Source organism: Papilio machaon, chromosome Z (genome assembly GCF_912999745.1).
Source record: "Papilio machaon chromosome Z, ilPapMach1.1, whole genome shotgun sequence".
NCBI lineage: Eukaryota > Metazoa > Arthropoda > Insecta > Lepidoptera > Papilionidae > Papilio > Papilio machaon.
This window is the reverse complement of record NC_060016.1, coordinates 1,087,366-1,323,648: the sequence shown is the minus strand read 5'-3', so window position 1 is coordinate 1,323,648 and position 236,283 is coordinate 1,087,366. Positions and strand designations below refer to the sequence as shown.

General features: G+C 33.0%; 5 protein-coding genes across 6 annotated transcripts; 2 read left to right on the top strand and 3 right to left on the bottom strand.

Moving 5' to 3' along the window:
- Positions 1 to 12,060: 12,060 nt before the first annotated feature.
- Positions 12,061 to 31,003, top strand: LOC106707356 (PDF receptor; the record flags this gene model as incomplete). The annotated part of the gene is made up of 13 exons (XM_045686088.1): positions 12,061 to 12,166; positions 19,819 to 19,929; positions 20,171 to 20,325; positions 21,835 to 21,938; positions 22,472 to 22,637; positions 23,666 to 23,895; positions 24,313 to 24,382; positions 26,236 to 26,321; positions 28,639 to 28,822; positions 29,914 to 30,014; positions 30,338 to 30,460; positions 30,581 to 30,701; positions 30,983 to 31,003. Coding segments are annotated over 12 exons (1,551 nt in total), but the record flags the coding sequence as incomplete, so codon positions are not given.
- A 5,241-nt stretch (positions 31,004 to 36,244) lies between these two features.
- Positions 36,245 to 41,780, bottom strand: LOC106715911 (solute carrier family 35 member B1 homolog). Its single transcript, XM_014509280.2, has 7 exons — positions 41,400 to 41,780; positions 40,892 to 41,014; positions 40,248 to 40,481; positions 39,105 to 39,166; positions 38,562 to 38,709; positions 37,093 to 37,228; positions 36,245 to 36,762 (listed from the first exon to the last, which is right to left on the bottom strand). Exons 1-7 carry the CDS (start codon positions 41,589 to 41,591, stop codon positions 36,695 to 36,697), a joined length of 963 nt encoding a protein of 320 aa, XP_014364766.2. The 5' UTR covers positions 41,592 to 41,780; the 3' UTR covers positions 36,245 to 36,694.
- Positions 41,781 to 42,966: 1,186 nt separating this feature from the next.
- On the top strand, positions 42,967 to 216,103 carry LOC106715924 (coiled-coil domain-containing protein AGAP005037). 2 transcript variants are annotated; one of them, XM_045686054.1, is made up of 24 exons: positions 42,967 to 43,111; positions 46,068 to 47,899; positions 139,436 to 139,471; positions 148,502 to 148,647; positions 149,113 to 149,214; positions 152,595 to 152,766; positions 153,051 to 153,249; positions 160,069 to 160,222; positions 160,554 to 160,619; positions 204,254 to 204,386; positions 204,660 to 204,761; positions 205,425 to 205,551; positions 205,729 to 205,824; positions 206,110 to 206,285; positions 206,787 to 206,843; positions 208,360 to 208,449; positions 209,105 to 209,167; positions 209,554 to 209,714; positions 209,868 to 209,987; positions 210,085 to 210,194; positions 210,265 to 210,406; positions 210,492 to 210,592; positions 210,801 to 210,948; positions 215,058 to 216,103. In XM_045686054.1, the coding sequence occupies exons 2-24, from the start codon at positions 46,105 to 46,107 to the stop codon at positions 215,811 to 215,813; spliced, it is 5,052 nt and encodes a 1,683-aa protein (XP_045542010.1). In that variant the 5' UTR covers positions 42,967 to 43,111; positions 46,068 to 46,104; the 3' UTR covers positions 215,814 to 216,103. The 2 variants fall into 2 exon arrangements, with proteins under 2 accessions (XP_045542010.1, XP_045542011.1); XM_045686055.1 differs by lacking the exon at positions 206,787 to 206,843 and having other exon boundaries at positions 205,416 to 205,551.
- LOC106715926 lies at positions 161,596 to 189,697 on the bottom strand. Its single transcript, XM_014509309.2, has 9 exons — positions 189,601 to 189,697; positions 180,401 to 180,537; positions 178,378 to 178,631; positions 174,107 to 174,227; positions 170,281 to 170,374; positions 169,581 to 169,674; positions 168,851 to 169,489; positions 168,408 to 168,583; positions 161,596 to 162,009 (listed from the first exon to the last, which is right to left on the bottom strand). Exons 2-9 carry the CDS (start codon positions 180,532 to 180,534, stop codon positions 161,836 to 161,838), a joined length of 1,686 nt encoding a protein of 561 aa, XP_014364795.2. The 5' UTR covers positions 180,535 to 180,537; positions 189,601 to 189,697; the 3' UTR covers positions 161,596 to 161,835.
- Positions 197,219 to 202,428, bottom strand: LOC106715925. Its single transcript, XM_014509307.2, has 5 exons — positions 202,324 to 202,428; positions 201,906 to 202,011; positions 199,587 to 199,792; positions 199,393 to 199,453; positions 197,219 to 199,318 (listed from the first exon to the last, which is right to left on the bottom strand). Exons 1-5 carry the CDS (start codon positions 202,426 to 202,428, stop codon positions 197,271 to 197,273), a joined length of 2,526 nt encoding a protein of 841 aa, XP_014364793.2. The 3' UTR covers positions 197,219 to 197,270.
- Positions 216,104 to 236,283: the final 20,180 nt, after the last annotated feature.

Here is a 236,283-nt window from a genome sequence, read left to right as displayed (position 1 = left end):
AATTTTCGTTATATATTGTCACGTCGTTGCCATGGTGATATAGCAAAAAGTGTCGTGACAACTTTTCGTAAGAATTTTTTCCGTCTAGCCCCCTTTCACAACGCGCGATAAGGAACTTCGTTCCAAAAATTGTCTCATCTTGTTATCATATGGGTGAAGGTGGGACCTTTCAGTGTCTCCTCTACTAAGTCCATAGTAACTTAAGACGGTGGCTGTATTTTCAACATGTCTCACGATCTGTGTTTTGGTACATTAGAAGCGGTTAATTAAATTACTTCCAAAGGTGATTCAAACTAATTTGTAATTTGTTTCATTCGATCAATAGTTGATGGATTTGTTGAATAAGCAAATTGGTACATTGACATGGCTCATTGCCAAAGTCACGCCACTCCCAGCAACATAAAACCTGCGCTCATTAACACTCCCGAAAAATTTTATGACTAGCAAACAAGTATGGTCTATGTAAATTAGAATTAGTGTTGGTAACTTGATCCTAGAGTATTCGTTTGCATAAAACTACTGTTTATGTTACTACTTCGGTGATATATAGGTATATTGCTGGCTAGGCTCATTAATTAATTCTAAATCAAGATCAAATTAGTCTTGTTAACTATATGTATGTAAGTATTAGTAATTGACGTGTATGACTGTGTTGAAATAAAAATATTTAAGAGCTATAGTGGTATGCCAAATAGTAAGCTTTAATTTTTATTAGTAAGATTTTATTGTTGTGATTTTTGAGATGTTCGGCTTAGTAATTATAATTTATAAATTAACTTAGATTAATTGTGTCTTAGATTAATAAATTGTTTGTCAAAAGTTTTCAAAAAAAAATATGTGACTGAAATTGTTAATTGTCATTGCTTAAAAGTTGATTGTCAAAAGTTTAAAAAAAAACGAAACGTCAGTAGAGATTAGCGTCCATGTGGTCGGAGAAGGAGGTTTTTAAAAATAAAAGATATTGTATAGTGTTTAAGTTGGTTCAATGTTTAATGACGAGGAAGTTGATTAGTAATAAAGAACTGATAAGAATATAGAATTGGAATTTCATTTTATATCAGAAGTGCTATTAAGATCTGCGCGCCATGTCGGATAACAACCGTGAGTATTATTCGATGTTATTATAATAATGATTTCAAGCTAAGTATTCGTTAAGAATAGTAAAAACTGAAGTGGTTCTCAAAGCGAGTTATTGGCAAAATACTTTTAGTTAGAGGAACTCTTTGATATTGATGCATATGTGTCGTATTAATGTTTAATATCGATGACGCAAAAGTGCACATTGGAGGTTGTAATAAATTGTGTACAGGACACGTTGTGATTATAGACTCTTACTCCAAGATGAAGTATTCAGAGCACAAAAGTAAAGTCTGTTGGAAAGTCTGTCAATTAATTGAGTACAACCGTTTTTTTTTTGTTCTCATTTTATCTCTTAGTTTCCAGTACAGTGTAATTATGCATTTAAACCAGGCCTATATATAAAAAAAGAACTTATTAAAATATATATATTTTAAAAAAAAAAACAAAACATTGTTTTAAGTGTTTTGATCCCAATTATAATTTAGTGAAATAAATAACTAATAATTCAACACACATAGTAATTTATTTTACTGTTAATTCTCGCCTGTTTAGATCTGTTTCTTAAGTGTAGGTGCTGTTATATGAATATTATTAGTAGAATTAATCTCACAACAGTCATGTAGGTGTGCTGTTGTAGGAACAGTTAACGGCCATGTAGGTGTGCTGTTATATGAATATTATTAGTAGAATTAATCTCACAACAGTCATGTAGGTGTGCTGTTGTAGGAACAGTTAATAGCCATGTAGGTGTGCTGTTATATGAATATTATTAGTAGAATTAATCTCACAACAGTCATGTAGGTGTGCTGTTGTAGGAACAGTTAACGGCCATGTAGGTGTGCTGTTATATGAATATTATTAGTAGAATTAATCTCACAACAGTCATGTAGGTGTGCTGTTGTAGGAACAGTTAATGGCCATGTAGGTGTGCTGTTATATGAATATTATTAGTAGAATTAATCTCACAACAGTCATGTAGGTGTGCTGTTGTAGGAACAGTTAACGGCCATGTAGGTGTGCTGTTATATGAATATTATTAGTAGAATTAATCTCACAACAGTCATGTAGGTGTGCTGTTGTAGGAACAGTTAACGGCCATGTAGGTGTGCTGTTATATGAATATTATTAGTAGAATTAATCTCACAACAGTCATGTAGGTGTGCTGTTGTAGGAACAGTTAACGGCCATGTGGGTGTGCTGTTATATGAATATTATTAATAGAATTAATCTCACAACAGTCATGTAGGTGTGCTGTTGTAGGAACAGTTAACGGCCATGTAGGTGTGCTGTTATATGAATATTATTAATAGAATTAATCTCACAACAGTCATGTAGGTGTGCTGTTATATGAATATCATTAGTAGAATAAATCTCACAACAGCCATGCATTTGTGCTGTTGTATGAGCAGTTAATGGCCATATAGGTGAGGTGTTATGTGAATAATGAATAGGTGACACGCGTCACAATTAGCCAGATCACAAATTTGTGCCTCAGGATATAACGTTACAAGTCAAATTCGCCATACATAATTTGAGTTACAATTACAAAAAAAAAAAAAAAAAAAAAACGTTAAAATTAAGACAAGAACGTTAAGTGCAAGCATTTTCAGGAAATGGCGATGGAAGCTATACACCGAAGCGAACTCGTCGGGGACATCAGAGGTTGACTTCCGATGATTCCGAGGAGGAAGCAAACAGCAAACGAAAGAGAATGTCTGGAGGTATGACGGCGGACGACCTTGTGAAGATCATAACATTACTACAGGAAAATTCAAGTAAAAACACTCAAAATAATAATAATAACGTGGTACCAGAGTTCGATCCTAACAATAAGTCTCAGGATGTGGAGCGATGGTTGCGGAAGGTGAATGAATGTTCAGTTATTTATAATTGGAATGATAAACAAACGGCACATTATGCGTTACAAAAATTACACGGGCTAGCGAAGACCTGGTACGAATCCTTGCCATCACTCGATTACACTTGGGAGGAGTGGCAAATAAAGTTTAAGAGAGCTTTTCCGAGCGATATAAATTACGCTATGCTATTGGAAGATATGTTAAACCGAAAATCTCGCACTGAGGAAACCTTGAGAGACTATTTTTACGAAAAGTTGTCATTATTAAGTAGGTGCGAGATTGTCGGTCGTAAGGCGGTAGATTGTATCATATACGGAATTACGGATGGTTCTATTAGGAACGGTGCTCAAGCATTAAAATGTGAGGAACCAGAGGATCTGCTTAATTATTTATCTTCACAACAGCCTATACATTTAAAAGATTATCGGGGAACGCTAAATAATTCTTTCAAACGAAGGGAGTTGCGGCAAAACAATCAGAGTAGACCTTCAGTCTCTAGTAGGGGTAGTGGTAGTGATCTAGTGTGTTTTAACTGTAGTGAACGAGGTCATAGCTACAACGTTTGTAGTAAACCATTGATTAAATGTGTGAAATGCGGTAGAGTAGGTCACAATTCAGAAGCTTGTAATAGAAGGCCACTGCAGTCATTTGAAACTAGCTCTCAAAACAGTTCCAAGTCATTAGACAAAAGGGTTTTACGGGTTGTTGCTAGTGAACTATCAGACTTAAACTCAAAAGAACCTATCGGTCATTGCGGTAAGGGCGACTCTTGTTATGCGAATCAATGTTCTTCTAACGTCAATAACACGAATATCTCGGACGACACTAACAATAAATTCTACAAAAATGTTAGTGTCAATGGAGTAACAATGAACGCTTACATAGACTTTGGGAGTGAATGTAGTCTGATTAGGTATTCAGATGCAATAACTCTCGGTCTCGTGCAACATGACACTTGTTTACCAACGATTAGGGGATTTGGAAATTCTACAGTCTTCCCGAAATTTCAATCGTTTATTCAAGTTCGAGTTGATGACGTCGAAACTAAATTAAAAGTTTTAGCCGTCGACGATGTCTATTTAATCACACCTCTGTTGATAGGGCAGAACTTTACTGAAATGGCAACCGTGACCGCGATGAAAGACAAAGATCGTCTTGTCTTCTATCATACTCCCGTTAGTGTTTCCGACGAAACTGTTAATGCTCTCGATTTGTACGTTGCTAAAGATGTGGTCATCAAAAAAGGGGGCTTGGTAGAAGTTTATACTAACATACCTTATACGGGTGATGTCTACATAGACGGAAGTATTAGAATGAGTCCAAACCAAGAGCACCACTTGCACCAAGGCTGTTTTCATGTCCAAGACAATAGAACTACAATATTTATCACAGCATTGACAAATAGTGCGCTAAATTTTAAGGCGAACAAGTTGGTCGCCAGGTGTAGCCCTATAGCTGAATCTAAAGTCGTTAATCGGGTTCGTTTAGATACAACAAACGAGGATAAGACTATCGAACTTCCACCCTTAAACGACACTGACCTAAAGATAGGAGAAAAGGTAGATCAACATGCTCGTGACAGATTGTATAATCTTTTACAAAAGTATAGAAACTGTTTCGCAACCACTCTCGGCGAGTTGGGTTGTGCAAAAAACACAACTATGAACATAGAGTTACATGACAAATCCCCAGTTGTTTACAGACCGTATCGTTTGTCACACTACGAACGCGAGAAAGCTAGAGAAATAATTGACGATTTAATTGAAAACAACATAGTTCAAGAGTCAGATTCAAATTATGCAAGTCCCATCTTGTTGGTTAAAAAGAAAAATGGTGAACTTCGGCTTTGTGTTGATTACCGAGCTCTCAACAATAAAACCTTAAAAGACAAATATCCCTTACCACTAATAGACGACCAGCTTTCGAATTTGAGTGGTAACAAATTTTTCACCACACTGGACATGGCATCTGGCTATTACCAGATACCGATGGGAGAGGAGAGTCGTCATTTAACTGCATTTGTCACCCCAGACGGACATTACGAATTCAAGCGTATGCCGTTTGGGCTGGCAAACGCGCCTTCAGTGTTTCAAAAGATGATGAATCGCCTCTTAGGTCCTCGTAGATTTACATCGGCAAACGCTTATATGGATGACCTTCTCATTCCTTCTGCCTCAGTTGATCAAGGCCTTGAAAGACTTGAAGATGTGTTGCGAGTGATTCAAGAGGCTGGACTTACGTTAAACCCATCAAAATGCAGTTTCTTTGACACTCAGATTGAATATCTCGGTTACGACATTTCATCGGAGGGCATTAAGCCAAGTGAAAGAAAGATAATGGCTGTCAAAGAATTTCCCGTGCCATGTAACGTTCATGAAGTGCGGCAGTTTCTCGGTTTGGCAAGTTACTTTCGTAGATTTGTGAAAGGTTTCGGGGAAATTGCCAGACCCTTGACGGCGCTGCTGAAAAAGGATTCACAGTGGCGGTGGAATTCCGATGAGGCGGAGTCTTTTGCTTGCTTAAAGAATCATTTAATTAAGCGACCTTTATTGGCATTGTACAACCCAGAGTTGGAGACAGAGGTGCATACAGATGCTAGTTCGCTAGGACTGGGTGGAATACTGATGCAATGGCAAAGTTCTCCTAGAGTGCTTAAGCCTGTTGCATATTTTAGCAGACAAACCACACCAGAGGAACGATATTTCCACTCTTACGAGTTGGAAACTCTTGCTGTGGTATGTTCACTAAAGAAGTTTCGACCGTACCTTTTAGGGCTGAATTTTCGCGTCTTCACTGACTGCAATGCTCTAAGAACAACCCTCACAAAAAGAGACTTAATACCCCGCATAGCACGGTGGTGGTTGCAAATTAGTGAATATAACTTCACCATCGAATACCGTCCAGGTTGTGGAATGAGACATGTGGACGCATTAAGCCGAAATCCTCCAATTAAGGACAATTCTCTAGAGATTTTAAATACGCTAAACATTAATACAGAAAACTGGTTACTGACACTACAGATGGCTGACCCCGAACTCGAACGAATCTTTAAAATTCTAAAGCCTGATCTTAATGAAGAGGTTTTAGAAATAAAAAAGAATTACGTCGTTAAGAATCATTCCTTACATAGGAGGGTTGGAGAAAACCATCGTTTAGTGATCCCCAAAGACGCAAGATGGCAGATATGTAAAGCAAACCACGACGATATTGGCCACTTTGGATTTGCCAAAACATTGGAGGTCATTCAGAGTAGGTACTGGTTTCCCAAGATGAGACGCTATGTAAAAAAATATGTCGCTGCATGCATTGACTGCGCATATAATAAAGATTCTGCAGCACGAATTAATAGTGGACTTCTACACCCCATTCCTAAAGTAGAAGTGCCATTTGACACGTTGCATTTAGATCACGTTGGACCTTTTGTAAGAAGTAAGTCGCAAAATAACTATGTTTTGACGATTGTCGATGGTTTTACGAAATACCTGTTTGCAAGACCCGTCAAGGACACTAAAACCAAGAACGTCATCAAAGTTCTCGAAGGTTTATTTACTGATTTCGGGGTACCGCGTAGGTTGATCTCGGATCGTGGAACTGCGTTTACCTCTTCTCAATTCAAGAGTTTTTGCAACAGCAAGGGTATTAAGCATGTACTCAACGCAGTTGCTTGTCCCAGGGCAAATGGTCAGGCCGAAAGATTTAACCAAACAATTCTCAAAGCCTTATCCACGCAAAATTTTGGCAAAGACGAACGCATTTGGGACGAGCAGTTGGGTAAAGTGCAATGGGGTATTAACAATACTGTTAATGCTTCAACAAAAAAAAGTGCTTCGGAACTATTATTTGGAATCAAATTCAACGGTCCCAAAGATAATATGTTGACAACTGAAAACCTTGAAGGAGATTGCAATCCATCCGCAAACAATGAGATAATCAGTGGATCTTCGCCCGTCGTTGGAGATCTCGCAACAAATAGGCATTCAGATATTCTTCAGATCCCTATAATCGGTCAATCGTCATTAACTACTTCTGATGAAGCTCTGAGCAATGAATCGGTGGATCAGTTACCGTCAACTTTGTTAACTACACCGACAGATATAGTAAAAATTAGACAAGAAGCTTCGACAAATATTAAACGGAGCCAAGAAAACCAAAAAAGAATTTATGATTCCAAAAGATATCCAGCAACTACATTTTCGGTAGGTGACTTAGTAAAAATTACCAAAACGAATTTTAAAAATGATGGTAAAAGCAAAAAACTTTTGCCCAAGTTCTGTGGTCCTTATAAGGTGACAAAAAGCTTGGGAAATGACCGGTATGAGATCTCGAATATACCTGGTTTTAAGTCAAAAAAGTACGTAACCGTTATAGCTGCGGATAGAATGCGTCCTTGGATTAATATTCGATCATTAGAAATTGACAGATCCTCTCGTTCTCCTTCAATTACTTCAGATTCTGACTCTAGTTCCGATAAGGAGTAGTTAGATATATACATTTCCTTTCTTATTTTTTTTTCTTCTTTTGAAATTGTTAATTGAATCGTGGAAGAATACCCTTGTATTTGCCGATGTTTAACAAGAGTTAATTCAGTTAAATAATCTGTCAATTATAATGTAAATTGTCAATTATAATTTTATTATAAAATTTTGTATGTCTTATTTTACTATGAGCCGAATGTTGTGATTTTGCGTGCTTCGGAGTTAGCACGCAGTAGGATGGCCGAATGTTGTGATTTTTGAGATGTTCGGCTTAGTAATTATAATTTATAAATTAACTTAGATTAATTGTGTCTTAGATTAATAAATTGTTTGTCAAAAGTTTTCAAAAAAAAATATGTGACTGAAATTGTTAATTGTCATTGCTTAAAAGTTGATTGTCAAAAGTTTAAAAAAAAACGAAACGTCAGTAGAGATTAGCGTCCATGTGGTCGGAGAAGGAGGTTTTTAAAAATAAAAGATATTGTATAGTGTTTAAGTTGGTTCAATGTTTAATGACGAGGAAGTTGATTAGTAATAAAGAACTGATAAGAATATAGAATTGGAATTTCATTTTATATTATAGTATCTCTGATTTGCTATTTTTGCGTCATTCTTTCTAACTTAATCAAAAGCGATTTAGCTCTTCTTCTTTCGTATACAGATCATATTAACAATGTTGATGTTGATTTATATTATACACTAGCTGTTGCCCGCGACTTCGTCAGCGCAAAAAAAAGTAGCCTATAATATATCCGAGTGCATCAGCTACCTTCCCGTCCAAGTACCGTTAAAATCGGTCCAGCCGTTCAGGATATTACCCGGAACAAACACGACCTTGCGAACAGACAAACAGACGGACGATTTTTTTTAAACTGTTCTATCGTTATTAGCTACGCAAATACAACGTGTTATACAATACATACAATATATATATATATATGTAATATATAAAATTCTCGTGTCGTTTGTGGTTAAACTCCTCCGAAACGGCTGTCCCGATTCTCATGAAATTTTGTGTGCATATTGGGTAGATCTGAGAATCGGACAACATCTATTTTTCATACCCCTATTAAGATTTTTTTAACTGCGCGCGGTCGGAGTCGCGGGCGACAGCTAGTATACACATATATATATATATATATATATATATATATATATATATATATATATATATATATATATATATATATATATATATATATATATATATATATATAGCAAGATGGATCTATGCATATATATATATATATATATATATATATGCATAGATCCATCTTGCTATATAGAAATGAATGTATTGAAAGCTATAGAACTTGGAAACAAATCACAATAGCGCAAATCCGGAGTTGCGGTAAGGGTATCTAAAAGAAAAATAACTGACTAACGTTAAAGGAATTTTATGAGGCCAATTTAAATAAATACCAATCTAAATTATTATGTACAGTGTAGATTTCAATGTGGAAACGAAATAATTTTAGCAGTGTTTTATGAAGTGCGAAGTGAACTATATCGGTACGTCGACGCCAAATTACAATATTACATTCTTTGCTCATTGTTTAGTTTTTTTGAACTCTTTCCCAATGTAACTACAACTGTTCCTCGAATGAAATAAAATGTTTTTAACTACATGCTCAGCTAATTAAACATTTTTAAGGGCACCGAGTAATACTTTTTTGATAAGTACTTTTTTGGCAAAACTTATATCTAACACAGTACCTATCCTTTTTCTTTAAGTTAGAACCAGAACAATGATGAAGAGAAAAATCTATGGGAAGGAAAAGATTGTCTCTGAAACCTGACTTTTAATATTTACACAAAACATTAAAATAACCTTTAACATCATTAAACAACATACAAGTATTAAATATTATTAGTCGTAGTATATAGATCACATAATAGTAGTATCAAAAATGTGTAGTTGCGTAGGAAGCACACTTCCGAGATTATTATTTTTGTATATTGAATATTTTAGCGCAGTCAATACTTTATTCCGGCAAGTTTATACATAAATCCACTGATTACTTATAAGCTTTTACCAATTATACATATCGTATATTGTTTTAATGTAAAGTCAGTGTTAATATCAACGTTGATTTACAATCTGTGTTCACGCTTGAACTTCGCGCCACGGCGGAGCGCGATAGTTGCATGTCGTGATCGTGAACACAGCAGCGGATGCGCGAGCTGCGAGCGGCTCGCGAAAAAACTTAACATCGTTCGGCTACCCTCTAAAGCGCTTGGCGCACGTAATTTTTTTGTTTGCTCAACTTATTGTAATCTTTTAATATACTTTTTTTAAAAACAAAGTTTGGAGTCTCACTTAATCTCCAACAGTTGTGACAGGACATGTGTTTCATTTAACATCTGGAATTGATAATAATCAAATAAGACAGGTCAAAACAAATGGAAGTCGTTAACCGTCAGTGAACCAACACAAGGGTTGGCATTTATTTTTTATTTTTAGACGTCGATTCCAATCATACAATCTTTATATGTAAAATTCTGAAATACACTTCAAACGAAGTTACTATCTAGTATCTCAAAGGTAGCAACTCTATGCTATTTTCACAATAATGCCCTCTTTTATTTCTTTCCAAACAAATGATTCGGCGCGCTCTTCTTGCTTTTCTCACATTTTCTTACATTATTACAATTTCTTATTGTTATAGGATACCTATACACATTTTTAAGAAGTTAGATTTTTTTTTAAAGATACCTCTCATAAAAAAAAATCAATTAAAGTTATAAATTAATTAAATGGAAATTAAAAAGTTAAGTAAGTTATGCATTGGAAATACAAAATTTAGTAGTTTTTTGTAAATTTTGTTTTTCTTTTTTTGTTTGTTATCCCATATCTTACCCTACCATAGAGTTAAAGGAAAATATTCTACACCCTTATAATAAAAGTTTATCTTTCCCTTTGTGTAAAATACCAACAATTAATAATCAAAACAAACCTTTGTTACCATGGCAACAGCCGAATAATTGGCTCTTAACTCGCTCACAGACTTTTTATTTTGTTATAAACTTGTAATCCTGTTTTAATTAATTAATTTACTGAAGATTCTTAAGAGTTTTAAAAGAAGAAAAACGTAACATTTTAATATCTATTTATTTCTCTGAACGGAAAATTTGGCCAATAAGAAGTAAGTCATAGAAATTTTCTTCTTTTGTTTCACATACGCACTTCACTTTCATCCAATAGTAAACGTTCGAGATCACCAAACAGACTATCGTAATCCTCTTTTCGTCTACAAGATAATCTCTATAAAGAAATATAAATAGAAATCAATAACACACAGTGTTTACACGTTCAGTGCAACCGAGTAAGCTTACGATTTCAGTGATCGGAAAAAATAGTAGAGGCATGGAACGTGTTAAATCCCTTCTATACCTATATTGATACGAAAGCTTAAAGCTTTAATTTCTGATAGGTGAAGGTAAGTGGTGATTTTAGGAAACAAAGTGTGGTTTAAACGAATCACTAATTCAGCACTAATAAAAGTTTAGTGTAATATTGTTTGATTTTGAATTTAAATGTACGGTCAATTTTTGGAACATATTGGAACCGAAAATATTCGAATTCAAACCACCGCCTATAGTTATGACTAAGGCGACAACGGCACGGAAATAATGATTAGATTCAGAGAATTTAAAATTATTTATTTATTTATATCATAAAAGCAGGATGAGCCAAACGATACGCGAATAAACTCAGGAAGCTGATAAATATAATTACCTAGCTGTACCCGCGACTTCGTCGGCGTGAAAAACTGTTTCGGCTAGCGTTTTTAATGATTTAGGCAAATTATTTTAATAAAAATTATTAAGTATTATATTATATCAAAACATTCACATTAACCTTACATATTCACATACAAACATTCATCCCCTATAAACTATTGTCATTTTGAGCCCTTAATGGTAAATCCTTTCAAAATATGTTTCAAGCTTCTAGCTGTTGAAATTACTATAGTTCCATACATACGAGTATTTCCACCCCCACTAACAACTCCTTAAAAACACTTTTTTGCCTTAAAAGCCTATGTAATTTCTTAGGATATAGACTATAATTTCATTTAAATCGGTTTAGTAGTTTTGGCGTGAAAGCGAGACAGACAGACAAAGTTACTTACCGCATTGATAATATCAGTAAGGAGAGTATTAGTAAGGTCAAGCTAACAAAGAAAGGAGTCAAAGTGTTACCAAATATTATTGACCGCAATCCTGATTTACAGGTTTCCATTTTTTATGATCCCTGCAGTCGTAATAGATTAGATGGGTTTCCTTATTTCTAGTTTTAAAATGTTAATATGCCACAATATATATATATATATATGTGACTATCAAACATTATAAATTACCTACTGAGAAAGATATAAGGGCTGATAGGAAAATACGTAATATAAACTAGCTCACAGTGGCTCCCAGTCAATGTAAAAATGTTACAATTTCCTTTTCGAATTTTCACCGTCTAGTCACGTCTTGTATTTGTTTGTTTTTCTATGTTACACTATATTTGACTGAACGTATTGTGGTACTAAACACCGCCACTTTTGTCAGTCCTGATAATTTTATGGGACGTACGGTACTTACGAATGAAATGTCAATTCTCTTGTTACAGTTTCACATTTGCTTCATACTAATCCGGCAAGACGGGCGCAAAACTGTCGGCGTCTAAGGAACAAGATGAATTGCTACGGCTCAAACGGGCCTGCATTCAGAAGTTTGCGGACTTTGCGTACAAAGCGGGTGAGGAACTGAAATTATATTAATTTGTACATACCAGCTTCCTACGTTTACAGCCAAGGGACACTTAATGTAATTTGATAGCCCTAGGGCTATAGAAATATAGATGAACAACTAGTGGTGTGAAGACTTGTCAAAACTTGAAGCCCTATTAAACTACAAAGAAGCCACGTCCACCCTTAGTCCTTTTTTTCCAACCAAGGATTTGTTTAGCACCATCAAGTAGAAATAATTGACGACAAGTGTGAAGTGGCTATAGTAATAACATAATAATTAGTGTTGCGTTTTAATTAATCTATTGGCTTAGCTCCAGTAGTAAACATAAAGTAAAAATATATATTTTAGTCGCTAATTATCTGTGTTACAAACAATTACAAATATTTTGTTATTTAGTAATAGCAATACCAAAACATCAATTAAATTCAAAAAGGTTCCAATTTCTGAGTAAGTTAAACGATACTTAATGGTAATTTAACAATATTATTGTTACTAAACTTGTTACTATTCGTATTATAATTTCACAATCATCATCAATGTAACAAGGCGAAAATATTTACCTGAAAAACTTCATGTTACCATTAAAATTTATTTTAGGTTATTTTCATTATATATTTACATGCATATATAAATTGCTTAAGGGACAAATTTTTATGTATGTCCGCTATACGTTCCTGAAATCCCAAATCATACCAAAAAAAATTGTGTACTACGGATTTTTTTCAATGAACATTTGAACAGTGTCTATGTTTTGGCATCATTTTGATTGATTAGTATATGGTCGTTATTTTGGCATGGCAACCAATGGATAACCAATAAAAAGATCAGTAAAAATATATCTCGTAATGTATACGCACAAAATATTTACAATAGATTACCGATGACGCAATATATTAAAAATAGAACGGACAAAATCTCAAAAATGTTTATTACTTTATAAACATGAATAGATTTCGTTACATTGTTTTAAAACAGAGAGATACAATATCGAGATCGAACTATGAATTATAACAGGAAATGATAGATGTAATAAAAATGTTTTCTTACATACATTTATACACAATTTCTCGATATGAAAGTAACCAAATTTAAATGAATAGAAAAAAAAAATGATGACAGCTCGTATAAGTCCAAGTTAATAACTTCATTGTTTACTTGAATTATTTTGAATTTAAGATGAATCAAGTCCTTTACTACATAACTGCAAGTCGTATGTTCGATTCCAAATCTAAATAAAATAAGGGATGAATGTATTTTGTAAAGGTGTGTGGGCTGTTGAGATAGTTGGATATTAACGCAGCATTTCATATTCTATATTCGAGATATATATTTCAAAATAGTATAACGTTGTCTCTAAAAGACTGCAACGGGCAAAAGATAAGTATCTCATTATATACTACTTAGGTCTTTAAATAGATCAAAAACATTCATACTAGGGCTTAAATTGAAGTGGCGTCTGACTTTAATGTTAAGTTACGAATATAGCCCTTTAATGTAAAACTCAACTGAACTATTATTTCTCATCTACTCTTATATAAGTAATAAAAATCAATGTTTATTTTTCTGTAATTTATACTTTTCTATGGTTAAAATATTTAACACTTTTAACCATTATAATTAAACTAATATGAATTTGCATTTCTATGATTTTTATGTGAAATTACAGGTTGCATAACTTTGTATTCGTAAAAGCACTCGGAACAATCTTCAGCGAAACGTTCATAACCACGTGAGAAATTATTCGACGCATTATTTTAAATACGCTTGAAAAAAAGTTTTTCTCTGGTAGAGTTGAATTAAAAAAAAAAAACTGTTAAAACAGATGCAGATTAGAGTGTGTTTCCACTGTAGCCACAATTTTGCTATACCTGTTATTTTGAAGAAAAAAAAAAGAACAGATAGACAACAGTGTTCTTGTGACGGTTGAAATTCACTGTCACCGTAATTTATCAACCAGAAATAGTTACTAAATATGTGCTATTAACGGTACCGATATCCCTCTAAAATAGATTAAGTTTTTCGTTTTTTTTTTCCGCGATATTTAGTTCTGTTTTTGAACTAAAAGTGTTAATTAAAATACCACTTATAAGCAAAAATAATTCGAGACCGATTATCGAATTCAGCCGTAAGTTGGTGTCCAAGGTATTATGCAAAACATTGTAGGAATGACATGACAAAAGCGTGTTTCCTCATGAAATTGTAAGTATAGGAATCACGGAAAATGAAATGTAAAGTTTATTATGATAATATAATAATTTATTTTCCGATTGGACAGCATCCTTTTGAAGATCAAAAGAGCTTCAAGTCTTTATTGAATAAATCAGTTTTAAGTTTAAATAACAGAAACATATCTGTAAATACAATAAGGCAATTTTTTTGTACACTTAAAATAATTATAAAAATGTACTTATATATACATGGTATTAAGAGCAATGCGTAGAGGCAGATGTATAAATGTTGGTGAAACGAGAGGTATGACAAAAACTCGCTAAATGTAAATTCATGATCTCTACCTACCGCTCTGGTTCACGGGAATGAATTATATTCTTATCTAGATGGCTCGTACCAATAAGGGCCAATTTGCAATTGATAACTTTTCAGGAGAGGCTCTCAAATCCTCAACCATATAGGAAAATAGGCCGCATAGTCTCTTTTACTTCAGCAAAAAAAAGACATTTACAACTAAGAGGTATTTTTTAATATAAAAAGTAAAAATTATCAATTTGTTACTTAGACCCTTATACATATGACATATCGCTCTGTAGAAGGCTTACTCAAAAAAAGAAATATCATTCAAAGATATTACCACAAAAAATGATCTCTATGGAAAGCTTCAGCTCTTCATATTTTAAGTCCCAAAAATTAAGATATATTTAGTTACATTAAATTTTTTCATACTTAATTTATCGAACATAACATCACCGTATGGAATATAGCACTAAAGATATATGCAATACATAATAAGACATGGATTTAAATAATACACATAATATTATACTCTCGTAGTTCGGTAACATATTCTATTTGGCAAGGCACCTCTTTCCCTGCTTGTATACATTCATAAATCCACGCATATACTTATAGCTCACGTAGTTAATTTTTTATTACCATCAAACATAATTTATATCTCAATGAAATATTTTATGAGATAAAAATAAACATGCGTTCTCATAAATTATGTTACTATATATATAAATATAGTAGATTTATATGTAGGTACATGAGTTAAATTTGTAACACTGAAAACTTTGCCGCGGACGTGTTTCGTTCAAACATCGACGTTGTAAAAATCAACATGCTTAAAACAGAACCGCTTCAGTAGTTACTTACCTACCTATAATAATTTATGAGAAGACGTTTAGTGATTATTGTTCTTGACCAATAGCCAGCGCAGCGCGATTATGGTTTGATTTTTAATAAAATAACTTGTTATAGTAACATAGTTATATTTGTAAATGAGTGGCACCGATGAGCTTTTTTTTTATTTTGTTGACGTTTCCTACTCTATAAAAGATGGCGCTGTTGAGAATCCTCTTTAAATGGCATCGCGGTTGTAAGTATCGTGTCTCGGAATACAAAGCTTTCGTGGTTCATATAAAAATTTCCCAATCCGGTAATAATAACGAAGTAACAGCCCGAGCCGAGGCTCCTGAGGGAGCCCTCGAGCCTAGTTACTGTTAAACGAGGTTTAGGCTTAGCGCCATCTGCGCCCGGCCACCTCAAGCCCGGTGAAACTGTAAATGCCTCTTCAAGGCAAACAGTGACTACTCAGTCACAAAAAAAAAAAAGTTTCATTTCTCGCTAGTTGATAAAATTATGTTTTTGATTACATTTTCTTACTTTCTAATGTGATTTCTTCGTCGTAATCAACGATTATCATTTATCGTTGTAAAAATTGTAGTTGCCGATAGTTTTAAATTCTGATTTCATGAATTGGGTGTTGTTCGTTTTATGTTGAACCATAATCTATATCTATATATATAAAAGAAAGTCGTGTTAGTTACACTATTTATAACTCAAGGTCGGTCGAACTGATTTAGTTGAAAATTGACGGGGAGGTAGCTTAGAACCAGGAAACGGACATAGGATAATTTTTACCCCGATTTCTATTTTTTATTCCGCGCGGACGGAGTCGCGGGTAAAAGCTAGTTTCAAATAAAATACGGTTTTAGAGCGGACGTTATGAGCAGTTTTGCTTTAAACATTTGCACAATCGCGCACAATCTTTAAGTGTTAAACTAGACAACCGAAACAACCACTTTTTGAGCATTAGGCTTTGTTCTTCTAATAGTAAATATTATTAATATTAGTAAAGAATTAGCATTCATATTAAGTTTTTCAACTTATGATGGTATCACGTCTGCATGTATTAAAAAAGTTTAAGTCAAACAATTAAACCGGTGAGGGAGGCGCTGCTATCCTAGTTGGTTCTCTCAGAAATTATATAAAATCTACTTACTACGTAGAAAATGTCATAAAAGAAAAAATGACATGACAGCTACTAGCTACGGTACAAAGTGGACATGATGACAATTTTTGATTTTGACAGAGGGGCGCTACTGAGCCGTCATAATTAAGTTTGACCATCGGTCCAGATACCCGGTCGGCCTTGTTGGTTATATTCGTTTCCATGTTTCCAGTTAGTTGATCTTTTGTAATCCGTCATTTGGTATTGGTTGAATTTATTCTTAATATATTATGGATTTATTACATTGCAGTTCGATTGACTTGAGCTATGGGTGAGGAAGAAGCAGCGACTCTTGAGGGTCAGTTCTACGAATTCTCGCGTTTGTTCGACAACAAAAGAGATGGTACCACCATCACGCTATACAGGTTCGACTACTGGTTGAGACAGACTAAACTTCTAGATGATCGAAAAATAACAATGACTGATACTGGAATTTTATTTAATAAGTTTAAGTAAGTTTACTGAACAATGATTGTTCAATGACCAAAGCAAGGGATAAAAAAGGTCCCTATCCTATTATCCCTTCCACTTGTCAAGGAAAGGCAAAGATGTCTAGATTTGGACCTCCGTCGCTCGCTCATGATTCGAAGCTGGAATGAAGATTAAAGACAAATGCAATATAGACTTATTTCGCACTTTTCCGTGAGGACTACCACTGGATGTAGTATTCCACCCACGAGCCGCATTTTCAACAGATATTGCTGCAGGCTTTACTACTGTTAGTTTTCACTGTCGTATTTGATGCCAAATATACAACTAAATTAGTAAGTGTAAAAATGTAATACTTTTTTAAATACACATATTTTCTAATGTTAATCTTTTGCAGTAAAACAGAATTGAACTGGGATGAATGGATGGAGTTCCTTGAAGATCTGTGTGAACTTAAAAAAATGGACTTGGAAAAAACCAAAGAAACTTTAACTAATTGCGGACTTCCAGGACAAACACCGGTTAATGTGCCTCAATATAGAGATTTCTTCTTAACATATAAACCAAAGGAAAAAATGGCATTTTAAGATGAAAGTATAGGACATTTTAATTAAGAATTATAAGTAAAACTATATATTCATTTTATTTCTCTTATTTAACAACCAATTGCACTACGATTTTCTGTTTTTCGATTTAATTCAGAACTTGTATCTCATGTTTGCTGAGATGATGCATTTCTGTCTGGCACTGGTAGAATGGCGACAAGAATTTTTATAACTTCTATTTTGGTTATTCTTTTATTCAAAAAGTATAATACAAAATATTCCATACAAAAAAAATTTATTTTGCAATACTCCCAAAAATTATATAAGTTACATACCTATTTGTTATATCTGCGCTTGTAACTGATCGTTTTAATAGACATATGTTTATTCGGTAACTAGGCGACACGTTTGACTGTGACTAAAACTCAATACAAAACTTCACTATCAGGCAATGTCTTCAATATTTTTACACAACGTTTAACCATTACACAACTTTATACAAGATTTACCAAAGAAATCAAACCGAGTTCGTATTCTTTTTGCAAACTTATGAAGCCTATCCACGTCTCATTTGGTATTGGTTCAATTTATTTTTATCACACCTTTAATGTATTATTTTCGCATCGTATGTACTTAAAATTTAATTTGCTAGTTTTATCAGATTCCGAAACTTAAATTATGGGTGAAGAGGAAGCGGCGACTCTTGAGGGTCAGTTCTACGAATTCTCGAAGCTGTTCGATAATAAAAGGAACGGCACCACCATTACTCTATACAGATTCGACAACTGGTTGAGACAAACGAAGATACTAGATGATCGAAATGTCACTATGACTGATACTGGAATATCATTTAATAAGTTCGAGTAAGTATTGAACAACATTTGTTGGAAGGAGAGAAACAAACTAAACTACATTTCTCTTTCTACACTCGTCTCCTTGATATTCAATACATTCTCAAGGAAAAGGTGTATTTGGTAGGAGACTTAGAATTGCCTTGGCACTTCAAGCATGGGGCGAAAACAGAATATTCGACTATTGTCTGGCTTCTGTGAGATCGAGATTTTTCACCGGTTGAGTCCACAATATTTATTTAATTAACGACGTTGTTTGCAGCAAAACAGAATTGAACTGGGACGAATTTTTGGAATTCCTCGAAGATCTGTGTGAACTGAAAAAAATAGACTTTGAAAAAACCAAGGAAACTTTAACTAATTGTGGACTTCCAGGACAAACACCGGTTGATGTTCCTCAATTTAGAGATTACTTCTTAACATATAAACCAAAAGAAAAAGCGGCGTTCTAAATTTATATTAATTTTACAAGGGTTTATTAAAGTATTTCCTGCCTTAGGACTTGTTTTAGATTTAAAGATATTCTTATATTATAGATATATTTACATATGTTGTAGTTTAATATTTTAAAATAAAAATAAATGGACTGCAAATTCATTTCTTTTATTCACCAAGCAATTTCAAGTTCTACATTAGTTGTTCATTTATATCATGTTTGCTAAGATGATGTTTTTCAAACCCCATATAGAATGATGACGAAAATTTCAATAAAATGTATCTATATTTTTATTAATCTATATATATAAAAGAAAGTCCTGTTAGTTACACTATTTATAACTCAAGAACGGCTGAATCGATTTGACTGAAAATTAGTGGGCAGGTAGCTTAGAACCAGGAAACGGACATAGGATAATTTTTACCCCGTTTTCTATTTTTTATTCCGCGCGGATGGAGTCGCGGGTACAAGCTAGTTATTGTATAAATTTATGTTTACTCCAACTACCTGGCTTTAGATAATTTGTAGCATTTATTGTTTGAAAAATATACAATATTAAAGGTTGCGTTACAGTAATAAATAGTTATTCATAACGTTACCTGAGTGCTTTTCACGCTAAGTCGTTATAACAAATAATAAAATGTTTGTTTCTATTATTTTAATGCGAAAAGCAGCTTATTAATAATCGCTTAATAGCATTGCGCAGGCGGAGCAGCAATTACCTGGTATAAGATTAAAAAAGGTATTGTTACTGTTTCATACAAAGGCAACAAATATCTGCGTTTTTTGCCGTCAAAATCTTATAAAATCCATTTGCTACTAAACGAATAGCAACACTCGAACGCCTTTTCTGACAATATTGGCGGACATGTCGGTGAAAATGAGGACTATGTCTGCTGAAAAGTTAAATAATTGTATGATAACTACAGAGACGACGTACTGCAATGCAACGTACGACACATTCTTGTGCTGGCCGCCGACGCCTGCGGGTGAAGTCGTCTCACAAAACTGCCCACCGGCGAGACTTAGCGATACATCACGTAAGTATATTATAATAGTACGTAAATATTCCCTTAATGATAAAATACCCATATCATAATTTGATTCTTAAAACCTGTTTGTCGAATAGGCACTTAAATGTTGTTAGTGCGGGAAGAGTTCTTGATCCTTGGCCGCTCGTAGCCCGCCTGGAGAATCACAGTGAAAATCCACTATTATAATCTTGTTCATCTCTAAATAATAAAAGGTATAAAATGTTTTAAGCTTGAGTATTTGTTTCAGGTTTTGCATTTCGTCGGTGCGGAGACTCCGGCCTCTGGCTAGGTCGACGGCCAAACGAAAGCAGCGTCATCGGATGGACAAACTATACGCCTTGTTTCCCGCCAGAAGTTCAGACGCTCTTAGTTAAAGTTTACGACGACGAAAAGGATGCACAGGTCAGCATTTAGCTTCTTTTATACATATATTTTTATTAATTGAACCCAAATTAACACAATCAGCATATAGCAAGATGTTTTTTTTTATATCATCGTTAATTTTAAAGTTTAAATACAATTACAGGCGTTTATTTAGTTATATGTTAATATAATTATTTAAATATATAAATTTACATAAGGACACAAGCTGTCTTGGATCTCGTTTTTAGAAATATATGAATGTAATTTGTTTACATAAATAGCTTTAAAATAAATTTATATTGAACATCTTGCATCTTCGGTTCAACGTATCATATATTTATCGAGTTATATTTAACTCTCTAATGGCCGTGTGTAAATTGCTTTGAGACTTTTGGAAACTAGTAATTGCGCAGTGGAAATGGAGATACAGATTTGTTGAAGTTGTCGCTTCAAAGGAAACTGCAATATATGTCGGAAATTATCATATTCATTATGAATGGAATAGTGTTTGAATGGGTTATTAATATCAAATATTAAATGCATTTAAAAGATGGGGTAAGTTATAATTTGTATATACTGGCATAAAACTGATGATTTCTTTTGTATATCGACAATTTTTGCAACAGTAAAATGTACCGACTAGTTTCGAACCCATCGGGGGTCCATCTTCAGGGCGAGTGTTTAATCCGAAGACTTCGCGGAGTTAAGCCGTTTCTTAATTAATTAATTATGATGTCTCACGAAAGTTTAAACAATTTAGTAAAATGTACAACTATGATTAGCATTATCTTTTAATAGTGGTAGATACCGCAATAACAATATTTGTTGGGTGCACAAATGATGAACCACGACCACACAGAAGACAGGCGTGAAGGGGAAGCTATTCCACGTTTCGTCTAATGTCACACACATCGTATCGGTGGCCTATTGTAGTCCACAGTCCCCTTCCACCCTTTTCTTATGTAAAGAAATGATGGGAAGGAGAAATATCCTCTTTATGTGTATCCATCCACAGGCAGTGGTCGCTTCGCTATTTCGGCGAATTCAGTTGGCCGCTTAGTCGTTTGCCACATTATGATATAAAACGCTCGTTGTCTAAAACATTACAAATTACTTACTAAATTTAACTAAAGAAACAAATTTTTGTGTCTTGAGCCATAATTGACATCGTTAACCTCAAAAAATTTGATCTTGAAATATTTGAGGGTAATTTTAAGGGCTAATGAAATTCCTGTTGATCGCAAAGAAAAGACAAAATATTTTTTAGGGTTAAATAAATTACATTTTTTAATTTATCAACGTAATAATCTTTGCTAACCCTTCTTGTTTGTATATTTTACCGATTAATTAGCAAAAAACATTCAAACTTTAAGGCAGCTTGGTTCGTCCGAGACGATGCGAACAATAAAGTTTTGTATCGTATAATGGGTTGCGGGTGTGAGGCATTTCCCTCAATATTTAACAGATTCACTTAAAAATACATGTTCCATCAGTTAATCACGAGTTGCTATAAAGTTAGAAACTTATAATGTCTTATATTTGTTCCAGTTAAAATTCGAGATTGCTCAGCGGACAAGGTATATGGAGATAGTGGGATTTAGCATTTCAATGTTGGCTTTGATCATATCGTTGATCATATTCTCCTACTACAGGTAAATGTGTTATGCAAAATAACTAAAGGGCATTTGTTTAGTATTCCAAGAAAATTCCAAGCAAAATGCGAATAAAAGATAACAAGCTACGCGAACCTGCTTTTATCAACTATATACTTATTGGAAATAACGTAATATGTTTCTAATGATTTATTAAAATCGATTCAATAGCTTTACCGTGGGTTTCTGAGAAAAAAATTCCGTTTAAAACTTATTGTTATCTCTGTTTTGTCAAAGATACGAGTAGTGACAGGGATGACGATTTTTTTTACAGATATTTTGGTCTCAGAAACACAAAGTAAATGTTAATTTTTCAATAATAATGGTGTTTTTGCTTTTACCTTTATCAGTGGTAAGAGTTATGCGAAACATGTCGAACAAAAAGTACGCTAGCGAAATTTTTCTTTCAACAATGATTGTTAATGTCAACACGTTTCATGCCACGATTTATGATTCGAAAAACACCTCAGCAGGTCTCTGTCAGGTATTCGATCGAATGAAATCTAAACCGTTAATATATTTTTTTGTTATAGGTCATTACGTAACAATAGAACTAGAATCCACAAAAGTCTGTTCTGCGCGATGTTGGTGCAAGTTGTAATAAGACTGACGGTGTATATCGATCAAGCACTCATCAGGAGTCGACAGGGCGACCACTTAATCAACGGGAACTTCACTATTAAAGGGATAGATAATATGGTAAAAAAACACTTCATAGGAACGTTGTTAGAAATATCTATTTGTCTATATGGCAATCAAATCATCAGCTCACGATACGTCCCCACCGAGGGGCCCGGAGCCTACCCCAAGTTAGGGTTGACTAGGCCATAGTCAACCACGCTGGCATAGAGTGGGTTGGTTGACTTCACACATATCATTGATTTTCTTCTCAGATATGTGCAGGCTGCATGACGATGTTTCTTTCACCGTAAGAACGTCGGATAAATGTACATATGTAAATCGAAAATCGAAAAACACATTGATACATGGCGGGATTCGAACACAGGACATGCAGATTGCAAGTCAAGTGCTCAACCCCTGAGCCACCGACGCTCTTATATTCATAAATATGGCATTACCATATCTATGTTATGAGAAAAAAAAATACCATACTTTTTTTTTTTAAATTAAATATGATCAATTATTTTATCGTTTATAATTCAATGACCTCACAAATTAAAGTTTAGTACACAGATTTAAAGAACACTTCTATTTTTCAAAGAAATTTTAAAATCCTTCAAATTGTAAGCTGGCCACAAAGCAATTTTTTATTCAACGATTACTTGGCTACATTTTTCTGACTGCGTCTAAGCGACAATATCATTGTACTTCTATTATATTAATAGTACTTGTAATAAAAAGTACTATTAAGCTTTGAAATATGCGATTTAAAGCACCTCGTTATTTGTCAAATTGCGATTTAAAAAACTGCCTGCGCGAAATTATTTACAAATTGCTTATGCGAAATTTTATTTTCTAGGTATTTCAGTAAATGCTTTAAATGTGTTCCATAAAGAGTGTTTTATATTAAAAAATAGTTGTTACCGACTAAATATATCTTACTGATATTATAAATGCGAAAGTTTGGATGTGTGAATGTCTTTTTAAAATGGAAACAAAAAACTGCTGATCAGATAATATGAAATTCGTAACTTATCCGTTCTACGTAGACTAAGCCGCGTTTAAAATCTAGTGTTGCAAAAAATAGACAATGATTTTCTTTTCAGCCGTATCTTTGCGAATCTTCCTATGTGCTACTGGAATATGCTATAACGGTGATGTTCATGTGGATGTTTATCGAAGGGTTGTATTTACACAACGTGGTGACAGCTAACGCTCTCAGAGAGAGAATATCTTACGTTTTGTACTACGCCACGGGATGGGGAATACCTTTTGTTGTCACCGTGATCTGGGCCACCATGACCGCTTTGCACTATCAACGGGAGGGATTAAAGACGTAAGTGTTTAATAAATTTAAAAAAAGGTGGCTATCGAATCGATAAGAATTGAAAAATCTAGTTCGCTTATTTCAAAATTTTATCAATCTAAGAGTGTAAGGGTTACTATTTTATTTAAATGTTACTAACAAAGCTTTGAAGAATATATCCATAGACTGCTATAGTAGGTTAAAAACATTGAGTAAATATACACCAACAGTCACATTTAAAAGAGATACAAAGCGGACTGGTGTATTTTATTTATTCGCATAATATACTGTAAAGCAACGTATCCGGTCATACTCATCAAAATGTCGTAAAAATCTAAACAAAGTCGTCGTCAATCGGCAGGCAATAGTTCAGACCGCAGGCCGGCAGTGCGGCGTATTTAGACTGGCGTGATTCAACTCTCAAAGCGATATGTTTATATTTCGCAGGTGTTGGTATGGATACAATTTCAGCCCACTCTATTGGATCGTCCAAGGACCCCGACTGGCCGTCATAATGGTAAGCTAATGTTTATAACTATAGCTATTGCCTGTCCAAATTATATCAAATATCATATTTATCGTCCCTCTCATTTTCTTTCATAAACAGAAATATTATATAATTTTAATTGTTCAATAATCACACAAAATAATCAAAGTAGCTCGTGCAGGATATTGGAGTGTATTGGCTGCAATCTTCTCCAAAAGACAAATACTATATCGTGAATAAAGTAACTGAAAACAACTAGTATGTATTATAAATAATGGTCTTAAAGCGTAAACCCCTTAAGGTGGGTCCATGTTAGAGGAGCCGAGAACGAGCTGAGCAAAGCCGAACCGGTCTGCTAGCGGTGTTAAGTGTGGACGACTCTTCTCGAACATAGTTTTCCGCAGTGTGAGCGCCATGCAAATAGGAGCACAGTCGAGAACGAGTAAAAGGCCCGAAGCGCGCTCGTTCCAGGATCGTAAGTCGATCCATACCACACAAATTTTGGCTCGACACGTGCTATGCTCGTGCTCGGCTCGTCTAGTGTAGACACACATTTATCTGTTGTTTTCGCTAACAGCGATCCAGACTTGTGTACACAACAGTACACAGCACGACTAAGCTGCAGTTATTACCCAGGCACTCATCAATGAAAAGAGTTCTCTTATGAGATCCCATAAGAGATGTAACTCTTTTCGTCGGATAACTCGTCTTTATGGAAGGATGAACCCTTTGATTGATTTTTATCCATATGAATTCTGTTTTAATAAATAACATACATTATTAATCCAAATTAAACTCACGTAAAGTTGGAGTGTTGGTTGTTATTCAAAGATACTAGTCAAATTTCGATGTGCGTTTATACACGTGTTTAAGAGCTCTTGATAAACGATGGAAGTTTTCCAATACGTACGTTAAATCTCGTTGTAGTAATTTATTCGTAATATTAACATAAATAATTGTATTTATATCAAGTAATAAATAACGCAAGTACATAATACTCAATGAGTCAGTGGTTTCGGATAAATTATTGAAGCGTTTTTCGTTTATATTTAGCGATTATACATTGATAAAGAGCTCTCCTTCTATGAGCCATTTTATAGGGTCGCCAGAAGCAAAGGGGGCTCTTATTAAGCTCTCCCCACTCCTAAAGAATCGAAAAAATATATAATAGACATATAAACTACTTTAAAATACTAAGATCCTTACAATTCCTATAGATCCACATAAGTAAGTCGATATGGATTCAACTATTTTTTTTTCAATCTCTCGCTAATCAGGATTACCTTTGAAATAAATTAGTTTTCTCAACATTTTAATGTCTGTTTGGTTTGGTCATCGGATTATGCTAAATTAATAAGTAGCACGTGTAGACGAGACAATGTTATCAAAGCGATATTGGATCTTGGTTCATTAAAGTATGGTAATTTTAGATAGTGGGCGGGTTAAGGTAGTGTTATCAAGGTATATATTTAATTAGGTGTCCCACTACTTTATATAGGTTAGTTGAGTAAATTGCACTTTTGATTCGTTTAAAATACAAAGGAGTTTTAGAAGGTTTCTTAATTCAGGACTGATTTTTTTTAACTAGATCTTACTAATATTATAAATGCGAATGTTTAAATAGATGGATGGATGGATTTTTGTTTGAAGATATCTCCGAAACATCTCAACAGATCTCGGTGAAATTTTGCACAGTTGTAGAACATATTCTAGAAGAACACATAGGCTACTTATTTGTTTTTTTTTTAATATCGCGCGGACAGGGTCGCGGGCGACAACTAGTTATTAATAAACTAAATTATTTTACATTAGACCCGATTCATAATTATATGATTTATGTTCAAACTATTTTCATACTCAGCTTTGTCGTAATTAAATTTCAGATCAACCTAATTTTCCTATTGAACATCATGCGAGTTCTGATCGTTAAACTCCGCCAATCACAGAGTTCAGAAATGGAGAAAGTCAGGTACCCACCATTTTCGTTCCTACCATTTAAGGTGTCAGTAGAATTAAGTGGAATTTACTCAAATGTCTAATTAATTCTAAATTTTTATTGTTCTGTACAGAAAAACTACTAATAGTCTAAGATCCCGCTGCAGGATTGGTGCGCTCATCGACTTTTTGTTTAAAACCAAATTTTTATGTTTATTTATAGTTAAGAGAATATATATTTACTAGGGTGCCTATCAAAATTTGGCCGCCATTATTTTTTTTAAAATTATTTTTAATTGATTTTTGGTAAAAAAATTTCGTTTATTTATTTTTTTAATAAAATAACGTCTACATAACGGTAATTAATATCAAGATTCTAAAAAATCACGGTTGCCGTTTCGCACCTGGCCGCACCTCTTTGCAGCCAGGTGTAAACAGGTATGATTTCGATAAATTTATACGTCTATAACCTATTTTTATTAATTATATGTCAAATTAAAGCTAATTTTTTTCTATTAATTATCATATAAAGTTGCTTAATTAAATCTGGCCGCAAATAAGGGTTGCTGGCTGTTAAAGATAATAAATGCGACTACACGGCTGCATTTTTCAACAAAGGGAAACTTCGGCCCTTGAATTTATTAATTAAAAATCCAGAAATTCAACAGGTTTTTGCGACTTTAACGAATCCTACTGACATCTTCAATGAAAACAAAATTGATGCAATCCAAGAGTTTACGTGCCTTATGTATGGAATACCAAAGTGTCAAAGTGTAAATACCGCAAGATTTTTATTATTTAACAAAATGTACGCTTCAAAACAAAATAATTAAAAATTTATGAAGAGAATTAAAGGTTTGGACTCGACGCACATTCCACCGTGCTGGAAATCTTTGAAACAAAAATTGTTGCGGACAATCTTTGTTAATTCGATGTGGTTAAATGCCACTGAACCAGACTGCATCAAATTCAGCCCAGAAAATAATGGCTGGTTGGTACTAGATGGTTTTTTAAAACCAACATGGTTCCTGGGAGACTCAACTCCAACGCAAGTTAATAGTGTGCTATGTGAATCCACGAACAAAGCTTCCGATAACGACGATTCTGATATTTGTAGCGATGAAAGTGATAGCTCCGATGACAGTACACCTGAAAGCTCCGATGATTCAGATTTTTAAATAAGAGTTACGGAAATATAAGAATTATAAGATAAATTTATAAATTTTTTAATTTGCTTAAATGTTTAATTAATATGTAACAGACAATTAAATACTTGAATAAAATCTAATAAAATTTTTGAATAATACTTTCGCAATAAAATTTTCTTTTACTTAAGTCACCTTGGTTTTATTTTTTTATTTTTTAAATTAATATTAAATATCGACGTTCTAATTAGCAAATTATCTAACTCCTTTTTAGAGAATCTTCTATTTGTACGAAAAAAAACAATTACTTCAAAATTTATTATCATTTAAAAAAACCATTTAAAATTATTTATATCTAATAGAGATATAATATTTAAGTTTGAATCATTCAAATAATTTGTAATTGGATTATTGCTTCATCAAAATGTTAAAAAAATCACCCTCTAAAAAATTCAGAGTTAGACAAATTCCTAACTAGACCGTCGATATATCAAATCAATATTAATTTTTTGTTGCAATTTTTAAATTTGTCATTTTGAAAAAAATTACATATTTTTTGGAGTATTTATTATAAGTCGTCTCTATTACTCCCCGGTGGTTGAGAACACTAACGTTCGACGCATGCGCAATGGCTTAAAAGCGTCGCACAGCCGGCAATCGCTGTCCTCGTCTGACAAATGATGTTACGCGCTAACTCTCTTTCACTCTACCTTAAATATTTATTATCTTTAACAGCCAGCAACCCTTATTTGCGGCCAGATTTAATTAAGCAACTTTATATGATAATTAATAGAAAAAAATTAGCTTTAATTTGACATATAATTAATAAAAATAGGTTATAGACGTATAAATTTATCGAAATCATACCTGTTTACACCTGGCTGCAAAGAGGTGCGGCCAGGTGCGCAACGGCAACCGTGATTTTTTAGAATCTTGATATTAATTACCGTTATGTAGACGTTATTTTATTAAAAAAATAAATAAACGAAATTTTTTACCAAAAATCAATTAAAAATAATTTTTAAAAAAATAATGGCGGCCAAATTTTGATAGGCACCCTAGTAAATATATATTCTCTTAACTATAAATAGACATAAAAATTTGGTTTTAAACAAAAAGTCGATGAGCGCACCAATCCTGCAGCGGGATCTTAGACTAGATAAGCTGAGTTTCGATTATTATTACGGTTTGTTTTTGTATACCCAGGAAAGCAGTTCGAGCGGCACTTGTTCTTTTACCACTTTTGGGCATTACAAACATCTTGAATATGACAGAAGCGCCACCTGACAGCAGCGTTTGGAACTTTGGATTATGGAGTTACAGTACACACTTCCTTCGATCGTTCCAAGGCTTCTTTATTGCCCTTATCTACTGCTTTTTGAACGGAGAGGTCAGTAAAAAATGCGGCTCTGCAAAATGTTACTTTATGTTTACTTTTTTGGTTCCTACTCTATCCGCTTTTCCTAATAGTTACGAGATTCTTTATAAACCAAAATAATGTTTATAACGTTGAAACGAATAATTCCTCTCATCTTAATAGACAATGACATTTCGAGAATTATTATGTAAGACAAAAAAAAGGACGCCAAACAAAAGACGTCTTCTAGTTCTAGGACTATTGAATTCATATCAAAAAGGTCAGGTTATATGCTGAAATCAATAACCCAAGTGCCGACCGAAATGTTTTAGACTACTCAAGCCACGGTAAACATACGCTTCGATTACATGACGTCATACTTGCCAGCCAGATTCAATTCTATTAGGTATATTATAGAAAAAAAGATTAATAACTCGAATGTTATATAACACATTGAGTCAAGTTCGGTATTATTCATGTAATGGGCATTGTATTGTTTATTTATTTATAATGCTGCCATAACATACATTTCAAGCTTGTAATACAAATAAATAAGCACTTCTTTAATCCGGAGATGTTGAGAGATATTACTGATTCCCTTTCATATATCCCATTCAAAATTATTTAATTTGACATGTCGTGAAGGTGACCTTGGTTTGTATTTTGTCTGCCGTCCGCCGTTGTTATTATATTTGGGACAGAGCAGTGAGCTCTTGACTCGAGTGCCCTAACGGCGGCAACCACTCACCTGCACACAAATCAGTATTCCCTCAGTTATCTAGTCAAAATCACTTGCACTAAGACTTAAAACTTCACCATAATAAATTACGCTTAAGTTACGTTAGTTCAGGAGACTTAAGTTTGAAAAAAGATTTTCGGATAATAAAGAACATTTATTTATATTTATTTCTTTTGTTCGAAAAGACTACTAGAAGATAAAAAAAAAAACTAGATAAATTACCAAGCAAACAAATTGAAAAAATACCTTGTGCCAATATAAAATACAGATCCAATTCGTGGCGACGTTTCTAAGGTAGTCGAAATAATTTTACATATAATTAAGAATCAATGGTATTTTCTTAATTCAAAGGTTCTCTTCTTTCTTTTGTTTTCTTCATTGAAAGGTTCGCACGGTGGTGAAGAAACATTACGATGATTACATGAGCATGCGAGGAGGTCGCCGGCCGGCCCGAGTCTCTAGCTCTGCGGAGAGATCTCGTAAGGAGTAAGTGAGAACAACTTTAGCAATAAATTGACGTATTAGCAATAATTTTAACCTTATTTCATTGTGTACAAAAAGACAAAAAAATTAATATAAAACAGTTAAAAAATAACAAATCGTCAACTCTTACGCATAAAAGTCGTAACGTGTTTTTTGAGTAAAATTACTTTAAACTTTCTATTTAGCATTTCGCCTCGTATCAGTAGGACAAATACTTACAGTAATTAAATATAAAAAAAGATTGATACAAGTACACTTAGATAATATGCTTCAGGTACAATGTATTACAATTATATACTACAATAATCGCAATTATTAAATTACAGGAGCAAAATTGAGGGTGAAACTTCCTCGTGGGTACAAATGAGAAAGTTGAGGTGGAAACGTAGCTCGTCCAAAGAAAACAAAGAAATATCAGTCACCGAAATGGGTCCAGAAATTAATCAAGAGTAAGTATATGCAAAAAGTATTAAATTTCAACTCGTGGTTAACGCGTTTTACGGTTACAAAACCGAGTAGTACAAAATAGCAAAACTGTATACATTTATTGGAATAACTACGTATTTCAGGAAAGAAAAGAAGAAAAATGAAATTGCCTTGGCTGCTCCGGAACAGTTGGAAACTGACGGAACTGTGGTAAACAATAAAATTACAACAGTAGCTGAAATAAACACTTCTACATAAATAAATGTGAGTTAAATAAATAATGATTTATAATTATACTAGCTGCCGCTCGCGACTACGTTCGCACGGAATTAAAAAAAGACTAAGTAGCCTACGTGTTCTTCCCGACAATGTTCTAAATTTCAACGAGATCCATACAGCCGTTCTAGAAATAACAAACATCCGCCTAAACATTCTCATTTATAATATTAGTGAGATTTTTAGTTTTTTACATATTCAATATTATGTACAATGTATACATATATTTGTTAAAAAAAATTAATTAATTTCTTAATTTAATTTTTCAGGATTCAACTGCCGAGATGTTACACATAATTTTCCATTAAATTTAAATATACATAGTTATAATAATATGTCTATGCGACTACTTTATTGCTTTAATGTTGTAGACAAAAGTTGCTGTCAAATTGTAATGTTTTATATTTAGCTTAGCTTCGTTATCCCTAACTTGGTTTAGCTACGAGCCACGAAAGAAGTGACATAAATAACCTAATGGAAAAAGTTTATAAAACTAATCGTAAGTTTCCGAGACCAAATTCCCACTTTACAACATTTTATCATTGTTTTGTCAAATATAATTATAGGTATGACTATATATGATTTATACAGATATTTTGGTCTCAGAAACCAACGGTAAATGCCAGAATCAAAGCATAGTTTAATGATAACTAAGAGTTTTACTCAGGGTGTATTTATTATACCACACTTAGATACTATTTAAGTATTACATGAACCTGAGTGCGGTACTAAAAGAACAATAATACTCGACAAGACTCTGTTTTTATTTTAATAATTAATTATTATTTTTCGCATTAAGGGAAAAATACGCTTTTGATGTATTGATATTAATGTTTTAAAAATATTAGGTAAGGTAGGATTTTAAATGTGTATTGTACAAATACATTTTCTATATGTCCTTCTTTGGATAGGAGAGGGGCACAGCTCACGACAATTCAAGTGACGCAAAGCCATGACGAAAATCTAACAGTAGGACTTCACTGCAGTGACGGATTTCATTAATCTTGATAAAACAGAGACTAGATAATGTATATTATACTAAGCTATCGCTTAAATAATTAAGGATTCTCATATGCATTTCCAATAAAACAGTAACTGCAGATGCTTATACCTATTTCAGACGAGAGTAAAATATTGCAGGCAGAAATTTTTAAACCACCAAGACAGTCTAATAACTTTTACACATATTAATTTATTAACTTATTATCTATATAATACATTATATAAAAAAAATTACAAAATATTATTATATATTTACAATCTTTCGTTTCTACTGCAGTAATACAGAAAGTTTTAGTTTTAATATGATATACTGATACTTAGGCGATACTCATTGTATACTAGACATAAGTGTAGCGTTATAAATAAGTAGAGTACTAAGTACCTTAAATATTTAATTTCTTGGAAATTATTCGACTATAACACACATTGTTCGCTTCGTGGAAAGGGTGTCTGATTATTTAATTTCTTAGGAATTATTCGACTATAACACACATTGTTCGCTTCGTGGAAAGGGTGTCTAATTATTTAATTTCTTGGAAATTATTCGACTATAACACACATTGTTCGCTTAGTGGAAAGGGTGTCTAATTATTTAATTTCTTGGAAATTATTCGACTATAACACACATTGTTCGCTTAGTGGAAAGGGTGTCTAATTATTTAATTTCTTGGAAATTATTCGACTATAACACACATTGTTCGCTTAGTGGAAAGGGTGTCTAATTATTTAATTTCTTGGAAATTATTCGACTATAACACACATTATTCGCTTAGTGGGAAGGGTGTCTAATTGTATACTCTGTCACTTTTATAAGTTTTATAATTTTTTTGTCACCCGGTTGAGTTTTGAGTCTTCGTAATTCTAAATAAGATATTTGTATCCAAATTATCAATCTTTGTAATTCAATCTTTGTAATTCAATGTTTGTATATTTTGATTGTAATTACTGTTTTAAAATAAAACAACGTATAAGTATTGACGAGTGTCACAGACTATATATATATTTTTTAAAACCAAAGAACAAAAAACATGTCTACCAACAATGTACGACAGGTGGCAGCACTAGTAACATATTGTGTAGATATTAGACCTTTAACATGTTTCATATCATAATAGGCTTTCGTCTTTCAAATTGCTTTTTTTTTTGTAATTTGATTACTCCTCTCGTACGTCTATCACACAATCCATTTTCATCATATTGTTCGATTTGTTTTCGGGCATGTTTTTTTTGTTACGGATATACATTTTCTAAATATGTATAATTAATAATTAAATGTATATTATGGTAATATAATTTTATTGTCAAATAAACAAAATAAATATCATTGTGTTTTTATTGAATACAAATAATTTGGAAAGATTCTCTACAGATTAATGTTTTTCTATTAAGGAAGTTAAGCAGCCATTTTGTTTGTTCACTTTTTTTTTTGTATAAAAATATATTTTACTCTTAGGTATTAAAACAATTAAACTTCCGGTGAGTTCCTCGAAGATCTCGGAACCCTCTTCGATTGCACTCTAGGCTGGCCCTAGCTCTAGGGCCCAAATAACCCTGTCTTCCCCCCCCCCCACAAGAGAAGGTATCTTTCGAAGATTTATTTAAAAAAAAGTATTAAAACAATACGGAATTAAACATTAGAATGAGTATCATATAATGGAATAAAAAAAATTTTTTTCTGGAAATTCATTTACTTTTTACATTTAAAAAAAATGTTTCACAAAATGTAAAAAAATGGAATTTTGTTTATGAAAAAAGTTTGAACATAAATAGATCTAAATATAAGAGGATAAATGGTCAAATATAGACAAATTATTTGTACTAGGTAGACCATTATAATTCCAAGACATCTTATTTATTGAAAAGGCTAAATTAATTTACAAGATGGCGAGACATTTCATATTTTCAAAAATATCTATCACATTTTCATAGTAGTAAATACATTAAGCATAATGTAATATAAAAAAAACGCTATAATGAAATGGTATTCAACAAAAATAAAAAAAAAATCACTAAAATAAACACCGTTTGGATTTAGTAATCAATATGTGCACTTATAGAAATCAAAAATACCTAAATTTGACAGTTTCATAATTTTTGTATAATATTTAAAGATATCAAAATTTAAAAATGGTATCTATGTTAAATATTTTTCATAAAATATATAAAATTATCATTTAATTAAGAAACGCCTTAATTCACGTATTATTTGTCCAGTGATGGCACCGACTAGTTTGAACCGATCGGCACTCACTAAGTGCGAAATGCCGTCACGATTGAGAAGTTCCAAAAATAAACACTCGCCCTTAAGATAGACCACCGACGAATCCGAAACTAGTCGGTGCCGTCACCGGACAATAATACGTTAGTTAAGCCGTTCTTAATTAATTAATTAATCTCACGAAAGTTTTAAACAACTTAAAAAAATAGTCGTATAAAATTGGAGTGAAATATAATAAAATTTAAAAAAATATATTTTTTTTTAATAACTTTGGATTCTGTTAACCTTCAAATTAAAAAGTTGACAATACTAAAAACAATAATAACCAAAAAAAAAATGGAAGACCACTAAATTTCATACATATTTTGGTGTAATTGTCATCACTTTTTGTACGCCAAATACTTTTAAATATATTTGAAAAAGTCTTAAAAAATAACTTTAACTGTTTAGTTTTCATACAAATGAAATAGTTAAATTAAGAAATAACGTTAAATCGATAGAAATGTGCTTATATTTTTTTTAATAAACCTAATAACCAATAGTAATCTTCTGAAGAAATTCAAATTAAAACAGAAATTACTATGATTTCTTAGAAACTAACATTAAAAATCAAAATAATCAGTCTGTACTCTAGTTTGGAATGGTAACAAAACGATTAACTTATTTTAAACGTAGGTTTCCACTACTGAAATAAGTTTCTGTAAAAATAAAACTATTTTCGTACAGATATATTCGGGAGTGAAAACGAACGATAATAACATTTGGCTCTAACTTATTATTTTTACTAAAAACTTTTTTAATATGCAAAGTAAGAACATTTAAAAATAAATAAAGTATAGAATTCAAATATAACATGCTAAAAAAATATAGGTTACATCAAATAGTGTTTAAGAAACTTAACTAAGATTTGAATTTAAAATAAAAAACTAAAAAGATTGGATTATACAAAAAAAAAAAACATATCGCTTATACAAGAACAACGTGATATTTTTTAAACCAACTTTACAGGAGAGCGGTATTTAATGTGATTTCTGAAAATAAGCAAAAAAAAAACACATTTCAATATGAAATTAAATTTTTCAATGCTTAAGTTTAACCTTTAATAAGGCTCCATTTGCACTGGAATTAAAACATATTTTTATATACGTATTCTTAATTTTTACATGTACAATGTATACCTAATATGTGTTTCTTAAAAAAATTTAAAATTCCTGTTAAGGTAAGCTAATTATTCCTGTTAAGGATCTCTCTGTCGTTTTATAATTTGTTTCCATTATACCTATTTTTAATAAGGAACTGCACAGTTTGAACTTTGATCTCTTTACTGATAACCGGCAATGAATATTGTTTATTTTTTGTTTGTTTTTTATTTTTTTTTTTTATAAAAAAACCTAATAATTGACAATTATATTTTTATTTAAAAATCATCTTTTGTATAATGGAAACAGTGTCCATATCATACTAACGCCAGACGGGTATAGAGCATATAATGACCACTTTCTTTGAATAATGATTTTTCCCAAAACGAATTGTTTAATAAAAAATATTTAGCTTCATACCAAAGATACAAATATTGGTAATCAAATAAAGGTTTTATGAATTAAAAAAAGACAAAGATCAATATAAAATTCCAATTACCTAGGTGGTTGAAATCGTACTATGATTTTTTTTAATATCATAAGGTGGCAAACGAGCAAACTGCCATCTGGATTCGCCACAATAGCGAGGCGACCGTTGCCCATAGACATCCGCAAATGCAGATGCGTTGCCTACCTTTAATCAACGTAGAAGGGGACGTACAGAAAGAGGATATTTCTCCTTCCTATGCGTCCCCTCTTCCGCCAAATCCACTTCTCCTTCCCATCCTTTCCTATTAAGAAAAGGATGGGAAGGGAAAGAGGAGTAAAATTAGGCCTCCGGCACCACACTCATCAGACTGTAGTTGGAATTGCTTCCACTTGACGCCTGTCTTCTGTGAGGTCGTGGTATTTCACTGAGCGAGGACAATTCGTGCACCAAACAAATATTGTTGTTGCTACATCTACCTCTGTCTGATTAAGGTTTAAATTGCTGTCCTGTAAAGTTGTAATTTAAAAAATATATCATTGTTCTTGTAAAGTCGATATATTTTCACTCAGTTGTAAAATTTACTATCGAACATTTCATATTCGATACTACAATACGAGCACAAAGAATTTCGTACAATGACCACATAGCGAAATGACAGTGATAAATAACATTTTTGTGTAAGGTGTAATTTAAATAAAAACTTAAAATTATATTAAATAAAAACAAGTAAACAATCAGGTTTGGTTTACTTTATGCCAGTACATATTGTACTGGACAGTAGCGGTAGTATGACATGGATAATTTTGTCTCACTGGCGCCAGTCTACATTATGCCAGTTAGAAGCTATAATTCTGAGCTTCACTGTCTTACTGTACTGACGTAATATAAATAGTTTTAGCTTTTTTTTCAAGGTCAAACCAAACAAATTCATAAAAACTAGAACAAATGTTAACTTCATTGAAAAAAGGTTTACAATCCCCTAACACTGTGGTCGTAGTCTCTGTGCTAGCGAGACAAATGATATTTATACGAGAGCGATAGAGATAGGTAATAAAAGGTTAATAAACAAAGTTCTTCGTGCTCTCGAACTTTCACTTCCTAATAATCTTAAGGTTTTTCTATAAATGAACATTAATAACATTTACTACGAATAAATATAGTAATTATTTTATAAATAACTTAGAAGAACTTTTCATTTAACTGTTGTCCTCTTTGATGGTTGACTTTTACCCTTGCTGTATATGATGTCTAGGAAGAGTCCTGAAAAATATAATATGTATTGCTGTAAAACAATATTTAAAAATGCTTGATCAAGATAACATGTTGTAGCTATAGCTAGCTGTCGCCCGTGACTGTACGCGGGGAATTAAAGTTAAACCTAATAAGTAGTCAGTGTTCTTCCAGACTATGATCTACATCTATGCCAAATTTCATCGAGATCCTTTAAGCCATTCCGGAGATACCTTCAAACAAACATCCATCCATCCATCTAAACATTAGCATTTATAATATTAGTAAGTAAGACTTATTTTTTCATTAATTCTAAATACTTTATTACAATCAAACAGACAGTAATAAATCAATACTTACCAGAGAAAACAAGTATAGCACCAATCCATTGTCGGCCGAACAAGACATTGCCAAAGATAATCACCGAGGCCAAGACGGTGAAGAATTTCCTGGTTGTAGTCACCACTGAGCATGGCAAAGGACCAAACTCTGCTACCTGAAATTATTATTGTAAAATGTTAAACTATAATAATGGACATATGAGCCGTTTATTTTGAAAGTGACCTAACTCCGTTTTTCATTTTCTTGCCGGTTACCATTGTTACATGTACAACTTCATGTTATTTATCAGTGAAGCACTTCAGATTGCTTAAATTCTGAGAAAATACGATACATTTTTTACACATAAGTTTTCCGAATTAATTGAATAACTGAGCCGTGTAGTTTGAAAGTGGCCCAACTCCATTTATAGTTACATCAAGTTATTGTTTCATGCATCTTAAAACATATTAAAAAATTAAGAAGTGAAAAACACATCATAGCTTACAGTGACATGTGCACCGAGCAAAATAGAAACATTAAAGTAGCTTAAATGTGGTTGAAAATTGTCCAAGCTTTGGTTAATAATGTAGAAATTATAGATCATAATTTTTTAATATCAGGACATTCGTTTTTACCAATTGATATAGATTTTGCCGTGGTAGAAATGGAATTAAAAAAAATAATTTACTGTACGTTCCCCAAGATTATTAAAAAGTGTCGGAAGGGTAATAATTTTATTCTAAATGAAATGAGACAGGAAGATTTTGTATCGACAAAATTATTAGAAGACGCAATTTTTAAAAGAGTAAAAAATTCTGATGGCGAATCAGTAAACTGGTTAAGAATATGTTGGATGCGTTTTGTCAGAAATAAACCATATAAAATTTTTTATAAGACATCCATTAATGAAAATGAAAATTCTAAAGTTCTGAATTTATTACCACGTCGGGGTAGTCTAGTAAATTGTTTTGTAATAAATTTATGTTTGTAATTTATTATGTTCAGTAATTAAAAAATGTTTTGAATCGCATAAATTATGTTTCCGAAGTGTTTTCAACATATGCAAAACAAATTCCGTATTCTTTTTTTTTAATTTGAAACATCTTAAATCTGGCTGTTAATTTTGAAAGTGGCCCAACTCCATTCTTGATAAGAAAACGCACGTTATTTACTTAATAATTGCAACTATTTTAACAGGAACTTTAAATTTAACATCCTTAGATACGCTTAAGCAGTATGACTCCTTAGTATCTTATACGTATATTTTTAAATTCGTTGAAACGCAAAACTTTCAATATCTCGATTTGAAGATAAATGGAGTTAGGCCACTTTCAAAATAAGCGGCTCATATGTAAAGTTTTTTGTTCGGGTTAAACAACATCATCATAAGCCCAGTATACATCAGCACTGAGATGGTCTGAGCCTACCCTAAGTAAGGGGTGACTATGCTATATGCTTTTACCTATTTATGTTACAATTAAATAGTAATTTTTTTTTTCTGTGCTTACCATGAAAAATATAAAAAGTTGTCCCAAAGCGCCCATCAGTGCAAAACTGATCAAGTATACCAAAATCTCAGGATACTGTGTCACAAATGCTACAAATTTGAATATTTCTCCACTCAAAAGTACACCGACCGAGGAGATAATTGTTGACCTAAAAGAAATAATAATTATATGAATGTTTGAATGTTTGTTATCTCTAGAACGGATGCCTTGGATCTCACTGAAATTTGGCATAGATTAGAACATAGGCTGGAAGATAAGTTTAACTTAACTTTTTTTTATTCCGCGCGAACGGAGTCGCGAGCAACAGCTAGTTTAATCTCTAAACACTAGGCTATAAATTAAATATTTCTAATGTGACATAGTATGCAGCTATCATTTCATAAACTAGAACACAGGTAGAAATGTAACAATAAAAAGTAAATAAATCCAAATAAAATATAAGATCCAATTATAAGATAAGTGTGTATGAATAATAAATATAACATTTTAAGCAATAGATAAAGGAAGTGTTTGTTAAACTATTGTTTTATTATTTGAACTTACCACCAATTTGTATTCAGCATCATTGAATATGCAGTTGGAGATGATTCACTCTTTATACGTTCCTGGAAATATATAATACATACATTTCATTTCATTAACAGTGGTAGACGCCAGCAACAACATCAGTTGCACGAATTGACCGGCTCGCCCGGTGAAATACCACAACCACACAGAAGACAGGCGTCAAGTGGAAGCAATTCTGCGTTTCGTCTCATGAGTGTGGTGCCGGAGGCCTAATTTTAGTCCTCTTTCCCTTCCCACCCTTTTCTTATAAGGATGGGAAGGGGAGGTGGATTTGATGAAGGAGGAGATGCATAGGAAGGTTAAATATTGTCTTATTGTGCGTCTCCTCTTTCGTCGATTGAGGGTAGGCAACACATCTGCGATTGCGGGCTATGGGCAGCGATTGCTTCGCCATTTCGTCGAATTCATGTGGCCGCTTGCTCGTTTGCCACCTTGTAATATAAAAAAAATTCAATAAAACATTTCTTCATTTTACTATATTTTTTAATGTAAGATAAGGGGGAAAACTAGCAGCGGTAACACCAAGGTGTTCATCTTGATGATTTTTATCTTTTAACATCATTCAACAAAAAATATTCAAAATGTCAACATAAAATACGCAAGCCATTTTAATATGCATTTGTTAATAATATCTAGCGATAAAAATCTTTACATAGATGAAGTATAAATGCAAAGCAGATTTAGACCTAATTATAGGGAACATAAAGTTATTTGATAATGCAAGATGTTTAAACTAACATCCAAAGTTTACGAATAACAAACTTCTTCAAAACAATAATGTTCTCAAATATTTTATAGCACAGCTCAGCCATAATTAAGGAAGGTATTATCAAAAACAATCTTCATATTCATATCAATAGTTTGTAAAGAATGAGGTAAACTAACCTTCATATCTTAACTTATATAAATTGCATATATTTTGGGAAATCTAAAAAAAAAACGTAGAATTACACTACTTATTAACAAGTTTCACAAAAATATTGTATTCTGTCAGTTATAATGGTACACTTCGCAAATCACATTTTGTACACAAGCAATTTGTAATTTCAATTTGCACAGCTCCATTCATTTAGTCTCTATGCTAAATAACATAATGTGTATAAATAATAAAGAACATACCTGCACAGCACCGGTCAGTCCATCCATGGTTAAGGAAACAAGAAGTAGAAGTTCTCCAATTCCCATGCCTTGAGAGTCATCAGTACTTTTTTTAGCTTGATCCTTATACATGAAGAGTGCAACACCAATAACAATCAAAAGAACGAAAAGGTATTTCTTCAGTGGATATGATTTGCGTCCTATTAAAACACCAAGAATCATAACTGGTATCGGTTTTGCAGCTTTGCCTACCACCTGTAAAAACAAATAAATTGATTTTCTACAAATCTTGCATCCACTTTGTTTTATAAGCAGGGATGATGACTTTGGGTATTGTTGCAGCAACTTAGGTCCCAGGGTTGCATGGGCAGAGTGCATGGTGTGTCAAAGCAACCTTATTCTTATCTATTTTATTTTACTTTTTTTTCTGTCTTTGTCATTCTTTTATTCCTCTTGTTAATATAGAAACCATCAATATAAAATCTTTAATTTACGGAACTTTTATTTTTTAAAGTTATCAAACCAGAATCATTGCTTCTTATTACTTCATTATCCATTAAAAACAGACAGTAAATTTTACTATAGGGTAATTGTCTAACATATGTCAGTATTAGTAATATAAATTGAACATGTCACTTCATTTAATAAATAAATAATGAGATTACCTGGGTTGGATAATTTACCCACTGCAGAGCCATAACTGAACAAAGCATCGCTAAGAGGTAAGTTAATGCTGATGAAAAGTAATAAGCGGTTCTTGTTGTATCTTTCTCATGTGTCCATGATACCTGAAATAAGAAAAAAATATTAGTACCAAAGCTAACACATCATTTAATTAACTTAACATAATTTATCTATATAGATGTCAGATTTAAATACTACATTGCCTATTGTTAAGTGATCCAATGTTCATAAACAACTGCAAGACTGCAAGAGGAACTGCAGGTGTGTTGCCGGACTTATAAAGTAATATAAAGTTTGGACAACATGTAAGCGGACTTAATTTAACTGGATAATTATTTTGGTTAATCATTCAGCAATAAAGGAATGTAAATAGCTATTACCGATTTAATGAAAAAATACATTTTTGAAGGGTAAAAGTCTTTTATACTTAGAATTTACAATGATTACGATAATAATGGTATGAAGAATTATTAGGAGTACATAACTTACCATCAATATTTGAGCGAATAAATAATTTACGAAACTCTGAATCAAAACCAGGGACAAAGCGCAAGTAAATTTATCGTTCTCTCCATATTTACCCCTGGTAATTTTTTCTTGTAACATAGCAAAAATAAAATAACATATAAATATTGCTCCAGAATAAAAGATGAATCTAATTTCACTTCGTGTTTTCATCATTTTGTAAACCTACGTAACTTTCTGTAGCAAAACTCTAAATGTGACACGTTAGTGTACTACAATACTACTAGTTCAATGGACACGTAAGACCTAAGCATAAGGCATGTTATTTTATTTTTAAATTTTAAAAAGTACAAAAGCAAATGCAATAGCAACACGTATACGAAGAATAAAATGTCCGTCAAAGAGAACATATAATACACGTGTTGTGTACAATGTGGAGACGCGACAAAACGTCATATGTCAACGTCATGGACAGTCTTGCCAACTTCTGGCTTCTGTCAAATAAAAAAAACTAGACCACAGATAACTTTTCCGTTGCTAAACATAATTTTAAATAATATTTTTCTCATCGAAAATATAATTTTGTGAGAATAATGACAAAAGTGTAATTTGTATAAGAGTATTTATTAATTATGATAAATATTTAACGAACCTTTTATTAAATGTTTATTTATAAGTTAATGTTTTTATAACAATGACAACTTTTGAATGTTTATATATAAATTTTCATAAATTTTACCGCTTATAAAATACAGACAAAATTATTGGCATCAGATATATAGGAGAACAAACTTACTTTTTTTATATACATTGAACTATCTATATTTGACGGCTTTCTATTATTTACTCCATCGCTTTCGTACATCTTTGGAAGCTTGTTCTTTTAATTTTGTAATTGATCGCGCTATTTTTAAAATATTGATCTTGAGTTTATGTGTAATTTTGAAAAAACAAACAAGTTACTAATTATATTTTGTATAAATAAAAATACTTACGGTACTTAAAGTATACTAATTTAACTGACTGCTTAATGAAATAAATGAGATTCTGTAATACTTTTTTTTATTTTTTTTTGGCGTCCTAAATACATAATTTCTATGTCAATATAAAATGTTAAGTTAAACCGAGAAATTGTATAGTAAATTGCTTGTATCCATAACTGCTTTTCAAAATAGTTTCGATTTCAGACACAATAATGTGGTGTGAAATGGAACGCAAAACAAGTATTGAAACTTGTTTTGTAATAAAAACCAACTGTGTTACGTTCGCACAGGTTACATTTTAGTATAAGAATATAATGCCTTCAAACCTAACAAACAATGTTAGACCTATAATGCAGATATGCACTTAAAAGGTTATTTTATATTGTTTTGTATAACTTTAGTCTGACACTTAAGTTCCGTTGTAAGATATTATTTTGGAAGCAAAAATTCCTAAAGACGAACTTTAAAGTTATAAATTCTGTGTTTATGTTTTAACAAAAGTGTTACTTATTTTTTTACTTTGAAGTTTAAACTTTTTACATACTATATGAGTTTGTTTTAATTTGTCCATGAAACTTTTTGTAGGTTTAGAAATGACGTCATTTTGGTACACCATCAATTTATTATTTATTATGTGATATATTTTATTAGGAGCAATTTTATGACTATAGAAAGGTTAGTCTTCAACTAATAGGAAAATGCGGTAAATTCAAGTGAAGAAACTCTTTAAAGTTATGTTATGACTCATAGTCGGTAAGTGTTGATTTTGTGGAATGTTTTTTTTATTTTACTTTAATGAATGATTTATTTATTTACTTTAACCAATCGAATTTGCTTTTAAAATAATTCTTTCTTTTTAATGCGATGAATAAGGTTTGTTTACATGCAGGAAATGTTATCACTTAAACCGGAAACGCCCTAATATCGTCAGACCGCTTTTTATTTAAAATTGGAATATATGTGAAGAGAAGCTATAAGAGTTGGTATTAAAAAGTTTTTAGTATTTTAAGAACTTTGTTCCATATTAGAGATGAAACAAGGTTAGAAGTTACTACTAAATTGAAACCGTTACGCATGCGCGGTTTTGCATACAACTAAGTATAAATTTTATTACTCGTATGTAGGCAACTATTACCAATATTGCATAGCCCAATTTTATATAAAAACTTGTCTCTCTCCGTGAAAAAATGAAACCCCAACCTGACTATATCTATAACGGTTATACCTAAAGTCATAACTGACTCGTCTACACAAAAGATAAATAATTATTTATATATTGAATGTTTACAGAGTAAACCGTAACCGTAATGTATATATTGAAGGAATAATAGAGGTAACGTCTGTTTAACTCTGCAGTTTCTTCTATAAGTAGCCACAAACAAATATTTAGGAATGTTTATTATAGCAAAAATTCGACGTATTGTTTTATATTTCAAGGATAATATATTTATAATAAAATATAGTAAGTGACATTTAAGTTTTTGTACTCTTGTATCCAACGTGCCAACTAAAGTGCAGAGTGCTATAAATAAGGAAAAGTTGTATTTACATTAGCTTATTGTATAGTTCAAATACGATTTTTTAAGATTTGCTAACGCAAATCCTATGGCAAACTCTTACTTAATGCATATGAGTTGAGTTAGCAGATGATTAATTGCTATAACTAAAAGACGATTTTATTTTTTGTAATGTAACAAACGAGCGTTCATATGAATTGACCGAAATATCGAAGCGACCGCTGCTCTTAGACATCCGCAATTTCAGATGCATTGCCTACCTCTAATTGACTAAATTGCTTTAAAACACGAAATTAACAAATGTACGTTGCTAAAAAAATCCCAGTTGAGGTCATGGTCTCAAATCAGCTAATACGCATTTTCTTATCATGTCCAGTATTGATTGGTATTTGTTTACATTCTTCTAAAAAAAAAAATATGAAGTTGAGTTCGAGCCATTTGGCGGTAGTCCTATCGGTATGTAGAAAACAATTCTAGGTCAGTTCATGCGACCAACAAATAAGCCAACGTCTAAATTCGGCAGTGTATGTATAAGCAAGTAATACAGAGCCAAGTCGATACTCTCCCGAAATCCGTACTTGTAAAAAAGTTAAGTAACTGCGCATCTGGAACTTGGCCAAAGTAAAGCTTGACGACATTTCTTTGTTAAATGACCAAGATATTTTTAGGGAGATGAAATTTTGAAATAAAATATTAAGGTTGCAATAACGCAGCTTACGCAGCTTATAGCAGCCTCTGTTGCATTAAAAAATTATTTAATAATTGAAATAAAATATTATTCAAAACATAAAATTTGTAATGTACTAAATTATGTAAGTACTAAATTTTATCGATGACTTTTGTCAGCGGATACTTCATGTGTAATCTATATTCGCCACACCTATGGTTATTTTCAGGCTATCTTATCGGAATTAACAAGAGTAAATTCGGATAAGATATTCGGAGTTGGAGTTTTTAAAAAAATCGTTTAAAATGTTCCGTAGGTTCGACAACTGATGGGTTATTTTTTAATATTATTCACAGATAATTTTCACTGCCTAAAATATTATAAAAAATACATATATGTTTTATTCCCTCAATCGATAAAAGATACATATTATAAAATGATTTTTGTATAAATGTAATTTTAACTGTAAATGAAGTGTGAATTATAATTTTAATTTAGTTAATTTTATATGAATAGTATTTGATTAATTTATTGACTTGTTTGTTTTTCCATTTAATGACTTGATCACGATCTGTGTTGTGATGAAAATGCATTTTGAAATAAACATTTCATATACCTAATTAAATATTGACATCAGTTTTGTGAATGCATTAAATTATTAATACATTCATTTTTCTGTACTTTAAAGTGTACTGAATATTATGAAGGACGATTACACTATTGCTTTATTAGTATTGTTTAATATGTTATCTTTCTTTGATGACATCGTTTCGGGTAATCTTTCTTAGTAATTAAAGTAAAAAGGTAAACTTTGAATGTCAACATAGCATTTTGTGGTTGACGGTAATAAAAACAGAATTGCAAAAAAAAACTATTTTTAATTTGTAATTTACAAAAGTTGATATTAATCTATATATATAAAAGAAAGTCGTATTAGTTACATTATTTATAACTCAAGAACGGCTGAATCGATTTGACTGAAAATTGGTGGGCAGGTAGCTTAGAACCAGGAAACGGACATAGGAATTTTTACCCCGTTTTCTATTTTTTATTCCGCGCGGACAGAGTCGCGGGTAAAAACTAGTCTATCTATATATATAAAAGAAGTCGTGTTAGTTACACTATTTATAACTCAAGAACGGCTGAATCGATTTGACTGAAAATTGGTGGGCAGGTAGCTTAAAACCAGGAAACGGACATAGGATAATTTTATTTATGTAGTAGTATTTAATTTATGAAAATTTAGATGTAAACACTTCTCGGTCGGCAACGCAGTCCGCGATAACCTCGTATCTGAACCTTGACGGACAGTAACTTGACCTTCTCCTTCTGAACTAGATTGATGGTAGCGATGCGATGTACCTTGTATGCGACTGTAATCCTAGTATGTATAGCGTTCAGGTTTCATACTTGCTATGGGAATGCGCACATTGATTTGAAGGTTATCTTCAGCTTGTTACTGGATATGGACTTTATTTACTTAAGATCTATGAAATGTAATTTCAATAACATGCTTTTGTTTCAGATAGTCGTGAATACTGACTTCGTCTTTAACTGATAAAATGAATGACAATAGCAAGAAAAGGTCAAATAGTTTTCGTAAATTATTTCCAAATTTATTTTTCACCCATCGTTCTAAAGACAAAAATACGAACAAAGAATATGGAACTGGTCATAAAAACGTAGCAGAATTACAGGCAAATAAGAATCAATATCAAAACCCACGAACATTGGTGGATAAAAATACATTTATTCAAGACTCGGATGTCACGCAAGAACGGATATACGAAAACTTGTCAGCGAGTCATAGATCGGGAAACGATCGCATTGTGGACCTTTCAAGCAATCATTCTTCTAGCAGTACGTTAGTTTCAGATAATGTAAAAAAACAAATAGATTTCTCAGACCAACCTAAAAATGAAAACTACTATACCACTTATATGGCCAGACCTCAAGTACCACCAAAACCACAAGGTGAAATAATACAATCAACATCACCCAGGCCACAAAAGCTAAATGATTTTAACACTATTCAATATCCGGACGTATATTACCATTCCTTAGAAAAATTAATAGATAAGATAACACCACTTGATGAAATTGAAATTTATAAAGCATCACAAGCTCAAGCAAATCCAGCATCAGTTGGCGCTGAGATTAAAAGAGTGAGCACAAAATTCCTCATTTCGCCAAAAAAAGAAGCTGAAGTGCGAACGATACAACCCACAAGAGCGCGAAGTCTTTCTTTGGACAAAAACAACTCTCATAATATCCCCAATCAAAATGATGACCTTGCACGAAATCACGACTATGTTAAGAAACCTTATAATTATTCTGCACCCACTTCACCCGTTGCTGCGACCCAAAAAAGACCCAACATACCGAAAACAGTTTCTCCTTATGGACATGTAAGAAAAACAATGCTAGAAACAGAAGAAAAACGGAATTCAATAAGTAGGGCAAGTCTTGGTAATAAATCTACACCCTCACCTAGGCCCCAACATCTGGATATAACCATACCTACTTCGCCTAGGAATAACAACGGAGATAACGACAAAGAAAAGACGCGTCAGAAAATTGAGGCTTTTTATTGGCAGAAGCTCAAAGAATTAAAAGAAAAAGAAGACGAACAGCTATTAAAACAATCTTTGGATAATATCCGCATATCACCACAAAAATTTAACACGGTATACTCTAGTTCCAATTGTAGTACACCGAGTTCTTTTGTAACTGAACCAAAAAGTTACAGTTTACCGCGAGGGCGGGACTTGAATTACAACATGGCCCAACCAATTTACGCACTTCCACCTTTTGTGAGAGGCGCTCCAGAGCGGCGGACTGATTCATTCATACGAAATCACACATCCGACGCGGATACGGACATCGTGTATAGACAAATGCGTAAATCTAGTTCAAGAACTACGTCACCCGTAGTTAATAGACAAATGCCGATTTTTCAACGAGGTTCTTTGACGCCAGACGGAAGACACAATATTTATCAACCGAAACGAGTTAGTTTTGAAGAGCAGTACGCTAAGACTTCTCTATCAAACAACAGTGAAATTCCAAAAAGTGTTGCGCTAGATGTGAAGTTATCGAATGACAGTTACAAAATATTGAGTGCAAGAAATGCTTTGTTCCCGGGTAAAATAAATAGTTCGGTTACTCAGGACTATGGAACTCCTCCCAAACCCCCAGTTCGAACAACAAGTGTAGATAGTGTCGGGAAGACATATAAAATAATCAATAAAAACACTGCGTACTTAGTACGTGGAAATCATTCAGTGTACTCGGAATCTGAAAGTGGTTCGGAGGCTGGGGAAATTCAAAAGATTTTGCAGAGACCTTCACATAATGGTAAGTTTAAAATTTTTTTTTAATTAATGGAGCGATTAGTTTTAATACAAAAGAGATTTTTCTTATTTGCTCAATATACATTCGAAAGCATATTCTGCGAGAGGAACAAAGCTTTGACTGTAATGATATGTGTTGCCATGGTATCTTGACATGGAAAGCGATTGTAACAAGTTATCCTCAGATATCTAAATAAGAATAAAAGTTGTCCGAAATAACTACGGCTAAAGGTTTACACTGTGAAATGTTTGTAACTAAATAAAAGCTCGAACATCGATAGGGATTCACTTTCGCTCTCTGATTAAAAAAATCCTTTCATAACACCACAGAGAGTTAATATATGAGAAAATCTATCAATATCTTTTTGCATTCAAACATTGAACTTAAACTCAGTTTGTTGAAGTACTTTCGTGTCCTTTATTGTTTCTAATTTTATACGTATATTTCATTTCTTTAAAGTAAATATTTCAACTGAACATGAAATAGTCATGATTACCACTAGAGCGTTTCCAGCTAAAAATAACATACGTTAACCAGCAATATCGCGATCCGGCCCCGCGATTCGGGTCAAGTGAATAAATGTCTGGTTTAACATTCTACACTAGTCCGTAGTTTTAGTTGGAAGACGTTGATTGAATTACTCTGCATGGATAAATTTATGAACACAACGAATGAACAAATGAATAAATGTCTATATGTATAACTTGAAAGTCCGTCATTTACAACACCGTTTATATTATGAACCACTGACCGTGGGTTTTTTGAGAACAGATTCTTCGTTTAAAACATATTTTCATCTCTGTTTTGTCAAAGAAAATGACAGGGATGACCATATGTTTTACGCTGAGGTTTTGGTCTCAAAAACCCACGATTAATGTTTTGAGAAGCGACTCGTTTTTAAAAGTAAAATGCATAGTTTAGTATTTTAAATAATATTCTTTCCTAGATATAAATGCGGACAACATTTAGGTCGCGGATGTTGCGTTTTGTTCATATGAATCCATATTGCGATGAATAGCTTTTGTTTTGTCAGAATTATTCCATGCCGCTGTTATTCTGCGATATACAGATTTATTTATACTTCGTACAGTCGATCCAGTTTTTATTTCAACGAATAATAGCAGATATATTCACTGCGGATACCATTCAAGTTTAGTCGGACTCCGTTCAACTAGGGCGTAGTTTACAAAAACTCAAATTGAAACCTCTTTTTTATTGTCTCAATACCATTAAAAACAGTCAATGTATGAAAAAAATCCAAGAAAATATTGCCAAACAAAACAATGAATGCTAAACGATTAACGATAGGCGATTCCAAACATGATGGAACGACAAAAACACGAGGTAGAGTATGCACAATGTTTTACGCAGTTTATAGTTCCCAATCCCTGACACGGGGTAACAAAACACTGTGAACAGGCTGTCCACTTTCCACCGTCCAACATTGCTCATGTATATTTCATGTATGCAAATTTTAGTTACCCTTCTGGTAGCGCGCAAAATTTCCTCTGTTAGCCTTTGAAACTTCTGCTTTGTGACTTAGTTTCAAATATATCAGTGCATGATAACGTGATTTCACTCCGGTTTTGAACGATTTTTTTGTATTAATCTGATTTATTTGTATACTAGCTATCGCCCGCGACTCCGTCCGCGCGGATTTAAAAGAAAAACTTGATTCAATTAGTAGCCTTCCGGACTTTGTTCTACATCTGTACCAAATTCCATCAACCTCCGATGGCCCTTCCGGAGATACCTTCAAACAAACATCTAAAATATAATATTAGTAAGATATATATTAATATAATTGTATATATGTAGTTAAAATGTAAATACCAAATTCTTAACCTTTTTGTAGTTTAAATTATTTTGAAAAATCCTATGCATGTTTTTTTTAGTAGAATGTTCATTCAAGTATAACTCATATCAAACAAGCAATGCAATAAGTTTAACTGAGTATGTGTAGGTAGTAGCTAAAGCATACCATAGTTCCGTGGCTCGCAATATATCGTAACTGTATTCAGACTGTAGCATTTCAACAAAGCCGGATTGAACTTGCTTTTAGCCCCTATTGCTTCAATTCAAGGAAAGCTGTTCAATTGTTTCAATGGAAATCGATGTTTAGCACACAAATGGAATCGACTCGAGAAAGGTCGTCAATTAATTTTGTCTTCTCTTTATTCGAAAAGGATTGGAAAATGAACGAATGGAAATATTCTTAAGAAAAATTTAAATTTAAAAGGGAAACGGTGTTCCCCTTTTAAAGTACTCGTTTGAAGTACTTTACATTCAAATTCATTTATAGTGCCAATCTATTATTCAGGACAAGACTCAGCTTTTATGTCAAAGGGACTGATACTTTGTCAGTTGGTAAGAAATCTCATAATTATTATCTTTATTCAATATCGAGTTTGTGGGATATGGAACGCACCTTTAGACGTCAGCACATTTAATTTAGTTGTAGTTTTATTATTAAAATATAACAGAGTTTATCCGACCTATAGCTTTTTTTTTGGCAACACAGAAAAAAGTCTTTTTGGTTATACAAATTGGTTTGGCCTATACAAATTTAATGACAGTTAAATTTTAATGTTTAATAACACGTTGAAATATTAGCGGTAAATGCAATTGAAAGTTCATAAAATGTCGCGTCGTCTGAAGCCAAAGTGGTAGAGAACAATTAATTATTATTTCTCGGTAAAGTCGCACAATGCAGTATTGCGCATCTATTGTTAGGCGTGGAAGTTCTTACAACTATTAAGCTCTGCGGGGAAAATATATTTACGTGAAAAATGTACTAGGAAAATATAATAATGCATGTTTGTCTTTTATACGTTCCTAAACCAATCAGCTTGTGATGACACGTTTATAGGATGTTCTAAATTACCAAAAATAATTACCAAAAGGGTTTCTAGTAAAAAAAATTGCATATAAAAACTAGCCGACGCCCGCGACTACGTCCGCGCGCAGTTAAAAAAAAAAACAAAATGAAAAATAGATGTTGGCTGATTCTCAGACCTACTGAATATGCTCACAAAATTTCATGAGAATCGGTCAAGCCGTTTCGGAGGAGTACGGGAACGAAAACTGTGACACGAGAATTTTATATATTAGATAATATTTTTCATTCAAGGATGTTTATAAAAAAAAATATCTATAATATTATGGCAGTTATGAAAGAAATAAAGAGGTCTCGTCATTCTTGCGTAAAAGTCGTAAATGCTTGTGTTTTTTGTTTAAAAGTATCTTGGTATTAAACTTTTTTACTCCTTAATTTTGAATCTAACTGATGAACGAGTCTCGGGGGTAACATTTAGGAAGCGCGCTGGCGTTACCAGGGGGGTTCACAGAAAATTCACCAGGCTTTTTAAATTAAGTATTTAAAGCTTATTTGTAATGGTATCCATTTACTACAAATAGTGGTAGTTTGTTTGAGGTCGAATCCATTTAATTTTTTTTCTTATCAATTTAAAATTGACACTCAGATTATATAATTAAAAACTAAATTATATTAGGTCCTTACATATGAAATTGGCGTTTTTCGTACTGGCCACTTTAATCACGAATTTCTCCTCTTTGGTAAGGAATTCCAAATTCAAATTTGTACAGCTATAGACTCATGTATTTGTGGTTCGATGACCGTCATTCATTTGTTTTTTTTTCTTCTGTTTTTTTCTGTTTGCGTCACTCATTTTACAAAATGGAAAACTTAAAATATCGCATTATTTACGAGTACGAGTTCCGCCGTGGCACTAGTGCTGCGGAAACGACTCGAAGGGTGAATGATGTGTATGGCGGTCGTGTTGCAAAAGAAAACACAGTTCGTTTTTGGTTCCAACGTTTTCGTTCTGGAAATTTCGATCTGCAGAACAAGCCCCGTGGACGGCCTGAGACTCAAGTTGATAATGAAGAGTTGAAGGCTATTGTGGAAGCCGATCCATCGCAAACCACGTCCGAGTTAGCTGCAGGCTGCGATGTTAGTGATAAAACTGTTTTAATTCACTTGAAGCAAATTGGGAAGATTAAAAAGCTTGAAAGGTGGGTACCTCACGAATTGACTGAAGCAAACCGGCAAACGCGCGTCGACTGTTGCGTTACATTACTAAATCGGCACAATAATGAAGGTATTTTAAACCGAATCATTACCTGTGATGAAAAATGGGTTCTTTACGATAATCGGAAGCGCTTAGCGCAATGGTTGGATCCTGGCCAGCCAGCCAAATCCTGCCCCAAGCGAAAATTAACCCCAAAAAAGTTACTTATAAGCGTTTGGTGGACTAGTGCCGGTATTGTTCATTACAGTTTTCTCAAATCTGGCCAGACTATTACGGCTGATGTCTATTGTCAGCAATTGCAAACCATGATGGAAAAGCTAGCGGCTAAACAACCTAGGCTGGTCAATCGCTCCACGCCACTGCTGCTTCACGACAACGCTAGACCACACACTGCGCAACAGACGGCTACTAAATTAGAAGAGCTTCAATTGGAAAGTCTAAGACATCCTCCGTACTCCCCGGACCTTGCTCCAACAGATTACCATTTTTTTCGAAATTTGGATAACTTCTTGCAAGGGAAAAAATTCAACTCCGATGGGGCAGTCCAAATCGCCTTCAAAGATTTTATTGATTCCCGTCCGACTGGTTTTTTTAGTAAAGGGATCAATGAACTACCTATGAGATGGCAAAAGTGCATAGAAAATAATGGTTCATACTTTGATTAATTAAATATATTATATTAAAAAATATTCGACTTTTTGTTCCTCCCATACAAAACGCCAATTTCATATGTAAGGACCTAATATTAAACTAAATTTGTATTTTTTTAGTTTATTATTGTACGACATTTGTAAAGTAACAAAAGAACGAATAAATTCACTTTCCGTCGACAAAGTTTAAACGTTATCCTCCGAGTCAGCTTTGCAGTTTATTGTTTCAAAGTTGTTTTAAAGCGCATCGACAAAGACTACAATTAATTTAATTTAGTACAGTTGAATCTGGATATTGTTATAATAACTAACTATTATGTAGCTTTTCCTTTATTTACATAACATTAGAAGATAAATATATGTCATTATGTAATTATATAGCTACTAGCTGTCGCCCGCGACTCCGTCCGCGCGCAGTTAAAAAAAAAACAAACTAAATGGGGGGGGGGGGTTATGAAAAATAGATGTTGGCCGATTCTCAGACCTACTGAATATGCTCACAAAATTTCATGAGAATCGGTCAAGCCGTTTCGGAGGAGTACGGGAACGAAAACTGTGACACGAGAATTTTATATATTAGATTAATAAACTTGCATACAAAATGGGAGGTAACAGTGGTAGACGCCAGCAACAACATCTGTTGTTGCATCTCAACCGGTGCAATACTAGGACTACATAGAGGGCAGGCGTCAAGTGGAAGTAATTAACCTTCTAATTATTGTTTGATTTCTGAATGGATTAAATGAGTTTAATATTATTATTAATTCCGCGTTTCATCTGGTGAGTGTGCGTTCCGGAGGCCTAATTATAGTCCTATTTTTCTTCCCAAGCTTTTCTTAAAAGAAGAAATGAGGGGATTTGATCGAGGAGGGGGCGACATAGGAGGCAGGTGGCCGCTTGACCGTTTCCACCTAATAATATAAAAAAGACACAGGAATTAATCTATTATTTATAGAAATTTACTGCGATTTCGTACGCGCGTAATTAAAAAAATCTAGCTATAAATATAGACAACTAGCTGTCGCTCGCAACTCCATCCGCGAAGAATTAATAAATAAACTTTATTTTGTATCCTTCAAGACTATGCTCTACATCAGTGATTGTCAAACTTATTTCTTTCACCGCCCCCCTTTGAAAATCAACTATATTTCAAAGCCCCCTAATTTTTATTCAGCCCTAAAACTTAAAAACCATAATTTCATTACTTTAATTAATTTCAATGCCCCCCATTTTTGGGCCCCTTATCACCCCTCCTAGGTTTCGTTATCGCCCACTTTGGGAAACACTGCTCTACATCTATGCCAAATTTCTTCAAGATTCATTGAGCCGTTCCGGAGATACCTTCAAACAAACCATCCATCCATCCATCTATCCAAACATTCGCGTTTATAATATTAGTAATATAGGCACCCTGGGTTAGTGTAGCTTCCTAAAAGTGAAAAAAATAATTTAAAATCTGTTCAGTAGTTTATAATATTTGTATAGACGAATTTTATTCAAACACATCTATATTTACACTGTTTTTTAATTTTAAAGTTTACATATCATATTAAAGATAAATAGATTTATTAATTCTGGCGATAAAGTACCTTTTGTTATGATTTTCATTGATTGAATTCAAAGCATATTTAGATAATTATCAAAAGCTATCCTTTGCGGTGGAAACGTCTCTTTTGAATTTGTACTCAGTGGAATAATTTAGGGATATCTCAAACAAAGCAAGTATTCAAGACCCAATAAATTATATCAATCAACTTTATTGAAATTAAACTTCATGATAAAGCAAATTGAAAATGTTATATTAACGGCAGCTGTTAAAATTCAATATAGTTTAGACTATGAAACATTCGTGATTGAAATGCAAATCGACTATAATATAAAGTAATTCAACGTGGCGTCCACGTCTTCAAGTGAACATGATTTATATTAACATTTATGCAAATTACATTTCAGCTAACTGAATTTGAATATCTTTATAATATGAACATATGCGATCCTTGTCTACCAATTTCAACAATCTATGTCAAGTTAAATCAAAATATTTTACATAGACTTCTCTTGTTTAATTCGTGACTCTGTTTTATACGGATAATTATGTAATTGCTGTCTTTTAATATGATTTAAGAAACCAAGAGCGTCGGTGGCTCGGTGGTTAAGCACTTGACTTGCAATCTGCAAGGTCCTGGGTTCGAATCCCGCCATGTAACAATGTGTTTTTCGATTTTCGATTTACATATGTATATTTATCCGACGTTCTTACGGTGAAAGAAAACATCGTGATGCAACCTGCATATATCTGAGAAGAAATTCAATGATATGTGTGAAGTCGACCAACCCGCACTGGGCAAACGTGGTTGACTATGGCCTAGTCACCCCTAACTTAGGGTAGGTTCCGAGCCCCTATGAAGAAACCAAAATCAAGTCATTTTTTCCTAAAAATATAAAAAATATAAAATCATGTTTAATTAGTGTGTTCATTTGGATTGTTCCGATTGCAGTGGGAAAAAGTTACATAGAAATATTTCTAATACCTGTTTAAATAGTAATTCATAACGAGTAAATATTAGAGAAAAGTGCGTGAAAAAAGATATTGTTATCCCGGTTTTTCATTAAAAATTAAAGAGAAATTACATTATATACTTGTACTAATGTTTTAACTGTGAAAACTCAGAATATGTAGAAATATTTCGACATATTCCTCATACTAAATTCCATATTTCCATGGAAATGTGGAATTTATACTCAAATTACGAGACGAACTATGTATGTTATTTTCCTTTGGTATAAATTTAGTACGCATATATTTCAGATACTAGCGGATCAACATTTGTGAGGGACTTGTTAGAGGCGTACTTCAAATTGATGAAATGCAATTAGTTCAAGTCACGTAGTATTTGACGTGACTTCATAAAATATGTACGTCGTTGAGCTTTGTGTTTAACATTATGGATCACATGATATTATCTCTGACTGATGACAACTAGTTTAGTCACATGTCATCACAAGATTATTAACGCATAAAATTAATTTATACCAAGTCCTTTGGTTATCAATGTATTGTATTGTGTTTGAAAACAAAAGCATCCGTGGGTCATAAAGTTTAATTTGAAAGATTATGATACCATGACTTATAAGTTACTCGACCCCTTGAATTGGGCGTTGTCTTGAGAGTATAAAGCATTTAGAGTTAGTTACTCAAAATATTTAGAGTGAAATAAAATGTAATCTAATATATAAAATTCTCGTGTCACAGTTTTGGTCACCGTACTCCTCCGAAACGGCTTGACCGATTCTCATGAAATTTTGTGAGCATATTCAGTAGGTCTGAGAATCGGCCAACATCTATTTTTCATTTTTTTTTTACCTGCGCGCGGACGGAGTCGCGGGCGACAGCTAGTCTTATATATAAAATTCTCGTGTCACGGAGTTCGAACTTGAACTCCTCTGAAACGGCTCGACCGATTCTCATGAAATTTTGTGAGCATATTCAGTAGGTCTGAGAATCGGCCAACATCTATTTTTTTTTTTTTTTAACTGCGCGCGGACGGAGTCGCGGGCGACAGCTAGTCTTATATATAAAATTCTCGTGTCACGGAGTTCGAACTTGAACTCCTCTGAAACGGCTCGACCGATTCTCATGAAATTTTGTGAGCATATTCAGTAGGTCTGAGAATCGGCCAACATCTATTTTTCATACCCCTATTAAGTTTTTTTTAATGCGCGCGGACGGAGTCGCGAGCGACAGCTAATGATATATATTTTCCTTAAAACGACTTTATGTATGTTCGCGTGAATAATTTATGGATAAAGAAGCAATTTATTACCCTAATAAAAAACATTTCTCACCGGAGAATGGCAGAATGAAATCCGGAGAGAACAATTCCCTCAATTTGTGTGACATTTTAAATTAAATACCAAAACTCATGTGTCGCGTGTTAAATAATACGTAACACTCTGCAACACGCCAGGAAGTGAGGGCCATTTTACTTTTGAGCACGGAAAATAGAATATCTTTTTAAGTGTAAAGTTATCAAATATATCTTTCGATTAAAGAACTTAAGAAAGATAAAAAGTATGACAATGCAGCACTCGGATACCCAAGTTCAATAAAATTTCCTTTTTATTTGTACAAGGACTGTGATGGTCAGAGCATTCTATTTATACGATCGCTTCACTTGCCGGAGCTCCACAATCGACTTATGGCTTCCGACGACATGTCGATTTGGCGACCATCTAAGGCTTCTAGAACGACCGGACAGCCTTTCTATAATCTCGAACTGTCTCGACATATGCAAGAGCTTTTTAATATTTAACTTAATACCATTCGTTTACTTACCTTTATTTTCATTTACTTATATTTATTTATTTTATTTATTTATTCAAGCACAACCACAACATATATAACACACTTACAACTTATCAATAAAACAGTAATATACCTTATACATATGCAAATATTGGTGTACATAACGTTTACGATAGTATTTGTTCAGGTAGTAGTTTATTATCGTCGTATTTATTATCAGGTAGTTTTATATCGTGGTGGCTTTCTTATTTTGGTCAGTTGATTAAATAGTTATGTTTCATAAAATGGCTATTTAAATATTAAAGTTTGACCATCTATAGAGATCAATTGAAAAAATGAATTGCGAAAGTACGGCCAGTGTATGGCGAACGTCAATTTTGTATTAAACTTGCAGATCACCAATGCCGACCGTTTAAAGCAGTTGCCTGCACAATGCCATTTGTGTATAACCGCTCTTAGATTAATTTCCCTATAGTTAATTCACCGAAATGCATAACGCCTTCATGCGGATGAAATCAGAAACTAGTCCATTGCTCTAACATAACCGCGGCTATTAACCACGAAACCGACGTTCAATTTTGAAGCACGCACACAATTAGTCGCATGGGAAATGCGGTCGTCATACTAATTTATTCACATTGACTGACAACACAAATGCGATGTGCTCTTGGTTTACAATTCATTGTTAATGATATAATCAAACGACAACATTTATCCTGACTTGACATATCTTCGTAGGTCCTCGTAGTGGGGCAGATATCGTCCACAGTGGGTCACCATCTCGCTTTATTCTGGGCTCAGCCCAAGCTTCGCCGCCACTGATTGCTGCCATGTTTATTTCGGCCGACCACGTTTTCTTGTTCCTAGTAACCTAGTCCAGAGCTATCCGAGCTAATTTCAATTAATAGCTATTCGTTTAAATTTGAAATTGAGTTAGGAGTACGTCTCAGACAAAGAAGTCGAAGACATGACGAAGTGGAATACTCAGCAGGAAAGCAGATGTCAGCACCAAATGGGAGATTTGATTAAGTGGCATTAGTGTCTGATGTTTCGACTCTTGAAATGGTAGGAAGAAGGGCACAGGAAAGATTTATCCGTATTTTTACTTAAATAATTATTCTTTGTGGCATGTTGTACCATCTCCAAAAATGTAATGTATTTTATTTTTTATAAAATGCCTTAAAAAGTACATAAAAATATCAGCGAGGTAAAATTTATTTTACAATAAAAATTCGAGCAGACATTTCCACAAAAGCAACATACGCCCGACGCAGAGCTATCGTTCGACAGCCTTTTCTATTGACGTCAAAATGATATTCCAACATTTTATAGTCTGCATTCTACTTTTATTTGCATAGCATTGTAATACTGAAATATATTCATATTTCAATTCGCAGAAATAATATAGAAACCTAGTTGTCGCACGCGACTCCGTCCGCACGGAATAAAAAAAAACGTAACCTATGTCTTCTCTTAGACTATGTTCTATATCTGTGCTAAATTTCATAAATTTTGGATTAAAATAATGTTGGAAAACTGCTAATATCAGTTGTGTATAGAACATAAATTTTAATAAGTAAAGTTTGAAACAGTAAGTTCCTAGTTAAATTAAACTTTAGTAACAAGTCTCGGAAACTGAGCATGTTTGAACTTCACAAAGTCTCAGAAACGCATGCAAACAGTTAGCAAGTAAACAATGCGCCAACTTGATTCGTTTTAAACTCTACTACTTATCCAGAATATATTTAATTAGACATCATCATCAGCTCACTATACGTCCCCACTGAGGGGCTCGGAGCCTACCCCAAGTTCGGGGTGACTAGGCCATAGTCAACCACGCTGGCCCAGTGCGGGTTGGTTGACTTCACACATATCTTTGAATTTCTTCTCAGATATGTGCAGGTTGCATCACGATGTTTTCCTTCACCGTAAAAACGTCAGATAAATGTACATATGTAAATCGAGAGTCGAAAAACACATTGGTACATGGCGGGATTCGAACCCAGGACCTGCAGATTGCAAGTCAAGTGCTTAACCCCTGAGCCACCGACGCTCTATTATTTAATTAGACATAACAGCTCGATATCCTTATTAATCCTTACTAATATCATAATTTTATAAATGAAAAACTAATATGTCTGTCTCGCTATCAAGCCAACACTACTAAACCGATTTAAATTAACATAAAGATAGTACATAAAGGGTTGAAAGTGGGGATGCAAATTTGTATGAAGGTATCGTCATTTTTACAGTTGAAACTAAATTCTTAGGCTGTTAATTTGATATAAATAAATATGACATTCAAAGTACATTAAAATTTTGCCTTCAAGGGTGCAAAATAACAATGCGGAATAGGGGATGAAAGTTTGTATGGGAATATCTAAGGTTTATGTGAATATTTAGTAAGCTTAAAATGTTTTGTTGTAATGTTTTATAATTGTATGTGAAATAATTAGTCTAAATTAAAAGTTAAATAAAATAAAATAAAAACACAAAGTGTTTCTCGAAGACAGTATTTCACGCGGACGAAGTCGCAGGAACAGCTAGTTTGCCTATATTTTGAACCCCTATGACACTCAGGGGAATTATAGGAATCAAATGACACATCACTAATCAAAATCGGTTCAGTCCTTTCAGTTCAGTCATAAGGTACATCCCTCATAAATACGGGTAATTCTTGGTTAATCAACCAAATAGGCACTTGTAGTTGCTACAAATTCCGGTTCAAATTCCCTTCCATCCAATGATTTCCTCAAAGAATAATTCAAGGTATTTTATCATGAGAACGAGAGGTAGAATAGGAAAATGTATATAATATTTTTAGCAACTAAAACCAAACTTTGTTTTAAAAAAAAGAATCACATGGTGGGTTTACAAACTGAAAACTTAACTTATTTTAATAACGTATAAAAGATTGAGGGGAAAATCAATCAGCAGTTAATCGACACAATTCTATTGGCACAATGCACTTTGACACGATCTGTCACTTCGGAAGCCAACGAGCAAATGATCGCTCTCTCAAGTTGGCTCCCTTTAAATCAGGTGTCAAAGGTGACGTCACACATTTTTTATTTACTGATTTATTTGATCCTTATAATATCATTAATATCGTAATATTATTTTTCCGTTTACCCTTCCTCTGTCCTTTTTAGCCGACTTCAAAAAGAAGGAGGTTATCAATTCGACTGTATTTTTTTATGTGTGTTATAAAGTAAGCCATCGCATCTTTAACTGGTTTATTCGTAGTTGTCAAGTTAACAATTGGCTCGTTTACCTTTCTTAAATATAACACGATATTAATTCCAAGAAAGAAAAGATTTGTCGAACTTTACTACAACATTTATTTAAATTTCCTTAAAGATGGCGAAGCATGGAACCATCGAGTTGAATAAGTTTCGAAACTAATTATGACAGACTTCTATAGACACTCGCCGCGACGATGGCTTCAGTTTTAATAATACTTTCTTATTGGACACCAAGAGGAAGTTTTGATTTACACCGGAAACTTACTTTAATACGTTTTTTTTTTCATTGAGAATCGTTTTAAAAAAAATATATTCTTTTTATTTATAAAAATTCGATTTATATCCCTGATTTATATACTTTACGAACAGATTTTGCACTAATTTCAAACATTACAGAAAATATCCAGGCAGCCTACAAAAATAGTTTGTACAAAACTGTCTTTTTGCATTTTTTAGATGTCATAACTCATTAATACGCCTAATTGACTACAATTAAAAATAAAAACCTTATTTTTGATAATTTTAAGTCACTCCTTTAATCAATTGTTTTCATTAAACATGTAACGAATTCACAAGTAGTGACGTTGCTTAGTTGCTTTTTCATTTAACCCAATTGCGGTTTAAACTACAGAATGCGCATGATTATAAATAACCCAATATAGTATTAATATAACATAAACCGACTGCGTGATGCTCTAAACTCCAATGGATGAAATAGCACCATCTATTGACTGCATTTTAAAACAAACATTTTTTTTAAATAACCTTAATAAACTGTAATGTTTAACACTTTGTAAAAAAGTTGTGGCGAGGGAGATTCTAACTTGTTTTTTCAGTTCACTCATTTATGTTTATGAGTACATAATTTAATTATTAATTTTAATTTCTCCGAGAACGAGCACAGACCGAATGTAAACTCACTCATCCCAATTCGTTCAGTCCTTTAGGCTTTAGGCCGACACAATATAATTTACTAGCTTTTACCCGCGACTCCGTCCGCGCGGAATAAAAAATAGAAAACGGGGTAAAAATTATCCTATGTCCGTTTCCTGGTTCTAAGCTACCTGCCCACCAATTTTCAGTCAAATCGATTCAGCCGTTCTTGAGTTATAAATAGTGTAACTAACACGACTTTCTTTTATATATAACTAGCTTTTACCCGCGACTCCGTCCGCGCAGAATAAAAAAAAAAAAACGGGGTAAAAATTATCCTATGTCCTTTTCCTGGTCCTAAGCTACCTGCCCACCAATTTTCAGTCAAATCGATTCAGCCGTTCTTGAGTTATAAATGGTGTAACTAACACAACTTTCTTTTATATATATTAGACTAGCTTTTACCTGCGACTCCGTCCGCGCGGAATAAAAAAAAAAGAAAAGAAAACGGGGTAAAAATTATCCTATGTCCTATTCCTGGTTCTAAGCTACCTGCCCACCAATTTTCAGTCAAATCGATTCAGCCGTTCTTGAGTTATAAATGGTGTAACTAACACAACTTTCTTTTATATATATAGATATAGATTTATGCGGTCAATGATGAAATGACGCCATCTATTGTCTCCGTTTTAAAACGATAATTTTAAATTTTTTATTCAAACTAAATAAATTGAAGAGTTACAATATAACACTTTCTTATCATAAAGAAAGAAGTTATGGTTAGTGAGATATGAACTCCGCCTTTTCACTTTAAAAAAAATAATTAGAAAAAAGAAATTATAAAGTAAGAAAATATTCATTCTCATGTTATTTACTCATTTAGTAATGTTTATGCGCATAAGTATGTTTGTATGAATGTTTATTAGAAAGTATCTCCAGAACCGCTAAATAGATGTCCTGGAAACTTTTTTTTAAATTCAGTTGGCACAGTTCACGTTACTGCAGAAACTTTGTCAATAAAATTCAGTTGCAGGTATAAAGGAAAATCCAATTTATGTTTCTTTCACGGCATCGACCACAGGCTGGCAGACATTTCATCCGATATTCTCTGTGTACCTATGTCCCTAGTTTGCTTCGTTTCTCAGCCGCAGCATTAATTGATTTCGTTTCAAAGCTATTACGTGAACTTTATCATTATACGGAACTTTATTAAACCGCTCATGTATAGCTTCTACGAGATTGCCTGTCAATCTCTGTGAGATTAACTTTTATAGCGTTATGAATTCTGCAATATTAGAAGTAGCTCAATAAAGAATAAAGTATAAAGTTGTATATTATCTCATTCAATCATAACGTTCAATTTAATCATTTCACGTTCAACCGCTGGTCAAAAAGGTGTACAAGATTCCGTTTCACTTATGAAATACAATCATTTTGATAATAATCAACAAAGAGATTTTACACGTACGTCTTATAATAAATTAAAACCAATGATGGATGTACACAAAATTTTCAAAAACATTCATAAACAATTATCTGCTTATTTTTAAAACCGAATTTACATTCAGAAAGGTTAATCAGTATGAGTTTCAGCAGTTTAAACTCACGATTTTGATTTTACAACAACTTATGTGTTTGTTATCAATGCTTTGTTTGCAGAATATATGTGAATTCAGCACGTGCATTGCTCGTAATTAGTGTTAATGCATACGGATTCCCGGCAGCGGTGTACATAGCTCGAGTGTACTTCAATGCTTTCATAATTATACGGGTTTCACGTATGTTGCATTATAAAACGATTTTAAGTTTCCTAAAGCATTTTAATTTAAAAAAAAGTATAAAATAAATTGAACTATGTCGGGGTATTCATTAAAAAATATATTTAAAGTCAAATTCAAAACATGGTATTTACATTATTTTATTACTTTCTAGTACTTACTACTACTCTTTCAGAAAGTAAAAAAAAAATCAAATGTAATTAATTCAACTACATACTACAGTCAATTCAGTGTATATCTTAGTAATATAAATGCGAATGTTTTCAAGGATGGATGTTTGTTCCAAGGTATCTCCAAAACGGCTGCAAGGAACTCGCTGAAATTTTGCATGGATGTAGAACATAGTCTGTAGGACCACATAGGCTACAACTAAAGTTGTTTTTTTAAATCACCGATGGAGTCGCGAGCGACAGCTAGTAATTAGTAAACTTTGAAGGCCTCTTGCGACGCTACGCAACTTTAAATAAAGGTCAATATTATCTCCCGGGCCTTATCTCACTCACGTGGGGTCGGGGTCTCGTCACATTTTCCGTGTCACTACAACATACATCAATTTCTCACACTTATCTTGTTGTTCGCCGAATATGAGTTCAAGTGTACTCTTTAATGGTACAAGACCAATCGTTGTCTGGGATCGTTTCGGAAGGCAGTAGTATTTGTAGCACCAAACGAAAAGTCGATGGGTGTCGATGAACCTTGGTTTTCCTGCTGCTCGTTTGCCCCTTTCTCTTATAAAAAAATACTAATCCATATTAGTTGTGCCTGTTGCCAATAATTTACACGTTCAAATACATTTTAAAACTTGATTTTCTTGACATTATATTGACATTAGCTATTATTGGCTCAGGGGTTAAGCAGTTGACTTGCAATCTGCAGGTCCTGGGTTCGAATCCCGCCATGTACCAATGTGTTTTTCGATTTTCGATTTACATATGTACATTTATCCGACGTTCTTACGGTGAAGGAAAACATCGTGATGCAACCTGCACATATCTGAGAAGAAATTCAATGATATGTGTGAAGTCAACCAACCCGCACTTGGCCAGCGTGGTTGACTATGGCCTAGTCACCCCTAAATTAGGGTAGGCTCCGAGCCCCTCAGTGGGGACGTATAGTGAGCTGATGATGATGATGATGATATTGACATTAAAGGTAAGTTTTATGAATTCGTAATATTTTCAACTAAAGAATCTGTGGTACTCCGATATAAACGTTGTTCCCGGACAAACTAAAACATTTTTAAAACTTTATTTTACAAATTTTGAGTTTTGACAAGGTAGAAAATTTCGCGACGACATCTAAAGCACAGATTTTTGCTAATTAAAATAAAATTAAATCATGCATTAAATGTACGCTATCCATCTCATATATCATACTAATATTATAAATGCCAATGTTTTGATGGATGGATGGATGTTTGTTTGAAGGTATCTCCAAAACGGCGCAACGAATCTCTATAAAATTTGGCATAGGCATAGATGTATGTCTTATACTGGAAGAACAAATAGGCTACTTTTTAATTTTTCTTTTTAATCCCGCGCGGACGGAGTCGCGGGCGACACCTAGTATAACATTTCATTATTATACAATTTAATATTTCATAATTCGACCGGCCTACACTTAAATATGCTTAATTTTGGTTTTGCGGTTGCTGTTCGCGAAATCCAGTTTCGAATGCTTTGAAAATTTAGTGGTTAGCATTTGGCTAGTAGAAATACTTTTTACAAATAATACATAAAAATCACTTTTTAATGTGCTTGTAAGAATCTCTTTTTCTTACAAGCACATTAAAAATGTACAATAATGGGGAATATTGTACAATATGTATTCAATACTACAAAATAGATAATCAGGTGTAGCTTAAATTCAATATTTATTTGTAAGAATGAGGCAGAGTTTCGTTGGAAGAAACAATTTTTTTGTAAGTGTAATGGCATCAACAGTTGCTACTCCTGTATAAAGAAACTAGCGGTCGTCAGCGCAGAATTAAAAAAAATATTGAAATTAAACATAGAATTGAAAGATGAAAATCGGTCCAGTCCTTGCACAGATTACCCGGAACAAATTTAATTATTTTAATCAAAATGCGTAAAATTTTAATTATATAGTAAGAAAAAATAATAATGTTCATGTTCCGGCTACTCGTTAATAGATGGCGTTCGGGCGAGAGGCTTATTATTTACATTACGCTCTTAAGAGTCATATCCCTTCACGTATACTTCGTTTTCTGATCTTACATTACTCCAGTGTGGTAGATCAAAGTTACAGTCGTTGTTGGATCGATGTGTTGGAAAAGGAAATAGATAGTTTAATTGTTGTTCTCGTTTTGTAGTCTGTAGAACGGGTGTTCGGTATCTTCAATTTCAATTCAATGAAATTTAATTCCGTTGATCTTAGTCTATGTAATTGGGATTGGGTCCTGTGATGTCGATTGGGAGGTTCAGTCGCGATTTGATTTGACTGTAGCGCTAGTCTGGCATGGACTGTTTTGGCTCACTGGCACCAGTCCACCTTACCAGTGAAGTGGTTTCTTTATGCCAGTTGTATGCCAGCGCTGATTTGGGTTTTTCTAAGGAGTAATTAATTAACTTGTATCATTAATAATAATAAGTTATACTACTAGTAATACATCCATCCATGGAGATGTAATAAAAATTATTATTAAATTTACTAAAAAACTTTTAAGGAGGATTTTTGTATTCATTGGCCGATTATAAAATAAGCCCGTCAACGATCCGAAAAAAAAATATACCAAGCTATCGATGAGTAAAAAAAGATATGTCAAATATTTGTCATATTAATACTTAATATATTTTTACTATTATTTGATTACAATATGATAAATCAAGTATTTACTAATTGTGAGTATTAATATATATGTGATTTTTATAGGTGTGTAATGACAGTGTTGTAAAGGTAAAAATATGTCCGTTATTGTTGTTGGAAATTCCTTCTTTCGACTTCGGTCTCTTTCTTTCCCTCACTCACTTTCCCTTGACTTCACTTTTTTTTGTCAGAGATTCATTTACATTTTTTTTAGATTTTAATTTAACTGACATAAAATAATTGTCAAAAAGTAATGTAAAAAATATATAAAGAGTTCGTATCTTGGTTCGAATAGTTAGGGTCGATCCTTAACGACATCTACAATTCCTCAGGTGTTGCTGATGTTAATTACCTCGGTGTTCCCCTCGTTTGCTCCCTCATCTTAGAATTCACTTCTAATGGTACGATGCCACCAAAATAGTGTGTGCTGCACATTTTATGCAAAATTTCAGCAGCAAAATTCTCTGGTGTCGCGTTAATCCGTTTACGTAGGCGAGGTCGTACGTGATATTTGTGAGAGTACGTTGTGGTTCTTTAGTTTGTTGGTTCAGTCTTTGTAATATATGAACGTCCGTAGAGCTAATGCGTGCAACTGCAATGCAGCCACGGGCGACGCGGACGTATCTCCTTATCGGTACGTTTGTGTCGTGTTGCTCGTTTATTAACAGTTAATCCTTCTTATTTTTGTTTTAATTCAAAATGAAATATATATATTTACATATATAAAGACAATCTTCAATTAAAAACGTATGCTGATAACAAAAAGAAACAACATTAAACGTTTTTACTTGAACTAAAAATGAAATAATAATATTAATAGTATTTAAACAATGTCGACTTGAAGAAAAGAGTTCTTCTTTTCTTTACATCGCCACGACACCCACCTTTGGAGGGAACCAATTACAAATATTATGATATACTAATTGATAATCGGACAACAATCACCGGGGTTAGTTTTGTGATATGATAGAATTCGATTCCACTTTGTTGTGTCCTGTATCGACCTCATAAATTACTGATACTGATCCGTCAGTACTATATCAATCTTATAATTATCTGCCACATTTCTCAGCAGTTTTATAAAATTATTGGAACATTGGTTCCTAGAGGTTCAAATATAAGCATATCTTGTAAAATGATCTACTAAAAGATGTAGATATTTTTTGTTGATCGAGATCCTCCGAAACATCCAATAGTATCAATGGATATTTCAAATGGTCGGGTTGCTGGACCTAAATGTGACATCAAACCGTACTTCGGTTTTCTTCTGGATTTGTTTTTAATACAGATCTCAAATTCATTACAAACTTGTTTAATGTTTGCTATAATGTTCTTTGCTGTTTAAAATGGTGTTATTTTATTTATTGACTTCCGATATAAATGTTACAATAAATGTTGTTGACATCTTTTATTAGAATCTTGCTAAGTTCTTCCGATAGTATTTTTTTTCTTTAGTTTTCTTGTAGTAAATTTCCTTTTTCAATATATGTTTTCCATTTTTTAAATATAAATTTGTATATTGATCATTCTTAATATCTTGTAATATAATAATATTTACTACTTTTAAGAAATCCTCGGAATTTTCATCAAGTTCTAGAACCGAATTCCTGCTTAAACAATCTGCTTCTTCATTCAAATTTTCTGGATTATATTTAAATTTGAAATTATACTGCGACAAATAAATCAGATCACCTAGTTCCTCATCCGTTCTAGTTTTGATGTTCATATTTTATAACGGCTTGTGATCTGTGAACACTGTGAATTCTTTTCCCATAAACCAGTGCTGCCAATACTTCATCGCTTCCTTTATCGCTAAACATTCCAAATATACTGCCTTTTTCTTCTTTTAAGCTTCTGTTATTTTTTTTTTTGAAATAAGCAATTGGTTTATCAACCCCATTTTCACCTGTCTGCTTCAATACTGCTCCAATTTCTTTGGCCCTAGCATCCGTGTAAATGATTATAGGTAGTTCCGAGTCAAAAATATTCAGGATTGGTTTTGAATATAGTTGTCTTTTCATTTTATCAAATGAATCTTGACAATTTTCAGACCATATAAATTTCACATCTTTCCGTAGTAAATTGTGCAACGGATCTAGAATAATTGCACTGTGTGGTATAAATTTATGGTGAAAGTTAACTTTTCTTGTTTCTGGTATAGGAAAGTCTTTCACTGCTGTTAAATAGTCTTTCAGTGGTCTCACTGTATTGTTCTCAATAATGTGGCCTATATACTTCGCTTGATTATTTTCAAAAGATTATTTGGAAAATTTCAGTCTAAAACTTTCCGCTAATATTGCTTCGAGTAGTCTTGATGCATGCAATATGTGTTTTTCAAAAGTTTTTGAGAAAACTAAAATATCTATGAAATTAACTGCAAAATGAGACAGTCCGTGCATTCTAATAATTTTGCTTAATATTCTTTGAAAAATGTCTGGAGCCATTTTTAATACAAATGGAAGACAGGTCCATTGATAATGGCCTTCTTGTGTAACAAATGCAGTTTTATATCTATGTTGAATTTTTAAAGAAATTGACCAAGACGCTGAATTTACATCAAAGGTAGAAAAATATTTATAGTTTACTGTTTTTACCACTAAATCCTTTATCAAGGGAAAAGGTTGTGATTGAGGGACTACAATTTGCTTTAATTCCCGAAAATCTATGATTAGCCTAGTTTTTTTTTTATAAAGAGAGAGAATCTTCAATTAAAAACGTATATCCTTTGCTGACAACAAAAAGATACAACATAAAACGTTTTTACTTTAACTAAAAATCCAATAATACAATTAACAGTATTTAAACAATGTCTAAAATTTACAAATTTAAATCTGTCATTCTGACAAGAAAAAAAAAATTAATATCGACTTTAAGAAATGATGTCCTCTTTTCTTTATATATATTTTCCCTAGTAATCTATTTCAAATGACTTCATAATACCAAATGTGCAATAAAATGTAGACTCACGGCATTTCTAATGTGCTTTTTCACCAAAATAGTGTGTTACACATTCGTTGTTTGAATTCGTGATTAAAGTCGTCGATATATTTGGTGAGGTTTTTGGATAAAATGCCAGGTAAAAAATAACGTGTTACTACAAAGTTTATATAACAAAGGTAATGTCACGTATTTACATGATGCTACTGTACGAAACTTAAATTCCTACTCACATGCATACCTAAAATACACACGCTAGCATACCAAGTATAAAGCATCTTTGTAGTAAACCCGAGGGAATTATTAGATTAGGGTACAAAGGAGTTTTCTTTGAGATTTCGAACCACTTTAATAACAAACATCAAGGATAAACAAAATTACTCGAATGACGTTTTGCTTTCTAGTTAATTCTAGCTATTGCTCGTGAATAATTTATTTCCATTAACCTACTTATTTTCCTTTACCCCTCAAACTGAATTAGTAAGGAAACCTGTCTAAGCGAATTCCGACCCAAATCATGATTGTTCCGCGATATTTAGAATAATCTGGAACATCTATTAGCTATATATTTACTTTCTCTGCCTTTATTATTTGCATGCAGTCAATAAAATCAGCAAAGTCGTTTTTCCTTTTTGTTTAAAACAGCTTCTCTAATTGATAGTAAAAACTGTTTGCAAAAGGTATAAGGTTCTGGTTCGAGGTAGTTTTATATTATTTTTGTTACAATCTCTACGGTATTTACAATTAATACTAAAAACTATGAAACGCATCTGCAAATCCGGTTTCTACGGGCAGCCGTCACTTCGCTATTTTAGATGGCGGTTTGTTCCTTTGCCACCTAATACTATAAAGAATATGAGGATTGCAAAATAACCCCATGACCTGTCTCAATTTCATCCCTCACGCTTTTATTCAATTTTTCACGTCACGGTCAATATCACCGTCGTTTTGGATTAATGAGGTACCGGAGTCCGAGTTAACATTGGATAAGCCCTCGAAGTCGCATAATATTTGTTCTATTTTAGTTCTGTATACCTTCAATCCAACTAATAATCTTTTCAGTCTATTCTGGACCTAAAGCGCTTCTTCCCCAACCAGATTAATATTATCAGCGAATACCAGAGTACCTCTACCTGTATCTCCAATGTTAACTTCAGTAAAATTCCAGCGATAGTGTTTTAGGGATTTGTATCACTAAGCAATAGGTTTGGAATCTGCAAAGTGTAATGATCTAGTTAACATTTCGTACCTTTTCTTTCGGACGAAGATGCGTCTGAAAACTCCCGTTTCCATTGTAAGAGTTTCAGAAACACGCTGTTTATTCTTGTACACTAAACATTAGTTAGTGTAGGAATAAAAATCTTACGTGAAAAGCTTATTTTATTCGGTTCCGTGGCATAGTAAAACATAGAAGCCAAAGAGAGGTCACGAAAAGCGGCTTTGTAAAAGATTTATGGATTGAGCTTTTGCCTGCAGATCTGATCGCGCGGAATTTAAAAAAAACTTATACGTAAACTATGTGTTCTTTCAGACTATGTTTTATATCTTGCTAAATTCAACAACATCCACCCATTCATCCTTCCATACAACATTTATAATATTAGTAAGGTATTAAGAAGTTAGATATTCTAAATAAAATAGTGAAAAGTTCGGCAATCTTCGAAACAGATTAAAATTTCTTTTGTCTACCACTCAGAAAGGAGATCTAATAACTCCATTCATAAAGTTATAATGTCATTGGTTTTAATTGGAGGTAAATTAACATAAATTTATTGCTCAGTGATTTCGAATAATTACATGCCAAACTACGTTCAATGTTCTGTTTCAATGTTAAATCATGTAAATATTTTGTAGCGGAAATGGGACCAGTGTGCGTATAATCAATTTCGTTGTACGCGCGAATAATTTTGACTGAAACGTGCGTCACGTTTTTTATTATTTTAAATACCTTGTCAACAGCACTCGCCAGTAGTCCCGGGATAATTAACACCGATTTCTGAACTTCTCTCATCGATAAAATTACGATTACGTTAAAACATTTTGTAAAAATGGAAATACCTTTTCCTTCTGTTATTATTAGGGTCGTAGTTTCTTTTAACAGCCCTTTGTGTGTCTTAACTTGGTCCAGCAATTTTTTTCCATTTCAGTCTATCTTTGCTTTGGTCTTCCTTGAATTTGACGCCCTTCGGGATTACTCCCCATAACGTACTTAGATACTCTGGCTTCATTCATAGGCTCCATGTGGCCAGCCCATCTTAGCCTTTTAATTTTATGTGTTTGGCCACGTCAAGTTCTTGGTCATAGAGCTCTTTGTTATAACGGCTTTGCCTATTGAAGTCTTCGTACTCGGCAACTAAAATACGCCTCAAAATTTTGCATTCGAATGCCAGCAGCACGTTATTGTGATCATCTTTTTTAAGTTATAAGCGGCTACCCGAATTCAGCAAAATACCTAAGCGACCGCCGCCCGTAGACGCCTGCAATTGCCGATCCGATGTCTTTAATCGAAGGAGAAGGAGACGCAGAGAAAGTAAATATTTAGTATGCGTTCCATTCATTATCGTTGCTAGTAGTTACAATGAACATAAAAGCTACATTTTACTGGAGTCTTCATTTCTCATATCGATAATGTAATCTAATATGGTAACGGTTTTACGTAAGATGCCCTTAAAATTTTTACAATCACAGCTCTATTCAACATGAATCATTTCCGATCTTCAAACTGCCAATGCTTATTCGACGTAAAATCGTCAGCTTTTTAGTGATTTTAAAAAAAAAACGTTGATCTGATTCCGCTTTGAAATTGATTCGAATATCGTGCTGAAAACTTCAACCTAGGATAGAATTCAGTTTATTTTATTTTTTCTTTAAATATCACTATTGCTTCTATCTCGTATAATCATGTTTGAGAACTACAGGTTATTAGTAAGTAATGGTGGGTTTGTGTATATTTGTGACGATCCCAAAGATTGCCTACTTAAATTTTTAACAATTAAATCAAATTCGTATCTAGAGACAATCTTCATCCACTATTTTAAAGTTGCTATAGTATAGTTAAAATACAATTATTCAACTGCAATATGTCTATCTTACAATATCATGTTGTGTTTGTTAACAACATCTTATTGTCCTAATATGCATCAAGACATATGTGTTCATGCATTTCTAGATGTATTAAGATATCACAGAAGTACATTCTATGTAGACGGCATCACTCGTATTTTCGAGATCAACACTAGAATTACATTCCAAGGAAATACAACGTATTCAGATTAAACAAGAAGATTCACGAGATTGAAATGTCTCTACACTATCACAAGGGAGACTGCTCTATAGTCTATATAATTAAAAGTGGCCCAATATCGTAGCTCCCAGTCGCAGATCCATTAACTTGAAATGAACTAATCGAAAATTTTGCATTGTAATTGAATTATATAAATAAACCAGTTAACTTGAGGAACGCATAGAGATTGTTGCCCTAATTATACAAAAACAAGGATAATTTTTTTTATGAAACTGCTCGAATTGTGATATATTTTGTCTTAATTGTATTTTTGACTTTGGTATTTCAAAATGCAACTCACGCCGCCCGGTTTTTTAAAAAACATTACAACGCACAAAGCCTTTACCTTACAAATATTATAAATGCGAATGTTTAGATGGATGGACTAATTAAGTTTTTTTTCTTTAATTCCGCGCAGACGGAGTCGCGGGCGTCAGCTAGTGTATCATAGATTATTTTTATTAGAGTTTGTTATATATAAAAAGTGGATACATACTCATCTTCGACTAAAAATGAAAACGTTAAATAAAGTACAATTTTAAATTCATTTGATGCTGTTATATTTATATTTGTCAGCAGACATTTTATGAGATCTGACTGTAAAGTACTGTAAAGCGAACAATAAAATTCATTAAAGGTTGTATACAGTTTCATAATTATATCTCCAGCGACGCTTTTAAAACTTAATTAATTTAATGAAATTTCATTTTGTACATGACTGTCTTATTCAACAAAACATTTAATAAAAAAAAATCACTCAGTAAAAACTGTTTGTTGAATATTCAAAAAATAATAAATACATTTTGTATAAATGTTATTGTAAAATGTAGTGATACGTAGACAAAAATAAACAGTTTTTAAAATAGGTTAGGTTTCCAGTTGTTATGGAGGAAACTTGTAGAACGAAGTATGAAAAATAAGCGAAGAAATTTCCACCGAGAGAACGTTAAGAGCGCAACACCGCGCTGCGAAGAATTTGTCTCTTAAGCAAATGGTTGCACAGGCGCTTCTCTAAAAGCATCCTCAAAGTGTTCGTTCTCTCGACAACACCTCCTCGCAGCGTTAAGTGCAAGTGAAGATTTTTGTCACTCTTAAAAATGTAAGTATTTACTCCCCTTAAGTAGCCAGAAATAAATTTCAGCAGATTTCTAATTAGTATGATACAGTACAGCCTCTCGTACTATTACCTTCATACATCTCTATGTATTATTCTACTTTTATATGTTATATTTAATTGTTGTTGTAATAACTATAAAATGAAACATCCTTTTCGTCCTTGATCCAATATTCGACTGTATATTTTTCACATATATCAAAAAGTAAACTAAAGCAAAAATAAATGAGAAAAAAAATATTATTCGGTTTTTGGTTTGAATATGTTCCTTGTGTAAAATTTCCTTGCTAATCTTTTACAACCGTCTTGACTGTGTAACACGATGTCTACTTTTCCTTTCACTTGTTCCGTATACGTTCTTTTCGGTTTTCTTATTTTTATTTTGTTTTTTGATTAAAAGATCGTAATATGACAAGAATTTTCTTTTATTTGTATTTGTGTTTTGAATTCTGCGTGATTACCATGCCTTAATATTTAAATGATCATACTTATTCTATGGATTTCTTTATTATTGTTAAATGTAACTTTGTTCTTTGACGGTTCTTTTTGATGTTATCTTCGTTTTGGTTTTTATTTTCTTAATCTTAATATCAAAGCAATTAAATAATGATTCCGATTCAATGTTCAAAGAATCTTTATAGTGTTGTAGATAAACTTTTGTATTCATAATCTTCTTTTAAGAGAGTGATTTTTTCAAATTAACTTTTTCAAAAGCTTTTTTCAATTTGACAAAATGTAAGAACGAAGACAATAGCAGAATAATATCATTTACGATGACTGTTTTTGTAAACTTCGCCGTCGCCTTTATTGAATTTGATTGGTGCTTACAAATTGTATTAAGAAAGGTTTTCCGGAAAATTATAATCACATTTTGTTTCCAAGGTACATAACACGACTAAACACTTATTCTTGTTTACTGGACTTAATTAGTTTTGTCGTTCACAAGTCTCTCAATTATACATTCATTTTTTGATACAATTTTTGCTGTATGGAAAATAAGACGCACAATTTGATGTATTGAACACTAGTGGATTCGTAATTTTTTTTATGGCGACGAACATGTTACGCGTGTGTTTTTAACTGCTTTAAACTGATTTTTGCTGGTTATGTGCACCACGTGGACCGCCACCTGAAGTGCTTTTTAGCCGACTTCAAAAAGGAGGTTATCAATTCGACTGAATTTTTTTTTTTATGTGTGTTACCGCGAATCTCCGCCCCTGGTGGTCCGATTTTGATAAAAATTATTTTAATCGAAAGGAAGTGCTTGCAGATGGGTCCCATTTTTTGTTTTTTTTTTTAAATAATATGAGTAATACTATGCCACTCTCCCGTTCCCTCTAGCGTAATGACCCTCTGGTCATTGGCGTACTGTATGTCTATGGTACATGAAGGTTTAAAAACGTTTCTATTTTATCTTTAACTTCTTTTCTGTTATTTAAATATATCGGCATATAATTTATTCGAGGCAACTCCACACAGAATAACTCTCACGAGTGTGTTTCAATGTATTTCTTCGAATATAAATATTTTCATTTTCTTTGTTAGAATTGATATGAATTCCAAATTGTGTCTACTTTTATTTATTCGCTTGATAAAATAAGCGTATTGAAGTATTGGTAAACCATTTATTGTTCGAATAAACATTTTTCCGAAAAATATATTTACCTTCGTTCCGTTATAAAAAAGATTTATTTACCCAATTACTTATTAAGTATCACAAATACTAACAGTGCCCCTCGATTTTGCTTTTATTTGGATTTTCTATTTCTAAGAAACTATTATAATATGGTAAATCGTTTCTCTGCTACATGTTACCTTCTTTCTTTTTGCTCGGTTTGTTTAAATCGTAACCTGACATTAAATAGCTTATAAAGTTCATACTTTGACTAGCTATTGAATTTTAAACGGTTGCGGTTCTTTTCTGCCTACCTGAGTTTGTCTGCGTCTTCCTTGGGAAAAAAAAATACTCTGTTTCCAGACCGCACTCTAATGTTGCGACTATTTTCTTGAGATTCCCGAGTTTGATCACATTGAAAGCCAACGTACATACATCGGTCATCAGAATAATATTATAAAATTACATTTAATTGTTTAATGAATCTATTTTAGTCAACCTATGTTAAAAGGTATTAAGTGGTGACGTCAATAGGCGTCGCTTCGTCGGATCAGCGGCGCCGTGGCGTCGCGCCTGACGAACACCGCACCGCGTCTTGTCGCCTCAAGCCAACGCCTTGCATTTCATTGTCGACTGAAGTTCACTTCATTCAATACTTTAGCGTATTGCTTGCTCACAAAATGCTCGCAATATTTTTGAAGCGTTGAAATCACAGAATATATTTTATTAACCGTTGCTGCGACTTCAAAAAAAATTTGCCTATCTAAAACAAATATTGTCTAACAACCGAGGTTAGTGCAGCTTACAACAGTATTTTTTTTCAAATTGGTTCAGTAGTTTTGGAGTCTATTTAATTATTTATCTATAATACAGGTTTAACCTTGGAAATACAACTATGTCCCACAAAATTATTTAAAATAATTTGACTGTAGGTTCAAAAATTATTTTTAAATTTAAATTGATATAAAATAAAAGTAAATAAGTTAAGTTAATTTAAATTAAAATAAATTTAAGTAAAGTATAAATTAAATGAGTAATGAGAAAAGAAATATTATGGTAATGAATCTTTTCTCTTTATAACATTACTAGCTGTCGCCCGCGACTCCGTCCGCGCGCAGTTAAAAAAAAATGAAAAATGGATGTTGGCCGATTCTCAGACCTACTGAATATGCTCACAAAATTTCATGAGAATCGGTCAAGCCGTTTCAGAAGTGTACGGTGACGAAAACTGTGACACGAGAATTTTATATATTAGATTTTATTTTGGCCAAATGTTACTTACTGCTGCATCGTACCCAGTTCAAGAGCCGTTCCAAATTATAATTTATTATAAAGTCTCACGAAATTTCAAACAATTTAATTCATTTATTGAACTGGAAATTTTCTTCAAAATAGCGTATGGCCCAATTCTCATTTCATCCAATTATTTCCCCTATTTAACCGATTTCTATTTTCCACGTAAACTTTGATACAAGATTTTAGTTTCATTTCTTTACCAGTATTACCTTTTTTCTGGGGGGAAATCTTCAACCCCCTCGGTGGTCATCCTCAAGTGCAACTGGTAAGAGTTCCGGGATCTCCAAAGAAACTCACCGGGCTTCTGCACGACCTAGGGAAAAGCGCTCCCTCTCGTACCCTGACTTATTTACGGCAACTCAGGACCACACCTTGTTACCGTCTTCTCGAGATAACAAGTATTACCTAACTTGTTCATAAAATATATTTGAGAACGTTTTATAAATAAGCTACATCGTACGTCAAATAAAATTCATGAAGGCAACGAACGACCTATCTATTTCATATTTTGAGTAAATGAAAATGGATATAAAATTTACTTAGCGGAAAACAAGCTATTTAAGGGTTGGTTTATATTTTTTCAGTTTTTACATGAGTGTAATTTTTATTAACAATTGAGCGTCGTCTTTATATCACAGGTTATATTTAAATTTTTGTCTCGGAACTGATCACTGTTGAGCTGAATTAAGAACCTTATTACGATCAGGACTGAAAAAATATATTTATGAAATAAATACAACAAAATAAGATAAAACAAAACTTCAAAATCGAATAGATGTCAAAAGATTACAATGTTTTATATTAAGTCCAAAGAGTCGCGGCGCACACTGGCCATGCATCCCGGGGGTTTAAGGTAACTTCAACAATTGTTTCATGCTAGGGTTTAAAGGTGGAACTGGCCTCGCAGGCGTCTTGTGTCAACGCATATGCTGCGACCAGTTCAGTCGTTGTTGGACACGATCTCGCATGCGGCCTATGTCGACGCCAATTCTGAGGCCACGTCGACGAATTATTTTGGGCATGGATAACGCAGACGTTATATGTCAACCCCAATGGCGATGCTCGTACCATTGATGCATTGCTGGTCTTAAGAGTGTCGAAGGACCATTGTTTGTTCTGATCTAATTTTTATCTACTTTTATTTATAATACATTTTATAACAAAACAAGAACTAGACAAAACAAAACGTCAAAAACGAATACATGTCACAAGATTATAATGTCTTATAAAAAGTCCAAAAAGGCAATACATACAATAACGGCGAAGTTAGAAGGCTCGCTTATCACAGCTGCCCTCAAGCTAATCCCAAGTTCTACCAGGTTTTATATTGTTTTAGTTATTCACAACGACAACACAAATGTGTTTTGGTTGAGTCTTTCTTTGTAGTTTTGTTTTGTTACTTGTATTTAACTAAGCACAATGTAATATCAACTAATAATAATATTATAATCTATATATACTATATATATATATATATATATATATAAGTATTCACACAATGCAAAGCTTCATTTAGCGCGAGAACTTTTAGGGCACAAACCTTCTGTGGCATTCCCATCATATCCCACCAAAGTTTCATCAAAAATTGGCCACGGTTTGGAAATGTGCAGTAGAATAATAAAATCTTTGATTATTTTTATTTTACACAAAACAAGTAGAACGTAGATTGAAACGGGACACCCTTGTAATTTTTTTTCCCTGTGAATGAATACAAAGTGGTGAAAAAGCAATCGACTTTTTTAGATTTGTGTGTTTTATCCACGATACTCTATTCGCAATAAAAAAGTTTCAATTGAGCCACATTCACGGTTCGCCTCAAACAAAGTGTATTTCATTTATTTATTTGTAAAAGTCTGGGCCGTGTTCAAACAAAGTTGTAATAGTTTTGCCACCCCTTCTGTTCAAAGCACGTGGCTCGTACCACCCCAGTATTGATCTTGATCTTGTATGTAGTAAACTACGTTTATTATTAGCTAACGTGGTAACGTAAATACCTTAGTTATTTATAGTTCATAATATTTATTGTTGATGCAAACAAGTATAGAGGAAAATGAACTTCACGTACATTTGGAACGCAAGTCCCAGAAGGTTCTTTGTAGGTTTTGTGTTTTGTCGAGCTTTTGAGACAAGAATTATTGCATAATTTATTAACCTTGACATACAGTGAGTTTCCACTGTCTTACCCAAAGTCATATTCTCCTCGAGCAAAACAGTTAACAATAGTCGTATAGTGGAAACTGATTGTGGTAGGAATGGACTGATTAAATATTCCTAAAATTTTACAATAAATTGAATATAAAAAGGCACACGAAGAAAATGTGAATAACAAGATGTGAAAACAAACAGTCAAAACTGAAAGATGTCAAGAAAAAAAAAGTATTTTATAAAAATGTCCAAAAAGGCTGAAGCATAAAGGCTGTATGCAACCCCGAGGCCGCAACAGAAACTCACAACTGTAAATGTAGGTCCGTTGACTTATCGATTTAGAAGAGCGAGGGGACATTCGATTCCTCTGCCCCATTGTTATCTGTTAAACAGTTTTACCGATTTTAAAGTGTGAGTATTGAATTTTGTGAAATTTTTATTACCTTTTTCTTATTTTATTCGTATTTTTACCCTTACATATCATGTAAGGGTTAAAGTTAGTCAGGGTTCTTGTTTTTTTTAATGTATTATTTATTTAGATGAACATCTGCATAGTTATGTTAATATGCCAATTGCTTAACATATCAATGTCCGTTAATTTTATTTAATGCATATAATAAATAGGTTATAATTGCAACATGTATGCATTAAATTCCGATTGTCCAAACTCCCTACAACAAAGTCCACAATCCAATATCCGTCTAAACTATATTATTGTAAGATGAACAAATAAATAATATACGTAGTAAAACATAAGTTTAATGCTTGGGGTCATGAGTACAATGTTCCAGGGACGCCGAGTAAAGTTGAATGAAATGTCTGTCGTCTGTCGACGCCGGAGGGCGTGCGGGAGACGAGGGAGCACAGGTAGCGGGTGGGAGCAATGGGAGCAGGAAGTACAGAGTAGGAGGAAGAGCTAGGGAGGGAGGTGAATTCGCGCCGGATTGTGGCCGGTCTGCGCAACTATCGGTGTAACCTCGGCCCAACTCAAGGACCTTCGACACTGAAAGTATGCCGTTACCATTGAAACTAGAAAGCACTCGGCCACGTGTTTTTTTGCGTCAATGTTATATTCCATTTTGCGATGTTGCCGTTTTTCACATAATAAAGTTTGTTGTGTGATGTTTATGTTGTTTATAACCCAGTAACACAATAAAAGGCAAGCTTTACGCTAGTAGATGTTATAAGTTACACGACGCGAAAGTGGTAAAGGGTTTTTGAGGTAGTTTAATTCACGAATTCAATATATCAAAACATGATTTTGAGGGAGTGTTTTCGAAGTTATGAACAAATTGTATTTCGAAATCTATCGATTCTTGTTCATCTATCTCATCTATAGCATCATCACAAATGAGACTTCTATAAAAATTCTTTGCATGTCGCGAAATTAGATGTAATATGAATTAAGAATTGGCCAGTTTCTATTGTATGATGAAACTGCTTTCAGCTTTTGCGACAAAGGAAGTAAATTTTAAAATAAATGCTGATCTGCAGCAAACAGGTCTTATTAAAACGACTTTCACAGACTCCCTGGAGAAGTAAAGAGAAAAATTTCGGTGACCCTCTATATTTATATTTCTTGTTTTGCAAGCCAATAAATATATTCTTCACTCACACCGTGTTTTCTATTATTGGTATTTTGTCTAGATGCGAAGTTTTTACAACTGTTACTGTAAGCGGTGTGTTTTTCGTGTAATATTTTATTGCCTGCACACAATGATAGAGAGTACAGCTTTAGATATTTCATTATTGCCGTCTCATGGTAGAAAAAGTATCAATAATTTGTGTGCTATTCTTTTCCAAGGTGGCATAAGAATGCAAACATACTTTTAACATCAAAACACTCTTTATGTTACAATTCTGAAAGTGAAGGAAAACGCACAAGATAACAGTTATATATTCATTTTTAAAGAATGATATAAATAAAATAGTGAGTGTTTTTTTCTTCTGATCAAACTGACAAATTCTTTTCCCTTTAACCAGAATATAGTCAGATCTCATTTTACTTCGCGCATCTTCTCATTTTCTATAATGTTCTTAGTTAAAAATAAATAAGGATTAGAAGTTATTTAGATACAAGTCGCTGCAGCGTAGGTGAAAACCACCCACAAGATGAATCAACTATCTCTTTGTTTCATTTTGTGGGTTCAACAGTCGGGGAAGAATCGATATTTGTAGCATTTCGTTTGCGAGTTTTTAGTACAGTTATTACTTTTTAGAGTTACACATTTATTATCAGAATTTACGAAGCTTGGTTGTAAAATGTAAATTCTGAATTGCAATGTAGAAAAATTTTAATGACTATGTTCTTTGGTTTTACTTCAACGTTTGAGCTGTGACCATGTTCCGTACATACTCGTAGTTCAAAAGAAATTAACAAAATATATGCGAACTACTTTCAGTGCTGCCAGCGAGTTCGCTTTGATGCTGCAAAATAAATAATGAGTACTTGCTTTATGTTGTTTCTGTTATGTTCAAAGACTTCTGAGGTGACTGACTTTACGTAAAATTTTATTAATGGGCGCGCATATGCAGTAGCTATTTGCATGATTTTTGGGCACATTAGCAATTAATCTGGATTTTTCTTCTTTTAGTCGACGTTTCGACTGTACGAGCAAATTTTTTTTTGATAGAACATAGAAATATTTGAGGTGTCGCTGCACAGTCCTCAGCTTAAACTAATGTTAGTATTATATTACTTAAAACCGTCTCGTGTAACTTATTTTATCCCTAATTGACATTGTCTGGAAACAATTATTGTATTGGGTTGACCTATAAGTTCGTGCCGATTTTTAAGGATAATTGAAAAGCAATTATTTTAAAATTTGTTATGCATTTTTCAATTACATTGATAAAAAATTGTCTAAATCAGTTTTTATCTCAACCAAAGAGCTAAAATTATTACCAGTATGAGAATTTTTGTAATGATTAAAAATGGTGGAAAGTCCGAAAGTAAATCCAGTTCAGCAAATTTAATTTGACATTCTTGATATGGTAGATGTGGCTAATGGGATCACTTTCAAACCAAAAAGACACTTAAGGAGTGATTAGAAAACTATTTATTCCAACTTAAACATTTTTAGTTTAATTTAAATGATACATCATTATGAAATATACCGTATCTGCGCATCGTTTCCTCACTCCTGAGGGTCGCGACCTCTCCTCTTGACCATCTCGCGAAGGGTGGTTCTCCATTCTGTGCGGTTCTCGGCACTGTGGATGGCATTATGTATGCTGCAGTCGGAATATACCTTATATATATATATATTAAACATTCTGTAAAAAGTTTCTCTGAAAAATTCTATTTGAATTCCGTTAAATATATTTGACTATGAAATATTTGACTTTGTACCAACAGTCAGATAACAAGGCCAAAACTTAACAAGAAAAAAATGCAGAATAATAGAAATCTCCTCCTCTAACAAAAATAACTGATTAACACGAAACATTAAATCCTTTCCCCTTACAACAATTCACACCCACGTTTCCACTGCACGAATCTATTTATTAATACCACCTTACACTAACACTTTCTGCAACAACAACAACATCAACAACCTCCTCTATTCTATCCTTACTTCTTCAACCGTTCCTTTATAAACCACCTCATCCGCCTCTGTACTCTCATCATTTTCAACAAAGTCAATTGTCACCTCTTCTTCAACTTTTTCCTTTTGTAAATAATGGTTTGATGGGCTTGTCTGTCCATCTTTGAAAATTTTTGTCACCTCTTCTTCAACTGTTTCCTTTTGAAAATAATGGTTTGGTGGGCTTGTCCATCTTTGAAAAGTTGGCAACCATCACTCTCGCTCACAAAACAGGAAAGAACTCCAAAAATATGAATATCTGGATTGCTGGGCCATTAACCTCTTGAAATGGTAGATATGGCTAATGGGATCACTTTCAAACCAAAAAGACACTTAAGGACTGATTAGAAAACTATTTATTCCAACTTAAACATTTTGAGTTTAATTTATATGATACAAGATCATATAAAGGTAAAACAGTTATTTCAGATAACTAGACATGTTCCTTCTTAAAGTATTTTAACAGAATTAATATATTATGACATACTTCAATCTGACCAAAATAAAACTAATATTCCTAATTTAAAATAATTAAAATATACTTCATAAAAAAATAAAGAAGTAGGTCAGAGTTATCAAAAAAGTAAGTATATTCTGAGATTACCAATCAAATCATAACTTGCTAGTAGAACAAGGCATATTTTCCTTGTAGTCTTCATGTGTGATTCGGAATTCTTGATCTACGTCGTCTTTTAGAGGATGGTTGTTTGTTCAATTTAATACCGTCATTTTTAGGAGGATATTTACATGTTTTTTCTAATTATCTTAAAGGCAGTCCACGAGATCGTCGAGAATTAACCATTTCTGACAGTATCTAGTCCATGTAAAATGCTATTAGTTTGTTTTTCATGTTTTTTTTCCAAAACAAATCATCTCTACAAATCTTATCGCACTGGGTTTTTACTACGATCGCTCTTGAACTATGTCCTTGAAAAAGCGACCGATAGAATATCGATACGATAGAAAATATCTTATGCCGCATATTGAAGAGATTTTCGCTAAAATAGAGGAGGCGGCAATACAGTACAGAACATAACTACAGTAGAGAATCCACTGCCTCCCTATACTCCTCAATTAAAGAGTCATGCAATCTTAAGTACATGTAAACAGTCCTTCTAAAGTACAGGTGTCAGTAACACAACTACCAATTGTTTCTGCATTAATCATCCTATTATCAGCGCAAGCTATAGGTGTATTTAAAGATTTCAAATTGTATAAACGTGAACTATCTTTGAATATATGTGATGTAGCACCAGAATCTAAAACAGCGTCTTTACTCACAATATTTGGTTTATGATTATTACTATTTTCTTTTAAAACATCTATCCGCAGTATGGCCAGGTCTCTTACAGAAAAAGCAGAAAAAAATTTAAGTTTTAGTCTTATTGCAATTACAAGTGCAGGTGGTATATTGCCGTGCGAAATTATTCTTAGGACAGAACTTGGCAATGTGCTCCTTAGACTTACATATTGAGCAATCTGTCTCATTTGCTTTAAACACAGTAGTATCTGTATTTACTTTTTCTAACCTCTCTTCGTTGTAAAGCCTAGAGAAGGTTCTCCACAGTTCTACTGTCAGATGGAGTTGCGTCCCACTCTAATCTAAAAGCTTTGTATTCAGCTGATAATATTGAAATAATTTTCGTTGTTATTTCTATATTCGATAATTTGTGATTGAATTCAGTTTATTTACTAGAAGCTCAATACGCCCGATAGCTGTCAGCATATTCTCCGAATTAAAGGTAAAAGTGAAAAACTCATTAAGAAGTTCAGTGATTTTCAGTTCTCTGTTTGCTAGCAAAATTTCATCCAGTTTCTTCAACATAGAAAATAACGTATCTATTGTAATCACGTAATTCTCTAGATTTGTATCTATTGCGCTTAAAATTAATGACTTACTCCATATCTCCATTTTATTTATGGATAATAATTCCTCAGTTGTGGTCGCAACCCGCCTATTATTTTTCAAAACATTTTCAAAACCAGCAGCAGTTATTTTCAAAGTTATCTTTTGTTTCGTGCAATGGCAGTTAGAATCTTTTGCTAACAATGTTTGATGGGTTTGTCCATCTTTAAACATTTCTGCGCAGCTGTCACTTTTGCTCAAAAACTCCAAAAAAAAATATCTGGGCCCATAACCTCTTGAATGGTATATGTGGCTAACGGGATCACTTTCAAACCAAAAAGACACTTAAGGACTGATTAGAAAATATATATTTTAACTTAAACATTTTGAATTTTTTTTTGATGACACGTAATCATTACGAAAATATTAAAAAAACGTGTCAGATAACTAGACATGTTACTTCTTCAAGCGATTTTTACGGATTTGTTATATGACACAATTCAATATCTTCATCAACCTGCCCTTATTCCTATGGAGGGTCGCCACAGTATCTACTACTCCTCCATACATCTATCAGCCGTCATATCTGAATTTACTCCCTTCTTACGCATATCCTCTTTCACACAATCCATCCATACTTTCTTTAGTCTTCCTCTACCTTTATAGCCATCCACATTCAATCTCATTACTTTTTTGTTTATATGAACATCATCCCTCCGCATAACATGTCCAAACTACGCTAACCTTCTGCTCTTCAATTTCTCGATAACTGGCGCTACTTTCAAACTTCCTCTGATATACTCTAACTTTATATTTTCCTGTCACACCACACATCCATCTCAGCTACATGCAATCTTCTTTCATTCGAAACCTTGGTGGCCCCCCATTCAGATCCGTACAATACGATAGGTCTAACGATTGACTTGTAGATCTGTCCCTTAAGCTTGAGTGGCATTCTTGGATTCAAGTCACATCGGTGACCTGTCGCCATTTCATCCAACCTGCATTTATTCGGCTTTTCACATCCCGGTCAACACCACCGTCGCACCGTGTGTTTTTTGACAAAAAAAACAACGATCCTCTTTTTATATTTTTTTTTGTAGAATAGATCATCACAAAAGTAAGAGTAGGACTCCCGATGTTCAAATGTGCTTTGATCAAAAGATATGATTTTTTTTGTAAATACTCGAAAAATTTAAAATTATTAATATCTTCGATTCTATATGTGTTTCTCTAAATCTACTAGTGTCCCGCTATGCGGCTTTAACATACACAAATAACACAAAAATATGAATCGTAACGTATGAAAGATACGCGAGATAAAAAATGAAAACGTTATTTTAGTATTTTTTTTTATAGCTATATCTTGTCCTGGCTGGATTCAAAACCTTGATAAATAACTAGCCTCCTATAGAACCAGTAACACGAAAAAAAATCAAATCCTAATAGTGCAGGATATTTGAGTTACAAGCTTCTCGAGTTTTGTACTTATTTCTATGGTTTTAGGGTTGCCACGCAGATATTTTTAATTTTTATTATTTTCATGTTTGAAAATATTTTTCAATTATTGTGACGAATTTAAAATACAATTATAAAAATAAATCCTTCTTACTATTATTAAAAAAGCGAAAGTTTATATGGATGTATGTTTGTTACTCTTTTACGCAAAAACTACAGAAAATATTTTAATGAAATTTGGCATACAGTTAGTTTTTAGTCTGGATCAATACATGGGCTACTTTTCATTATCATAATTATTACCGTTTTTCTTTATTACGCAATCAAAAGCCATAATAACTACAAATTGCATTGTTTTACCTTACGACATCTTAGCGAACAAAGCGGGTAACACGCGAGGCGCAGCTAGTGTACAATAAAATTAGCATATAAAAACTGTAAAATTATGAAATTTATAGTAAAAGAGTAATATATATCTATGAAAAAAACTTATTACTCGTCTGTGGGCAAAGCAAACAGGAAGGGTATAAGCAGTATCCATATGTCTATAAATTCCACTATAGTGTTCAAATTACTGAATATTGATTTGTTCTATTGTTTTGGTTTCTTTGTTGTACTTTCTTGCACTCATGTTAAAAATAAACGAATTAAATTGAGTGACATATTTTCAGTAGATTTTACCTATTTAATCAAATTTTTATAAAGAATCAAATCCGAAGGTCGGATGTAAGAATTGAATCCTCACAATCTTGAAAGAGAACATCATTTATATCTTCTGGTTCTTTTGACTCTGCTGTTGGTATCTGATATGGTTGAATCAGTTCTAAAACCCTCACCGGTAGTGGCTTACGGCTTGATTTTTGTAGCCTCTTCTTCACTCTTATATCAGACATGTAAGAGTCAGAAAACACAAGTGCCCTGTTAAAAAGGTCTGTCATGTTTTTTTCACGATCTGACTTTTTAGCATGGTGTTCTCGGTCAATCTCCAAAATTTATTTCTAGATTCACCAGCCTTTTCGGATAGCATGTTCTTTGCCGTGAACCAACATTTTATGTAGCGTTACTGTCATCGGATACCAAGGATATTCTCTTACGTATCTGATGGCTACCAACTTGCAGAAGTCATCAAATTTATCAGCATTTATAGGCAATCCGCAAGACAATACTACCAATATGATATGTAGGTAATCCGACAGCCATTTCTCGAGACCCAATATTTCTGCGAAAATGGGTCTGTTTTTTTCACATAGTGCGGTCCTGGCCGTGTTCCCATCATTTGTGGTTCCGAAATTGGGCCTGACTACACCAACTAGAAGCCCCATTTTTTTCTGATTTCCTCTTGAATTTGTGTGATGTGCGTTAAAATCACCCAGTATTAAAGATTTACTATTTACAAGGGAGAATATGTCATCCCAATTATTTTGAGTAGTATGAACTGACGAAGGACATTAGACAGATATAACATTTTCAATATGCCGACAATTTAGAATTTTAACATGTAATAGTTTTTACTTTTGCTGTATTTACTATGCTTGCTTCTTTTTTCCTCCATTTATTTATCGGGTTTTTATATGCCAAGTGCAATAAAAATTCTAGCACTCGGATCCAAGCATGTAGCGGACTTAATCCAAACTTCATAATAGATTTGTCGGTTGTTTTAGAAAACACTAGGTTTATATCATTAATTAATTAAATAATTAAATCTTAAATAATTTTGATCTAAAGAGCAGGTAGCAACCCTGACCTAATTTTTAGAATCTTCATAACTCTCAGATCCTGCGGGTTACACGTCTTAGGGCATATCAACATTAGCCTAAGCTACAATATGGTTTAGTTTTTGAATCCAGTCACCCAAAGAATGCCAAGAAAAAAAAATAACTTCAAAATTGAGGTCAAAATTAAATTTCTCCGTACCTAAGCCGGCTAAATTCCTGCAAGTTTTTTTATAATAGCTATTTTTATGGATTTTCTGATTACTGTACTTTTGTATTGATCTATTCTACAAAATAAAAATATAAAAACAGGATGGTTGTTTTTTTGGTCATAAAAAACACTGTACGTCGTATTGGATGGGTGAACCGAGTGACACAACTCAATCTGAACAGATAAAAAGTGACATTCCAAATTTAAAGTAATTCAAACATAATACATAAACCAAACAGATTAGAGTAGACATCAAAAGAGTATGTATAATCTGAGATTACCAATCAACATAAATAACCTTCAAAATGACCTCCTGTTTTATTACCTGACGAACGGAGCTGCTTTGTTGTAACAATTTTTACATATAACTTACAGTCACGATAAACTTCGAAAACAAGATTGAATATTCTATCTGCTGATGGCAATTCACATAAAGCGCTATAAATTGTAGACTGAATAATGTCAGCGTGGTATTCGTCCGATGTTTTCAAATTGTTTCATCCGATCAAATTTATGCAAATAATTTCTTCATTGTCGATCATTAAAACAAAAAGAGATATGTATATTTTTGTATTATTAATTATTCATGGCGTTTAAATAATCAACATGGTGTTAAAGTACTGCGGTAATTTCATCAATTAATGCACTGCAATGAGTCGGTCAAACTAACTTTTTAATTAAGTTTTTAACGGTAAGCTAATTGGGCCGTGGAACGTGCACTGAATGTATACGTCATCTTGTCAAGTGTACATTCTGTACGATATCTCATTCCACGTTTAGTTTCTATGGAGGTAAAAATACTTCAAAAGAGAGTGGAAGAGGAGGCATATATATGTGAAGTTTTTAATTTTTTTCGAAAAAACCAAAATAATAATTTCACCTTTTCTATTCATCGTCAAACAAGGGAATGTATATTGAATCATTAAATAAAATAAACGTACGAGAATTCATTTAACATTTTATACTTCTAGAGCTACTGATGCGGAAAAATTTTCTGCTATTTCGTATGAAAACCAAATTGATTGCTTGCTAATTTAATCGCTATCGAAAGCTAGTATTAATATTTCCCAGTATTAATATATCGAAGAGCAAAACTCTGCTGATTGAAAGCTATGTATTGTCCACATATATGTATGTTTATACGTGCCATTTTAGCATGCTAGAGCTTAATAGGTTTAATCGATATCTTTTGTTTTTATTACTTCTCGTCGTTACAAAACGTATGCAGTTATAACAAACAGAAAAAAAAAATCAATATTCACCATTAATATTATAGCTCTTAGTTTTCATGAAACTTTATCCAAAGTATTATGCGTCTTAAGTCAAAATGCTTAATAAATTGGGCTTAGAATGTTTTGAGCGCTGTTTTGAATGTTTGGAATTTCCGTTAACCGGGTCGAAGTTCATCGACGTTAAACGTGCCGTTTGAACCTACAGCGGTGTTAGGATTGAATTTAATTTCCACCGAACGGAATTGCGGTTAGTCTGGAGAGACGTTAACTCGACAATTATTGTGTACAGACTCGACAGTCAGGCTTAAGTTTGAATTTGAAAGGGGTAATTAAATCAAACCAACCTAGTAATTCATCACAGGTTAAGCTTGTTTGAAGGATTATTCTAGCCAATGTAACACTTAAGTAAAGAATGTTACAACATAAATGTAGTCGTAAAATGATTTTTTAAAATCCAATTTTTGATTATTTGATTCTAACTCAAAATTACCATAAATTATAATTAGGGAAGAGAACATTTGCTTTTGGATTTTTGATATCTTTTATTTATAATTTTATAGCGTAAAAGCCTAGTCGGTCTTATCACTTTTCTGCATTTGACGTAATACATACTATATCGGCTACAGCCAGTATTTAATTTTGATATATGTAAATCGTACCCTTTTGGTACCGTACCTGGTTTTACCCTGTATATGTTTATACACAGAGCTCGCTCCCGGTATATACCAGGAGAAGGGAAAATAAAAAAGTAGAAAAATAAAAATCGTGATCTAGATATAGCGTAATGAGAAACTGTTGCGTATTCTAGTTTTTAGATTTAAAATAAATGTAGACTGCAGTAATTCCGGGCATTCATTGTGCAAGGTCAGTGCGCTTGTTGAAAAAGCCCTAGCTTATTTAGATTGTACCATGTACGAACACTATTCTACGTTATTAGTGCTTTAAATTCTTGTTTATATTGTAATTCAAGTGTTCACAGCTTGTTTTATATAAGGTTGCAGAAAAAGCAATCGATTTTCTCAATCTTCTCTTGATGACAATTTTTTATCATTGGGCACACTTTATTGGGGCTGCCATGTTTTGAAAAAGTTACAAATGACAAAGTTGTTTGGTTCGTCTTCACCATGGGCTCTCATTAAACAAAATGAAATGAACCAGTGAGTGTAAACCAAAGTTTGCCAATAACAAATTTTGTATGTATATTTTCCTTTAATCAATAAGTTGTTTGTAATGTTATTATATAATGTAATAATTTATTGAATATATTTATAATTTTTGTACTATATTTATTTGAAAATCGAAATTCGAAAATGCTTTATTTCGAAAATAAGACATGTTAAAGTAGTATATTTAATTACTACAATTTGATTTTCGAGAGAAATTAACTACTACAAATGTTTCTGACGATTTACTTTTAAATATGATGGTATGGATATCTTCTTTTTCTGGGCTATCCACTTTAAGCAAATTTCCGTACAAAATTTAAGGTGCAATTTGCTCAGTTCGTAACAAATGTTACGTAATATGACCAACAACCAAATAAGTTATGCATCAGCACAAGTCAAGCACCAGATTTTCCATTTATATTTAATCTATTGAACTCATGGCGAAATTTATTCCATTTGTTCCTTTTATTTTTCTTTTTAATGTTATCGCCGGGAAACTAACGCATGGTCCTTTTGCAATATCTCTATTATTGTAAGTTTTAGAATGCCCCATTGTGTAATAATAATGCGTCGTTTGCAAAGGGATGATATTTTAAAAGTCTCATAATATTACAGACTTAATTGAACACTAAAAATAAACTTTAATAAATCGCTAGAATTTATCACGGCAATTGCAAGGTTTGGTTTAAGTGAGCTTAACTCGTGACGCTGACCGCGTTTGAAAGGGATTTCTCGTCTGGAATTTTATATTGCTTCCTAAGCTAAATGGATTTTTATGGGAGGTAGTTGACATTTTAACATTGAAAAATATTAAAGGAAACTGTAAAATGTACATATTTTAAAATACAAATTTATAGTACATTAAATACAAATAATTAGATTAATAGAGATTTTGAGTGATTTAAAAGTTTAATTTTTTTTTTTATAATATGCGAGGTTTATTATGTGTGCTTAATGCAGCTGATATATTGGGAATAGACGTTTTTACTTAATTCAAAGGTCCTTGATAATACATTTTTCCGACGCAAGAATGGTACTATATTCGGAAAATTGAGGAATGTCTCAAAATTTCTCGCAAGAAATAAATTCGAATTATCGTACGATAGAGTATTAATTCTGTTTATTAAAACGCTGGCAGTCTGGAAGGCGTTTAATGCGTCAACTCTTAATTCCAACAATATCATAATGTTCGTAGAAACAGGATTCTTATCACGATTATGCTTTCTGAGCTGGGAGCTCAAACAACTTAATCGTTACTTAAAAAATATGTAATTTGCGAAAGTTCCAATAATATCAGTCCATTTTGCAAAGGTGTACCTGCAAAAATTAATTTCAGCCTTTTCAGCCAAGTCCTTACTAAATTACTATACTGTGAAATTAAGAGTAAGAATAGACCAAAGTCAATATAACAGAATTCTTAAATCGCAAATAATAGCAATACTTTAAACGGCAGCGGAGAGAAAGGCCATTAAAGAAGAATAAGTATCTCTCAGTACATTAAGCAAGTTGACAGAAGCGCGCTCGAGTTGCGAACTTCTTCGGATGCCAAAGCTCGCAGGCACGTTCAGACGATAAATACACTTGCGATGTACTTAACAGAGACTTTGTAATTTATTACAGAACTCCAAAGTGTACTATACAATGCAATTAACACTAGAATGATAATGAAGTACAAACAAACTTACGTATTCCATTAAAATCGCTCAAAAGGTATATACAGGTTATATATCTATGTATACTACAAACACGCATCAGAATATACAACATCTTCAAACGACACGTATTGTATATAGGTATAGCCTACCACAGGACACGAAGTGTATGTAGCCAACCATACGAATATTAACCCTTTGATGTGCGGCAATTTATCGACAACGAGGCGAAGTTTATTTGTATTTTAGATCTCGTTATCGTGATAGTATGGCCCTAACATTATGGTAAACAGTTTTAAACGTAAACCATTATTGATAAAAGTTAAATTACGAAAGAATGAACAGAAAAACATAAAATGCAATAATGTCATGTTTAAAAATATAAGTCATGTCGAAATTTGTTTATTTTTTTGTAATAGTTAACTTCAAGTACTTCTTAACTCTTATAAGGTATTAAAATAAATAAACTGAAGCAAAATAAACGAATCAATAAAACGTTTCAAATAGTTTTAAATTAGAGAATTAGGTTAAACGAGATAGAGGACAGGGTTAATTGAAGTGGCACTTCCAATCGACGGTGGTAAAATGTTTAACATCCTAAACGAATTATTCTCGGAGGTGCAACGTTTAGACGTTGCCTTGCCGAGTGCCGAGTAATGGCTTTTATAACGAATTTTAAACCGCGAAATGTAATAAAAATATTATATAAGTAAGTAATAAGTAAAATCTTAAGTAGTGAGTTATTTTATAGGGAATTTTCGCTTCTTCGTAAGTGTCCATTTTTTATTATTTTTTGTTTTAACAATATCAAACAGCTTTATTATAAATAAATAAGATACGAGTACACCGGCACTTAGCAGATTCTTAAAATATGAAAAACCGCTCGTGGTCATCAGGTGGCTCTTAAAGTAAATTTCAGAACTAACTTTTTAAGGGCAACGCATTACCTTCTTAAGTATTGTGGGTTTTTATTTATAATAATTTTATTTAACGCTTCTTTTATAGCCAATAATAATTTTGCATACGCCATGATCTCGAGAACTTGAACAATTTTATCGCCACTGTCATTTACTCTTAAGATTAATTTTTGAAACACATAGGGTTTTATACTTTAATAAAAAATGTTCTTTTTTTTTAGTAAGAGGAGTTAATGTACGTAATTTTGAACGCGATATATTATTTAGGCTCGACAATAAGATTATTACATATACAGTTATTGAAAGTAAATTGTTAAAGCGGTTTGTCGAAAATAAATATACTTTATAATAAAAGGTTTTCCTCAAGGAAAGTAGCCTTTTCATAAGGAGAAGCAAACCATAGACATTGAATTGTGGAGTATTTTTTTAAGAATTAAAATATATTATTTTAATTTTCAACACAATTAATATCGCTACATGAAAGTGGTCCAATTTTAGTCTTCTTTACCTTCCCATCTTTTTTTTTATAAGGCAAGAATGGGATGTAAAGGGGATGGAATTAACAGAAGAGGGCCGCGTAGGAAGGGAAAATATTCTCTTTCTGTGCATCCCCTCTTCCGTCGATTAAAGACAGGGAACATCGCATCGCTATTTCGGCGAATCCAAGTGGCCGCTTACTTGTTTGCCACCGAATAATTTAAAAAAAATGTAGTCTTTGGAAGTCAGTCATTAGTCAAGTTATGATGTTTCTGAAGTTAAAATGTACTATGCATTATAGACCTGACGTGTCTGAAGTCATAATGTACTGTGCATTATAGACATGACGTGTTTGAAATATAATTATCACGTTCCGCTTAGCTCCTCCATTAGACAATTAATAGTGAACAATATTGGTATTGTGTGCCTTGCACGTTGTGTTGCCTCTGTTTGATTTGATAATGCACCATTAACTTAATTAGCGTCAACAAATGGGCTCTCTCTCGTTATTAAAACATGATTAATTATTGCAATTAGTTCTTATTAAAGTATGAATTTTGTGTGCCCATTACCTGTCCTGACGTTGTTTGTTTTTAGAAAAAAAAATGCAAAGTACAGCATGTGAATGTGTTTTTATTATTTCACGGTTTTAAGAATGCTTGCTCTGGATTCTATGCATGTTGATTGTTTACTTATTTGTTTTCATCGTAGCTCTGACCTTGTGAGACTTACGTAGGCTCGGCGCACCAGGTTTCCGTCCTCCATATCAATCTATCTTGTGTCATTTTATTCGTCAATCCCTTCTTAAGCGCAACCGTTGACACAATTCATCCATCTCTTCCTAGACCTACATCTACTGGTGTATTCATCTACACTCACATTTATTGTTCTCCTTGCCACGTGTGGTTCTTCACTCCTCATTACATGTCCATAACCTTTTACTTAAAATGTTTTCTACTACTGGTGCTACTTTCAGATTTACCGTCGTATTACCCGTCCATCTTTTTGCAGACCAATATTCGGATCAATACATCATGACAGGCCTTACGACGGATTTGTATGTCTTTCCCTTTATTTTCAAGGAAATTTGTTATTGTAAAATGTTAGATTTCGGTGAAATAAAAATATTATTTTAATTTGTAGACTTTATATTTTGAATTACTATATACGAGTATGAATTAACAAAAGAAAATTTTGTCAGAATTTTTGATTACAAAAAAAGAAAATAGGTACCAGAAACAAACCAAGGAGTATTATCAACATTTGTGCATCGTATATTAACCCCGTAACCTGTCGCCATTTTATCCATCTCACTTTTATTTTATTTTTCACGTCACGGTCAACATCGCTGTCATTTTGGATCAATGAGCCGAGGTACCGGAAGTCGGAAGTAAACTGCAAAGTTAACGTCATCTAAGGCAATAGAAATAAAACAGGTTAAACCTGCGATATCGCAGAATAATCGTTCCATTATGGTTCCGCTTGTCTTTAATCCGGTCCTCTTCATTTTATCCCGCCATTTTTCCAGTCTATTCAGATGTTCTTGCTAAGATGCCATTCCAATGGTTCTCTCCATTCCTTCAATTTTAAAATATACTTTCCATCGTTGTTTTATTTCTTTGTCCTTCCATAAAAGTTTGTCATTATGATCTTGCACACATGTAACATACGAGTATATCCATTGCTCAAACATTCTTCTCTCTTGTTTTTGCTAATCTGTAAAGAACTTTTTGTTCTTGTGGTGAGTTCAGTTCCGTGTACAGTTTATTCTGCACTGTAGCCCTTGCCTGCGTAATAACTCTTCTATCAGTTTTTTTTGATTCTACATAAATTCTTCTTCTACAGTCTCGCATATCTTCATTCATATAAGTCGTTCCACCACCAGAAATATCTTTTTTTTATAACTTACTAGCGACCCGCCCCGGCTTCGCACGGGTGCAATGCAAAATATACCTACTACAGAATAAATGCACAATTTATTTAAGGTACTTAAATGGATAAGGATTAATGCTGTATTGTTTAAAATCACTTCGTAAAAGAATAAAAATGGTTATGCTGGGTTATCCCTAAGAGATAGACATATACCATCGCCGACTTTTTTGTTGAACTTTTTAAGGTGAACAATACTGTAGTACATTATTTTGGTCTATCTCGTAGGGTTCAGCCAGCGTTTGCAATATAAGCGCAAAAAAACGTGCTTATTTACGACATCACATTAGAAAACTTTAAATTTATCAGTGTTTCTCTACTATATTATGCATTTATTATACATACAAACCTTTCTTAAGAATCACTCTATCTATTAAAAAAAACCGCGTCAAAATCCGTTGCGTAGTTTTAAAGATCTAAGCATACATACGGACATACAGCGAAAGCAACTTTGTTTTATACTATGTATTGAAGGGGGCTTACGAGCAGCGGGAGCACAAAGTCTACTAAAATTATAAAACGCAAAAGTATAGATGAATGTTTCTTAATAATACATTTTTTATTCAACAGGGACGAAGTCGCGGGCGAAAGCTATTATTCTTAACACGAAGACTTAAAAGTGTAACACAAAGTGCAGAAAGTAGGTTACGGTAATTAATATTGCCATTATTTAGCGCTGGCAAGCTGTAACAAGACCACCGTGGATATATAATGACGATCTCATTCTGTGAAAAATGATTTTATAAAATAGAGAGAAAATTCCACCTTATCTTTTCTTATAAAACCTATTAATTTTTGATGTAAAGTATTATTAAATATCTACAGACTGTCTGGCAGCAGAGCTTCATAAATTTAAACTACAAATTTAAATTTTTTCCATAATTAAAGTCAAGTTAAAAACTAGATACTAAGATGACTATAGTGCATGGAAGCCACGAGGTAGTTTTCTTTGCAATTTAAATTGTTAGTAATGTTTTCTAACATTTCATGTTACTTTTGAAGCGGCTTTTTGATGTATTAACGTATTACAGCTTTCATTTTAGCGTAATAGCTCGTTAGTGTCCCATTGAAGTGAAGGAATAAACGCATTAGAAAATATCGTGTCGCTTTGAAATATTTAATACTAAATAATAAATTTAATACTGTTTAAACTTTCGTGAGACATCATAATTAATTAATTAAGGAACGGCTTAACTCACGTGTGATCGTCCGGTGACGGCACCGACTCGAGTGTGCGTGACGCGACGCGACCGCGAAGTCCTCGGAATAAACAGTCACCTTGAAGATGGACCCCCGATGGGTCCGAAACTAGTCGGTGCCGTCACCGGACGATCGCACGTGAGTTAAGCCGTTTCTTAATTAATTAAATTTAATACTAATAAATGTGTTGTGTGTGTGTGTGTAATTAATGTAAATATGTTTTTTTAATGTATGTATATTTGCTTTTGTTCCTCAAGTAGAATTGGCGACAGGCAGGCGGTTTAATTTAATATCCGCGTCTATTTTTAATCATTAGTCACAATACTATTTTTTTACCACAGTCAAACAAGACTTTATACTTTAAAATTGTACAAGCAATAAATTAAAAACAACAAAACAGTATCGGAGTTTGTTGCCAGCTAAATTATTATTCCACAAAAGCGTTCATTTCTTGACAAAAGATTTTGTTCCATTCTTGTTCGGGGAAACTTGCCTTTGATTGGGAACAAATTTTTAATATCAATTTTTACTATGAATAATTTCTACTTCTCGAATGTCTACTAAGTCTGGTTTTCATTTATAAATTTGAATAAAAACTATCCTTTTTCAAGTGAATAATAAATCAAAGCTTTAACAAATGTTTTATATGGTCTTATAATATACATTTTCAAAGGAAATTAGCTCAAATTTGAAACTAACCGCGCCCTTTAGATGCGGCTTTAATATATAATATAGGAGTAAGGTTTTACAAACACTAGTTTCCAGCTTTTATGATACATAGAATTATTTAAGATCAGTCTATTATATTATTTTATGTTACTTTATAATACGCAACAGATTTATAGTACGACTTTTGAAGCCTTTTAATTAAGATCTAAAGTTTTTCGGTAAAATTGTTTGAAATAATTTCAATATTGAGCTTAATTTATTCAAGGTTCTTTATATTTGTATAAAAATCTAATTGATCCTTTTATTTTGTTACAGGTAAACACATTTATAATTTTATCGAAGCTACCTAATCTCTACACAGTGAAATGTTTGTTTGTATAAGGTTGGTTTGGTTTAAATTTATTTGTTTACTACTTTGTGGAATTTTTTTAATAGCTAAATCGATAGTTACAATTAACGAAATTTACTACTTTAGTACAGATTACTTTGTTCCTACTAAAAAGTTAACGCCTGTCAGATTATGATTCCCGCTAAGAGTGTGTTTCAAAGCTACTTTTTTAAATATCCTCTGTCTAGCAATACAGATGAATTCTAAAAACAAAGATTATAAATCAGTTACAAAGCTAAGGTTTAAAGAATTTTCGAGATATCTTTCTAAATATATAATGCGAAAGTTTGGATGCATATTTGTTAAAAAGGTTTATCCAGAACGGCTTAACGGATCTCGATGAAATTTGGTATAGATGTAGAACATAGTCTGGAAAAACGCATAGGCTAATAAGATTTGTTTATTAATTCCGCGCGGATCCGCTTTATTATATAAAATATGTGCCCTTCTATATCATTGATGTTAAAATATGAAATATTCCTAACACTACTGATCAATAAACATTTGAAATTTAAGGGAAAGCAAAATTGATATAGTTACGATTATGTTTCGTTTTTTTTTTTAATAATAAGCAATGGACCGAATATCTGAAAATTTAAATTACGCTACAGTAGAGAGATGGAACACATATTACTGTATTTCAATGAATAGCGATTTCTAGCTTACAATTTCATCGGTACACTAGCTGGGAAATCAGTATTAATGAGATTTCCTTTCGCCTTTAATGAAATTAGATGTTGTCCGTCTTCTTTTTTTCGCCTTTTAATTAATGTTTTAAAATGTGATTAAATTCCGTCGCCAATAATTTACTTATTCACAATGTAAGAATATCTAGATTTGTTTTAAATAAGTTAAAATAGACGTGAAATTAAAAGAATTCCGGGCCTTAAAGAAAAAATCTAATATTCAAAGTATTTTCACGTCAATGCATAGCTATTGCTGTTAAAATTGATCGAGGCTTCATACCAGATTGAAATGGGTCCGATATTGGAGAGGTTAAGTGATGCCGGATATTGATGGCTCGGGCATAGCTATCGGCTATTTCAGCTTTGAATGCCCGAAGCGGTCAATTTTCACCGACCGCAGCTCACTTTGCATTGTTTTCCAACGCCTATCGGAAAAGTTTTGCAATTCCAATTTTTCGGTAGTTTGCCAATATTTTATCGAAGGTGTACCGTTTTCACTACTAGTAATTCTGGATACAGAATCAGATATGCGATGAATCATCATAATTATTAGTCGTCTACTTTTGGATAAGTTTTTGTCAAGTGTCAACAAAACAAATCGGCTATTGTAAGAATGAACCTTTATTCATGCTTCATCTCCGAAACGTACGCTTGTATTGATTATAACGAGGTCTAACAGCTTCAAATTGGTATATCTCGTGTTGAATAGTTTGATATAATATGCAGCTGTCGATATTAATTAATAAACTATTATGAGCTAAATTGCTAGCGTCGCGTTGAATGTCGTTAATTAACAAGGTGCTGTTTGTTGATAATTAACTGACCGTTCGCTCAATAGAATTAGATACAAATTGGAAACCATGCTTTACATGATGATTGATTGATTCAATTATGATCTAAATTGAATATATCGTTTGATTGATAAGAAGACATATAGAAGAAAACTTATGAAGTTTTATGCTAATTTTCACTTGTTTAAAGAACATAAATGGAGGAATTCATAATAAACTAGTTTATTATCCGAAATATGAACCAAAATGGATGTTTAAACTTTCTAAACTGTTTAAAATCTCATTACCATCTTCAATAAAAGAATAACTTAATGTTATATAACTTTAAGCATTCTTGGTTTTACTAACACACTGTTCGATACTGTGACCAGTCAGTCGTGCGACGTGTGACGTCGTCAATCGTAGTAAGAATCCCGTATCTTATGAATTGTATATAAATAAAAAAAAAATGTTATTGTGAGAAAACTATAAAAGATAGATATATGCTATCGCGGACTTTTATTTAGCACATTTAAAGAGCTACAATTCTTCCAAACATCATTTTTGTGTAGGTTATAGTTTAGCCTACGTAAGCGCTGAAAGCAAAAATGTCCCTAAATTTCCCAAAAATTTTTGAAGCTAAATTCAAAGTCTTCTAGTTATTTAAAAAGATCAATAAATTCAAGGTCAAGGTCCCCCATCTGCAAGCACTTCCTTTCGATTAAAATAATTTTTATCAAAATCAGAGCACCAGGGGCGGAGCATCGCGGTAACACACATAAAAAATACAGTCGAATTGATAACCTCCTTCTTTTTGATGTCGGCTAAAAATAGGCTAAAGAGTCAAGTACATGAATTAAAATTGAGATTTGAGTACCCCATAACGTATTAAAAATACTCATTTAACAAAACGATCATTTTACCGTAATATAGATTTTCTTTAAATAAATTAAAATTCTGAGAATTTTGAACAGTATATTGTTTTGGAACACATTTAGGTCACTAAAAACTTTGACGTATTAGTATTTCTCAAATTCGCATATACCTATAATCGCATTAGATATAATTTCTATTCAATGTCTCTTGTGCAATCATGTCTTTACACTTAACACTTAACGCTTATGTCAGTAGCGTCTATCGATTTTTCAACGCCCTTGGAAACTATGGGGTCTTTATCTATACATTGTAGAAATATATTGCGAGGGTATAAAGGGGTGGAGATAAGGGGATTCGCTTGAATGTGTACTCTCAGTATTAGCTATTATACGTTTTAGCGACATTCAGAGCCATTTCACTGTTACTCAAAAATTCCCTTAGTACAACTTTCTGGTACAAATTCTACACTAAGTGCCACCTCTACTGATATGAATTATTAGTAAGTGTTAAGGCTTGACATATTGTTAATTAATATAAAGATCAAAATACTACAATACTTTGGTATTTTTTTAATGGCGTCCGTCCATCGCGTCATGGTAATCGACTTTACAAAATCTATCTTGCTTCCATCAACTGTAATATAGTTCACTGTGACTTTCTTGTAATATCAATAGGTTTTGATACACTACGCCCATCTTCACATTACCAACATTTGGAACGATGTGTTACTAGAAGTTTTATTAATATAAACAAGTTCTTTTCTTTTTTTCAAATTATCTTTTTCAGCTAATATCGTTTCCTCATTCCTACATTTTAATTCATATTCCACTTTAGGCATAATTAGACGGGGATTTTCAGCCATCTGGGTAAATTATTAATTATAATTTAAGTGATTAACATCTTCATAAAATTCATTAATTTTGACAAGGCAAGTCGAACATACATAGGAATTTTAAATATGTTTTAACTATATTTTTCAAAGAATCATATTCTAGTTCTACGGATTTTCTTTTCGATGAACAATTTTTTATTAAGTTTTTTTACTAATCATCATATTAATCGAGCTAATGACGAATTAGTTATAATGTTTACTAATATGTTTGCAGAATGTATCGAAGTTTTCTATATTCCTGGTCAGAAGATATTTCATACGTATTCCAACTTGTCAAATATCAAACAAATTAAGTTTAAAGCAGATTCAAATGCTCTAGGGATCGTTCCACGGAACGATCGGAGTGCGCCGATCGATATTAATTAGCGGCAAGTGATGTTACGCGTGACAAAACTATCTTATTATTATTGTTGATAGAAGTTCCAAAGTTTTTTGCTTTTATTGTAATTGTCCTGTTTTTTGTTTCTTTATTTCATTCTATTACACCGAAATATAATTATAACTTAATAACAATGTACACAGTTTGCAATAAATTAACTATTATTATTCATTTATTACCTTATTATCTATATAATACATTTTATAAGAAAATTAACAAAATATATTATATAAAAAATTGTATACCACCGGCTACGGAATCCCATGTCTCAAGCAACCAGTGGTGAGGGCTACAGAGACAGGAACCTCCTTACTATGCCCGCGGTTTCTAAAATAACTGCCTTTTGTATCAGGCCCTTATTATTATTTATTTATAATATCGTGTTAACCTTGGAAATACAACTATGTCCCACAAAATTATTTAAAACTATTTGACTGTAGGATCAAAAATTATTTTTAAATACTAAATTCAACTGTTTAGCGAGAGCTTCTTAAGATGTTGGTCGAAGCTCTTCGCTATCAGTCCATTCACCGATACGACTATCGTAGTCGATTTCATACGCCACGTAGCGGTAATCTCGTGAGCCAAGTTTAAGTATTTTAGCAATTTTTCAAGTTTTCAGCTTTCACGAGATTCTCGTCATGTGGAATATTATTATTATTATATGACATTTTCTTTTCTATGACGCTAATGTTGCTTTTTTACAATAAATAATAATAATCCGAAATCTATGTTAGTTATAGTTATATTAATTATTCCCTATTTATTTCATTATTTTTATTTTATTACGATCAAAACATTTCTGAGAATAGGTAAAATGCAATATCGTGAGTGCTCCTGATGACGTGCATATTTAATATTTATATAGCAGTCAGCTTAGAGGGTACAAAATCGATCCCCCGTAATCCATTCCATCCCTTTAAATTGAAACTGTCAGAGCTCTCAGGTTTATTTTTTTCCCACTGATTCATATAATATATCGGTCGTGTTTTTTTTTTTTTTATTTCATTGTGAACACCCGTTGTGAACACGTTTTTAGAAATGTGTACATGTGAGGATTCAATAAAAATAATTTGTTTTTTTATATACATTTCTTTTAAATTTTCGTTAAAAACATTGTCATGTAACGCCTTTGTGGTTGTTTTCTAAATTCCCTGTTAAACAACGGTCGTTTTGAAAAGTAATTGGTTTCTCCGATAACATCGATCATTTTACTAACGAAGCGTTTACTAGAATGGTTGAGAGTTAAATTGGATACGGATCGATGTGGTGCACTTTATTAGACTTGTTGACACTCTGTCCGATTAGGGAATAAATAATACTATGTCTCGCCGATACCGAAATGTTGCCTAATTTTTGTCGTATTCATAAATACTAGAATTATGTTCAGAAATATTAGGCAAAAATAAAATGAAACGTCAAATAAACAAAATACACAACTCACGCCTGTAACCCAGAGGTAGACAGAGATCACGGTTTCCATCTGATGTGGCCAAATGAACCTCCGCAAGCCAGTTTTCTCAATTTCGGGAGACGGAACGTGACGGGTGATGAGCCGCGCCACCTTCTTTTTCTCCCAGGAATTCACACATATGTGTGGGTTGCATCACGATGTTTTTTCCTTCATAGTACGAACGTCGGATAAATGTACATATGTAAATGGAAAATCGAAAACCACATTGGTACATGGCAGAATTCGAACCCACGCAGATTACAAGTCAAGTGCTTAACCCCTGAGCCACCGACGCTCCATAGTACGAGAACCCACGACCAAAATTTTTGCCTTATCGTTTTACGATGAAAACTGTATAAAATCGGTAGATTTGGTGATTCTGAGTTGCAAAAATACTAATTTCAGAAATTTTCTGCGTCACGTCTGACCTGACCGCATTTTCGAAGATGTCAAAAAATTTTACCGAACTGTTTCATAGTAATCTGTCTGATTTTCAGAATGTAGTTGAACGATAAATTTTAGTTACTGAAAACACAATTTTCAGACACCACAAGCGTCGCATGTACCCAGGACACCATTTGAGAAAATTAAAAATGAGACAAAAAAAACTATAGCAAACCGTCTGGAAATCTTGTTTTGAAGTGAACATTGGTCAGTTGATGCGAATTAATAATTTTTCAGAAGAAAGTGTGAGCATCTTATGTGTTGAAACCATTTTGAACGTGTTGAAAAATTTTACCGATATTTTCCATAGCATTCCGTCTGAAAAGTGTAATCATGAAAAAAGTTGCCTGGATGCAGAAAAAAATTATATCAGACAAATTTAGTGTTGTACTTCATTAATCAGACAACTTTTCGAGTCAGAAATTATTAAAAAATCGTATTGTGGCGTATTTACATCTGTTAAACAAATGAATAAGCTGCAACTCGCAAATTCTTAGATGATGATCGATAAAGAGCTCACTCGAAACCTTCGAACTAAAATTAAAGGACATTTTTAATAAATTAGACAAAAGGAAATTGGGATAACGTTTGAAAAATACTGTTTATTGATAAAATTGCATCGTTTTCAATCACTGTCGGACTCGTCATCGTAGTCGTCGTATAATCAAAATCACTCTCCACTACCAGATCTTCAATATCTTGTCGTCAATATGTGGTAACTCGATGTCGGAGTAAATAGATTTCCTTGCAGAATACTTTTTACTCCGAAAGTCAGCTACTTCTCTATACTTTTATAAATTTTCTTCTGTTATGTTTTTCACTTTTTCGTTTTTTATTTCTTTGCAAAACACACAGGTAAGGCTAAGATTTTAAAAAAATGAACCAAGCTGCTATGAGACAGGTCGGGTAAATTTTTTGTTGTCTGAAAACAAATTTTTTCGTAATAAAATGACGAAACCTATGTACATTTTTACTATCAGACATATTTTGATAAAACTGTTTGCCTATTTTTTGCCTATTGCCCATAAAACTACGACGTTTCTATCCGGTGCTGCTCACTTAGCCGGGTTCAGATTCATCTACTCTAACGGTATTATACAGTTTTGGCCGTAAAACGATGCGACATGGTTTTGGTCGTGAGCTCTCGTACTACTAGTATAATATAAACAAAATAGTATCAAAAAATTAACAAATATTCGATTGACGTCTTAAGAATTGTCCAAGCCGATTAAACTACGCGAGAATGCAACGACTCCCGTAAAACATAATCTTCTTGTCGGTCAGGAAAATAAGCACAAATCTTGCAAAATTAATGATATCTCTGTTCTTATTTTAATGAGAAAATTGCAAAAGAAAATTTCCTTATTTTTCCAACTTCACGAAGTTTTCTTTTTTGCAAAATATGTTTAATTATGAAACGTATAAATTCCAAGCGATGTTCATGAAAATTTGATTTGTATGTAGGTTAAATGAAAATTTGAGAAGTGAAATAGAAAATTGTAAGCAAAATGTATTAATCAACAAAGTTGCGGGAAACAGCCTCATATATAAGTTATACAGAAATTGAACTTTGAATATACAAATCAAATGAAGGACTTTCATCTAATTAAACATGCAAACTTGGGCGCTCGGTTGCTTCGGGTGTTGGAGTACTTTAAATATTCGAGAAGCCAGCCGCTTATCTTAGTTTACACATTATTTATGTAGCTGTTTAACCAACTTCATACTTAAAGTTATAAAGTCTCATTACTACGAGTATATAATTCTGTTTGTTTGCTATTTCCTTAAATATTTCACTTTTTATTTAGACAATATTATCGCAATATCTTATTGTCAGAAAGTCACTTGTGGAGTTTGAAGTGAGACTTGAGGCGATCTCCTTGAAAACGTTTTAATCTCTTCCTTCCACTTATTGCTCTTGTAAAAGTGCTTTAGAAATTATTATATCATATGTGAAAATAAATTTTGCTTTTCAAAGGTATTAGAGTAAAATACTGTGAACTGGTTTGTATACTTTTTGGCTTGTCTGTAGTATATTGCAACGAGTTCTTATTCAACTTTCTTTTTGGTGTCAACATGATTAATAAAACAAACAATAAATAAATCCGAGCTGTCAAAGTACTGATGTAGTCGGTTCCATTGATATTTATCAAATAGGGTTGAATTATACCGATTGCCCATTAATAATATTTACCCCTTGATTAGTTGACGATACCAAACTTGGAAACTTTGCTCCAAATTTACTACTTAAAAATCAATGAATTTCTCTTTCAAAAGGGTTAAACTTTAATCTATGCAAATACATTAATTTTGAAAGTGTTAAGGATTCGATTTAAAAGCTGTATTTTATGTAATCGCAATAACGTTGGTTTTCAATTCACGTTTATTTATTTTTTACCATATTTTTTTGTCTGCTTCGCTGTTGGCCTAGATGTAGACACCATTTATCTCAAGAGTGGAATTGTTAAAAGCCTCTGTGAATAACATCTATTTTTGTTCATGTCCAAGCTTTTGAAGATTTTCTCAAGTGGAGAATTCTCCGTCTCTCGAGCCTTCTCCTAACAATGTACATTTACAGTAGAAATAGACAAGAGGATTTTGTTCGAATGCGATCCCATTTTGTTCTTTTGGTAAATATTCGTGTCTTTGTTCCCCGCAATGAATATTACATGGAACCAATTGTCATCATGGTATTGTCTTCTGTATTCTACATACATTTTTATATTAAAATATTCATTTAAAAATTTTGTATACATTTGCTGATTGATATGCATAAAGTGTGTTCGGGCTGTTGTCCGCTGAACAGAAAAGTTTTGTAACAATAAGTAAGAGATATTTGCTCAGTTTACTTTCATGTCATCTTCAAACAAATGTATTATTTGTTAAAGTTTATTAAAAATATATTGTTTTTAGAACACGATAGTAGTCGATGTCTTTATTTTCTGTATTTTTGTCTGATTGACGTAGTTTTTTTGACTCAGCTCACAATAATTTTATCTTGTGCCTGTGCCTTAGCAGTTGCGATGGTTTTCTTAGCAAATCGCTTACACTCCTTATATAACTGCCTTGTATTCTCTTGTAAATCCTTATCATTGTCTTCAACACCCTGCCACTCTTTAAATGCTTTCTTCTTTTTACTCAAAATCTCATGCACATCTGCACTCCATGATCAAGTTTCTATATAAATTTTTCCTTTACCTTAAGTTCTATATAAATTTTTCCTTTACCTTAAGTTCTATATAAATTTTGCCTTTACCTTAAGAAGTTAAGCATCGTCCCGGGCGATGCCATTAGGTTCAAGTACTCCTGGCACCCCGGAAGAGTCAAGGGCACGACGGATTGCCTCTTAATGACGTCATTTAAGGCGGCATGGAGCGGAATGCGTCTTACACTGCGACGACATGCTAAACCGTGATGACCTAGAGGACCGACGTATGACGACGACACCCCACGACAGCGATGGGGTTCGTTCATCCGGGCTCCTAGCCGTAAGCTCACCGCCAGACTAAATGTAGGGCTCACCCCACTGCCGCTGCGAAGCCAGGTCCAGGACTAGGTCCATACCGGTTTAAGCTATTTAAATATACTCCTACTGTCTCATCTAAGCGAGAGAGAAGATCATTGTGGGCCATAAGCGGTGTACAGCGAAGCGAATAGGTAGTATTGCAAACGAAATGACAGAATTTTATAATAAACAAGCCACGTGAGGATTTATATCTTTTAGGTGGCTGGAAGATTCCTGAAATTTTAATATTTGATCTTCCACAATTTTGGTGAAATCCGCTTCCAGCACCGGGGCCCCTAGTAGACGGAGCGACTGGTCGTCAATCATTTTAATATGAGAAGACGACTTACTTGATTTAATTTCTTATGTCCCCGTAGTGGGGCAGAGGACGTCCACAGTGCGCCGCCAGCTCGCTCTATATCTATGGGCTCTGCATTTTTCTCGAGCCATGTCAGCCCGACCGTCTACATGTCGGCTGCCACTGAGCGCCGCCAAGTTTGTTTAGGACGACCACGTCTTCTTCTTCCTAGTGGGATCCATTCCAGGGCCACCCTGGGAATATGACTGGGATCCCGACGAAGCGTGTGGCCAATCCATAACCACTTGCGGCGTCTTATTTGCTGACCAATCGGCTGTTGTCTACTACGTGCCAGGAGTTCTTCGTTGCGGATCGTGTCTGGCCAGAAGATTCCTAGGATTTGTCGGTGTCAGCGATTAATGAAAAACTTCGACCCGCTGTGTTGAAACTTTAGTCACCTTCCAGGTTTCGCATCCATATAGCAGTACCGATTTTACGTTAGATCGGAATATTTTCATCTTCACTCGGTGCGTAAGCTTCTTAGACTGTCATATGGGACGCAGTTGCGTGAAGCTAGCCCTGGCCTTGGCTAATCTAGAGGTGATATCTTCGTCGGTTCCTCCAGAGTTGGACACGACACTACCGAGGTAAGTAAACATCTGCACTTGCTCGATGTTGACGTCCCGTAGTGACAGTGGTAGCGTGTTACTTCCCTCAGTACGCATCTCTTGAGTCTTCCGCGCGTTGATTTTTAAGCCAACTCGCGCTGCCTCTTCTTGGAAGTCGTCCAATTTTATCTACCTTTAGCAACACTTCGCTTAAGTCTTGCTTGAGAAAGGTGCGCGCATCGTAAACAACAGGACCACACCCTCCCTTGGTTGCAAAACCTAACTGCGTTGGCTGAAATTCCTACTGCAAATCTAGCAGGATGTGTCTACAGCAGTTTTTGGAAACCATACGACGAATTGCATTGCGTACGGCAATTGGACGGATGCCACCATCCATTTTCCGAAGCGCGCAAAGGTTGGCTCCATATAACATATCAATTATGTCATTGCATTCCTTCCCAGTGAACATAAGATTCACGAGGCGGCTCAAATCCTCCAGAAGTATAGTGCCGACGTCACCAACAACACCACAAGTCAAATCTTTAAGGTGTTGTGGTAACATACCGTCTAATCCGCCGGCAGAGAAACAGGCACTCACAGGTGGCAGGAATTATATTGTTGGCAGACAGAATTCCAAGTATCTCGTTTCTTTGTAATAATGGTCGCATTCGTCTCTTCATTTTCTATAACATCCGTATATCTACAATAAATATATAATATGTTTATACAATAATGGCATGACATTAGTTTTAAAACAAATTTCAATGCTGACTAGGTTTAAAAGAATTTCTTTCTCAAAAGACGTATTTACTTCTTCTTTTTTTTCTTTTTTCCATATTCTATTTAGTAATTGCGCTAGTTCTATTGTAAAATGCTTAAGAAGGTTCTTGATGATATTAAATAAAGTTTATTACAATCTTAATTTCTGTCAAAAATTACTTGTCTATTTTAAATTTCACAAAATAAACAATAATGTCAGATGTTTTCCATTCTACAAAAATAAGGTTAATTTTTTTTTAAATAATTTAAATAGAAATGATATTTTTTAATTACAACCCTCTGCGCTTTTATGTGTAGTTAGTGTTTTTATTTAAATTTTCTTTAACATTTGGGAATAAACACGTCTTACGACTATAGGTTGTCTAAACCATGCCGTGTGAAACGGATACCTAAAGTGAATTCTAAGAAAACGTAATCGAAAACAAATATTTTTATACACTCTGACTGAATACAAAGGATGTGTTGCCTTTACAAAAAAATGATAGGATAGCTTACGGAATCGCGCGCTTACATGTCTTGATTTGCGTTTGTGTATTCCACTTAAGTTTTGACTTTTGTTAAATTGAAGAAATGCTTATGAAACAAGTTATTTAAGTAACGTTTCAGTATTCGGGCATAAATCAATTAATTTCACGTCAACGTCAAACGTATAAATGCTATTGATTAATTTTTGATTTATGTACATAAACAAACTAATGTATCACTAATATACAAAAGTGTGCGAAAAATGCAATTTCTTATAACCTATAGTTTGAAAAAATAACAACTCACGCCTGTAACCCAGAGGGGAAGGCAGAGAGCACGGACCACCATTTGGAGTGGCCAAATGAACCTCCGCAATCCACTTTTCGCCTTTTCGGGAGACGGGAACGTGACGTGTGGCGAGCCACGTTTTCTTTCTTCCTTCACCGTACGAATGTCGGATAAATAAATGTACATATGTAAATCGAAAAACACATTGGTACATGGCGGGATTCGAAGCCAGGACCTGCAGAATGCAAGTCAGGTACTGCTGAATGCTAAATATTTCCAGTACTAATACAAAATTTTATATTAGCTAATGTCAATGTTAAATTAATTTTGGTTTGTGTCCTTTAACAATATCTTTAATAATTAAAATTTATTTAATCTTTATTTGAGTGAAAGGTTTCTTGGAAATTCGTCTTTAATTACACATACAAAATCTTTGTTCAAGGATCGTTTCTTGGTTTTAATTCTAATTTAAGCCTCTTAAAATATTTCGCTTTATCATCAAAGGTTGAATAATGAAACCATTTTGTTAAGGGTTTTATTCTTTATTACTTAAAATATTATTAAAATGTTCAAATAAAAACAAAAAACCGTCTAAATAAATCAATAGCAGTAATCACATCAAATCTGGTTTTTCTTCTTTTTTAACCACATCTGATTTTTTTTAAACCAGACATTGACTGTAATACTTATAAATTACTTCTAATATTAACCGTAAAAATTAATAAAAATTATATACATCTATAATTTTGTATAATTCGCCTATTTTTGTAACCGCTTTGTATCAGACTACGACGCGCTCAATTACTGCATAAATAGGTTAGTAGCGTAAACTTTGAAAAGAGACAATATATTCCTAACTCATGCGAATCTTGCCAACACAACTGTCCCCTGATCGCTAGTCTAGTAGTTAAAGACGTCTAAAAATCAACCTATTGATAAAATAAAAATACAAATTGGTACATCTCGTTGTAATGATAAATTCAGTAGGCTGTCAATTTTCTAATAATAAAAAAATCTACCAAGGTACTTTAGCTTGTGTAACTTAAAAATACTAATATAACTTAAAAATACTTAATGGGTAATACCCATAAAAACTTAAAGTTTAAAAAAAATAGATTTTTTTTCTTTTGATCTTTAAATCTGTGTCAATTTACAAAGTGTCTGGTCTAACGACTCAAAAATTTAATATTTCACAAAAAAAAACAATGTAAGTTTTTAAAAAACTTACGTATATGTATTTTGAAGCTTTCCCGCGCTCATACCCGTCAAACAACTTATACTGGAGGAAGAGAGATTGACCATGAAAAATTCAAGATGTCGGCGCGACGCATGCGCGCTCCATATTCCCACGACTTGCCAGCGCGGTGTGCGCGCCAAAAATTTAAGGTTAAAAACATATAAACTTGTCGGTTAAAAGTTTATATATCCTTTTACTATTAATTTTTTTTTATTGCTGACCTTTTATTTTAAAAAGTGGCCGAAATATATATTTAAAGTTTAAATTTCAAATTAAAAAGTAAAAATAATTAAATTAAAATCAACAAAGAGTTGATTAAATTAAGTATGGTAATAATATGTAATAATTATAATATATAAATAATTAAGTATCTTTTTTAAAGATACGTAAAAAGTTAAAAACTTTCAAATAACGCGCTGAAAGTCGCGCTCACGATCGTGTGCAGTCCGTAGCGGTGAGGGGGACGCATTGTGACGCCAGATTCGGTCCGCCTTCAGGATTTGCCTTAGTCCGCATGCCAAATTTTACCGTCTCTAGGATCATGCGGATAGCGTCGACAAAGCGAGTGTAATGGCAGCGTCAGGTCGTTGCCCGATCGATCGTTGGCGACAACCGGCGCGCCTGTGCGGCACCGCACACGCCGTGCAACAAGTTTCATCTAGCATTCTTCTATATGTAGTAAAAATACAGGATATTCAGTTTCAAAGAGGGCGTCCGAGGGCGCAGTTGGCGCCCCATGCCGTCGCGATCGTTCATACAACGCGCCAACAACTTCGATACACCCGCAACTGTGATAATAAACACCAAGTAAAGTTAGGTTAGTTGGCCGGCTTGTATGGTCACTCTGCCTAAGGCATTGACAAATAGGCACGTACCTGCTTTATTTACCTTAGGAAGACGTTGCTGCAGCATTGACTGCAGCTTATATGCAGATTTGACTTAAAAACACTTAAAAATAAGTTTATAACCGTACAAACTTTTCACCACGTGTGCAGCGCGTGGTCGTAGACGCCCTCCCCTCGGGAGCAGCGATGCAACTGCCGATTCTGCGCGCTGCATTCATATACATAGAGCACTACTTGCATTGGCAAGGGAAGGGGGAGGGCACGTGTTGCAGCTGCGCAAAATGATAGCTTCCTTAACAACAGTTTACCTTAGTTACGTTGATATACAAACGTTTTGCGCATGCGTTAAAACTTGTGCCGCGCTTTTCAATAGTTTAATAAACTTTTTTAACTGTTGAAGGATCACAGAAACTACATTTATTAAATGTAGCATTACATAAAACCTGAATTAAAATAACAAAATAATGAATCAAATATATTATGTTTATCAACACAACAGTAAAAAGTTTCCCTTTATGAATATTTAATCTGCTTTTCAGGGGCATAGATCATGACAATTTTTTTTTATAAGAGAAGGGGGCAAACGAGCAGAACACCGAGTTGTTCACCGACGTCCATGGACATCTGCAAATACCAGAGGAACCGCAGATGCATTGCCTGCAATTTTTAATGAAATTTATGTTATAATGTTACAAATTATTTGTAGCTTATTAGTTATATATTAAAATAAAATTATCCAATTAACTAATATTCATTTAATATTATGCATATATCAAATAGTATGATTCATGAAATAAAAATAAGCTTGAATTATTAAGCTATTATAAATTATTATTTCAACATTATTACCAAGGAGTGAAACAGCTGTTTTATATTTATGAAATTGTGGATGTTGGATAATGGTAAGTATACATTTAAGTGACTTTAAAAGTAGTAACAAAAATGAGTAATAAAGTTAAAACTTATGTAGTATTTATTTACTTATAGCTGTGAAATAAAACTCTTAGTGATAGTTTTAACAAGGATGCTTATTTTTAATTATATTACGATGAAATGGTACTCTGCAAGGAAATATGAACTAATGACATTTTCTAGTACTTAGAAAAACAAGATGCTTATGCTCTAAAGCCATGCTGCTTTTTAAATAGTTTTATATCGATGTAATGTTGACAAAGTTGGCTCGCTCATATAAAAAACATAAACGCTCTGAAGACAAAGACTGGCTCCCTTTTGAAACACTATTGTATCAGGTTTGTGCCTTGTGTGTGTGTGTGTGTGTGTGTTTTTGTTTTATATTCTTTGAATATATGGATAATATATTCAAAGAATATGGATTAACTTAAGCAAAATATGGTAAAAAAAATCCTGTTATGGCTAAACAATGGCGAAACCTAAATCTAAAAGTAAATAATGAAATTTGAAAATCGCTTACAAATATTTCACTAGCAGATCCCAGGGCGGATTAGATGGGCTGAATGTTCGTGAATAATGCATCAGCCACAGAAGCGGGAGCCTTATCAATTTCAACTAACGGTCACCGGAGGAATTAGTTAGTAAAATGAATAGAAAGAAAAAAGATATATACATTTTTATAGAAATTAAAACCCTCTAAGGAAATTAGAAAGTTTGACTTTGTGGTGCTTTCAGCTTATCATAAGTTTCCACACCTATACAAAACATATGGTCGTTTATTTCACCGTAGCGCCATTCGTAGCTCCGTAGCGTACCACGTGATTGTTACGTCAAACTATTAAAACTACTCGTATTACTTTTAACTAATTTGTAATAGAACTTACTGGAGAAACTCTTTGCAAATTCATACACTGTTCGACTTTTATATTAATTTAAATAATAAATACTTGCTACCTTTTTACCTTTTTATACATAATTTTTATATATAATAAATTCTTACCTTTTTGAAAATTACAACAAATGATTCCATGATTCCATTAGAAATTTTTATACTTATGTATTCAATATATAATAAAGTATTTTACGTGATGTTTTAAAATATGGAACTTTTAATTGAAGTTGAAACATGGTACTTCTGAAATTTAACATCTCTACTTTTTCCTTTGCCATTTGAAAGTCTTGTAAGGCAAAAGTTTTAAGCAGTGGAAGATCGACGTAGCGACGGCTTTAGCTTCATTCAAAGAAGTGCTACAAAACTATCAAAGTACGTGAGACATGCTTTCTGCTTTTACACACGTTTGCCTTTCGTGTCGTTAACGAATTTTTAGCAAACTAATCATATTTTTATTATTTTCTTTTTCTCCTTATTTGCGATTAAAATTTTTTTGTCTGTCAATTTAATTTTTATTATTTAATTAACTCTCAATACATATTACCACGCTGTAAAATTTATAATTGTTTAAGGCACAGTTCAAATACACCGAAGCTGGGAAAGCTCCGCGTAGTGTTAATAACTCAACGTTTAACTAGATGGCGTTATTTTATATTCCAATTATTATGTACATTTTATTATAATTTAGAACTATTACCTCGATTACCATGGTCTGGATTAAGACAAAATCATTAAAAATATATTTTCTCGATCCATGATAACAGTTTTTATCAAAATTTTAATATACACAGACTAGTGCGAATTACGTCCGAAGAAACAGTTACGTAAGTCGATATCCAAGGAGCGTGAATTACCATTTTCGAAACACTTTATCATCTCTGTTTTTTAAAAAGCGAATAAGATGACATCATATTATTGGACAAATCGCTAAGTAAAATGGAAAAAGAATTACAAAAAAACTTGAGAGGTGTCAAGGGACACCCGGATGGAACGAAGTTCCTTTCGATTAATTAGTGAAGGAACCAATGTTTATTCTATGAATAAAAAACTTAAGTCTTCACAAGAAGGACATTTTATTTCTATGAATTTTCGTTATATATTGTCACGTCGTTGCCATGGTGAAGTAGCGCTTATTCGTCGTTAACATACTTACTATAGCAAAAAGTGTCGTGACAACTTTTCGTAAGAATTTTTTCCGTCTAGCCCCCTTTCACAACGCGCGATAAGGAACTTCGTTCCAATACATAATTAATATTTAGTTATTCTTCCTTTTTTTCGAGGTACAACTTAGCTTGTTATAACTTCATAGCTCTAAAGTTAGAAGAGTGTAAGTTTAAACCTACTTTGTTATTTCTCTGCTAACTTCTAAGCTACACCGTTATAGTAAGTTAAAACCTAAGCAGCGTTTTCTTCATTGATGCTATTCTGTAACCCAAGTAAACATGCTACAAAAAATGTGACTAACAAACACACCAATTTCTGAAGCATGTCTACTAGGTGTACAAAAGATTTGGTCTCGCCATCTGCTACGTGGGTTCATTGTCCTGCGAACTGCGAAACTTCGGTCTCTGTAAATAAATAAGTACAAGTTTAGTTAATTCGTATAGAATGAAAATATGACTCGGTGGGCGTAGGTCAAACTAAATGATTACAGCTCACTAGTGCTCCCCTGTCAATTTTAAAATAGTGACAATGGTTATTAATACCTTAATTGTGATTTTTCTTTCATGTCATTTCTATGCCTTTGTAGGTTTCATATGTTTTCTGCAAAAACTGATAGCATTATTCGCTCGGAGCTTTTATAATTCAAGCAGCTGAATCTAACATTTAGACTAAGAATGTAACTAGACTAGCTGTTCGCGAGTACGCTTAAGGGACATAGATATATTGCGTCATACATATAAGTTAGTTTAACTTTTATTCAACTATATATATGTATTTTGTTTCTTGGCATGTATGTGACACTTCTCGTTGTATTATATGTCACATACAGGCACAAAATAAATAAATGATATAAGAAAATAAATGAAAGAACAACAAGGCCGGAAACGGTTATATCACCCAAAGGCCATCCTTTGGGTTATCTTAGCAGGTGAATGAAGGTGAGCCATTTAATCCCATTGGACATGAAAGTTGTTGCGTAACAATGTATCACATCAATTTATCACAATTGTATAATTGCAATAATTATGAAAATAAAAACTACTTAAATATATTGTGTTGTGCCAAACATATATCAAATTGACATATCCAATCAAAACAATTGAAGAATGTTAATGTCATTGTGCAAGTCAACATTTTCACTAAAACTGAACCCTTGTTTAACTTCCTCTGACGCACTCGGAACAGCTTACCAAAGTCATCGCAATCTCTCCAATGATTATGGGAAAAAATAAGATATAGGCGAGGCTTACCCATCTATGACATTTATAAATACAAAGCAAAATGCGTACATAACATACCCGACGGAAGACAAATTAATAAGGAGTCACGCACCTTAATCTATTCTAGTTGTAGAGAAAAATCAAACGTGGCGTTGTATCACACGATCCGTGAATCTTATTTCCCATCCTCTTCTGAAATACAAGTAATAATATGTATTTTATAATTTATGTCTTATTTTTGAACATACATAAATAAACAACTAAGTAAATGTTAAATAACAATTAAGTGTTTTAGTGGTGAGTACTATTATGACCTTCCGTAGCCTAAACCGCTCAACGAATTTTGGATCTAGTTATTTATATTTTTATTCCGATCCAAAGAATTAAATGTTGTTATCCTTATTCAGTTTCAAACGTAGACGTCAAAACGATATTTTAATGGCTCCTTGTTACATGGAATCTTGTATGTACTTAAAGTAAAAACATAAATATTCTACATAAATTAAAATTGCTCCACCTTCGTACAAATAAGAAACAAGAGCCTGTTTGTAAGAGTTTCATGGCTCAAGTTCAAACCAATGCCGCTTCAGAGTTGGATTATCGGAATACCGCAAGTAAATACCACGATACAGTATTCTTCATGTGCAATATATATTTCCAAATTCTATTCACCGGGTCAAGGTTAATACCCAATGCTGCTGAATAATTTAACCACGTGCTAGTCTATGCGTCGGCATCGTAGACCAACGGAATTCATTTACAATGTCAAATGTCTAATTAAACCTATGAGTATGGTACATTCGTAATTCAAAAAATTTCGATCGAAGTTCTTCTATAGCTTAACGATGAATTTGTACAGAAAAAAGACCTAATTCTGCTGATGATTCAATTTTTTTGTCACAATAACGAGACTATTTTAAAATTAACATCATCTCCCGGGCCTTATCCCACTCACGTGTGGTCGGCACACAAGGTTTTATAATAAACCTTAAAGTTTTATTTTATTTTTTTACGGCCGGCCGCCTGTCTGTCACCAACCCTACTTGGGAGGAATAAATAATATTAAAATATAATATATAATATTAAAATTAAATATAATACAATAGCTAATTTTAAAATTAACATTGCGGTTTAATTTAGTAAAAATGTACATAGAGGTTAAAGGTCGGGAATTGGCTAATAGTATAAATTTGTTGTGTAATTGTTAGGTTAAAAGAGTAGATTGAGATTCTGCAAAGAAACTTCTATCTCTCGACAAACTGTTTTATATGTTTACCGTGTTTTAAAAATTTGGCGGCATATACAATGCGTCATCACCTATTTTTACAACAAATAACTACCGTTTTCTCGTAAAAATGCATTCTTTCCATCCATTCATCCATCCATCCATCCATCCAAACATTTGTTTTTATAATATTAGTATAATTAAATTAATTTTTAATTCATAGATATCCGTAATGCAAGTTGGAATTTCTGCGACGCAACGCGACGTGCGGCCGTAGTGAATTTCTATTTACGAATTGCAGCTGTAATTGCGAAATTTCCGTTTACACATCCGTTAGTAAACAGTTCCTAATTGAAATTCAAATTCCTAATTTGTGTAATCGGATTTAAGCTTACTATGACACTTAATAAGCAAATAGTTTATCATCAAACGTTGACCTATATCACTTCACACGCTTACCATTCAATATTATTTTTGAAATAAAGCTTATTTGTTCACAAATACGTATGTTTGTCAGTAAAGCTTTTTCTTATAGTTTTTACCACGGATATCCCTTGATAATAATCCTTATTCTTATTAATATTATATATGCGAAAGTATGGAAGGATGGAAGGATGTTTGTTAGAAGATATCCTCAGAACCGCTAAACGGATCACGATAAAATTGCACACAGATGTAGAACACAGTGTGGTAGACCACATGTGACCATACATGTCTACATATGTTCTAACACATAGGCTATTTACTAAGTTTTTTTTTTTAATTCCGCGCGGACAGAGTTGCGGGTTACAGCCAGTAATATCATAAATGCGAAAGTTTGGGTGGATGTTTGTTAGAAGGTAAGATCTCGATTAAATTTACTAAAGATATAGAACACTTTCTGGTAGATCTCAGACTACCTATTAATCTTTTTTTTTAATTCCGCGGAGACGAAGTCGCGGGCAAAAAGTAATACAACATATAAATCTAGCAATTTGAATAAAATGTTGCATATTACGTGATAAGGCAGCATCTCGCTTAATGAAGCAGCTCTAATGATGTGGATTAAATTTTGTATTAAAATCGATTTCTATTCAGGGAGAAGCTCGATGCATAGATTAAGTTATAAAATTACGTAACAATAATTATGAGATAAACTAGAGGCAAATCTTGCAGCTAAACAGCTTTAACGAGATGTTTGCGCTATTACTTTAAAGAATACATAGCGTCATTTCGGTATAAATACGTAGAAAAATGTTACATAATAGGTTTTGTACATTATAGAACTATAATATAATACAATGAAGTCATTCTGGGTTAAAGGAACACGTAGGTTTCAAATGGAAATACGTAGTGTTTGTTTACGCTCGTAATTTATGGATTGCTTATTTATACAAGATGTCCTGAAAGACACAGAACAAACGAAAGACGGGATACATGAGGTCTTCCCGAACAAAAAAATCATTAATACTTAATAGTTCATTTTTTTTTCGAATTTTGGCTTTGTCTACCTATTAGTTGTACGATGAAGTTCTTCGATAGCTTGACGATGAATTTGTAAAGAAAAGATCTGTTGCTTTATTCTAGCTCGATGATTCCATTTGGTTGAGATGGCATGTTGATCGCTCCCTGGATGATGATAGGCCATCGGTATTCTCGTTAAAGTATGGGGCCAATTCCCTTGATTTTCGGTACTGGTCAAACTTTCTGTTGACACCAATGCCGATTAAATGGTAACAGAAGCTTTCTGGTAACGCCAATACCGAGTCCACTGATGGTTTGCCATTGTTAATTTTATGCTGGTATATCTCGTTGATGCTTTTGTAGTATTGATTATATAACGCCCGAAGGACCATTTTGTTGTGCGATGAATGTGTCTGAAGTTCTTCCATAGCTTCATGATGAATTTGTAAAATTAAAATTCGATTTTCAAGTATGTTTTTTTTAAGGAAAAGATCTGTCGTTTTAGTGATGATTTTATTTTCGTGACAATAATAAGAATTGAATAACGTTGCCACGACAATAATGTTTGCTAAAAGCAAAAAATAGACACTTTGTTTTTTTAGTTTTTTTCGGCCAAATTTTGTGAAAATATCCATAAACCAAAAATACTTTGTTCACATGTTTATAGCAATATTTTTCAAGTTTTACTCGTATTTAGAATGCCTGCCCCTCATAACATATAAAATAATTTAGCGATCCTCAATACCCATCGGTCCTATTACTGTCCGCTATTGCGGCTTAGTGGGCGGCGGAAAAAAAATTTGCCGATATTCTCCAAGGCCTTACGAATCCCTAAAAATAAGCGCTCCGCAGCCCACGGGTTAACATAGGGGCTGAATTTAATCGAGGAAATATTTGGCAAAATTATCTTGAATAATTTACGATCAAAAGACTTCGTTAAAGAATACTCTGAATGGCAAAAAAATTAAATAATTTAAAAAATACATTATATCAGAGTATTTGGTCAAAAAGAAAAATTGTTATGCTTTTTAATGCTTTAGTATTTTAATTAAATGTTAATTTATATTCATTTGGTTTCAAATTGTAACCAAACAGTCCGGTTCAGTCCGGAACAATACAATTACGGTTGTTGTTCTATAAAATTTTACTTTCTTTATTTAACCAGCGACTAGTCTCGACTTCGCTTTAATTTTTTTAACATTTTTTTCATAACATTGGGATGTTGTAAAATTCTCATGATAGACTCAAACGAATTGAAATACAAAAATTATCCCATTTTGTAAAAATATATTAAAGTAAATAATAAAAATAAATAATTTAATAAATATTAAAAAAAAAATTTAGTCGTATAAATACTACAGTGAATTTTTAACAAAGCTTAACTGTCCAAGATTTAGTTAAACTCGTGAGAGTGTTTATTGACTTGATGTCCTGGTTTTTTTTTAATATTACGATAAAATGAAACAATAATATGCCATAACGTTAATTTCATATAATACGACCACTAAGTAATCGAATTGTAAATTGAAAGCTCTCAAGTTTAAGTGAGATAAATAATCTCTGCCTATATTATATTGTACAAAATTCGTAATAGGATTTTATATCACAAATAAATAAATATTCAATATTATAGGAGGAAAAAATTCAATGCTTTTGGAAAACCGACAATTTCCTGTTAATGTTGATTAAGAAAAATGTCGTATTGTGTAACTTCAAAAGCCTATTGTGTGGGCGATCTATAGAAATATATTGTGGTAATTTTAAATGAAGTGATTTAACATTAACTGAAATTTTATTCACATTTTTAACAAAAAAATATGTAAGAGGTTGGAATGGTTTATGAGAGATATTTTACTGTGTTTATTGAATAATTTAAAATCTTCGTATGTCTGTATAATGCGTTTATAAATTATTAGAGAGACAAGGATTAAATTTAGATATTTTTAGGATTCTAAAGATTACATTCTTCATCATCATCAGTTACAACACTATACACATCCCCACCAATGGGATCGGAGCCTACCATCAGTTAAGGGTGACTAGGCCATAGTCAACCACGCTGGCCCAGTGCGGGTTAGAAAAGATTACATAATTTAATGATATAAATAAATACAGATGATGTTATAAAATAAATAAAGATTACATTATTTTATTTTAAATATCATGGCATTGGAACACATGTTGAGTTCTGGCAATAGGTTAATAAAAAATTGATTTCTCCCTCCCCTCCCAAAAAAAAAAATCAGTATTCAAATTGTCTATCATAAAAATTAAGTGATTATTGTAACATCCCACGCTATTAGTAAATGATATCATTTGTTTTTAAATTTATGTAAAAAAAAATTGAGCACAATTCATTATGATATATTATTGATAAATTATGTCGATAAAGTAGAGATAACTTTTAGTAAATCGGCTGTCGTAAAAAGAAGTCGTCATCAGTTCAAATCATTTTCTAAATTTAAATTCGGGAGGGTCGGCACAGTCTGTATTACTCCATTCATCTGGATCAGCCCTTATATTTGAATACTAATTAAACATCCCTTCTTACGCATATCCTCTTTCACGCAATCCATCCATACTTTCTTTAGCCATCCACTTTTAATCTCATTACTTTTTTGTTTATGTAATCATTTTCATTCCGCATAACATGTCCAAACCACGCTAATCTTCTGCTTCTCCATCACTGGCAATACTTTCAAACTTCTACCAATATACAATCCACACACATCCATCTTAGTATACACATCGCAGTCAATCTCCTTTCATCCGAAACCTAGGTGGCCCAACATTCAGATCCGTACAATACGATAGGTCTTACGATCTGTCCCTTAAGCTCTTGTATCGCAAGTCACACCGGTCAACTGTCGCCATTTCATCCAACTTTAATAGTAACAATACCACCGTCGTATTGGACGAGTGAATCGAGGTACTGAAAATCAGAGCAAGTGCTAAACTCCATTTAAAGCGATTGGAGAAAAGTTGATCGGACCACCAAAATCATAAATTAAATGTTTCGATTTGGGCCTACCGATTTTAAGACCTCTCTAATTTATCTCGCTATTTTTCCAACCTGCTCTGCACCTCGCGTTTATCCTCCCCGACAAGCATGATGTCATCAGCATAAAGCAATTACTAGGGTGCTTTCTCCTGTATGTCTGGTTTAAGCGCATCCATTACCAGAAGGAAGAGATACGGGCTTTAAGTCGACCCCTGGTATAGGCCCACCAAGAAACTGAACCTGACACTATCGCCAGCAGCGCACGAGATGTGTGTATTGGCTCGACAATACATAGCGCCAATAAGCTGCAGGTATTTCCCAGGCACTCCTTTCACTTCAAAAGCCAACCACAAAATTTTAACTTATAATATTAATTAACTTTAACTTAACCTTATAATATGCTTTTTAAAGGTCTACGAACACCATGTGCAAGTTCTTAGGCACACATATTGGCGAATAGCGAAAATGGCATCTGTAGTCCTCTTTTCTGGTGTAAAACCACTCTCCTCTCTTATTGTTCCATCCGCCAGTCTTTCCCAAGCTTTCATACTCTGTGACATGAGCTTTATTCCTCTATCTACCTCTCTCCTCTACCAGTTGTTCCAGATCTGTTCATCTCCTTGTTTTTGAAAATGGGTACCAGCGAACTGTTGCACCCTTCATCTGGAATCGCCGGTTCCTGTAACAATTTGTAGAAGACTAGTCAGCCAAACCCATCCGTCCGCTTTTAGGAAAAACAGCATTTTCTCATAACACTCTTTAAAATTTTATACATGACAGTTCTTAGCCCCTATTTTCACAAAAAGAATGAGTGCATGATTAGATGAGTAGCGGTAGCAGTGGTGGAAATGGTGGACTGCTATAGAAGTAACGACTAGCCCCTTAGAGGATAAAGTATCTTAATGAAGTTCGAGAGAAGTTCAAGAGAAACACACTAAACCATGTTAGTCATTGTAAGTTTTTGGATAAAATTTTGGTAGCTTATTAATAGAGATACAACTAAGAGAATTTTCTAGGAGTGAATTTTCTACAAAAGAAATTTAAGTGTTACGATTGCTAACACCATTGCCTCGGAAGAAATTTCAGGACATCTTATATCAAGCTAATCTTATCAGTAGGATTGTAAATAGAAAAGTTATAAGTATGTTTTCATCGAATAGATAAATGGGGAACGGCCAAATAAATTTTAAAACTATTAAATACTAGCTTTTACCCGCGACTCCGTCCGCGCAGAATAAAAAAAAATAGAAAACGGGGTAAAAATTATCCTATGTCCTATTCCTGGTTCTAAGCTACCTGCCCACCAATTTTCAGTCAAATCGATTCAGCCGTTCTTGAGTTATAAATAGTGTAACTAACACGACTTTCTTTTATATATATAGATATAAGATAGCTTTTACCCGCGACTCCGTCCGCGCGGAATAAAAAATAGAAAACGGGGTAAAAATTATCCTATGTCCGTTTCCTGGTTCTAAGCTACCTGCCCACCAATTTTCAGTCAAATCGATTCAGCCGTTCTTGAGTTATAAATAGTGTAACTAACACGACTTTCATATAAGATTACTACGACTTTTTTTCATCATCCCGAGGGATACACACACTCATACTTGAAGTTTTCCTTGCCGCGTGTGATTCTTCCCTTCTTATTACATATCCATAACACACCGTAAATATTAAACATCGCATAATTCCAAGTTAAATAATTTTTCAACTTTGAAGAGTAGAAATACTATTTCTTATCCTCATTGAGAGTTTTTGTTAAGGTACCCTCATTTTATTTATGAGTAAGTCTCACTGGTGCTACTACAAAATGACATTTTAGTTAACTCATTTCCTTGACATGTGCAAATGCGTGATGCCCAGCATTTTATGCTTATTAATTTATGGTAGGTTTTACAACTTTTTTTGGCAACTCGGTAGTGACTTAAATCTTTCCTCTGACGTCTCTCTTAGCTTTTTTCAAATCATAGGTGATATATGTCAAAACACGAGAAATATATTTTTTTAATTTGTTATTCTCTATAAAAATAATTTCTATGCTTCTTTTAAAGAGAAATAGAGTTTTATTTTGTTCTGAACAATTAGTAATTTATTATTCGTAGTAGAAGCAATTTACAATTATTATTTTCCTTTCAAAACTACCAAAAATAAAAGTGGAATTCCCAATTTTACATAAACTTTTTCACTTGCTGTGTGAAGTAAGTGTAAAAAAAAACTTGATTGCCGAAGTTAATTGCCGTGTAAATAACATTTCATTTTGCCACGTTCAAAAGTTTTATTGGTTAAATTTCCATCAGCTATTTTTATTACGTTGCAAGATATTTTCATTGGGGTCCGTAGGATATATTTTCAGGGGTATAGAGTATATCAAGCGCTCTTCTACCGGGGGTAGACAGGAATAAAAATATAGATTGTAAAAAAAAATTAAGGCTAATGAAAATATGATATAGGGATGAGTATACCAACTCACTGAGGGCACGATTAGTCCCTTAAAAGGAACCTAGTGAATCTTGTAAATGAAAAAAAAAATCCCTCATAGAATCCAGACTGCAGCTAGGCTGAGTTTAGGGGCTGTCGTAAGAATAATTAAATTATAAAATGTCCTGAATGTCGTGGTAACCCTACAGGGCGTGGTTGCGCAGTCTGGTGTAGCGGAGGTGTGGCGGGGGTCGCGGGAGTTGGTTGTTGCCGGTCGTCGCGTGCAGACTACTCCGCAATCCGCAACCGGCTCGCGACTTTATGGCGAGGCTATTTTTATGAAACATGACGTGTCGTTTACCACGTTTGTTTAATCTGCTCTACTTTGTCTCGTTTTTAGAAGCAGAGTGAGATTATGTTCGCGTCTAACCTAATACATGTTTCTTTTTGTTAAATCTGACAGCCGGGAGTCACGTGGTTTAAAGTTTTGACAAACTTTAAAGTTTTATAACTTTCGAGATTCATAGTGCTGTGCTTAAAAATTAAACTTAAATATTCTTGGCAAGGAAATTACTGTGTTCTAAGTGAGTAAGAGGTTATAAAATAATATTATGCATAAACAAAGTCAAAGTAATTTTGACCTAAGGAAACAATCAGCTATCGGTATTTATTGTTAATAATAATAATAACCACAGAAAAAAGGTGTAAAACTTAAACTGTACTTTTATGTTGCAGATTAAAGTTTTTCTCGTCGCGTCAACAATTTTTATTTAGTTGTTTACACCGCGCGAAATGATAAAATATATTTCAGATGCTAATCGAGTTTTAGTTAATTGCTCATTTTAAGTCATACTTAATATTCTTTTGCTGTGTGTGTTTGCATAAATGTTATTTTATATATATGAAATTATGTTTTTTATTTACATATCTGTTCTTGATTTTTTAATTTTGATTATTCAGTTATTTTTATTTATATTATTCATTAATTATTATTATTATTTATTATACATTTATTTTTATTTTTTATTAAATATATTTTTATAAATAGTATATAGCAACTTTTATCCGCACTTCGTACATGCAGAATTACAAACTTATTAGCCTATTATTAGAGATTCTGTGTGCCCAGTATAAGTATATGGTCATTAAATAATAATATTGTTCAATTTAAGAATTGTTAAAAAATATTGCTGTCATTTTAGTATCAATTATATTATAGTAACAGTAAGATATCCCTGCCTTTCTTAGGACTGGTATACACAGACTACCACGAGTAGTCGGCACCGACTGTAAAATCGCATTTCCATTAGTCGTTAAATCGGACGTTAAACCGTATACGCATAACGGCTAATGTAAATGGCCTTTTCTCGGATTGTATACGGCATGCGGTGATTCCTTTACATCGACAAATTAAATTCATCGGTAGATATACAGTGAGCGTTGCGTCGAGCGGGGACACAGTTGAGGGGAATTATTACGCCCTACAGCATGATTGAACAGAAATCTCCCGCACCCCGCTTGCGCTGTGAAAATGCACCTTAAGTGGTAGGCTTTCGAACTGCGGTCAAACTGCGGTTCGTGTTTGTAGAAGGTCAACTGCTGGTCACCCAAAGCCGTACGCTTAAAGTAGTCGGTAGCGACTGCTTTGGACGAGGAGCGAGTATTCCGTGTACGGATGCCGTTAAACGTAGAGCCTTCGGTAACAAAGGAATAAATAATAAATTACAGATTATTCCCAGCTTGTACACCGGCTAAATATTTACAGGCGACCCAGTTTCAATGTAAACCATGGCCATAGTTAAGCAATATTTGGATTAAATGAAGAAGGCTGACTGCAAGCGTTTAATTTCAGTTGATACTTACAGTACTCGAATGAATAAAAAATACATTATTGCATTCTTCAACATAGGACATTTAACATGGATGATTTATTATCATCTCCCTGCCCTTATCCCACTCTCGTGGTGTTGCTGCACAATGTTTTTATAATCTTTAATGTTTTGGTTTAATTTATTCCTCCCTACTTGTGACATAAATTACAATGAAATGATATTATAGCTATTTACTAAAAATTTAATGGATTATTTATGTTCTACTTTATTCTACACATATCGAAGTTTACTGGTATTGGTCACAATCCACGGCACCTCCAACTTTGATCAATTGAGATGCCATAATGTTGGCATCTTTGTAATTGATCAGTTTGTTTCAGTTTCAGATCAATTTAAGGCAGATAAATAAAATTGAAAGATAGACAAAGATTAAATTAAATTACCTGTAGATCAGGGTATAAGTTACACGGATTTAGAATGATGGGTTCGAAAATGATACGTAATAAACAATCACATCTACAGTAGAGCTTAGTACATCACTATAGAGTATAGTACTTCGTATTCCTTTTTCGTATAGATAGGTAGTAAGTAATAAAAAAGACATATCTTTTAAAAAGTTCAAATATATCATTAGAACGCTTCATTTCAAAGTATATGTTTATTAATAAAGTTCTTTTTCTTAGAAATAAAGTTATTTCCTTTATGTACGATATGAAACGATTAGTGGGCGATTTCTGACTTGTGGCGACTACTGAGGGAGCACTGGCTCACATGCCTAGCGATCGACAGGGATATTCAACAAATGTTTTTAAATTAAGGCATTAATGTATTTGTATAGGTAGAAGCTATAATATATTTTCACAGACCTTTAAAACCACATTTTAATATATCTTTGTTTAATCATTATCGCTTTTTACTTATTTCGTTTTGTTAAAAAATATATAAATCACTCTTTTCTACAAAGTGAACATTTTACATTTTAAAGTGACACGTAAATTAATGGTTACCGCAAAACTGTAATTTCTACACAAGCACAAGTAGGCATCGCATCGAACAACAATAAGTAACAACCAGAATTAAAAACGAAATACAAGAAACATCTACGAGAAAACGACTACGTAAAAACAGACTTAGTGTTAACCGGCAAGCCATTATATTATATGGGATTAGATTTTCTACCTCACGATTTAAAATTTTATACTTTTGCAACAGCGCCATCTGTATGACAGTAGCAAGAAACTGCGCCAGCAGGTGAGTTAATAAAAGCGAAAAGATAGAATAACGGAAATTCTTTAAATTACCTTCTTGTCGAGGTAATAATTTAAATTGGCTAATTGGAGTTCCTAGATAATAATGAACATTTTTAATACACCGTAAATAGTAAAAAAAAAGTTAAGTTTAACGCAAAAGACGAAGGATATTGAACGCTGAATATTTACTTAAAAGATTGATAATTTAAAATTAATGTTTATTTATTTATGTTACGTCTTAAATTAAACAAAAAATAAAGACATCTAAATAACTTACCTACCTACCAAACGATACGACGAAATATAGAAGTCAGATATTTAATAATATTGTGGGAGTCACAGTCGGAGAATACTTTTAATAAAACACAATCTTCTTTAACTCGTATATTTTCTTTGATGAATTGTAAATAACAACTTTTTTACAATCACTAATCTTATATTTGTCGAACGATTCCCCGAATACAGCCAACTTGGCTGTCATTCAGACTAGTAATTACAATACATGGGTGTTCCCGCGGCTCGTTTGCCATTTCTATTATTAAAAAAAATTACGATATGGAAGTACTGTCCGATTAATAACAAAATAAGTCGAATATTTATATTTCAAATTTGTGAATCAAATATTTAAATAATTATGGTGGATCGTAAAATAAATTATTCATATTGTTATTTTAAAATAAACAAAAGTGGAAAAGTGGAAGTGGAAAAAATTATGGAATTACAGAATATATAAAATAGCTAACAACATACTGTCCCTGTTACTCGTATATTTGCTTATAATGGAGTAAATTAAATAATAGAGATGTACGCGGTTATTATTTAATTATCAGAAAAATATTTGTATTACTTGTCGTATATAATGATCATAATTTAGAAATAAAAACAATGCAAATCAATATCATAAATAACATCCCATCAGTGTGCGTGCGCGCACTGTTATGAACAATTGACAATAGGGCATAACTGCCACATTTGCAGAAAGCCCCTAAACGTCATTGACGTCATTAAATGTGTAAATTGTCCGACTCGCGGCAATACAGAGCGCAGTCCATTTTCAGTAGTCCAATGTTTTTCTTTTGTGTGTTTCTCTAAATAAATTAGCAGTTATTTAGTGTGTAATTTTTTTTAAAAAAAAGGATCCTTACAGTACACACAAAGAAAACACTTGTAATAATAGTTTCCGTCCTTTGTATAAATAAAAAGCCGCAATTACATTTATCTGCTCCCTGAGAAAATGATGACTCATGGTAATATTTTTCGTAATAATTTTTTAGATTAACAGTATGACATTTACCATATTTAGGTCAAGTTGGAATGTTGCCAATCTGTTTATGATAAAATGCATCCAAAATCAGTCTAATCTATTTTACATTGAAAAACCTAGAGCTCGAGCGCAACCTCACTGCCAAGATCTCAAACCCTTTTTTTATTATACGCGTTATCGTATTCTTGATATGACAAAAGATCTTATTGAGTATGCGTACTTAACCGCGAAAAAAGATAACCTTGCTTTGCAAACCTGTTTTGTATATGAAAGCCTAGTTTATTGTTATTGAATACCACCGTCATAATAGTAGATGGATAACAGCGCAACCGAACGAAGTATTCTTACTCAGATATATTTTTATAAAATAAAACTGATCTTTTTAACATGAGTGTAACAATGTCTCAGTATAAGGGAATTTACATTTCTATTCATTTATTTCATGAAAATATCGAATAAATAATAACATTTTAGTTTTTAAACAAAACAAAACGTGGGACTGATTGTATTAAAAAAAGAATTGGCAGGTATGTTGGTCAACACAGTGGTTGTGAGAATCGACAAGATGAGGGTAGTACAACACCAGTCTTATAGCCTTTTTCCACTATTGCAACTATTAGCAAGGTTTTGTCGAGCGCGGTTTCCATTTTATATGAGCTATGTACCACCTGTATACCATTTTCACTGATGCGACGCAATTATTAACAACTGTCATAGAATTATTAGCAGTCGCGTGATCAATTTATTGTTGAAAAAGAGGCCTTAATGTGTCTGGAAGGATACGTTCGAAAGTGGTTGCTTGTGTCTGATTTAATTAAAACCTAATTAATTAAAACCTTCGTATTCTTATAAAATTTGTAGTCTATATTTTTAGTCCAAACCAAAATGATAATAAATTGATAAAGTGTAAAGTGATACTAAAGTTTTCAGTATCATATCAGTGCAGTAATAGTGATAAGAAATATTATGTTGATAAGAAATAAAATTGAAAGGTGTGGCAATTCCTATAATAACACATCGAAAATATTAAATAAAAATTTTGTGTAGAAATTTTTAATAATACGAGTATAATATATACTACAGAAGAACGGATCACATATTTTTGTCCAGCCCTCCAACATGGGTTTCAAATGAAACGGCTTGACTAGTACAGTGTAATAAGACCAAAATGGCCGCCGTCAGAAAATGACAGGACATAGTTTTGTACATTTGTCATTTTTACATTTTCATTTGTCATCATGTAACTGCGTGTACTCTTTTTGTGACTTCTGATCTGTCTTTCATAAAATTATAGTTAAACTAGGGTATCCAAACCGGTGAGAGGCGCTGCTATCGCGGTTGATTCTTAATATATAAACCTACTTAGATTTTTTTTTTATATTGAAAAAGTTAGCGCTTGACCACGATCCCACTCGATGAGGTGATGATGTGGTCTAAAGATGGTACGCGCTAGCTTTGTACCTACTTAGATATAGAAAATTACATAAAAATAGGGACAAAGGTGGTTTTGTGACATTTTTGACGTACATAGGAGGGCGCTAGTGTGCTGTCATAATTTAATTTACCTTATGTCCACCGGTTCGGACAGCCTTGTCGGCATATACAAACATAATGAAGAAATAAATATAGTGATTATAAGATTTTAATTTGCATAAAAATAAAATGATATTGTCGCAAGACCTATATGAGTACTAGCTGTTGCCCGCGACTAGTTCCGCGCGGAATTAAAAAAACGGAATTAAATAAGTTACGTATGTGTTCTTCTAGACTATGTCCTACATCTGTGCGAAATTTCATCAAGATCCGTTGAGCCGTTCCGGAGATACGTTCATACAAACATCCATCCATCTAAACTTTCGCATGTGTAATATTAGTAAGATTAAGAAGCAATGTACGATGAATCAACGTACACCGCCATCTATGAGAACTTCATAAAACTGAACAGTAAATAAACACTTGCTTAAGAAACAATTAATTGATACATTTTATTCGTTTACATTCACGACAAAAATCTATAACCTTCCTCCCGATCTAGATTGTTAAAAAAATACCTATGATTTTTATAATATGAAAAAAAATATCACTACGAGTCTGCCCAGATACGCAGTTATTAAAATAATTGAATACAGTTTCAAGTCCTCTGTGAAATAATGAAGTACATTTTTTGTATTTCAACTTCATTACTTTATTCTGTTAATTTCACTGTGACTGCAGGAACCGTACAAAAACATAATATCACAGTTAATTTTTTAAAGAGTTTGAGAGTTTCTGTGCACGTGTTACGATTATGACAACCCGCTTCACAACTACGAAAATCTACGAATAAAATATCTTTGAAGAACAATATCAAAGTTTGTACTTCTAGCGAAAGTTATCTTATTCGTTGTTTCAAACTTGCTGTCTAACTTTGCTTGTACAGGAAATTTCATAAAAGACGTATCCACAAATATTGTGAGGGAAATCTTATTTACCAAGAAAATTTGATTTTTACTTTAACATACTTTAATTATCGATTAAAGCAATGTAAAAAAAAATTAACTCTTGAGAGTACGGCAAAATGTTTAAATGATAGGGTGCCAACTCTCTGTGAAAGTTCAAGACACTAAAAAAAATTCATAGCACCATCATCTCCCTGGTGTTAAACCACTCTCATGGGGTCGGCGCACAAGGTTTTGTAAACCTTAAAGATTTAGATTATTTTTTTACGGCCAGCCGCCTGCCTGTCTCTACCCTACTTGGAATAAATATTTAAAAATTAATTAAATATAATAGCTAATTAATTTAAAACGATTCTTAAAATACGCCGAAAACAAAAATTCGTTATTAAACATTGTAAATAGAACACACCTTTAAGTTCTTGTCTTGATAATCGAAATAAAAAAAATCACTAATCAAGGGAATGTTGAAAAGTTTATTTTGTACTTATGTTTTTTCTTAGTGCTGGACCGATTTTGTCAGGTCTTACGTAGATTACGCCGTAAGAAAATTTATTTAATTTAAATGTCAAATAAATAATTACAATTGCGCGGAAAAAAAATCCCCCTAGTTTCAGAATAAAATGTGCATCGAGAGCTCCCACTTTTATGCGGGTCTCAGAACGTCAATGTGGAAAGTATCTTGAAAAATAAAAAAAATATTTCATAGCAGTCGTCATAGTCCACTGATCTTTATAGATCCTTGATGGATATCTTCTTGATATTTAGCTAGCTTTTGTTTTGTTCTGACCTCAAATCGCCAGTATAAGTTACCGTTAGTTAATTTTGACGCAAATAGGCTTATAAAACTATAACTAATATCTATTATTAGTTAGAGTATTTTTATTATAATGCAAAAGGCAACTCTTGACCACGAACCCTGAATTCCAGCACCGCTGGCGACAACGCCAAAATGGCGAAAATTACCGAAGCACAAAGTATTAGTATCAGTATAAGTATCATCCCCACATTAATTATATTTTTGCTAGCGTGGCCATTTAATTGTTTGATTATTTCCTTTTTTCAAATTTTTAATGGGTCGTTATTTTGTTAGACACAAACTTATAATTCCTGTTGACACAAATTTATAATGCCGTTGGATATGCGTTCCTAAACCTCTAGACGGATTTTGGTGACATTTTAATATTCTAAGAACGCCAGAGACATCAGTGACCTAAAAATAAATTAAAATGTTTTTTATGTAAAATAAATTTTTGTGCTTACACTTTTTTGAGATCTAAATATATGTGATCCAGGCATGATTCTACAACGTTTTCCTCTAATATTTAATTTCGGGTTACTTTATTTATACATTTCACTAACCGTATTATGCTAGTAAATTTTCGTAGTCGACAACATTACTGTCTTACTTTTGGGAGAGTTTTCTAATATTGTTCGTTATTCGGTAAGAAACATATATGTATTATGTTATAAATTTTCATATTAAAAATATATACAGATTAAAAATCAAAGATCGGACGTCAGCTTAAAAAAAATAAAAAAGTGCATTAAATAACAATGTGATCTAAAAAGGAACAACATAGTAGTCGTTCCATAAATATTAGTAAAGCATTTTTGGTTAATCTTGGATTTTCTTAGGTAGTTAAGAGTTGAAAGTACGCGTATTGTAATATTTGTTGAAGTAAAAACATGCTTTTATATTAAAAAAATATGTCTTTCCTATATTGCGAACGTATAAATGGAAACATTCTCTTTGTTTATATAGGCATCAAGAAGACACGTTACGAATACGTTACCCCGCTTTGCGTCGACAATAAAAGGCGGGTAAATAATGAATAGGAGAGGGACGGGCAGGGGATTAAACCTGCCACCGACACCCTCCGTCACCCCTACATTACGTAGGTGTTTTGTGACGTCGAGGTTCTTACTCGATTGAACCGCTCCAATAACGCAATGCAAATTGATAATATTTAAGTGTCTGAAATTGTAGTATTTATGTTCACAAGCAATAGTGCATTTCAACAATTAAGGTTCTAATGCCGAATTAATTGTTGGTTTCTGGGACCAAATCCCAGTTTAAAATATCTTTTTATCTCTGTTATGTCATAGATAATAAGAGAGATGTTAAATACAGTGATTTTGGTCTTAGAAACCAACGACAAAAGTCCTAAGGCAGACTCTTAGAGTATGACTGCAGATTTTTCGTGCTAAATAAATCTATATAGTACGGGAGAATGATCATTTTTAATGCTTTGATGCGTTCTTTTAAACAAAAGGTTTATTTTTTTCTTAACGAGGTAATTACGATTTTTTTAATTAATCAACATTTTAACTGATTCATTATACATATAGTTAGATATATAAATTATTGTAAGTTTTAATTATAAAAATCCATCTAACTTTCAACTTATATGTATAAAATAGGTAATACACAACGACGGACGGCCCTCCGCCACCCCACAAGGAATTAGATGAGGTTCTGGCCCTCCTCTACCGCAAACCCCCTTGTAAAACCCCCGTATAATTAATGTACACACCCTAAAACTCTGAAAATTATTGTACGAATAATTTTCCGGCGGACTTTTGCATTAAATTTTTAAAAATGTTTTATTTTGTTTAACATGTACATTAACGATTTTTGAAAAACAATGAGATATATTAATTAAATAGCTGTCGGCCGCGACTCCGTCCGCGCGAAATTAAATAAAACCTATATATTCTTCCAGACTATGATCTCCCTCTATGCCAAATTTCATCAAAATCCATGCAGCCGTTCTGGAGATACGAGTACCTTAAAACAAACAAAAACCCATCTATCCATCGAAACATTCGCATCTATATATATAAAAGAAAGTCGTGTTAGTTACACTATTTATAACTCAAGATCGATCGAACTGATTTAGCTGAAAATTGATGGGGAGGTATCTTAGGACTAGGAGACGGACATAGGAACTTTTTTATCTTGTGTGCTTTTTTTTATTCCGCGCGGACGAAGTCGCGGGTAAAAGCTAGTTTATAATATTAGTAAGATTGATCAATTCTTAACAACAGTGCAACTTTTGTCAACGAATAGTTTTTGTGGTGGTAGATTTAGTAAACTATTAGTTTTTTAAGATTTCTTTTTAGCAAGAATTCCTTCTTAAAATCATAATTTAACCCTTTTAAATCTGTTCTTTTTGCTAGTTTTATTTATGTAATACTAGCTTTTACCCGTGACTTCGTCCGCGCGGAATAAAAAAAATGCACACAAGATAAAAAAGTTCCTATGTCCGTCTCCTACTTCTAAGCTACCTCCCAATCAATTTTCAGCTAAATCAGTTCGACCGATCTTGAGTTATAAATAGTGTAACTAACACGACTTTCTTTTATATATATCGATAAGATCATAATACCAACGTTAACATTATATCTTTATTAAGAGTAATGTAATATAGTACCCATAGTTAAATAATTCTAATTGATTTTATGGGAAAAGGATTTTAATAAAAATATTAATGTATAGAAAGACAGTAATACGGGGTTAGATGCGGACTCCGCAAGCTACTGCGCCATATCGATCGGATTAGTGATGGTAATAAATAAAAACAATTAGCCGAAGAGCAGTAGTTAAGTACGAGCGCATTAAAATACGTGCTCATCGAAAATTTCCCAAGTCTTGACGTAAGCGAATCCAGAAATAATTGTTTCCTTACGTTTTGAATAAAAAAACCTACGTTTGTAAGAGAATCCTAAATGTTTGATACAATTTTAATTTATTTCCGCTTTTATTGTCCTCGGAAACATTTATTTTTTTCCTTACAGAATACTTGATCTACTTGTTAATTATAACATGTTTATTTTTGTGTTACAATAAAAGTTCCTTATTCGCGAAGGTAAAGTAACTGTCGAAATTTTTACCCGCAAATAAGGAGCTGTGCTTCTATTTTATGAATTTAGCGCCATCTATGATCGTAATGTTTTGCACTGCCATCTATCGATTTTTCAGAATACATGACGCGAATTTTACAGTAAAATGAATGCAATGCGGTTTCAGCTTTTCCGTGCACAGATGGCGCGATTAGCAATATCAGCTTGCGTTGACAGATGGCGCTGTATTCATTACACGCCAACGTTTTTGATGTTTTTGCTTCCAAAACATCATCATAGATGGCGCTGAAATTTAAATTTAAAAATGAGATAGCACATTCTGATGGCTTAATATTCACAAAATCTCACCTGAAAATAAAAAAATAATACTTTCATGCAAATAATTTACCAAGTTTATACCACATATTTAGTTTAACAATTAAGAAATAATCATAGTTCAAAATATTCAAAGTACAGAAATTAACAAAACATCTACATTTGCACAAAAACATTCCAAAATAACACCATTGACATGCAAATTAGCCATGTTAACATCTTATTTTTTTCTAATCAGTCTATTTAATTTTGTATAAATTCACACACAAAACCCAAGTTGGTAAGCAATGATATAAAACATGTTCAAGTTGTTTTTTTTTTAAATGAGTTGTATATATTACGCTAGTTTTTAACTCTCGGTTAAAAAATCAAATCGTTACATCGCCTAATCTAAAAAAAATACGGTAATATCTAAATAAAACAGAAAATCTTTTAATAACTGCCTATTTTACTGAATCGATTTGTAGGTTACAAAAACGCATAATTGAATAATTTACATATTTTAATTGTTCGATTATTAGATTTATCGGTGGACAATCTTTTGCTTAGTTTTTCGTGATTCATTTTATACATTTCCTCTTTCACTCTTTACTCTTATATCTTGTTCTATACTAATCATATATTTGTTATGGTAATCTATTATTGCACATATTTTATGCGACTTCACTTCAAGTCTAGATTTATTATGTTTTTATTATTATAGTATGTTTCATTGCTTTCTTCAGTTCCAATACTGGATTTTAACATTTTTATTCGTGTACCATTCTGTGTCTTCCCTAGTATTTTTTTTTTAAATCTATATCACTCATGCAGCTAAACGTTAGTAAGAACTTTGATTATTTTTATTTAGTATATTCTTCTACTAAATAACTTGCAAGTGATAGATAAATTAAGAAACAAATGGTTAGTGACTGATGAGGGAAATGATTTTTTTTTACTAAGCTGACTATGTTTTTCAAAATACGAACAAGAAAAATTTCATCATCATCAACCTGCCCTTATCCCTATGGAGGGTCGGCAACAGTACCTACTACTCCTCCATACATCTATCAGCCGTCATATCTGAATTTACCCCCTTCTTACGCATATCCTCTTTCACACAATTCATCCATACTTTCTTTGGTCTTCCTCTACCTTTATAGCCATCCACATTCAATCTCATTACTTTTTTGTTTATATGATTATCATCCCTCCGCATAACATGTCCAAACCACGCTAAACCACGAACAAGAAAAATTTGTCAAACAAAATGAAAAGATGTCCAAAAAGAAGATATTAATTTTAAACATGTTTCACAAAATATTATGTGAAGTCATGACATAAAAAGGAAAGTAATTGAGATTGAATGTGGATAGAAAAGATAAAGGAAGGCTGAGGAAAGAATGTATGTTTTGTTGCTTGTGTGAAAGAAAGCACGCGTAAAAAAGGAGTAAATTCAGATATGACGTCTGATAAAGATGTATTGAAATGTAATCCTCGAACTCGTTTACATTATGCTTACCCTTCGAAGGGAGAAGAGTATAAAAACGGTGACTGTATGTTCTACTATCTGCTACCCTTTTACTTTTGCTGTTTTATTTATTCCCCTAACTTCAGATATTCTTTGACGTTTTGAGTGCCTCCGTTTATAAAAATATTATTTCATTTCATTTACAACAATTTTGTCCAATTAAGTTTCAAACAGAGTAAGGTACGCGAACATAAATTTAGTACTTAGTCAATTCTTTACTGAAAGGTCACTTTGCATCCTTACTTAACCATGGCTTCCTTGTGCATTTAAGGTTCATAGAGTGCTTGTGTCTTGCTCATGTCTTGCTTATTTCATCCTTGTGTCGCAATGCAACGTTGATAATTCAACGATTTTTATGGTACCTAGTTATTTTTATCCAAAGGGCAATCCAAATCTAATCCTTTTAAAGAAAAGGGGCGATGCATTTTTTGGCAGCCAAGTTGTTTCTTCCAAGACACATTTTAAAGCCACAGCAGGCTGTAGTCACCTCTCGTAATTCATGTAAATACCAAATACTACTATTCTGTTGTGATATTAATATCCTTATGAGTGCCTAGTTTTTTATCTTAAAATTTGGTGCTTTTATTTTTTGTTTAATTTACTTTTGGAACCTATATTCAATAACTGGTAGTGGTTAGATTTGATATGAGTAGATTAAACACTGAGTTACCGAATAAATAGTCCAACATTTTTTTAAATAATAACGATGTTATGGTTTAATGAACTAATTTCTTTGCAAATTTTGTGATCGATTTATGACGATAATTTTTTTTTATATCATAAGGTGGCAAACGAGAAAACGGCCACCTGGATTCGCCACAATAGCGAGGCGACCGTTGCCCATAGACATCCGCAAATGCAGATGCGTTGCCTACCTTTAATCAACAGAGAAGGGGACGCACAGAAAGAGGATATTTCTCCTTCCTATGCGTCCCCTCTTCCGCCAAATCCACTTTCCCTTCCCATCCTTTCCTAATAAGAAAAGGGTGGGAAGGGAAAGAGGATTAAAGTTATAAATAGTGTATTAACATGTGTTTGTCCATTACAAAAGCAATAATACTAAAAGAGGTATTAATAAAAGTATCAAAACCCGCGAATCAAAAATATACGCGATTATACTTTGCATCCAATTAGTATATAGTTATCAAGTAATTAGTTTATATGCGAAATTGTAACAGGATCAATCACTTCTTAAAAAAGACATAAAACAACATTACACATACAACAACATACAAAGCGATCTAAACATTTCTAAACAGTGAAAATTTCAGAACAACCAGAGAAAAGAGAGACACAGGAAAATAATGTTCCAAAACTCCTACTCTTGTTATGTTCTAAAATTGTTTTTTGGGTTTAATGGTTACTTCTGACGAATCGTAGAGGCGCAGCAAACAAGCAAATTAAGCAATGCTTTATTTAAAGTTTATGTATCATTTATTCCTTTATCTCTCTCACTGATATTTAACTATAAAAATACCGATAATCGGAGCTGTATACATGTGGCTCTGGTCTCATCTGGACAGCACCTGAAACCATAGGGAAAAAATGTTATAATAATGTGAATAAATACATTTTTTTACAGTTAATAGGCAACAAAATCATTGTCTTGACAGAGATTTAAATTTGCAAAATCTGTGTTCTTACTTGCACAGATTACAGATTACAGATTCCTATGACAAAGTTTAGGTATACCTCCTGCTTTTAATTCATTTTTTTTAATTCTTCTTCTTCTATTAATTCATTCAAACATAATGCAAAACATGGATTTTGAGAAAACTTGATTCTATTTTTGTTTTTAAGAGTTTTGTTTATGTTTTGCAAATATTAATAACGAACTTACCGTTTTGTTCTCGGCTGCTGTATTCGCCCCTTCTTTCACATCAACCGCTTCTGCTGAAATGTATGGAAAAATAAGAGATTAATATAAGCATACATGTGTCTTGTGTTTTAAAAAGTCGTAACACCTAGTTTCTACCTTCAATAATATAAGTATTTTATAGTATAAATAAATAATTACCTATTTAAGACTTAGATTAAGAGAAGGCACTACCTCCACAAGAACCTACCACAGGTTCCACCACCTACCACAGAAGGAAGAGTCCTAAGAAATTGTTAAATTTTGTGGATCAATAATTTTTTTTGTGTTCTCAACCATATGGTTGCTCCTAATAATCAAGCTCTTTCACTGATTTGTGCGACAAATATTATCAAGAGTCTTGAAGTCTTTTTTGATACCAAAATGCAAAGACGTTGCTAGAAATATGTTATATATATTGATAAAATATACAATATTATATTTTATGGTGCAATTAGTACTCACATATATAAGGCTAAAATTTTGCGAAGTCCGCTCTGTCCACATAAGTCGCAATTTAAAAAAAATATTTTTTCTAAAATCACTATCGTTAGTATATCACCACACTATATGTTCACATCTTTATTCCGTACAAGTCCGATTGAAATTTATTTAAACAAAAAAGCTTAAATAAATAATTAATAAAAAAAACACTGCGAAAACTTTAACATGGTTTCAATTTTATAATTATTTCTACTTCGTCGTTTGTGTCACATATATTTTGACAGAACTGCTCCTAGCTCCAGCCAACTGTTTATTGATTTGGAAACTTTCAATGTCCGGGGTGGCAAGTGCATAATATACTCACCTGTTGAAACACTTTCTTCCCTACGACGTAAAAATTCCATAAGTTTCAATCTTTAAAAATGTTATTGTTATCTTTTAATATGAATTTACCGAGATTATTATAAAAACGTTACCTATAAAACTTTTTGTCCCAAAAAATAATTCACAATTGCACTGGTTTAAAAAAAACTAGTTTTTAAAGCACATATTTTTAATTGTATAGCTTATTTATCGCGATTTATATAAACGCAAGTAAACGGAGCCTGTTCACAGCTTCAGAATAGGATACTAACAGTACCGATAACAATAACAGCAAACGGCAACATTTTCCTGCAGGTAATGATTTCTCTCCCGGTGTTTGCAGCAACGTTGGACGATGCCGGAGCCGGATACTCTAGTGCTCACTGCCATCTATGCTAAAAGGACACAAACTAGACAGTAACTCCCGTTTCAGACGCTAGATTTCGCTATTACGGAGTTTTATTTCCGTATAGTTTTTCTTTGTTTGCTAGTATTTTTGAGCTATGGACAATAGTTTAAATAAAAAAGTAATAGCAATATTTATTGGAAAATACGCATAAAAACAAGATTTTACCTTTTTACGTTGATATTTTGATTGAAAATACGTCCGCCGCCTAAATATTACATTCGAGCGCCGGCAGATGTCGCCTCATACTATGTTTTTAATTTGTTTCCACGTTTTTGTATTTAACTAAAAGTCCTTGAAAATTATAATATGGTAAAAAATTTTTTTCTATAGTTACAAAGAATTGTTATTATACACATATTCACACTCAAAAAACCTTTAAATGACTATACCTGAAGTCCAAATGTGTAGTTATAAAAAATTACCAATCGAAGACTTCGTAAATATCTGCGTAATCCCGCACTCAAAGGGCGCTAATTGAAAGCATTTGCTAAGAATAGACGAATATTTTAATGAGCAAATGTACTCCTGGTAACATTCACTGTATAACTTATAATTATGTAGAAAAAAAAACAAATGTAATGGTGTTATGGTGTAATGGTTATGGTATGGTTTTAGGTAAAATTTATCTAAAATGTTACTGTTAATTTTGACAATAATTTTTACTTTTCAGTTGATATATTAGGTATATATATACATATAAAAGCAAAAGCAAAAATAAAAGCAAAATACAATATTGACATTATTACAAATTTTCTTATAATCTTTTCGAAGTGCCGTATTACCTTATGACATAGTAAACATAGGAATTGAAACTAAATATACATATCGTTATAATATTAATATAAGTGTTCAAAACCAAAAAAACTTACAATTGTGTGAATGAACAATGTGGAAATGCCTAACAGTGTTATAAATTAGTGCTTAAAAGTGATCGATAAAACTCCAAAACGATGTAGATAAAAAAATGGGTGCTCTTAAAAAATTGTGTATGCTCAAAGCTTATGGATTGGACTAAAACTAATTCAAAATGCTTAGTCGATGGAAAAGTAAAGACAAATCAGAAAAAAGTGGCAAATCTTCGAACTCCGCCGGCAAAAAGAAAAGAAAAGGCCGAGATAATGGTGAGTGTTTAAAAATAACAGAATGCATATCTAAGAGGGTAAATTTTTAATATGCGAGCTAAGTCTATTTTGAAACTTCAGATACGGAGATTTATTATAACTTTTCTAACACCTTTTGTTAGACGTATATGAATTTGTATACAAATATTAATTGATATATTAATGAGTACGAGTAGTAATCGTAAATGCGACATGCGAGTATGGATTTCACATGGAAATCAGTTATGGCTGTCAATAACTTTTGAATTACAAATTACAAGAAAGAAAGCTAATGTATACCAATTTGTATATAGATAAACTAGATGTCGACAGCGACTACTTCCTTGTAGTTCGTTCGTTGTTCTATATCTTTGTCTTTCATAAAGATCTGTTGAGCCGTTCCGGAGATACCTTCAAACAAACATCCATCTAAACATTGGCATTTATAATATAAGTATGAAGTAAGAAGTAAGATAATATTAATATGATTAAGTATAATTCGTGAATACAGTATTTATTTATTGTTACAGAGGAAGATTGGCACGTTGATGGGTCACGCATGGATGGTATGTATACATTGTTATAAATTTTCATTATATTATTATGATTTTTTAAATCTTGTTAATGAAAAATGTAAATAATACCTTCTGAATCATAAAACAGACAAATGATATCAAATGATAAAGGATTATAAAACCGTGATTTTCCCGAAACACCTGAACGGAATCGTATTTTACCTGCATATTTTTGTGCAGTAATTTCGCCAGTGAAAACCCAGCTTTTACTACCAATTAAATGATACTATGTAATTTATCTAGAATACTATGTATTGAATTAATTTATTTATGGAATAACGCTCCCACAATATTATTCTATATTTTGAATGTAAGCGCTCGTTCCTGGAAACCAATTTTGTACTGGAAAAGCGCTTATATCAAATACTCAGATATTCAGGTTCGTTTTCAAATGCTCGTGTTTCTTACTTTGACTTTACAGAGACAGGATCTGGCAAGCGCGCATAAAATATGAACAATGAGTTCTAACCTTGTTTGCTCGTTTAGTGTAAGTGTGTATTTTTTTTTTAGTCAGTATGCGTTCATTTTAAGATTCAGGATGATATGTACATGTTTGTCATCTTTGCCACACCCCTCGTAAAAAGTGCCAGAATTTATTTAGTACAACGGCGGCTCTAAGTATTTAGTACTCTGTTCTTTTATAGGTAATGTTTTACTGCAAAAGGTAGTACTGCATTTAGTTAATGAAATAGCAATTAATTAATTTTGTCATCTAATTAAATTAAATTTAAACTAAGTAGTGGAGACCGCAGCAAGATGTCGCTGCTGGACGAATGTGGTCCGCTCGACCGATGTAATACCACGACCACTCGCTTCAAGTGCAAATATAACTGCATTCCGTATTGTAAGTGTGCTGGAGGTCAACGCTAATTCTCTTCTCTTTCATACCATTTTCTTTATTTTAATTAATTTTATGAAGTTTGAAAGTAAAGCATTTAAGATAAAAACCAATTGATAAAAAGGCCACTTTTCTACGCCTCATTTCTTGGCAGGGACACTGACGTGCCTTGAGACGTAATTCTATCGACATTATTACCTGAAGTTTTCAAACGTATAAGTTAAATTGATTCTTACCATTCTCTGCCGCAAGTTCAATAAATCTGAGCTATTTTTAATATGTCGTTCTGTAACAGGAAAGTTCACTTCGTATTATACCTTCAGAAAATTTATCTATCCTAGAACACTACTAGGTAGATATTAACAAAAAATGCCTGTAAATAGACTGCATGCGACAAAGCAATAAAAAGATTCTGGAAAGCAATTAAATGTAAATTACAATACAGTATTGTCAGTTTAATCAAGTCTATTAAAATTTGGATCTAGTTTTTAAACTGTAAGTAGATTTTGCAATTCTTTTCATCCCAGAATAATGATTATAATTATTCACCGCCTTTTAATGCAGCACTCAGAGTCTAAAGGAATCTAAAGTGAATAATCGCCTGACAAAACTGATCAGCTGATAGTGTCTTGTCATTCTAAATATTATATCGTTACAATAAAGTAAACAATAAACAAGGGAAACTAGAACTTTATTAATAGAGACACTTTTTATAAAAGCCTTTTCTATCACGTTACACAAGGGTACACGATAGAACTTCACATCCGAACATGAAAGTTATTTTGTTTCAACGCTCAAAGGACAATCCAATTTTATAATTAAAACGGCTGTTCGTTGCAGTTTCGCGTGTGTCCTTTTTTATTTTCCTCGGCGTTTTAAAGTTGTTTGTAATTTCATTCTGTATAAAAGTTTTTTTTTTTTGATAAGTAACATTTGCTACTTTCATTATATGAATTGTGTTTTTTGGAACTAAAATAGAAAAGGGATGAAGATAATTAAAATATCTAATATATAAAATTCTCGTGTCACAGTTTTCGTTGCCATACTCCTCCGAAACGGTTTGACCGATTCTCATGAAATTTTGTGAGCATGTTCAGTAGGTCTGAGAACCGGCCAACATCTATTTTTCATAACCCCCCTCCCATTTTTTAACTGCGCGCGGACGGCGTCGCGGGCGACAGCTAGTACGGAACAGTCTACGGATAATTTCGCGAATTTCAGTAACAATCAATTGATTCACAAACAAAATAAGAAAAGGGTGGGAAGGGAAAAGGGACCAAAATTAGAACTCTGGCACGCAGACTCATCCGACGAAACACAGAATTGATTCCACTTCACACCTATCTTTTGTGTGGTCGTGGTATTTTACCGGACGAGCCGGCCCATTCGTGCAAAAGCTCTTGTTGTCGCTGACGTCTGTCATACAGAGGAAAATATTAAAGAATGCATACAAGGACGCGGTAAAATCTAGTTTACACAACATGTAAATTGATTAATTCATTATCATAACAATGTAATTGATATCAACCATGACTGAGGATTTCGGTTAGTCGCCTAGCAACGATATATATGCGGTTACGGATTTCGACAATCAACTTCCATAATTGTATTACGTATTATACGTTTGTATCTATTGTACGTATGTATAGTTATACGATTATTAATTTTTATTTTTACGATGAAAAAAATTGTTGAAAGATTCACAAATTTAGTTGAAATAAATAAAAAATTGCGGTTGAAATAAAATAGTTTAGGAATGAAAGTTCAACAAAAGTTTTCATCTTGATGAAATTCTTGAGAAACTATTCGTAGTCGAAGAGAGACGACGCGGTCGTATAATTTTTATGTGGGATTAGTAACCGGAAATTTCGACTGACGAAATTTCTGTTCATAAGCGTATTGTCATCACTCTCAGCCTCTTTGAACAATCAGTGACATCAAAATGTCCTTGAACTACAGATAGAAAATTTACTGGACAAATTAATTAAATATAGTGAATTGAAATTACAAGAGTATCAGAGTTTCATACAAAAGATGCGACTCCACTCATGTCCGTTGCATTGTATTCAATGTAACTAATTATGTATAGAACTGTACCGCTGCCTCATCAATCGGTGGAGCATCACACTCCAATCAACAGATAAAAATAATTATTATTAATGTTTTATTTTGTTACTGAATGTAACGTCTATTTATATCGCGGGTTCAAAATGATATTCCGCTGAATAAAATTAAAATTTCTCAATTAAATTAACATTGAGGCATTTTTAGTTATACTTGATATGTTACGAGTATGTATTTTTCATTTCGAAGTATTATGACAATTGGCGGTGGACCTCGACTTTGTTCGCGTGAAATCAAAAAAACTGAGTATATTTATAGTTGAACCTGGATAACCGAGAAACTTCTATAAGCGAGAGTCTATGTCTAGACCTGACTAAGTATATAAGTCCGACTCTCTAAGCAACAAAAGTATCGTGGTCATTTAGACTCTCGCTTCCTCTTCACGCCTGTCCCTGGTAGTCGTGGTCTTTCAAAGGGCTCGCAGGCAGGACATGCTCCAGCAGATCCTGATTGTCGGCTCTACTACTGTAAGGATTGAGATTTTAGATACAGTTGTTTGAATATTTACTCTTAGCTCGCTTATGAGTGTGACTTCCGAGAATACAGTAATAGTTGTAGCTTAAAAAAATTATGTGAAAATATTATGTATGTAATATATTTTTTTTCAATACAATTTCGAACAACCGATGTTCAATTCAATTTTACACTATTGTGTACATTTATTTGATTATTTCGTCCGGTTTGTTCAATTACAATTGGAAACTGAGTCGTAGAATATGAATATTCTACACTTCGATAGATATTATATTAAGCAGATATGTTTTGAATAATTGACGTTATTTACTATGAATATGGGATATGTCATACGGACTGTGATGCGCCGCTGCCTCAAGTAATACGACCACAGATATTGGTACACTGCTGAACCTAGACCACAAATTTTATATATGAACATAGCGTGTATTTATTTTCGATTTTGTTTCGATTCGATTCTTTCTAGGCAGTGGGATGCTGGTCACAACATTACAACACAACACAACCTAAAGTGTATTCAAGAACAATTTGGATAACAAGAAAATAAAAACGGATAACAAATTTAATCCATTACTGCAGTAAATTCCTGTAACCAAACAATGGCAAAATCAAAGCTACTGACTATCTGAATATAATTAATGTTATAACCCATTTCTGTGAAACTAGAACATTAATATTCATTTATTTCGTTCTGAATCTAAAATCTTTGTAAAATAACAGAGTTGCATTAGGCTTAAGTAATAATGGGCCGATGTCATGAGACACTTGAAATTGTTTTTTTTTGTAAAAAAATAACTCTCTCTCTGCGCATCGTTTCCTCACTCCTGAGGGTCGCGACCTCTCCTCTTGACCATCTCGCGAATTGACGAAAAAAATAACTACATACATAAAAATTTTACAAATATAGTCTGTCGAGTCTGTTTTCCATCTCAATGCCACCTTCTTCAAAACGTAGATTTGCGAACGAAAATAGACTCGTTATCTAACAATAGCTATACATCGATACAGTTAAAGAATTAAATTCGTTTCCCACTTTGAATAAAATATCAAACGGAAAACCTTAAGGGCTACAATTAGCACGTATTTATCCAGCTATTATAAATTTTCGAACTAATTTCATCGAGTGTCAAAAGACGTTACTCTGAAATGAATAGGCAATAAACTTCCTCGGCGATATTGTTATTGGGTATTAATGCCCACGTCTGTCTGCAAGTACCACTTCAGACAAATTATTTTTAGGATCATTATAAATTTATCTCTATATTTTTATAAAGAACTGTAATATCTTTGTTATGTAAGATTGTTTTTATTGTCGAAAAACTTGTATCGAAACATACTATCTTCCCTCCTACTTTGTCAAGAAAGAGCTGGAAATCAAATTCAATACGCATATCGATCGTAAACCGGTAAAAAATTTGACGAATATTTTTTTTTTCATGTAATTAATGAATCAATCTAAAAAAATCATCAAGCATATATTTTTACAAATAATATTTACGTAAGGTATTTTATTCATCGTGTACTTGCACTTATGTACATTTAAGAGTCAGCAAGTGATCAGCGTAACATGCACATATGTCATTGTCGTTACCTCATCCCCGAGGAAAATGTGACAGAATTTATGTGGTACAACGACGGCTTTTTTGCCTAGTCCTTTTCTCTATGGTCAAAGCTTGAAACATGTGAAACTACCTCAGTATTGCATACTTTAAATTTAAATTTCCCGTTTTGACATATAATTCCATAATTCAGTTTATAATTATTTCTCACCAGTTTAAATAATTTAATATTCTTCTCGTTTAAATTATGTTTAATTAATTTTTTTAGTGTGAAAAACCTATAAATATCAAGTTTTTTTTCAATTTAAACTTAAAAAATGCAGAAACTAGAAAACAAGTGTATTTGAACTTGTGTAGATGAATTAAAAGTTTATTAAGAGTGAACTGATTGTGAGAAGAGTGAATTAAAAGTTTATTAAGAGCTGCGGTGGCTCAGGAGTTAAGCTCTTGACTTGTAATCTGGTCCTGGGTTCTTATATTATAAATGCGAATGTTTAGATGGATGTATGTTTGTTTGAAGGTATCTCCCGAACGGCTGAACGGATCTTGATGAAATTTTGCAAAAATGTAGAACATAGTCAGGAAGAACACATGTGCTACTTATTAAGTTTTTTTAAATGCGCGCGAACGGAGTCGCGGGCGATAGCTAAACATTCATAATCTTAAACAACGGTAATAGGACATCATTTTAGAATTTAAGCCTTTTTTTCACGTTTACGCGTTGCAAGTAAAGTCTGGTTCAGCTAAATAGAATTAAAGAACATATTTATCTTTGAATTATAAATTTACCAATATGCAATATTGCCTTTTTTGTCAAAGTTAAAAAATTATCACGAGTGGTTAGTTGTTAGCCGACGTTTGGGTGCAGCGGCAATTGCTGGCAACCCTGCGGCGCCGCCCTCTCCCCCTCACAGATATCTACTGCGCATGTCCAGCTAGAGCATTGTGACATTGAACTTTGCAAAGATTTTTTAAACCAATATAAATCATTAAAAAATTAAAAATAAATGATAAAGCGACAAAAAATAACATTGACGATTTTTCAGAAAAAAAAAAACACGGGTATATCCATTAGAAACCCTTCAGTTCATTTGAAAACTTGTTGATCCTAAACAATTTATTTGGAACCATACGTATGATAATTATCTCGCTCTTTCTCACTGCAGTTATCCTAGATATGAAAGAAACGGAAAGCATATTCAGGGGCTCAAGTAATGTTGGTTATTCGCTGGCGGGAACGCTTTGCTTTCAGTTACAGGGTGCCGCTGGTCTGTTCAGACCTCATTCCTCTTTTGGATCCCGTCCGAAAGAGATACAACTTCTTACACTATTATAAATAGTAATACAAAAAAATGTGTCAACTAATTGTATGCACCTCATGCATTTGTAAGGTACTCATGGTAAGTATTTCAGACTTAATTGTGTTTTTCTGTAATAAAATTGATAATTTTTGTGGATTATTAATGTGTCTATTTTTTTTTTTGTAGGATTCGGAGTGGGTGCGTAATGTCGTATCATGCATATGGTATTATCTTTCATGCAAGCCATGCCGGCAAACCCCTGATGTTGAAGCTGCCGAAGGCACCACAGCAAACTTAAATAATGATAATAATTTCGACTCGGAAATAGAGATGGTTACATACAATGTAACTGAAACTGAGGTTACTCCTCCTGATGAAGAGGAAGAGGAAGAGGAAGAGTTTGTAGAGCGGAACATCTTGGTGCATTTCACTCTGCCATCCACTCTGCCAGTGATCCTTGAGACCGCGTCCAATGAAGATTCCAACTCTGTTGACGGTAAGATTCTACATATTTATATCGCATTTGTGAAAACTTTAATGTCTAATACGCTTAGCGTGCAAATTATATATCTGATCTTTAAATTTGTGATTACTTTAAATAATATTTTCGTAGATTGTTTATTTGAATTCTCCTTATGTATTTACACTTTTGTCTTGTGCTTGTGGGAACTTGCATTATAATGCATAGCTGTGCGTTGTTTGCTAGCAAGCTGAGCAATTATTATAGTTTGGCGAAGTGATATTTATGTGGATTACAGTGAAATATTTCAAAAAATATTTTTTATTAGAAATAATTTTATTTATAAAATAAAATAGCATTTTGTTCAGTTCTGCTTACAAGTTATAATGAAATAAGAAATATACATTTTAAAAGTTTACTAGTGTAAAGATTTAAATTTAAAATTTTCTGCAGATCTTTTCGCCAATCGGCAAGATAACAACAGTTACTTACGAGGGAGTTTTTATTTTTTTAATTGTGTTTTAATTCAGTTTTTTCTCTTTTCAGATGATCTGTCAGACGACGTGTTCGCCTAATTTCATGATTATTGAAAATATATGGGGCGTAGAGTAGATGTTGTACGTAGCTGTCTAGATACCATCCCCATCGAAACCCACAATATAACATATTAGAAAAAATATATTTTAAAAAATGTATAACAAGTGAAATAAAATATGTTCCGGTTAAAATCTATAAAAGTTTAATAATTGTTGGAAATGCATATTAAATGTGTATTTAATTAACAGATTTTAAAAAATAAAGAGTAAATATTTACATAATATATAAAATGTTACAGAAAAAGTAGTCCCGGTTGAAATATATGAAAATGTAATAGTTTTCTGCGAAATATGTATTAAATGTCTTATCTATGCTTTTGTCTTTTATTAAAACTCCCCAAAAAGAACATAAAATAATAAAGAATATATATTACCTCCTGACCTATATATATATATATATATATAGGTCAGGAGGTAAAGAATGTATGCCAGTTAAATGTTTATGACGAATGGATCTGAAGTGTGGATTGGTTGTCAGTATCCAGAGTTAGTACAAATACTTATAGTACTATGTTTGTTTTTTATTAAAGTAATAAGAGGGATTTATATGGTTTTGTATGAATATTTTGACAATTGAGATGTAGGAATGGAGTAGGAAAAAGGATGTATGAATGGTTTTTAAGTCTTTTCATTAGGTATATTTTTATTTTTGTTTACTTTGATAAATATTTTGATAATATTTGAATGTATATGAAAGACTCATATATGTATAATAATCGAATGAATTGAATGATACTTAAAAAAAATCAAGAAAATTATATGAATTAGGAGCTTGTAACTCAATAGTTAGCGAATTTTTTAGTTTTTTTTTTATATTCCAATAAATAAAAGTATAGTTCTGTCCAATACGACGGTGGTGTTGACCGGGATGTGAAAAGCCGAATAAATGAAGGTTGGATGAAATGGCGATAGGTCACTGGTGTGACTTGTGATCCAAGAATGCCACCCAAGCTTAAGGGACAGATCTACTAGTCAATCGTAAGACCTGTCGTATTGTCCGGATCTGAATGTTGGGCCACCAAGGTTTCGGATGAAAGAAGATTGCATGTAGCTGAGATGCGTATGCTAAGATGGATGTGTGGTGTGACAAGAAAACATAAAGTTAAGAATGTGTATATCAGAGAAAGTTTGAAAGTAGCGCCAGTTATCGAGAAACTGAGGAGCAAAAGGTTAGCGTGGTTTGGACATGCTATGCGGAGGGATGATAATCATATAAACAAAAAAGTAATGAGATAGAATGTGGATGGCTATAAAGGTAGAGGTATGATAGTGCACAATAAAGTATATTTGTATTTGTAGAGGTAGAGGTAGACGAAAGAAAGTATGGATGGATTGTGTGAAAGAGGATATGCGTAAGAAGGGGGTAAATTCAGATGTAACGGCTGATAAAGATGTACATATGGAGGAGTAGTACATACTGTGCCGACCTTCCATAGGGATAAGTTCAGGTTGATGATGAAAAGGATAGTTTCTGTAATGCCATCAGCCCACATCTATGCAAGTTTAGAATTAACGTTCTTTTTATTAAATGTATAAACTAGCGCTTCCATCATCGTAATCCCAACACGATGTTAAGTGGTGATGTAGTGGAAAGATGGTACGCGCTAGTTTAGTAAGATCTTATTCGCGGGTTTAATGGGTTTGGTTTACAATTTTTGGATTTATTCAGGTGGGCTGTCGGATGGAGAGGCGGGTCGTGTGCCGCCGCGGGGGCGACCGTCGCGCCGGGAAGATCCTCGCCGGCACACACTCGCTGGTAACCATCTATACCTGCATCCTCACCACCCTAATCAAATCAATTCGTTGGAGCTTGAGGTTAGTAACATTACACTATAGACTAGTAACACTTATCTTGCTTGCAATTTTAGATGTTTTCAACGTACTTTCATTGAATCAGAAAAATTATGTTGAATTCAAAAAAATGGTTGAAAATATTATAAATTTATGGAACATTGGGAAGTAAACTAACCTAAAATTTTGCAGTTTCAAATACTTATTCATGAGCTCAATGATGTGAAATGTTATTGTTTTCTTATTTATCTTGAATTACAGTTAAAATGTTAGGTATAAGGAATAAATTTATGAAATTTTCTAATCTTTTCCTACTTTAGTTACACCAATAATTTCTTATAATAATATCTTGCCTTATAATAATTTATTTTCTTATTAATTACTCGACTCTTCTTCTCAATTGTTATGTTTTCTTGCTTTTGATTGTGAGTTTGTTTTTTTTTACTTTTTTTTATGTTTTTGTTATTTTTTATCCTGATTGCTCTTCAGCGTAATGCACCCGTAACAACTGCAAAGAACATGCCAGAATATGCAACTGTTACCAAATATCGTGACGTCAACCAGAAAATGTTAGATCCTCGAATGAGAAAGGTATAAAGCATATTACGTCTTGTTTGAGGTTTTTTTTTAATCTTTTGCTGGTTTTGGAAATAACATGATATTAATCAGAGATTCCCAAAACATTTTTGTCTCTGTGAGTCCACTAAAAAATTTGTTTGGGTGAACCAATTGCTGATATTTTTTGTACAATCTTATGAAATTTATTTTCCTCCATCGGATGTGCGATATCTCCCTTGGATTTTGGGAATCACTGATACAGGTACTAACCCAATATTAACTAATGAATGAATTAACGAATGAAATGAATTATGATGCAGCTAGTGTTGGGATTTCAACCGATTAAAAACTCGAAATGGATAAATACCCATAATTTCCATCTTTTTTTCGAGTTTTTATCCAAAAACATGGATAATAACTATCTGCAATTTCAAAAATGTAATTTATCATAAACTTTGTTATTTCTCGAATAAACGAGATTGTAATGAAAGAAAAGCAAAAATAAAAATTATATGTAATATGCTTTATTAATCAATTTAATGAAAAAACAACTTTTGAATACATAATTATTAGGTACCTCCTCGTATGTAATATTAATGTTAAAATTTGACAAAATACTTATGCTAAAGTAATGTGATAGCAATAATAATAATAATTAGAGCACTAAAAGCTATTTTTGAAACTATATTTAAAATATTAATAAGTAGTTCAAACAAAATCATCTAATCGTAAATAACGAAGTTAACATTTTGCTTAACGGATTAACTTTTAAGTTAACTTGAAAAAATGTTAACGCTTTTATTAATTTCCGTTAAAGTCAACTGCCGTTACTTTACTCCGATAACCGTAACATCGAGAAATTGAGGAGCAGAAGGTTAGCGTCGTTTGGACATGTTATGCGGAGGGATGATAATCATATAAACAAAAAAGTAAAGAGATTGAATGTAGATGGCTATTAAGGTAGAGGAAGACCAAAGAAAGTATGGATGGATTATGTAAAAGAGGATATGCGTAAGAAGGGAGTAAATTCAGTAGTACATACTGTGCCGACCCTCCATAGGGATAAGGGCAGATTGATGATGATGATGATGATGAATCTTTGCATTAGAAACTTGTAGACGTGCTGTCATTGTGCGCCCGGGAAAGTCGTGAACAACAGGAAAAATCAAAAGAAGGCTCGAAAACACTTTTCTTCATTTATACTTTTACACTTATAGTCTAATACTTGAAGTACGAACACCACTTACTGACTCCAGGTTCAATTGCAATCAACATAATCAAGTGTGAACAGATCGAATTAATGTGTTACAGAATGTATAGTGAAACAAGTGTCGTCATAATAAGTGTGAAATGGTAAATTAAATTTACAAAAATGTGTGCAATTCGTGCATATTATCAAAATACATCAAGGGATCTTCTTTTCACTTGTTTTAGCTATTTCTCTCAGCCCCAAAAGCAGTATAATTTTGGTATGGTTAACTTTAAACAAATAACTTTAACTTGCGTTTAATTTTCACTCTCTTCAATTTAATGAAACATATTCCAATTATATTTAATGAAAGTAATTTTTGCTGCGTTTTCTGTAGTCAAGCGATTTTTTTTTATTATTGTGAATGTGTGCGTGTGTACTGAAAGATCGTTCTGTCGCGGCCGAAGTACATGGTGCTGAAAGTATGTGTATTGCAACTTTATTTAAATTTGTTGAAGAACATATTCCTTTCCACCAAGTTAAGGGACTTACTTCGTTGACGTTTTTCCAGATAAGATTTTTGCCAAAATTCTTCCTTTACCTTATACGCAGCTAACTATGCCATCACTTTTATATGCAAAAAACATGCCATTTCGTTAATAAAACCCATTGCTTCTAGTTCTTCGTCTTGATTTAAAAAAAATGATTTTTGGCTTCATTTTTAAGAATAGTTATATTAGGTAATACTCGTATGAAACGTATTTTAGATTTCATATCTTTGAATATCATTAACACCGTATGATATGAAGTCGTCAAAAGTTATTAATTTAAGCTTTTAATTAACAAATATTATACTAGCTTAAGATGAGCTCTTATAGTGGCACTAAGATGCTCGTGCGGTTCATACGACGATTACCTGGGCACTGCTCGGCTTATGCATAATGGGAGTGGGGGCAGGATAAGCGAAAACAAAGGGATTATAGGAGCCCGGGATAGAGTGCAATTAGAAATACATGTGTTTTGGTACAATGCTTGACAATGAAATAAATATTCGATTCGCAAAAACATAAATATCCATTGCTTTGGATAAATATCCGATAAAAATGTGTAAAAATGGGTTAAACATTAAATACCATTTTCATATCATCGACATATAATTTGGAAAACATTTGAAAATTAAGATTCGTTGTGAAAATGTCAGTGAAACATATCAATAGTAACATCTGTGAAAATGGGAGCCATTAAAATTATTAATTAAGATTAACAATTTTCTTGTTCACATCCATCTCTAAAATACACTGCATGGTAATAACTAAATATTAAGCTCTCACAATCTCCTCAAGCGAACATCTTTCCTCATATCACATTGTTTCATACATAGTTTTTTTATTTTTTATAGGAGAAGGGGCCAAACGAGTAGTATTAATTTAGTTTCCAACGTAATTTAAAATATACTTAAATCTAACAACAGTTTTTTATCAATGAGCTGTGTAAAAGAAAAACTGAACTATGAAAAAAATATGTACTGTTATTATTAAAAGCGTGGAAAATATGGGATTTCATTTCATATATTAAATTAAATATTTAATTTAATTAAGTAGTAATAATATTAACTAAGTACTGGATAATAATATGTGTGCGTTGGAAATAATTATTTACTTAAGCAGGAAAAGGCAAGCCAATGCTGCGCTGGAATGTTTGTAGAAATTTGAAATCGAAACACAGGGTTAAAATTTAAATCTGTCTCTTTCACTGTTGACAAAGTTGTTACATCAAATATTTAATGTTTAATGTTTACTTTGGTCAAATGTTTCTATTGACACTGAACAAATTCTTGATATCTTACTCTACTACGTTACAAGCTAGAGTTGCAGATATGTTGCCTACAAAGGATAGTTAGGTTGTTAATTCTCCTCACGCTTTGTGGTATGGATGGTTGATAGAGATATAACATTTTAGGAATATAGTACAAAATAATAATAATAATTAGCGTACAGAATAGACCGACTATATGTTCAAAGTATGCGTGAGTGAAATTCATTGTTATTTATAGAAAGGCTTCGGTAGGAAAAAAAGTTTTAGAGTCATTTATACTGCTAATGTTTATTAATCGGCCTATATTAAAAACGTTAATACGACAAGCGTACGACAAAATCAAATATAAATGACTACTGATTTGTCTACTTTTGTCTTTGTGGTGTCTACATGTTTTTCTCAATTTTAGCATCCGCTGCAACGAAACTATCCACCAACAAACAACGCTCTTCTATTCGAAGATGATCCCGGTGTTATGTCTGAAGTGGAAACAGCATCGACTGGCTTCAGGCGCGGTGGCAAGCAAAGATCCTCATTACCAGTTGTTAGAACTCCGAGCAAAACTTTAGAACGCCCCCTTGGTAGGTGTTTTTATCGCAGCAATCAAATATTTCTGATTCCATTTTTAATATTAAACTTTCTATAAAAAGTTAAATTTTAATCTGTGGCTGTACAATACTTTACCTTTACCTTTTCGTTAAACTATTTACCTATTTAGAATTTTATTTTAATAATTTGTGGTCTATGGTTGAATTTTATTCTTTTATTGTAGGGTTAAACTGCTATTGCAAAATTAACAAATTGACGTTTTGTTTGAAATTTTTGATATTAGTATATTTATTTATGTTGTTTTACGTTCCTTTAGGTCTAGTATTCCTGCAATATAGAAACGAGACAAAACGCGCTCTCTTGCCGAACGAGATTACATCGATCGACACTGTGAAAGCTCTCTTCGTTCGAAGTTTCCCCAAACAGCTGACGATGCAGTATATGGAATCGCCAATGGTCAAGATTTACATTCATGATTCCTCTAAGGACATGTTTTACGAGCTCGAGGATGTACGGTAAGTTTTTTTAAATTGTTAAAAATTTGTAAAAATAGTCCTCGCACACTCTTTAGCACATTCGAAAAGAACAAAGCTCTATATGTTACCAATGTGGCTTTTTTATTTGGCTGAAAACGCTATTTAATCAATTAAGATACACGATAGATGGGTCAGCAACAAGTTAATGTATTGAACTAAACCAAAGCTTTCAAAGCTTATTGTGATGGCTGAAAAGTAAAACCAGTATAAGATAAAATATGACTGTTTACTTCGCTGTCTTTTACAATTTGAAATGTTTAGATTACCTGAATGACTTCATTTACTATCAGAATTTCACATCACTAATGATAATTTGTTAATGCTAAAAATGTTTTTAAACGAACTCTTACAAGTTGTAAGAGTTTCATAAGCAAATAGCAACTGTCGTTAATATCGGATTTTATTCTACCGATAATCTCATATCTATTGTTTACGTGTTTCGTTTACTTAATATCAATAATAGTCCTAATTTCCGTTACATTGTATTTATCTTATTATTTTCTCATCTTTAATATTTTTATCTTTAATATTTTAAGTCTACATATCATACTTTCATACTACTCGTATATATCTTACTAATATTATAAATACGAATGTTTAGAAAGATATGAATGAATGTTAGAATTTTGTTTGAAGGTAAATATCTTTCAAACGGCTCACCGGTTCTTGATGAAATTTGGCCAGATATAGAACTTTTTTTTTAATTCCGCACAGACGGAGTCGGAGGCGACAGCTAGCTATAAAATATTATGTCATTTGTTTATTAAGTCAACTTTAAAATCCGCTGCGGTGATATTTGTCCCTGTTTTGTCAAAGATAATGTTGCAAGGGATGGCAATATGTATTAATACAAGTTTAACGACATTCGAAACCTATAGTAATACAATGTCTAAGGGCAAAATATTTTTTTTTTATTATTTCTCAAAACTAGGACATGTCGTTCTTATTTAGGGCAGTGCTGCGCAGTATCTCGTGCGCCCTCTATGGGGTGCAGTGGGAAAATTGCATCAGTATTTATCGCGTCCTTGGCATTGCCGTACGGGACGTTCCGGTCTATGGTGTTAGGTTCAAGTCCTATTTTTGTGTGAAACATGTTTAACAGATATTGCACGCCGATAGGTTGTAAAGAGTTTCTTCACGAACATGACTACCGTTGTCCGTAAGTATATTTATTCTTAGACGGGTTTCGTGGGGGTGGGTTTCCACTGCTGACACACTTATATGTAAACATATTATCATCCCTCAAAATACAAGTTCCGGCAGTCAAAATTCACGGTTACAAGAATATGCTTAGCATTTTAATAAAGTTTTAGGGTTCAGTTGGCGTATGATTTTTTTTTTAAGTTTAATACCTAAAATTATCGCTCTGGTAAACAAACATACCTATCATTTTAACTTCTTAAGATAGGCGCGTAGACTAACTGTTGCACGCTGCTTAGCATGCATTTATTATTTTAATCGCTGAAAATTATAATAATAAAAGAAAATATTACGCTTGATAAAAGGTTACCATAGCAACCAATATTGGAAAAGCGAATTTAGAAAAAGACATAGGATTAACGAATGTTTAAAACTATTCTATCCTCATCATCATCATCAACAGCCTTTATCGGCCCACTGCTGGGCATAGGGCCTTTCCCAATGCTTCCACGGTACACGTTCCTTCGACTTTCGCATCCAACGACTATTGTATGTAAAATAGAAATTTAAAAATTATGAAATTAATACTAGTGAACTCATTAATTATTTAAATATTTTATGGACGATTCTGTATCTCTTGGTTCTAGTCTTTCAACGTGTCGTTCGGTAGTTTTCAATCGATTGTTTTTTTGTTTAGATAAGAAAGAGACTGTCTTATGAAATAAATATTACCTGAGATTAAATGCTTGTTGTAGAGGAAGGAAAGGCACGAGCGGTAATCCTTACTATCCTTACTAATATTATAAATGCGAAAGTAACTCTGTCTGTTTGTCTCGCTTGCACGCCAAAACTGCTGAACCGATTTAAATGAAATTTGGTACACAGATAGTCTAGAGCCCGAGGAAGGATATAGGCTACATTTTAACGCGAAAAAAAGGTTGTAAGGGGTTGAAACCACCCCCACGGGTGGTGATCTGTATGGAAGTATCGTCATTTTAACAGTTAGAAGCTTGAAACTTCTTTCTAAGGCTGCTCATTTGATATAAATAAATATGAAATTAAATTTTTGTAGAAATTTTACCCTTAAGGGTGCTAAATAACAATAGGGGATGAAAATTTGTTTGGGAATATGTGAGGTTTTGGTGAATGTTTTATTTAATCTGTTTTGCTGTTACCCTTACTGATATTTAGTTTAGAGCCTGAGAAAAGCAAAGACTACTTTTCAACACGAAAAAGTGTTTGTAATGGGGTAAAAGTGGAGGTGGAAATTTGTATGGACGTATCGTCATTTTTACAGTTAGAAACATGAAACTTCTTTCTAAGGCTGCTCATTTGTTGCAATATAACAAAAGGGATTAGGGGATATGTTTAGGAGTATATGATGTTTATGTGAATATTTTGTAAGTTTAATATGTTTTGTTGTAATTTTTATAAGTTTAAGTAAAATAACTCAACAACAACAACTAAATTCACGCCCGTAACCCAGAGGGGTAGGCAGAGATCAAGCACCTACATTTGGCGCAGTCCTGGTACACCTCTCTATGTCTACATCCATACATCAACGCATAGCACTTCGGTTAAGTAAAATAATAAGCCTTAAAAAATGCTACCCGAAAACAGTATTTTACGCGAACGAAGTCGCGAGCACAGCTATATCGAATAAAATTAATCATATTTCGCGAACATGTTGTATTTACTTTGTTTATAACAAAAAAAATCATTTTTTTTGTCTTTCTATCAAATCCGCTTTTGTTCCGAGTAATCTCCTCCAAAAGCCTGGACCGATTTTGACGAGGCTTTTATTGGAAGGAAGCTGATGTGTGCATATAACTTAGGCATTTTTTATTTATTCATTCTGCGCTGACGAAGTCGCGGGCGACCGCTAGTTTGGAATAATTTAGAAAAGAATTAAAAATGAAAATAAAAATAATTGAATAAAAAGGCGAAAAGAAACGATTAGCACTCACTTGAAACAATATATATATTACACTAATACAATTTTGCATAAAAAAGGAAGAAAAATACAAAAATGTTCCATATTTAAAAATATAAAATTGTTAATAAAACATATATAAAAGGAGGTCCGTTTGTATCGGCAACACTTATATTTTATGGAAAGGAATAGGGTGTAGGATATAGTAATTTATTGTTTTAATTATTAATTAATATCTATATATTGTTTTAACTTTTTATTTTATAATTGTAATTTAAATTTGTGGATTTCATGGACATTTGAAATTGGTTTAATTTTAATTTTTATTGTAAGAATTTATTTTAATTGTATATAGTTGTAATGTTTTACGAAATTTTTAACTTAGACTTAACAATTATCATTGTGATATTAGATTTAAGTTATTTGAAATAAAGAAAAATCCGCACCCCAGGTCCCTGACCCAAAACATGTTAGGGGGAATGAGAGGGCGGCATAGCGCCGCCCAAAAAAAAAGACCATCCGCTCTGGAACTCCGTTTTGTTGTGGGGTTCTAGGAACTGTTAAATGATATGTTATTCCTTTCTCAACACAGTAGTTATTCATCTCGGTAGATAGACATTCCCCACCGTTATCAGAGTATAAATTAACTACTTTAGTGTTAAATTTAGCCTCACTTTTTGCAACAAAATCTTTGAAAGCAAAAGACACGTCTGATTTATAAGTCAGTAGGTATGTCACACAATAATGCGTATACTCATCGACAAAAAGAACAAAGTAATTTTTGTTGTCAACAATTGTTGGAGTGACAGGTCCACAGACTTCCGAATGTACATTATATAACGCTCGCTTTATATAATTTTTATCTTTTTCCTGGTTAAATGGCAATCGACTCTGCTTTCTGTTTATACACGCCTCGCATAACTGATCATCCGGTGCAACTGAACTGATCTGATCAATATCTTCAACCAAATTGTTATTTTTGATTTCTAAAAATTTACCTTTACTCATATGACCTATTCGTTGATGCCATATTTTGTAATTATTTTTATCGGAACTACACAATTGGAAAGCAGGGCCATTTAGAGATGTCAAAAAATCAATAGTAATTAAATTGTTTACGGGTCTACCTCGCATAATGGTTTTAACGTCCTTGCGTACGTCGGCACCATGTTGCCCGAAGACCACGGTGTGGCCAGCTTGTTGCATTCTGGACACCGACAGCAGGTTGTGGGGCACCTCGCGGCAGAACAGCACGTCCCCCAGAGTCCCTTGAATGCCTAAGTTGGTGGTAAGCTTAATGGTTCCCTTTATAGTGGCTGAAAAAAACTCACTGTGCTTAGCAAATGAAATTTTAAGTGGAGTTGGTAAGTTACTTTGGGAATTGTTATGCATTGGCCAGCACGAAGTCCAGACCTTAACCCAATAGAACATCTCTGGGATGACCTAAAACGGCGCGTGCGAGCTCGATATCCAGCTCCAACCACTCTTCAAGAGCTCCAAGATGCGGTACTTGAAGAGTGGGAACAAATACCCCAAGAGGCTGTTGCGACCCTTGTAAGGTCCATGAAAGTTCGCATGGAAGCCGTTATCAATGCAAGGGGGGGTAATACTAGGTTTTAAGAACTTTTTTTGTGTTTATTAAGTTTTTTTTTAAATTATTAATTTGCAAATTTGTACATACCCTGTCTTTTTCTTTAATTTCTCTTTCGTCTCGTTATAAAAGTAAAATTCAATTAAAATTCCTGAAAGCTAATAAAATTACCTTTCGAATGATACCCTCAAACCACAACATTGTCATTGGCCTGTTGTGTTAAAATAGTATTAAAATTATTTTTTGTGCGATTTTTTTGACGCCGAGTGTAGTAAAAAGCTGACCACAAAGAACGATTTTTTTTCAAAATCAAAACCTCTCTGAGTTTGACTCCTGTATCTAAAAATGTAAAGGAATATCCTTTCGTTCCTAGTGAAAAAAAAAAAATTCCACCACTTCATATAAAGTTTGGTCTTATGAAAAACTTTGTGAAAGCCCAGTACTTTCAGTACTAGAAAACAAAGTTTCCCCGGATCAGGCGAAATTAGAAGAAGGAATTTTTGTAGGTCCTCAAATACGCGAGCTTATGAAGGACTCAAGTTTTAAAATAAATTTAAATCAATTCGAAAAAGGGCGCAGACTGCTTTTATAGAAAATTTGTGCCAAAATTTTCTTGGAAAAAAAAATCAGAACTATCAGGAAATCAAACAAGAACTTCTTATTTCCTGCAAGGCTCAAAAAAGTAACATGTTTCTTAAAATTCATTTTTTACACTCTCAATTAAAATTTCGCACCAAATCTCAGAAAAGTATCTGATGAAGACTGTGAGAGGTTTCATCACGATATTTTGCACATAGAGAGGACACAACGGAAAATGGTCCGAAGCAATGCTTGCAGATTTTTGTTAGTCGATTTATCAGGAAACTCCATTATAAAATATGAAAAGGAAAAAAAAACGACTAAGTAAAATGGGATTAACAACTAGTAATGATATTGTCATATGCGTTTTAAAGGTTGTGTAATAGTGTACATCGAACATTATTTAAGTAATTAAATAAGTGATAAAAATTTCATATTAAAAAATTGTTTTTCTTAAAATTCCATCCCAAAGAATACATATGTGCTAGAAAACTTTGAATGATATATTTATGTTCAGTATTGTTGTATCAGACAAGATAACTGCATAACATTTGAAGGAGAGAAAAAAAAATTTTTTTGCAGACCAGTGTAATTAATTCATTAAGAAACGGCTTAACTCACGTGTGATCGTCCGGTGACGGCACCGACTAGTTTCGGACCCATCGGGGGTCCATCTTCAATCAGTGCCGTCACCGGACGATCACACGTGAGTTAAGCCGTTTCTTAATGAATTACCACAGATTAATTTTTGCTTTGATTAATAAATTAAATAAATCCAACAATAATGATCACTTCTTTCTTTGAATAATGGTTTTTCCCAAAATGAATTGTTTAGTAAAAAATGTTTAGCTTCATACGAAAGATACAAATATTGGTAATCAAATAAAGGTTTTATGAATTAAAAAAAAGACAAAGATCACTATAAAACTCCAATTACCTAGGTGGTCGATAAATACTAGGAATACTATGCCTGATTAAGGGTTAAAGAAATTGAGCGTGATGAAAATATATGCTCATGTTACGGCAGTGGAAACTATCACTTAATTGGTGAGATGTTGATTACACGTTAGGTATATTATGTGAATCGAGACCATCAAAGCTTTGCAGCTCGGATGTGCCGCCTGAATACATTATGCAATATATCGTCCGACGCCGATCATAAACACAATTTACGTTCACTGCCACTTGAAGCGTATTAACGCTTCTTACACGTTTGTGCTCGACATGAAACCTAAACTAGACGTTTGAGAATTTTCGAGAATTTTTTGAGGTTCGGTTCAAATTATAACTGTATAGATGAAGTGCGAGGAGGTGAGGAAGGATATGTACTACAGCAGACTGGTGTAGGCTCGTGATGATGAAAGCGATGTTGATGATAATGATTATGATCTGTCAATAACAAATGCATGTTAATTTGTTATTGCTGGTGAGGTATGTGCTTTAAGAACCGGATGATCATAGATTTTCTTGGTGAAATAAAGGATACTATAAGATCAGGGAAGAAGGAAGGATATATGTAACTAGGGACTTAAATAGTTTTTTTTCTTGTCTACAGTAGTCATCTTCATGATATAAGAGACCGGTCTGTCCTTCGGCTATTCGAGTCGAATGACATCGGTGGGGGCGTATTCCCCGGCGCTGTTGGAGTAGGCTCCGTGTCCATGCCGGCGGCCGCTACAACTTGCCCGACCACATCGAATTGGGACCAGGTACGCATTCAATTACATTCTTTTTTTGGACAATTAGTACTTTAATTAAAAATGGTATTAAGTTTCTGTTAATTTTTTTTCTCTTTTTTAGTTTTACAATAATCAATGAATTGCTAGCTAGAGTGTTTTAACATTTTTTTTATTTTATTATTCTTTGGCAATCAAGTTTTTTATTGATTTTTAAGTATTGATATTCAAGTTTTATAATATTTCATCGCAACTCTTTTGACTAATGAAATGATGAAAGCAATATTATATTCATTACTTTGATTAATCACACAGTATTGCAACTGTGAAAACCTACGTTAATATTATAATGGTTTGTTCTCAGGAACAAAGTTACTTCAGTGAGCCTGAAATCGACTCTGAGTACCACCATCATGTTCATAAATCTAAGGTAAGTTTAATAAATAAGTTTTTACGCACGTAGTTCAGATGTGGTTTGCAGAGATTATGGAATTATATTTGGCTCGTGACTTGTACGCTATCACGTACTATTGTATTTAAAAAAAAATCGTGCTTTAAATACTCGTATGTTATAAGTTTTAAACTTTAGCTTTCATTATTCCTCCAATTTGAGTATTTAGCAAGAATTTTGTTTTAGTCATCATGCAGCCATGAAAGTCGTCTCTATAAAATTAATTCATGTGTGAAATGGCACCGAATATATTCGTATTATTAAATAAAACAAGCAGCTAAATTTATTTTACATATTAACTTTGCAACATGAATATTCTATTTGTTGTTTTGTGGCGCAAGTGTTAAGTTAGGAAATTAAAAATACAAAAATACATTCTAATATTTAAGTGACAATTTGGTAATAAGTCCATTAAAGTGTTATTAAAACTTTAAGATTAAGTCCGCTACACACTTTCAGTTATTACTGTATTACAGTTAAAATTGAAGGTTCTTTAAAAACGCAGTTTTTTATTTAAATAAAAATAACTTTATTTAATTCCGTAGCATTTCATTTGTTAACAGGCATTTAATAAATGATTTATTTAATATTTTTACACTGTTTTGCAAAATTTGAATTTAGAGATTAGTAGCAAAAATAAAATCAGTAAAATTAATGAATTGCGTTTTATATTAATTTTCAATAAATCAACGGTTTATACTTAAGACAATAAAAATCTTAAAACTATTTTTAAATCATAAGGTAAGAGTAAACGTTTAAAAAACTTAAAACTACAAATAAATAAAATAAAATCGGCACAAGCAATTCAAATAAAGAAGATAAAAACTTTTTACAAAATTAGAATAATTTTTATTGATATCCTAATATAACTAGCCTCTTTAGATGCCAATTTTTTATTTTACATTTATCGATTAAATATAAGATCATAAGGCTCAAGGTTTATTTATGTTTTAGAATAGAATCAGCATCTAAACGAATTACATGCTTTTCATGTACTTTTGAAGACATATCAGATAATATATAAACGATAAATTTGTAATAGACGTTTTTTATTAAACTTCTAATAAAGGACTATGTATTTGAGTGGAAGTAACCGTAAGTTACCACTGCCAAGAAAGGTACAAAAACAAATTTTTTAGTTTATTTTTTCATAGATGTATGACAATATGTTTTATATAGGTGTTTCGTGGTGGTTTCAGAAAGCTCGACAGATTGGTAATCCTTTATAATAATGTGCTCCGCTGTAGAGTTTCTTTGGCGTTGACCTCCATGAGAGCACGAGCGCCTTTTTGAATGGCTCCTGCGCACAGCCGCTGCAGACTTGCATTACTGCTCTCACTTCAGCCTCGGCTGGTTCCCGCTCGTCGCTCTAAAAATATTTTATAAATAACCTGATAGCTTATGCAGCAAACAAGTAGTTGATATTTACGGACTGAGCCAACATTTTACTCGAACGTTATTCAAATAATACGTCAGCCTCAACTTCAGGATCCAATTCGTTTCCGGGTCCCGAATAAATACAACCAATACATACAACATTTCTTTAAACCAACCGCGTGTTTTGGGATATCATAATTCATCTTTGTCAGTTACAAGTTAACCTAACAACGACTTACTTATACGAGTATGTAAGCTATCCAGTCTGTTAAAGCTAATCAATAGATGGAGTTACTAATCTTTTAAATCACGGTGGTGTTTTATTCCAAAATGTCACTGATTAGATGTTTAGATTAAAATTAAAATATAGTAGTGAAGTTCTATCAAGAGTTTTATTTTTGTGGTCCCGCTCTCCGAATTAAACATGGTGCCGAAACCCGGGACGATTGAGTGAATCAGTGCAGTGCTTCAGTTAGTTCCAAGTGAAATGTGATCAGTGAAGTGAACAGTTACTTAGAAAAAGTTTCAGTGAGTGTATGTGACTCTGAAAAACAGTGTGTTTATATCTGGACTCCGGACTATTTCACGTGAGTGGTCATAGACTTAGAATATGTTGCAGTAAGTGTTGGACTTTGGACAATTTCATGTGTTACGTGTAGTTTGTGGATTTTGCTATACATAAAATACTTAGAATAATTTAGAAATTACTGTATCTTGAAAAAAAAAAAAAAAAAAAAAAAAAAAAAAAAAAAAAAAAAAAATTAAAAAATGGCAAAGTCACTTATTAGTAATCAAGAAGAGCTATCAAAATTAATAAAGAAAGCAATCAACAACTATTCTAAGTCTCCGAAGGCGCGAATAACTTCATCATACATTGAAACACGTTTAGAATCATTAAAAACATATTGGGAAAAATTTCAAAATAATCACGACAATATTACAAGAAGCATAGATAAAAGTGAACAAGCGAAATTGGAGTATTTTACGGAAGACTTATACGATCAAGTGGAAGAATTATATACAGACTATCATTCGAAAATGAAGGAAGATTTAAAGAGTTTCTCTCAGTCATCAACATCAGCCACTAGCACAAATGTCATTGCAAGTTCACCCAGTTGTGATGTGAGGCTACCGCAAATAAATTTGCCGACATTTACATCTGGATACGAGGAGTGGCAGTCTTTTCATGATTTGTTTGTATCATTAATCCACAATAATGAAAAACTAACATCGGTTCAGAAGATGCATTATCTTAAGAGCTGCCTTCGTGGAGAAGCTGAGCAAGTGTTAAAAAATCTTACGATCACCGAAGCCAACTACCATGAAGCCTGGCTTCAGTTAACACGAAGATATAATAATCGACGCTTCAATACGAATGAGGTGCTAAAGACACTGTTTTCACAAAAAACTATCACAGAGTCATCTACGGCTGTCAAACGATTATTGGATACAACATCAGCTTGTCTGAAGTCGTTAAATAATTTGAAAATAGATATTACATCGTGGGATACTATTATCAACTATGTTGTTGTTACTAAGTTAGATCAGGAAAGCCGTAAGCAGTGGGAACTTCATTTAAGCCAGATTAGTATGGATGAACTACCATCATGGAACCAACTAAAGGACTTTTTGGAGACAAGATATAGAACAATGGAGATGTTAGAAGGAGTAAAACAAACGCCGACGACATGGAAAGCAAAGACATTTCACGCAATAGAAAATAAGAAAACAATAAGTTGCGGGATGTGCCACAGTGAACATTACTTATATCAATGCAAGAAGTTTTCAAACTTAACACCTAAAGAAAGATCGGAGCTTGTCAAAGAAAAAGGTCTTTGTTTTAAATGTCTGGCACCAAATCATTCTGTAAATAAATGTCACCAATCAACCAGCTGTCGTAGATGCGGCCGACGTCATCACTCTTTACTACAACTAGAACGAGAACAAGAGAAGGAGAAAGCGCAGGAAACCACAGAAAATATAAAAACTCAATCTAAGGAGAGCACTACTATCATATCAACGTTTGCGAAACAATCATCACCCTGTGAAGTATTATTAGCAACCGCAATCGTTAGGGCTATGTCAGTTAATGGTGTTAGTCATGTAATCAGAGCGCTTATTGATCAAGGGTCGCAAACGTCTTTTATCACGGAAGAAACTGTCCAGTTGTTAGGGCTCAAACGCCAGCCAATCAATGGTTTGGTGTCTGGAGTGGGAGATGGTCATACTAGAGTAAAATATATGGTATCATTGCATATCACATCACGCCATCCTCCTTACAATTCTATCAAAGTTAACGCTTATGTATTAAGTTCCCTAACAACTATGCTTCCTTCAAAGATTATTCATTCACCTGACTGGCTCGAGCTAGAAATGCTACCTCTAGCTGACCCATCATATTTATCACCGAGTAAGATCGACGTTTTACTCGGAGCTGAAGTCTACTGTGAGATTTTAAAAGGCGACGTAATCAAGAATCCAACAAGAAGATTAATCGCACAGGACACAATTCTTGGTTGGATTGTTTCAGGAAAGATGTCAGAATCAGGCTCACCAGAAAGAGTCATAAGTATGCACACACAAGTCCGAGCAGAGGATTTATTAAAAAGGTTTTGGGAGTTGGAGCAAGAAACAGAAACAAATCAGAAGATATTGACAGAAGAAGAGAAGAAATGTGAAGAGATCTTTGCTTCGACAACAACGAGAAATGAAGATGGTAGATACGTCGTCAGACTACCCTTCAACTCGGTTGACCCAGAATGTCAATATGGTAACATGATGAAGATAGCACAAGACAGATTTATGTCTTTAGAGAATAAACTCGCCAGAAATCCAAAATTAAGTGAAGAATATGCTAAAGTTATAGAAGAATATAAGACATTAAATCACATGAAACCTGTTCCTAAAGACGACATCGACAATCCCAAGGCTGTATACCTTCCACATCATGCAGTAGTAAAAGAAGATAGAGACACGACAAAGGTCCGTGTAGTATTTGATGCTTCCTGCAAAGGCGTAAATGATGTGTCGCTCAACGACAACCTTCTTGTTGGGCCTAAGTTACAGCAAGATTTACAACATCTCCTGTTACGATGGCGTATTCACAGAATCGCTATTATAGCTGATCTGATCAAGATGTATCGACAGGTTCGTGTTCATGAAGAAGATGTGAATTATCAACGGATTTTATGGAGACCTAATAGGACAGAATCGATTGAACATTATCAGTTGTTAACATTGACATTTGGGACAGCTTGCGCACCGTATCTAGCAGTAAAAGCATTACATCAACTTGCAGAAAATGAGAAACTGTTATATCCAATTGGAGCAGAAATCACTAAAAACGATCTGTATATGGATGACTTAATGACAGGTTGTGAGACTGAGTCTGAAGCAGTTAGTATTTTTGAAGAGTTGAGCAATCTTATGAAGTTAGGAGGGTTTCAATTTCAAAAGTGGAGCAGTAATTCTAATACATTGTTGGATCTCATTGGACAAGACGGAATGACAGATAACCAATCTATACCTATCAAATTAGATGAGACGCTAAAAATATTAGGAATGACTTGGAATAGATGTGAGGACAGATTTGAATATGTTGTCAAGTTACCTCCATTATCTACTCCGGTTACCAAACGCAAGGTGCTTTCGGACATTGCAATGCTGTTTGATCCGTTAGGGTGGGTGGCTCCTACAATCATCGCAGCCAAGGCTTTCATACAGAAATTGTGGCTGGCTGGAATCGAATGGGATCAAGAACTGCCAGAAAACATGCTAAAGGAATGGATCACATATCGTCAAGATCTTTATACACTTGCAGAATTTCGCATTCCTCGGTGGATTGGAAGTAGCATAAACAACAAACGACTGGAGCTTCAAGGCTTCTGCGATGCTTCTAATATTGCTTATGCTGCAGTTGTGTATGCGCGAGTAATCGATCATCAAGGAGAGGTAATTGTCAACCTTCTCCGTTCCAGAACAAAGGTTGCGCCTGTTAAGCAGGTATCGATTCCCCGTCTGGAACTATGTGGTGCCGTATTACTGGCCAAACTTCTATCTGATGTATCACAGGTGTTACAGGTACCAAAAGAGAATATACACGCGTGGACGGACTCATCGGTTGTCATCGCTTGGTTAAGCAGTCATCCAAGTAAATGGAAGACTTTCGTCGCCAACCGTGTGTCAGAGATACTCACGAAGATGGATAGTAATCAGTGGTCACATGTACCATCCGAAGAGAATCCTGCTGATTGTGCATCGAAAGGTATTAAAGCAAAGGAGTTAATAGGTTTAGAACTATGGAAAAAAGGTCCAAAGTGGTTAAGTGACAAAGAAATCAAATACAGTAAAGGAATTTTTAAGAACACAAGTTTAGAAGAAAAGGCGAGTAAGAAGATATGTCTATTAGCGAATGTAAAGGAAGAAAATGATTCAGAAGGATTGATAGGAAGATTTTCATCTCTAACAAGAATGCTTAGGGTTTTATCATATTGTAGACGTTGGTCACATTATAGAACGTCTCAAGGTAATCAAATGACAAATACAGGTTCCATATCAGTTCAAGAGATGAACGACACATTGTTGACATTGGTGGGTGTAGTACAAGCTATATCTTTTAAAGAAGAGATCGATTCTATCAAATCACGTGGTTGTGTTCTAAAACGGAGTACATTACATACTCTTTGTCCGATATTAGATTCTAAGGGGACGTTAAGAGTCGGTGGAAGATTGGAGAGATCTGAACTTACGTATGAGAGAAAACATCCAATCATACTGCCTGCTAAGAATCATCTTACATGGTTGGTTATTCAAGATGCTCATTTTAAGACTCTCCACGGCGGACCACAGCTTATGCTAAATTACATTAGATATACGTACTTCATCATCAATGCTCGAGTTCAAGTCAAGAAGTATTATCGAAACTGTGTCAAGTGTCGAAGATATTCATCCGCTAACAGATCTCAATTGATGGGACAAATTCCAGATGTAAGACTCAAGCCAAGTAAACCATTTAAATCATCGGGCGTTGATTATGCCGGTCCTATAAATGTTCGTTTCTCACCTGGAAGAGGATCTAAAGCGTACAAAGGCTACATATGTTTATTTGTATGTATGGTCACACGCGCAGTGCATCTTGAAGTTGTCTCGGATTTAACTGCTAAAGGGTTTATCGCTGCGTTTAGACGATTCATAGCTAGAAGAGGCCATTGCAAGGATCTATATAGTGATAATGCCACGAACTTTGTAGGATCAAATAAGTTGTTATTCGATATGCTTAAGGCGGCCCAAAGGTCTTGGCCAGAAGAAATTGCCCAATTGTTAACATTAGAATCAACTACTTGGCATTTTAACCCTCCACACGCACCTAATTTTGGTGGATTGTGGGAGGCTGGCGTGCGTAGTGTTAAAAATCATTTACGAAAAACGATTGGTGACAGTGCGCTCACATTTGAGGAGTTAAGTACGGTTTTGACTCAAATTGAAGCATGCTTGAACTCGCGCCCTCTTTCAGTGCTTAGTAGTGATCCGAATGATCCACTCCCATTGACACCCGGCCATTTTTTGGTTGGCGAACCCTTGATCAGCATTTCTGATCAAGATCAAGATCAAAGTGAGGTCGTAGGAATTGATAGATGGAGAATGGTACAAAAAATGGTCCCCATTTTTTGGAAAAGATGGAGTCGGGAGTACCTTTCAAATATAAGCCAAAGATACAAATGGTATCACAAAGGTAAAGAACCTGAACTTGGCGAAGTAGTGTTAATCAAAGATGACAACGTACCACCAGCCAAGTGGCAGCTAGGCACTATAGTAGAAAAATATACTGGAAAAGATAATATCACCAGAGTAGTTTCGATCAGGACAATCAATGGTACAAAAAAAAGACCAATGAGTAAAGTTTGTGTCCTGACCAAATAGCTTGTGGCATGGTGGGCGGTTTATCTTTAATGTTTATATTTTTGTTTATGTTATGTTAGTGTTATTTTAATTTGATGTTTAGTTATAATAAAATGAAGGACAAAGTGTGTCCTTGGTGGGCGGTTTATGTTAAAGCTAATCAATAGATGGAGTTACTAATCTTTTAAATCACGGTGGTGTTTTATTCCAAAATGTCACTGATTAGATGTTTAGATTAAAATTTAAATATAGTAGTGAAGTTCTATCAAGAGTTTTATTTTTGTGGTCCCGCTCTCCGAATTAAACACAGTCGATAACATCGTCTAGAACTTTCGCTATCAACAATGCTACATAAGATTGCCTTATCGTTTATTGTATTCAGCTATTCTTTTGCTTAAATCAATTCTTAGGCCATTTTCAAAAGGGATTACTTCATGCAATCAATGTTCTAATTTTTCCTTCTTTGTTGAAATTAAATTTATAGCTACTTACATTTTGTTTTTGTAAATTCTGTATGGGTACATTTCCAACGACTCCAGCAAGTCCTTGTAGTAGTGATCGTTGGAATACAGCGTCCTCACTGTCGTCCACTATGCTTGGAGTCAGGAGCGCTTCATCTACTATTGAACCATCTGATAACGATACTAGACCTCGCTTGTCTTTCTTACCTAAGAAATTAAAATAAAAATAAAATGAATATCCCAAAATTCAAATATAATAAATATCGTATCGAAATGTTTTCCCTTATTCTCTTTAGCAGAGATTATTACGTACGCTCTTAGAGTAATTTTCCTCCATATACTTAGAGCGTATTCATCGTATTAATTCTAAGTAGTAATTACTCTAGTGAGCGGCGCTCAAATTTGTACTCAAGTTTGTTAGCTACTCAAGCTACAAGCTACATGTTTATGAAATTAATATAAAACTTGTCTTACTTGAAGCATTTTCTTCAATCAATTCTTTTTCTGGATTGTCTCTTTTATCTCTCTTTATTGAATCTCTTCTAAATAAGTTATGTGAAGACGGTCCGTCGATATATTGCACGTTAGCAGGGTTTAGTAATGAACTAGAAAATAATACGGTTGAAGTTTTTGTTGGCGCTGAACTTTGCTGTACCTGCCTTGGGGAATAGCTTGGGCTCTGCGAAAGAGGTGTGATTGAAAGACCTACCAAAGGAATTTGAGACGCGGCACCTACTATTCCATTCGGTGATTGAACTTCAGATAAAAGTTGCTCAGATACAACACGATTGCCCAGTTGACCATTAACATACTGCTGGTGTATTTGTAAACCGTTCGGTAGTTGAACAGGGACCATTTGTTGTTGAGTTCCAGCTAGATTTAGATTAGGAGCTCTCTGGAGTTGGCCACCGATTAGGTAGTTTCCGTTGCCTAGGTGAGTGGGTTGAGGCGGTGGTGGTTCAGTTGCTGCTTCGGTTGGCTGATCTAATGGAGTACCGTCATGTTTGAAGTGATGGACGTGGTGATGTTTGTGGTCTTTGTGTGCCTTTCCTGCTGTTAATGCTACGTGGTACAGTTGTAGCATTGTAATTTCGCCCATTAAACCAGATTGGTCTAAAAAAAAATGGTAGCGTTAATTTCTTTCTAATTTTTTAAACAATAAAAAGCTTTCATATTATTAACGCATAAAATAAAATATCCTTACGTATAACGGGATCTAGTCCGTCTTTGTTATACAATAGTGATTGCTCTTGCCCAGTTATAGCTACACCGCCACCTTTTATGACGTGGCCCACGAGCTAAAAATAAAATTTAAATTTGAATTCAAAAACATAACACAAATACATTGCTAAAAAAATCATGCTGTTATTTTACTTATTGGTCGTATTAGTTATTTTTACAGTTCAGGTTAAAATATTATATTACATGCTTTTATTCTAACATGAGAACGTTAAGATCGAGAAGTAACTTGATGCAATCAATTCATACGTTAGTTTTATACAATTTCAGTTAAATTAAAGAGGCTTGAAAAATTTCCCTTTAACAAAATTAACATTTTTTTTCTGACCCAAATTTGTTTACAAGAGACCATCGGCAACCAACAGGCGGCATCTTGACGTTAATCTGCGGCCTAACATGTATGATATGTCAAAATTTATTTGCCAAACTGGGGATAAAAAACTTTTAGTTCTAAACTTTAGAGTTTCATATCTCAAGTTATGTATGAAGAATTCGTCATATAAATTGTTCACATTGTAGGGCGCCGGAATCGCGTCTCATGTGAATTTACTGTTACGGGTTTTATATAAGTGTACTTTAATACATACGAGATATTTTTTTCTTTTATGAATTTATATTGTAAAAAGTTACATGACTTCTAAAAAATAAAATCAAAAATTACTCACTCGGTTATGAAATCCTCTGCCTACTCTCTCTGCGTTTACCCATACCTGCCATTCGCCCGTCTTACCGTTCCAAGACTGACATGCGTGGTACCATCTGCAAAAATAATTATTTCAATATGGAAAACGAAACTTTTTCACAAAAAAAAAAATCGGAGTTCTGTGCGCTTTTCAATAATATTGTGATGTGTAAATTTTTTCGTTTTTATTTCACAACAAAATCCAATGAAAGTACCTAATATTTTTCTTATAGTATAGCATATTTCTCGTGTTCACTTTTTGTATTATTACATAGTTTGTCATACATAAAGCGGTCGAGAGACGGCATCATAAAGAACAATCCTAATAATGTCTTTTTTTCATCATTGCATCTGTTGTCGGATTTACATCACATTGCGCCCTCTGTGAGTTACGCTCCAAATACGAAAATTATTAAGTTACAAATTACACTGTCGTCGTATTCTAGGTGTTAATTGTCCAAGTGAAAGTTACGCAAAGATTACTCAATACATTTTTGATTTAGCATATTTTTATCTAATATTAGGTCCTTACATATGAAATTGGCGTTTTGTATGGGAGGAACAAAAAGTCGAATATTTTTTAATATAATATATTTAATTAATCAATGTATGAACCATTATTTTCTATGCACTTTTGCCATCTCATAGGTAGTTCATTGATCCCTTTACTAAAAAAAAACCAGTCGGACGGGAATCAATAAAATCTTTGAAGGCGATTTAAACTGCCCCATCGGAGTTGAATTTTTTCCCTTGCAAGAAGTTATCCAAATTTCGAAAAAAATGGTAATCTGTTGGAGCAAAGTCCGGGGAGTACGGAGGATGTCTTAGACTTTCCAATTGAAGCTCTTCTAATTTAGTAGCCGTCTGTTGCGCAGTGTGTGGTCTAGCGTTGTCGTGAAGCAGCAGTGGCGTGGAGCGATTGACCAGCCTAGGTTGTTTAGCCGCTAGTTTTTCCATCATGGTTTGCAATTGCAGACAATAGACATCAGCCGTAATAGTCTGGCCTGATTTGAGAAAACTGTAATGAACAATACCGGCACTAGTCCACCAAACGCTTACAAGTAACTTTTTTGGGGTTCATTTTCGCTTGGGGCAGGATTTGGCTGGCTGGCCAGGATCCAACCATTGCGCTGAGCGCTTCCGATTATCGTAAAGAACCCATTTTTCATCACAGGTAATGATTCGGTTTAAAATACCTTCATTATTGTGCCGGTCTAGTAATGTAACGCAACAGTCGACGCGCGTTTGCCGGTTTGCTTCAGTCAATTCGTGAGGTACCCACCTTTCAAGCTTTTTAATCTTCCCAATTTGCTTCAAGTGAATTAAAACAGTTTTATCACTAACATCGCAGCCTGCAGCTAACTCGGACGTGGTTTGCGATGGATCCGCTTCCACAATAGCCTTCAACTCTTCATTATCAACTTGAGTCTCAGGCCGTCCACGGGGCTTGTTCTGCAGATCGAAATTTCCAGAACGAAAACGTTGGAACCAAAAACGAACTGTGTTTTCTTTTGCAACACGACCGCCCTACATATCATTCACCCTTCGAGTCGTTTCCGCAGCACTAGTGCCACGGCGGAACTCGTACTCGTAAATAATGCGATATTTTAAGTTTTCCATTTTGTAAAATGAGTGACGCAAACAGAAAAAAACAGAAGAAAAAAAACAAATGAATGACGGTCATCGAACCACAAATACATGAGTCTATAGCTGTCCAAATTTGAATTTGGAATTCCTTACCAAAGAGGAGAAATTCGTGATTAAAGTGGCCAGTACGAAAAACGCCAATTTCATATGTAAGGACCTAATATATAAAATTCTCGTGTCACGGGGTTCGAACTTGAACTCCTCCGAAACGGCTTGACCGATTCTCATGAAATTTTTTGTGCATATTGAGTAGGTCTGAGAATCGGCCAACATCTATTTTTCATAAACCCCCTCCCCCCATTTAGTTTTTTTTTAACTGCGCGCGGACGGAGTCGCTGGCGACAGCTAGTCTAATATATAAAATTCTCGTGTCGCGGTGTTTGTGGTTAAACTCCTCCGAAACGGCTTTCCCGATTCTCATGAAATTTTTTTTGCATATTGAGTAGGTCTGAGAATCGGCCAACATCTATTTTTCATACCCCCCCCCCCCCCATTTAGTTTTTTTAACTGCGCGCGGACGGAGTCGCGGGCGACAGCTAGTTTAATATAAATTGATTTGTCTAAATGCTCAGTAATGCAGTATTCAAACGTCGTGTAATAATCGACTGCCAGAGACTACGGACTTGTGACTACGGGCAAATATTTATATTAGATCAGTGCAAATTTATTGGTTTTTATTATATAATTTAATGTTAATTTTAAATTTAATTCATGAGGAAAATGTTATCTTACTATTATTATAAATGCGAATGTTTAGATGGATGGATGTTTGTTAGAAGGTATCTCCAGAACGGTTCAATGTATTTTGATGAAATTTGACACAGATGTAAGAAATATCCAGGAAGGACACATAAGCTACTTACTAATTTTTTTAATACCGCGCGGACAGAGAGCTAAGAATAATAGAAACAGTAACATACAGTTATCTACCTCTTTTTAAGGGGAATGACAAGGACAACATATTTTTTATTGATATGTAAATGTTAAAGAAACTATGTTTTTGATTTCTATTTTTTTAAAGTAAGTAGGTTGCTTATTGCATAAAAGAAATCCCACGTATCAAAATGTTTGTGAAAGAACATTGTAGCAGTTGGAACATGTTTCACGTAACAGTAATAATGGTACGTTTATTATATTGATGGATTTCTTGGTTTTTGCCCCAAGGCTTGTTGGATGAATTACTGGTTTCCTACTAAGCGTCTTTAAATGATTTTTATAAATATTTCATTCAAAATTGTTCTGATAGAACTTCAATAATTAATATAAACGCCGGATCCAAACGATACGATAGATAAACTACTTTTGCTATTTAATTTTACATTAAAAATTAACACTTGTAACAGTATTTAACGAATTAATTTAATGTTATTTATTATTATGTTGACACCATCGATTTATTTTAAGTTGGTGCATAATTGTGGCAAGGATTCATAAGGTATTCGATATGTACTTTGATCAAATACGCTGGCTCGCCTCAATTTCCGTAAGCCTAACGCAATATTGCTCCACTTTACAAACCGGCCTTTCTCAACGATTTTGATAGATTAAATAACCGGCTTATACGAGTATAAACTGATACATTTATCAGACCCAGTGTGTATAAGTGAAACTAAATTTCAAAAACTCATTAACTGCATCCTTAAGATGAATAATGTACCGCATTATGTTTTATAGAACTATGACAACCGTGCGAGTATAACTCTAACTACTCTATATATAACTCGCATATATATTGAAATATTTTTAAAATTGGTTGTATCGAATTTTAGAAATAGGCTTTGAAATATCAACTGTATTTTAAATCTAAACTAAGCTTAAATTACCTTACGTGTAGCATTTGTCTGAGTTTTATTTTAACCATCTAAAGCTAATTAAACCGTTTAGATTGCCTTTGAAAACCTTATCTGAGTTAGTTAGAACGATAAAGGCCACAAAGGTCCCTTGCATTATATATCTAAAGAAGTTATTTGCAACGATTTTATATTTCATTTTAAATTGTATATGTTACATGAAAATTTGAAAGTAGAAAAAGTAATTAGCTGTTATTGCCTATATTTTTATTTTAACCTTGTCTTTATATCTAAGGTACGAGTTTTTTTTTAATATGTAACAAAACGTCGGCAAGAAAAAGTGATTCGTATCACAGTAAATGTAATACTCACGTGTTCAATTTGAGAGGATAGTTAAGTCTAAAGAAGGTTTGTCCATGAACAGCCATGCTGTAGTAACTTGCTTCTTGTGTGTTTGAAATCCAAGACGAAATCTCCTTTGGATTATCACCAACTGAAAATAATAAACAATAATTTAAATTATTACTAATTCGTAAAATTTTTAAGACAGTATTTTTTTATATATTATATTTAGTTAATATCTTAGACTTAATAAAGTTTTACTTGTAAAAAGAGTGTTGATGACGTTATAAGAAAGAATATAAATGGATAATTTAAAGCATAATTTCTGTTCCAGAACCTTTTACAAAGCAAGTAAGCTCGCTTCACTTTACTTTGTACTGATTTAAAAACCAAGTAATCAAGTGCTCGCATAACCTAAAGGATTTTCTCTCTCAAATGGAAATCTTATTTATTAATTTTATAAAAGAATTTCATTTAAATTTGTTGTAACACAACACAATTTATAGTTTGTTTTCTCATTTGCAATACGTTATGAAATATTCGACGACTATGTAGTTGTACTTCTATTTATAGACAAAAAATACTACATTCCAGGAGAACCATTTTGGCGTAAGCTAATTACATAAGTGTTGGAAATCTTTACACTAATAATAGTGAAGCAGAAAATATTATTACAAACTTAGGAGACAGCAATGAAATATGATCGAAGTAGGAAACATAGAGCTCCTCGGTCACCGGTTTCACTAATACGAGCCCCGATGGAAAATAGTTCGTCTAGTGTGAAATTTTCTCTGTGAAGAACTTCATTATTTTTGTATATCTATATAAAATATTAAGCTATATATTTTATATAAATTCTGAAAATTTCAGTTTTTTTTTCATTAGTTTTCAAGTAACAATGGGTCGTGGCAAACCCGTAAGAGCTTCGAAAGCGAAGAGATAGTGGGGTCGATGGTGGCAAATCAAGTTACCAAATAGGTATCTAAAGACTTGATACTTCCCAGGTCTACAGTCCAATCTATCATTCAGCACTAGAAAAATAATAGAACGACTTCTCATTAGAAAAAAACTGGTCAACCATGCATCACAAGTGTAGTAGAATACAGAATCCTGAAGAAAAATATCAAAGAACTCACGGTGCAATGTAAGGACATGATTCACAAAGACGTCTCAGTTGATACTTGCGAAAGAGTCCTAAAAAGAATGGGCTACGGCTTTTACATACATCGCTAAGGAGATACTGTTGACTGCTGTACAAAAGAAAAAGAGGTTGAAGTTTGATCGTGATCATTTAAATTGGACTTCTGATTATCATTTGGAGTGACGAGTCCAAGTTTGAAGTGACAGTCGGCGATGAAAGGAAAAAAGTGACTCGGAACAAAAATGAGGCATTTCATACTGAATGTCTTAAACGCAAAGTGAATTTTCCGGCGTCTCTTATGATATGAGGCTGCGTATCTGCACAAGGTGTTGCTGGTATGCAGTTTGTGGATGGTTCTATCAATGCTGCAAAGTATCAAAACCTTTTGGAAGATAATTTACCATCACTCACTTAAGCATCAAGATTCCTTCATTTTCATCAGGATGGTGCTTCCTGCCATACTGCAAGAACAACAAAGACGTGGCTATTGGCGAAAAGCATCCCTACAATCGAATGGCCATCTCACAGCCCGGACTTGTCGCCGATCAAAACCCTATGGTGGAAAATGAAAAAAGTTCTCCGTAAAAATCCATCAAGATCGAAGAGCGACTTAAAGGGCTCTTGGCTGTCTGAGAGTCAATTACGCCTGAGGAGTGTGCAGCATTGGTTGCAACCATGCCTCTTCGCATTAAAGCTGTCATTGAGAGCAAAGGCGACACAACTAAGTGGTAGACGAACTATTTAGTGTGAGTGACAAGGGTAGACGAATACTTTTACGGTATGTTTTTTTTAGATTTTATTTTAATTTTTTATGTTATGTAAAGTCTTGACGGAATTTCAGTTATTTTAAAATAAACTATAAAATGATCCTCAAATTGTGGTTTACTTTTTATTAAACGTTCTTGATTATTTTATCCATATTTACTTTCTATGTTTTTCGCTTTGCACTACTTTCCATACTAGAGGAACTATATTGCATCGGGGTTCGTACTAAGAAGCCGTAAGAAGCTTAAGTTTCAAAGCCTTATATCACTAACAAAAGATAACACGATGAAAGAGAACTGGTAGTAAATACCTAGGAACTCTACGAACATTTCAAATAAAAGCCTTTTGAATGCTGTTGAATTAATATTTAACTGGTCGAGTTCAGGTCGCTCCAGATAATATAAATGATAGGAAACCATAGAATTTTCAAAGAAATTAAATTATACAGCAATACAGAAAATTAAATTTCGAACTTTTTACGCGATCAGTCTATTAGATTTATATGCCAGGTATGCTAAAAGTATTTTTATTAGTTTAAAAGCATTGAATTAAATATTTTTTTAAACAAAAGAAAACCGTACTTATCATAAAGTAAGCCATTTCAAGTAATTGTAGACGTAATATGAAATGAAAACAATCGCATGGGTAGTTTACTTACCCTACTTATGGACACGCACAGTTACAAAACTAGTTAGAAGCGACTCCGGTTGACTTGCGTAATCACCTTTTTACCTTTATGGGACCAACAAATCAATTCCGTTCTAAAATGTCCGTCAGAAAAATAAATGACGTAATTCACATGACATACAAATATATTATAATACCTTCAAGCTCTTGGAACTTTAAATAAATTGCGTCATATTAAATCTTACTAATCTTATAAATGGATGTATAATAATAATATGTTGTTGATGGATGTTTTGGCATTGATCATAGCTTGGAAGAACACATAGGCTATTTATTAAGTTTTTTTTTCCGGGCGTATAGCCGGCGCCTCTGTGTATAATATTATATCTGTCGATATAATATTTGTCCGCATAAATATAGAAATATAAACCATAAATAGCAGTCTTCTAAGAAACTACAATAACGTAAGATGATGATCTTTTAACGTTAAGAGAGATCCTAATCTCTCTTAACGTTAAAAGATCGGACAAAAGGAATATATCGGTACAATTCGATCGATCGTTAAATTGATCTGGCAATTTACACAAACATTTCTCCATGGAAATATCTCTATGCCCAAGTCCGACCTACTAGTTTAGTTACATATGTCCACTAAAATAGATTTTTGCTTTCAATACAAAGCAGATAGGATTATATATGAATAGGAAAACTTAATTAAATATATTTGCTCTTAGAATTATATCCTAAATAAGTTAAAAATAAAGTTCAAATAGCTGTAAATCCTAATGTATAACGATTATTGATCTTGGAGTTTCGTAACGAAAAAGATAATTAACGGAATACGCTTGAAAGACTATTCTAAAAATAAAAATTGATATGAGCAAGAAAAATTAGACAAGTTAAGGAAGTCGGAAGGAAAGTGGAAATTGTCAATTCCTGTCGGCAGCGCAAAAACATTAAAAAATAAAACCAACAAGACTTGTATACTTTTTATATCCGTTTCTTATAACTTATTCATTTCATATTTATTATTATTTAAACTCAACAATTTATTTTACAAATTGCTAAGTTGCTATTTTGCTAGAGGTTCCGAAAAATGATATTTATGAATGCAGCCTAAATTTTTAAGGCCGGAATAAAAGTCCAATATTAATTTATTTCGTGAATTAGAAGTAAGCGGCAAAAAAATGCAACTTTGTTTTTTAAATGTATCTATAAACTGAACAATTCATGCATAATATAATCAACGGGCTTTTGAAAATGTAGCGAAATATTTTCAGGTACTGTTTTATTTTAAAATTCGTCCGTGTGTTGTCTGTGACGCCAATAAAATAGAAAATAAAGCCGTTTTAACAGCGAGAGAGACTGTTCACAACCACTCAAACAAACTGTTCAAACATTCTGGATAAAATCCATTTACAGTTCGTCGATTTTATTTTGTGATGCGCTTAAAACAGGGACAGTTCATGACATAGCGAAGCCTATACCTGCGCTTTTGTCGAGGACCAATATATTTAAATTGACAATCGCTGCATAAACATTGCCTTTCAGTTCTGTACTTCTCAATTTGAACTGAGAGTTTTTATTTTGAGATCCCTTTTCTATTCTTTGAATTTGATGATTACTAAATTTACAGCACTTTTTTAAAACTTTTTAGATATCTTAAGATGTTCTAAGTTCATATATTTTTATCACATATTGCTAAAAGAAATAATTTAGAAAGAAATATAAGGTGTTTTTCGTACTCAGATCAGTAGATAAAACTTACCTGCATATGAAAACAGTGGATGATCTTGTGAATGATTATGAAACTTTGTCCACATACACAAAGTGAATTCTTTAAGATCAGGTAATAAATTATCATATTCCAAATATTGATAAAGCAGTTCTTGATTCATTGATACTTTATAAACGCTGCATGTGTCTGTTGACGGTGCCGATGCAACATTGTAGAAACTGGTCAGCTTGTTCGTTGTGTGCGATGCTTGTATTGGTCTTCTATTTAATATCTTCAGTTGTGGTCTGAAATTTTGAAAATAAATTCTTTAGTTCAACTCATTAGTAACATCATCATCATCCACATATGTCTTCGCCAATATATTTCACAGTATGCGCTCGTCAACTTTCCGCATCTAACAATTTCCTGCCGATCGCGTGACGTCATCAGTCCACCTGGAAAGAGAACGCCTTCTGGTCCCCATTTTACTTTTCGTATGTTGTGCCAATGCTGCGTGAAGTGTAATCTTAATATATGTAGTCTTAAAATCTAAATATATCAAATCACCTACATTGTGCAAAGAAAAGATTCATACTAGAAATGTTGTTTATGTTGTTTTTTTTTTGCACAATAAACCTTTTGTAGCGTCTACACTATCAAAGTTTGATTAAAATCTGTATAGTGGTTTAGAAACACACAGACGACAGACCAATTATAGAAACACAATAACACACAATACCTATATATGCAAACATGCAACAATACAACCGCAAATTGTCGGAATGTAAACATGTTTCGGACCTTTTGTGAATCACAACGCGTTAATGAATTTTAGGGTGGTGTGTGTTATATTGCTTAACAAAATGACAGCGACCTAGGTGAATGTAAATTGATGGAATCCTTGAATCGAATGACGGTGTAAAAAAAATTTTTAATGCTTTGTGTAACACAATAAATTTACACATCGTATCTAATTTACACATTATATAGCGTTGTTTTGATCAATGGTGTCATATATAAGTGGGTAGATATCGTCTTCAACTCTTTCATTTCTTCGTAATTCCTTAGTTTTAATAACTCCGCTCTCTGTCACACGCGCTTTAGTAAGTATAATGCGATTAAATGATTCCTGAAGCGTGCATTTCTTAAACGCGAACGTGAAAGCGTTCAGTGTGTTCTCAGAATTATTGGTAAATTGCGCCCTTATAGCTACTGTGATTGGTTATACTAGCTTGATTAATATATTGAGAGGAGGCATTGAAATCGATGTAATTACATGCGTCTCAGTTACCCAGAACTGTCGATATTCATGACATATATGTATATATTGTGTACTCTATGTACGGTACACATGCCTTTGAAGCATCAGTTTGTTAATCGATTGCAGGGACGATTGATTTACAAATATATTTTGGTATATTCCATTAATGTTGTTTAATGTGAAATGAGTTATTCAAATTAAATATTTATTAAATGGTATTTCCAATTATTCATTATCCTCTTTTATATATAAGTCTATCAATTAAAACAGTTATCAAGTAGGACTTTTCACTTAAGCGGATTTCCTTTTATAAGCGTTAATATATAACTTTGAAAATTTAATTTCACGGTGCGTCAAATATATAGTCTAGTGAAATAAGTATAGAACATTAAAATGAATGTTCGTACGTATGTTCGTCCGTTATGCGTTCTTAAAGTACTGGACAGATAACTGAAGAGAAAAAATGTTGGTTCCTTGAAAAACCGAAAGAAGTACGTGACCTTTAATACGCATCTAAAAAAATTAATGAAAAATCTTTTTCATATTTAATGTAAAGGTAAGGAAATTGATCTTAACATGTTTGTAATTTCTAAAATAAGCGTAAATTTTCTAAAAAATTTATTCTTTGGAATTTTTTAAGCAATTTGTTCGATTTTGAAAAATTCATTGAGCCACTTCGCGATTTGTGGCAAAATCCATGACCTTAATCTATACTTGCACTGTGATTTATTTAGACTTTTCACATTATTTTTTCTTTTTAATATGACGAGATTAGTTATGCTCTTGTTAATACATATAACTATGCAAATTTACCCAGCATCTATAGATCTATCGGCTAAGTTGGCATAGCTTGTGTAGGCTTGTGAGGGTTCTGGAACGATGGGCCGCCAGTCGCTCTCCCGACTCCAAACAATCTCTAACAAGAGGCACAGCAAGAACACTCTCATTATCTGAAATAAAAAAAATGTTTAATATCCTTCAGCATACAACATAAAACGAATTGAATTCGAAGTGTAACGCGAAACATGAAAATAAAACAGTATATATTTACTCCATTATAAAATTTGACTCGCTGGAACTAACTAAACCCATGCCAGGTTCATAACGAAATGGCTTTTATTTAGGTTCAAAGTTAATAAAATAAATCAAACAAAAAATAGTTCCCCGAATAAAATTACTCGATATCATGTTACTTTTGTTCTCAAATTTAAAAGCGCAATATAAATTCCATTTTCAAATCCTGCTACGTAACAAGAGGATGGAAGCTAGACAAAGGGTTTTGTTTCGCGCTACTACACGTCTAACGCGACAAAATTGTTCGACTTTCAACTTACTAGAAATGAATAGTTTAATGACTTAGTTTTATATGCTTGCATTTTATTAAATTTTTTTTTACAAGATTTATTTGACACGCCCAGACTTGGAGTTCTTCTGACTATTGATCTTCAAATATTTGAAAAAAAGGTACTCGTAATGTCCGCTATATAACTTTTATTATATTCGAACCTCTTTGACTACTAAGAATAAATTATTTTCCTATACGTTTCCGTGGTATTACCTCCATTCCCTATTACTTATGTCTGGTAATAGCTGGTTTTCTTTGTTTTAATATCTTATCTATGAATCGATGTTATCATTTAATTTTTCAATTCCCAGTAAACATCACAGTCTCATACCATTAAGGTTTTAATATTTCTTAAGGATGTTTCTACACTACACAAAGTAGTAAAAAATAAAAATTATGATAAAATGGTCGATAATAAATTGGACGATATTTTTAAAATGGAATGAAAGATGGAAAGAACTGATTGGAATCAAGAATAAATTTGTCGTGATTCGGTCCAACTTCCGATAGCAGTGAAACTTGAAGGAAATAATAAAAAGTTTTAATTTAACCACGATTTGAGCGATGCAGTAATTCCGTGGCTAAATACAATTACATTAAGTATAGTGAATAATGACAGAGAAAGTCTTATGATATGAAATGGGGAAGTGATTTAAAATAAATTTATATTGTAAGTGTAGAAAAAAACTAGAGACAGCGTCTTGTTTTCTACACGAGCCGGAAGATGTAATAATGTACCATACAGACTTGATTCACAACAAAAACAAGTGCAAAATGGTAACGGAAATATGTATTCGAATGCCTGTAATCCTCTTACATATAACGAATTTACAAATCTATTTACAATTAACAAACAGGGCAAGCTAATAAAAGGCTTATTAAAGTAGAAAGCATAGATATTGTTCAATATGAAAGTTATTTTAACTGAATGTTAAGGCTTTGGATAAATCTTATAATGTGAACAGGAGTGATGATTTTACAAATTTATCACCTATTTACAAATATGTAATTTAATTACTTGTCTCAATATTCATCCGGACGAAAAAAAAATCACTAATTGAAAACCTTCTTCTTTGTGAACTCGGTTAAAATGAAGAGCGATCAGAGTTTATATCCAATACTGTTTCATTTATGTTAATTGCGTTTATATTTCGAGCACTGGTCGATCATTAGTTGGGTTGTACGAAAGCCGTAACTACAAGTTAGTTAAACGCGACATTGTAGTCATTATCTCACCAACATAAAAGTGAAAGTCGCCTCATAGTTTTACCGGTTGTAACTGAATGACGCGCCGACTGTGTCACCGGCGCGGCGCGTTCATCGTGATCATTTGTTGTGTACGATACAAAAATCACTGCTTTCTTTAACTTTATAACAAGACTATGATTTATCGTATATGGAATATTTCGAGTTTAATATATGCACGACTCGTCTTTCTAAATCTATTTTTTTGTAATTTTTTTTTTTCATTTTCCGTTTTTAAATGTATGCAAATAACATCCGTACTAACAACTATGTTATACAAACAAGTGATCTATATCGGTTGATTAAAAAAATTTGTTGGAATTTAATGATCAATCAATGATTTACCTTGGGTTTCTGAGAAATCTCCGTTTAAAAGATATTATCATCTCCGTTTGGTCAAAGGCAATGACAAAGACGACGATATTTTTTATAAAGAGATTTTAGTGTCAGAAGTCCACGGTTAATAAGCTAAATTGACAACCTACAGACCCTGTCGATACCAGTTTAATGGTTACTCAATACATTATAGAGTATTTTATTTAATACACTTTTGACAGTACATTTTTACATCTAAAATATATTTATGTTTTGCTTAATGTTCCTATTATTTTCTAGTAACATTGATACGAACAAAAAAGTCACTTTCTCTTGTTGTGGTAAATTTTATCAATGTAATAAATCATAGGTGATTACGAAAAAGTCGAGAAATCCTTATTAAAGATCTTACGAAGTTAATTATGTGTCAATTTTTTTTCTAGTCTATTCATAAATGTCTTGAAGCAATCAGACAGTAATACGTCCAATCGTTTATATAATCTCCGTTTTAACAATTAGACCGATACGTGCGCCTGCTCGCTTTATACTTTGATGCACTTTCGATTTCGTATGAACGCATTGGTTACATAATAATGTATTACACTCTGAATAACGAATTTTGTTAATTTTTAGTGCAATTTCTTATTATTACACAATTGACTCAGCAGGTTATTTTTTATATTGAATAAGCTAGCATATGACCACGATCCCACTTGATGAAATCTATGGTCTAAAGGTAGTACGCGCTAGCTTTGTAAATGCCTATTCATTCTACTCTTGAAGGCCCCCACGTCGTACTTGGGTGATGATGTTTGCGAGCATATTTTTATGTATGCGCGTTTTTATGTGAGTTATTGTGGGCGTCCTTAGCCTAAACGACTGAAGTGATTTTCACTTGTTAGGTGTCCTTCTTCATAGTTTGGTTATTAAAATAACTTGTATTTCAAATACCTACTTTTATATCTATTCTCTGTTTAGTTTCAAATCAATAAGTCTATGACAAAATCTATGACCATTCCTTGACGAGAAATGGAATGACATCTCATTAATCTCGGTTCGCCTATTTCGGCGACAAGAGGTGACCATGGAAAAGATACATAAAATACAAACATATTTTTTATACGCGAAAAAAACATTGTACTTAGGTCGGGTAAAAATATATCAATTTACGTAATCATTAAAAATGAAATCGAGAGAAACATCTACATGTTCTCGTAAAAATATAATCTCACAATGCAAAGGCACCTTGTTATTCGGTATCAAATATCTTTGAATAGTCAGATTCCAGTCTGGCGTTTGTTAATAAACGTACGTGTGTTCATAACAGCGAACATTGATATTATGTTTTTTTCTAGATACAAAAATAAATTTCTTGTATAACGGGAACGTCTCTAGTTGTCTATGTCATGTCTCGATTACGAAAGAACCCCTTAACAAATTAACAACATAATGTATTAATAGCAACCGTACTGGTTTCATTTAAGTTTAACAAACATTTTCATTCTAATCCCAGAAAAAGAGCTTTATGTTATTTAAAAAAACAAACACTAACGTAATATTCTAATTTTATGTCAATATCTATCAAGAATATGCTAACTATAAATGTTTAAAAGATTTTCCGGTTCAAGTTTAATTGCTTTCCGGTAGATAAATAAAAACAATTCAAAGCAATCAGTATTAATATTACAAACTTAATTTTGATGGACCTCAACTAGTATATTGTATGGGAGTCCGGACAATATGAATATGCATGAATGATTTGTGACGAACGAAACGTTCATCGTTTTGCATAACAACGTCACATGTTTACATCCAAACTACGAATGGACCGGACTTTATTCCATAAAATATCAATTTGCTACAAACACGATCTGTCAATCACGTACACACCAGTATGACATTAGAACGTTAATCTGATCAAACATATACTATTAAGTTTCGTCTTACGACATTAGAAGTGAAAGCAAAATACTAAAACGAAGTAGGTACCCAACAATGAAGTCTTAATATTGTTATAAGCTTTTAATATTGAATAAACTAGCGCTTTACCATCACACTTATATGATGATGAGGTTGAAAATGGTGATATCATAGTGATGATAATATCTGACCAAAAATTGGTGTGTTATTTTTTTGACAAATATTGCTCAAAGTAAAAACGCTTTCATGTTTGATGAAAAATTTTGCTTGCCCTTTGACGGCTTTGATAGTCAGATTGAATGATGGATATTTTTGACAATATTGATTTTATGACCCGAAGGCTTGTCGTTGTAACGCATGCCCGGTTCAGCGAGATTTATTGCAGAACAAAAACCCGTGACAGGCTTTAAAAGATATACTAGATATTTAGGTATACGGATTGCATTGTGTCACTACGCTCCTACCTGATAAATTGTACAAAATCACAAAGTAATTCGAGTTATCCATGCGCGAAGTTAGACGTTAAGAGTTATCTAGTAATTTTGTTTTTAATAATATGCATTTAAAAGTAGTTAGTATTTAATAAGAATACTAAGAAGTGGTTTTATTTGCATTACCATCAACCTACCGTCATAAGAAAAAGTAGTTCATTATTTTACATTAGCTGAATGTCTGAAAGTTTTTTTTAATTGTGTAAGTAATGAGTAACGGCATTTTAAATAGTCGAGCATTTTTATTTTTAATTAGAATTGGCCTTATTCTGCAAAGTTAAAGGTAGAGTTTAAGTTTTTTTTATTCATGCCATGCGTTCTCCATGTTCGCTTTGAATATAATTTTCTATTTATTTTACAGCTTTCTGTCGCTTTCTGTATACATGTTCATTTACAGCTATATATGTGTACGACTGGGTTACTTTTTCATTTGGCTTACTAAAATGTGTAAAATCTGTCAGGTTTAAAATTAAAAATAAGCATCACCACTTATATAAACCTACCTAAGAATTTTTTTTATTGCAAATAAAATATTAATGTGAGATAAGTCTCACTAATTGGCAACCATTTTGAGTAACTTCAGACGGTCGAAGAGCCTTCTTGTTAATTTCTTGTTAGAAGCATTTCCAATGAAATCTAATATCATACGAGTAATAATACTCGATACGTTTGTTATGGCATTTCTCTAGAAAAAACATTCACCGGGGTAACATATTAATTATTACACGTTCTGTTTAAACTAATCTAGTTTTTTCCATCGAAAATTAATTGAATCTCTGTAAAAGGATTTACTCTTTCAACATTTTTGTATTGCAATATGTTCTGAACAATTTCGTTCCATTTCAATTGGCAAGCGAAAAATGGAATTTATTTCCATTCCGTTAATTTCTGATGTTCTTAATTATGTTTTTATTTCTTTTCCAATACAACGTATCTGTATTATTCAAGATGTAAAAATTAATTAAATTTCTGAATGCATTTAATTCTTAAAGCTGCTAACAAAATGGAAACTCTTCTAATGTTATGTTAAATGCTCATTTATTAGATAAAGAATCTATGTTAATGAGTTTTTAACATGTTTGGTTAAAACAAGTAACAGCATTGTCTACTTCATATACTTTTCTTTGTTTTACGAACATTATTGTCTACTTTTTTAATCAGAGATTTTCAACCATTTTTCTGGATTTTTTTTAAATATTTTTATGTGTCGGTGAATCCGCTACTGTTACATTTCTTCTTCGACTTTTTTTCAACTTAACTTTTTTTTCGTACTCGAGCGGTTAAAGATATGTCACCGAAAAATAGTGAAATATATCGAACTAATTGATTCACAAAAATGACGTATTATAATATTTTTGTGGTTGTTAAGGTACTATACAGTTGTAAAGATGGATATGAGTTTATCGTGAATAGTGTCAATGTTCACGCGGCCGCTTACCTACAAGATGGATCGATCAAGTCAAGGAGATGTCGTCCACAAAATTTTACACCGATGTGCGACCTGGACAGGAGCCGGTGAACGCATATCATCTGCTCTAGATGCAACCATTCACATGCTGACAACAATCTAACAAATGAGGGACTGACTTAGAGAGAATATCAGTATAAATCTACCAATGAACATAATAGAATTATGGTGACGCTGCCCTCGGTAGCGGTAGTGTCTTGACAGTAGTTATTTGAATGCACTAACAGCAGAGTAATCGACGTCAGTGCGTTAGCACAGCTTTTGTTATAATAACTATAAATAGCAAAGCGCGAAGTCCAGTTTAATTACAAATAAAATAGTCAAAATGTAATTGCGTATAGGATAAAAAATTAATAGTGGATAACATTATGACAGATACGTGGGTTTAGCCGGAGCTAGACACTTAAGTGAAATTACATAGAGTGCGCGACTTTACGCTTTCGTAATCATCGCTTCCGCATTTCTGGCGCGGAGTAGGGCCCGATGATTTGTATTCAAAGTGCTGCGCTCTCGTGCTATTCAATACTAAGTGTTATTTTCTAACATTTTATATCTCCTGTTTACGTGAGACTAATACATTTTCTGTTCAATTGAACTAAATACACGCTATGTGTTTTCGAAAGAAATCGTATGAAACGTTTAAGAATTGTAAATCATGTAACTATCGCTTCAGTCTTAAAATAGCCGAACCTTACTTGTCTTGTATTTCAATTATTAATATTAATAAAGACAAAGTCTAACGGTGGTACTCAGTCGGTAAGTGGACTCTTAGTGAAGATTAAGTACGGTAAATAATACTAACTAACCAATTAAAGAATTTGAAGTATCAGTTGTTTTAACATAATCTTATGTTACAACAAGATTACGAAAAAGTTATTTTAAAATGTTTTTTTTTTTTTAGTTTTCTAGGGCACAATCCTTTTTTAGTGTTATCCGAACATCCTACGAGGTTACATCAGAAACTGTCTAGTGCTTTAGGAATCAGAGACAAGCACACAAACATACATTTTGATTTATGAAATTTGATAAAATGCGCTTGTACATTCGTAAAACCAGGTTATTACCGGCTCACGTGATTTCGAAATTTCCTCTGCGTTTACGAGTCGATCTAGAATTCAAAAAGGCACCAAAGGCCTTTCCCGTTTGCCTTGTACCACTTTGTTATATAATTAATTTATTTGTGTAAAAATCAAGGAACAAACAATTTTTAATAGTATATTTTTTATGATATAGGTTGTTGACAAAGTCCGGGCGTTTAAAAATTATTTATTTCTCTAGGCCACTTTGTATTTATTAACGATATGCTGTTGTATTATTCGGATAGTTACGAGTTCAATCATGATTATATTATTTTTTTTTTGTTACGTAAGAAAAAAAGCCATTTATGATTATTTTTCTTCCAAATTAAAGCACCGCATTAAAAACATTTTTATAAAGACTGAAGATTGACTAAAAAAAATTTTTTCATTTAATTCTGAACAAGAGCATCATAGTCATATTACTTCTAAGGCTGATTATGACGCCATTTATTAACGAATTACAACAATTTACGAAGGACGTTTAAAAATCTATTTATTACTAGCTTTTCCCCGCGACTCCGTCCGCGCGGAATAAAAAATAGAAAACGGGGTAAAAATTATCCTATGTCCTTTTCCTGGTTCTAAGCTACCTGCCCACCAATTTTCAGTCAAATCGATTCAGCCGTTCTTGAGTTATAAATGGCGTAACTAACACAACTTTCTTTTATATATATAGATATAGGTAGATAGATAACAAAATAAAACTTCATATGATTTAACTTGTCATGTTTGTTAACAATTAAGTGTTATATTTGACTTTTAAGCTATAACATAACTGGAACTTAAGTTATATAGCTGTTTAGGTTTACGTAAACGTTATGCATGACGAGAAGCAGATGTTCCAAGCGAAAGTGTATAGTTTCTTATTAACTGTTAGACGCAATAGTCACGTACGATGCACGACACATGTAAATAATACAGACTTCCTATAATAAAACCTATAATACTAACAAATATTAAAATTTCTAATGGATTTATGTTACTACCCCTTAAAATCGGTTCAAAGATTATTTTAATGGGGGGGGGGGTAGTAGAGAGTCCAAAAATGTCTCAATCACATTATTAACGATACGTCAGATTTTTTATTAAGATTGGGGATCGACATCGATTATTATTAGTCTCGGTATTTAACCATGAAATTAGACACATTTTCAAGGTTAAAAAAACGTTTAAAAATTATAACGTATTTCTTGTAAAGCAGCGGTCAAAACTATACATAACTATCGTTACATGGGGTGAATAGAAGTTACAGGTTGTATAGACATTAAACTAGAAATAGTTTCTGCACCATAATATTCTATGATTTTTCCTTAGTAAATCAACTATTTACTACACAGATAGAATCAATAACACAAATAGTATATACATTTATCAAAATTTTAATTTAATATTTTTGAAGATAAACCACAAAACATTTTTTTATATTTATCTTTGTTCTGCAAAGTTTTTTACTACCGATCGTCACTTGTTAATAAGATATTAGGCGTAGGCTTTCGCGTTGAACTGTGATTTAAATAAAGTTAAATTATCTAAAATTATAAAGGTGAATTCCTCAAATTCATCCGTAAGTTATTAATTAACTTACATATCAGTTGAATTTAGTAAACCACCCAAGTTAAAAATAAAACTGAAAAGTATGCCGCGAAACAATTGAAGTAATCTATTCGATTTTTTAATTTCAAATTGTATAAAAAGGCACGTTTAGGATCCTCATTACATTACAAATAATATACTCAGCTTAAAGATCAATATTCAGAGTATAAAATTTTTAATACTTATGATTACTACATGAACAATACTTATTGCTTATTTCTTGGTTGACAATATCAATATTAGAAAATTCAAATTCATAATGTAGCCAAAAATATTGTAAAATTAATGACAAATTCGCCAAATATAAACAAACTCGCCAAGCAGTAAGAGCACAGATATTTAACAAGGATATTAATCATCAATTAATAATTTCTATTACTTAAAAAATTTAATAAACAAACACTTTGGAGTGAATATATTATACATTCTTGACACTTGTAAAAAAACAATACTGCTCACGTTTTTTAACAAAATTTAGAGGCACAGCAATATTGTTGTAATACAGGTGTTACCACAATTATGATTCAGTTTTTAAAAAAAAATCTCAAAAGACTTACGACTGCTGGTTACGAAAGGGCACTCCAATAGTGACGCGCGTTCGCTACCACTTGTAACAGATACTGACCACCACCAACGATTGCTCGGTGGTCACCACCTTGCCCCACCTACCATAATATCTTTAAATCGATATTTCGTGTCGCGTGACATGAATATCGTATTTGGTAAGTGGTAACATGTCAGGACATTGAATATGTACCAAAACCAGATATCTAATTATCCATCATCTTAGCTCGAAGATTAGATTAATCTGGTTCAATCACGGTTACATTATGTCAGTTATATGTGAATTATTTTCTTATGTAAACTGTGACATCATTGACTAACAGTATTATTGCATTCCTTAAGATTAAATGATTAAATCTTAATATTATATTTAAGTGAATCTTACTAATATTATAAAAGCAAATGTTGAAGTTATCTCCGTAACGGCACAACGGATCTTGATGATTGGCACAGATATAGAACATAGTCTGAAAGAACACATAGGCTACTTATTATCTTTTTTTGAATACCGATAATCATAATGTTTCAACATTACCATTTTATATATAACTAGCTGTAGCCCACGACTATGTCCGCGTGGCATTAAAAAAACTTAAGTAATCTATGTGTTCTTTCAGACTATGTTCTACATCTGTGCCAAATTCATTAAGATCCGTTGAACCGTTCCGGATATACGTTCAAACAAACATCCATCCAACAATTTAAACATTCGCATTTATAATATAAGTAATATTAACGAATTGTTTTTAAACGTTACAAAAAAAGACAAAGAAATGCTCATAAAACCAAAGATATAGGCTATTATACAAAATTTAGATATTGTATTATGATCTTTGTGAATAATTTGTTATGATAATTCACCAGCAGGATTATCTGGTTCTCTTAAGCTCTCAGAAACCGAGCCGTGCTCTTCTGACTTCATTAATATTACTGGTATACTTAATTGAGTCATTAAGTAAGACCACGACCTCGAGCCCATTGTAGTTCCTCCTATACGCTGCGATGTCTGAGACTCGGACCTTAATGTGTTTTTTTTAATTTAACTTTTTTATTTCTGGATGCAAGTAAATGTTTAATTCGAATCGATCTATTGCTGTTTATACATTGGTTAAATTTGACACAAATTGAATTAATTATTATCAAGTAAAAGTAAAATTATTTAAATAGAATATTAATTACGGCCCTAAGTGTTCATGTTCAGTGTTCATGTAGACTTGAAAAATATAAACATTATAGTGTCTAAAATCGATTTTTTTCCAATGATGTAATTTATTCACAGCTTATTATGTACAAATATGTAGATTCGATCCATAGGCTTTCTACTTTCGCTCGATTTTAAATGTAAAATAGAATTGACTATTCCAAAAAAAAAAAAAACATTTTTTTTTAATATATTTCAAAAGTTTATCTTAATTAATTCGAATATCGTAGATGAAAATTTTTATCCAATTATTTATACGAATGTGGTAAATGTGGTATTATATATTACGAATTTAAAAGTGATAATAGTTTAGACAAAACGACATCGCGCAAACGCTCCACGATCGGATGTTTTTGCTATTTCGCCTGACAAACATATTTAACAATATATCTATAGACCTGAATGTTTATCAAAAATGTAATAAGCGCCCTCTGTAGCTGTGTAGTTTTTTTCCTGTATATCATTAACATCATCATCATCATCAACACTCTTTATCTGCCCACTGCTGGGCATAGGCCTTTCCCAATACCTTCCACGGTACGCGGTCCTCCGCCTTCGGCATCCAAAGACTACCAGCGCCGTGCGAACTGTGTTAAAAAAATTGATTCCGTATAACAAAAAACCAAATTATTGTCTCTGTGTGTCTGTCAGTCGGTTAGCAAGTCCCTAGTTTTAAAGGTTAAAAGAACACATAAATGAATTTTTGTACATATGTAGATAAAAAAAACAAGCAATTATTATTAACTACATGTATTAACATAATATACTCGTATACGATCGTCAGGTATCTTCTACACGTCTTCGGTACCGTGTTTAGAGGCGAATTTTTAAATTGCAATAACTTTGTTAAAACGCGTAGGAATAAAAAAAAATTTTGTATGGAAGCTTCTTTATGACCTTTCAATTTACGATGAAAAAACTTCACTGGAAAAATCGATTACTACAACTAGATAATTTTAGTAAAATAGGATTTTTCGAATTATTTTACTCCACTATTGTTAGAAAACAAAATATTTAAAGTTATAAGCTAATTATTTAAATAAAGTGTTATTTTTAATACAATTTTATTATGTTTGTATGAGCAAAGTGGAGGAAATATAATCACTGCAACGTCGAGCATTCAACGAAATGGAAATAAGAACTAGATTGAATGGAACGAAGGGAAAATTCAGTTTCAATGTATTTGAAATCTTTGAACGAAGTATAACATCTAGAGGACAATTTTCTGTAATTTAAATAAAACTTTATGAAACTTGCTCAACAGTTATACGATATGAAATATCACAAGATATGGAAGTGTATTTACTATTTTCATAATAATCTGCCGCGATGATATTTTATTTGCGTTTAGTATGACTTTATTTTATACTCACTGAAATATAATATAAAATTGAAACTTGTGTTGAAGAAATGGCGAAAACAAAACAAATCAACAACAATGAAGATAAAATTCACAAAAAAATATCATCAAGGCTTTACAATAATATATAATACTAGTTGTCGCCCGCGACTCCGTCCGCGCGCAGTTAAAAAAAAAATGAAAAATAGATTGTTGGCCGATTCTCAGACCTACTGAATATGCTCACAAAATTTCATGAGAATCGGTCAAGCCGTTTCGGAGGAGTACGGGAACGAAAACTGTGACACGAGAATTTTATATATTAGATTTATTATTATTTATTTATTTATTTACAATACAATAAAAACCTAAAATAGAACTATGTCCCACAAAATTATATAACATAATTTGTCTGTGGGATCAAAAAATTTAATTTAAATTTAAATTGATATAAAATAAAATTAATTTAGATGTAACAAGATTACATATAAATTACTGTCACTTACACAAATAGACAACTATTACACTTTCTATTTTAACAACTTTGTCTATTAATGTATTTTAAAAGATAATTACTTGAAAAGAGAGCAAATGTCAGTTTAGTATTCGAGCATTCCGGATGTGATGAATAAATAACTAAAGTAAAGAAAACCTAAATTTTTGATTTTTCTCAAAGCATTAATTTTTGCATAAAATTTGTACCATAAGTATAAATAACTAGTGATTGCTTATTAGTCGAAATATGACCATAATTCGTAAACAATTTTTTTTGTTCCTTGATCAAATATAGCAATATGCACTTTTCGTTCACATCCAATGTAAAACATGATAAACTGCGCGTAAACTCTTTAAAATATCTACTAAATTTTTGCTTCAAGTAGTAACATATTATATAAAGTCTTATCTATATATATAAAAGTAAGTCGTGTTAGTTACACTATTTATAACTCAAGAACGGCTGAATCGATTTGACTGAAAATTGGTGGGCAGGTAGCTTAGAACCAGGAAACGGTCATAGGATAAGTTTTTACCCCGTTTTCTATTTTTTTATTCCGCGCGGACGGAGTCGCGGGTAAAAGCTAGTATATATATAAAAGAAAGTCTTGTTAGTTACACTATTTATAACTCAAGAACGGCTGAATCGATTTGACTGAAAATTGGTGGGCAGGTAGCTTAGAACCAGGAAACGGACATAGGATAATTTTTACCCCGTTTTCTATTTTTTATTCCACGCGGACGGAGTCGCGGGTAAAAGCTAATATATTATAATTTCGAGAAATATAGTTACTAACTATATTATGCCGCGTTTCTCTTTTACTTAATGTTTCTCAACATGTAACCATTTTTCAAATCGGAGTGCATTTTTATAAAAATCCAATAGCAATTGTACCTTACATAACCATATTTGTTAAAGTGTAGAATAAACATCCGGCAGATTATCGCATTCATTTTCTTTTATAAAGTAATATTTAATTTAAATCAGTCTAAAGGATTAATATAATTTAAAGCCCGAAATCGCATACGATTATTTCTATGATAAGTTCTTCACGAGAAATTTCGGTGCAGTTTGTTGCTACATCTATTTTTATTATTTAAAATCACTATTACAATTCTCTTTACTAGATTCTATCGATTCTATAAAATGTTACTAAACTAAAGACGTAACATACGACGAGAAATGCCTTATTAACACATTTAACAAATACACATTTTTGTGAATTTTTTAACGCAATATTTCTGACAAGTTTGACTCAGCAATAAAAAATAGTCGACAGTGACTTGAAATATAAGTTTATATGCTAATTAATAATGTTATCGTAACTTAAGTTACGACTACAGTGATTTTATACTCACACGTATTAGATTCACTGCAGTCAGGAAACACACATTGAAATTATATTTTTTACAGATTGTCTCAGTTTTTTTGAAATAAATTATAAGGGAATAATTTATTTTTATATTCACAATTGTTTTAACAACGTAAATACATTCATTTTATTACCGAGAAATATCAAAACAGTATACCAATAGTAAACAATCAAAGCTTTTGTTGCACTAAAGTAAATAAATGCTTTATTTTATTTATTTACTCGTACATATACAGAATGTGAATATATTTTTAAATAAACACTTTGTTTACTTTAATTGTGATTTTTTAAGTAATTAATACAAGGAAAATTAAAGTAACTTTTTCTAGTAAGATCGTCCAATTGATGTTTTTTTTTGGACCCTATTGAAAGTGAAGCGTAATGATTATTAGTTTTCTAAGAATTAAATAGTTATTTAGAAAAAATCTGTTTATAACAATATTAAAACAAAAATATTCTCAGAAATATAGATTGCTTTATAAATAAAATTCAATCAGTAAAAAATAAAATAAATATGTAAATACATTTTTACGTAGGTACAGTTTTATTTCAACGGATCACTTTTATACGAGTTTTAATATTTTATGAAAAAAATATTTATTTATGTCACATACCGAGATGTAGATGACGAGATTATAGTGACTCTTGACTCATATTATTTTGTCTTTTCCCTAGAACAGAGATATTATTAGAAATTTAATATAATATGCATTTGTAATTATTGACAGATTCTTCCAGCTATTTAACGCAAATAGTTTACAAATTGCTTAAACCCGGATCGTGATTTTCCAGCAGTTCTCAGGATTTCTCATTTGGAAAATAGAGCGCATTTACGCTCTATTTTCATATTATTTGCTGTGATTAAAGAGTTTTATGGATATAAAATGAGGTTTTACGGTTACCAGGTGTATTTTATTGATAAATGGTAATCAGTTTTTTTAGATACATATACGTTTATGGGTCCTATCCACAGTATCAATGTACTGTGAGATCTTTAAGTGTTATAGCATACGGTGGAGTCACTTAAGCGCTTGGAGCTTGGTACTAATTTGTAAAGAGTTTACTGCCACTCAGAGGCTCCTTTAAAAGTGATTTAAGCAATACCTTGGCCTTATACCTTGGCGTATATCTCTTATATTAAATCCACTCTACGACTCGCTCTTAATGACCATTAAAAGATGCTTACTGCGACAATTATTCTACTTTTATATATTTAATATATTTTTATGATGTATCTAGTAGTACCTATCTACTATCTATGCAATTAATGAAATTGAAGTTTGTTTTCAAAATCGAAAAAAATATATATTTATTTATATATTTGAAATTTAATTGTATTTGTGTTGCTTGTAACGAGAAACCATTTTTTTAATATTTATAAGATAGTCATTTTGTCCATGAGTGCGTATTGTAGTGGGCAATTTCCGAAACGAGTGGATCGAGTACCTTAAGCTATTTATTTATTCTACGCTGACGAAGTCGCAGGCAACACCGAGTTAGAAATAAAAATATTTATTGTTAAGACATAATAAGTATATGTTGTTGCTGTATAATTTATTATGTAATCTTTTTCGACTAAGGACTTTTGTCAATTATGAACTAGTTTTGAGAACGAGCTTTTCGTCATCACATGTATTTTGCACTGAGAAAGTAGTAAAATATTAGCCAATATCGTCCTTCAAAATAATACTGGTTCTCTGACGAAATGTTTTTTTTTTCTCAAAGATTTGTCGAACCGTTTTTGACCTGAATTCGATTTCGACATCGATATAAATGTTATTTTGATTTGATAAAATAAAAATAATATTTGAAATGTTTAAAACTTCTAATTTTCGTGCATGCATTGTCAATAAACTTTATTACCAATAGATCGTGAACACATGTTATATATGAAATATATATGTCAGGTAATGCCATCATAATAAAAATAAAATAAAGTAGCCTTTTATTCAGTTCTGCTTACAAGTTATAATAAAAATAACGAATATAATATGAAGTTTGCTAGTGTAAAGGTTAACAGATTGAAAATTAGAAGTTAAATAAAGTTAAAGGTACACGTTAGATGTTACTCTTCTAGTATATGCTTTTTGCTTATTTTCTGCAGATCTGTTTGCAATGCCAACATACAAACCCTAAATTCTGCGTACCTATAACCATGAATGTAAACTAATAATTAAGTTTTTGTAACACATACCATTCACCGACTGAAGCTAATTACTTATTTAATGCACTTAAAATGTGAATCAGGGCATTTATTTAATTGCAATCGCCCAGACGAAATACCAGTCATTTTTATCAACATGTGAATGTTGTAATTGCAATCTTTAATTTCACAGTTAGACAAATAATATTTTTATACGTAGACAAGAACTAAGGAAGGATTTTGAAGATTTATCGCCTAAGTATCAAAGTTAGAAGTTTGTTTGATGAAATATTTTTTCTTGACTGAAGTTGACGTTAACACTTCTATATTGGAATTAATAAGAAAAATTCCAAAATAGAAGTATTAACCAGAATTACTTGACTGAATTTGAATTTTGATACTTCGACGATAAATCTTGAAATTCCTCAGTTCTTAAAAATTTAAAGTTGAAGATGTAAGTTTATATTTTGAAATATTTTTCGATCAAAAAAACTTCTTGCCTCCAATGTATCCAATAACAGGTTTACTAATAATATATTATGTACTAGCTTTTACCCGCGACTCTGTCCGCGCGGAATAAAAAATAGAAAACGGGGTAAAAATTATCCTATGTCCGTTTCCTGGTTCTAAGCTACCTGCCCACCAATTTTCAGTCAAATCGATTCAGCCGTTCTTGAGTTATAAATGGTGTAACTAACACAACTTTCTTTTATATATATAGATATAGATGTACAAGCTCTCGATTAATGGCAATTCAAACGTAATGAGCTCGTTCATTGCTGTACTGAATTAATATTATATTTATATATACTATATTTCAATATAGTTGTTTGAAATATTATATAATATTATGTTTCTGAGGAGTAGAAGAAAACACCACGTACTTTGATTTAATTTTTAATGTATGTACTGTAAATTGACAAAAACATTTCGATGGCAATTAATAATAACTTAAATTAATTATTTCAATGATTTCGTCGACTTTAACACAAGATATTCTCATCAATGAAAATAAATTGTAAAATGGTGGAATTGGATCTCGATTCTTGTTTTGTTTTATTTTTGTATCAACATAGCCTAAGCAAACAACAAAAATATTGTATGTTTTTGTATTAGAAAAATCCACAAAGGTCTGTAGTTTTCTTTGGATATGCCCCTCCAAATAGCCTCACTGGCGTCTTATCCCAATCAATAAAAAGTAATGGATGTCCTTCTAAGATTGAATCTTTTAAAGAACATCGTTTATAATTCTGCATCATAAATTCTACTCCTGTATTTTTATCTTTTACAGGTGAAACAATACGTGTAAGGTCAATACTTCCATCTGGTTGTACATACAGATTGTGATTATGTGCTTGTAGGGACATACAAATTTTCAAGCCGTAATATGGCGAACTTGTTTCACCTATTCTATTCAATTCAGGCCGACGTTTATTTATGTTTAATTCTTCACTCAGGGTAAGAGGTTCTAGATAAGTATCAGATTTAATGTCGTTGCTATTATTATTTATAAATGCAAACTTTTCTTTATTATTAGTTTTTGAGACTCGATTTACTCTACCTAAAGGTTTCTGATCCCTCCTACGTTTTGGCAAAAAGCCACGATTGTATTTAAGTATTGAAAAAGAACCATGATTCGATTCATTTGAAACAGCCTTAGCGAGGGCGCGACCTTCAATTATGGATGGATCCTTATTGTCTGTTAAGAATTTCTGGATTTCAGGCTTATATTTCAGTCGCAATGATGGTAGCTTTCTGTTTGCTTCTGATATGTCATTTCTCTGTATCAATCCAGACTCCAGGTTAACACGCCGCGGTGTATAATCGTTACTGTAAGTGTGGACATTACGCCATTTATTGCCGTGCATTACACTTCTGGTAAATAAGTCACTAGAATTGATATCGTCATTATATAACTCATTTGAGCTATTATCACGGTCATTGATGAAATATTCAATTGATTTTATAAAAGGTAATATAGTGTGTTGATTATTTTTTTTACTTATGTCAGAATTAAATACATTTTTGTTGTTTATGTTCTCTTTTGTTACGTACGGATTAAATCTGTATATTTCATCTTTGTCATAATGTTTACTAGATTGTTTTCCATCAATATTTCGATAAATCCTTTGATTAGATTTTGATGTAAGGTTTTCACCTTCTTTTAGCGTTGGATTAAGAAACGTAATGTTTGAATTGCGATCTTCTAAATTTGCATTTGCATTAACAATACTACCGTTTATTTTTATTTCTCGTTTATCGAATTGTTTGCTAACAAAATTTCGTCTTTGGAATTTCAGAGGTTGGTGAACTTTCACTCCATTTAACTCTTTAGGTTTTTCAAAGTCATCAGATATTTTAACGAGTGGTACATTCACTGGCACTTTGATAGTTTCTTTCATGTAGTAATTAATTCTTTTTAAATAGTTTAATACATTACCTGAAATCTTTGAGCCAATTTTTTGGTTAAAAGAATTTTCCGAGGGAAAAGATGTTTGTGCTGTAGATGTTTCCTTGCTTTCATTATGAACATTGGTAACATTAATATTATTGCCATCATCATTTAATTCATAAAAAATATTATGAATTGGTTTGGTAGCTTTTAATGTCTTCGAGAAAATGTTTTTCTTTCTTGGTGGTGACAAAGTATTCCAAATTGATACTGTAGCAGTTTTATTTTCTGTTTCATTGTTATCTGTAACTTCTATATCGCTTTGAGGTGGGTTTAGGTTATATTTAGATTCTTGGGTGGGTTCATTGACCATATTCCAAAAATTTATTTTATCTGTGGATCCAGTTGTATCTACTAAAGAGAAATCAAAAATATCTTTAACAGTATTGTCCACAAAAGTAGAAGGCAGTGATGTGACCTCCAAGTGATTATTTTCACTGAAATTATAGGGAAATTCATATCTTATATTAATTGGATTTTTATTCGGTGTCGGAGGTGATTTGCTGGTTTCGTAGTTATTTTTTATTTCTTTAGAATCAAGTTTGCCGAGGACAATGTATTTTAAATTTCTGTTTCCAAACACTCTGTTTTGTAAGAAACGTTTTTGTGCGTAAAGTGGGTCCCTTTTTATAGTGTGATTTCTCTCTATCGTTGAACTAAGAATCATATTAACACCAAATACTTCGCCTTCTATTCCGCTTGGTATTGCTGTAAGAAATTGATTGGTTAATATTTTGTTATTGAATTTAAAATTGTTAAGTGTAATGAAAACCTTTGCTTACCATTGCTAGTGCCATATCCTATTATTACACTTCCACCACCGGGTAAAACGAAACCGCGGAGCTGCAAAAAAAAAAAATATTTAATACAGTATTTTCTTTGAATTTTTCTTAACTTTGGCAAATTTTATTTTCGGTTATGTAGAATAAGAATTAAATTACACGAATTACTTTTTTTAATGTTTTTTTTTACTTACACTCTGTAACGCTTCACAACTGATAAGTCTACCATCCATATAAAGAGCCCAGGCTCCATAATCAGCCTGATACGATAGACAAATATGTTTCCATGAATCTCGCACAATGCTAACGGAAATCATAGATGGTGTCCTCTCATTTATTGAAACTTTCATGAAGTGCCCACCATTTTCCAACCATAGCCTTACTACACGATTGCTGTTAACTGGAAAATATTAATGTAATAATATTTAGAAACTGTATATTTATAAGAACGGATATTTAGAAACAGAATGACAATAGATACAGTTATATATCGACGTTAACCAACCACATGACATGACCCCGTAAATAAAATGATTGACTTATTTTACCTCGTTATATCTAACCTATACTTATCACTTACACACAACAATCAATCGATTAAAAATATTCTTAAGTAAAAAAAAAATCTCGACGATCAGAAAAATTATTTTTAAATATCTTCTGAATTTTTATTTTATTTCATTAGGACTAAAAGTTTGTATATGTAATACATATAGTACTTTTACAGAGTTGGATAACAGCTTTAGGCGACTAGCAAAGCAATATTTATCGCATTATATGTAAGACAATTCGAAGTTACATAACCTTAAAACTTACTAAAATTAAGATTGATTTACTCCTGTCTATTGTCAGCCTACATGTGCTGTATGTCGACCGTCAACATTTTACTATGAAAAAAAAAATCAATTAGACCGTGAAGTAGTCAAACGAGTACTAGTTAATTATGTATGTTACCTCAATACACCGATTACTTCTAGTAAATTGGAAATAAAGATTGCGAAAGTAGACCACGCCTATACTCGTACGTTGATACATCCGTCCGTACAATTTGCTTCATCGACTATTTTTTTTTATTGCGTTATTATTTAGCTAGTGTTTTAATTACGGTTTTAATTTTAATCAGCTTATGTTACTTTAAAATGAAAAAAGGAGCGGTAACTAAAATTATCACCCTAATAAAGTCGATGTTCCGTAAAGCTAACGCGAGCCTATATTTAATGCCACACTGGGTTTCAAACAAGAACCCCTTAGTTGGTATTCCATTATTGTTCGAAGGCACACCGATCTCCGGGATAGGATCATACGTGTAAATACAGTAGAAAAAATAATTTCGCTTCAAAATAAATTAATAATAAGAATACAAACTTTAATAATCAGTGTTTATTTCAAAGGAAAAAACCTTTTTATTTTTTAAATAACAAATACGGATATTTTGAATTTGTATCGTGGGAAAGGTTTAAGTGTTTTTTGACCGCGAAATAACACAGGACTTTCGAAGTCGGCAACTTTTAAGTGGCTGTATCGAGGTTTAAATTTGGTATGTAACACATTTGCCTAGTTAGATAACAATTAGAAATCGTTGTATTTATATAACAAATAATAATGAAAAAATCTTATTATTTTTAAAATTATTATTATTATTAATAAGTATTTAACATAAACGTGTTTGCAATTCGGTAAAAGTGTTATATTGTGAGGTCACACAATTACTTTGTTTATTTATTCATGTTTATTCGAAAGCTTAAACATCATACATATTACCTCGAAACATCGGTATGTGACAGTTTTAACAAGGCTGTGAATTCGATCAACTAGTTTTATCAAGGCCGATTGTGACCTTGCCAATATGCATATCAAAATTTATGGTATAAAATACATGTTCAATGTTTTTGACTTTCTGTTGATCTTATTCATATATTTTTTGTATTAAATTATAAAAGAGAAATGACAGAAAAATGATCGTAAATCGTTAATGTAAGCATCTAATTTTAAAGTATTTCTCATCGTTTTTTCTAAATTGTACACAACGATTAATATAAACTCAAACTGAACAATAATTTTGTTTTCTAAATATTTTGTTTTGTACGAGTAATTGCATTGAAAATGTTAATACAAGAACTCACTGTTGTTTCGACGTACTGAAATATTGCTTTAAAATTCTATTGTCAGTTTGTTTTAAGAGAAAGACAGATGTTACATTTGTGACTATAAACGTAAATTTTGTTTTTACTATAGTTATGGCAAGAGTGGACTTAAATTGCTGTACCTTTCATATTTTTTGAGAAGACAGAGATATACAACATGTTTTGGCAGTGTGAACTCACGGTTATTTCTATGCTGTATAATTTTACATATAACATCGCTTACCTTATCCGTGAACGTTGATGTTATAAATGAAAAATATGCTATTTTAGATAAAGTAAAATGATTTAAAATCGCTTCCTCGGATCGCCCAACAATTACTTACTACTTACTTTTTATGTTTTTAAAATATGACAGATATATATACATACCAACATACGAGAACAAGCCTTGTTCATTGTTTAAATCGTATAATCGAACCCAGGTACAAAACGTGAACTCTCTTATCGGCGGAGTGTCGATGTCATATTGAATGAACTGAAATTGTACGATGTTTTTAATTTTAAAAATAAATCCCCCACTCACACAAATTACAAAATTTTCCACATGAAATTTGCATACAGGTCACGTGTTTTAGTAAACATCTATAACCAGCTGTCGCCCGCAACTCCATCCGCGTGGAATTGAAAAAAAAAGTAGCCTACGTGTTCTTCCAGACTATGTTCTATTTTTTGCCAAATTTCATCGAGATCCGATGAGCAGTTCCGGTGATACCTTCAAAGAAACATCCATCCATCCATCTAAACTTTCGCATTTAAAATATTAGTAAGATATCAAATGAAACCTAACCTGTGAGAAACCTTTCTGTGTTAGAACAATTTTGTAAACAGGTCTGTTGATGCAGCTGCCCAAAGATAAAATACTCACTAGAGTCAATACTAAAAACCAACTCATTTCTTCTAACGAATTTGATTCTAAAACAAATGAATATCATTATTAAGAAATGTAAACAAAATAAAATTAAAAATATTAACTATTCCACATTAAATTACAACATTGCTTGTTACAAATTCCAAAGCTTGAAATTACAGTTAGAATCAGTCTAATGAAAAGATTGTGCCAACAATAGTTACATAAACTCTTGTTATCTAATATTTAATAACTATTATTAATGTAATCCTCACTGAATTTTTAAAGTAAGTCGTATTAACTCACGTGCGCTTAATTTCCCGTTGTTTTGTGTTCATCGTCTGCTGAAATATCAACTACTGGCTCGCCTCCCCGTCCTCTGTTGATGTTATTTTTATGTTTGTAAATAAATCTATCATTTCTTATAACAAATTTTCCTGCTCTGAATACATGCCTCGTATTGATCCTCATCTAGACAACATTTATTGCAGTAATTACAGTTTACAATGACACTATAGTGATATAAAACAGAATCCAAGTATGTACGGAGATGTTCACTAGTCACTAGTATTTACTTTTATAATATTAAAAATACGGACGTTATTCTGTCTGTTTGTCAGTAGCGTTTTCACGTCAAAACTAATGTACCGATTTAATTTGGTATACAGCTAGTCTAGAGTCTAACAAATGACATGGCTACTTTTTAATGCGAAAAAAGTGGTTGTAATATGTTGAAAGGGTGGGACGAAAAGTGTATGGAAAAGTGTATTATAGTCATTATAAATAAATATAAAATATATATAACAAGATAATAAATGAATAAGGAATATAAAACATTAGAAGAAACTCGGAATAAATACGAATTGAAGCAGCAAACGCTTGCAAGCGAGGGTAAATAAAAAATATTCAATGCTTCGCCTTTCTGTAAAATTAATTTACTAGATGTCGACTCCATCCGAGTGGAATAAAAAAAAGCTTTATAGTTTATTAGCCTAAAGGTTCTTCCAGACTGTTCTATATTTACGCAATATTTCATCCGAGGTCTGTAAAGCCGTTACCTTCAAAGAAACATCCATCCAACTTAACATTCGCATTTAGAATATTAGTAAGATTTCATTTCTTATTACATTAAATGACGAATCATGTCTTATTTATTTTTTATGATGTACAAATGAAATCGAAACCAATGTTATGTCGACAATATACTGTCACCACTGATGTTGATTTTTACCAATAGATCTTACAACAAACAATAAACAATTAACTTTGGGTTTCTGAGACTAAAATATCCGTTTAAAACATATCGTCATCCCTGTCATTATCTTGGACATAACAGAGATAACAATATGTTTTTAACGGATATTTTAATCTCATAAATCAACGGTAAGACAACCTGTTCGTCTGTAACTTACACATCCAGCAATGTTTTCTAAAATAATCTTTACAATACCATACTTTTTAATTATATTTGAAAAATGTGGTAATGAAATAAAACAAGTACAGCGTTATTAGTCTTTTAATCTATAATCTCAGCCTACCGACTGTAACTTGTTTGAAATGAACTGTTTGAGTAATGTACTCTTAGAAAATACGTAACATTTCCTTCTTTCCTAAGTGAATGCTTTTATTTTTATTTATTTGCTAGGTTGCTAGCATTTACTAAGTTATAAATTTGTTTGTTTTTTACTTTATAAGACATAAGTTCATAACTGCTCGTGGTTAACTGCGAGCGCATGTCTGAGCAGGTGGGCCACAAAAGGAAGAAAAAAAGAGGGATATGACCCCCTCCCTATTGTCGCTTTACGCCCAGCCATTATTAAAATTATATTCTGAGTTGCAACAAGTATGACGTATACTATTTTTTCAATAGGTCAAGGCGCCTGCATACTACATGGGTACTCAAGCGCCCAGCACTCTGCCTCGAGGTGGTGCCATCATAAGGGCGTTCTCACCAGCCGCGCCGCCTGTACCAGCCGATCGCGTTAAGCCTATAACAACAAACGGTAAACTTAGACATTCATTGTAAAATTACATTGACAAATATAACACTACATTCATTGTACCAACGCCATTGTTTCCATCATAATGTAATCTACGTGCAAATGATATTGCCAGTACCATCTTTCGGTAACATAATGTTAATGAAAACGTCACCGTATGATGATTGTACATACAGTATGCAATTTCGATATCGCTGCGAAATTGTTGGTTCGAATGATCGAATAAGGGTTTGAAATAGGTACAGACAGATTTGTATGTACATATATATCCCTCAGTGCCGACCAAGCCGTTGCGATACGCCCCCGGCACAGGTTCCGAGAGGTGTTTTCCCTTCGCCGACTGTCCTCGGGTGACAGAGCAGCTTTACACAATCACTGGTACGAATATCGGGTTCAAAACTTCATTTTGCTTCTAAGAATTAATTTGCTCGAAGCTTTTTTGTCGACTACGCTAATGTCTGTGTTTTATGTCTATAAAATACTTACAAACGTCTATATTTATATATTTCTTACCATTTGTTAGTTTTTATTACAACTATTTTGAATATTTCTACGTATAATAAAAGGTCTTCGTAAAATTATCATAGCTGTCGTTGCTTTCAACCAACATTATATTAGTGATCCTGGTTTAAAAAAAAATATCGACATATTTTAATTTTTAACAATTGGCACAAGGAATAATCAGCACAAAATTTATCGCATGCTTTCTAATGTGTATTTTTACTGTCAAAGTATACGTAATATTTTTTTTTATAAAATAAAAATATTAAACTACAAATTTAATAATTTCACTTTGAAATTATGTATGTATGCTGTTTTAACCCTGGCATATTAAAACCTTGGTAATAAACCTATTGAAAGAAACAAATAAAATAAAAAAAATGTAAAAGTAGGAACATAGGTAATAATTAACTGTAACCTTCTATAGGAATATATGTAAAGGTAAATAAGATATGCAAGGTTTGGTTTCCAGGGCTTGTAATTTCGTTAGTGAATTCCTAATACGTATTTCAGGAACTAATTCGAGTTCAGGGCTTACAGGGGACGGGTATGTGTCATCTCCCGAGCGCAGCGCCTCTCGCCCGCCATACGAGGACCCCTATTACACACAGTTCTTAGGACAAGCTGCAAGAACTAACATCACACCACTTATCGATGAAGAGGCCAGGTATTAAAATGTTATATAATATTTTTTATGATTTTTTCTATGTGTAAAGCGCAATTCAGTCTTTATTTCTGCTCGCAATTTCGACTGAGACTATGTAAGTACGAGCCACCATAAAGATTGAATCTTTTCATATCTTCAATACATTAGTCAAATTAAAAGAATATAAACAATTTGCAGTGATTCTGTAATTATCGACGATTCATATCAGTTGTATGGCGTCAATGCGATAACCACAGCACCGCGACCAATGCCACGACCACCATTCGATGCCAGGTAATAACGGAACATACAATGTTTGTTTAACTCACTTGCTGCATATTTTGGTTTTCATTAACTCAAACAACTTTATATATGTTTATGGAGAATATATATATGGATATACAGTTTATAATGATCATTTGAATAACATGTGTCAATAATTAACGCTGTGCTATATTGTGGCCACAATAACGGCAATGCGATTTTCAGTTGCTGAATGCGAATATAAATTGAACTTTTTATTTTTAATTAACTACTCTGTCAAAATTAGGATTGTTGGAATGAGATGTGATATTGCAGATTGACAACACAAGTCGATGACATGCAACGTTTACGCGTAGAGAAAATGGAACGTCAGCTGGCGAATTTAACTGGCTTAGTGCAGAAAGCACTGCAGGTTCCCGGGGCCACGCCAGCCCCGGCGGCGGCGCCTCGCCAGGAGTTCCAAACTTACCAACCTAGACCGGCAACAACCGGTAAGAATTAAAAACAATGCTAGTAATGTTTTATTCCATAAATCTTACCCTTTCTATTTCTGATAGTATTACAAAAGCAAATTGTTCTCTCGTGTTCCTTGAACTGAGATAAAACGTTTTACTGTACAGGTAATCCGTAAATGGAAATTCGCGGTTGTTCTGGTTTTAACATCAAATACCCTGTTAAACAAATGAATTATTGTATTAAATCAAATTTGATATTACAAAATAAAATGCAGTATTTTAATCCTTTTTAATGCATTCGCAATTTGTTGACTATAATTAATTTACCCAAATATAATTAATATAAAGCCAAATTACATCCCGTTCTTTCGTTCTCTTGATGATAACGTTTAGTGGCTTTCCAATAACATAACATGGGTCTTGAAAAAGGGGTACCTGTGAAAAAGTCTGTAACAGTCTGCAGAGACACTTAAAAGCTTATTAGCTAAATCATAATTGCTTAGTTCGTTAATACGGCTTGCGTTTTCCTGCACTCAGATCCGGTGAGATTCACAAGCGAGGAGAGACCTCCCAAATTAGGGAGAGACAGATTTCGTAAGTTTAACTAAACGCGTTCGAAACAATCCCATATGCATTGCTAATGTATGGAAAAGCGACTTTTTTTAAAGATGATAAATTTTATACTTATGTTGAAATAAAAATGTATTATTTTATAGCTTTTTGTTCAGTAATTAAAAAATTTAAATTAAAATTTATTTAAATTAAATCATTTGGTTAAAAAGCATAATATTTTATGTTAGCTATCTTTTTTATTTTATTTTAGATTTCCATTGGTTTTATATTTGCAAAATTCTATTTTGATTTTATTATGCAAAACAATTAAAGTACTCGTATAAAACATTGGCAATGCATTTAACGGATACCATTGTCATGCTGAACGCCTGCTTGCTAATTCGTAAACCTTTTCTTTCAGCTTCCTTGTATAGTAAAATAAATTGTACTCGGTTGTGACTCCATTTGTAACGTTACATTGCTTGTATATTACAATTTAGCTAAGACCACTAAAATTAAAAATAAATCTCATTCATTTGTTTTATTTGTGCCTTTGTTGAAACTGAATCGCTAAGAAAGCTGTTGTTTATCGAATTTTTACGTTTAATGCAGAGTTTTGCAAATCGATGTTTGTGTACAAATGTTATTGAAAAATTTGATGTCCAAATGTTATTTGCAAAATGCTGTAAGATTTGTTTAAGTCAGTATATGAAGTAATAATCTATAAACGCATCACACAAAAAATATTGACTTTTTATATTGCTGAAATACGCCTTTACGTAGCTAAGACACTGTTATCTTGTATTATAGAGGTTATTTGAGTTTAAGAATATTTTTTATTTTCCGTAGATACAAAATGTATGCATCATGTGTGGTCAATTGTTATAATGTAAATAAAACGTAGATTATATAAGAAATCGTGTGAAATTTGTTTTTACATTGCTTTGTCATAGTTTTATACATTTTGTTCACGTTAAAATGTTACACGATATGCTCCTATTGTTAGTAGGTTCCAATTGTTATTCATTTGTTAGTTTTTTTTTTCTTAAATTGAATATCAACAAAGTTATTATTATTTAATACACAATCGATTTATAACAAATCGCTCTAAAATGGGTTAAAATTAAAGTTTTTACTCATAAAAAAAATTATTTATTGATGAAGCAATATTATTAAACTCTTCTAAATCACTTTAAATGTAATGAAAAATTTAAGAAATCGTAGCTATATTGTAATATATAACAATATTTTTAAAAATCTTATACATCCTGTGCATTTTGAATAAAGCAGGGTTATCAAAATTGAATTGTCAATTTATTCTAGTTTTTAATATTTTCACGTCCAATATTTGCTTGAACACATCGAATAAGCACATACATGTCTGTCTCCTACAACTGTAAAAAAATCACATTATCCCACTTTTTAAAAATATACAAAATTGCACATTTCTGAGGTACAGCACAAAGGATTTATATGATACTTTAAAATAAATATGATTTCTCATCATATTAATAGAAACGTGTTGTCGAAATGTTATACCTATTTTTTGTTATTTCAGAAAAATCTGTATCGTTTGAGAAATCAGTGTCATTCAGTGATGATCCTCCGGACATGAACTCTCCCAAACAACATTCTCCACAACACTCAGGTATGCGTACAAACCTTACCTCTTACTGTGAGTTTCCACTGTCCCAAAACTAGTATTAAAACATTTTGTCATCCTTCGCAATCTATGAAAACACAAGTGAAATGTTTTAATACTTACTGCAGTGGGTTTTCACGGTTTATAAGAACCCTCCAGAATGCTAAAAGTTAGTTGATAACCTGTAGAAGTAGGTAATTCCTATACATATGTATATCCTACATAAATATTAAATATCTCCTTGGTGAAGGCTTGTAATGTACGGTCCTTATACATATATGAATATATAAAACATCAAATTTAAATACAAAAATTTATATACGTCATCAATCTAAGTAAAATTTTTTAGTTACTTATTATTAATAACTATGTTTACTAGGAAAAAAGTATAATAATTATGTATCAACTTTTTTATATATATGTTCATTATATACATTACAACAAAACTTACACATTCAGATGACAATTATAATAATAGTATACTTGTAAAATTTTAATCTAATCGATTTGTTTATATGATCAAATTATTCATTATTTGTTACGATTGCAGTCAGAAATATCTTTGCTATTTTATTCATTTACACTGTCGTAGTTAAGATCATAACCATATTCATAATTCTTGTATTTGATTTCTTTCCGCTTACTTCTTTGCCATAACAAGCTGATACAAAACCAGCTAAACCGGCAATCAAATCATCCACATTGCCGAGGACGTCTTCACAAGGTAATTTGTAATCCGTTGTATTTTTTTATGTATACATTTGGAGACATACAATATATCGAATGGCAGAGCTTCTGGAGTAATATGCTTCACATTTAATGCAGCTTGATCCGCAAATTTATCAATTTATATATAATTTATTATATGACTTTCATGTATTAATGTCAAATTTATTATTCTAACATCTTTACTACTTAATTTGTTATCGTATTTATTTATTACCGGATTCTAACCCTCAATAGAGAGTTGATGGTTGCTTGGTGGAAACACTTTATTGCTGATCTTTATAACCGGTTATTTGTACGCTTATAGAGAAAGCTTGATTTAGTGTTACATGGATGTTGATAAAAAATGTGTTTCCGACGTTTATTATATTGTTTGCATTGCAGAACGTGATCGATTGAAACCAGCACCTCCGCCGAAACCCGCCGGGCTCGTTAGCCAGCAATTGCCATTAGCCCCACAGAGAACGTATACATTAAACGTTGGTCCTGACTTTTTCAACCAGTTGCGAATGCTCCAAAAGCAAAGTCACGATCTCAGAATCGAGGTTAGTTTCATAATAGTATTTTAAGTTCCCATGATTTTGCGAATGTTTGCGAATACTGCTCATGCGATTTATGTTATTGTGTTTGCGAATCAGCTTGCGTTGTCTTCAATATTTATTTGTCTTCGAGATTAAAAGTCTTCATTTGGTTCACAGACAAGAAATTTGCGGCGCTCCACTTTGTCACAAGCTATTCAAATGAGACAACTTATGGCCGACACAATTGTCAAGATCGGTGCTATAGCAGCTAGTTACTGCGAGCATGATCCCGATTCAGTATGTAATATTCATATTCAAACGTCAATTACATCTCTCTCGTCTTTTTTTCTCATTTTATGTAATAGTTCATTCATAACGTATTATTCTATTTAAGCAGTTGTCAAGGGAGGAAGAAATTTACAGACAAGATATGTTGCTCCTCGAGAATGATCTTTATGAATTGGAAGCAACAGTCGAGAGACTACGTGGTCAAGCTGCGAACCGGTAACTTTTAGTTAATAAGTTAAGTTTAATAGAAACTTCGACTATCACATTTGTTTGTTTCGATTTGTAGGGAAACTCGCGTGAACATGGCAGACATCGAACGTATTGCCATGGTGCTGTCAAAGAGCAGTAAAACTGTTGCTGATTGGAAGCTTAAATTCCCAATACTACAAGATACTATGAAAGTTAAATTAGCATCGGAAATGGAGAAAGTAAGTAGCTGCGGTATTTGTCACACACCTACATATACGTATTATGATTAAATACGTGACGTTGTATGGATTGTTGTCCCAACAGGTTGTGCGTAAAGAAAAAATGCTTGAAGATGAACCAGAGCGTCTTGAGCTTGCCTTACGTCGTTGTAAGAAATTAACAGGCACTTTGGTTACCCTTAAAAGGTATTTTAATGAAACGCATGATTTTATTTACTTGCAATCTTCGATGTTATCAAAATTTTTTACGTTGATTTATCCAACAAACCTTAAAACTGTACTTCGGAATTTCTTTGTAACGTCCTTTTTTTTAGCTTTTCTATTTTCAATTGTTTTTGTTGAGTGTTTTACTAATATCTATATGAAATGAAGCTCATTTTTAACAACGATATAGATTGGCCTGTGTGCAAGAGCAACGTCTTCCTATTACCGACGGCCGCACTTCCTCAGGATCTTCTCAAAGCTCTTCGCTCACAGCTGGACCATCATCTGAAGAGTTCACTCCGGAAAGTACTTGCCACCTCGCGACTTCTCACAATAAGGTAAAGAGTATAATCTTGTTTTATGTCTTAGGTCAATTGAATTTTTAATGGAAGAAAAACAGTTTCCTAAATCCAAATTGAATTTTACTACAAATCATTAGCATATATATAGTAAAATTGAAACAATTTTCTTCCTCAAAACAATGAAATATAAAAAAAATATGAATATTCATAGAGTATTTTGTTTACAGACGCATTAAGCAGATCTTCATTTCAATATAATTTTCAGACGTTTACATCATTAAATAATGTTTATCGCTTAACAATTGCAGGTTTGCCAAAAGTTTAAAATTTGCATTTTTTTCCAACACTTATTTTTGTTTGCGTTGAGTAAAGTTTTATATTTTGCTCCCCGTCACACTGACGGCTTTTTATATATTCCCTATTATATTTACGTAAAGAACATAGAATATAATTTAGAACAAGAGATCTTTTGCTTCTTTAACTATCTCAGCATGTACCCTTTTGTTTTTCTTACTCCAAGTCACGTGCACCTCTCTATTATTATGTAGATCAAATAGTTACTCTCCTTTTCACTTTTTCTAGACAAATCCTAGAAGTAGTTGCTTATTATTTAATTTAGACTTATTCTTAACTTAAATATCAAAAGTTGTTTTGATCTAGAACAATTCTGGAATGATATGGTTTGTACTAACAATTTCCTTTGTATTCTGAATGTTGCTGTGTAATCGGCCTCCAAATTTTAAGTGTGCTTACGAAATGAAATGCTCCATGCATTTCGAGGACTTCGTTACAGCACAATACTTAAATTGAATTCGTATCAAAATTTCAACGTATTTTAACATTTAATATGATCATAAAGTTTTCATCACGCTCTGTAGTATTTAGTAATAAAAAACTTTCTCTCTGTTTTTACACTCTATTGCACTCCGAACAGTTTTCATACAACATTTTTCCATGTTTTTAATGTATTATTACATTTGTTCACGTTAATTTTTATAAAATTTAAACACACAATCAAGTATTTAATACGAAGATAATTGGTAATTCTTATGTAAAAATGTTCCATTCAACATTTAACTGTAATTTGATTTGGTGTATATTTATTTTTTTAACAATACAAATGAAACTTTTATTAATCAGAGTGTGATGATTAAAGCTTAACAGAATACAGCAAAATTTAAAATTCTTTTGCACATTTCCTGCAACCATTGCACTATCCGTAAACGTCGTAAAAATGAAATACCTTGCTTCCGGAAAATAATGCCAATTTTAATTATAAATCTGCCAAAGGTGTCAAAGGTTTGTTCAGAATGGGTGAAAGATTATTTCCATATTATTTGTGTAACATGTTTTAAGTAACATCGGACGAAAAAATCAGAATTTAAATTTTGTTGACAACGTATTCCGTTTTTGTTAAAAAAATAGCAAATAATTGCAATCGATTAATTGCATCTTCAAAATTATTTTATAGCTGTATTTGTGGACTACATTTTGATGGTCTATAATAAAATTTTTCTTGTATTGTGAAATTATATTTACGTTGTGTTATCGTGTTGTTTTAATGATGGATTTCATCGTCTTTTTTTCCGTCATGGTACCCGTCAGTTCGCCTGGAGACAGAGCCAATACTTCCGGAAAGCGATAGTTATTAACGAGTAATAAATCTCTTCGTAATATATCTATAATTATTATTATTATTATTTTATCATTATTATATTCATAAAGAGCGTTTTGATAATTTTTCCAACGTTTTTATTCCGTCCGTATTTTACTTTATTATATTTTACTTTTTATTATTCATATATTTGTATGTAAATTGACACGATTCGCTAACTTTTTTTTAGGCATGTCGATGCACAAGTACACGATGCTTTAACAATATTATGGTTCAAAAACTCAGACTTGTGGAATTTAAGAGATTAGAAACTAAATTTTGAAATATTTTTTCCAGTTCTAACTGTATTGAAAGAATCGGTACGCATGCAAACTTATATTTATAATATTATTTAATACAATAAATTGGATTATATTGAAGTGTCATTGCAAAACGCACTAAATCATAATATTTAGTACTAGAATTTATATTTAATACTACATATCCAATTCTATTTAACCGTGAGTTCGCACTGCCGACAAAATTTATGAAAACATAATGTCATCTCAGTTTGGTCAGAGAGAATCAGCGAGAAAACAATATGTTTTTGTATAGACTTGTCAACAGTGGAAGCCCATAATTAGATAGTGCTGCTGTCAATGACACAAAGTAATTTATAAATAAAATGTCACAACTTTCAGCTATTGTAGTGTTCATTTTAATTTTGTCCCTTATTTATTTTTGTGATGTACGTTTTAAATCAAAGTTGAAAGTTGTGCGATAATCGTGGACGTTCATCGATTCGCAGCTTTGTTTTAATAGATTTACTATTGGATTGAAGTAAATTAAATGCAGACTGGAAAGAGCAGTTTGTATGAACCATAAAATGCATGTTGCATGTATCACGTTTTACTTCAATTCTGTTCAACAAAACATTCACTACCGTGAGTTACCACTGTCAAATCAATAGAATAAAATCAATTAATTTTTGGAAAAAAAAAAGTTGATAAAATGTTTTTGTACATGGAAGCCCACGGTTCGATTTAAACTCGAAAATAAATGTTTTTTTACTACAAAAGGAAGCATTCATGAAAAGATGCGCTTTATTAGTTTTAATAAATCATTTTATTTATACTATCAAAGTACGTTTTCGTTGATTATCACTTATTTTATGAATGCTATCTCTCTTTAAATGGATGTACAATATATTGTATTCAAAGAAAAGAAGTAAGTTTTTTATTAAAAAATAAATCTAGATGTTTAAGATTTGCATGTTGTATTTGTTGAAATGATTGCTTCATAATAGTTTGTGCATTTTGCTGTTTTGTTTTTGTTGCAGCACATTATCAGTAGAAGAAGCAGTTCACAACCTAGAACTTCTGGAATACAATAAACTTCTAAAACCTCTTCCTTCGATTTCGTCCCACCACTATCATCACCCTCTTCTCAATTTCTTTCTCCTTATTTTTCTAATTCCCCTAAAGCCTGTAGTCATTCACGCTTTCTCTTTTTAGTCACTCACCAAATATATTCCTTGTTATTATTCTTTAAAAAACTTTACAATCCTACGCCTTACTTCACTATTTTAACTGAAATCGTGATATGAAATAGACTAACCCAAGCATCTGGAGCACAGGTAAATTGTTCTATATTCTTTGATCTTTAACTGCTTCAAATATATTTTATTAATATTGATTGGTATATAAGAGAGCACAATGGATAATTATTAACGGTTTAAACTTTCTTAGTAGTTTGCAAATCACTTGAGAGCTTCAGTTTTATTTTGGTTGTTGACACTTATCCGCTGCCGCAGCGACATAGACGCATCATTATAGTAGAAGGTTATGGAAATTGAAAACACATTAAAACACGTATTTAAAATTTTGACTAATGGCAAAATCGTCACAATTGTTAAGAGCGTTATTTCTAAAAGTATTTTCTGCATTTTGATGTATCACCAAATTTAAATAAATATAAATCTTTCTTATCACAATAATTCGAAGATGTTCAAATTATTTTATAAGTATCGTCTTATGATCTTTTGCGTTCACCTGTACCCTATATCCATAACGTCACTATTTCGGTTTGACTTACCACATATCATAGACAACTACACCTCCCCTTTTTTGTAGCCAAATAACTGACTATTCTAATAAATTATAATATGTTTTTATATTTTTTTATAAATTCAGAAACCACAATTAATTGCAAACAAATAACTTCGAAAAAGTTATTGGCTACAAAAAAAGCCTCATGTATTTTATTTCATTACAATTTTTCTTTTGAATGATTGTGGAAGCATTTAATTTAGTATATAAATAATGGTGGGTATTGAGTGCAATCAATGGATTTATTTGAATGAATGTTATAAATGTTTTTGTTCAATGTTTTTTAATATTTCATGAATGCGAATTTGCAGTGAAGATTTTTCATTTGTAGCTGTGTAACTGGCATCTAATTAAATCTGATTAGTACGTACATTGCAACTTCGCGTTTATAATTATCTTTGATAACAGAACACGGCTAAAAAAATAATTGAAATAATGTACAGGGCACCGGTGGCGTCATCCCCATACGAACAACAACAAACAGAGGAACAACAGACGTGCGTCCAGAGAATGCCCTCGACGCGCTATTAGATGAACTGCAAACCTTTGCTAAGCCTTCGGAGCGCGCGGCCAGAACTGAGGGCCCACTACGCCGACTGCACTCGTACCCAAGCGGCAGCGACACAGATGCCTCGCCGCCGGTCAGAGCTCGCGGTCAGCATCCACCGAAGCCGCCGGTCCCTGAGCGACATCCAGAACTGCTAGCACTGGCCGCGCGCCGCGCCCCGCCACCGCCGCCACCCAGGACGACTTCTCGCTCCCCCCTTGCCTCCCCTACCTCGCCATCCTCCCCTCGCGCTGATTCAGATTCCTGCCGCTCAAATCACGAGTCAAATTACGACGAGAAGGGCAACTCGCGTCAGGCGGTTCTTGAACAACGACACCAGGAACTACTAAAAAAACAAAAGGCTCTCCAAGAGCAGTACGCGCGTTTACAAATGATACATAGAAGCGGTCCTACTATGCCACCAAATGTTCAACTTGAGCTCAAAAAAACTGGTAGCGAGTCAAATCTCCTAACCAAAATGAATCTAAATCTTGCGCCAGCCACCATATCCGGCAGTATGACGCATTTAGCAGCCGATAGTGAAAGAAAGAGAAATGAAATTAGTGATACTGAAGTTCTGAGCCCGCAATCGAACAAGACGCCTGACGCGATGCCCACCACAAATAAAGTTTACGAGACTGACATACTGTGACCACATAGTGATTGCTTTTGATACTTGTATAATAATTTTGATCCCAATTTTATACATCTTCTATTAGTAGCAATGACTTATTTTATATCTCTGACATTTCTAAAATCACAATTAGTGTTCAATAATATTAGCGTATCATACACAAGTTCGAGGCATCATACTGTGCCGCATATCCACAGAGTATTTAATGTTAACAGTCGATACTTTCATATAATATATCCCTGTAGGCTTCCCGCTTTATTGGTCGGGCTTCGAATAAATCATTATAGCTAAAATCGGCATAATAAGTAGTCACTCATTAATAAATTTTTAATAATTAAGGATAAAAATCAGATATCAAAATTAAAAAAGGATGTTTTCGATCTTATAATTGTTTGATAAATAATTAGCCTCATTCAATAATGAAATAGATTAATATTGTAAAATCTACTTTTAATTTAAATTCAAATTTTATTAGTAAAATATCAAAGTAAAGCACGCCGAGGCCTTACTTCAGAGTAACCAGGGGCTTGGCATTTTTCTGACGTCTTCCATAATTTTACATCTTACAAAACGACTCTTTATAATGCCTGTTTTCGCTTTAATAAAATAAAAATAAATTTACGATCGTTAGAAATCCAAAAAAAATGCTGCAGGCTTAATACTTGAATAACAGTCTGAGAAACATTATTGGTACGTAATGATGTCCTTCAATCGATATCAGATAACCGCAGACTATACGCTCTGATGATCACAAATACGCATCACTGATCCTTATTAAATATTACAATTTCAGTAACTAATTTATATTTACATATGTCTTTATTTTAATGTTACTTAAATTATTACTTTTGATTAAATTTGTTACCATTAAATTTCCTAAATCTGTGTTATGTTTTGCGAATGTCCTATTTAAGTGAAAGTATTCCCTTTAACGGATATCTTACTGTTTCTACCCATTGTATATATTTATACCTTATCGTAAGCTCTTCGTCTAATAATATAGAACATTAAAACTAACCTATTCATATCTTTCATCCATTACCAAGTCATGCATACAATGTGCCAAATTAAAAAAAATACCAATACATTTGAATTAGCTTATTTATTGATTTATACATCGCGCGCCTTTTAGAAGTACATGGATAATTTCTGGCACAACGAAATTTAAGTATATTTAGTAATTATGTCTATTAAATACAAAATTTAATAGCGAACTATTTAATATTTTTGACGGCTTAAATATTATCGTTTATTAAATTGCACTACTAAGTAAAAGAAATTATGTCGTCTTGAATTTTGGTAGTACCGAAGGAATGGTTTAGCGGTTTGGCAATATTTGGTACGTTCTGATTTGCATTATAATAAATTTCGACTTATTCGATGGTAATGGTTACATCTTATAAGATGTAATTCTTTTCGTCGCATGGATCGATTTTAGAATATCTACCAGCTAACTACAACCGAATGTTAACTATAATGGTGTATATCCACTGATGTACATGAAAGGTACAATCATATCGTTATCCCTGTTTTGTTTTAACACAATGAGATGACTATATGTTTTTGTACCTGTGTTTCGGCAGTGGAAACTGTAGCTACAACATTGGTACTCGCACTTCAACCGTCAATAATATTAGTATAGTTTATGTTAAACATTACTCGCTTAAAGTTAAATAGAAAAATGATTATCAAATTGATTGATTATTTAAATAAAATAAAGAGTGATATTGTATAAAAATATTATGTGTTACGTATTATTATTTTTAGACTCAAATATATCTGTATTAGAAAATATTTAGAGTCTAGAATTTTAGGTGTAGTATCCACGTATGAAATATAATATATGCGCTTGCCAATGTTTTTGTAACACCTTGCACTCATCGCCTCGTCTGTTTCAGAAATTCTTACATTAAGTTTGTTATAATTGAATTTAAAGAATGCAATGATAATTTTTTTTAATTTAAGTAAGATCTTATCATTTAAATTTTAATACATTGAAATGAGTTTAAACGTTACATAATCAATGTTTCGACGGCACGCGGCATCAAGCGCTTTTTTCGTTAATATGTATTCGCACACAATAATTAAGCACATAATGAGAAATTAATTTCAATGAAATGTAGTTTTATGCAATTAACCGATGTTATATATGTTTTATTAATATAAAAAATATATTTATCATATATTTGTGATGGTTATTATATCAAGGGCCGATATTCCAATGTTCAGATTTGATCATATCTTTAAATTGCCTTGTTATTAAATATTTTTACGTACAAAATTCACATAACTTTAAAACATCAACTTGAACATCGAATTTAAGCTTGCCAGAAAAAAGTCTTTTTTTTATAATATAAATAAAAAAGCCGATTCTAAACGGTCTCTAACAATTTATCACCATTTGCAATTGCAAAAGCAATTGAAAAATTGCATACAATCTACTAAAGACCTCTCATAGATCTATTTTTGTATTTGTTCGTAAATTGTACATATGTTTATTTACTTCTTGTAATTAACATCGTTGATATAAAGTGTCAGTTTGTCATTAACTCAATCACGTATATATGCAAATTAAAATGTCGGCCCTAAAAAAAATATAGTTCCAAATTCGTTCATACTTTGAAATATTATACTTATACCACTATTTCTCACAACGCTTCTAAGCTGTTTATTTAATTTTGTTGTTTCTTTTCGTTTAATACGTATTTACATAAGGAATCGTTTTATGTTATTTCAAATATTTTATTAAATCTATTTCTAATTAGGATAATTGAAATTGTTAGTCTCTTGTTGGTTTTATTGTTTCTCTATATACTACAAAAATAAAAATTGTTTTTACTCTATATCTATCTTTATATTTATTTTCTTTAAGAGTTGTTAATGATTTAATTTACTCAAAAAATATATTCTATAGGGTGTTTATTGCCAATCGTATGTATTTCATAAGAAATAACTATGTTTACATGTTTTTTAATGAGGTTAAGAATATACGGTATGTACACATTCTGACGAAATCTCTTGAATATTTTAAAAAGCATTTTAAAATTATATTTATTTAAGATTACGATTAAATTGTTTAAAATTTCCTGAGACATGATTAAAAACGAAATAAAAAAAGTGACACTGCTTTATTCACGTAAACTTAATACTGTGTAGGCACAGATAAGCTTCGCATTGGTTCTATCACTTAAGAGATAAAGTTTCAATTTTCGTAACATTTTACAACTATTGCTTCGTTACACGGAAGAAGTTTTATTTCTTCACACATTTAGCGGATTTGGTTCATTTGGACACATTTATTTGAGATGAATTAATTTAAATGCAATTCAAACTCATTTGAAACTTGAAATGAAACACCATTTATGTCAGAAAAATCTTAACACATTAAAAAAGATACTTGGCACCGTCTTGGGACATCCTATATAATGTATGTTACATCACAACTATCACATATAATGTAATTTATATATTTATTATGCGATACTTATGTATTTTAAATATTTGACTATATGTCAGATGTATTAGATATAAAAACACTTTAACATATTGCAGTATTTAGTCTACATAAGTGGGTAATAAAATAATAATAATAATTTAAATTAATAAGAATCCATTGCTTCCGAGCAATTTGAACTGTTTATAGGAACTTATGTCAATCTACAAACTGAATACGAATATGAACTATTTTGTAATTAATTTTTAATTCCTATTTAATTAATTGTCTATATAATTAAGAATTAGTTTGATTAATTTAATAATTTTTTTTGCAATTACTTGACATCTTTATTTCAGATAAAATTATTGTGTGCCAAATATATTCAAAATTGTTTTATTCAGTCGAAATTTAATTATTTTTCAATTACAATATTATTGATTTATAGCTTAAAGCTGTTAGAATTTTGTTTTGTTACAACCTTATTACTTTCTATTACTGTTTACTTATTATGATATATGTTAATTATGAAGTTATACCAACATAGCTTGGAAATATTTTAATGTGGGTTTAAATAAATATATACACGTCAAGTTAAAAAAACGTCTTTTATTAAAAACCCCATAATATTCAAATAGCAGTTTTTTTTATAAAAGAAGTATGGAATTCTAGCTCCATTGTTCTCTTTGTGTTACAAACTTACAACGCGATAATTTCAATAAGTCGTATACATATTTCAACTCGTAAGGAAAGAGTTACATCTTCTTTGGGATATACATATATGTAACTTTTTTCAGCGAACAAGTTGATTTGTGGTAGACATCTCTGTAACGGATTTGTATGCTAGAATTGAGTCGCATTTTTCCCCAATCTAGTTAGAACAATTCATCAAAGTAAACGTAAGCCCTGGTACTAAAGATGGACCCGACATACGATCGAAGTTGCAATTCTGACTTTAAGTTAATTAAGGGTCATCTAGTATTCTTAGAAACTCATTGAGTAACAGAGAGTATATAGTAAATTATTTTTGCAAAGAAATATAAAAAAAGAAAAGATTTAAAAAATCCGACTGACTTCACTCTATATTACTCTGAACATAAAATACTATACTAGTAGTAAAGTTATATGTAATTACAAATAACTGCTCATCTATCTATATATATAAAAGAAAGTCGTGTTAGTTACACCATTTATAACTCAAGAACGGCTGAATCGATTTGACTGAAAATTGGTAGGCCGGTAGCTTAGAACCAGGAAAAGGACATAGGATAATTTTTATTTCATTTTTACCCCGTTTTCTATTTTTTTTATTCCGCGCGGACGGAGTCGCGGGTAAAAGCTAGTATACCTATATATAAGAAAGTCGTGTTAGTTACACTATTTATAACTCAAGATAGGTCGAACTGATTTAGCTGAAAATTGATGGAGAGGTAGCTTAGAACCAGGAAACGGACATAGGATAATTTTTACCCCGTTTTCTATTTTTTTTTATTCCGCGCGGACGGAGTCGCGGGTAAAAGCTAGTTCGTTATAAACGTCACGCGTTGTCAGTCGGGCAAAAACAGATTGAGTGACAGCTTTTCCAATAACAGTTTATGTTTATTGATTTAATGTAGTCCGAAAAGTTATTACACAAATATAAAATATTTCAATTTTCAATATGGTTTTCAGCTCTCTCATCTTTCAAAATATTATATATTGGTAATAATAATGGTAACGCGATTACTTCTCTTTGGAAACAAAAAATCTGAACACCCTTAAAGAAAACTCAAAATGTTTTAAGCGTCTGAGTAGCGCCTGTAAAGCGTTACGTAACAACAATCAAATTATAGAATCAAGATATGAAGAACACGGCTTAAAGCCAGGTTTCACCTTGTATTTCTGCGAACAGACTTAGACTTTGCTGTAAGAACGTCAAACGTACTTGGCTGGATTCAAACTCAGGACCTGCAGGTTACAAGTGAAGTGCTTAACACATAAGCCACCGACGCTCTCCATACATTCGCATTTATAATATTAATAAGAACCTATATATAGAGAAAGAAGTAAGATTGGTAAGATTGCATGGCTATATGTTTTACTTCTTATCCTATTAGCGGTCTGGTCTTTTTCGCAGAATTCCACAGTGGAACTATCTTTAAGCCGGACATAATCCCGATCCGGATCCGGAAACTGGTAAAGTTAATTAACGAGCACGTTTTCATATGAAAATATTTTAAATTGTTTTATTATTTTTTTATAATATGTTATGAACTATTTTTTAATTTTCAATTAATGATATTCAGATAAACTAATACCGCAAAGATTCTTTTAAAAAGATTGATCAATTAGTACAAAACATTTAGCTTATAGTAGAATGAAATGGGGTAGACTTAAAGGGATACCAGTGGGATCCTTTATGAGCTGGACGTGGATCACGTGATCCGGCTTGCGGACATCCAATAGGGAGAACACTTGTCTGTGTCTAGGGTTTTTCAGGAGATGTTTCATGACGCTTAAGCCCAGGCTGAGTGTGTCCTGAGTAGCACGGAGAGCAAACTGGAGAAACAGTACCACAGGGTAGCCGCCGATTGATCTGTTCATCAACAGGAGGACAACCATTCACTCGTCTAGTTGATTTATCATATCAGAATGTCTCCTCCAGAGAGCCCGGGTTACTTCCAGCAAAGTTATAATGTATGCGGGTATTGGAGACAGGTCATCCCCCGCTATCAATGCCCCGCTTGAAAATAAGCTTGCGCCAGCCTGCTGTACTGTATTGCTTGGTTGGCTTCGCTGGTCAGCCTTGACACCTTCTTTAGTGCGCCGCTAACCTGCACACCATCCACGAAGTATTACGAGTAGCCCCCGGGACCTCCAGGATTCGGGCACTTTAAACAAGTAGCAGGTATCTGTACATATTCCCTCTAGCACCTGTAAGAACTGTAATGTGTACGTGTCCGGGGTGAGGCCCCTTTCTTCCAGGTAACTTTTGGAGGGGATCCTCAGCACAATGACCTGGTTATCACCCTGTCCTAAAAGAGAGGCTGTTGTATCACAGAGGTGGGCCGCTTTCAGGATGATTAATATGATGGCTAGGGTCCAGCCTTTCTGTTGTAGGCCCTCCAACCATTCTTTTGGTCCTTTGACACACCTGGGTCCTTCTTAGGGCTTACCGTCTACATTTTGATTAGGGGTGCATATCTGTCTTGGAAGAGGAGTCTTGATATTAAAGGGAAGACGTGTGTATATTTAAATACATTCTTGAAGGCGAATAGAGCATCCAGGCTACTGAACAGGGGGCTCAAGTAGCTCGAAACGGAACCTGGTGCAGGAGGAGAAGTCATCAGTGCAGTGCAGTTGCAGCAGTGCAGTTCATCCTATTTAGGGTTTTTGTCAGCTGTTCCTCAGTCAGTATCATCGATTGGTGTTTTATGTATTTAAACACGACCTCGGTGATGTTTTTTTTCCAGTGACGATCTGATAGGCACGCATCTCAGGTGTCTTTTTCCTATAACAGCGAGCGTCCGTCTCCTTGAATTCTCTTTCCTTGGGGACCGCGACCATCACTCTCCAATCGGTGGGCACGATCCCCTGATCGATAAGGCTGATGATTTCCTTACAATCGAACGTCTCGCTGTTAAGAAAATGCATGATTATGCTTTTTGTAGTGGGGGTGGTCCGGAGGGAAATCTTTCGTGCACTGTTCTAAACGCCTTGCTATCATACTCGTATATGCACTCTGGCATCTCTCTGGCATGACTCTGATAGCTTTTTCCGAAATGATATCTATTGTATCTATATGGTAGATGAATTCGAAGTTCTTGTCTAGCATCGCCTCATTAAAGTCTTCCGGGTCCCATCTGAGCGATGAGGACTCTCCCCATTCGTTAGCCAGGTAACAGGAGCGCAGGTGGGCGTTCACATTCGGGCTCATGTTCGAATTGGGCCTTTTTTTGTGTGTTTTGTAAAATTTCCTGATGAATTCCTTTTTAAATGTATACTTTATAGCTACATCTGATGGTTCCAGTCCTCGTTTCAAGACGGTATCCTTTGCAATCCAGCTAGCGGTACTTGAATTCATGTTCACAATTGGGTGGCCCATCACTTTCCACAGCCCCGCCAGCTCAAGTCTCAGCATGGCGTGGGTGGGGCTTACGACAGTAACCTCATGCTTATAAAAGGAGGTAGTGTTATAAACTAGAATGACTAGAACCTACCCTTGTAGGTAGATCACCTTTGATCAGGAGTAAAAGTTCGCGGTAAAGATGAAAGTTGGTAAATGATATTGGCGTAACAAATTAATATAGTTCATGCCTCGTTTATACCAGGCCTGCTCAGTAGGAGTCATGGACTGTGTTGTCCATTTTACGCCAGTCCAGTCTGAGGTGTGGCTTAGTAAAGACTACAGGGACAATGTCGAGAAAAAAAAATGGAATACGCTACATAAGCAAGCCTTCAAATTAGTACTTCAGGAAATTGTAAAAGAAATTAATTATGAGTTATATAATAAAAACCTTAGGTTAGAAAGTGGATTAATGAAAGACATTCACAGATTAAACAGTCTAGATAAAGTAATAACGTGTGGTACTTATACAAATGTTTAGTCAGAACTGGACTGGCCTGTCCCAGACCGTCCACACTATGCCGGTTGCGGCAGAATGGCCGAACTAGCATGAAAAGTAAAACGCCATCCCAATTATCGAACAGACTGGCTTATTGGCTTCCATGGGTGTCCACATTAGGCCAGTTGTATGTCAGCGGTGATTTCGAGCGCGACTGGCCTACTGAGCTGGCCTAGTGTGAACGGGGTATTATTGTCTCGAGTAAAAAAACCAAACCAGACAGTAGACAGATAGCGTAACGTAACTTAACGTAGATGGATGGAAAGGGGAAGAGGACTAGAATCGACCCTCACCAACGAACTGAACTTATGAAACGCGGAAAAATTTCCTATCGAGTCCTGTCATCTGTGTGGTCGTATTATTGCACTGGTCGAGGAGACCATTCGTGCGAGCTATACCAGCATTAAAACTTGATCGACATTATGATTAACCTGTGTCAGTCCACTGATGGACATTTTCTAGTTCCTTCCACAATATGCGTACATGTCTATATCTTCAACTCAAATTTTAATAATACGTTGCATAAAGTTTTCGCAATCCGAAATCTTAGTGTTTATTTGAGATTTTAACATCTCAAGGCTCATTTTTCTCTTTCTTCTTTCGTTTTTTACTTCCTTCGCTATAGTATACAACTTATTATGCGAACAACCACAAATCAATCTCTTCAGATACTATGTTTTCCGAGGAAATAGAGCTTTTTTTCTTTCTATATATCTGAGCCAAATTTAATCAAAATCCGTACAACCGTTCTGGTTTATGCTGGTGATAAAAATCCATCCATATGATCTTTCTCAATAAATAAGAAAAAAAAGTTTCCTCCTTATTTTGGCATTTTCCATCAAAGCTAATAAGTTTTATATGTTGCGTAAAAGAATCCGTATTACGAGTGATACAAACATGCTCTCTGAGTGTTGAAACACGACTGAGACTGAACTGTGCGAATGAGATGACTATAACAAGAGGGACGAGAACTGGCGGTTAGGTGGGGGTAAGATATGTTACCGTAAAATTATAACCATTGATGTTTTGTTATCTTTATCACGATATTAAACTAATTGAGACAGTATTAGGAAATCCGAAAAGCGATCATGCATGCGTTGATGAATGTGAAGACACAAGGGAAGTGTGCCAAGACTCCGCAAAAAGAAAGACATCTCTTTCGGTCTCATTATGTATTATGTTCTCTTTATGTGTTGTTTTTGTAGCCAGAAAGTCGGAAACTTAACAAAAAATAAAAGAAACGAAGGAACGAGGAACTGTCGACCTCAAAATTAAAATCTCATAACTGGAGAGCTTCGGTGGATCAGGGTTAAGCACTTGACTTATAATCAGCAAGTCCTGGGTTCAACCCCTACCATGTATCAATGTGTATTTCAATTTACATAATGTACATTTATACGACGTCCTTACGATGATAGAAAACATCGTGATGCAACCTGCACATATCTGGGAAGAAATTCAAAGATATGTGTCAACGAACCAATCGCACTAGGCCAGCGTGTTTGACTGTGGCCTAATCACCTCAAATTTAGGGTAGACTCTAAGCCCCACAGTGGGGCCGTATAGTAAGCAAATTTGATTTTTTTTTTCTTAAATTTTTTCTGCGTATCTTAATTGGTTTAGCAATATCGTGTATATCACAATCATGTGAAACAGCTTTCATCGCCCTTGACGTCCAGAAATTAATGTTATTTCATACAGCTATGAAATGTGCGACTTGGCAGTAATTACATTATTGCAAAATTGCAATTATTTTTATTTAAATCTGTTCTGAATCTGTGGAAATTTTCATATAAGTTTTCGTAAATTAATGTGGTAATTACCAATTACTATTTTAATAATTGGATGATTTCGCACTGACTATTAACTTATATAGGTATAATAAATGACTTATATGTTCCTTGTGACCTTACGATTTGGAGATTTCTTGGATAGTTTTAGACGTTTGTAGACGAAACACATCTAAATTTTCGGTGGTATAGTCATAGAAGCAGCTACACAAATAGCCCGCTCGACCAGTAGAAAACCGCGACCATACAGGCACGAAATGAAAGTATTGGCACGTTCCGTCTGATGATTCCACATTCATCCACAAGACACCACTGTCTTATCTCAATTCTAGCACCTTAGCTCCTCCCTTTTTTCAACAATGATAGAAGGATGAAAAGGTGGAAGAGGATTTAGCGAAAGAAGGGATACATAAGAAAGTGATTTTTTTCAACAAAAAGCCACTTAGCTCTCCTTTCCACTGGTGGTGCGATTCTGGCTTTGAAAAAAGCTCTCAATTGTGATATATTGTCCTAAATATTTCATACAATGGGCAGATGACATAAAAACTATTTCTTTCGTTTTAAAATATAATTTTTTAATGAAACAGTATTTCTCGGACGATATTCAAGTCGCGTAAACTTAGCTTACGATGAGTGATACACGCACTCTCTCTGAAAGTTGCTTCACGACTGAATGATATCATTGTAGAGTTGCGATAGAAAGCGGGAAAGGGAGGTGGGGTGGGGGTTATTTCAAAATTGTATTGCTACCTTAAAATTGTAAATACCATCAGCTTTTAATCTTACTAGATAAATTTTCATATTATGACGGAAAACTGTTAACTGAAAAAATAATAAAGTTTTTTTTCTTGTTATTCGGAAATATTCTTAATCGTTGACAGTAAATTGTTTAAGAATTTTAAATTTTTCAAGTTCGGGCTTGTATGCTGTTCGGATTACTGGATTCTATAAAACATAACATTTTTTAAAGGCAATACAATGCAACTGTTTTCATGCTCAGCGAGTTTTTGATGTGAAACATCTATAGGATCACTTGTAAACCGAATCGTTGGCGTGGCGACGCTTGCCGTGGCGACGGGTCGCCAAGCTATACTGAGGTATACATATATTAGGTCCTTACATATGAAATTGGCGTTTTGTATGGGAGGAACAAAAAGTCGAATATTTTTTAATGTAATATATTTAATTAATCAAAGTATGAACCATTATTTTCTATGCACTTTTGCCATCTCATAGGTAGTTCATTGATCCCTTTACTAAAAAAAACAGTCGGACGGGAATCAATAAAATCTTTGAAGGCGATTTGGACTGCCCCATCGGAGTTGAATTTTTTCCCTTGCAAGAAGTTATCCAAATTTCGAAAAAAATGGTAATCTGTTGGAGCAAGGTCCGGGGAGTACGGAGGATGTCTTAGACTTTCCAATTGAAGCTCTTCTAATTTAGTAGCCGTCTGTTGCGCAGTGTGTGGTCTAGCGTTGTCGTGAAGCAGCAGTGGCGTGGAGCGATTGACCAGCCTAGGTTGTTTAGCCGCTAGCTTTTCCATCATGGTTTGCAATTGCTGACAATAGACATCAGCCGTAATAGTCTGGCCAGATTTGAGAAAACTGTAATGAACAATACCTGCACTAGTCCACCAAACGCTTACAAGTAACTTTTTTGGGGTTAATTTTCGCTTGGGGCAGGATTTGGCTGGCTGGCCAGGATCCAACCATTGCGCTGAGCGCTTTCGATTATCGTAAAGAACCCATTTTTCATCACAGGTAATGATTTGGTTTAAAATACCTTCATTATTGTGCCGGTTTAGTAATGTAACGCAACAGTCGACGCGCGTTTGCCGGTTTGCTTCAGTCAATTCGTGAGGTACCCACCTTTCAAGCTTTTTAATCTTCCCAATTTGCTTCAAGTGAATTAAAACAGTTTTATCACTAACATCGCAGCCTGCAGCTAACTCGGAATTGGTTTGCGATGGATCCGCTTCCACAATAGCCTTCAACTCTTATTCGTAAATAATGCGATATTTTAAGTTTTCCATTTTGTAAAATGAGTGACGCAAACAGAAAAAAAGCAGAAGAAAAAAAACAAATGAATGACGGTCATCGAACCACAAATACATGAGTCTATAGCTGTACAAATTTGAATTTGGAATTCCTTACCAAAGAGGAGAAATTCGTGATTAAAGTGGCCAGTACGAAAAACGCCAATTTCATATGTAAGGACCTAATATAATATTATTTTAATAATATTTAATATCATTTATTATTATTATTATTCATTCATTCATTCATTCCTTCCTTCCTTCATTGATTCATGGATTCATTCATTCATTCCTTCATTCCTTCATTCATTCATTCATTCATTCATTCATTCATTCCTTCATTCATTCATTCATTCCTTCCTTCCTTCATTCATTCATTTATTTATTTATTTATTTATTTATTTAAGAAGAAAACCAACAGCGTATTAGTTACAAAAATTATATCCAGTACATATAAAACAAAGCAAGGCCAATAATAGGTTTTCCAGTAAATTTTTCTTAGAAATAACAAAAAGATGTTTTACGATCACATGATAGTCACACATACACAGTTTTACACATAGTCAATTGGATAAACAGGAGAGAAAAAATGAAAATAATTAAGTAAAACATACATACACACACACGTACGAGAACAATCAAATAAATTTGTAAAAAATATTAAGAGTTTTATCTGTTATTGTAAAGGATAGATTTTTGGATATGTGCTTTAAAATTATTTTTTGAGAGGTTAAAGATGTCTACGTCGTTGAAATAAGTATTATAATTGTTCGTAAGTCGCGTAATGGTGTTGTTGGCTGCATAGTTGGTGCTGTGCATAGGTACATGAAGTAAAGGTGTATGACGAGTTCGACGTTTTGGTACACAATATTTGATTTTACTTACTAGTTCCTTACAATCAACATTACCGTGTATAACATCATATAGTAGGCACATGTCAAGTAAAGTACGCCTTTCTTCGAGCGTCAATAATCCGTTGTTGTGGCATGCTTCTGTGTAAGATGTGGCACTTTTTCGTTGCCGGAAATTAATGTGATTGATAAAGATTTTTTGTATTCGTTCGATATTCTTTTTATATACAGCGGCATGAGGAGACCAAACAGGACTTGCGTATTCTAATGTACTACGAACGTAAGCATAGTACAATAATTTTAAAGAGAATATGTCTTTAAAATGTTTAGAGGCTCGTAAGACAAAACCTAAGTTTTTATATGATTTTTCCACAATGTACGTGATATGATGTGACAGTACCAATTTTTCGTCCAACCAAATGCCCAAGTCACGAACAGTGCAAGATTTTGTTATTTTCACATTGTTAAATTCGTAGTTGTATAAGACTGGTCGAGTCTTACGGGTGTAAGTGATATGTTGGCACTTAGTTATATTAACTGTTATGTTGTTGTCGTTGTAGTACCTCGTAAGACAGTTTAAGTCTTTTTGCAGGTCTAGGCAATCATTATTGTTTCTTATATTATGATATATTTTTTATCATCGGCGTAAATAATATGCTTTGCGTGCATAAAACATTGATTAATGTCATATAAATACGCCGTGTAAAATAGAGGACCGAGGTGTGAGCCCTGGGGAACTCCTGTAGGTATATTTACGAAGTTTGAACGGTATCCTCCTATTACTACAGCTTGTGACCGGTTTGTGAGATAAGATTTGATCCATCTGAGCAAATCTCCGTGGATACCAAGTTGCTGAAGCTTTGTGAGAAGTATGATGTGATCAACACGATCGAATGCCTTCTCGAAATCAGTATATATCACATCAACTTGACCTCCACCCTCCATAGTGTTACGTAGGTAATCTACAAAGCACGTAAGATTTGTTACAGTGGAACGACCTTTCAAGAAGCCGTGTTGTTCATCAGGTAAAGCTTGATAAATCACTGGATATATAGCCGAATATACTAGCTTTTCAAAAACCTTTGCAATAATATTTAACAAGGAGATACCTCTATAGTTCTTAATTTGTGTTTTGCACCCCTTCTTATGTATTGGGACGATGTGTGCTTTTTTCCACGCTTGGGGAAAAATACCTTCCCTTAAAGACCGATTGAAAATATAGGTTATAGGTTCAGCAAGTGAGTTAACACATAGTTTCCAGAAAACAGATGGTATGCGATCGCTACCAGCACCCTTATCAATGTCTAGTGAACCAAAGTATTTTTTAACTTCAGAGATTTCTATAACATAACTACCTATATTATCAATGCATCCATTGGAATTCGCGTGATCACGGATAGGGTTTTTATTCGGAGTACCAAAAGCGCTAAGAAAGTATTGACTAAATGCCTCACAGATTTTTTCACCTTCGACGTACGTGGCGCCGTCGTTAGTAAATTTTTTAGGGTAACTTGAACCACCTCTAAGGTTCTTTATATAGCTCCAAAAGAATTTGGGCTTAGTTTTAATAAGTTCTTCAGTACGAGTAGTGTAAACTTCGAAACATTTTTTCTGTACGCGGTGTTGTCTCTTACGTAAGTACGAAAATTCGTCGTAATCCCTCAAATTGCCGAATCTTTTCCAACGTGCGTGTGCCTTAGATTTTTCTCTAATTATTTTAATAAGCGCCCTGCTATACCAGATCGGATAGGATTTATTTGACTTGCGACGGAGGGGGATATGAGATCTTATACCATCAAAGATTTTATCGTAGAAAACCTCAACGGCCTCATCAATGGTTCTTGAATTCATACTAGGAATCCAATCGATACCAGCGTAATATTTGTTAAGATTTTCATAATCGGCTTTATAGAAGTTGTAACGTGTTATATAGTTTTCTACAAGATGTGAGATCTTTAAATCCAGTATTTCAAAATTTATTACAGGATGTGCTGGATCCTCTTTAACTAATGGAGATGAGCATTTAGTAACAGCTAAAGGTAAATTAGAAAAAAATAAGTCGAGAGTGTTGCTAGCGTAGTTCTTAATATTATTATATTGTGTTAACCCAATAAAAGAAAAATCCTCGATTAACTGTCTCGCGGCATTTTGAACCTCAACGCTGCCTTGTCTTAGAAATGTAGGACTGGTGTCATTCCAATCTATGCACGGAAGGTTGAAGTCGCCTACCACTAAATGTGTTCGCCCAGGTTTATTACTAAACTCCCGAAGAATATTATCCGTGACCGTTTTTATGTGTGTAGGTATTAAGTAGTTATCTGGTGGAATATATAAGACGCTCACATGCAGGTCGGCATCCGCAGAAATATTTCGCGAAGGCACAACAATAGACAGCAACTCAGTTGGCGGGGGACCACGACATAAAATTTCCGCGTCCAGCTCCCGTTTTGTCAATATCATTACACCACCCCCCGTCGATTTACCCGTGGAAGCCAAGTCGCGATCTTGTCGAAAAATATCATATCTGTCGTCGCATAATTCCTTGTCAAATATGCCGTCATGTAGCCAAGTTTCGGTAATAATTATAATGTCGTAATCATAACTTAATATATTTTGACTGAATTGTAGACACTTCGTTCTAAGTCCTCTAGTGTTCTGATAATAAATTTTGAGAGCTGAATCATCCATAATAAAACATAACGTCTACTTTCAGATAATTTTTAACATTTGTAAATTGTTTAAATATCGATAAAGTGTTCTTGTTTGAGATTATAATTGAGATATAATATAATGGCTCACGCTTATAGGCTACCGGGTATTGTGGGGAGTAAGTATAATGTCGGATTGTAAACAAATGCAACGCAAATTCTGTACTGAATAACGATTGATAACAGTGATTAGTGGTTTCGTTTTCGTGAATTTGATATGTAAGTGGCAGCCAAATTATTAAATGCGAAATTGCTAAAGAATGTTTGTGTATTGGACTATACTTCATAAAAAAATGTATATGAAACTTCCATCGTATGGTAAATAATGTGTACGGCCGGAATAAAGGTCCGTATGTGTTAATTAAATGAAAAAATATTTTTAACAGATTATGTGAGATCATAAGTTGTAGACAAATGTGTAATTGAAAAAATAAGTATATAAATATTTCCTTTATAATCTTTAAGTTACAATATATTATCAAGTGAGATAAAGAAAAAATTATCGTACGATATGTAGTAATAAGTATTGTTTTACAATAAATGAATTTTATATTAAAGAAGAGGGTAGCATGGCTCGGCTTTGGTTCGCGTCGTAAATAATTGTGACAAACAGCTAAGCGCACAGACCAATTTACTTCAGAGTGTTCGAGTAATAAACATGAGTATTTTAATATGTGCTGTGTGACTATCAGTACAAGACTATAAAGCTTATCATCGGACAAACCTGCAAAACTATTTACATGTTTATATCTAAAACATAAATGATATAAAAAACAGAAAAAACAGAAAAATCGTAAGAAACATAATAAGGATTTTACACTATTTTTTTGAGATCTTCCTCCTCGACTATTTGTAGGGCTTGAGTTGTATCGTTTTTTCTCGTGTAAATTCTTCCGTTTTTTGACCACACATATTGGTAATGTTTTAATTTTGCCAGTTCTTTGCATTTTCGAAGTAAGAATTTATTATATGGTGAAAGATGATCATTTATAAATATGGGTTTAGGCTCACCTTGTAAATTTATGTCATTTGTTGTGATACGGCATTTGCGCACTTGTGAGAAAAAATTATCCTTCGTCAGTCTAGAAGCAAACTTGACGATTATTAATCTTGGTCTTCCTTGGACTTTGGTTCTTGGAGAAATTCTATTTACATGTAAGATATCATTACAAGTGATAGTGACACCTGCATAGCTGGCAAGTTTGAATAGTAATTCACTAAGGTTTTCATTTCTGTCCTCGGGGATACCCACGATCTCTAAGTTCAATAGACGCTCCCTTTGCTCATTTGCATTAAAATCACTCTTGAGCTTCCGATTTTCATTATGTAATCTTTGTAACTCGGCTTCCAAGTTACTTATCTTTTTAGTATCTTCTGTAAGTACGGTTGTTTTTTTAACTAATTCCTCATACTGAGTGTCATTGAACTGTAGTGACTGCTGTAATTCCTTAATTTCCTTCTCAAAATTGTTCTGCCTTACATTTAATTTATTTACTGAGGTTTTCATTTCTGTGTAGTCCATTCTAATTTTGGTTAATTCCGATTTCAATTCCGATGTAGTATCCTTTAGTATTGTTAGGTCATTCTTAATTATTTGATCCAGAGATTTATGGACCTTAATAATTTCTTTCCCGAATTCCGCTTTCCAGGTGTCCAAAGAGCACCTTATATTTTCGCTAAATTCCTTAAATACTTCTGACATATCTTCGCTATGTTTTCTTTTACGTATCGTCACATGATCCTTTTGTTTTTCATGTGTAGACAATTCCGGAGTTGAAGAAGTTTTTGGTGACCGGATCATCTTGAATATTTTATTAAATACACTGTGCCGCGGGGCAAAGTTGTAAGAATTACTGTTAGTACGTCCACTCGCGACCAGCGCGCGCGGAGAAATTCATTCATTCATTCATTCATTTGTCATTTATTTATTTATTTATTTATTTAAAATTTTATGCATATTACTTGTACGCACACGATGTTTCACATCTGCCAGGCGTTCCATGACGGCTCACGATTTTTTTTATAACTGTAAGAACTTATATACACCGTACAGACATACCGTTTAGACTAACAAATTAATAACAGGCATTTCTACATATTCGTTAGTCCGCGGTCAGCATGCCTTCCAGGGTCTGTCTGTATCGATAGCAAAAAAATATATTATCCACATTCAAATCACAAAATTGGAACCCTAAAGATTTTGTCGCCCGCGACTCCGTCCGCGTGGTATTAAAAAAAAACAACTCAATTTGTAGTCTTCGTGTTCTTCCAGACCATATTCTTTATCTATGCCAAATTTCAGCAAAATCCTTGCAGCCGGTCTGGAGATAGTACCTTCTAACAAACATCCATCCATCTATCTATACATTTGCATTTATAAATTAGCTCAATGCGTTGCAATTCCATGTAACATAATAGTAATAATTTTAGAACACATTTAAAATTAACAAAAAACGATAAACTAATAAGCTTACGAATGTATTCTATTCCAAAATTTAAGTTTAAACTTGAACGAAGTAACGAACTACGAGTACTACTACGAGTATAAGACCAAAACGCTTACGACCTGTGGAGGCGTTAATATGATCCGAGACACAACTCTTAACACCGTGATTTAGAAAGTGAAGTCCTTCCACAACGCCATCTATCACAGAATAGCGGGCATTAGAAAAAAGTTAACGAAGTTTTATTTTTCTAAAACTGTTGATTTTAGAAAAATAAATTTCGTTATCGTCATAATTGCCTTTGTAATGCCTGGTTTACATTATGCGAGTACATTAAGACCGTTTCATGAACTGTATGGGCTTACTGCATGGCTCCAGTTAGTGTTTAAATTAAGCCAGTTGTCTGTCAGAATTGATATTTAACTCTGCCGTTCGATGCTTAGTTTATTCTTTACATTTATATTGTTTTTTTCTAATCGTAATATCGATAATGGATATTATCATAAAATAATAAATTAATCACTTTTTAGATTATTTATCTATATATATATATAAAAGAAAGTCGTGTTAGTTACACTATTTATAACTCAAGAACGACTGAATCGATTTGACTGAAAATTGGTGGGCAGGTAGCTTAGAACCAGGAAAAGGACATAGGATAATTTTTACCCCGTTTTCTATTTTTTGTTCCGCGCGGACGGAGTCGCGGGTAAAAGCTAGTTTAGTATATTCAATACCATCGCTTCAACGAAGTGTTGGGTAATTGTAATTTTTTCTTCAGTTCATTCGTTTCTCCTCTATATTTGTACTCATCCACATTTAATCTCCAATATAACTTGTTTATGTGAGCAGTACTTCTCAACATAATACACCCTTACCACGCTAACCTTTTGCTTTTCAATTCCTCCATCACTTAAATTAATAATATCAAACCGCACTTGACCACCACTAGACAAACGACAGTCTTCTGGCAGACTTCCCCAGGACTAAATGTGTCTAACGTTTTCCCTTTCCTAATTATCTCCACCATTTATCAAAGGTTTGCGTTTAATTTTTACCTCAAACTAAAGTTTTAATTTTAAAGTTAATTATTATTTTGTGAGTACATTTCCTTTAATTCCGCATTTAAGTCAAAATTCTATTTGATTTCTTCTTGTTCTTTTGGTGCCATCTCCTAACGATGGTTGGCGATCAGCATAGCAACTTGAACTCTGGACACGGCATCTCGAAATATACCACGCGTATTTTTGTTGTACCATTGGCACAGATTTTTCAGCCAAGATGTTCTTCTCCTTTCTGGACTTCTTTTTCCTTGTATCTTACCCTGAATAATGATTTGCAGTAGTTCGTACTTCGGTACTCGTAGTATATGGAACTCTAATTTCTTGTTTAATTATTATTTTTATAATACTAATGCAGTCATTAATAAAGTGACAACATTGAGAATAATCTTCCTCCTTATAGAATTCTCGTATCATAATGTTAGTTACCATACTCCTCCGAAATGGCTTGACCGATTTTTATGAAATTTTATCTGCATATTCAGTAGGTCTGAGAATAGGTTACTATCTATTTTTCATCACCCTATCAAGTTTTTTTAACTGCGAGCGGACGGAGTCGCGGACGACAATGGTAATGGTAATAAAAATAAGTTAAAAAAAAAACGCAAATTACATAAGTATTCATGTTGTATTCCTGGTAATTTTTGCAAAATATTTTCGTAATTTCTTGAAATTGACACTTAAAGTAGATTCCCAGAACGACATACCAAGAAACATCAAACGTTTTTCACAATAAAAGGAGACGAGATATTTCTGTTGCTTATAATGAATACGTGGAAGAGTAAAAAATAACTTCAATCTTCTGACCTAGAAATATTTAGGATTATAAAAGTGGTACCAAACTTAAACCTTAAGTAAAACAAGTTTGATTAAATATCAATGCTAAGATGCTATTTGAATACGTTCTACCATCTCTTAAATAGCTGAACGAATTTGAATGTACAACGGAATTTACCTACGTGGATCACAATCGGGAATAGGGCATAAGCTTTTTGCATAAGTCTTGCTATGAGGAGCAATGTAATTATTGCAATATTATTCCTGGTAACGTGGTAACTAAAATTACTATTATTATTATTTCATACATCATTATATAGAAGAAATTAATAAAATATAATAAAATAAATAAATAAAATAGCCTTTTATTCAGATTAGCTTACAAAGAAAATGTTATAGTCACAAAATTTAATAAAATTATTTTCTGCAGCTATCTGTTTGCCTATCGGCAAAGGCCTCCTCCAACATTTTTACTCTTTTTCAATTTTGTGCAACTTCCTTCACATTACTACACTACTCTTTTTCAAATAAGGTATTTCGTACTTATATATTTTATGTTTTTCTATATTTGTTATATTTTAATAATTCCTTATAAATGAATGATGGAGGGTCGTGGTCTTGTATTCCCCACGATGACCAGTCGGCTTGGGGAATATTTTTTTTTTTTTTTTTTTTTTTTGTTTTTTTTTTCCAGTTTTAGTTTGTTTTATTTTTTCTTTTCTTTTCCGTTTACCGGTTATATGTTGCTATGTTAGAGTTAACGAGTTTGATCGGGATCTCATTAC

Excerpts from the sequence above, each read along its gene's own strand:
- LOC106715924 (XM_045686054.1), top strand. The coding sequence starts at position 46,105 with ATGAATGACAATAGCAAGAAAAGGTCAAATAGTTTTCGTAAATTATTT. Across the intron at positions 160,223-160,553 it reads CCACATCGAATTGGGACCAG|GAACAAAGTTACTTCAGTGA; the intron begins GTACGCATTCAA and ends GTTTGTTCTCAG. Across the intron at positions 210,407-210,491 it reads TAGCATCGGAAATGGAGAAA|GTTGTGCGTAAAGAAAAAAT; the intron begins GTAAGTAGCTGC and ends TTGTCCCAACAG.
- LOC106715911 (XM_014509280.2), bottom strand. The coding sequence starts at position 41,591 with ATGATGAAAACACGAAGTGAAATTAGATTCATCTTTTATTCTGGAGCA. Across the intron at positions 40,482-40,891 it reads GGGTAAATTATCCAACCCAG|GTGGTAGGCAAAGCTGCAAA; the intron begins GTAATCTCATTA and ends TTGTTTTTACAG. Across the intron at positions 38,710-39,104 it reads ATGCTGAATACAAATTGGTG|GTCAACAATTATCTCCTCGG; the intron begins GTAAGTTCAAAT and ends TATTTCTTTTAG.
- LOC106715925 (XM_014509307.2), bottom strand. The coding sequence starts at position 202,428 with ATGAGTTGGTTTTTAGTATTGACTCTAGTGAGTATTTTATCTTTGGGC. Across the intron at positions 199,454-199,586 it reads GTTGTGAAGCGTTACAGAGT|CTCCGCGGTTTCGTTTTACC; the intron begins GTAAGTAAAAAA and ends TTTTTTTTGCAG. Across the intron at positions 199,319-199,392 it reads AGGATATGGCACTAGCAATG|CAATACCAAGCGGAATAGAA; the intron begins GTAAGCAAAGGT and ends AATTTCTTACAG.
- LOC106715926 (XM_014509309.2), bottom strand. The coding sequence starts at position 180,534 with ATGAGAGTGTTCTTGCTGTGCCTCTTGTTAGAGATTGTTTGGAGTCGG. Across the intron at positions 174,228-178,377 it reads TCCACTGTTTTCATATGCAG|TTGGTGATAATCCAAAGGAG; the intron begins GTAAGTTTTATC and ends TATTATTTTCAG. Across the intron at positions 170,375-174,106 it reads TATCCTCTCAAATTGAACAC|ATGGTACCACGCATGTCAGT; the intron begins GTGAGTATTACA and ends TTATTTTTGCAG.